The sequence below is a fragment of the Heterocephalus glaber genome, unplaced genomic scaffold (assembly GCF_053883595.1).
Source record: "Heterocephalus glaber isolate CG9 unplaced genomic scaffold, H.glaber_assembly_v1.0 deba00001504, whole genome shotgun sequence".
Classification (NCBI taxonomy): Eukaryota; Metazoa; Chordata; class Mammalia; order Rodentia; family Bathyergidae; genus Heterocephalus; species Heterocephalus glaber.
Genome location: NW_028258324.1, coordinates 27,151,629 through 27,436,216, shown reverse-complemented (window position 1 = coordinate 27,436,216; position 284,588 = coordinate 27,151,629). Strand labels below are relative to the sequence as shown.

The following is a 284,588-nucleotide window of genomic DNA, read 5'->3' as shown; positions in this document are numbered from 1 at the left end:
TAAGTACAACTGCCTCAATTAACATATGAAATACACGTTTATTCAGTGACTATTGAGTAAGGTGCTAGATGGAGATACATCTCTGAATACAGAGTCCCCACACAAGTATCTTTCAATCTGGGAGAGAAGCAACACAAAATTGAAAGCATGATAATTGTGGTATTTCAAAGAAAAAGTAAATCAGATAAATGGTATTTGCCGTCATACACTTATGGGGGAGCAGAACTAGAACTGAGGTTTCTTGATTCACTGTATAGAAGCCACAGAAATGATTGCAAAACTTTCACACAACACATTTTCATGAGCATTTTGTTTCTGCTTTTAGAAAAGATTTTAAATTTTTTTATTACTTTTTTTTTTTTGTACCGAGGATGGAACTTCGGACTTTGCACTTGTGAGGCAGGCGCCAGAACCACTGAGCTAAATCTCCAGACCCAAATTTTTTAAAATTGTCAATTTAAAGAAAAATCAATTTGTCCTTCTATGGATGCAATTATTTTTTAAAATGAATTTAACCTCATGATGTTTCTTGTGATAGAAAAATCCAAAGGTCAAATTAGTAATATTACTATTGTGACATTGAAGAGTACATTTTGCTAAAAGCTATTTTGCTACAATTGTATTTTGCTTTATAATTTTTAATCTATGATGGTGAGAAATTATTATAAAATTACTTAAATAATAGATAATCCAAGAAGCAATCATCTATTTTCCATAGATACTTTTTATAACAAAGGCTGTGAATAAACTGCATGATTTCTTTTCCCCACTGAGTAGATTTCTACTTTGGGTTGCAGATGGAACAAATCCGTAAATTTAAATAATTAAAACATTTCAATATCATTTAAGCGGGCTAGTAACAAGTTTTTCTTTTCTGCTACAGGGAAAGTCAAACAGCATGAGAATTAATTTAAAAGTGGAATAATTTATTTAAAAATTTTAGAAATTGTCTTGATTTACCCCTTTAGTTTACATTTGAGGAAATTGTGGCCTAGAGAAGTTATCTTTCTCAATACCAAGAACCAGTGGCAGAGCAAAGATTAGAAAATTGGATATGTAAGAACCAAACTAGCTCTTTAGTATGGGGACTGCCAAGGAATTATTTTTTTCAAATGTCTCTTTTTACCTTAAAAGATTATGTATTAATCTCAGAAAGCCCCAAGTGTTGCCCTTAGGATTGAAATCTGAAGATTACTAAACTTCAGTGGCTCTCCACTGACTTTAGAATGGAGTAACTCTTTTCAGCTTTGCTGTATAGAACTGTCCATTCCTACATTTTTCAGAGACCTTGTAATTTTCAAGTGTTTTTGCTTATTACCCCTACATTACAATACTGTCTTTTCAGGTAGTGCTGTAATTTCACTTCCCTTTAAATGTTTCTCTTGGGCCGGGGATTTAGCTTAGTGGTTCTACCGCCTGCATCTCAAGCTCAAGGACCTGAGTTCGATCCCTGGTACCAAAAAAAAAAAGTTTCTTTTGCCATGGGAGTCAGAAGCACTGTTTTTGAAGATTGATGACTCTGGGCCACTTAGCACTGATTGTTGCCATGCTTATTAGTTTTGTTTCTTAGATTCTCTGTTCAGGTACAGAATCCTTAAAGATCAGAGCCTTAAGCTCACTCGCTCTTTCTTTCTTTCTTTCTTCCTTCCTTTCTTTCTTTCTTTCTTTCTTTCTTTCTTTCTTTCTTTCTTTCTTTCTTTCTTTCTTTCTCTCTCTTTCCTCCCTCCCTCCCTTCTTTCTTTCTTTCTTTCTTCCTTTCTTTCTTGTTTTCTTTCTTTCTTCTTTTTTCTTTTACTCGCACTACCCCCATGGCTAGTATGAAGCTTTACACGCCTAGTAAGAACTTAACATATGAATTGAATGATACAGTGAAAAAGCAATGAGTACCTAATGGTACATAAGAAATGTATCTTCTATCCTCCAGCCCTGTTAGCACACTTGCCCCCACACTTCCAACCTAATGCTCTGATTAATATCTAAGCTCAGCACAATTCAGATTTTCTTCCCTTGAAACTAACCCAGGATGTGCTTGATAATTGGAAATACAGCAACAGTGTGATATTTGTCCTTCAGTCAGTCATATTTAGAGCCATCCTGGCGTCAAAGAGAAAGCCAAAGGTCATTTTATCGAAGAAAGCAAGTACCTCACCAAGCAGTCTGGTTATAAGAGTCAAGCGGTTATGCTTTTAAAGAAGGTGCCTGTGGGTTGTCAGTTTCTGTCTCCCTCAGCTCCATCCCAGAGTACTGGAAGGGACAAGGATGCCACATGGGTGCTCCTTCTCCATGCTAGACCTATGCAAACCCATGGATGTACCCCATATCAGATCTAGCCTCTCGGAAGAGATAGCTCTTCCTCACACAGATTTCTCACAGCAAAACCGCACTATGCTGACGAGCATTTTGGATGTGTGGTTACAAACCAGATTTCGTACATTGGGCAAAGGAGACTCCCTGGGCCTTTTTGGGGAAATGCCACCCACTGAGCCACACAGAACACGCAAAACACAGAACACTGAGCTCTTGGCACCTATGAGTGTCTCAAGACCAGAGTAAACTGCAAAGGCACTGTTTTCTGTTTGATTTGTGGACTACCAAAAGATGCACAGCTGCAAATTCACAGAGCAAATGCATCTGGGATTGAGACATTATAACTTCCAATACAGCCAAGTCATAAAGGTAAGACAGCCGGGAGTATCCAAGTATGCTTTCACCTAGCTTCGGTCCTGGTCACTGGTGCACAACCTGCTCTGCCTGCTAATTCCAGTGGATTATGTGCAGAAGGAAGGTATCACATAGACTGAAATCCATCCCCAAATCTTAAGGTCATTTGTTTTCTCTTGAGAACAGAATTAAAATATTTTTTTGAGGTGGGAAACATTTCTTTTGCTAAACATGGCATGATAATCCTTTTATGTTGCCAAGTACACACAGGGAAAGCCAACCAGTGGAATTTAATGCCCAACCTGTTAGGCTACTTGGAATATTGTCCAGGCCAGCAGTAACCTGGAACCCAGTCAGTAATGCAGCATTTCCTGCCTGAGCTAAGGCCCAGTGAATCTGAATCTGCATTTTCACAGATCTCCTAGGTGATGTGTCTGCAGATTAAACTTTGAGAAGTGTCAAAAGGCTTGAGTTCTACTTCCAGCTTTGGCACTAACCTGTATCATGACAGTAAATCCCACTACTCCTTTGGGCTTCATTTTTCCTGAAGAAAAGGAAATACTCTCTTCCCTTAAGCAGCTGTTATGAAACCTAATGACAGTAAAAGAACTTTGAATGTTAAAAATATTCTGTACAGTAAAACAACGCTGACTTTATGAACTGCAATAACAAAAAGATCTCTGATATTGTGAAGGACTTTCTTCACTGAAAACAAAAAGGAATGATAGCCTTCATATTTGACCTGTTGGGAAGTCACACATTCTCTTAGAATAACTTGCTATTTATAGATCTCAAATTATAATTTTACCATTCTACAGTCTCTCCTACTGAATGACTGCTGAAAACTTGAAAGGTTGTGAATCATTTTCAGCTATTTAGCCCCCATCCTGAAATGCTTTGCGTGTATCAGGTCCTCAATGAAGATCTGTCCTCTTTGAAAAAGGGAGGAGAAACCAAAGGGAATACTGATCTTAAAGGTTGCTTATTGGGAGCTGTTAGTCCTGCTTTGGAGGCCCTTGTGACACCCTTGCTATTACCTTAACAACAAAATCGCCACTATTGGGGAAGCACAGTGATTAATTACAGGTAAAGCCGCCATGAGAAAGGCACTCCACAGATATGTGGGCTCATAAAACCTGTCCTTGAAAATGCTTGAATTCTTGTTAAAATAGAAAAATATTTAGAGAAAATGTGTAAACTTTGACCTCAGGCAGGTGCAGGGCCACTGAGCTACATCCTCGGCCCTAAAATTTTACTTCATAGCGCTGCTCATTTAAAAAATAGATTTACAGAAAAGCTGTAGTGATAGTACAAAAAGTTCCTGTGTATCCTTTACTGAGATTCTGTTAATACTGACATCTTAAATAACCTTGGTACATTTATCAAAACCAAGAAATTAACATTGGGGAATACTTTAACTAAATTAGGACTTTTTTTTTGCATTTTACCAGTATTCCACTAATAGCCTTTTTTCTGTTTCAGGATCCAATTAGTTGCCACCATTTAGCCTTTACTCATTTTCTTGTTTTTTAATGAACAAATTGTGCCTAACATTGGATATTGTACCTTGGATATTTAAAGATTTTATGTAAAATTAAATTTTATGCATAACATAACATGAGATGACTACATGCCGTTATCAGTATGCCTGCCACAGTTGTTAAAATATTGTCATATTTGCTTCAAATATTTAAAAAAATATAAATAGGGGCTAGGGGGTGTAGTTCAGTGGTAGCATATCATTAACATGCACTAGACACTGTGTTCAATCACAGAAAGAAAGCAAGAAAGCAAGCAAGAAAGAAAGCCATTCATGTTGGCACATGCCTGTAATCCCAGCACTCTGGGAAATGAGGCAGGAGGATCACAAATTTGAGCCCAGCCTGGGCAATTTAGAGACTTAGGGAGAACCTGCCTCAATATAAAAACAAAGGAAAAAGGATGGGGATATAGCTCAGGGCAAAGGCCCTGGGTTCAATCCTCAATATTGTGAAAATAAATAAATATAGAAAATGTTACAATAGGATGAAAATACCCCTTTGTCTTCTGAAGTCAGTGTGGGCTATTCATATACATTTTTTATATTTTTACAAAATATGTATAAATTCATAAACAATACATACTCTTGTACACTTTAACGATTTGAGTAGGTGTTGGTACTATACATTTTCATATGCAACTTTGCATTCAACATTATATGTGGTGCTGGGGATCAAACCAACCAGGCTTTGTGCATGCTAAGCATGTGCTGTCCCACCGAGGTACGCATACCTCCAACCTCTCAACTGTTCATTTTAATTGCCATAAGTAAGCCACTTTATCTAGTGTCCTCTGAGTGATGCTGTGGCTGTTGCTACTTGTTGGAAACTTGTTTCCACTGTTGCCATCTGGGCTTGATGAATGTAGGCCTTAATACATTGTCTCTTGGGTCAGGGATTTAGCTCAGTGGTGCCACCACCTGCCTTGCAAGTGCAAGGTCCCGTGTTCGATCTCCGATACCTAAATAAATAAATAAGTAAATAAATAGTTTATGTAGGTATATGTAGAATTTCTCTGGTTTAGAAGTGGAATTTCTGGGAAGGGAGTATGTACATCTTTAACTATGTTAGGCATGGTGAAATTGCTATTCAAGAGAGGTCGTAGAGCTGGGCATGGCGGTGCATGGCTGTAATCCTAGCACTTGGGACTCTGAGGTAGGAAGATCCCAAGTTTGAGGCTAGCCTCGGTTACACAGTGAGTTCAAGGCCAGCTTGTACCATTTGGCAAGACCCTGTCTCAAAGATCCAAAAAGACAAAAGAAAAAGTTTATAAAAAATTAAATTTCTTCTCTTTTTTTTGGTACCAGGGATCGAACTTGGGTCCTTGCTCTTGCAAGGCAGGTGTCAGCACCACTGAGCTAAATCCCTGGCCCAAAAAATTAAATTTCTAACAGCACCATACAAGAGTTTTTATTTCCTCAAGTGCTCACTAAAACATCGTTTTATCAGATATTAACTTTTTTTTTTTTTTGGTACCAGGGATCGACCTCAGGACCTTGCGATTGCGAGGCAGGCAACAGCACCACTGAGCTAAATCCCCAGCCGTAGATATTAACTTTTGCCTATCTAATAAATTGTCTTGTAATGTCATCTCAGTATTGCTTTAATATGCAGCTCTCTGATTACTAGCCAGGTTGAGCAACTTTTCAAATATTGTTTCTAAATTCTGGATTTTTTTTGGTCATTTTGCATCTATACGACCTTAAGCAATCTAAGTCTCAAGTTTCTTTAAATATAAAATAAAGATTAAATGGACTGATTCATGTAAAGGATATAGAAATGAGATTAGCATAGTAAGGTGTTCCAGATCAAGTCATATGAGCTATGTGGCCATCCTTCTGCCTCAGCCTCCTGAGTGCTGGGTTTGCAGGCATATGAACCATGCCTGGCTGAGGTATAAGTTTTCATACCAAGATAATATTAGCCTCTTAGAATTTACCAGGAATTATTTCCTCCTCTTCTATTAGCTGGAAGAGTTTGTGAAGAATTGACATTAATTCTTGAAATGTTTGGCAGAATTCATCAGTGAAACTATCTAGGTTGAGGTTTTTCTTTATGGATTGTTTTTTTCTTTTTTTGTAAGAATTCAATCTCTACTTGTTATAGTTCTATACATATTTTCTATTTCTTGACTCAGTTTAGCAGTTTTCATCTTTTTAGGTATTTGCTCATTTTCTTCTCAGTCATCTAATTCATTGGACTTTAAAATATTCCTTTACAATCCTTTGTATTTCTATAGGATTGGTAGTAATGTTACCTCTTTCATTTGCGCCTTCTCTCTTTTTTTTCTTGGTTAGTCTAGCTCTACCTTTGAGCTCACACTGTTCTTTCCAAAGAACTGAATTTTCATTTCATTATTTTCTCCATTATTTTTCTTCTCAAAATGTCTTTGCTTTTTGCTCTATAGCTGCTGGTATTCTTAACTTGCCTGTCCTGGGCACAGAACCTTTGCTTTATGGAGGAAATGGGGGTGAGGGGAACTGGATTCACTCTTCTCAGTGCACCAGACTCGAGGTAAAGCCTCTATCCCATGTGGGGCTGGAAGAAGAGAGCTACCTCTGGCCACACTCCCCTGACTTTAAGCATCTACAGCAGGTAGCAGAGGGGCAGGATGAAAAATACAGGGTCTTTAATTGAGAGCTATGGGCAGAGGGAGACCCATGTTCCTGGCTATATTCATCTAGAGGAGTTTCCTGTGCTCTGAGTAGGGATGGGAAAGGAAATGTGTCACAGTTCAAATGCTACAGCCTCATGCTTCCTAAGTAGTTTTAGTAGCTTTTCTTGAATAAATGGTTCTTCATTCATTGTATAACCTTATGACAATTTAAACATTTTTTAAAATGCTTCTCACCATATTTCACTGTGGAGTAGGTCCACTGAGGTCCTCACATTGCTGTGTCAGAAGTAGAATCTTAAGGGTTACTTTTTAACTTTTGCTTCAACTTAATTTCATAACTATGTGTTCAATTTACATGATTCTAATAACAAATCTATTAAACAAGGCATATTCAGAGAAATTCAGTTCCTATTCCTGTCCTTTCTACTTTGTTGCTTGTTCCTATTAATAAGATATTTTTAAAAATTTCTTTTGACAACTGGGTACGGGTATGCACATGCTTGTAATCCCAGCACTTGGAAGGCCGAGGCAGGAGAATCAGGGGTTTGAGGCCTTCCTGGGCTACATAGCCAATGTGAACCTAATGTGGACTACACAGTGAGACCCTCACAAAAACAAAATTGAACTATAATTTGTATACTCACTCTTTTCAACTTCATAGTTCAGATTTTAGTATATTTATAAAGCCATGCAGCTCTTATTATTCTTTTTGTTCAGAATGTTTCATCTTGCCCCAAAGAAACTCCTTATCTACAGGGAAGTCACTCCTCTACCCATACTAGAAGCATTTATTTTCTCCTTCCCAGACCTTGGCAATTGCTAATGGATATTTTTCTCCCTGGATTTGCCTATTTGGTGTTTCATACAAACGGAATATGATATGTGGCCTTTTCTGACTGATTTCTTTGGCTTAGCATAATGTTTCCAAGGTTCTTTTATTTTATGGGATAAATCAATATTTCATTTCTTTTTACTTGTTTACCCACTCATTAATGGATAGATTTTTGAATTGTTTCCATTTTTGCCTACTATGAATAATGTTGCTATGAACATTCAAGTTCAAGTTTTTGTGTTGAACATGTATGTATCTGTAACTTAGGAATAATTTAAGACAGACTAATTTATACAATTTAATATGAAATTTTTTCATTTATAAATAAGAATTTATTTTTACCTAAAGCACACAGAACTGAAGCTTACAATGTTAGTTATTTTGAAAAAGGTGATATTTTTATTATAATCTTCTGCAGTGTAAAAATATTTTCTATAATACTTACCATTGAAAGACTTAAAAAAAATAAAACCAAGCCAGGCATGGTGGCATACATCTGTAATCCCAGCACTCAGGAGGCTGAGGCAGGAGGATCTCTGTAAGGTTGAGGCTAGCCTGGGTTACATAGTGAGTTCAAGCTCAGCCTGAACTATGTAGCAAGACTCTGTCTCAAACAAACAAACAAAAAATAAATGAAAGAAAGAAATAAGAAGACTTGAAACTTGTGAATATCTGTTATTAGGAAATACACTATAAAATATTTATGGTAAAGATTCATGATACATGTGATTTATCTTCACATAGTTCAGGAAAAGAATGCATTGAAAAAGACCAAAAGGGAGAAAAGGGGAAAGGACAGGCGAGGAAGGGGACAGAGAGGGAAAGTGAATGGTATAAAATAGTTAAATTTGGAAAAAGCATATGGCTGTTTTGGGTACCATTTTTATTTTTGTAACATTTTATAACTGAAATTATTTCCAAATAAAAAGTTTTGGACTGTGAGTTCACCTCAGTGATCGAACATCGGCCTGGCAAGCTTGACAAGGCCCTGAGTTTGATTTCTAGCACTGCAAAAAAATTTTTTTTAAATAAAAATTTACTATTTCAACAAAACAGCAACTAATTTTGTGTTAATAAATGAGTTCTGGACTGATTTCTAACCAATGTACTTATGTTTTGTGCCTTAGGAGTCATTGAAAGAGAACATGCAGAACAAACAACTAGTTTTATCAGTGTTGTTAAAATCCCTGAGAAAATCTTGCTGGAGTGAAGATTCTCAGTTTCTATGAGAAATTTGTTCAGTATTCGAATACACGGAAGCTGAATTCAAATCCTGTACTGATTAGTCACTGGCTATGTTTAAATTTCATGTCCAGTGGTCAAATATAAGAAAAAAAATCTGTTGACTTTAATATAGCTGTAAAAAAGTAGGGAGATTAAAAAAGATTGTACAATTAAAATTTGTAAAAAAAATTCTTTAAGCTTCATATATAGCAAAGGATTAAAAAAGACAATCTCTTGTTTGTGAATTTCCCATTCACCTTAAGTAAAAGTAAAAATTGTGAATTAATATTAATATTTTTGATGATTGGGTGCCACCCAGTGTTCAATTTCTGCAACTGCTAGTCTTACCCAATCAAACTCAAATCTTTTTTAAAACTTTATGTGGAAATGCCTTTTGGTTGATTTTTTTTGTTTGTTTGTAACATAAATGAAATGAGGGCCGGGGATTTAGCTCAGTGGTGCCACCGCCTGCCGCACAAGAGCAAGGTCCTGAGTTCGATCCCCAGTACCAAAAATAAAAAGATTATGAAATGAATGTGTGTGACATAAAAATTTATTCTAAAACAGCCATGCTGGGTGTGGTGGCGCACCTGTAATCCCAAGACTCAGGAGGCCAGGGCAGAAGTATCCCTTTTAATTCAAGGCCAAAGTGGGCTACATAGTGAATTCAAGGTCAGCCTGAACTGCATAGTGAGACCCTATCTCAAAAAAAAAAAAAAAAAAAAAAAGAAAAAGAATCAATCAATCAATCAGCCATAAGCCACCCAAATATGAAAACAGAGACATGCATTGTAATATCAAGTGCATTTTGGCCATCCTTAAGTTTTATTAAAATCTCAAGTAGACATCTAAAAAGTGGAAGCATGGAGAAACAATATGTTCCGTGTCCAGACTACTGAGAACTCAGGATTTATACACAATCCATGATCATTTTAGGGCATAAGCTTATTCAAAACATCCAGTCACTGGAGGTAAAGTGGTCAGAGCAGAAAAACTAACAACACATTGTTTCTCTCTCACACTAAAAGCAGCTGTGATGGGTGTTTTTGGTTTTTTTTGTGTGGGTTTTTTTGGGTTCTGTTTCAGTACTGGGGATTGAACCCAAGCTCCAGGCATGCTAGGCAAGCACTCTACCACTAAGCCTCATCTGTGTTGTGGTTTGTTTTTTTTCAATTCCAAGTAAATTCCATAGCAACAAAAGAGCAAAGTAGGCTTAATATTTGTCTTAAGATAATTCAATATCATAAGTTTTAAAGAAACATAATAAATAAAGAGCTTGAAAATCAAACTCTTTATGGGCTGGAGATTTAGCTCAGTGGTGCCGTCACTTGCCTTGCAAGCACAAGGTCCTGAGTTCGATCCCTGGTACCAAAAAAACAAACAAAAAAACCATCTCTTTAACAAATTTCACTCATTCTGATGGTCTTTTAGTCTTCCTTGTGGATTATAGCTATGATCCAAATTGTGTGACAATTGTCACAAAAATCAGAATGTAAAATTCTAAGTTCAACTTAGATGTTCTCAGTGTCTTCACCGTCATCTACTATGTTATCAGAGGGATTTTGGCATCATCTCCAGGAACAAATGTGACCTGTCTTTGATGACAGCCTGTCCTGAAAGCTCACTATCAACCTTTAGAGGTCAGTTTTATTAGCAATGAAATACTATGTAAGATTACATAACTTTGTTGTCTAGTAGTCTCACAAACCCTCCATATGTCTGAAGTCTTTATCCAAACTTTTTCTTTTTTTCAATTTCTTTTGCCCATCAAAACATGTTGTTTCTACTTTTCTATTTATCCAACATTTAAATTGTCTGGGCCTGTTAGTCCATGCTCCTTGAACACCAGCCTCATAGTTCAGGTTCATTCTTATCTTCTTCTCTGCATCTATTTTCCCCTTTTTTCTTGGGTGGGTCTTCAGTAGAGGTCTCAGTTTCCAGCCCCAGCCCCAGCGTGTGGGGCACAGCACTCACAGGAGCCCTGGTGCTTCATGGCACAGAACACTGGCTGACATAGGAGATCATCCGATTGAGGTCATAGTTGCATTTTCTCCATGTTTTCCATGGTTATACATAGATTCTATTTTCTAAATGAACACATGTTCAGTTTAATCAGGTATATTTGGTAAAGTCTAAAGTTAATTATTAACTCTATGTTCTTCTTGAACAACAACCTCTTAGTATGCTTAATTTCAATAATCTCTCCCCCAGATTTTATGGTAATGTTGTCTAATATTTTTTGGCCCAAAGTTGTTATTAATATTATTATTTTTTTTCCGGAACACCATAAATTGCCTTTATTTTGGTAGACATCCACATTTCAGCATTTCATGGTCCTGAACAGAAAGCGGGAAGCCCAGCAGGTGCCAGAGGCCAGGCCCGCCAGTTCCGGGTCCGCTGCACACCAAGCCGCTCCTTAGTCCCTGCTGAGCATCCGAGAAGCAGCAGCACTGAAGCCAAAGTCTGAGCTGGGCCAGGTTCCTAGTTCCAGATGTCACATTCCAAACTAGACCCAAATGGAGGCAAGGGTGACTGCAGGACAGCCTGTGTAGACCTTCTTCAGCGTCTCGAAGCCAAGTGGGTACGAGGAAAGGGAACCATCCAGAGGGACTGCGTGTGCTCACAGTGTCCTCATGTGGCCTTGCTCCGGGCCTGCCCAGCAAGGACAGGGATGCCGGCAGGTCTCTGCTCATCAGTGCTGATGGTGACAGCAGGTGGCAGAGCCCAGGACTCATTTCCCAGCTGGTGAAGAACAAATAAATGTGGTTCCAAAACTACATGAGGGCGGTCAGACTCTTTCCAACCTTACCTGATGGCTTCTGGCCAAAGGAAGGAAGGGTTGTGGACAGGTGGAAGGAAGGGTGGTGACAGTGACAAGGGAGAGGAGGACGGGGGAAAAGCAGCACACCTCGATCAAGGTGGGGAGAGATGGAGGAAAGCCCTGAGTTCCTCACCAAAGGCCAGTTTCAGAGGGGGACGGAGGGTTACAATCTATGGTTTGGCCAAGGGTGGGAGTGGAGGAGAGGGGGACAGGTTGATGGCTTGGAAGGGGGCGTCATTTAAGACTTAAGAAAGAAACCAGGGTGCATTATTTAGTATCACACTTTTCTTATTTCTGAGCTTTTTGTTAATGATTTTTGTGCTTAAAATGGCCCCCAAATATAGTGCTGAAGTGTTGAATGGTGTTCTTTAGTGCAAGAAGGTTGAGATGTGCTTTATGGAGAAAATATATGTGTTAAATAAGCTTTTTCAGGCATGAGCTGGCTGGTCAATTCAATGTTAAATGAATCACTAATGTAAATATTTAATGAATATTAAATAAGGTATATTTAAAGGAAGCACACATAAAACAAGGTTATGTGTTAAGCAAATGATGAAAACGTGAGTGAAGGCTAACACGACCCTATCCCTGCATTTCCCCTAGGAGCAGTGGTTTAGTATTTGCTAATTCACTATTCATGGCAACTTCATAGAATGTAACTACCAAGACTAACAAGAAATGACTGCAATTATGTTACTAATTCAATGTAATTGTGATATGAACAAGGATCATAAGCACCTATGACAAGGTTCTACAAAAGCATCATAAGGTTCTATATTTAAGATAGTGTTTAACACATTAGTAGAAAAATACTGTTTATGAAAAAACAAAAGAGGAATAAAGCAATGAGGAAAGAAAATAGCACTGGATTCTCATTATGCAGTATATAGCTTATTGCATTTAAAATGTATTGACCTTCCATGGCCCCAAAGAATGTTACTTCTTTTTTCTTTTTTTTTCAATCTTAGCTCTTCTATTTATTTTTTTTCATTAATTTTATTGGCACATTTTAGGTATACGATATGCTGACATTCATTATTGAGAATTATTTGCAGATGACATGATACTCTATATAGAAGGCTCCAAGAACTCCACCAAAAGTCTTCTAGACTTAATAACCAAATTCCGTAGAGTAGCTGGATACAAGGTCAACACACAAAAATCAATAGCTTTCCTCTACACGAACAACAGACTCACTGAGAGAGGAACTGGAGAAACAACTCCAGTTGAGAAACAATAGCATCGAAAAACTGAAATACCTAGGAACCAACCTAACAAAAGAAACCAAAGACCTCTACTCTGAAAACTATAGCACTCTGAAAAAAAGAGATAGAAGAGGATATCAGAAAATGGAAAGACACTCTTGCTTCTGGGTAGGAAGAGCCAACATAGTGAAAATGGCCATACTTCCAAAACTGCTATATAGATTCAATACAATTTCTATTGAAATTTCAACAGCATATTTCACTGAACTAGAGAAAACAAGCCAAAAATTCATTTGGAACCAGAAGCGACCTAGAATAGCAAAAGCAATTCTAGGCAACAAAGATATGACAGGGGATATCACAACCTCTAACTTGAAACTATACTACAAAACTACTGTAATAAAAATGACATGGCACTGGCAAAGAAATAGACACAAGGATCAGTGGAACTGATTAGAAGATGCAGAAACAATTCCAGACACACTCAGCCATCTCATTTTTGACAAAAAAGCCAAACATCCTCACTGAGAAAAGAGCCTCTTTAATAAATGGTGCTGGAAAAATTTGGTTTCAACTTGGCAAAGATTAATACTAGACCTATATCTCTCATCATGCACTAAACTAAAATTGAAGTGGATTAAAGATATAAATATTAAAACAGAAATACTAAACCGGCTGGAGGAGAGCTTAGGTAGAACTCTTGAAGACATTGGCATAGGAAAAGATTTCATGAACAGAACCTCAGTCATACATGAACTAGCCCAAAGAATCAACAAGTGGGATCTCTTCTCTTTAAAAAGCTTCTCGGGAAAAAATTTTATGAGCTGTTCCTCAGACAAACATCTACTAACTAGAATATATAAAGAACTTTAAAAAATCAGACCTCCCAAATTTAAAGACCCAATCCAAAACTGGCCATCTGAAATGAACAGACATTTCTCAGACAAAGAAGTAGGAAAAGCAAATAAACATATGAAAAAATGCTCAACATCACTGGTCATTCAAGAGATGCAAATGAAAACAACACTGAGATTCCACCTCACCCCAGAAAGAATGGCTGCTATCATGAAATCAACCAATAAGAAATCCTGGTGGCGCTGTGGGAAAGAGGAACCTTTCTCCACTGGTACAACCACTGTGGAAATCAGTATGGAGATACCTCAAAAAACTAGGATTAGAGTTCCCATTTGACCCAGCTATTCCCCTGCTGGCTATCTTCCCAAAAGAATTAAAAGAATCATACCACAGTGATATATGTGCACCCATGTTCATACCGGCACAGTTTGTAATAGCTAAAACTTGGAAACAGTCCAATTGCCCAGCAACTGGAGACTGGATAGAGAAAATTTGTTTTTTTTTTAAAAAATAAAATGTAGTACTACTCAGCGATAAAAAATGAGTAACTAGAGATATTTATAGCTAAATGGATGCATATTGAAGCCATACTTTTAAGTGGAATAAATAGGACACATGTGTAAATACCAAATAGTTTCTCTGGTGCAAGAAACTGAAAATGTAAATAAAGATCAAAATGTATAATAGATAATGTGAAATAGGAAGAAAAGGGGCAAAGGGGAAGGGGAAGCCAGAGGGGTAGAGGAAGGAAAGAAGGGAGAGGAATAATTATGAAAAAATGAAAAAATGGAAACAAAGTCTTTGTAAATAGGGAGGGGTGGAGGGGTTGAATGGAGGGCAGGGGAATGAAGAAAAAAATAAGAACAAGAAATTCTAAATGACCCAATATCATTCAATGAAATTGAAGAAGTAATTAAAAACTTACCAACCAAGAAAAGCCCAGGTCCTGATGGCTTCACTGTTGAATTCTACAAGACATTTAGAGAGGAACTACTGCCACTACTGTTTAAATTCTTCAATGAAATTGAAAGGGAAGCAATACTCCTGAATTCATTCCTGGAAGCAAGCATCACCTTGATCCCCAAAGCAGAAAAAGACCCAACCCAAAAAGAGAACTATAGGTCAAGCTCACTAATGAACATAGGTGCAAAAATCCTTAATAAGATACCGGCAAATAGAATGCAGAAGATCATCAAGAAGATCATAACCCTGACTAAGTGGGATTCATCCCAAGGATGCAGGGATGGTTCAACATATGCAAATTAATAAATGGAATACACTACATCAATAGAGCCAAGGACAAAACTATATGATCATCTCAATAGATGCAAAAGTGTTCGACAAAATCCAATACACATTCATGATAAAAACCCTACAGAAAAATGGAATAGATGATCTCTGTCTCAACCCAATAAAAGCCATCTATGAAAAACCAACAGCCAGTATCATACTATATGGTCAAAAACTGAAATCCTTCACACTAAAATCAGGAACAAGACAAGGATGTCCACTATCACCACTTATTCTGCTCAGTATAGTTTGGAAACATTAGCCATAGCAATTAGACAAGAGAAAGAAATAAAAGGAGTAAAGACAGGAAATGAAGAAGTTAAATTGTAATTAGTTATTTTTTCATTGTGTGTTTTTAACAAAATAAAAGTCATAATAGTAGAGCTTTCTTTCAGTTTCAAAGTTTAGATCTACATTAAAAACCATAAATGTTTCTGGAGAATTTTTCTGTGGCAGATGAAGATAAGAGGTTTGAGAGAATATCAGACCCTGACAGAAGGTAACCCTGAAATTAAATGTCAAAATTAAGAAGGCCTCTCCTTTCTTCTTGGTTGCTGTAAAGAAACAAAATAAAAAAAGAAAGGAATAACTACTCTTTTAGAGTATAAGAAAATTACATTTTCCCAGTTTGAAGACATTTTCTAATTTAAGAAGTTGACCTCAAAAACAGAAAACTGAATTGAGTTTTTTTGTTGTTTTTTTTCCCCTCGAGTTCCATTAAGGGCTGTGTTCTGATTTCCAACCACCAGGTGGAGATCAAACTAAAGGATTTCCCATATTTTGTGCTTTATGCTGAATTTGAGTGGTTCCTTAATCTGCATCAGAAGTAGGTAGATCCTTACTCTGCACCCTTGTGTGTCACTCACCTCATAGGGCAAAAAACCTTGTAGATCAAAGACCACCTGAAAATTCAAAACAAATACCTTTTTGAAAAAGAAAATCATAATATGTTCAAATCAATGACCTATAAAAATTAAAATTGGGAAGGATATATACTTTAAATCTAACATGTTACATTATGGTTGGTTGAGGATACATACAATGAAGTAGAGAGAATGGCAATGGAGTGGAGGGGGGAAGCAGAGAAGGGAGAGGAAGAGTAGAAGAAGAGGAGAAGAGGAGGAGAGGGAGAAAAGCATACACAGAGTGAGATACTGAGTAGTGAAGGCTGAGCTACGGTATAAGAAGCACAGACAGAAAGCCATGTCAGCTTGTCTGATTTTGGGTCAGCATGGTTCTGATCCTTCTTCTTAGCCTTGCTCACTTGAGGGTATCTGGGTCAGCAACCTACAGAGGGCTTTCAAAAACTGCTTACCCTCCAAGTATCTCTTTACTGAAGATTTCTCTTTCTATCAAAATTGAAAGATTTTCTTTTTTTTTTTCTCCCCTTAACTTTATTGGTACATTTTAGGTATACAATACAGTTACATTCATCATTGGGATCTTGTACCATTACATGAGTATCTTGGTTCTTATTTTATTTCCCCTTCCCTTGCCCTCCCTTCACCCCCTCCACCCTTCCCTATTTGAAAAGACCTTGTTTCCATTATTTTCCTCTTCTCATATTTTTTCCTTTCCCTTTTTTCCCTTCCCCTACCCCTCCCAATTCCCCTGCTCTTTTAGACCTTTTCTTCCTGTTGCACAATATCACTTATACATTTTTAAAATTACAATATTAAGATCTAGGAGACATTACCACAGATTTTACAGAATTTAAAAGGATATAGAAAGCATATTACAAAAATCTGTTTTTAAATAAATTTGACAACTTCTAAGAAGTACCTTGGAAGACAAATTAATGAAACTAACTCTGGAGGAAATACAAAATTTGAATAGCACCTATTAAAGAAAGTATATTCCTAGCTTGAAAGACTACCTATATGACAAAAGCAGGCTCATAACCATTTTAACTGATAAATTATATCAAACAATTAAAGCAGAAAAAAGAAGGAACACTTCTTCCCTCATTTTAGGAACTCAACATTGTGCTAATCCTTAAACTGGATAAAGATAATAGAAGACAAAAGTATGAACATAGATAGAAATTTGTTTAACAAAACAAACTCTTAGAAATCAGATCTGGCAGGATGTAGAAAGTGGTTTTGTTATAGGGATGGCAGTGTTGGTTCAGCATTGGAAGATCCACCCCCAAAAGTCATCATTTTAACAGAGGAAAGGAGAAAGCCATATGATCCTGTCGCTAGTAGGAGAAAGAGTATTGGACTAAATTCTACAGCTGTTCATGGTAAAAGCCACCAGGAGACTAGAAGTAGAACAGAACCTTCTCAACAGATCAAAGACATGTACTCCATACTTCCAACAAAAACTCCTTCTATGAATAGAGACGATACAATGCTTTCTCCCTAAAGTGGGGAACAAGGGCATATATGCCTACTCTTCATCTGTCCATTAGACTTTGAAACATAGGTCTAAACCAAAATAGTCTGACAATAAAATGACACAACTAGGATAGGATTGGCATGGCAGAAGCAAAATCTTTATATGTAGATGAAATGATCATCTACAGAGAAAATACTAAGAAATCTCTAGGAGCCCCTAGAACTTGTACTTGAATTTAGCAGGATTAGAAAACACAAGGTATATATAAAAATTCAGGTCTGTGTATACTTGCTATAAATGAAGAACTGGATATTGACATTTTAATGTTATGTAGGAGTACAAAGGACGCAGAAAAGCCAAAAACAGAAACAAAAACAGTGTTGGAAGACATTTAGCACCCAATTTTAAGACTTCTTCTAAAGCTATAGTAATCAAGGCAGTGTTGGTGTAAGGAAAGACATAGAGATCATTGGAATAAAACAGAGAATCTAGAAATAGAACCACACATATATGGTCCACTGAGTTTTGAAAGGTTATTTAACATTAGCATTTTATAGAATATAAACTTGATTCAAGAGCCAAGGAAGAGATAGTGTCTTCAGCAAATGGCACTAGAACACCTGGTATCCGTATATAAAAAATTAACCTCAACCCTTTTTTTCCATACATGAAAATAACTTGAAGGGATCTATGAACCTAAATATGAAAGCCTAAAAGTACAAAACTTCAAGAAGAAATTATAAGGGAAAATATTTATTAATTCAGGGTAGGCAAGAACTACCTAGGATACAAAAACCATGATGCATAAAAGAAAAAAAATTGATGAGATTCCATCAAAATTTAGAACTTTAAATGACATCATTAAAATGAAAAGTAGTCCTTAAACAGACCATATTTACAATGCATATAACCTATGAGCAGAATATATAAAGAATTCTTAGAGCTCATTAATAGGTAACCCAATTAAAATGTAGACATAAGAAGATGATAAATAGCCAGTATAGCACAAGGAAAGGTGTGCAATTCTAGAATCAGAAAAATACTAATCAGTTCAATAATAAGATTGAATTATACACTCATTAGGGAGATGAAGTCAAAAGTTTTAAAAGCCTTGTCATGACTTTTGCTTTTTGTTGGATTCTCCCCTTTTGCATTTAATGTGTCACACCCAATGGATTCATTCTGCTGGGTTTCCTGGGGTTGTGATCCTCATTGTCTTTTCCTAGGGTATTGTCTAAAATTTTTGGAGCGCCAATTTGGTATTCATGAAGTTCCTGAGGTGCTCTTTGTCATGAAAGTATCTTATTTCTCCATCAATTTTGAAAGATAGTTTTGCAGGGTACATCAATCTGGGTTGGAGGCTGTTTTCCTTTAGGGCTTGAAATACATCAGTCCAAGGTCTGCTTGCCTTGAGGGTTTGCATTGAGAAGTCTGCTGTGATTCTGATGGGCCTTCCTTTGTATGTGATTTGTTTCTTTTCTCTCACTGCTTGTAGAATTTTATTCTTCTGTTGGATTTCTGGAATCCTAACTATTATGCTTTTGTGTAGATTTTTTTTGATTAAGGCTAGCTGGAGTCCTATATGCCTCACTTATCTGTATGTCAAGTTTTTTTCCCCTCCTTGGGAAGTTTTCTGCCATTACTTCTGTGAACAGTTTTTTTATGTCATCTGCACTCTCTCCTCTTTCTTCATTGACTCCAATCAGTCTTATGTTATTCTTCTTTGCATCATCTAGCAGTTGCTGGATTGCTTTCTCATGTTCCCTTACAATTTTAAAGCAATTTTTCTTTTCCTCCTCACTAATTGCAATCTTATCTTCTATATGTGAAATTCTACTCTCACATTGGTTCATTCTGCTGTGCAGACTTTCAATGGAGTTTTTAATCTCTTGGAAATCTGTTTGTATCTGTTTTACAGATTCCATTTGTTTCCTATGTTGGGATTCCATCATGTTCCTCAGATCCTCTATTTTTTTATCTGTGTCCTCTCTAGATTTATTAATCATGTCTTGCACCATGAGCAAAATCTTTGCTGTTATCTGAGTAATTATTTCTGATTTCATTTTTCCTATATCCTCTTTTGTTGCCAGTTCAGAGAGTCCAGGCGGTTGAGTATCAGAGTGTTCCATCTTGTTTTCCTTTGGGGTTGCTGTAGGTGATCTGGAAATCTGTTTTTGAGGCTTGTTTATGTGTCTTCTCATTTCCATGGGGTGGAGGGGTGCTTCTGGTGCCCATGTTGCTCACCTTCTGTGCCCTAGGAGCCTGGGATGGCAGCAGGGGAGCTTCCTTCTGGGTGCTGGGACTAGCTGAGCTTCACTGCCCTGGGAGCCTGGGATGGAGGCGGGGAGCTTCCTTCTGGGGGCTGGGACCGGCTGAGCTTCTCTGCCCTAGGAGCCTGGGATGGGGGTGGGGAGCTTCTGGGTGCTGGGACTGGCTGAGATTCACTGCCCTCTCAAAATTGAAAGATTTTCTTATCCCATATAAAAGGGTCTCTTGATTTCTTTTCTTTTTTTAAAGTTCCCTCTTTGTAACTTTAGAAGTGCTATTTTGGGGGCAAGATATTTAATATTGACAAGCAGCCAGGTATCCTTATTTCTTTTTCTTTTTTAAGACAGGATTTTCCAATTCCATAATATTTGGAAGTTATAATAATTCTAGTGGGCATATAATTGTGAACATTATTGCCTGTGAAACTTATTGGGGGAGAGAGAGGGAGTGAGAGAGAGAGAGAGGTGAGACTATGCTAGGAGTCTCCTGCTTGTGCACCTAATTAGAACCTTGTAATGGTCTATGATAGGAACAAAGAATTTCCCCTGTATAACAGCAGACCCTGCTTTCTGCCTTTTGAAGGATCCAAAGGTTTCAGTCACTAGAGCTCACCACAAATTGGGGAGAAATGGCCCTGTGTCTGAACCTCATTTCTCTATTTATCAGGAACTGGACACAATAAAAATAGGGGCCAAATATCAGTAATGAGATGAATTTTTCTATGAAGCTCATTGTTCAGATGTAATGTCTGGCTCAGTTGTCACAGTAACTAGGAGGAAACAGGGCTATTGGAACCAGTCTGTTTTATAAGAGCTCATCTCACAGAAATGTACTGTGATTTGCTGCCATTACCATATTTGAGACTCCTGTGAAATTATAGCATTTGAAAGTTTGTAGCCTTTTGACAAAAATAAGATGGTATTCCTATTTCTTCCCTTTACGTTTGGGAATGTTTTTTAAAAATATGGAGCCACCCCTCCCCAAAGCTAGACCTACTTACTTTTTAAGAGCTTTAAAATAAAGCAAAATTGTATCTCTGGAAGACAGGTGTGTGACCTTAGGCTACTTATTCAACCTCGATATGTGTCTAAATCTCATAGGTAGGGCATAAATCCCTGGGGTATCTGCAAGACGATCCACTGGGGAGCTGGAAGAAATATGGTAGATCTTTATTTACATTTTTTGATCTAAACTTTAAGAAAAAAATTAACCTTTATCAGTGTTTGACACATATGGATTGATAGAATACAAATATATATAAATGTACTAATTTTGAGGATGCATGCTCAGAATTGCTATTATTGGCATATGACAAAAATGTGTAGATTATTGATACATCATGCACAGGTTAGTCTATATTAAGTGTTTTTTTCAAATTGCTACTGGCTACCTGCTGTTGGGACTTATAACTGTTGTTGGGTATTTCCTTTAGAAATGACTCACCAATTAAAATGTTCCAGGTCCTTCTTTTTTTTTTTTTCTCTGGTACCAGGGATCAAACTCAGGACCTTGAGCTTGCCAGGCAGGCGTGGCACCACTGAGCCACATCCCTAGCCCTCTGGGTCCTTCTTGCCTTCCACAAAGAATTGGGTGAGACAAGCCAAAAACTCTAGGAGACGCAGAGTGGGCTACTGTGAGGATTCAGGATAGCGGCCTCCTATTGATCTCTCTCTCTCTCTCTTTTTTTGGTATCGAGGTTCAAACTCAGAACCTAGCGCTTGCGAGGCAGGCAGCGGCACCACTGAGCTAAATTCCTGGCCCATCTTCTCTCTTTTATACTGTCCACATCTTGTAGGAGCCTCAAAGAAGTTTCACATACATGATCATCGGAATCATTTGACACATGTCCTGGGATCTTGTAATGGAAAGGTCTTGCTTATTTTTGCAGCCAGCTTTGCCACTCCCTACCTACTATATCACAACCAATTTAGTGGATTTTTAAGAGTAAAATGAAATAAAATATAAAATAACACTATGGGCTGGGGATTTAGCTCAGTGGTTCTGCCGCCTGCCTCACAAGCACAAGGTCCCGAGTTCAGGCCGGTACCAAACAAACAAACAAAATAACACTATGTATTTCTCCTAGTAAGAATTGAGAATTAGCCAGGTGTGTGGCACATCCCTGTAATCCAAGCACTTAGGAGGGTGAGGCAGGAGGATTGCCACAAGTTTGAGGCCAGCCTGGGCTCATAGTGAGTTCAAGGCCTGCCTGAACTCCACAGTGAGTCCTTGTCTCAAAAAACAAAAACTAAACAAACAAACAAAAAAGAATTAAGAATTAATTACATGATATTTACAGATGTATATATGTATGCCTACTAGGTTCTGGTGTAAACTGTATTTCCTATTATGGGTTATGGTTAAAAGATAAATTAAAAGCAGATGGTTTAGAGTTGTGGCTCTCAAATTGAGGACTGTCAGTAATGTCACTTGAGAATGAATTAGAAATGCAAATTCTCTGGGATCTTCTGAAAAATACAGAATTAGAAACTAGGGATGGATCCCTAGAGATGTTTAATGAATGCTGCAGTGACTTTTACTTTAAATGTAGTTTTCCCCCCATTTTAATCAATTACTTCATAGCTGTAAAATTAAAGTTTAAAAAAATTGTACTACTCTCATCGCGTATTATCATGTGTCTTTATGTCTTTTATTTTTCTTTGGCTTTTTTTTGCTTTACTTTTTTTGTTTTATATTTTAATAAGAACACTTACTATGAGGTCTACCCTCACCAGTAATAGATTTTTAAGTGTGCAATACAGTATTGTCAGGTATAGGCACAATGTTGTACAGCAGATCTCTAGAACTTACTCATCTTGCATGACTGATTGTGTGTGTGTGTGTGTGTGTGTGTGTGTTGGGGATCAAACCCAGGGTCTCAGACATGCTAGGCAAGTACTCCACCACTGAGCTATAACCCCAGCCCACATAATTGAAAAATTTTGAACAACAACTCATCATTTCCTTGTCGTCCCTGCTTCTGGCAACTTCCATTCTACTCTGTGTCTGTGAGTTTGATTATTTTATATCCTTTCTTTTTTTTTGGTACTGGAGATCGAACTCAGGACCTTGTGCTTGCAGGGCAGGTGGTGGCACCACTGAGCTAAATCCCTGGTGAGTTTGATGGAATTTTAAATGGAATCATGCAGTGTATTTTCTTCTATGACTGGCTTTTTACACTCAGCATCAGGTGTTCCAGTTTCATCTGTCTCGTGTCATATGGCAGAATTTACTTCTTTTTTAAAGGTGAGTAATATTACACTGGATTTATAGCATGTTTTCTTCATTTGCTCATTTGTTGCCAGACGTTTTGGGTATCTTTGTATCTTAGCTACGGTAAACAATGTTGTAATAAAGAATAAAGATAGGAGTGAAGAAACCTGTTCAAGATTTTGATTTCAACTCTTTTGTAGAGTTGAAATTCCCAAAGGCAGGACTGCTGGGTCATATGGAAATCCCATTTTTAACTATTTGAGGAACTGCTGTACTGTTTATCATATTGGCTACACCATTTTACAATTCCATCAATAAGGTATGAGGGTTCCAATTTTCACATTCTTGCCAACATTTATTATCTGCTAAAAAAATATAGTCATCTTAACAGACATAAAATGATTTCTCATTTTGGTTTTGATTTACATTTCCCCAGTGATTACTGAAGTTGAACATCTTATCTAATACCTGTTGTCTATTTGTATGTCTTCTTTGGGGAAATATCTTTTCAAGTCTTTTGACCTTTGTTTTGTTTTTGTTTTTATTTTGGTACTGGGGACTGAATCCAGGGCCTTTGGGATGAGTTACATTCCCAGCCCTGCCTCTCTTTTTTTAGTATTTCAGTTTTGAGACAGGGTCATACTAGTGATCAAATTGCCAAGGCTGGGTCAAATTTTCTCAAATCCTTTTGCCTCAGACTCCTAGAAAGCTGGGATTACAGGCATGGGCTGTCCCCATACCTGGTTCATTTACCCATTTAAAAAACAATTATTTTCTATTGAGTTGTAGGAGTTCCTTTTACTGCATATTTTGGATATTAATCTCTTATTAGAATATGATTTGCAAATATTTTTCAATTTTTTCCTTTGCCTTTTCACTTTTTTTGCTTGGGAAAAGCTTTTTTTCTTTGCTGTGGAAAAGCTCTTTAGCTTGATGTAGTCTTACTTGCCTAATTTTACTTTTGTTCCTTATATTTGGTGTCAGGTACAATAAACATTGCCAAGATCAATGTCAATAAAAATTTCTCCTTATTTTATTCTAGGAGCTTGATAACTTCAGTTCTTCTATTTAAGTATCTAATAACATTTTGAGTTCATTTTTGTATAAGATATAAATAAAGGTTCATTTTCATTCTTTTGCATCTAGATATCCAATTTTCTCAGCACAATTTGTTGAAGAGAATGTCTTTTCTTGATTGTGTGTTTTTGGTACTCTTGTTGAAGATCATTTGACTGTATAGATATGGGTTTCTGTGCTCTTGATTCTGTTTTGTTAGTCCATAAGGCTATTTTTATATGAGTACAGTACAATTTAATTACTCTAGCTTTATAGTATATTTTAAAATCAGAAAATGTGATGTCTCCATATTGTTCTTCTTTTTCAATATTGTTTTAATTAGAGCTTTTTGTACTTCCATATAAATTTGGCCATTTCTCCTCTCCATCCTTCCCTCCCTTCATTTATTTTTTCCACTTTTATCTCCATTTTTTTTCATACTTTTCACTCTTCTCACTGGTTTATTATAAATAAACTCTTTTTGGGTTTGCGGATTCTTTCTTCTACTTGATCAAGTTGGCTCTTGAACTTCCCCTGTGAATTTATAATTCAGGTATAAATTCTTCAGCTTCAGAATTTGTTTGGTTCTTTATCATTTTATTTTTTCAATATTCTTGTTTTATACATGTATTGTTTTCATGTTTATTTTTGTCTTTTATTTTTGGTTATCTAGTTCTTTTGGGATTCACTGAGCTTCTTTAAGATGATTGTTTTGAATTCTTCATAAGATAATTCATAGATTTTCATTCCTAGGATTAGTTACTGGAGATTTCTTTTGTTCACTGTATTGTGTCAACTTTTCCTGATTCTTCATGTTCCTTGTAGTTTTGCATTAGTCTCTGCACATTTGAAAACACAGCCTCAACTCCCAGTATTTTTGGACTGGATTTAACTGGGAAAGACCTTCACTTGTTCCTAGCCGCCCCAGACATCTGGTATTTTTTTCTTCTGGGAGCCAAAATCTCTTGCTTCCCTTGATGTTTGATCATGTCAGTTCTGTCAGTACTCTGTGTGTGTGAGATGAGATAGAACCTGACCTTTTTTGAAGTGCACTGAAAGATCAAGGACATTGATCTCTGTTTCACTTCTCCTTCCCTCAGAAGGAAAAGCCTGAGTTCTGTACTTTCTCTAAGACCCTTAGAGCTATACTGGCCTCAGCAAGGTGCCTGCCCTCCTAGACAAACCAGACATTTGGATTGTGTCAGTTCTTTTAGCACTTTGTGTAAGGCAAGACTGAAGCCAATTGCTTGGGGGAGTGTACTAAAAGGTCAGAGACATTGGCTGTTCAGCCCACTCTCTCCTCAGTAAGGAACAGTTATGATCAAACCAGGGACTCATGCATGATAGGCAAGCACTTAACCACTGAATTTTATCCCTGCCCCAATAATAAATCAACATCTCCAAGATTCAGAATCCAGACACTGGAAAATAACAATTTGGGGAAGAAAAGAAGGAGGGAGGTGGATCCCTGGGACCCAGGAAGGATCTGAAGGGAAAATTGGAGCCCACAGAGAAAGTGAAGAGACAGATTTCAACACAAAGAAAGGAAGGGCCAATCTTCACTTTCTCTCTGGCTCCTGACTTATGGTGTGACAAAGGAAGAACGAATCAAGAAACACAGTGAAAGTGGGTAACTTCAGAGGCCTTGAGGGAGAAATGCACCAGTGGAAAGGAGCAGTGGATGTTGGGTATTACAACAGCTGGTGAGTGACTCTAGTACAAGCAACTGCAGTGTCCCCTGGAGATAGTGCTTGGTTAGATGCCAATTTAGGGAGGGGCCAACTGAGCCTGGGATTCAGAGCATCCATGGGTTGGCTTCATTTTAGGGCTCCCAGTGTTGAAAACCACAGTGTCTGCATGAAGGACAACCATGGCAGATATCCAGGGTTAGGGAGCCATTGTCAGGCCAGCAAGAAACACCTACAGTGTTATAAGCTAAATGACTTAGGCCTCAACCCTACCAGAGGCCAGGATCAGCCTGAACTGTGGATTACAAAGTATCAGAACAAACACTCAGCCCTAATCCTACTGCAGGCTTGCTGGGATTATCCAGCACAGATCTGGGCTCCAACTGCCTCTTATGTCATCCACTGAGAGCAGTCATGCCCTGAATTGGACACAACCACAAAACTGTAGAGCCCAGAAAATAACCACAGGTTTGAAATCACAGAGGAACATTTTTTTCTTCTCTTCTTTCATCACTTTTGAGTTTTTTGTTGTTGTTTATTTGGTTTATTCTTTTTGATTGCTTTTTTTGGTTTTGTGTGAGTGTGAATATTGTTTTAGTTTTAGTTTTGTTCTTGTTTTTGTTTTTTCCTTCTTTCTTTTCCTTCTGTCTTCTTCACCAGTTTCCTGAGGCTTGGGTCATCTTCCTTTGTCCCTCAGCCTTGCTTCTAATCAATTTCTCTATTTTTTCCTTTTATCCCTTTTTAATTTTCTCCTTAGGGTAAAATTGCTCTATTGAGTAGATATTTATTATATATACTTTTCTGATACGTTTTAAATTTTATTATATAACTATAAATCTTGTCGCTATAGTTAAAGGTGGCAAATTAATAGTTATCACTGTTTGTCATTTTCCAGTCTGTGTTGATTCTATTGTTATTACTGGACTTTAGCCAAGGTGTCATAATTGTTGTGATCAATTGATCTTTCTTGTATGCCAATACCTAGATTGTCTGGAGGTCATAAACAATACTATAGTCCAGTATATGAAAAAAACTGGGAGCTAAGACAAATAGGCAGCAACCTTTCATACCTAATAAATTGAAGAGATAGGATCCTAGGACACTCAAAAGCCAAAAGCAAGCTATGCCTAGAAGACACTTCTGAAAAGTATTCATTTCCTAAAGAGTTCTCAATACTATTAATGAAGCTACTTACCATAAGCAATTTACAAGCCTCAATGCAGAAAGGAAATAAACAACAACAAAAATTTAAAAATGAGAAAACACAGATGCAAGATTCAATCCATAATCACCAATTCAACCAAGGCAAATCAAGAAGCCATTGGGGTGGAAGAAATCAAAACCACTCAGCTGAATTTTAATGAAATGGTAGCAGTGAAAGTTACAAAACCAATGAATAAGTCTCTTTTGTTTTTGGTACCGGGGATCAAACTCTGGACCTTGCACTTGCGAGGTAGGAGGCGGCACCACTGAGCTAAATCCCTGGCCCAGAAGTCTCTTAACAAAGCCAAAACAGAGGTAATTAAAGAGATTACCATAATGAAGGAAATGGTTAGTGAATCTAGAGTAGATACTGATAAAAAAATAGAAAAGCTTAGGAAAGATATGGAAATGATAAATGCCCAATATAAGAAATAACCGGATGCTATAAAACAGACTCAAATAGAAAGCCAGGAGATTAAAAATTCTATAGAAAGTATATGCAGCCAAGTCAACCAATGTGAAGATAGAATATCAGATCTAGAAGACAAGGCTAAGGTTGGTGATCATCAAATGAAAGACCTCTAAAAAATAGCAAGAGACCATGAAAAATAAATACAACGGCTGCTAGATGATGCAAAGAAAAATAACATAAGATTGATTGGATTCAATGAAAAAGCAAGAGATAGTGCAAATGACATAAAAAAAACCCCTGTTCACAGAAGTGATGGAAGAATACTTTCCAAGTATGGACAAAGAATTTGACACACAGATATGTGAGGCATATAGAACTCCAAATAGTCATTTTCAGTTAAAATTACACTAAAGCATATACTAGTCAAGATTTCTGAAATTCAACAAAAGAACAGAATATTAAAAGCTGTTAGAAAAAGAAATGATTCATCTACAAAGGAAAGCCCATCAGAATCACAGCAGACTTCTCAACACAAACCCTTAAGTCAAGGAGAGCTTGGACTGAAGTATTTCCAACTCTAAAAGAAAACAATCTCCAAACAGGATTAATATAACCCATGAAATTATATTTCAAAATTGATGGTGGAATAAAATACTTCCATGACAAAGAACATCTGAAGAAATTCAAGATCACCAAACCAGTACTCCAAAAGGTTCAGAAGGATATTCTAGAAAAAGACAACAAAGGCAACAATTCCAAGAATCCTAATACAATGAATCCACCAGACAAGGCAAGCAATTAAACAGAAGAGAAAGAAAAGGAATCAATAACTGGAAAATGATATGACAAGGATAAGTCAATACATATCAGTTATATCCATTAATGTGAATGGTTTCAATTCACCAATCAAAAGAAACACATTGGCAGAATCAATTAAGAAACAAGATTCAATAATATGCTGAATACAAGAAATTCAGACTGAAAGTCAAAGGCTGGAACACAATACTTCATGTAACAGGAACCTGGAAAAAAGTAGGGGTAGCTATTCTCTTTACAGACAAGGTGGATTTCAAGCCAAGATGGATAAAGATAGACAAAGAAGGTCACTACATCCTTGTTAAAGGAAAAATTCAGGAGGAAAAGATAACAATCATAATTATATATGCACCAAATACTGGCTTACCCAACTACATAAAACAAACACTAATGGATATGAAAAATCATATAAACAGTAATACAATTGTAATGAGGAACTTCAATACCTCACTGTCACAAACAGACAGATAAACTAGTTGACAAAAATTCAACAAAGAAATATCAGAGCTAAACTAAACCTTTGAACAAATAGACTTAGTACATATCTAGAGTATTCCACCCAACAACAACAGAATATACATTCTTCTCAGCAACATACAAGACTTTCTCTAAAATAGGCCACATATTAGCTCACAGAACATAAGCAAATGCAAAGAAATTGAAATTATTTCATGCATATTATCAGATCATAGTCCAGTGAAGTTGGAAATCAATGGCAAAAGAAACCACAAAAACTACATAAACACCCTCCTAAATAACTAATGGGTCAAAGATGAAATTAAAGAAGAAATTAGACAGCTTTTACAATTTAACAATAACACCAATATGGCATATTGGAACTTATGGGATGCAATGAAAGTAGTCCTATGAGTGAAATTTATAGCAGTGAATTCCCACATCAGAAAAACAGAGCAAACTCAAATAAATACCTAATGTTGAACCTCAAGTTTCTAGAAAAAAAGAGCAAGTTAAACCCAAAGCTTGTAAAGGGAGGAAATTATAAAGATCAGAGCAGAAATTAATGCAGTAGAGACTAAGAAAGCAATACAAAGAATCAATGAATCGAAGAGTTGGTTCTTTGAAAGATTAAGTAAAATAGACAAACTCTTGGCCAACCTTAACAAAACAAGGAATGAAAAGACCCAAATTCATGCAATTAGAAGTGAAAAAGGTGAAATCACAATGGACCCTGCAGAAATCTAGAAGATGATCAACACCTACTTTGAGAACCTGTACTCTAACAAGATGGAAAACTCGGAAGAAATGGACAGATTCTAGATAGAAATGAATTACCAAAGCTGAATCAAGAAGATATAAAAATCCTAAATAATCTAATATCAGTCAACAAACAAAATTGAAGTAAAAAAAAAAAGCCAAAAAACCAAAAAACAAACCACCAACAAAGAAAAGCCCAGGTCAAGAAGTTTAAAAAAAATGATGTTGGTGCACTTAAGTACTGTGAGTTCCATTCCCAAATGACATTTCTCCAGACAGAAACAATCATATTTTTGAGCCCCTTTTCATAGGCCATGTTTGCACCATCATGGAGGATACTCAGAGTCAGGATGGATCACACAGTTTCCTGATCTTGTTTTATAATATGTGCTTTGTTATATTTTATCTATGAGTTTCTACTCCTTATTATTACTAGAAATAAATGTTTCCTTGTTTTTGCAATGCTAAGAATTGAATCCATGTGCTTGCTAGGCAAGCACTGTAACACAGAACTACGTCTTCAGCCCCTGTTCCTTTTGTTTCACAGACAAATTCTGAAGTCCTTGTTTTGTTATTGGAAATTCCTATTGCATGCTATACAGAAGTTTGATGTTCCTCTTAGAATGGTTCATAATTTTGACATATATTTTATATCTTCAAAGAGATCAACCCTGAGAAAGATAAATATTTTTTTCACTGAGGTGATCAATAATAAATGTTATTTCCCACAAAATAATTTTGAACAGAAAATCTCAGGTCTTGATGAATTCACTGCGGAATTGTATAAGAACATGAAAAAAAATCTAATGCCACTACCCCTCAAATTCTTAAAGAAATTGAAAGGGAAGTAGTACTCTCAAATTCATTCCTGGAATCAAGCATTACCCTGATACCAAAACCGGAAAGGGATCAAACCAAAAAAGAGAACTACATGTCAATCTCCTTAACGAACATAGATGCAAAAATGCTCAATAAGATACTGGCAAACAGAATGCATTAAATCATCAATAAGATTATGCACCACTGTGCATAATCTACATAATTTGGGGGAAAGTCATTTCACAATTAAATTGTGATTAGGGCTGTCTGAGGCCTCAATGGTCCCATGATACTGTGATGCTCAAGGGCAAGATTACATCAACATAAGATCTTCATGAACTCAGTGTTATTGCCACCCTCTGAGACATCTGATACTTCCTCTGATTATAAAATCCTCAGAATTTGGGATTATCACCACCTTATGAATCATCTGATACTCCCTATGAACCAACCCAAAAAATAATGGCAAAGTCAGAGGTGTCTCGGTCTTTGCCCGCTCTGAGGCACTGACCTCCCAGTCCCCCATATACTTGAAATTACACAAGGTCTCTATTGTTTTTTTTTTCTTCATCTCTCACTGTCCCCCTTTCTAGGCAGTTGGAGGACTGATCCACCTCTGATATTTGGCACCCAACGTGGAAGCAAGTAGGCCTGAGTAGGAAGTTCCACTTAGGTGGAGGAAAGGATGCATGGTGTGTTAGGCAGCGAGAGGACTCCGAGGGTGAATTTGGAAGGCACCCAGAATGAAAGTGAAAGGTAAAGCTCCATGGAAAGTTTCTGTAGGTGGAATAATGAGGAAGAATCAATCTAGAGAGCAGCAAGATTATATCCAACTCTTGCAAAAGCTGCTTAAACAGGCCAGAGCTCGAGTTGGTACTCGCATCTTAACTAAAATGGGGTGTGAAATTGTCAGGATCAATCCATGGTTTCCACAGGCTGGAACCTTAAATTTAGCAGATTGGGATAGGATTGGTGAAAATTTAGAAAGAGCTCATGGCAGGGATGAAACAATATCACCAGAAATGTTCTTCTGTTGGGGACTAGTAAGATCTATTTTAAGACCCTTAAACTTTGTGTCATGTAGAGTGCCAACGTTAGAGCAAATAGGGGAGGATAATAATAGAGAAGACGAAAAATATGATGGAAAACAGAGCAAAAAATTACGACATGAAGGATCCATACATGAAAAGATAAAAACTCAAAGTGCTTCCCCTATAATCAGGGAAGAACTAATGTCAGATACGGCTGATGGAGAAATTCCAAGGCTGGTGCCTTCAGGCCACATAGGTCAGAAAAGCTCCATGCTTTGCATGTCTAGCTATCAGGTAGCAGTTGAAGAAGTGGCCAGACAGGGAGAAATTCTTGACCTTACTGTTTGGCTGTAATCTATAGCCTGACCCAGCTAGTCAAAGTCAGCTAATAGCAGAACATCAAGCTTTTGACTTTAAATTGTTAAAGGAATTAAAATGGAGTGTAATGAATAATGGAGTCTAAGAACCATTTTCTTTAGGAATCTTAGATTCTATTGTGGAGAATTATTGCTTAACACCTAAGGATGTGAGACATCTTACCCGCTTCTATCTGTCTCCTAGTCAATCCTTACATTTTAATGTTCAATCACAAGAACAAGCTATGGATCAGGCTGACAGAAACAGACAAGGTGATAGGGCTAATATAACTGGGGGAATGTTACTGAGAATGGGACAGTTTGCAGATGTAGCCCAACAATTGCAGTATACTGTTGAGGGTTTTGAACAAATAGGACATACAATGAAAAGAGCTTGGCTTACTGTGCCTGAGATTGGGGCTCTTGTCCAATCTTTTCTTGATATCTTAACAAGGGCCAAGAGAACCCTCTACACAGTTCATGGCCCAGCTTCAGGAAGCTGTGCACAGACAAATTCCTCATGCTCAAGCAGCTGACATACTTATTCTCCAGCTCACTTATGACAGTGCTAACCATGACTGAAAACAGGCTCTGGCCACCCTGAGAGCCTCTAAAGATTTAAACAGTTACATAAAGGCTTGTCAGGATATCAGTTCAGAAAGTCATAGGGAGTCTGTGCTAGCTCAAGCTATGCTGGCTCTTACAAAACAAGGTAATAATAATAATAATGCTAAAAATGTTAAATGTTTTAATTGTGGTAAAATGGGACATCTTTGCTGACAATGTATGTCTGCAAGCCAAGGTAATAACTAACATCTTTGGAACTTCCTCTAATCTTAATTGTGGAAATAATGGGGCCGAACTGGGTTCTTGTCTAAGATGTGAAAGGGGTAATCATTTCAATAAACGTTGTCAGTCTAAATATCACACAGATGGAACTCCCCTGTTGGGAAATGGGAAGGGTGGCTCAACCCTGGGCCCCTCAAATACTAGGGGTCATCCCAGAGAGGAATCAGACCTTCACTCAGACTTCCAGTCAAAATCTTAGTCAGACTTATCCAGTCCAGACCTGACAACAGGCTTGGATTCCTGGAGGAACATTGCCTCCCTCACTTGAGGAACTTCAGGCACTGTAGTACTAGATCTACCAGCCACTCAAAAGGTGAATCTCATTGAGACCAACAAGCCAGTTGCTGTAACCACTGTGATGTGGGGACCTCCTCCTAAAAATACTATTGGACTAATTATGGGAAAAGCCTCTTTGAATTTAAAAGGTCATACTGTTATATCCAGTATTATTTTTGTTTCCTTTTTTGGTACTGGGAATGGAACTCAGGGCCTTGTGCTTGCGAGGCAGGTGCAGTGCCACTGAGCTAAATCCCCAGCCCTTTTATCCAGTATTATTGATAGAGATTATATTGTGAATGAGATTCAGGTCTTTATACAAATGATGGATATTTGGATAATTTAGCCTGGAGAATATATTGCTCAATTGACATTATTACTAGTACCCCCATCTGGTGACACTAATTTTAGACACAGCTCTCAAGTAGGATAAAAAATTTGGAGAAATTTCAAAATGAGAAATTTATTTTACACAAGAGCTGAGAGGGGGGTGACCCATGTGTTCCATTAAGATCAATGGAAAAACCTTTCAAGGCCTATTAGATACAGGCACTGATGTTTCAGTAATCTCGGCTAGTCAGTGGCCTGCCCACTAGGCCACTAAGCCAGCTTCAGCACCATTGGTGGGACCCAGGTCACCCCAACAAGTTTTACAAAGCAAGTCTCCTTTCCCATATTATGGGCCTGAGGGTTAGACTGGTTTGTTGCTTCCCTAAGTAGCCTCTATTCTGGTAAACTTGTGGGGAAGAAATTTATTAAAAGAATGGAAAATAAAATTAACTACTGAATCCCCCTCAGTCAGCCAAGAAAATATGAGTAAGATGGGATATATACCAGGTACAGGACTGGGAAAAAGTGCTTAAGGAAACTCCCAGACCTTAGATGTTAAAATTAAGTTAGACCGTGCTAGAATAGGGTATCAAATTTAAGACATAAGAGCAAGCAATGTAAATTTACAACCAGTGGGTGCCCTCCAGCTGGGGCTACCATTCCCTGTTGCTGTCCCTCTGAACTGGCACTTAATTGTGATTGAACTTAAAGATTGTGTTTTTTTTGGTACCGGGGATTGAACTCTGTTTCTTGCGCTTGCACAGCAGGCGGCGAAACCACTGAGCTAAATCCCCAGACCTAAAAGATTGTTTTTTTACAATCCCACTATACCCATCAGAGACACAAAAATTTGCTTTTTCAGTGCTTAGTATTAATTTCAAAGAACCTATGTGGTGATATCAATAGAGTCCAAATTTGTGTCAGTATTTTGTAGGACAGGCATTACACAATGCCAGAGGGATACAAACCCAATGTCTTATGTAGTCCATTACAAGGATGACATACTTTTTTTGGCTGACAGCTCTGAATCTTGTTTATATGACTTGTTTGCTCTAACAAAAAGGGATCTTAAATGCTATAGCTTGTGTATAGCTTCAGACAACGTTCAGCTTTCTAGCTCTTATTATTATTTAGAAAACATTGGTACATTTTAGGTATACAATATGATGACATTCATCATTGGGAATTTGTACCTTTACATGATATATCTTGGTTCTTATTTTTTTCCCCATTCCCTTGCCTTCCCTTCAAACCCCTCCACCCCTTCCTATTCACAAAGACTTTGTTTCTATTCTTTTTCCTTTTCTTTTATTTTTTCCTTTCCTTCTTTCCTTTCCTCTCCCCCTCCCCTTTCCCCTTTGGACCTTTTCTTCCTATTTTATGTGATCCATCATACATTTTGATCCTCATTTACACTTTCAGTTTCTCACCCTAGAGAAACTATTCGGTATTTACACGTGTGTCCTATTTATTTCATTTAAGAGTATGGCCTCAATGTGCATCCATTTAGCTGTAAATGTCTCTAGTTTCTCATTCTTCATGGCTGAGTAGTACTCCATTTTATTTTTAAAAAACACATTTTCTTTATCCAGCCTCCAGTTGATGGGCAATTTGGCTGTTTCCAAGTTTTAGCTATTACAAACTGTGCCATTCTGAACATGGGTGTACATGTACCACTGTGGTATGATTCTTTTAATTCTTTGGGGAAGATAGCCAGCAGGGGAATAGCTGGGTCAAATGGGACCTCTAATCCTAGTTTTTTGAGGTATCTCCATACTGATTTCCACAGTGGTTGCACTAGTCTTCATTCCTACCAACAATGGAGAAGGGTTCCTTTCTCCCTACAATCCCGCCAGCATTTATTATTGGTTGATTTCTTGATAGCAGCCGTTCTTTCTGGAGTGAGGCAGAATCTGCATTGTTTTCATTTGCATCTCTCAAATGACCAGTGATGTCGAATATTTTTTCATATGTTTATTTGCTGCTTTTACTTCTTTGAGAAATGTCTGTTCATTTCAGATGCTCATTTTTGAACTGGGTCTTTAAATTGGGGGGGTCTGATTTTTTAAAGTTCTTTGTATATTCTAGATAGTAGTCCTTTGTCTGAGGAGCAGCTGGTAAAATTTTTTCCCTACATTGCAGTTTATCTCTTAGCTCTGTTGGTGGTTTCTCTTGAAGTGCAGAAACTTTTGAATAAGATGAGATCCCAGTTGTTGATTCTCTGTGCTAGTTCCCATGCTACTGAGGTTTTGTTCATAAAGTCTTTTCCTATTCCAATGTCTTCAAGAGTTCTACTGAACTTATCTTCCAGGAAGTTTAGTGTTTCTGTTTTAAGATTTAGATCTTTGATCCACTTCTATTTTAGTTTAGTGCCTGGTGAAAGATATGGGTCTAGTTTTAATATTTGGCAGGTTGAAATCCAGTTTTTCCAGCACCATTTATTGAAGAGGCTGTCTTTCCTACAGTGAAGATGTTTGGCTCATTTGTCAAAGATGAGGTGGCTGAGTATGTCTGGAGTTCTGTCTGCATCTTCTAATCTATTCCATTGATCCTTGGGTCTGTTTCTTTGCCAGTACTATGCAGTTTTTATCACAGTAGCTTTGTAGTATAGTTTAATGTCAGGGATTGTGATACCCCCTTTCATGACTTTGTTGCCCAGAGTTGCTTTTGCTATTCTGGGTCTCTTCTGATTCCCAATGAATTTTTGGATTGTTTTCTCTAGTTCTGTGAAATATACTGTTGGGATTTCAATTGGGATTGCATTGAATCTATATAGCAGTTTTGGGAGTATGGCCAATTTTACTATATTGGTTCTTCCTGCTCAGGAACAAGGGATTTCTTTCCATATTCTTATATAGGAAAATTTTAAACTGAAAGAACCATTAAGCATCAAAAAATCAAGATCAGAGCTCACTTTAAATGATTTCCAGAAGCTGTTAAGTAATATCAACTGGATTTGCCCTAAACTAGGGATAGCTACTTATCAATTAAAACATCTTTATGAAATCCTACAAGGTGACCCCCAGATTAATTCTCCATGCACCTTGAGGGCGAAACCGTCTCAGGAGTTACAGCTAGTGGAATCAATGCTGCACCAATGCCAGGTGTCTCGTGTTAACCTTGAGTATCCTTTTATCCTGTATGTACTCAACACTCCACATTCTCCTACAGGATTGTTGGGTCAATCCTATGATAATCAATTGGACTTTATTGTCCTAATTGACTGGTGAAAACTTTATAACAGTATACAGAACAAATGACTAAAATTATAATAAATGAAAGAATCTGCTCTACTCAACTTTTCACCACCAAACCTTCTATAATAGTTCTACCCATAGACTTGACTCAAAATGCTATATTACTACAACAAGCTATATATTGGCAAGTGGCTTTTGCAGACTTCATTGGACAGATTGATAATCACTTTCCTAATGATTCCCTTCTTCAATTCTTTCTTAAACACCTGTATATTCTGCCCAGAATAACCAAGTTAAAGAGCATTTCTAATGCACCTACTTTTTTCACAGATAGCTCCTCTAAGGGAAAAGTGGCCATATACAGTCCAGACTTTCAGCATGTCATTCTAACCTCTAACCTTTCAGCACAGTGACTAGAAATAACTGCCATTTTGTTTGTTTTAGAGATGACACAACAAACTCCTATAAATATTATCAGTGATTCAGGTTATGCAGTATTTTTCACTCAAAGGCTTGGGAGTGCCACTTTGCGGGCACTTTAGATCCACCTTTGCTTAACCTATTTTTAAAATTATAGCATATCATTCACAGCCATACTGCTCCCTTCTTCATTGGACATATCAGGTCTCATTCCAATTTACCTGGACCTTCAGCTTATAGGATTCAACAGGCTGATTCACTAATTGCCTTTATTTCCTCCTTTGACCTGGCTAGACAATCACGTGGGTATCACCATTGAAATAGTAGAGCTTTAATGTAAGAATTTCAATTGTCACATTCACAGGCTGTTTTATCTTGTCCTATCTGTCAAAAATCCCTCACCCAGTACCCGCTGAAGGCAGCAATCCCAGGGGGCTCAAACAAAGTGAAATTTGGCAAATGGATGTTACTCATATTCCCTCTTTTGGGGACTTATGATATGTTCATGTTTTTATTGATACCCACTCCCATTTAATGCATGCTACTTGTCACTTTGTAGGAAAAATAGGACATGTTCAACAACACTGTTTGTCTGCTTTTGCAGCTATGGGAGTGTCAAAAACATAAAAACAGATAATGACCTTTTTTATACTAGCAAAGCATTGCCCTCATTTTTTTCAGCTCTGGCACATTAAGCATCTTACAGGCATTCCATATAACCCATAAGGCCAAGCTATAGTGGAAAGGGCACATCTAACACTCCAAAATCAACTAAATAAACTAAATAAACAAAAAGGGAGAATATAGCTTCCTCCACAGGCTCAACTGGACTTTGCTATCCTCACTTTAAATATTTCAAATCCATGGACAGAAAACAACTTCTCTGTGGCTGAATTGCACTGGCAGTCTGAGTTTGACTCTAAATTGCCACATGCTCAGGTCTTGTGGAAAGATACACAGACAGGTAAATGAGAAGGCCCCTCACCATTAATAACCTGAGGGTGAGAGTATCCTTGCATATTAACAAGGGATGGATTGCCAGCATGGCTGCCATCCAGAAATGTGCAACCTTGGAAAACAGAAATCCCCATGGTGGCACTGGCCGACTGCCCTACCAGTCAGACTGCCAGCAAAGACTTTTGCACAGATGAGTCTCAACAATTAACCAGTGACAGCTCCATCCCTGCCAATTATGGAGGCCAAACCAACTACAAACAAGAGCCTGGAGAGAACAATGCATAAGGCTAAAGCACTGGTAGAATGTCAGGGTCTGGCAGGCTCCTGACATTATGTTTGTTTCTATGATGGCTAGCATAGCATGCACAGTACGTATACCCCCAGTGTCAGGGATAGAATATTGGGCTTACATCCCCAATCCTCCCTTGCTTAGACCAGTTAGTTGGATGTATCTCCCATCTTAAAAATTGTTTTTGTATTTGCAGATATAAAGTGCTTTTGTTCCTTCTGATTTTAATTACAAGAGATCTCTGTTAATTGACCTACAAAAATTTTTTAACTAATTTAAAATTATAACTAATTTATAATTTTAAACCTAAAAAATTATAAAGGGTTATTATGATTTTATTTGGCCAAATCTATTTGAGTATACTCTAGTTATATAAATTAATTGTCCTACATGTTTGTTTCCCTGTTTGTCCAATTGTGCATCTATTCTGTTTGAGCTCAACAATTATTATCCTTTTGAAATTTTTTTCTTAAAAGATATTCACCTATAATTAAATTGGCTTACAGATAAATGTTATTAAGTTAAAGGCATGCCCTTCTTCCCCCAGGTTTCTAGCTGATCAAAATGACATCAAGATTTATGTTACAAAAGTAATGTGCATTGTTGCTTACTTGCAATAAGTCAAAGAATTTTATTGGTTACAAATAATATATTAATTGTTATAATCCGATTTTTCGAAGTCATAAAAATGAAAATTTGTTTTTGTTTGTCAAAGTAAGTAAATAGAGAGCCTTAGGTTTGGGGAGACTGCTAAATGGGACTTCCTTTGGTGAATAAAGGAGCAGCTTCCCAGAAAATAATTATTCTGGTTTTGTTCACTAATAGGATGCCCAATAATTTTCATAACCTTATGGGAGACATGGCCCAACAAACATTGTCTCAATATGTTATTATAAAATGTTTACATTGGTTATCATCAAAGTTCTAAATATGTCATTGTGATTTGTTTACATTAGTCATCTTCAAAAGATTAAATTTTCTGTGGAAAAAACAAGGTTTTATTAAAAAGATGCTTTTGGGACCAAACTACATTAAGGGGCATTAGGTTTCATATAAGTTTGATACTTACTATTACAACTTTTCTGGTGCACAAAATGTATTCATTCCCTCTAGTTGCATGGGTCTTCCAACATATTGTTTATGGTAATAACTCCCTTTTGATTCAGATATTTGCCCTTCTTTTATGCTCCAGCTACTTATGATAACAGGTATATTTATGGGCCAATTTATTTTCCTGAGATGGCATTCTATCAAAAGATAACAACTTAGTGCTCACTTAGGCAGCACATATACTAAAAGATAACAACTTAGGTAAGAGGTGTGTGTGTGTGTGTGTGTATGTGTTTGGAGGACAGTGCGTTTAACAATGGCTATTTTATACTAAGATACACATTTTAAGTGTATTAAAAAGATAATATCACCATGATTGTAATGCTGAAATATTATATGTAGTCCTTGATTTAAAGCTTTTTTCTGTTAACATTCTACAGGGACTCAACTATTAGAACAAATGTGATTGATAAAAATAACATTCTTCTAATGATATTTTATTCCAAAATGCTTAATATCTAGGTAAAATTATAATAGTTAAGTTCACTACTCCAGGGCTAATGTTATTGATTTTCTCTTCTGGGTGTTCAACAACTAAAGTTTAGACACCAGAGCTAGAAAGGTAACTGGGCTAAGAAGACAGCCAATATTTTGGCCCTGGACCTCCAAGATCAACAAAAAGATCCAGGACATGAGGGAACCTTTTCCACAAGATCCTACATCTTTGGTAAGTCACCCAACCTCTTGAGCAAGGATTGTTGGACACCAAAACAGTAAGATTCCACAATACAGTGCACCAAAGGAATGTCACCTGGAGGAAGAAATATCCCATGCTAATGCAGAAAGCAACATGGTCAAGCAAGGCTATGATATATCCTGATGACTGACACTAACAGAGGAGCTAAGAGGCTCTATGCATGGTTCCAAGATAATGCCCAAGGAGACTTAATTGACCTTGATAGATAGCAAGAGGCTAATTTTATTTAAAATAGGTCTCACCATAACTTGGCTTTGAACACTCAGTAGAAAAGTATAATTAAAAACATGTAAAGGCAAGATCATAGCAATAAGACGGATTTAAAAAAGGACAGGCTCCAATTGCTGACCCCTTCTGGCAGTTTCCAGGTACACTGGTAACTAACCACTGTTATGGGTCATTAGTTAAAACCATGATAAAATTTATATGAGCTCAACAAGAGTTTTTAAATTTTTTAGCTAAAATTGTTTTTTAAAATTATTAAATTTTTAATCCTTTTACAGCTAAAATTAAAAGAAATTATGAAAAAAATATCTAGCTTATAGATAATCTTCATTAGTGGAGGGTCTCCAAGTCAACAAGTTACATTTACTATTTTAGTCCCTTAAAAACAGTTTCTAAATGCGCCTCTTTCCCCAAACTGCCCTTTTTATTTTAGTGGTTATACCTGGACTATACATGCTGTAATTTCTTTTAAAATTTTGCTTATTCCTTCCTATAGGGTGTCACACTCCAAGTGATCATACAGATAATATCAACATCAAATGTGCTAGACATTTTTTACCAAAATTTACCAGGATGACTATATGAGAGTCTATAATTGCTAAGTTACAACATGATCTTTATTTAAGGCCTGTTAAATTAGCTCCCTACAAGGGCCCCCTAACTGCAGTCTTCCCTACATGGACCGTTTTCATCTTGAAGCAGTCAGGTGAAGCCTGTGCTCTTTCTCCTGTAACTGCAGTTAGGTATAACCCTTTAAAAAGGAACTTATTATAGACAGCTAAGCCAGTTAAACACATTATAGGTCCTTATAACCCTATAGGGACAAGACATTTTTGGAATACTCACTTTTCCCTAAGGATACACTTACATAAATAAAAACAAAGGGGGATCTGTCAGGAGCCATTCTACATAATTTTGGGGAAAAATAATTTCACAGTTAAATTATGATTAGGGCTGTCTGATGCCTCAGTGGTCCCATGATGCTGTGATGCTCAAGGGCAAGATTACATTAGCATAAGATCCTTGTGAACTCAGGATCATCACCACCCTATGAGTCACCTGATACTCCCTATGAACCAACATAGTAAATAGTGGCAAGGTTGGAGTGTCTTGGTCTTTGCTTGCTCTGAGACACTGACCTCCCTCCCAGCCCCCCCCCCGACCCCCATATACTTGAAATTACATAAGTCTCTATTGTCTTTTTTTCTTTAGTCCTCACTGTTCCCCTTTCCCCTATCCCCCTTTCTAGGCAGTCAGAGGACTGATAGACCTCTGATACACCATGACCAAGTGGGATTTATCCACCCCAGGATTCAGGAATGGTTCCGCATACACAAAAAAAAGAATAAAAGGGAAAAAAATGGAAACAAAGCTTTTGTAAATGGGGAGGGGAAAAGGGTTGAAATGAAAGGAAGGGAATGAGGGGGGAGAAGAATCAAGACCTATTATGTGCAGTTATAAATTCCCAATGATGAATGTGATCAATATGTATGACAAATATGTACAAAAAAAGTTAAAAAAGAAAAAAATCCCAGCCCATTTTCTGACTTTTAAACATACGCATCTATGTATAGTCTTTAAAAAATAAAATTGTTATTGGTGTTATTCTGTAGTTCTTCAGTAAACAACAAAGCATGAATATTTTTGTTATTACATATCTGGCCAGTTCTTTTGAACACCATCAGCAAATCTACTGTTTGCCAAACTTACTTGAATATTTTGGAAATTAGAGTATTTTTATTGATCATCCATCCACAAGGCATGAAACATGTTTGGATTAAAGGAGACAACTAACTTCCTGGAAGATGGCAGAGTGGTGAGCAGCAGCAAATCAGCCTCTCCATGATTCAGGGTCCAGATGCTGGAATATAGCTATGTGGGGAAAAGAAGAAGGAAGGAAGTGGGTCCCTGGGACCCAGCAAGAATCTGAAGTGAGAATTAGAGCCCAAGGGGAGAGTGAAGAGAGGGACTTCATTGAAGAAGAGGGAGGTGCCAAATTGTGCATTCTTCCTGAATCCAAGCTCATTGCATGAGAGAGGCGGCTTGAACCTACAGAGGCACAGTAACTAATGGTGACTCCAGAGGCTTCCTCAGAGAAACAAACTAGAGGAATGGAGCAGTGGACACTGCAGACTGCAGAGGCTGATGAATGATTCCAATTCATCAAACATTCCCAGGAGAGGGTGATTGACCAGTTGACATTTTGGAAAGGAGTCAACTGAACTTGGGACTCAGAGCAGCACTGAGTTGGCTCCATCTTGGGGCTCCCAGTGTCAGGGTGAGGCACAGCCATGGGAAACATCCAGGGTCAGGGAGCAGAGTTCAAGTTGGCAAGAGGCACCCAGAGTTTTGTGGGCTGAACAACTTTGGTTCCAGCCTCTAAGGAAAAAACCAGGAGCAGCCCGAACTTCAGTAGACCTGAAAGCATAAACATGCTGGGAGTATCCATTACCCTGCTGTAATTCTACTGCAGATTGCTGGAATTAATCAACACAGATCTGGGCTCTGTCTCACCCTCAGTCTACCAGTGACACCAGAGACACACCTGGAAGTAGACATTTGTTCTTCCTTTCTTTTACTTGATTGTTTGTTCTTGTTTTCACATGGTTGTGAACATTGTTTCTAGTTTTGTTGTTATTGGTTGTGTTTTGTTCTGTTCTTGTTTCTATTTGTTCCTTCTTTCTCCTGTTTTCACCAATTTCTTAAAGCTTGCATAATCTTCCTCTGTCTCTCTACTTTGCTTCTAATCTCTTTCTCTTCTTCTATTTCTCTATTTTTTTCTCTTATCCTTTTTGAATTTTCTCCCCTGAGGGTAAAGTCACCATATTGAGGCATATTTCCTGTATACAATTTTCTCGTTTGTTTTAGACATTATATAACTACAAATCTTGTTCATATGGTTAAAGGTGGCAAATTAATAGTTACCACAGTTTGTCATTTTCTAGGCCATGCTTGATGCTATTGTTATTACTGATTGTACTATTTTAGCCAAGGTGACACAGTTGTTCTAATCAGTTCTTCCTCCTTGTATGCCAACACTGAGATTGCCTGAGGTTCATAAACAATACTACAAGACAGTGACAAAGAATCAAGGGCTAGGCCAAATAGGCAGCCGCTTCTCATCTGCAAAAATTGAAGAGGTCAAATATTGCAACAGACTCAAATGCCAAAAGCCAGCTGCACCTAGACTAGAAAGTGAAAAAGCACAGAATCAAGATGCAACCCCAGACTTCTAGCTCACCCAAGGCAAACCTAGGGGAGTAGTGAGGTGGAATAGTTCCAAAGCCACCTCCCCAAACTCTCTGAAATGGTAACAGCAGAAGTAACAAAGCAGATGAATGAGGCTCTAGAAAAAAATCAAATTAGAAATAATTTCTCAGATAATAAAGTGATGATAACCACAATGAAGGACATAGTTAGTGAATGTAGAGTAGAAACATAAAAAAAATAGAATAACTTATGAAAATGATGGATTCCATGAACACCCAATATAGGAAAGAAATGGAATCCATGAAATGTATTCAAACAGATATCCAGGTGATTAAAGATTTTATGGAATGTATGGGCAGGATAATCAACTAATGTGAGGACAGACTATCAGATGTAGAAGAAAGGTTTGTGGTTAGCAATCACATAAAGAAAGATTTCTTAAGAATAGCAAGGGACCATGAAAAATAAATGCAACAGCTGCTAGATGATGCAAAGAAGAATAACATAAAATTAATCAGATTCAATGAAAAAGCAGGAGATAGTGCAAATGAAATTTAAAAAACCTGTTCACAGAAGTAACTGAAGAAAACTTTCCAAGCATGGAAAAAGAATGACATACAGATAAGTGAGGCATATAGAACTTCAATTAGCCATAATAAAAAAAATCTACACCAAGGGGTATAATAGTCAAGATTCCAGAAATTCAACAAAAGAACAGAATATTAAAAGCTGTTAGAGAAAAGAAAGAAATCATCTTCAAAGGAAAGCCCATCAGAATCACAGCAGACTTCTCAACACAAACCTTTAAGTCAAGGAGAGTTTGGAGTGAAATATTTCAAGCTTTAAAAGAAAACAGACTCCAACTCAGGTCGATGTACTCCGCAAAATTATCCTTCAGAACTGATGGCAAAATAAAATACTTCCATGACAAAGAACATCTGAAGAAATTCACGATCACCAAACCAGTACTCCAAAAAGTTCAGAAGGATATTCTAGGAAGAGATAACAAAGACAAGAACTCCATGAACCCCAGTATAATGAATCCACCAGACAAGGAAAACAATTAAACAGAGGGGAAAGAAAGGGAACCAGCAACAGGAAAATAACATGACAAGAACAAATCAATATACATCAGTTATATCCATCAGTGTAAATGGTCTCAAATCAACAATCAAAAGAAACACACTGGCAGAATGGATCAAGAAACAAGATCCAACAGTATGCTGCATCCAAGAAATATATTTAACTCAGAAAGAAATTCATAGATTGAAAGTCAAAGGATGGAAAATAATACTTCATGCAACCGGAACCTAGAAAAAAGCAGGGGGTAGCTACTCTCTTTGTAGACAAAGTGGATTTCAAGCCAAGACTGATCAAGAAAGACAAAGGTCATTACATCCTTGTTAAAGGAAAAATCCAAGAGGAAAAGATAACAATTATAAATACATATGCACCAAATACCAGCACACTCAACTGTATCAAACAAATATTAATAGATATGAAAATTAAACACTAATACAATTGTGTTGTGTAGGGGACCTCACTACTCCACTGTCACAAATAGATCAACCAAACAAAAAAATCAAGAAAGAAACATTAGAACTGAACCAAACTTTTGGACAAGTGGATTTTGTAGATGTCTACAGAGTGTTCCTCCCTACAAACATCAGAATATAGAAAAGAGAAAAGAAAAAGAGAATAAAAGGAAAGAACAGAAACAAAGCTTTTGTAAATAAAGAGAGGAAGAGGGGTTACAGGGAAGGGAAGAATTGGGGAAAAAAGAGGAATCAGGATATATTATGTACAGGTACAAATTCCCTACAATGAATGTGATCATTGTGTATATCTAAAATGTACCAATAACATTAATTTAAAAAAATAAATGAGACAACTAAGAAATGTCTCTTGAACTGGTTATTGGTGCAAGTATTAGTGAACGTTTAATTTATTACATTTTAAAATCTTTATAACAGGATGACTAAGTACAAATTATATTAAGTAAAATATTTCCATGTTGTGTTTTATTATGTAATGTGACATAAAAACAAACTGAAAAATAGTGTTTTGAAGGTCAAGTTATCACCTCAATTGTTAGCTGTAATGTTGTTTTTGGGTAAAAATATTATGTTAAAACATCAGATTTGTTGTTATATATCTTTTCACATAAATAAAAATTTCCTACTTTAAATATAGGAACATTGTAAAAAAAAGTAGTATGAATATAAAGTACAAACATTTTATAGCCTCCATGTATCTTAGTTATTTTCTTGTTCCTGGGACATAATTTGTGATACACACAAGTTAGAGAAGAAAAGGTTTATTTTAGCTCACAGTTTGTAGAGGTTTCAGTCCATAGTTGGCTAGCTCCAAGGCAGGGCAGCATGGTAGAGGGGCACAACAGAGGAGAAACAGCCCATGTTTGGCAGGCAGGAAGCAGCAAACCACAGGCCTCCCTTTCCTTTTTTATTCCATTCAGGCTACAGGCCTATTGGTCGGTTGCTACCCACATCCAGGGTGAACCTTTCCTTTACCCAAACCCAGAACAATGGTAATTCATTCAATCAGTAGACTAATCCAGTATCACACATCCATGATGCAGCCACCTTCTCACATTCACCTATGAGAATATAAGGCTTTGGGGAAACATCTAGATATATGCCATAACACCATATATTGTGTCTTTCATTTTTGTTTTCATTATTTTGAGACAGCACCTTGCTATGTAGTTCAGACTGGCCTTGACCTTATGTAGCTCAGGCTGGCCTAGACCTTGTTGTGAATTATCCTACCTCAGCTCTTGAGTACTGGGATTATAGGAATGGGCCACCACATCAGGCTAGTCTCCATGTATTGTTAATTTACAAGCTTAAAAATTCTTAATTGTATCCTTTTTCATAGCTCTCCTCTAACTTTTCTAGAAACTCAGTGGCAAAATTGTTCATTTTTAAGTAGAGGTGTCCAATAATTTTGCTTTTTAAATTCAGACATAGCTTTGAACTACAGGATTGTTTTTCATTTAAGACTTTCTTTCAGTTTAGCTGCACAAGGAACAAGTTGTACTGTATATTATAATTGTTTAGTAATATTTTTAGATAGTTAATTTAAGTAGAAACATTATAGGTAGTCAGACAGGGCTAGGCCCTGGAGAGAGTCATTGCAGAAGTTGAGAACACATGAAAACTGTGGCTGGAGTCACATCTGAAAATTAAAGTCACAATGGTCAGATTTACATACTTCCCTAAGGGTTAAATAGAAGTTTGAGATTATTAGTACCACCCTTTTGAGATTCCCATATAAATAAACCATTATCTCATCAGGGGTAGGCCATCCTGTTCCATACACTAAGACTAAGGCTACTAAGACTAAAGACCAGATTAAGACTATAGATTATCGATCAAGGTTAATGATGTCATTCATATGCTCTTCCTACTATTGGACCAAGTGGATATACTTGTAATCTTTTTTTTTTGGAGGCAGGTTTTCCCTGTGTAGTTCAGGCTGGTCTTGAACTCACTATGGAGCTCAGGTTGGCCTTGAATGCACAGTGAATCAGCCTCCTGGGTGCTAGGATTACAGGTGAGTGCCACCATGCCTAGCAATACTTGTAATCTTATTGGTTGATTATAGTTTTGACCCTGTTGTACTCACCTCATGATTTTTATCTATAAAACTTTCTCAGAGAAGTGGGGTCATTGGCAACCCATTCAGAATCCCTCATGTCTCTCAAGAGCTATTCCTATTCCCCATTCCTATTCCTAATTCCAATTCCCCAATAATGTTTCCTACTCTTAACCTTTGTTGTTCCTAAGAATTCATTTTTTGTCTGCAGGGAACACGAATTCAGCGTATCTGACATCTAGCAGGCTTTCCCCCTATAACAATACCATAAACATCAAATGATCACCTCAAGTGTATGTGGCAATTATGAGACAAGACACGTGGCTATGGAGCTCTCATCCTTGAGAGGATGTACAGAGAGATGGAGTTTTGTGTTTCCTAGCCTGGGTGCCCTTGGGACACATTCATACACTTTCCTAGGAGGTCTGTTTCTCCTTCATTCTGGGGTAGGAGGGAATCAGTACTCTCTAAAGCTGTATAGCTTAACAAGCAAATAAATAAGTACTAATAAAATGCTATATATTTAAGTTGTGGGTCAGATCTTTTCTGATATCAGAAAAAAATTCTTGAATCTAGGTTATTCTGTCCAGGTCTCAGGTCCAAGGAAGTTACTCCTTTACTGAAATGTTTGTTACTATTTCACATTAACACTGGGGAAGGGGGAGAGAGGCAAAACCCTCTCATTATTTTCAACAAGGCTTTGTAAGCATGTTTTATAATTTTTAAAATGTCCTCTTCGATTTCTTTCTTCAGAGTTCTATAATTTTCATTATAAAGATCTTTAACTTTCTTGGTTAGGTTGATTCCTAGGTATTTAATTTTTTGAAACTATTATGAATGGAATTTAAAAAATCTTTTGGTGGTTTCATTATTAGTGTACAGGAACTCTTGGGTTTTTTGTGTTGATTTTTATTCTCACATGTTGCTGAATTTGTCAGATCTAAAAGTCTTTTGGTAGAATTTTCTAGCTCTTCTATGTAAAAAATCAAATAGGGATACTTTGATATTTTCCTTTCCTATTTGTATCCCTTTTAGTTCTTTGTCCTGTCTGATTGCTCTGGCTAATTTTTTTATTTGTTTGGGTTTTTTTTTTGTTTTTTGAGACAGGGTCTCACTTTGTAGTGTAGGCTGGCCTTGAAATTACTATGTAGCTCAGGCCAGCCACAAACTAATACCAATCCTCATGCCTCAGCCTTCCAAGTTCTGGAATTATAGGTACCACCACACCCAGCTATCTTGCTAAAATTTTTAGTACTATACTGAACAGGAGTGGGAAGAATGGACACCTTTATCTCATTCTTGATTGTCAAGGAAATGACTTTAGTTTTTCCCCATTTAGTATGATGTTCCCTGGGGGTTTATCATTTAGAGATAAGATCCTTCTATATCTATTTTCATCGGGATTTTATTATGAAAGGATGTTGGATTTTGTTGAAGGCTTTTTCTAGATCTGTTCAGATGATCATGTATTGTTATCTTTGATTCTATGTAAGTATATATTATATTTATGGACTTATTTAGGTTGAACCATCCTTGCATCCCTGGGATGAAACCACCTTGGTCATAGTGTATGATCTTTTCATGAGTTGTTGAATTCTGTTTGCAAGAGTCTTATTGAGGATTTTTTTGTATCTATGTTCATCAAGGATATTGGCCTGTAGTTTTCTTTCTTCATTGAGTCTTTATCTTGTTTTGCTATCTGGGTAATGCTGGCTTCTTAGAATGAGAATGGAAGCATTCCTTCTCTTTCTGTTATATGGCAAAATTTGAGAATCATTGGTGCTATTTCTTATCTAAAAGTCTGGTAAAATTCAGTAGTAAGTCCATCAGGTCCTGGACTTATCTTAGTTTGTAAAGTTTTTATTTATTTACTGATTTGTTTTTTTTTAGTGACAAGTTCTTGCTATGCATTTCAGTCTGACCTTGAACTCCTGGCAATCCTCCTTCCTCAGCCTCCCAAGTTCTGAGATTATAAGCATGTGCCAAAACATCTGGAAGTTTGTAGGTTCTTTATTATTGCATCAATCTCATTACTTGTTATTTCATTAGGATTTTTAAATATTACCTTATTTTAATTTTGGTAGGTTATATGTGTCTAGGAATTTGTTCCTTTTTTCAAGATTCTCCAATTTATTTTCAAAATTTCTGACAGTCATCTGGATTTCAATGGCATTTATTGTGATTTCACCATTTTCATCTATAATTGCATTAATTTGGGACTTCTGTCTTGTTTTCTTTAAGGGTTTGTCAATCTTGTTTATCTTTTTAGAGAATCAACTCTTTGATTTATTGATTTCTGTATTTTTTTTAGTTTCTATTTCATTAGTTTCAACTCTGATCTTTATTATTTCTTTTCTTCTAGTGATTTTTGGGTTGGTTTGCTGTAGTTTTTCTAGGACCTTGAGATACATCATTAGATTATTCATTTGGAATCACTCTTTTTCTGGTATAGGCACTCATAGCTATAAACTTCCTTCTTATAATTGTTTTAATTGTGTCCTAGAGATTCTGATATGGTATATTTCCATTGTCACTTGATTCTAGGAATTTTTAAGTTTCTATGATTTCTCTAGTGACTCATTGATTGTTCAATAGTGAATTAGTCAATCTCCATGTATTTGTATAATTTCTATGCTTTTTTCTTTTTGCTGCTGATTTCTTTGTGTGGGGGGTACTGGGGATTGAACTCAGGACGTTGCTCTTGCAAGGCAGGTGATGGCACCACTGAGCTAAAGCCCTGGCCCTTTTTGCAGTTGATTTCTAATTTTCATTCTGTTAGGATGCATGAGATTATTTCAATTATTCTATATTTATTGAAACTTGGTTAATGACCTATTTTGGGCAATGTTCCATGGGCTGTATATTCTGCTGTTGTTGGATGAAACACTCTGTAGATAACTGTTAAATCCATTTGATATACAGTGTAATTTAATCCTGATACGTTTTTGCTGATTAAAAAAATATTTTAATGATATTATTATTTTTTATTAATTTTATGGGTACAGGCTCCCAGCACAGAGGAAACCTCCAGATCAGTGTGCCATGGCTCCCAGGCAGGAGGAGGCTTCCGGGTAGCTATGCCATGGCTCCCAGCACAGAGGAGACCTCCAGATTGGCACACCATGGCTCCCAGGCAGGCGTGTTGCAGCTCCCAGCACAGAGGAGGTGAGCCACATGGGTGCCAGGAACCCCCCTACACATGTCAAAATGAGAAGACAGGTAAAAAAGCCACAGAACCAGACTTCCAGATCACCTACAGCAACCTCAAAGGGAAATGAGATGGAACACTCTGATACTCAACCACCTGGACTCCCTGAACTGGCAACAAAAGAGGATCTGGAAAAAATGAAATCAGAAATAATTTCTCACATAACAGCAAAGATCGTGCGCATAGTGCAAGACATGATTAATAAATCTAGAGAGGACACAGATAAAAAAAAATAGAGGAGCTGAGGAACATAATGGAATGCCAACATAGGAAACAAATGGAATCCATAAAACAGATACGAACAGATTTCCAGGAGATTAAAAACTCCATTGAAAGTTTATGCAGCAGAATGAGCCAATGTGAGGATAGAATTTCATATATAGAAGGTAAGATTGCAATTAGTGACCAGGAAAAGAAAAAATTCTTTAAAATCTTAAGGGACCACAAGAAATCAATCCAGCAGCTGGTAGATGATGCAAAGAAGAATAACATAAGACTGATTGGAGTCAATGAAGAAACAGGAAAGAGTACAGATGATATAAAAAAACTGTTTACAGAAGTGATGGCAGAAAACTTCCCAAGGAGGGGAAAAGAATTTGACATACAGATAAGCGAGGCATATAGGACTCAAACTAGCCTTGATAAAAAAAAATCTACACATAGGCATATAATTGTTAAGATTCTAGAAACCCAACAGAAGAACAAAATTCTACAAGCAGTTAGAGAATAGAAACAAATCATATACAAAGGAAAGCCCATCAGAATCACAGCAGACTTCTCAGTGCAAAACCTCAAGGCAGGAAGAGCTTGGGAGCAATGTGTTTCAAGCCCTAAAGGAAAAGAGCCTGCAACCCAGATTGATGGACCCTGCAAAAATATCTTTCAAAATTCATGGTGAAATAAGATACTTTCTTTTTTTCCCCCCCATTAAGTTTATTGGTACATTTTCAGTATAAAATACAGTTACATTCATCATTGGGACCTTGTACCTTTACATGAGTCTCTTGGTTCTTATTTTTTCCCCCTTCCCTTGCCCTCCCTTCACCCCCTCCACCCTTCCCTATTTGCAAAGACTTTGTTTCCATTTTTTTTTCCTCTTTTCATATTTTTTCCTTTCCCTTTTTTCCCTTCCCCTACTCCTCCCAATTCCCCTGCTCTTTTAGACCTTTTCTTCCTGTTACACAATATCAGTTATACATTTTTAAAATTATAATATTAAGATCTAGGAGACATTACCACAGATTTTACAGAATTTAAAAGGATATAGAAAGCATATTAGAAAAATCTGTTTTGAAATAAATTTGACAACTTCTAAGAAGTACCTTGGAAGACAAATTAATGAAACCAACTCTGGAGGAAATATAAAACTAGAATAGCACCTATTAAAGAAAGTATATTCCTAGCTTGAAAACCTACCTACATGACAACAGCAGGCTCATATACATTTTAACTGATATTTTATATCAAACAATTAAAGCAGAAAAAAGAAGGAACTCTTCTCCCCTCATTTTAGGAACTCAACATTGTGCTAATCCTAAAACTGGATAAAGATAATAGAAGACAAAAGTATGAACATAGATAGAAATTTGTTTAACAAAACAAACTATTGGAAGTCAGATCTGGCAGTATGTAGAAAGTGATTTTGTTATAGGGATGGCAGTGTTGGTTCAGCATTGGAAGATCCACCCCCAAAAGTAATCATTTTAACAGAGGAAAGGAGAAAGCCATATGATCCTGTCACTAGTTGGAGAAAAAGTATTGGACTAAATTCTACAGCTGTTCATGGTAAAAGCTATCAGGAGACCAGAAGTAGAACAGAACCTTCTCAACAGATTAAAGACATGTACTCCATACTTCCAACAAAAACTCCTTCTATGAATAGAGATGATACAAGGCTTTCTCCTTAAGGTGGGGAACAAAGGCAGATATGCTTACACTTTATCTGTCCATTAAACTTTGAAACCTAGTCTCCACCAAAATAATCTGTCAATAAAATGACACAACTAGGATAGGATTGGCATGGCAGAAGCAAAATCTTTATATGTAGGTGAAATGATCATCAACAGAGAAAATACTAAGAAATCTCTAGGAACCCCTAGAACTTGTACTTGAATTTAGCAGGATTAGAAAACACAAGGTATATATAAAAATTCAGGTCTGTGTATACATGCTATAAATGAAGATTTCGATATTGAAATTTAAAAGTTATGTAGGATTACAAAAGACCTAGAAAAGTTAAAAACAAAAACAGTATTGTAAGATGTTTAGTACCTAATTTTCAGACTTCTTCTAAAGCTACAGTAATCAAGGCAGTGTTGGTGTAAGGAAAGACATATAGATCATTGGAATAAAACAGAGAATCTAGAAATAGAACCACACATATATGGTCCACGGAGTTTTGAAAGATTATTTAACATTAGCATTTTATAGAATATAAACTCAATTCAAGCACCGAGGAAGAGACAGTGTCTTCAGCAAATGGCACTAGAACACCTGGTATCCATATATAAAAAATTAACCTCAACCCTTTATTTCCATACATAAAAATAACTTGAAAGGATCTATGAACCTAAATATGAAAGCCTAAAAGTATAAAACTTTAAGAAGAAATTATGAGGGAAAATATTTATGAATTCAGGGTAGGCAAGAACTACCTAGGATACAAAAAAACATGATGTATAAAAGAAAAAAAATGATAAATGGGATTCCATCAAAATTTAGAGCTTTAAATGTCATCATTAAAATGAAAAGTAGTCCTTAAACAGACCATAATTACAATACATATAACCTATGACCAGAATATATAAAGAATTCTTAGAGCTCATTAATAGACAACCCAATTAAAATGTAGATGTAAGAAGGTGATAAATAGCCAGTATAGCACAAGGAATGGTGTGCAACTCCAGAATCAGAAAAATACTAATCAGTACAATAATAAGATTGAATTATACACTCATTAGGGAGATGAAGTTAAAAGTTTTAAAAGCCTTGTCATGACTTTTGCTTTTTGTTGGATTCTCCCCTTTTGCATTTAATTTGTCACACCCAATGGATTCATTCTGCTGGGTTTCCTGGGGTTGTGATCCTCATTGTCTTTTCCTAGGGTATTGTCTAAAACTATTTGGAGTGCCGGTTTGGTATTCATGAAGTTCCTGAGGTGTTCTTTGTCATGAAAGTATCTTATTTCTCCATCAATTTTGAAAGATAGTTTTGCAGGGTACATCAATCTGGGTTGGAGGCTGTTTTCCTTTAGGGCTTGAAATACATCACTCCAAGGTCTTCTTGCCTTGAGGGTTTGCATTGAGAAGTCTGCTGTGATTCTGATGGGCCTTCCTTTGTATGTGATTTGTTTCTTTTCTCTCACTGCTTGTAGAATTTTGTTCTTCTGTTGAATTTCTGGAATCCTAACTATTATATGCCTATGTATAGATTTTTTTTTGATTAAGGCTAGCTGGAGTCCTATATGCCTCACTTATCTGTATGTCAAGTTCTTTTCCCCTCCTTGGGAAGTTTTCTGCCATCACTTCTGTGAAGAGGTTTTTTATGTCATCTGTACTCTCTCCTGTTTCTTCACTGACTCCAATCAGTCTTATGTTATTCTTCTTTGCATCGTCTAGCAGTTGCTGGATTGATTTCTCATGTTCCCTTACAATTTTAAAGCAATTTTTCTTTTCCTGTCACTAATTGCAATCTTTTCTTCTGTATCTGAAATTCTACTCTCACATTGGTTCATTCTGCTGCACAGACTTTCGATGGAGTTTTTAATCTCCTGGAAATCTGTTTGCATCTGTTTTATGGATTCCATTTGTTTCCTATGTTGGGATTCCATCATGTTAATCAGATCCTCTATTTTTTTAATCTGTGTCCACTCTAGATTTATTAATCATGTCTTGCACCATGAGCAAAATCTTTGCTGTTATCTGAGTAATTATTTCTGATTTCCTTTTTCCCAGATCCTCTTTTGTTGCCAGTTCAGGGAGTCCAGGTGGTTAAGTAACAGAGTGTTCCATCTCTTTTCCCTTTGGGGTTGCTGTAGGAGATCCAGAAGTCTGTTTTTGAGACTTGTTTATGTGTCTTCTAGTTTCCATGGGGGGGGTGTGTGATTCTGGCACCCACATGGCTCACCTTCTCTGCCCTAGGAGCCTGGGATGGCAGTGGGGGAGCTTCCTTCTAGGGGCTGGGACCAGCTGAGCTTCTGTGCCCTAGTAGCCTGGGATGGAGATGGGGAGCTTCCTTCTGGGTGCTGGGACCAGCTGAGGTTCTCTGCCCTAGTAGCCTGGGATGGAGATGGGGAGCTTCCTTCTGGGGGCTGGGACCAGCTGAGCTTCTCTGCCCCTGAAATAAGATGCTTTCATGACAAAGAGCATCTTAGGAACTTCATGAATACCAAACCAGCACTCCAAAAAATTTTAGACAAAATCTTAGGAAAAGAGCAGGAGGATCACAACCCCAGGAAGCCAAACATAATTAATCCATTGGGCAAAACAAGAAATTAAAAGCAAAGGGGGAGGATCAAACAAAAAGAAAAAGTCATGACAATGATAACTCAATACGTATCAGTTATAACCATCAATGTTAATGGTCTCAACTCACCAATCAAAAGAAATAGGCTGGCCTCAACTCACCAATCAAAAGAAATAGACTGGCAGAATGGGTCAAGAAGCAAGATCCAACAATATGTTGAATAGAAGAAACACACTTAATTCAAAAAGAAACTCATAGACTGAAAGTTGAAGGGTAGAAAACAATACTCCATGTGATGGGAACCCCCACAAAAGCAGGAGTAACTATCCTCTTTGCAGATGAAGTGGATTTCAAACCCACACTGGTTAAGAGAGACAAAGAAGGGTACTATATCCGTGTAAAGGGAACAATCCAAGAGGAAGAGATGACAATCATAAATATCTATGCACCAAACACTAGTGCACCCAACTATATAAAACAAATATTAATGGACATGAAAAATCAAAAAAGCACTAATACAATAGTAGTGGGGGACCTCAATACCCCATTGTCACAAATAGATAGATCAACTAGACAAAAAACAAGCAATGAAATACTAGAACTCAATCAAATTCTTGAACAAATGAACTTAACAGATGTTTACAGAGTGTTCCACCCCACAAAATCAGAATACACATTCTTTTCAGCTACACACAGGTCATTCTCCAAAATAGACCACATACTCGCTCATAGAACATATTTAGATAAATGCAAAGGAACTGAAGTTATCCCCTGTATATTATCAGACCATAGTGTAATGAAATTGGAGATCAACAGCAAAAGAAACTGCAAGAAATTCATAAACACATGGAAATTGAACAACACACTTCTGAATAACCAATGGGTCACCAAGAAAATTAAAGAAGAAATCAGACAGTTCCTTCAAATTAATGACAATGACTATACAAAATATTGGAATCTGTGGGACACAATGAAAGCAGTCTTATGAGGGAAATTCATAGCACTGAGTAATCATATTACGAAAACAGAGTGAGCCCATTTAAACAACCTGATGCTGAAACTTAAGCTTCTAGCAAGAGAAGAGCAGGTCAAATCAAAGCTCATACAAGGGAGGAAATTATAAAGACCAGAGCAGAAATCAATGCAATGGAGACTAAGAGAACAATACAAAAAATCATTGAAGCCAAGAGTTTGTACTTTGAAAGAATAAACCAATTTGACAAACCCTTAGCCAACCTTATCAAAAAAAGGAAAAAAAGGCCCAAATCCATGCAATTAGGAATGAAAAGGGTGAAATTACAATAGACTCAGCAGAAATCCAGAGGATCATCAATACCTACTTTGAGAACCTATATGCCAATAAGATGGAAAACACAGAAGAAATGGACAGATTCCTAGACACGTATGAATTACCAAAGTTGAATGAAGAAGACCTAAAAATTCTAAACAACCAATCAATGAAATTGAAAATGTAATTAAAAACTTACCAGCAAAGAAAAGCCTGGGTCCTGATGGCTTCACTGCTGAATTCTATAAGACATTTAGAGAGGAACTGCTGCCACTACTGTTTAAACTCTTCAGTGAAATTGAAAGGGAAGCAATACTTCTGAATTCATTCCTGGAAGCAAACATCACCTTGATCCCCAAAGCAGAGAAAGACTGAACAGAAAAAGAGAACTATAGGCCAATCTCACTAAGGAACATAGATGCAAAAATCCTTCATAAGATACTGGCAAACAGAATGCAGAATCTCATCAAGAAGATCACACACCCTGACCAAGTGGGATTCATCCCAGAGATACAGGCATGGTTCAACATATGCAAATCAATCAATGTAATACACTATATCAATAGAGCCAGGGACAAAAAACATATGATCATCTCAATAGATGCAGAAAAAGCATTTGACAAAATCCAACATGCATTTATGATAAAAACCCTACAAAAAATTGGAATAGATGATCTCTACCTCAACCTGATAAAAGCCATCTATGAAAAACCACCACCCAATACCATACTAAATGGTCAAAAACTGAAATCCTTCACACTAAAATCAGGAACAAGACAAGGATGTCCACTATCACCACTCTTGTTCAATATAGTTCTGGAAATATTAGCCACAGCAATTAAAGAAGGGAAAGAACTTAAGGGAACAAAGATAGGAAATGAAGAAGTCAAATTGTCATTAGTTGCAGATGACATGATACTCTATATAGAAGACCCCAAGAATTCCACCAAAAATCTTCTAGACTTAATAACCAAATTCAGTAGAGTAGCTGGTTACAAGGTCAACACACAAAAATCAATAGCTTTCCTCTACACGAACAACAGACTCACTGAGACAGAAATAGGGCAAACAATTCCTTTCACAATAGCATCCAAAAAACTGAAATACCTAGGAATCAACCTAACAAAAGAAATCAAAGACCTCTTCTCCGAAAACTATAGCACTTTGAAAAAGATATTGAAGGGGATATCAGAAAATGGAAAGACATCCCTTGGGTAGGAAGACATCCTCCTGGGTAGGAAGGATCAACATAGTGAAAATGGCTATACTTCCAAAATTGCTATATAGATTCAATGCAATCTCAATTGACATGCCAGCAGCATACTGCACAGACCTTGAGAAAACAATCCAAAAATTGAATTCATTTGGAACAAGAAGAGACCCAGAATAGCAAAAGCAATTCTAGGTAACAGAGACATGGCAGGGGGTATTACAACCCCCAGCTTGAAACTATACTACAAAGCTACTGTGATAAAAACAGCAAGGTTCTGGCAAAGAAACAGACCAGTGGAATAGATTAGAAGATGCAGAAACAACTCCAGAGATACTCAGCCACCTCATCTTTGACAAAGGAGCCAAACACCCTTGCTGGAGGAAAGATATTCTCTTTAATAAATGGTGCTGGAGAAATTGGGTTTAAACTTGCCAAAGACTAAAACTAGACCTATATCTCGCACCATGCACTAAACTAAAGTTAAAATGGTTTAAAAATCTAAATATAAAAACAGAAATGCTGAACCAGCTGGAACAGAGGTTAGGTAGAACTCTTGAAGACACTGGTGTAGGAAAAGACTTTATGAACAAAATCTCAGTTGCCTGTGACTAGCACAAACAATCAACAAGTGGGATCTCTTTTTACTAAAAAGCTTCTGCACAGCAAGAGAAACCACCAGCAGTGTGAAGAGACAACCCATAATGTGGGAAAAAAATTTTCACTAGTGGTCCCTCAGACAAAGGTCTACTATCTCAAATCTATAAAGAACTTAAAAAAATTAGACCTCCCAAATTTAAATACCCAGTCCAAAAATGGGCATCTGAAATCAACAGACATTTCTCACACAAAGAAGTAGACATGGCAAATAAACGTATGAAAAAATGTTCAACATCACTGGTCATTCAGGAGATGCAAAAAAAAAAAAAAAAAAAAAAAAAAAGAGATGCAAGTGAAAACAATGCTGAGATTCCACCTCACTCCAGAAAGAATGGCTGCTATCATGAAATCAACTCACAACAATTGCTGGTGGGGCTATGGGGAAAGAGGAACCCTGCTCCACTGCTGGTGGGAGTGTAGACTGGTGCAACCACTGTGGAAATCAGTATGGAGAACTAGGAATGGAAGTCCCATTTGACCCAACTATTCCCCTCCTGGGGATCTTCCTCAAAGAATTAAAAGAATCATACCACAGTGATATATGTGTACTCATGTTCATAGCAGCACAGTCTGTAATAGCTAAAACTTGGAAACAGCCCAAATGCCCATCAACTGGAGACTGGATCAAGAAAATGTGGTTTTTTAATAAAATGGAGTACTACTTAACCATCAAAAATGAGAAATTAGAGACATTTATTGCTAAATGAATGCACATGGAGTCCATACTCTTAAGTGAAATAATCAGGGCACACATGTGTAAATGCAGTATTATTTCTCTGGTGTGAGAAACTGAAAGTGTAAGTAAGGACTAAAAGGTATAATAGGTAATGTGAAATAGGAGGAAAAGGGGCAAAGGGGAGGGGGAAGTGGGAGGGGTAGGGGAAAGGAAAGAAGGGAATGGAATTACTATGTGAAAATGAAAAAATGGAAACAAAGTCTTTGTAAATGGCGAGGGATGGAGGTGTTAAAGGGAGGGCAGGGGAAGGGGGAATAAATAAGAATCAAGAGAATATGTAAGGGTGCAAATTTCCAATGATGGAATATCATTATAGTGTACACCTAAAATGTACCAATAAAAAGATATAGAAAAAAATTTTTTATTGGTACATTTTAGGTATAATGACTTCCATCATTGGAAATTTGCACCTTTACATAATCACTCTTGGATCTTATTTTTTCCCCTTCCCCCGTCCTCCCTTTAACCCCTCCATCCCTCTCTATTTACAAAGACTTTGTTTCCATTTTTCCATTTTCTCACATTAATTCCATTTCCTTCTTTCCTCTCCCCTACTGCTGCCACTTCCCCCTCCCCTTTGCTCTTTTTCCTCCTATTTCACATTATCTATTATACCTTTTAGTCCTTATTTACACTTTCAGTTTCTCACACTAGAGAAATTATTCATTATTTGCACATGTGCTCCTATTTATTTCACTTAAGAGTATGGCCTCAATGTGCATTCATTTAGCTATAAATGTCTCTAATTTCTCATTATTCATGGCTGAGTAGTACTCCATTTTATTAAAAAACCACATTTTCTTTTTCCAGTCTCCAGTTGATGGGCAATTGGGCTGCTTCCAAGTTTTAGCTATTACAAATTGTGCTGCTATAAACATGGGTGCATATATATCTCTGTGGTATGATTCTTTTAATTCTTTGGGGAAGATACCCAGCAGGGGAATAGCTGGGTCAAATGGTACTTCCAGTCCTAGTTCTTTGCGGTATCTCCATACTGATTTCCACAGTGGTTGTACCAGTTGACATTCCCACCAACAGAGAAGAACCTTTCCTTTCTCCCTACAGCCCCACCAGCATTTGTTATTGGTTGATTTCATGATAGCAGCCTTTTTTTCTGGCCTGAGGTGGAACCTCACTGTTGTTTTCATTTGCATCTCTCAAATGACCAGTGATAGTCAGCATTTTTTCATATGTTTATTTGCTATTTCTGCTTCTTTGTCTGAGAAATGTCTGTTCATGTTTTCCTATTTTTACAAGTCTAGTTGAGCTTGGCATGGTGGCACATGTCTATAACCTCAGCATTTGAGAGGCTGAAGCAGGAGGATTGTCATAAGTTCAAACCCAGCCTGGAATATATATAAAGACCCTGTCTCAAAAAACAAAACAAAACTGGGCCGGGGATTTAGCTCAGTGGTTCCCCTGTCTGCCTCACAAGAGAAAGGACCCAAGTTCGATCCCCAGTACCAAAAATAAATAAATAAAAACCAAAACAAAACAAAAAAGAAAAAATGGTTGGTCTGTATATTTGTGAATGACTTATTAAAGTCCCCCACTATGACTGTACAGTAAATCCTGCACTTACAAACATTCAAGTGGCAAACTTTCACAGATATTAATGGACGTTGCATTTGGAACATTTGTACATGTGAACAAATCATGGAAGTAGCTCACATGTATGGCAGACATTTTCGCAGTTGTATTGCTCTGTGCTTACTGCACAGTTATAGTGTACAGTAGTACAGTGCTCAGTCAGAGCCCAGAACGTCCAGAAGCAAGAGGAAAAGCAGTGGTGATGCGAAGAGGACTGCTAGGAAGTGCAAAACAATACAAATTGTCAACAGTCTTTGTGTCACAGGTGTATAAGACTCATTGTGTTGGGCATATGAACAGATCCAACTTACAAATGTTTTCCCTGAACAGAACTCATTTGTGAGTCAGGAATTTACTGTATGGTGTCTATCTGTTCTTTTATGTCAAGTAGTGTTGTTTTATGTAATTAGGTATGCCAAAGTTTGACATATATATAATTTTTTTTTTGTACCGGGGATCAAACTCAGGACCTTGCACTTGCAAGGCAGGCGCAGTGGCACTAAGCTAAATCCCCAGCCCTGATGCATATATATTAACAATTGTTATGTCTTGTGGTGAATTGTCCTCTTTAGCAATTTATAGTGGCCTTTATCTCTTCTGACCAGCTCTGGTGTGAAGTCAAGTTTGTCAGATATATGTACAGCTGATCCTTCTTGCTTTCAGGCCCTGGCTGCTTGGAGTATTGGTTTGCATCCTTTCACTTTGAGTCTATGTATGTCTTTGCAGATGAGGCACGTCTTTTGTAGGTAACATATAGATGGGTTTTATTTTTGATTCAATCTGCTATTCTGTGTCTTTTTTTCTTTGCGGTACCAAGGATGGAACTCAGGACCTTGAGCTTATGAGGTAGGCGCAGTGCCACTGAGCTAAATCCCCAGCTCTATTCTGTCTTTTAATTGGAGGGTTAAGATGCATTAAGTGTTATTATTGAAAAGTATGTACTAATTCTCATCAGTATTTGGTTAATTTTTGTTTCTCAGTCATTTAACTACTTTCCCAGGGATTGTTTTTTCCCTTGGGTTCCTAGTTGTTGTTTTCCTCCTTGTCTCTATTTAGGACTTCCTCAAGAATATTCTGTAATGCTGGCTTGTTGGTCATGAATTTCTTTAGCTTATCCTTTTTATGAAAGATCTTTACTTCTCCTTTGATTTTTAAGGATAGCTTTAACAAGATATAGTAATCTAGGTTGGCTACTATTTTCTTTCGGGACTTGCAAATACTTCATTTTGAGCTCTCTTGGTCTTTAAGGTTTCTATTGTGAAGTCTGCCATTCTGATGAGTTATCCTTATAAGTAATTTGGCACTTCTCTCTAAAATCTTTTAATATTCTTCTTTTGTTCTCAGTGTCTGGCATTTTGACTATGATGTGTCTTGGGGAAATTCTTTTCTGGTCATGTGTGTTTGGAATTCTAAATGCTTCCTTTATTTGAGTATCTAATTATCAGATTTAGGAAAATTTTTATAATAGTTTCAGTGAACAGATTTTTCATGCCATTAGCTTGTACTTCAGCACCCTCTTTGAAACTGATGATTCTCAAGTTCCTTTAGAATTATATAGGACCTCTTTGATAATCTTTACCTCATTTCTTGTTATTATTTCATTGTCACTGACTGAATGTTTTACTGTATCTATTTTATTTTTTTGACTTTTATTATTACGTTTGCAGTACATAATGATTACACGTATATAATACATTTCAATTCTTTTTCGCCTTTCCTTCATCACCTTTTATTTTGCAAACATCAGATTCATTTATCTTGTAAGAACTTATAAAGGCAATAATAATACAGATGAAAAAACAGACTAAAAGACAAAAAATGTAAAATTTGTAAGACAATTGTACTAAGTCAAGGTACACTTTTAGATACATTGTCCATGCTGGATTACAATAACTCTTTTTCCTCTCTTTTCCCTATTCTCTCCCTCTCTCTCTCTCTCTCTCTCTCTGTTTTTCATATCAGAGAAACCATGTGATATTTAAGTCTGTGTGCCTGAGTTACTTCACTTAACATTATGCTCTCAAGGTTTATCCATTTTCCTACAAAGGACACAAATTTATCCTTCTTTATGGCACAATAGTACCCCTTTGTGTATAAACACCACATTTTCTTTATCTATTCTTCTGTTGATGGACATACAAGCTGTTTCCAAGATTTAGCTATTATCAATTGTGCTGCTATAAATATGGGTATGCATGTATCACTGTGGTATGCTGTCTTTAACTCTTTTGGGAAGACACCTAGAAGGTGAATGGCTGGGTCAAGTGGAATTTCTAGTTTTAGTTTTTTGAGGAATCTTCGTACTGTATTTCCAGAGTGGTTATATCAATTGACCCTTCCACCAACAATGAAGCCTTGGCAGTATTTGTTATTGGTTGATTTCTTGATGATAGCAATTCTTTCTGGAGTGAGATGGAATCTCAGTATTATTTTAATTTGCATTTCTCAAATGGCCAGCCATGTTGAACATTTTTTCATGTATTTATTGGCTGTTTGTATTTGTTCATTGGAGAAATGTCTATTCATTTCAGATGCCCAACTTTTGATTGCATCTTTAAATTTGGGGTGGTTTATGTTTTGAGTTCTTTATATATCTTACATGTTAGTCCTTTGTCTGAGGAACAGCTGACAAAAGTTTTTTCCCACACTGTGGGTTGTCTCTTCACTCTGTTGTGGTGGTTTCCTTTGTTGTGCAGAAGCTTCTTAACTTGATGGGATCCCATTTGTTGATTCTTGGTATTATTTCTTATGCAACCTGGGTTTTGTTCAGAAAGCTCACCTACACTTATGTCTTCAAGAATTTTACCTATTATATCTTCCAGCAGATTAAGTCATTCACCTTATCTTTAAGTTCTTATATTCTTCTGATTCATCTTGCCTACAGCCAAGATTTTCAATTGAGTTTTTTATTTGACTGAGGTTTTCATTTTCAGGATTTCAACTTGGTTCTTATTCAGAATCTCCATCTCTTTACTGGGATGGTCCTTCATATCTTACATTGCCTTTCTTAATTCTTCAGCTTCTTATTTGCTTTTTTGACCTCATTAATCATTTTAACTATCAGTTTTTAAAATTCTTTTTCTATGATCTTATCCACTTCAGTATCTGTGGGATCAGTTTTTGAGAAGTTATGGATTTTTTGAGGCACCTTGTTGCCTTGTTTTCTCATGATTCGTGTGTTTTTGTGTTGAAGTTTGTAGATTAGTTGGGATAGAAAGTTCTACCACTACTGTGGAAATCTCTTTACTAAATGGCTTTCTCCCTCTCATGTGCCCTTGGCTTTGGGTGTGACTCAGGAGGAAAGCACTCAGTCAACCTATTCAAAATACTAGGTTTAATCCCTAGCTGCACTGCATTACAAAGAGGAACTATCAGTAATAACAATATCCAAAGAACCAACTGCATATTAACATGCAATTTAAAATGTGTTTTTAAAAGTCTTCTACTCTTCTACTAACATAGGAAGATAAAGAAACGGTAATAATATATGATAGAGTAGGAAAAAAAGAGAAAGAAGAAAAAAAAATTTTTTGGTTTTTGGTTACTGGGATCAAACTTGGGACCTTGTGCTTGCAAGGCAGGTGGCAGAATCACTGAGCTAAATCCCCAGCCCTAAAAAAATTTTTAAAAAAGGAAAGAAGAAAGAAAAGAGACTAAGTTTTAATGATAATATTTACATACCAGGAAAGAAGAAGGGAGGGAGAAGAGTTTTGAGAGTTTATATGAAGGAAAGGAAAGAAAGAAGAGTAGAGAAGGGAATATAAATGAAAAGTTAGAGAAGATATGGGGAGATTGAATCCAAATAATAAAGTAGCAGAAACACAAAGTTAGAAGACCCAAGAAACAACCCTTGGTGAAGAGAACCTAACAAAACTAAGTTAGATAATATAGAAACAAAGGGAATAATTAACACTCATACATGACTACATATACACACATGCCTCCCTCTCTGTATTAATAGAAAAAGAAGGAAAAAATAGGTTTTAATGGTAATATTTATATACAAAACAAGAAAGGTGAGGGAGGTGAGATTTGAGAAGATGTGAAGGGGGAAGGGAAGACAGAAGAGATTGGAGGGAATATAAATGGAAAGTGAGGGGCCAGGGATTTAGCTCAGTGTTCCACCACCTGCCTCTCAAGCACAAGGTCCCGAGTTCGATCCCTGGTACCAAATAAATAAATAAATAAATAAATAAATAAATAAATAAATGGAAAGTGAGAATACAGAGAAATTGATTCCAATTAATGAACTGACAGAAAAATATTTAACAAACCCTATGGTTTGGTGTGGGAGAATATAACATGATGTGGCTGGACACTATAGAAACAAAAGCAGTAACAAACATTTGTAAGCACTTATAAAACACATATCCTCAGGGCCAGGGATTTAGCTCCGTGGTTTTGCTGCCTGCTGCGCAAGCGCAAGGACCCGAGTTTGATCCCCAGTACCCCCCCCCCCCAAAAAAAAACAAAAAATGAAAAAACAAAACAAAACACATATTCCCCTTCTGGTACATATAAGAAGCAGCACCAAAAACAAAAACAGAATGCAGGTCCTATATTCTTCATTGTGGTAATATTTATACTGTAGCCAATTCTTGTATTCTGCTTGATGAAAAGGGAGAGGGTGAAAATCTTTTCATATTTCAGACCAGGGCTCTTCTCTGCTTTTATCCACAAAGGTCATTTATAGCAGGGAGGAGGCTGAACTCTGGCCCTGTAGGATTGTGCGTGAATACCGGTATAGGTCTGCTAGTGGCTGGTCTGGTTTCTACCTCCCACAAAACCCGGAGGGAGGGCATGGAAATCTGGGCTGTCTACTAAATCTGATACTCATGTAGTTAGTGGGCAGGTTCAGAGTGTGGACTAAAGCACCATATATTTATATATATACCATGCTTTTGGAGATTCTTTTAACCCAGAATTAGTCTCCTGCCAGCCAGGTCTAGGGGTCTTTCTCTTGAGCTCATGATTTTAGTTTTATCATGTCACAGTCACCTTTTACCTGGGCCCATGCTTTTATGATGAGCATCCATTTCCTCTACTAGTGTAGAGGCAGTTATGTCTTGGAGTTATAGAAAGTATGAGGATTTCCTTTTTTGGTTTAACACATAAGCATATTTTTAAAGTTACTTTCTTTTCCTTCTCTTCCTTCCTCAAGTGCTAGGGATCAAACACCTTCAACTTTATGGTCTTGAGCAATAAAACTATATTTTGATTTATAAATATATTTTATTATAGTGGATGGAATATGATTATCAATAAAAGTCTTTCAGGCTTAAGAATAAAATACATAACATGATGTTCAGTTTCTTACCCTCAACATGTGGCGATCATTTTCTGTTGTTGTTGGGTGGGGAGGGGGTAGTCTCTCTTGTGTACTTGACGATAATCATCAGTATTCCTGGTCTCTATCAATTGGATACTAGTAGTATCCTCCTCCAAGTTATGACAACTAAAAATGTGCCCAGATATTGCTGAAAGACGTCTGTGGAGGAATGGTTGAGAACTCCTGCAATAGGTCAAAATTTTGTTGTGTGTGTGTGGTGGAATCAAAAATGGGCATTCAAATAGAAAAAGAATCTCAGGCCATTACTGCCTGTCAAAGAAGAGTTTGTTTATTTTTGGATGATAATTAGTATCTATCTAGTCATCATGGAATTTAGATTCCATTTGATAAGCTTAAAAGCAAAATATAGCATGTCTTTTCTTCTTTTTAAAATTGAGGCATGTGATATATATTGTGACGTGCAATACAGTGGACTCTTGAGTTATGACTGGCCTGACATACGAACAACTTGGTTACAAATGGAATTTTAGTTTTAACTTACAAACAAATTCTTAAGTTACCACCCAAATGCCAGCTGCTTGTGGTTCCAGTTGGCCTCAGATACAGAGGTATCTCTTAAGGAGTTCTGGAAGGAATATTACAACATCTTTTTTCTTATATGGGGTTAATTGAGAAATCCTGGTCCAATGTCTCTCTAAGGTCACTGAGCTCTTCCTGGATACAGGAGAGAGACTTTGAAGGCTGTGTAGAGGAGCCTGAGCTTTCAAGACCAACTTGAGTTACAACCAGCCCTTAGTAATGAATTGAGTTTGTAAGTCAAAGGTCCAGTGTATAACATTGTTCTATATAAAGATACCATTTTTTTTAGATTGACAGTTTCATTATAGAAACAAATAATTGTCACAGTAAGATCTATACAGATACACAGAATTGTATTTACATTTATATAGGACAATATTTACATTTTAAGTTATATTCTTGAAATTAGAAAGTGAAGTACAGTTTGTTTTACAATAAAGGATAAAAATACAGAAGACAAAAATAGAATCAACAGTAAAAATACAACTATTCATCCTGGATTATAATATGTGAAAACTTTTTGTTAGAAAGCTACATCTTCTTAATCTGATTGTGCAAATCATCAAAATATGGATAATTCAGTGCCATTTTGTCAGAAATTCATTTAGCAGGATCATAGACTAACATTTTAGAGAGCAATTCCAAGCCATTTTCATCCAAATTTTTGGCATGGGATGCTAGGCTTCCTAGTTGCCACTTGGAAAATGTATTCTTATAGTCTTTTAAAGATTCTACTTCTGACCATACTTCATTATTGGGAGTGCCTAAAGCTCTGAAAATCCTGAAGAGTTGATCAATTTCTGAATCCTCATGGAAAAGTGGTTTTTTAGTTGCCAATTCTGCAAAAATGGTGCCCATACTCCAAATGTCAACTGGAGTAAAGAGTCAACCCCAGAAATACCTCTAGAGATCTATACCAGAGTGCTACTACCTCATGTGTATAAAATCTGATAGCTATCCCAAAAGCTCTAGCAAGGCCAAAGTCAGCCAGTTTAATTGTTCCTTTGTCGTCAATCAATAGATTTTGAGATTTTAAATCTCAGTGAAGAACACTTCTAGAGTGACAAAAGACAATACCCTGCAGGATCTGGTACAAATAACTCTTTACAAGTGATGAATCCATGAACTGCCCAGGAAGGATAGAATCCAAGTATTTCTTTTTTAAAAAAATTTTATTTTATTGGTACATTTTAGGTATACAATATAATGACATTCATCATTGGAAATTTACACCTTTACATAATCTCTCTTGGATCTTATTTTTTCCCCCTTCCCCTGCCCTCCCTTCAACCCCTCCATCCCTCCCTATTTACAAAGACTTTATTTCCATTTTCTCATATTAATTCTGTTCCCTTCCTTCCTTTCCCCTATCCCTCCCACTTCCCCTTCCACTTTGCCCCATTTTCTTCCTATTTCACATTATCTGTTATACCTTTTAGTCCTTATTTACACTTTCAGTTTCTCACACTAGAGAAACTATTTGGTATTTACACATATGTGTCCTGTTTATTTCACTGATGAGCATCACCTCAATTTCATCCATTTAGCTATAAATATCTCTAATTTTTCATTTTTTATGGCTGAGTAGTACTCCATTTTATAAACAAACCCCACATTTTCTTTTTCCAGTCTCCAGTTGATGGACAATTGGACTGCTTCCAAATTTCAGCTATTACAAATTGTGCTGCTATGAACATGGGTGCACATATATCACTGTGGTATGATTCTTTTAATTCTTTTGGAAAGATACACAGCAGGTGAATAGCTGGGTCAAATGAGACTTCCAGTCCTAGTTCTCTGAGGTATCTCCATACTGATTTCTACGAATTCAAGTATTTCTTGAGATTCATGGAAAGGAAATCGAAAATGAGAAATAACCTGGAATTTTGCATAAGCATATCTTGAAGACTAACTATATTTGGATGACAAAGTCCTTTTAATAGAGAAATTTCCCAAATTGCAGTACTAGGAACCCCTTCCTCTTCACTTTCCAGTCTGATTTTCTTCGTGGCTATCACTTGACCTGTACTTTTGTGTCTACCCTTATATATAACTCCATAAGTACCTTCTCCAATTTTCCCTTCTTTTGGTATAGTCTTCCATAGTTATTCAACAGGTATGATAGATCCCGGCATATCATCCCATGGCCACATCTCTCCTCACAGGACCTCCCAGTGCCAGCTTCTGAAGTCAAGTGCCACCAATTTTTAATATAGCCTAAATATTAAATTCTTTGCTCCTGTTAATTTTTATATTAATTTTTTGTCAACCTAAAATACGCAAAAGGGTAAATGATTATTCAAAATTCTTTCATTTATCTTTTTTTTCCCATAAAGTTTTTTGGTACATTTTAGGTATAAAATACAGTTACATTCATCATTGGGATCTTGTAACTTTACATGAGTATCTTGGTTCTTATTTTTTTCCCCTTCTCCTGCCCTCCCTTCACCCCCTCCACCTTTCCCTATTTGCAAAGACTTTGTTTCCATTTTTTTCCTTTTCTCATATTTCTTCTTTTCCCTTCTTTCCTTCCCCCTACCCCTCCTGCTTCCCCTGCTCCTTTAGACCTTTTCTTCCTATTACACAATATCAATTACACATTTTTAAAATTGCAATATCAAGATCTAGGAGACATTACTACAGATTTTACAGAATTTAAAAGGATACGAAAGCATAATAAAAATCTTTTTAAAAACAAATTTGACAACTTCTAAGAAGTACCTTGGAAGACAAATTAATGAAACTAACTCTGGAAGAAATATAAAATTTGAATAGCACCTATTAAAGAAAGCATATTCCTAGCTTGAAAACCTACCTATATGACAACAACTGGCTCATATACATTTTAACTGATAAATTATATCAAACATTTAAAGCAGAAAAAAGAAGGAACACTTCTCCCCTCATTTTAGGAACTCAACAGTGTGCTAATCCTAAAACTGGATAAAGATAATAGAAGACAAAAGTATGAACATAGATAGATATTTGTTTAACTAAATAAACTATTAAAAGTCAGATCTGGCAGGATGTAGAAAGAGGTTTTATTATGGGGATAGCAGTGTTGGTTCAGCATTGGAAGATCCACCTCCAAAAGTCATCATTTTAACAGAGGAAAGGAAAAAGCCATATGGTCCTGTTAGTAGTTGGAGAAAAAGTATTGGACTAAATTCTACAGCTGTTCATGGTAAAAGCTATCAGGAGACTAGAAGTAGAACAGAACCTTCTCAACAGATCAAAGACATGTACTCCATACTTCCAGTGAAAATGCCTTATATGAATGGAGAAGATACAATGCTTTCTTCTAAAGTGGGGAACAAGGGCAGATATGCTTACTCTTCATCTGTCCATTAAACTTTGAAACCTAGGTCTAAACCAAAATAGTCTGGCAATAAAATGACACAATTAGGATAGAATTGGCAAGGTAGAAGCAAAATCTTTATATGTAGATGAAATGATCATCTACAGAGAAAATACTAAGAAATCTCTAGGAGCCCCTAGAACTTGTATTTGAATTTAACATGATTAGAAAATACAAGGTATATATAAAAATTCGGGTCTATGTGTACTTTCTATAAATGAAGAATTGGATATTGAAATTTAAGTTATGTAGGAGTACAAAGGACCTAGAAAAGTAAAAAGAAAAAGAAAAAAATAACAGTGTTGGAAGACATTTATTACCTAATTTTAAGACTTCCTCTAAAGCTACAGTAATCAAGGCAGTGTTGGTGTAAGGAAAGACATATAGTTCACTTGAATAAAACAGAGAATCTAGAAATAGAACCACACATATATAGTCCACTGAGTTTTGAAAGATTATTTAACATTAGCATTTTATAAAATATAAACTCAATACAAGAGCAGAGGAAAAGATAGTGTTTTTAGCAAATGGCACTAGAACACCCGGTAACTGTATATAAAAAATTAACCTCAATCCATTATTTCCATACATAAAAATAACTTGAAAGGATCTATGAACTTAAATATGAAAGCCTAAAAGTATAAAACTTTAAGAAGAAATTATAAGGGAAAATGTTTATGAATTATGGTAGGCAAGAACTTCCTAGGATACAAAAACATGATGTATAAAAGAAAAAAATTGATAAATGAGATTCCATAAAAATTTAGAACTTTAAATGACATTGTTAAAATGAAAAGCAGTCCTTTTTTTTTAGTTCTTTTATTGGTACATTTTAGGTATACAATTTGTTTACATTTATCATTGGGTGTTTATACCTCTACATAATATATCTTGGTTCTTATGTTTTTACCCCATTACCTGTGCACCCTTCACCCCCTACACCCTTCCTTATTTACATAGATTTCATTTCCATTTTTTTTTCTTTTCTCATAGTTTTTCCTTTCCCTCTTTTCCTTTCCCCTTCCCCTCCCTTCACTCCTTTATCTTTGGACCTTTTTTCCTATTTCAAATTATCAATTATTCATTTTAATCATTTTAACCTTTGTTTACACTATCAGTTTCTCACACTAGCGAAACTATTTGATAACAGGTGTGTGTCCTATTTATTTCACTTATGGCCTCGATATGCATCCATTTAGCTATAAATGATTCTAGTTTTTCATTCTTTAAGGCTGAGTAGTACTCCATTTTATTAAAAAACCCCACATTTTCTTTATCCAGTTTCCAGTGGATGGGCACTTGGGCTGCTTCCAAGCTTTAGCTATTACAAACTGTGCCACTATGAACATGAGTACACATATATCACTGTGGTATGATTCTTTTAATTCTTTTGGCAAGATATTCAGCAGGGGAATAGCTGGGTCATGGTGTTGGAAAAACTGGGTTTCAACCTGCCAAATATTGAAACTAGACCCATACCTATCACCATGCACTAAACTAAGATTGAAGTGGATTAAAGATATAAATATTAAGACAGAAACACTAAACTTGCTGGAAGATAAGTTGGGTAGAACTCTTGAAGACATTGGCATAGGAAAAGACTTCATGAACAAAACCTCAGCAGCACGAGAACTAGCACAAAGAATCAACAACTGGGATCTCATCTTATTAAAAAGCTTCTGCATGGCAAAAGAAACCACCAACAGAGCTAACAGACAACCTATAATATAGGAAAAAAAATTTAGCAGCTGTACCTCAGACAAAGGACTACTATCTAAAATATATGAAGAATTGAAAAAAATCAGACCCCCCAAATTCAAAGACCCAATTCAAAAATGGGCATCTGAAATGAACAGATATTTCTCATACAAGGAAGTAAAAGCAGCAAACAAATACATGAAAAAATGTTCAACATCACTCATCATTTGAGAGATGCAGATGAAAACAACACTAAGATTCCACCTCACCCCAGAAAGAATGACTGCTATGAAGAAATCAACAAAGAACAAATGCTGGTGGGGTTGTGGGGAGAAAGGAACCCTCTTCCATTGCTGTTGGGAGTGCAGACTGGTGCAACCACTGTGGAAGTCAGTATGGAGATACCTCAAAGAACTAGGACTAGAAAAGTAGTCCTTAAACAGACCATATTTACAATGCATATAACCTATGACCAGAATATATAAAGAACTCTTACAGCTCATTAATAGACAACCCAATTAAAAAGTAGATACAAGATGATAAATAGCCAGTATAGCACAAGGAAAGGTGTGCAACACTAGAATCAGAAAAATGCTAATCAGTACAATAATAAGATTGAGTTAAACACTCATTAGGGAGATGAAGTTAAAAGTTTTAAAAGCCTTGTCATGACTTTTTCTTTTTGTTGGATTCTCCCCCTTTACATTTAATTAGTCACGCCCCATGGATTCATTCTCCTGGGCTTCCTAGGGTTGTGATCCTCATTGTCTTTTCCTAGGGTATTGTCTAAAAGCTTTTGGAGTGCTAGTTTGGTATTCACGAAGTTCCTAAGGTGCTCTTTGTCATGAAAGTATCTTATTTCTCCATTAATTTTGAAAGATAGTTTTGCAGGGTACATCAATCTGGGTTGGAGGTTGTTTTCTTTTAGGGCTTAGAATATGTCACGCCAAGCTCTTCTTGCCTTGATGGTTTGCATTGAGAAGTCTGCTGTGATTCTGATGGGCTTTCCTTTGTATGTGATTTGTTTCTTTTCTCTGACTGCTTGGAGAACTTTGTTCTTCTGTTGAGTTTCTGGAATCTTAATAATTATATGCCTATGTGTAGATTTTTTTTGATCAAGGCTATTTGCAGTCCTATATGCCTCACTTATCTGTATGTCAAGCTCTTTTCCCCTGCTTGGGAAGTTTTCTGCCATTATTTCTGTGAAGAGATTTTTTATGTCATCTGCACTGTCTCCTGTTTCTTCATTGAGCCCAATCAGTGTTATGCTATTTTTTTTTTTTGCATCATCTAGCAGCTGCTGGATTGATTTCTCTTGTTTCCTTATAATTTTGAAGCAATTTTTCTTTTCCTGGTCACTAATTGCAATCTTATCTTCTATATCTCAAATTCTGTCCTCACACTGGCTCATTCTGCTGTGTAGACTTTCAATGGAGTTTTTCATTTCCTGGATATCTATTTGCATCTGTTTTATGGATTCCATTTGTTTCTTATGTTGGGATTCCATCATGTTCCTTATATTGGGATTCCATCATGTTCCTCAGCTCCTCTCTAGATTTATTAATCATGTCTTGGACTAAGGGCACAATTTCTCCTGTTATCTGAGAAATTATTTCTGATTTCATTTTTTCCAGATCCTCTTTTGTTGCCAGTTCAGTGGGTCCAGGTGGTTGAGTAACAGAGGGTTCCATCTCATTTCCCTTTGGGGTTGCTGTAGGTGATCTGGAAGTCTGGTTTTGAGACTTATTTGCATGTTTTCTCATTTTGACTGGGTTGGGGGGCTGTTAGGGCCTGCACGGATTACCTCCTCTGAGCTGGGTGAGGTGGGACAGGGGCCGGGAGCAGCGGTAGGGATGGTGACCCAAAAGCCCTTTCCTGTGGGCTGGGATCAGCCAGAGGGATGGTGGCCTGGAAGCCTCTTCCTCTGGACCAGGAGCAGTGGGATGGTGGCTCAGAAGTCCCTCCCTCTGGGCCGGGAGCGGTGGGAGGGATGGTGGCCTAAAAGCCCTTTCCTCTGGGCTGGGAGCAGCAGGAGGGATGGTGACCGGGAAGCCCCTTCCTCTGGTCCAGGAGCAGTGGGACGATGGTTCAGAAGCCCCTACCTCTGGGCTGGGAACAGTGGGACTCAGTACCTTGGTCTGGTGGTCTTGTGTCCTCTGTTCCTTTGTAATGTGGAATCAGGTGGCTGCCTGTCTGCAGTGGGGTGATTCGGTGTCTTCCACGTGACTCAGGACCTCGGTAGGGCGTGCACAGACCTGCCTGTCTGCAGCGGGCTGATTCGGAGTGTGTTCCGTGCAACTGGGGACCTCGGTAGGGTGTGGGCAGACCTGCCTGTCTGCAGCGGGGTGATTCGGTGTCTTCCGTGTGACTCATGTTATTCTTCTTTGCATAGTCTAGCAGCTGCTGGATTGATTTCTCGTGGTCCCTTACTATTTTAAAGCAATTTTTCTTTTCTTGGTCACTAATTGCAATCTTATCTTCTATATCTGAATTTCTGTCCTCATATTGGTTCTTTCTGCTGTGTAGACTTTTGATGGAGTTTTTAATCTCCTGGAAATCTGTTTGTATCTGTTTTATGGATTCCATTTGTTTCCTATGTTGGGATTCCATCATGTTCCTTAGCTCCTCTATTTTTTTTATCTGTGTCCTCTGTAGATTTATTAATCATGTCTTGCACTATTGGTACAATCTTTGCTGTTAAGTGAGAAATTATTTCTGATTTCATTTTTTCCAGATCCTCTTTCGTTGCTAGTTCAGGGCATCCAGTTGGTTGAGTATCAGATTGTTCTGTCTTATTTCCCTTTGGCGTTGTTTTAGGTGATCTGGAAGTCTGTTTTTGAGGCTTGTTTACATGTCTTCTCATTTCCATTGGGGGGGGCAGGTGCTGCTGGCACCCACACAGCTTACCTCCTCTGCCCTGGGAGCGGTGGAATGGTATCCTATTCAAAATTCTTTTACAAGTATATAAGCAAAAAAAAAAAAATCCTTGAAAATCACTGCTTTATATTACTATATCAATTAAAAATTCTCTATCCTTGTTATAGTGATTTGCATATGTCTCACCCAAAAAGATATATTGAAGTTCTAACTCCCATCCTTGAAATGTAACCCTATTTGGAATTAGGGTTACAAAAAGAAATAATTATTTAAAAAAAATAATTACAGTTAAAGAAAGGTCATTAGGTTAAGACCTCATGGAGTATGGCATGTCTTGAAAAGGGGAGATTTAGATGTAGAAATGCACAGAAGGGGAACAATATGAAGATAGACATGTGATGACAGAAAAAGAGACTGGACTAACTCCTGTGGGCCAAGGAACATCAAAAATTGCTGGTCATCATGAAAAAACAAAATCAGAAAGAAACCAAGAAGGATCCTACCCATAATTTGAAAGCAAACCATAGCCTTGCCAATGCCTTAAATTTGGAGTCTGGCCTCTACAACTGCGAAGCAGTAAGTTTCTACTTTTTTCACACAGGTTGTGGTTCTTGGTTATAGCAAAGTTTGTAAACTAATACACTTACTATAAAAGTAAAACTATAAAAACAAATACAATAAAAATAAAATAATTCCTGTAAAATTTAGCAAACAGATTCTTAACTTAAGATTCTTAAGATTTTGCTGAAAATAGGCCTGTGCCTCATTCTCTCTTTATTAAAGGAAGACCAGTGTTACACACACGTTGATAGCAACATTATTTGCAATAGCTGACCGATGGGAGCAACCCAAATGCCCATCAGTGGATTCATGGAAAACAAAATATGGTATATACACATATTTTTAAGCCTTAAACAGGAAGCTCTGATACATATTACAATGTATAGTGAAATTTCAGGAAATTGCACTAAAACAAATCAGTCACAAAAAGACAACTACTCTATTACCTTAGTTTTATCAAGTATTAGACTAGTCAAATTCATAGAGACATAATATGGTGGTTGCCAGAGACTAAGAGAAAAGAAGAATGAGAAGTTATTGTTTAATGAGTGTTGGAGTTTCAGCATTACATGAAGAATTCTGTGGATAGATGCTGGTGATAACACAACAATGTAAATGTACTTAATGGTACTGAACTATAAAGTTAAAAATGGTTAACATTTATGTTGTGTATTTCACTACAATAAAAGAGAAAAGAATAGCCAATGATATGAGAGCTGTTAAAAGCATAATAACAGAAAACTGAAGTGGTCACCTTGACCTAATCAGACAAGAAGGGCTCAAGAAGGGCCACCTATGGAAATAGTGTCCTGAGATTTATTTCACTGTTGTCAGCCATCCAGACACTCAGAAGGTACTGCTGCCATAGTCCAAGGGGGCTTAGTTACTGCACATGCTGGAAATAGAACTTGGTGTCATCCACATGTTGCTGGCTATTTACACACGTAAAATGCAAGAGTTGTGCAATCAAGGAGGCTTCCAACCAGAATTCAAAGGAAGGCCTGTGTGGCCAGGCAATATGACCCTGATAGGAGTGCATGTGAAATGGAGCCAAAGGTGCAGTGGAGATCCCAGGAAATTGAAGATTTTAGGACCATGGACTATGTGCCAAGGAAAGCTGGGTCAAGGAGTGTAGCCACCTCAATTGGGAGGCCATGTGAGTTGCAACCAGCAAAGTTGTAGGGGGGTGGGTTGGAACTCACATCTCATTACCATGTATCCTGGGTGCTGAGCATGGAACTACAGGACTTGATGTTTGCCCCGCTGTGTTTTAGTCTTGCTTTGGTTCTAGTTTTTTATATCTTCCTACACCTTCCTCCCCCTTTTTTTTGGTACCAAGGATCAAACTCAGAACCTTGCACTTGCAAGGCAGGAGCGGTGCCACTGAGCTAAATCCTCAGACCTCCACTCCTCCCTTTTAAAATGGGAATGTTTACCTTGTATCATTGCATATTAGAAATATATAATTTGCCTTTTGAATTTTCAGAAGTTCAAAAAGAAGAGTTTGCTTTGAATCTCAGAGGAAATTTTAGACTTGGGCTTCTGTGAGCAATGCTGAAACTATTGAGACTTTGGATACAGCATTAGTGCATTTTTGGTTGGATGCAGGACAGTTATATGATATTAGATAAAATTATGATCTTGTATTCATTTGGAGTCAAGGGTGGAATGTGACAGTTAAATTGGATTGTCAGCTTGATTGATTTGACAACCACCTAGGAGATTAGTAAAGTACACTTTTGTGTCTGTCTGGGTGGGTCATGGAGGTATGACACTGGGTTCTTATCTAGAGGATCTGGGGAAAAATTACTCTCAATTTCATTCAGGTTGTTGGCATAATTCATTTCCTTGAGCATGTGGTCTAAAATACTGATTTCCTTGCTGGCTGTCACTCAGGGGCTGCTCTCAGCTCATAGAGGCTGCCTGCATTCTTTGCCATGTAGTCTGCTCCATTTTCTAACCAGCAACAGATTCTGGAATATTTCTAGTGCTTGGGATTTCTAACTTCTTCTACCACCAACTAGAAAAAAACAAAACAAAACAAAACAACTTTCTGGGGCCGGGGATTTAGCTCAGTGGCGCCACTACCTGCCTCAAAAGGACAAAGTCCTGAGTTTGATCCCTGGTACCAAGCAAACAAACAACTTCCTGATTTTAAACAGCTTATGTGGATAGTTTTCCTTTCTTATAGTCAACTATGCCATAAAATATAATCTAGTCACAGGAGCAAGACCATATTCAAAGTCCAACTCAGCTTAGAATTCTGGCTACTATAACTTCAGTGGTGAATTCTAGCAACCATTTTCTAAACAAATACTAATTTTTCACATATTCTTTTACAAAGTAGAGGAGATAAGAAACTTCTCAACTCATTCTCTGAAGGAATATTGCCTTGATACCAAAGCCAGACAAAGACATTACAGAAAAAGAAAACTTCTTCTGGTCAATATTCCTTATGAACACAGGCAGAAAAATTCACAACAAATATTAATGAATGGAATTCATCAACAAATAAAAATGGTTATACACCGTGACTGGGTGAAATTATACTCATGCACAATCAACAAGTGGGATCTCTTCTTATTAAAAAGCTTCTGCACAGCAAGAGAAACCACCAGCAGTGTGAAGAGACAACCCACAATGTGGGAAAAAATCTTCACCTGCTCTTCCTCAGACAAAGGTCTACTATCTCAAATCTATAAAGAACTTAAAAAGATCAGACCTCCCAAATTTAAAGACCCAATTCAAAAATGGGCATCTGAAATGAGCAGACATTTCTCACACAAAGAAGTAGAAACAGAAAATAAATACATGAGAAAATGTTCAACATCACTGGTCATTCAAGAGATGCAAATGAAAACAATGCTGAGATTCGACTTCACTCCAGAAAGAATGGCTGCTATCATGAAATCAACCAATAACAAATGCTGGCAGGGCTGTGGGGAAAGAGGAACCCTGCTCCACTGCTGGTGGGAGTGTAGACTGGTGCAAGCACTGTGGAAATCAGTATGGAGGTACCTCAAAGAACTAGGACTGGAAGTCCCATTTGACCCCGCTATTCCACTGCTGGGGATCTCCCCCAAAGAATTAAAAGAATCATACCACAGTGATATATGTGCGCCCATGTTCATAGCAGTGCAGTTTGTGATAGCTAAAACTTGGAAACAGCCCAAATGTCCATCAACTGGAGACTGGATCAAGAAAATGTGGGGTTTTTTTTTTTATAAAATGGAGTACTACTCAGCCATAAAAAATGAGAAATTAGAGACATTTATAGCTAAGTGGGTGCACACTGAGTGGATGCACTCTTAAGTGAAATAAATAGGACACACATGTATAAATACCAAATAGTTTCTCTGGTGTGAGAAACTGAAAGTTTAAATAAGGACTAAAATGTATAATAGGTCATGTGAAATAGGAAGAAAAGGGGTAAAGGGGAAGGAAGTGGGAGGGCTAGGGTAAAGGATAGAAGGGAATGGGATTAATATGAGAAAATGGAAAAATAGGAACAAAATCTTTGTAAATAGGGAGGACTGGAGGGGTTGAAGGGAGGGCTGGGCAAGGGTGAAAAATAAGAACCAAGAGAGACTGTAAAGGTGCAAATTTCCAATGATGAATGTCATTATATTGTATACCGAAAATGTACCAATGATTAGAATGAATAATCGATAATGCAAAATAGGAAGAAAAGGTCCAAATAGGTAGGGGTAGTGGGAGGGGCAGGGGAAAGGAAAGAAGGGAAAGGAAAAATGCTGAGAAATGGAAAAAATGGAAATAAAGTCTTTGTAAATAGGGAAGGGTGGAGGGGGTGAAGGTAGGGCTAGGCATGGGGAAAAAATAAGGACCAAGATGCATTATGTAAAGGTACAATTCCCAATGAGAAATGTAATTGTGTTGTATGCCTAAAATGTACCAATAAAAGAATTTAACCAAAAAAAGAGCAATTATACTCATGCAATAAAAGACAAAAACCATATAATAATCTCAGTGGATACAGAAAAAGCATTTGACTCACTTCAGTACCCATTCCTGATAACAACTTTCAACAAAGGAGGAATAGAAGACAAAGGTTAGCTATGAGAAACCCATCATTAACAACATACTTCATGGCGAAAGATTCTTTCCCTCTTCAGAAAAAAGACAAGAATCTTCATTTTCTTTCTTCCTTTCTCTCTGTTTCTTTCTTTTCTCTCTCTCTCTTTCTTTTTTTTTTATTTTTTGGTTTTGGAGACAAGGTCTTGCTGTGCAGTTCTGCCTGGCCTTGAACTCACTCTGTAGCCCAAGCTGGCATTGAAATCCCAGCAATCATCCTGCCTCAGCCTGCCAAGTGCTGGGATTACAGGCATGTGCCACCATGCCTGGCAGAATGGTCATTCTTGCTGTTTTATTCAATGTTATACTAGAGGTTCTGGTCAGTGATATAAAGAAAATAACATTAATTAACTAACTAATTAATTAAATTCATCTAGATCAGAAAAGGAGTAAAACTATAATCACAAGTGGAATGATCTGCATACACTGAATGAAGAAAATCCTGAAGAACATTCCTCCCACCATAATGCACACATACACACACAATGCTACAGCTAACAAGTGAGTACAGGAAGGTTGCCAGGTTTAAAACTTAGTCATATATATATATTTTTTTTTAGTCATATTTTTGTTTATTGCTAATAAGCACCCCAAAATAAATTTTAAAATTTCCATTCACAAAAGACTCATGAAGAATAAAATAATTAGGAATATATTTCAGACAAATGCAAAGATAGAACATCAAAAATTATATAATATTGATGAGAGAAATTAAAGATCTAAATAAATGGAGAGGGATTCCATGTTCATGAATAGAAGATTCAGAATTATTAAGTGGCAGTTCTTCCCCAAATTGAGCAATTGATTCAACACATGACATAAACAAATCAAAATCCCATCAAACTTTCTTTTGTAGAAATAAGCTAAATTTTAAATGGAAATTTAAATTACTCAGAATAGCAAAAACGATTTTCAAAAAGAACAAATTTGAGGAATTGTATTATCTAATTTCAAAACTTGCTCTAAAGCTATAGAAATGAAGACACTGTTGTATTGACATAAAGCAAGCATATGGATTAATGGAGCAGATTTGACAGAAATACATCATAAGGGTCTTACATTGATTGTCAATCAAGTTTTGATAAAGGTGTCAAAATAGTTGAATAAGGAAAAGATAATATTTTGAACAAATAGTTCTGGGTCAAATTGAATAACCATATGCAAAAGAATCAATGCATGCTATCACTACATACTGAGTACAAAAAGTAACTGAAAAGGATCATAGACTTAAATGTAAAAGCTAAATATATAACATTGTAGAAGAGAACATAGGAGAAATCTTCATGACCTTGGTGTGGGAAAAGATTTATTCTTCAGATCAGGGTCAAAGAACATGAACATAAAAGAAAAATTTGCTAAGTTGGACTACATCACATGCAAACTTTCTGCTTAGAAGGACAAGTTCCAGATTATGAGAAAATATTTGCAATACCTATATCTAACAACTGTATGCAGCACATATAAAGACATCTTATAATTTATTAATTAGAAATAAAACAATCTAATAAAAAATGAGCCAAAGATTCAACAGATACTTCATAAAAAGAGAAATGTTGATGGCTAATAGCAAATGAAAAGATGCTCAATATCTTTATTTATAAGGGAAATGCAAATGAAAATCACAAGAAAATACTGTGTACATCTTTGATATCTGAAGCTAAAGGATGATTATGGCTAAGTTCCAGCAAGGATATGGAATAACTGGAACTCTCAGTGAGAATGTAAAATATTAAAGACTTTGGTAATAATTTTTTTAACTATACATTTATCTATGAACTAGTAATAGATATTTATGCAAGAGAAATGAAGATACTATCTCCACACAAAGAGTTGTGCACAAATTTCCATGTGATTTCATTTTATAGTAACCCCAAACTGGAAAAAATTCAAATACTAAACATTAATGCGTAAACTGTTGAACATCTACACAATGAAATACCACTCTACAATACAAAGAAATGAATTACTGATACCTACAACATGTATGAATATCCAAAAACATTGCACTGAGCCAAGGAAGCCAGGCCCAAAAGATTAATTTTGCATGGGTCCATTTATATGAAATTTGAGAATAGGGTATAAAACAAAAGTGTTAAGTATAAAACAAATAAAACAGCCTGGGGCCAAGAGAGCTATTTTTTTTAGCAAAATATTTATTTCTACATTTTAGATGTACATAATGAGAATATTCATCATAGAGAATTTATACCAGTATATGCTGTATCTTGCTTCTTTTTTCCCCATCCCCCTTATGTACAAAAGCTTTGTTTTCACTTTTTCCTTCAGTTTTCTTTTTTCTTGTTCCTTCTTTCCTTTCCCTTTCCCCCATCCCTTGTTCACCTTCTCATTTGAACATTTTCTTCCCATTTCCCAATGTTTATTGTTCATTTTAGCCCTCACTTCCACTTTCAGTTTCTCACACCGGAGAAACAATGCGGTATTTAAACATGTGTGTTTGATTTATTTCATTTAAGAGTACTGTCCCAAGGTTCATCCATTTATCTATAAATGTCTCAAGCTGGCAGAGTAGTACTCCATTGTATAAAAATACCCACATCTTCTTATCCATTCATCGGGTGATGGGCATCTAGGCTGTTCCCATGATTTAGCTATTATAAATTGTGCCAATATAAACATGGGTGTACCTGATATAAAACGGGTGTGCATATATCGCTGTGTTATGATGCTCTTAATTGCTTTAGGAAGATACCAAGAAGGGGAGTAGCTGGGTCAAATGGAACCTTCAGTTTTAATTCTTTGAGGAATCTCCACACTGATTTCCACAGCAGTCACACCAGTCTACACTCCCACCAGCAGTGGAGCAGGTTTCCTCTTTCCCCACAGCCCCTCCAGCATTTGTTATTGGTTGATTTCTTGATGACAGCCATTCTTTCTGGGGTGAGGTGGAATCTCAGCATTATTTTAATTTGCATCTCTCAAATGACCAGTGATATTGAACATTTTTTCATATATTTATTTGCTGTTTCTACTTCTTCATCTGAGAAGTGTCTATTCATTTCAGATGCCCATTTTTGGATTGGGTCTTTAAATTTGGGGTGTGTGTGATTTTTTTAGTTTTTTATGTATTCTAGATATTAGCCCTTTGAAGAACAGCTGGCAAAAAATTTTTTACCACACTGTGGGTTGTCTTTTCACTCTGTTTATGGTATCTCTTGTTGTGCAAAAGCTTTTTAATAAGATGTTCTTTTTAATAGCTCCTGTGTGATTGGAGTTTTGTTCATAAAATCTTTGCTTACACCAATGTCTTTGAGAGTTCTACCTAACCTCTCTTGCAGCAGATTTAGTGTTTTAATATTTATTTTATTTTAATAGTCATTTTGAATTTAGTTTAGTGCATGGTGAAAGATATGGGTCTAGTTTCAATCTTCAGCATGTGGAAAGCCAGTTTTTCCGGCCTTTATTAAAGAGGCTATCTTTTTGTCCAGTAAAGGTGTTTGGCTCCTTTGTCAAAGATAAGGTGGCTGAATATGTCTGGAGTTATTTCTATATTTTCCAATCTGTTCCACTGATACTCAGGTCTGTTTTTTTGCCAGTACCATGCTGTTTTTATCACAGTAGCTTTGTAGCATAATTTCAAATCAGGAATTGTGATGCCTCTGGCCTTGCCTTTGTTGCCCAGAATTGCCTTTGGCATTCTAAGTCTCTTATAGATCCAAGTGAATTTTAAGATTGTTTTTCTAATTTTGTGAGATATGCTATTGGAATTTTGATTGGGATTGCATTAAATTGGTATAACAATTTTGGAAGTATGGCCATTTTCATTATATTAGTTCTTCCTACCCAAGAACAAGGGATATCTTTCCATTTTCTGATATCTTTTTCAATCTCCTTTTTCACAGTACTGTAATTTTATTTTCTTCTTCCTTTCTTTCCAGGCATGGTGCTACTGAGCTAAATCCCTGGCCCATGAGTACTGTAATTTTCAATGTAGAGGTCTTTTACTCCCTTCCTTAGATTGTTTCCTCAGTATTTCATTTTTTTGGATGCTATTTTGAAAGGTGTTATTTCTCTAATTTTTCACTCAGTGAGTTTGTTATTCATGTATAGGAATGGTATTCATTTTTGAATGTTGACTTTATATTCAGCTACACTAGTGAATTTGATTATTAAATCTAGAAGTCTTTTGGTAGAGCTTTCGGGGTCTTCTATATAGAGTATCATGTCACCTGCAAATAATAATAATTTAACTTATTTTTTATACAGAAATCCTTTGATTTTCTTTATTTGCACACATTAAAAAAATAAAACACACTATACAAATGGTTTCTATATCAGATTACACGTGGGTCCATTCAGACTTCCTCTCAAAGTGCTGTCTACATTGTAGGTGCTGCCCGATGACAGCTTCGAATAGGTGGCCAATGTATTGACTTAGATGTAGTAGCGTGCAGCCCTCACGCGAAGGGTCAGCCCCTCTGTTCTTAAATTAGGTTAAATGGCAATGGTGTCCGTATGTACAGACTTGAAATGTGCCAGTCCTGAGCAGTTCTGCTGGGAGGCCAAGGCCAGGGGTGGGCTCCTGGCCTCAGAGTTAAAAAGGGAGCTCTGCGTGGTGGCAGGTGGCTGTATCACAAGCTGTTCTGCTCTCCCACCAGCCGACCTGCCGGGTCATGCTCAGCCCCTCCACAGGGGTTAGGCCAAGTAGCTGTAGGTATCCTTCTCTCCATCCACTTGCTTGAAATACTCCTTCTTGATCAGAGTGTTGATGCATTTCTTGACCACCAGAACCTGTGGCTTAAACCTGGAGGACAGCTGCGTGAGGACCTCACCGAGGAGCTGCTGGTGCTTCAAGACCTTGTACATCTTCATGATGCGCAAAATGGCTTCCTGGATTAGGAGTCTGCAGTCCTCCTCAATATTTTTGTGCATGGTTTCCTCCTCCTGCTTCTGCTCACTTTTCATTGGCATGTTGATATTAACTTTTAACTTCTTATTTTTATAACAGAGATATAATTTTATTAAAGTGTCTGGCTTCAATTCCACCTCATCAACATTTGCATTTTCATCTTCCAAGACCAATAATTTCAACTTCAATAAAATCTGTAGGACTTGGGCCAAAATGTCCATTTTGATCTGAGTGCTGTCCATTAGCTGCTGCACGATGTAGGCATCCTCTGAGTTGTACTGCAGCAGGATTGCCATCTGGAACATGGATGCCTGAAAGGTGTATCTGTTTTCGAAGCAGTTAGTTACCAGTTCTCTCTTGGACAGCTGATATAACCAGGTCGATTTCCTGCCACTGTGACGACTGGCTTAGAAAGCTGTGAATCGCTGATAACTACGTTCCAACTCAGATGGCAAGGCAAGCATGCATGATTACTGGAAGGACCATGACCTGGAGCTCAGGACCTGGATACTAAAATCCAGGTCCAGGGGTTCCGAATTCATCAGGTGCTTCTTGAACTGCTCATTCAAGTCTTTGCTTACGCCGATGTTTTGAAACATCCGCTGAAGTTTGGAAGTATATTCAAAACCACAAGCTTGCTTCAGCTTGGAGATCATGCTGGCCTCAGCATCGTCACTGGCGCTGTTCTGAGGCACCAGCCTCTTGGCTAGCATCTTTGCATAGAACTTCTGGAACACATCTTTGTCCTCAATGTACTTGAAAACAACCATCACTTGATTGAGTGTGTCTTCCAGCTCTGCATCTTCTGGGTTCTTGGAACTTTTCTTCAAAAAAGAATCACAGTACTGAGCCAGCAACTCAAGAGATTTACTGGATGACTGAGCCATTTTGGTAACTGCATTGTTGTTGATGAAGGGAGCACAAACTTTATCCAGTGCAGCCACGAAGTTGGCCTTGTTGTTGAAGGCTGACATCACCAGAGCGTTGTATTTTTTATGAACATCCAGCACTGTCTGTACATACATTTTGGGGTTGCTCAGAGCAGCTTCTCCACACTTTTCAATTGCTGCAAGACCCTGATTATGAATGTGCATCTCCAGCAGCTTTTTCAATTCTCCCGGGCCATCCTGGATTCGAGATATAAGATTATACATGTGCCCCAAATCTTCGTTTTTGTCGGCATCCAGTAAGTTCTGGAATTCTGTGTGGAAGATTTCCAGGTGCTTCTTGATGAGGACCTGCTCACACTTCCAGGCCAGTTCATCCTGTGTGCTCTCATGCAGATAGGCCTGGACTCTCCTCTGCTCCTCCAGCAGATGAGCCTCTGCCTTTTTCATATATTCAGTAAATGGGTTCTGCTGCAAGAATTCAGTACTCTCTCTGGTATAAAATTTCTCTGTGTCAGCCAAAAATTGAGATTCAAAGGATTCTTTATACACTGTTAATGTAGGGCCCTTTGCAAATGCATCATCTTCATTCAGCCCCAATTCCACATAAGACTGTACAATTCCACTAATCAGTCTTGTATTGATGGTCTCACCATTTCTTTCTTTTTCAGTTTTGAAACAGCATTTGTTACCTGTTTATTCAGTGGCCTGAACAGACAATCTCTCCAAGTTACCAATGCAAGTGAATAGATTTCATATATTCCTTTTCATCCTTCATCACATTCATGGCAAACCCAATGTCTATTGAGGTAGGCACAAATCCTATTAAGCACTTTGCTTGAAAATCAGTAATCTTCCCATTGCTGAGTGTAGAACTTCAGTACACTCTCATCCATCAAATCTTCTCCATGGTTAAGATTTGTCAAGTAATTCTTCAAAAATTCCTTAAGTCGTTTGTACAATTCCAAGCCAATAAACTGGGTTCCTCCAGGCATCTGTCCTTTTTTTGACTTAGAAGGAGGAACTCCAGCTCCTTGGGCTTGGTTTGACTAGTATATGTTGCATGTCCCGGGTGCCCGGTAGGCTTGGCCAATGCATCTGCTGCTTGCTGGGCCCAGGCCCCACCAAGCCCCCTCCCACCGAGGTCTGGCCCTGTCCCTGCACCACCTGGGCAGCCCCCAACTTATTTCTTTCCTATCCTTATTCCTTTCCTTTCTTTCTCTTGTCTAATTGCTCTGGCTAATGTTTATAGAACTATATTGAATAAGAGTGGTGACAGTAAATATTCTTGTTCTTCATTTTAGAGTAAAAGCTGTCAGTTTTTGTCTGTTTAGTATGATGTTGGCTGTTGGTTTGTCAAAGATGGCTTTTATCAGATTGACATAAAGACCATTTTTCCAATTTTCTGTAGGGTTTTTATCATGAATGGATGTTGGACCTTGTCAAATGCTTTTTCTAGATCTATTGAGAGGATCATATGGCTTTTGTCCTTGGCTCTATTGATATAATGTATTACATTTATTGATTTGTGTAAGTTGAACTATCCCTGCATCCCTGGGATGAATCCTGCTTTGGTCATTGTGTATTACTTTCTTTCTTTCTTTTTTTTTTTTTTCTTAAATTCTTTTATTGGTACATTTTAGGTATACAATGCATTTACACGTATCTTTGGGTGCTTGTACCTGTACATGATGTATCTTGGTTCTCATTTTTTACCCATTACCTGTGCACCCTTCAGCCCTAAACCCTTCCCTATTTACATACTTCATTTCCATTTTTTTTTCTTTTCTAATAATTTTTCCTTTCCATTCTTTCCTTTCCCCTTCCCCTCCCACCACCCTACCCCTTTGGACCTTTTCCTATTTCAAAGTATCAATTATTAGTTATTAATCCTTTTAGTCCTTATTTACACTCTCAGTTTCTCACACTAGAGAAACTATTCAGTATTTACACATGTGTGTCTTATTTATTTCACTTAAGAGTATGGCCTCAATATGCATACATTTAGCTATAAATGACTCTAGTTTCTCATTCCTTATGGCTGAGTAGTACTCCATTTTATTAAAAAAACCACATCTTCTTTATCCAGTTTCCAGTTGATAGGCACTTGGGCTGTTTCCAAGCTTTACCTATTACAAACTGTGCTGCAATAAACATGGGTACACATATATCTCTGTGGTATGATTCTTTTAATTCTTTTGGGAAAATACCCAGCAGGGAAATAGCTGGGTCAAATGGGACCTCCAGCTCTAGTTCTTTGAGGTATCTCCACACTGATTTCCACAGTGGTTGCACCAGTCTACACTCCCACCAACAATGGAGAAGGGTTACTTTCTCTCCACACCCCCGCCAGCATTTGTTATTGGTTGATTTCTTGATAGCAGCCATTCTTTCTGGGGTGAGGTGGAATCTCAGTGTTGTTTTCATTTGCATCTCTCGAATGACCAGTGATGCTGAACATTTTTTCATGTGTTTATTTGCTGCTTTTACTTCTTTGTCTGAGAAATGTCTGTTCATTTCAGATGCCCATTTTTGAATTGGGTCTTTAAATTTGGGGGGGGGGTCTGATTTTTTCAGTTCTTTATATATTCTAGATAGTAGCCCTTTGTCTGAGTTACAGCTGTTCAAAATTTTTTTCCCCACATTGTAGGTTGTCTCTTAGCTCTGTTGGTGGTTTCTCTTGCAGTGCAAAAGCTTTTCAATAAGATGATCCCAGTTGTTGATTCTTTCTGCTAGTTTCCATGCTACTGAGGTTTTGTTCATAAAGTCTTTTCCTATGCCAATATCTTCAAGAGTTCTACCTAACTTATCTTCCAGCAAGTTTAGTATTTCTGTCTTAACATTTCGATCTTTAATCCACTTAGATCTCAGTTTAGTGCATGGTGATAGATATGGGTCTAGTTTTAATCTCTGACAGGTTGAAATCCAGTTTTTCCAACACCATTTATTAAATAGGCTATCTTTCCTTCATTGAGGGTGGTTGGCTCCTTTGTCAAAGATGAGGTGGCTGAGTAGGTCTGAAGTTGTTTTTGCATCTTCTAGTCTATTCCACTGATCCTCAAGTCTGTTTCTTTGCCAGTACCATGCTGTTTTTGTCACAGTAGCTTTGTAGTATAGCTTCAAATTGGGTATTGTGATACCCCCAGCCATGTCTCTGTGGCCCAGAATTGTTTTGCAATTCTAGGTCTCTTCTGGTTCCAAATGAATTTTTGGATTGTTTTCTCTAGCTCTGTGAAGTATATTGTTGGAATTTCAATAGGCATTGTATTAAATCTATGTAGCAGTTTTGGAAGTATGGCCATTTTCACTATATTGATTCTTCCTACTCAGGAACAAGGGATGTCTTTCCATTTTCTTATATCTTCCTCGATCTCCTTTTTCAGGGTGCTGTAGTTTTCAGTGTAGAGGTCTTTTGCTTCCTTTGTTAGATTGATTCCTAGATACTTCATTTTTTGGATGCTATTATAAAAGGAATTGTTTCCCTAATTTCTCTCTCAATGAGTCTGCTATTTGTGTATGAGAAGGCTACTGGTTTTTGAGTGTTGATCTTATATTCAGATACTCTACAGAATCTGTCAATTAAGTCCAGAAGTCTTTTGGTAGAGTTTTTTGGGTCTTCTATGTAAAGTATCATATCATCAGCAAATAATGAGAGTTTAACTTCTTCCTTTCCTATCTTTATTCCTTTTATTTCTTTCTCTTTCCTAATTGCTGTGGCTAATGTTTCCAGAACTATGTTGAACAGGAGTGGTGATAGTGGGCATCCTTGTCTTGTTCCTGATATTAGCGCAAAAGTTTTCAGTTTTTGACCATTTAGTATGATGTTGGCTATTGGTTTTTCATGGATAGTCTTAATCAGGTTGAGATACAGACCTACTATTCCAATTTTCTGTAGGGTTTTTATCATGAATGGGTGTTGGATATTGTCAAATGCCTTTTCTGCATCTATTGAGATGATCATATGGTTTTTGTCCTTGACTCTGTTAATATAGTGTATTACATTTGTTAATTTTTGAATGTTAAACCCTCCTTGCATCCCTGGGATAAATCTGACTTGGTCAGGGTGTATGATCTTCTTGATGACCCTCTGTATTCTGTTTGCCAGTATCTTGTTGAGGATTTTTGCATCTATGTTCATTAGGGAGTTTGGCCTGTAGTTCTCGTTTTGGGTTGGGTCTTTCCCTGGTTTTGGAATCAAAGTAACACTTGCTTCCAGGAATGAATTTGGAAGCCTTGCTTCCCTTTCAATTTCCTTGATGAGTTTAAAGAGTAATGGCATTAGTTCTTTTTTAAATGTCTTGTAGAATTCAGCAGTGAAGCCATCAGGACCTGGGCTTTTTTTTCTTGGTAAATTTTTTATTACATTTTCAATTTCACTCATTGTAATTGGAGTGTTTAGAATTTCTATATCTTCTTCATTTAACTTTGGCCATTCATATATATCTAGGAATCTGTCCATTTCTTCTGTGTTTTCCATTTTATTAGAGTACAGGTTCTTGAAGTAGGTATTGATGATCCTCTGGATTTGTGCTGGTTCTGTTGTGACTTCCCCTCTTTCATTCTTAATTGCATGGATTTGAGTCTTTTCTTTCTTTTTTTTGATAAGGCTGGCTAAAGGTTTATCAATTTTATTTATTCTTTCAAAAAACCAACTCTTTGATTCATTAATTTTTTGTAACATTCTCTTAGTTTCCATTGCATTGATTTCTGCTCTGATCTTTATAATTTCCTCTCTTGTGTGGGCTTTGGGTTTGTTATTCTCTTCTTTTTCTAGGAGTTTGAGGTTCTGCATTAGGTTATTTATCTGAGTTCTCTCTGTTTTCCTAATATGGGCATTCACTGCTATGAATTTCCTGCGTAGAACTGCTTTCATTGTGTCCCATAGATTCCTGTATGTTGTACTGGCATTATCATTAACTTGTAGAAACTGTATAATTTCTTCTTTAATTTCCTATGTGACCCATTGGTTGCTCAGGAAGGTGTTAGTCAATTTCCCGGTGTTTGTGGGAGTTTTGCAGTTTCTCATGTTATTGATCTCCAATTTTATTGCACTATGGTCTGATAATATACAGGGGGTAATTTCAATTCTTTTACATTGACTTAGACATGTTCTGTGAACTACCATGTGGTCTATTTTGGAGAATGACCCCTGTGCAGCTGAAAAGAATGTGTATTCTGATTTTGTGGGGTGGAACACTCTGTAAATATCTATTATGTCCATTTGTTCAATAGCTTGGTTCAGTTCTTGAATTTTATTGACAATTTTTTGTCTAGATGACCTATCTATTTGTGATAGTGGGGTATTGAGGTCCCCCACTACAATTGTATTAGTGCTTATTTGGTTTTTCATGCCCATTAATATTTGTTTTGTATAGTTGCGGGCATTCGTACTTGGTACATATATATTTAGGATTGTCATCTCTTCCTCTTGGATTCTCCCCTTCACAAGGATGTAATGACCATCTTTGTCTCTCTTACTTAGTTTTTGTTTGAAATCTACTTTGTCTTCAAATAAGATTGCTATCTCTCGTTTTTTCTGGGTTCCTGTCACGTGGAGAGCCATTTTCCATCCTTTTACTTTCAGTCTATGAATTTCTTTTTGAGTTAGGTGTGTTTCTTGTATACAGCATATTGCTGGATTTTGCTTCTTAATCCATTCTGTCAGTCTATTTCTTTTGATTGGTAAATTGAGGCCATTAACATTGATAGTTATAATTGATAGATATTGACTCATCCTTGTTATGATGTTTTACTGTTGTTGGCCCTTATTTCTTTTCCCCACTTTCCCTTTAGTTTCTTATCTTGTCTGGTGGCTTCCCTCTGTTGAGCCTCATGGAGTTGTGACCTTTGTTGCCTTTTCCTAGGATATTGCTTAGAATTGTTTGGAGTGTTGGTTTGGTGTTCATGAAATTTCTCAAGTGTTCTTTGTCATGGAGGTATATAATTTTCCCATCAATTTTGAAAGATAATTTTGCAGGATACAACAGTCTAGGTTTGAAGTTATTTTCTTTTAGGGCTTGAAATACTTCACTCCAGGCTCTCCTTGATTTGAGGGTTTGTGTTGAGAAGTCTGCTGTGATTCTGATGGGCTTTCCTTTATAGGTGATTTGTTTCTTTTCTCTAACTGCCTGTAGGATTTTGTTCTTCTGTTGGGTTTCTGGGATCTTGACTATTATATGTCTAGGTGTAGATTTTTTTTTTTTTTTGATCATGGCTGTGTGAAGTTCTATGTGCTTCGCTTATCTGTATGTCCAATTCTCCTCCTCTGTCTGGGAAGTTTTCTAGTATTACTTCTGTGAACAGTTATTTTTATGTCAATGGTACTTTCTCCTGTTTTTTTCATGGACTCCTATGAGTCTTATGTTATTCTGCTTTGCATCATCTACCAGCTGTTGAATTGATTTCTCATGGTCCCTTACTATTTTTAAGAAATCTCTGTTTTCATGGTCCTTCACTGCAATCCTGTCTTCTATATCTGATATTCTAGCTTCAGATTCTCTTAATCTGCTCTGCATGCTTTCAGTGGAGTTTTTAATCTCCTGAATATCTGTTTGAATCTGTTTCATGGATTCCATTTCTTTCTTATGTTGGGCGATCATGGTTTCCATTTCTTTCTTATGCTGGGCATTCATGGCTCCCAACATGTTTCTGATCTCATCTATTTTTTTTTTTTATCAGTTTCTGTTCTAGAGTCTCTAATCATGTCTTTCACTCTGCTCACCATGTCTGTAGTTATCTGGGAGATTATTTCTGTTTTGAATTTTTCTAGAGCCTCATTCATCTGTTTTGTTACTTCCTGTGCTATCAATTCAGGGTGTCCAGGTGGTTGATTATAAGAATTTTGCACCTCATTTCCCCCAGAAATTGCCTTTTGTGGGGTGGAAGTCTGGGTTTGAGACTTGCTTAAATGCCTTCTCATTTTTGTTTTTGGTACTGTCTCTGGTTTAGTTCCAGGGTTGATATTATGAAGTTGTTTATTATAAGTATCTTTGTTGATGTATTTAAAACCCTTATGGAATGATTGCTTCTCAGACGTGTCTACCAGATATAGCTGGTCTTTAGGTTTTGAGTCTCTAATGACTCTGAGTCTATCTCATTTTCATTATACCAGGAAGGAAAACTGTTTAGATCAATCACAACACCTTACCCCAAGTCATACAATCAGCAATACCATAGCATCAAATACCTCTTAAAGAATGACAATTTGTGGCAATTATTAATCTATCAACTTTAAAAAATAAAGGGCCTCCTTCAGGGTGTGTCTCTGCTCTCACAATAGACAACGTGAGCAGCAGTGTGCAGTTATAAGTCAATGAGTCTCAGTAAGCTAGTCCCAGACCTGTGAGATTCAGGCAGATTTCTGGTTGCAAGTCCCAAGTTGAGCTCCCTGTCCTCCTGCAGGGTTGCACTCTGCAAGTTTCTACTGCAGGTTTCAGCTGCTTTTCCGCTGAAGAAAGTCCAGTTTCCCATGGGAGCTGATAATCCATCCAATTTACCAATCACGGTGGTCTGGTGTGCCTTTATTGCAGAGATTCCCTTCACTTTTTCAGTGGGCTTGTTTTCATCAGGGAGCCTGAGACAGGCACTCTCTCTGTTGTTCTCTTCTGGAGCTCAGGATCAATGGTTTTTGTCGCCCTGTGCCTCGGCAGTGTGTAACCAAGTAGCTGCACAGCCAAGAGGCCAGAGGGCGGGGGGTGTGGGGGGGTGTTATTGTTGGAGGCGCCCTTGGCCCAGCTGTCAGCTGGTGGGCCTGCCTGTGTGTGTGTGTGTGTGTGTGTGTGTGTGTGTGTGTGATGATTTTCTGCATTCTGTTTGTGAGTAACTCACTGAAAATTTTTGCATCTATGTTCATTAGGGAGATTGGCCTGCAGTTCTCTTTTTAAATTCTATTTCATTAACTGATATTGGGTTTTTCAGAATTTTTATATCTTCCTGATTCAGTTTTGGTAATTTATATGTATCTATGAATCTGTCCATTTCTTCTGTGTTTTCTCTCTTATTAGACTGTTGGTTCTCAAAGTAGTAATCAATGATGTTCTGGATTTCTGCAGGATCTGTTGTGATTTCACTATTTTCATTGCTGATTGCATGGATTTGAGTCTTTTCTTTTTTTGATAAGGTTGACTAAAGGTTTGTCAATTTTATTTAATCTTTCAAAGAACCAACTCTTTCATTCATTGATTCTTTGTATTGTTTTCTTAGTTTCTACTGCATTAATTTCTGCTGTGATTTTTATAATCTCCTCCCACATATGAGCTTTGGGCTTAATTTATTTTTCTTTTTCTAGAAGCTTGAGGTTAAACATTAGGTTTTTTATTTGAGCCCACTGTCTTCTCCTGATATGGGTATTCACTGCTACAAATTTCTCTCATAGGACTGCTTTCATCATGTCCCATAAATTCTGGTATATTGTATTGGCATTATTGTTTAATTGTAGAAACTAACTTCTTTAATTTCATTTGTGACCCATTGGTTGTTAAGGAGGGTATTGTTTAATTTCCTTTTTTTTTTTTTTTTTTTGGTACCAGGGATTGAACTCAGGACCATGGGCTTGTGAAGCAGGTCTGGTGCCACTGAGCTAAATCCCCAGCCCTACTTTCCATGTTTTTATGAAGTTATTGTGGTTTCTTTTGCCACTGATTACCAATTTCATTCCACTATGGTCTGATAATATCCATGGTCACTTCTTTTGCATTTACTTAAGCATATTCTATGAGCTAGTATGTGGTCTATTTTGGAGAATGTCTCATGTACAGCTGAGAAGAATGTGTATTCTAATGTTGTGAGGTGGAACACACTGTAGACATCTACTAAGGCCATTTGTTCAAAAGTTTGGTTCAATTCTGATATTTCACTGTTGATTTTTTTGTCTAGTTGATCTATTTGTGACAGTGGGGTATTGAAGTCCCCCATTGCAATTGTATTAGTGCTTATGTGATTTTTCATGTCTGTTAATATGTGCTTTATATAGTTGTATGAGCCAGTATTTGATGCATATATATTTATGATTGTTATCTCTTCCTCTTAGACTGTTCTCTTTATAAGGATGTAGTGACCTTTTTTGTCTCTCTTACTCAGTCTTGGCTTGAAATCCACGTTGTCTGCAAACAGAATAGTTACCCCTGTTTTTTTCCATGTTCCTGCCACATGAAATATTTTTTATCCTTTGAATTTCAGTCTATGAATTTCTTTTTGAATTAAATGTGTTTCTTGCATGCAGCATATTGTTGGATCTTGCTTCTTCTTCTTTATTTTTCTTTATTTATCTTTTGAGACAGGGTCTTACTTTGTAGTTCAGGCTGGCCCTGAACTCACTATGTGTCTCTAACTCATGGCAATCCTCCTGCTTCAGCCTCCTAAGTGCTGGGATTACAGGTGTGCACCACCATCCCCGGCTTGGATCTTGGTTCTTTATTGACTCTGCCAGTCTATTTCTTTTGATTGGCAAACTGAGACCATTAGCAATGATGGTTATAACTGATATGTATTGACTTATCCCTGTCATGCTTTTTCCCATTTCTGACTCCCTTCTTTCCTCCTCTGTTTAATTTCTTGCCTTGCCTAGTGGAGTCATTCTGTTGTGGTTCATGCAGTTGTAATCCTTGTTATCTCTTTCTAGAATATCCTTCAGAGCACTTTGGAGTGTGGGTTTGGTGTTCATGAATTTCCTCAGGTGTTTTTTGTCATGGAAGTGTCTTATTTCTCCATCAATTCTGAAAGATAGTTTTGCAGGGTACATCGATCTGGATTGGAGGTTGTTATCCTTTAGGAATTGAAATACTTCACTCAAAGCTCTCCTAGATTTGAGGGTTTGTGTTGAGAAGTCTGCTGTGATTCTGATGGGCTTTCCTTTATAGGTGATTTGTTTCTTTTCTCTAACAGCTTTAAATATTCTGGAATTTGAGTTTTTTAGTTTGCTAGAATTACAATTTCTCCTCTAATTATATATTTAAAAAAAAGAAACACTTGCTTGACTCTGTGAGCCTCAATTTCTTTTTTCTTATCCTCATGATGTGAAGGAAAAGATTCAAGAAATGTTGGCCATTCTTTCTTGCTCCTTCCCCTCCTCCTCCTCCTTCCCCTCCTCCTCCTTCCCCTCCTCCTCCTTCCCCTCCTCCTCTTCCTCCTCTTCCTCCTCCTCCTCCTCTTCCTCCTCCTCCTCCTCCTCCTCCTCCTCCTCCTCCTCCTCCTCCTCTTCTTCTTCTTCTTCTTCTTCTTCTTCTTCTTCTTCTTCTTCTTCTTCTTCTTCTTCTTCTTCTTCTTCTGATAGGGTTTCACTGTGCAGTTCAGGCTTGCCTTGAACTCACTATGTAGACCAAAAATCCCCTTTGTCAGCCTCCCAAGTGCTGGGATTACAGGTGTGGGCCACCATGCCTGGCTGGACATTTTTATTCTATAGAAATTTGGGGGCAACTACACAAAGATGTACAGAGAAATGAAAAATAGAGTGTCAATTAAGTGTCCATTATTAGAAGAATATCATGATACAGCACTTTATATATCATGCAACCATTTGAAAGAATAAAGCCAAGCTCTATGTTCTGTCATGAATGAATGCTCGTGATTACTATGGACTTATTGAATGTGAGTTGGAGAAGAATATTGTCTTATTTACTTTTCGCATTGTTGAGACAAAATACCCGACACCTCAGATTAAAGAAAGGTTTATTTTTGGCTCATAATTTGTAGAGGTTTCAGTTCTCAATTGGCTGGCTCCAAGATAGGGTGGCATGACAGAGGTACATGGCAGAGGAGATACAGTCCAGGCAAGGTAGACAGAAGGTAGCAGTAGCAGCAGCAGCAGCAGCAGCGGCAAGTCTTCTTTCTGTCCCTTATATTTCATCCATGCCACTGGCCCTTTGGGCAGGTAGCACTCACACCCAGAATGGGGTATCCTTAATCCTAGCATCACATACCCTAAATACAACCACTTCTGAAAAGCCCCACCTATGCATGCATGAAGCTTTGGGGAGACATCTAGATACAAGCCATAACAAATACGTTTAGTATGTTCCATTTATGTTTAGTAAAAACACAAAATGTATGCATTTCAATTGTAATACAGAGAAACTGTCCATTAGAAGAGATTAGCTACAGAATGGGCTTGAACATGAGTGGGGAGGGGTGACACTGCTTTAAATTTTTTTCTTTGATGTGCTGACAAACCTGCCTCACATATGATACTCTACAACTGAGGTATACCTCCAGGACAAGATTTTGCTTTTTAAAAACTTTTAAAATAATTTTTTCTATTAACATGTGCTATTTGTTAAGAAAATACACATTTCTAACAACAATCAGCACTTGTACCCTGCACTGATTTCAGTTAACTGAATCAAGTCTGTTTGGATGAAGACTTACCTTTCTTCTTTTCAAGGATCATGTATTGTTCTGTGTTGTTCTCATTTTACCCATCCCATACACCCATCTCTTATCTAGGCACCTCAATGAAATTAAATAGAAGAAGCAATGAATAGGAATAAACCACGTAGTTTCAACATAATTTGTTCCAAAAAAGTTATTTCTTTCTGTGACCTCTGACTAAATGATCTCATTTAAACATAATGGGAGGCCAGGGATTTAGCTCACTGGTGCTGTGCTGCGCCTGCCTGTTAAGCACAAGGTAACGGTGTGTGTGTGTGTGTGTGTGTGTGTGTGTGTGTGTTTGTGTGTGAACATAATGAGGACAGAAACATGACATATGGAGTCTCTTGGTCTGGAATTTAGTTCTAACCCTAACCAGACCTGAGATCTTGGCAGATCATAAACTCTCTGGATTCTCTGAACCTGTTTCCATACCCATCAAATGAACAAACATTTGCTTTCCTGAGCCTTACTAGGGTAGTTGTGAGGGTCTAAAGAGACTGGGGAGGAGGGCAATAGATTTTTGTCAGAAGTGTTGAAAATTTGAGTGTGCTATCATTTGGAGAAGGTGGTTGAACTTATCAATCTGACCTGAATTATCAGTTGCTATTTCCAGGGCCTAAGATTTGCCCAGTTTTTCCCCAGATCCTCTGGTCAAACCACAATAAGGGTAAAGAGCCTGGCTCTAACCAGAAGCCCAGAAAGAGATAAAATGGGAAGCAAGAGCAGGTGTTGTGTGCTTACTATAGGCTAGGTAGTGATTTATATATGTTACCTTATTTAATCCTCACAAGTCTGTAATTTGGCTATCTCAGGTTAGAATTACTGATCAGAAAACTCAAGAATAAAAAATGTATAAGATAGATGTGAAACTTCACTCATTGACTCATGTGATAAGAGTACTAAGTACCAGACAATACAGTTATGAACATAAAGTAGACATCCCTGCTCTCCTGGGATGCACCTCCAACAAGGATTGGAATTGAATTCTCCCCTCATTCCCTTTTACAGCACTCAGCTCTGCCTCTAAGTTTTGGCACCTTCCTGCCCCAATTTTCCCAGGCTGTTCACTTTAAATCCCTATGAAGGTCCCAGAGCACTGACACCCTTTCTTTTCTTCCCCTGGGCCTGACATTCTAGAGTATCCAAGAGTAGTTTATTTAAACCATTTTTTCCCTTCCCAGTGTGTGATTATTTGAATAGAGAAAGCCTCCAGGAACTTTCATTCCCAGATGAGTCAGCTGTCATCACATTACCTAATGCTCAACTAGGGCAGGTTCAGAAGGTGTAGTCAGTGAAAATGCCTAGACTCACAGCTTTGGAACTCGAGGTCGCTGGGAGCCAGGGGCTGCCCAAGTTTCCACAACCATTGCCAAGTCTCCACTTGCTCACAACCACTAGAGAACAGGACAGGGCAGTCTTTAACAGTACCATTTTAGAAGAGGCCGAAATTTCTGGGAAAGGACTCCTTTTCAATTTTTCTCAATGAGCGCTTTCCCTATGTGTGGCGTGAATAGGCCACTAGGGGCAGAATAGTACGGGGAGAGAGGAGAAGAAATGGAGACAACACAGTACTGGCTGGAGAAAGGTGGATGAGAAAAATGTTTAATAGAAGGGGCCGCACAGACATGGGTTCTTGCCAACCACCTAGGTTCTCAAGTAACGTCCCAACACTGAAACCTTTCCTTGTGCCCAGGTAAAGATCAAAAGGATGATAAACTGGCCTTACCAAGAATCAAGACATGGTTAATAAAGTAAATAGAATATGTGGTACAAGTGCTGCCAAGCAAGTGTTGCTTTGCTTAGAAGCAATGCTGTATATGCTAAAGGTTACTCACCCTACGCTGCCTTTTTCAGTAAACTTTCTTGTTTGTAAACTTGTAAGGAAGTATATCCAATCACCATATGGCAGAAAATGAGTACACAAAAGTTTACTGCCCCTTTGTGTTGCTCTTCAATCCCTGAATCCTCAAGACAATTTGTTGTGTTTTTTTTTTTCTAGCTGCAGCTGCTTCTTTTGAACCAGTCCCAACTCTGCCCGGATATGTTCCCTATACCCATTCCCTCAAGGTATTCTTGACTCAGAAGTTACTCCTAGACTCAGCAGTACACAGACAAGTCTTCAGATCATTTCCTGTCACCAAGGCACTTTTTTTCTTTTAAAGTTATTTCCTGGTGTCTCCCTACAAACATCTAAAGTTTAATATCTTAAATCAACTCACCACATTTTTCTTTCCTTCTTCCCAAAGTAAAATATCCTGCAACCACTCCATATTTATATTTATTTCTTTGTAGGTACTCAATTTATTATTTTGAAAACTGGAAATTAAGAATTAGGTTTCTGCCTCTCTTATGTGAACTATACAACAAGGTAACTGAACAGTAGATAAGGGTGGGGTTCTTTTAGAGAAGTGTTTCACTAATGAGTAAGAAGGAATAATAAAGTAGGCTAGTGGGTGTAGATAATGATTATCAATGCTGCCAACATGACAAAATAGAAGCAACCTAATGTTACATGACCAAATATATAGTACCACTTATGAATTAATCTTGATAAAATATGAACCTGAATCTGATTAAACTTCTAGATCTAAATTATAGGAAATACAGGGGACATAGTATGCTATAGGAATGCAATCAGAAAAACAGATGTGGAAAATCTACAGGACAAAGAAGATTCATGAAAGAATTTCAAGGAAACATACAGAGAGGTATGGGGAAGCTACAGGCTAGAAGAGATCTAGAGGCATGCCAACCTAACACCTGACCCTTATTTTCATCAGATACAAACAAATATGCTATAAAAAATTTATGAACAACAGGAAAATGTGGACGTTGACTAGATCTTTTATGGTACTAAGGAATTATTTTTGAAGTAGGTATTATGATTATTTATTTTTTTAAAAGAATCTTTAGCATTTGAGATACATATGGATTTCCTTCAAAATAATCCATTGGATCATGGTTGAGAGAACAAATAATGCACAATTGGCCATGAGTAGATAATTGTTTAAACTGGGTGATAGGTTGATGAGAGTTCATTAGACTGTTTACTTTTACAAATAATTAAAATTTCCACAAGTAAATGACAAAAGAATTGTAAGGTAGCAACTGGATGAATGGACATGGAATGTAAACTTTTCAATCCTAAGAGGGTAAAAAATGAGTAAAACAATCCATTGAATAAGGCTGGAGAAGGGAAGGGTCACTTAAAGGAGAAAACACAAAATTATATGGCATAAATACATTCAAATATGCCAATAATAGATGAAAATGGGCTAAATTCATTAAAAGATGGGCTAGATTATAAAGAAAAAATCTAGCTATACACTTTTTACAAGAGAAACTCCTAAAAAATTAAAAAGAGCAAAATGAGCTACAATTTCCTACAATAATTACAGTAACATAAATTATGTTCAACAGTTCAGTATGATAAGAACTGAAATGTATGGGATAGAATTAGCAGCAAAGTGATCCCTGGTGACCTTGACAAGAATATTTTCAGTAGTGCAGTGACAGCCAAAGTCAGTCTGCACTGAGATGAACAGTGAGTGAAAGGGGGAAAAGTGGCAAAGAAGAGGAGGTAGCTGAAGAAGCAAGTGGAGAGAACACATTTTCAGTAAGGGGGAAAGGTTACTTATCATTGAGTGAGGCTGAAGAAGTCAGAAGAAATGGTGAAGTAGAAGAAATGGGGGAGACAGGAAAAAATATTCCTGGGGAAGGGAGAAGACCTAAGATGGTGATACCCAGAGCACCATGGGAATATTAGCAGCAAACAAGAAGAAAACACTATTTTCTTTTATTTCTAATTTATTAATTTGGCATTACACAAACAATACATGAATGCATATTCCAAAACATCAAACATTACATTTAAAGCTAATGCATACCACCAAACTACTGTTAACAGTTTGGTTAGTATCTTCCAGACCTTCTTTCTATATTTATGTGGTACATGAATATGTACTTGTAGAAGTATACTATACAGTATTTGTGTGTGCATGTGTGTGGCACATATTTTAACATCAATGGTATCATATGTATTACAGGTATTGCCCTTCAATCCCCCCAACCTTTTACAAACATTGTATCCTAGACATCGTTCCATTTCTGCACATGTAGGACTCATGGGTTTTCATTGATACTTAATATTTTATAATGTATATCACATCTTTTTGATGAGTATTTTGTTTTTCCAATTTTATACTATAACAAGCAAAGGTACAAATGACATTATTGTACAAGCTACCTTGTGAATTCACATGTGTTTCCTTAGGGTATATATTAAAAATTGGAATTGTTGGGTCACAGGTGTATGAATTTTAAATTTTAATGGATATTACCCAGTTGCTTTTAAAAGCGGTGGTGCCTACTTGTGCACTCACCAACAATGTATATATATGCCAATTGGATCTGCTGGTTTCTTGGGTTTTCATGTTTTCCTTATTTTGCTAAGGTTCAGCATCTCTTCATAACCTATTGTAAAACTTTTGTTTATGAAAGCATTTTCATAGCTTTCAATTTCTAAGAGTATGTGATCCAAAAGTAGATGATTCACTGGTAATTTAGCTGGAATTAATTTTTGTAAGAGATCTAAATTTATTTTTTCCTAAATGTTATGCTCTCAATACTATTTGTTGACTAATTCTTTCCCTATTGAAGTGTCATGTTTATCATCACTCAATATTTATTTCTCAGTTCTATCAGAGACTTATTTTTGGCATTAGGCACCGGAGTGACTCTTAACTTGGTTCACTGAATGGTAGCTGATTTTATCAGTCAAGATGAATGTGTTGCTTATGATACAATAGATAATTTATAACACACAAATTCTAGTCTAGATTCAAATCAGTTCCATTATCTATAAACTTAAGAGTATGAAAAAATGTGTAAACTTCTCTCAGATTGGTTTCTTTTTTACGGGACACCTTACAGGCTCAAGGTAGAGAACATTTTTGGCAGTTCCCGTTTCTACAAATGTTATTTGATGCTAAAGCTTTTTGGTGATTTAAAGTTGTCTCTGGGCAACTGCAAAAAGTTTCACATGACATGGCAATATCACTGTTGATTTACATGAACCTCTAATTTAACAAATGATATGAGGTCCACAAACTATGACATTTACTCTGAATAAATAATACGGCACTTCAGTTTTTACTTTGACACTGAACTATGAACTCCTGGAGGGCACAAATCATACCCCAGTCAACTTTCTGTCCCCTAACAGACATAGTACAGGGTGCAGCACCTAGACTGAAATAGAATTGAATTGTATTTCAACATTTCCATAAAATAAAAAAATAAACCCAAATTTCTCCAAAACTTCATTTGCCACTTTGTAGAATTTTATTTTTCTGTGTAATCTGCTATTTGATCAAGTGATAGATATTTGTATATTTTAAAGTAGGAAAACTGGAACTAGACACTGACCTGATATTACGTAGTGCTGTAGAGTGGGAAAGGACTTCCTCAGGTTTGATCTATCTATAGATGAGTTGCTTGCCTGTGCAATGATAGCAAGAAGTATGATACGGAAAACACTTTTGTACTGGGCAAGAGTATTTTACAGTTGTTACACGAAAATACTGCAGGTATGCAAAAGATTGAAATGAAAAGACATCAACTTTGTGCATGGGAAAGCTGAAGAATGGCATTTTCCTTGCTTTAAAATTGTTATTTTTCTAAGTCAGCACACCTTTTCCATTCCCTCTTTCAAAGGGGGTAACTATGGCTTAGTCTGTAAACTTAATCTGGTTCTGCGACATTAGGTTATGGGAAAATTCCTCAAACTGGCTAATTTCTTGTATAGTGCTTCCCTTTAGCATTTTAATCTCTGAAAATAGCATGTCATACCTATTTTACCCCACTAGGGAAACGGTGACATAGCACTTAATCCTACCACGTACAAAGGGAATGCATGTATACAGATCTTGGTATAGACATTCTGTGCCTTATTATAGAAATATGAGAGACAGGGATGTATTAAGGAATTTCAAAACAGGGTAAATAGATACAAACATAAGCCACAAAATAATGAACAATTACTATTGCTAGAAAACGGAGATTATTATGAAGCTTGAGGTATGAAGTGGGAGAAAAGGTCCAGTTTTGCATAAGCAAATTTTATTCTGAAGAAAGAAGTTGCTGGATTGACCTATGTCAAAGAATGAAAAGCTGAAGCTGAGAACAAACTATTCTGACGGGAACTTGCAGTGGGGCCAGTATTGTATTACCCTTTGCAGGATGCAAGGTACAGCTTTTAAGGAAAACTTTTGAAATCATGGTAATTGTTGTTACTATAAAAGGATTAAAGTTTACTTTTAGGGCTGAATTTACAAAGGCATAAAGTGACCAAGGCTTCTTGATTTCCTCCATCCTTTAGTTAAATTCTTGTAATTCCTTTAACAGGAAAAAAGACTTTTCAGTTTCAGATACATGACTTTTAGACATAAAAGGCAACTCAAGCTTTCATGTACAAGAGTTGAGGTTTCTTAATTTTTTTTGACAGGTCAAGAAAACAGGGCATCTGATATTGGGAATGGAACATTTATTGAAAAATGGTACAGATAGACCCAAGACAAACTTCACGTGCTTCACAAAATTGACTAACTTTGCCTTTTCTGGATTACTGTCATCTAGTCTAAATTACTTCTGATTCGTTTCAGCCCTTCAATCTACTTCCCATCTGCCACTACAATTGAGCACAATATCCCATTACTTAAGATCATAAATCATTCTTGCTGAGGTGAGGCATTGTCTGTGTCCTGTGCAATTGTGGCTGTTTTAATGAGCCTTGTTTATGCCCTCCTTCGAGTTTTCCAGTGCTGTTTTCTTTGTACTTGGAATGCTCTTCCCATTGGCTTGTTATAACCTTCAAGACACAGATGTCACCTTTTCAGATAGCTGCCCCACAAAGCTCTCCTGGACTGTATTTCCTGCTGCATTATATTAGTTGGCTTTTGTATATCCTTAAACTGCATCCTTAGATTGGACTTTGTCACTTTAACAGGATTTCTGAAGAGAACTGAGTCATGCCACAAAGAACCTGCTAGATAGCTTCATTTAAATTTAAAGTGACTTTAATTCTTAATTCTTCCAACTCCTTACATTTTTGTTTTTTGGGGTATGGCAAGCTGAAAAGATTACATATACTGGAACTACCTAAAATGAATTTTCTTAAAACCTAGGTTTAAAAATTGTACACATATTACAGTATCAGAAAACTGTACCTATGTCTACCTGTGATTTTCTGGTTAGCTAAAATAAACCAACAGCAACCTTATGTAGCACCTTGGACTACAGGAATTGCACTGAGAAAATTAGATAACATTCAAGACTGCCCCCACATTGGGATTTCAGTTAATATTCTATTTGAAGCAACAGACTCTAAAACTCCAAGATATAATGGAAATTAAGACCTTGAAAGGACTAATCCATTGGGGGAATGTTTAACATTTCCAAATACAAACATAACAGCTTTTCCACCTTTGTTCCTGACTTTGGAGTGCTGGGTGTGCCTCATGAGTCTAGGCTTGGATGTAACTACTTCTTTCCAAAGCTTTTCGGGGTGGGGGGTGGGGGATGGCAGATAAGGGGTATCTGAATTCTAGGGTAAGGAGAGGTTAAGCAGAGGACAAGCACAATTAACTCCGCATTTTTGGAACACGACACCATGAGCATAGTGTCATTAAACTGAAGTTTATTAGTAGTTAAGGCTTTAATATATATTGCCAAATTATTTTCTGGAGAACACAGGAAAACCTGCCTTACAACATTAAGCCCTCTATTTCAAAGACATAACAATTTGTTAAAAATATTAATTTGGATTTAAGTTACTAGAGATTAAACCCTTAGAAAGCACATTCAACTATTTTCTCTCCTTTTCTATTTTTAAAATATATAAGTAAAAGTAATTACAATTAGTTTAATCCTTGACAAATATTAATCTCTTCCTTGGTAACTATGTTTATGAAATGTTTTTCTAACCCCAGAATCAAATCTTATTTTCACAGAAATTATATCCCCTTTTTTTTGCTCTGCTGAGAATTAAATACAGGGTGGTCTTGTGCATGACAGGGAATATTCTACCATTGAGTCCTGCGACCCTTTTCTAATATTAGTTGTTGGGTTTTTTTTTGCATCAAGTATCACATTGGTAGGACTGGAAGGGTATACCTAGGAATCTGATATTACATCATTCCATCACAAAGTTTTGCATTGTTTCACCTATGGTGGCTCTAGAATCTCAACCCACATCCTAAGAGTTATTTAAGCCTATACTGTATATTTAGGTCTTTTAAATGTTTCTAATGTTATTAGAATTTTGTTCACTGGACAGTATATCCTGCAGCATAACTAGCATATAAAATATTTGGTAATCCAATGTACAACTCAATTTTATGACTTTTGTTTGTGGTTAACCTGATTAAGTTTTTACTTCAAATAGATAAAGAACACTTACCCTCTTTTACTCGGAGAGATAACTACTGTTTCTCATTAGCTCCTGATTAGCTAGCTGGCTAGATATAGCACATGTTAATTCTACAGGCACCTTTCTGAATTCAAGTAAAAGTTTTGGTAGACAAGGATTTCCTACTTATATCATTAACATAATATGAATATTGAGTATAAATATTGCTCACTATTCTTGCATTCTTTAAGTTATTTCACTTTAAAAATTTAAGGACTATCACTGTCATTAATAACATAGGTTTTCATTTAAGGAATATTTTGAACTGTGAAAATACAAATCTAGTCAGATTTTGAACACATATAGAGCCAAATATTTCAACAAAACTGCAGTTTAATTTCAGAAAATGTGTTAAAATATATTTATACATCAATTTCTGACATACACTTAATGTGTTAGTATACACAAAATGATGCTTTCTCTTGAAACTGTATTTATGAAATGTACATTTTAATTTAAATACTCAGTATACACTGCACTTAATCTGCATGTTGCATTTATTAAATACATTAAAATCTGCAATGTAACAAAACGTTTTCTGCATATGAAATTCAAAACACCATTTTAAATGAACAAAAGATGGCTCACTTCATTTTTGTTTTTATACAACTAGTGTATTGTACACTAGCTCAGCTCCACCATACTACCTGTTCGTTCTTTTTTATTTGACATTGTTCACAGACTAGTACATATTACAATAAGAGTGCTGGATAAAAACATGAGGTACGAAAGTGGTTCAAAGATTATAGGTCATGCAGATCATGCTAGACAGCAAAGAAAATTGTGACCAAGAAAAACACTAAATAAAAATACATAAAGAATGTGCATTATAAAAAAAAAAAAACAAAAAACCAAAACTCCATTACACAGCTTTGCTTCTTTGGTTACAAAGTAGGTTGAACAATTTCACAGCTTTTTATTCCCACTTGGAAAAAAAAAAGTCATACGAAATGTTGAAAAGCAGAGGAATCGTGGCAATTTCTCTATTAGAAAGTAGAAACAAATGAACAAGGTTTTCTTCATCAAAATAGCCCAATTATTTATTATATCACAATAACTGGTGACTACCTGTACAGCTGCACTACGTTATTCATACTTACACTATACAAAATTTACATTCAAGCTGGGTCTTTACTACTGAAAATAAATACCAAAGGTAAATTGCCATTAGTGTTAGAAATATGCCAGGATTCTTTTGTTCAATTATTGCCTAAACGTTTTATCAATTAAACACAATCCTGTCTTTTAATTCCTTTACTGATACTTATAATTATTCAAAAAATTAAAAGTTCTGTGACATTGTTCATGTACATTATGAAAATAGCAGCCCTGTAATAAATAAAACACAAATAAATGAAAACTTATGTAGGCAAATGTTACTGATATTGAAAGAAAAGTGGCTCTTTAGATGAACTGTTATTTATAATATGATGGGAAGAAGGCTCAAGGTAAATCCATGGGTAATAGGAAACATGGGAGAGCCACCAAAATGCTTAGAGACCCCACTCATGCGCATCAGGTAAAATGCAGACTTTGCTTGCTTTAATAAACCCCATCTATTATTCTCCTTGTGTACTGCTGACATAGAACTGGATGTCAACAGTGCTGCATGACATCTTGGAGGAAAAGCTCTTGTAGAATGATTGTCTAATACTGAAAAGGCCAAACACACAACCAAAGCATGGCTAACTTGCTTTCGTATAAAGTGGAGGAAAAGAACACCAGTGGCACACAAGGATAGATTGCTTTCTGTTTTTTTCCCTTAATGAGGCTTAAGAAAGCTTTATGCAGAGGAGACATTCGGCTGCTGTGGAGGTTGCGTTGGCTGTGGAGGCTGTGCTATCACTGCTTGCTGTTGAGAAGTGCTACCAGGATTGGCCTGTTGGGCTGGGAGTTGGGATAACTGATCATTGTTTGAAAGAGATTTTAACAGTGCATTTTCTCGTTCAAGTAAAGAGTTTCTTTCAACTAATTCTTTTATTTGTTCCTTTAGAACTTCCACTTCTTCTCTTACTGCATACATCAAATGGCTTTTCACCAGATCCTGTGAAAAAGAAAATTAGGAATGTCAAGAAGAATGAAAGGGAAAGGTGGAGCTACTTGATTCTAGTCTACTCTGTGCCTTATAAGCACAAGGTGTTTTATATTAGATTTCTGCTCTTGCTTTTAATGTTTCTGCTATATTCTGACTTATGGGAGATGGGTGGGAAAAATCTAGTTTCCACCTATAGCAGCAAGTCCAGAATTTTCAAAGTTTAAAATGATTTCCCCCAAAATATTTCCTCCCTAAATGGTCAATTATAAACCTAGAAGCTCCTAACATAGTGGTTGATGCCTGTAATCCTTGCTGCCAGTGGGGTGGGGGTTGGAGGAATCCAGAGTTCAAGACCAGCCTGGGCAATATAGCAAGATCCCAGTCTAAAAAGGTTAAACTTAGAATTAAAAATAATAAAAGCTTAAAAGGACATTTTTAGATTTTTACAGCTAGAGAACATAGCAGTGATACTCTAATATTCCAATGGAAAGGTCTCTGGTAATGAAATTAGTCATGGCTCGATTTTAGAGATAAAATGACCTGTAACTTCAACTTGAAAGTCTGATTTACTTTTTTCTCATAGTTTGAGAATGAAAGTCCTTATAGCTTATTTATACTTTAAATAACCTTAAGTCAGTATTTTATGTAATATGAACAAAATATTTTTAAGGGAACAAAAAAATTGACAGCAACAGGGAAACAAGAACTAGAAACAAGCCTAATGATTGGAGCTCAATGAGGCAACACTTGCAATGACCAGAGGATAGAGGATGTTGATGCTCCACTGAGAACATACTGCTTTAATCACATATGGCTACTCCAACAGGCCTGTATCAATGGCAATGCATAAAATGTGAGATATTCAAATGGGAAAAACACTCAAATGACACTTCCAGACTAAAAATTCTCAATGTTCTAGGAATCTCCGACTAAATCTCATCATCAAAAAATATAATCTGGTCAACTTTGTTTAAAGGAATTAGGCACTTGGTATTCAGAATTGATAAAAACAAAGTGCTTGGGCCAAGGATGTAGCTCAGTGGCGCCAGCACCTGCCTTGCAAACACAAGGTCCTGAGTTTGATACCAGGTACCAGAAAAAAAAAAAAGAAAAGTGCTTCATACCACCAACAATCTATGAAATGAGAGGACTATAAGCTTTTACTTACCATTGCTTGTTCTATTTTGTTGTCAATGGCTACACCACCTCCCCCAGATGCACTGGAAAAAATTAGAATATTTCATTAAGTTATTCTAAAAAACATTGAATCTGCCTTTCAACTCTTAAAAATATTGTAGAAAACATCTGTTTTACTTAAAAACAAATATGATAATTTAAAACAGCTTATTAAGTTATTCTCACAATTTCAGTATTCCGACCTCTAACTTTTAAAATGCAGGTTTTAGTAAATGGATGACTTCTAAAAATGTTTGTAGGTCTAACATTTATAATTTGCATAAAATGGACATATGTATGCTACTTTAAAAGTAAATCCCAATTTTACTCCGGTGTTCCTCCCTTAGTATTCTGAAAGGGATACATTTTGAATGACCAGCACTTTCTCATTTCTTTTTTTTTTTTGGTACCGGGGATTGAACTCGGGACCTTGCGCTTGTGAGGCAGGTGGTGGAACCACTGAGCTAATAAATACCCGGCCCCAACCCTCTCATTTCTTAAGCTTCATTAACCAACTATATATTTGATTTGCCTTTCATGTAGAAATCCTAGTGGTTATTTCATTAAAACTCAGATGATGACTTTCCTTTTACACATTTCATATTTTAACATCTTATAGAAATGGCTTCTAAAACTTTTGGCAGGGCTTATTAAGGGATTCAATATTTTGGGAGACGGACATACTTTAATTGTAGATTACTTGATGACAAAAATCATGTAATAAAGCTTTTGGCTTAGTTTTTCCTGAAAATAACTGAAAGTAGTCAATTCACTAAGTACATCCTAGATTTAAGTATCACCTTAGCATTTGTATATTATCAGAAAGTTTAATATATAATTGGTGGTTCATGTTTTCTCCCATGCACTGAGTAGTAAGAGTAAGTAAGCAAGAGTCTATATCCTCTTGTTGGTGCTTTTATAAATTCTGAAAAACAGAACTAGGTTTTTTAAAAAATTATTTTTGCAAAGGAAAACCTGATACCTTACTGTTTTAACAGAAGAAGACACTCAATGTTATATAAGAAATAGAAATATCCTGGTCAATGCAGTAGTGCCTTTTAGATTGTAACTAAATTTAAATAATTTCCTCCAAAAAAACCAAATAAGCTTGAATTTAGCATTTAAAATAAATCCAATTACAATCATATTATAGGAAAAAGCAAAACTCACAATATCAATGCAGCAGTGAGACAGGTTGTCTTTTCATGCTGTTCTTTTTAAATTTATCCCAGATGGCTCCCTCCCACACCTTTTCCTCCCAGATCTTACTATTATCACAAAAGATCACTTGAAACCTCAATGAGAAGACACAAGGCCAGATAAGAACATCCACTTCACAAGTTTAAATCAGTGAAGGGTAATGTAACTTGATTTCACATTTTAAGAAATCTCTTTTCATGAAAACTTATTTGTTTTTTTGTAGCAACTTCATAGCTACTTGTCTAAATTAAGAACAGTCCAAATGTCTTTTCCTTTTCCCAGTGGACATATTTTGACTACTTTGTCTTCTGTCCTCCCCCCTATAAAAATGCCAATTAACAAAGCAACAAAGTTGAGGAAAATATAAATGAATGTCCACTTTATGGCAGACACACACTATGCTCCTGAGAACACAGGCCTGAAGAACATTCTCATTTTACAAATGAACAAACTGAGGCCAATACCAAGAACAAGATTCTTACCCAGACCTAACATGAAAACACACACCTTTTCTTCCGTAACAGTAAGAATGTGGAAAAAAATCAACTACAGTATGTATTATGACCTAAAATAAATACTGAGTTGTACAAATGATGAAGAGTGCTTTAAGCATTAAATGTCAGTTGTGAAACCATAAATACGGATCCAAAGATTAAAACCATGTTCATAACATGCCATTTATCTTATCTAGCACATTCCCAAAAGAAGTTCAGCTCTGAGAATATGGGAGTCAACTTCTTAGAAAAAGCACTTGTTCAGTGATCTTTGAACAGTATACAGTCAGTATAATCTGCCTATTTGGCAAGAACTAGTTTGTTAGAAAGCTAAAGATATCTTAAAATTGTATGTATCTCTAAGTAGAAAACTAAAAAAAAAATTACATTGTTTTACTCAAAGACCCTTCTAATGTTTCCAGTTAATCATCTACAATCTTCATTCCCTAATTCCCCAAATAAGAGATAATATTTTGCCTATTCTCTAGGAAATACATTTTTTTTTTTTAGGAACAAAGTCTCACTGTAGTTCAGGCTAGCCTTAAATTCATGGTGATACTCCTGCTTCAGCCTTCTAAGTGCCTGGACCACCAGTGTGCACCACCATACCTAGGCTTGTTTGACTTTTAGAGCATAAATTAAGACACTAAGTTGCTGATTACAAGTAAATCCAATAAATCTACAGTTTAGCAAGCCTATAAAGGTTAAATACAGTAAGTCCCCAATTTACAAACAAGTTTCGTTAAGTCAGATTCATTTGTAATCCGATAAAGTGAGTTGTATCTTATACAGTACACCTGTGAAAGCTCGTGACTTGAATATTTTTAAGTTGGGGACTTACTGTGTAATTTTTAAAAAATTCACCACTCTTATGTAAGAGGGAACTAAAAAAATACAACTTAATACTACATTTAAGTGCAAATAACAATTCTCCTTTCAAAAGAGTCTAAAATCAATATAGAATTATCTTTGGCCAAATGCAAACCTCTATAGTTAATAAAATATTAGATGAAGTTAACAGTAAATTAGGCTAAGAACTAAAAATTTTATGTATTCTGATTACTGACCATAAACTCTACTAATGTACAACAAATAACCTTCTAAATTTCATAACCAAAGAACCCCACAAAAATGCCCCATGAAGATTAGTAGTAACATAAGTGATTTAAAAGCTGTCACTCAAACCAAGCAGGTTTAAAGAAACCAGTCTTACAAGGGTGTGACTAAAGCTTTAAGAAAATATTAAAAGCTAAACTAAATTATGTAATGTTTGGTATTTGCATCTTTCACAAAAACTTTGTTCACCAATACCCTTATATATTTTATATTCATATTATTAATTTAAGTCAAATTCCTGGCCAGAAAAAATAAAAGTTTAGAAAGGAAAAAGGGTACATGTGGACTGTACTATAATGTCAACTTCCTGGTTAACAGTGTATGCATCATGTAATTATGTTTTCTTGTTGGGGAAATTAGATGAAGAGTGCACAGGCTGTTTCTTGTGAACCTACAATTATTTCAAAATAGAATGCTTATTAAAAAGATTGATATGGTAAAAAATTCAGAGTATTTGTAGAAATGTATGCAATCGGTGCAAAGTTCCTTTCCTACCTCAGACTTACCCTTTTGTCCAAAGTTGACTATACTGTTTTGTATGAAAGGAATTTTTAAAAACCCCATAAGAATAATAATTTCATTATTAAAGTGGGAAAGGCTTATCTGTTAACTATACTCCTGAAAATTTAGAAAAATCAAAAACTTCTTGAATAATCCCCTAAAATATAAAGTATTTCTGGAAGTTGGTAAGGCCAGAAGCCCAAAAGAAAAATGAGAATTCACACTGATGGTTCATAAGGCATAAATAAAATATTTTAATCATAATAAAAATACAGATTAAATCTATATATAATACCATTTTCCAACACAGATGCCTTTCCCTCCCTTTCTATATCTATTTATCTATACTGGTGTTTTTTTTTTTTTTTGGAAACAGCATCTCCCTAAGTGCCAAACTGCCTAGGCTGGGTTCAAATTTGTGATCCCCCTGCTTCAATCTCCTAGAGTGCTGGGATTACAGGTATACACCACTGCACCTGTCTTTATTTACTCTTTGAACCATCAATCCTATACCTGAATTTATTCTATAGATATGTATATATGTGGGAAAGTTATTACTCATTACAGCACTGTTTTTAACACCAAGGCTTCTATCAACAGGGAACTGGTTAAATGAATGGTGGTATAGCTGTCCATTCAATTGAAATATATATCTATAAAAAACTATGAAGATCCTTTTTTATGTATTGAGATAGGAACAGTGTATAAAAAATAATGTATATCGTATTTGCTTGTGTATGTACATAACTAAACTGTGAAAGAATACACACACAAACTAAGAATGTGGTTATATGGGAAGATAGGCAAATGCAGGACAGAAATGGAAGCAAGATTTCATGGTACAACTGAAAAATACTATGGTGAATGTTAATTTTCTTAAAAAAACTGTATTATAATAAAAGACACATTGCCATTAATCCTCTTCAAAATACTTGCCCTTGCTTTAAACTTATCCCATTGTTCTTTCCACTTTCTGAAGCAGTTCTAAGTTCTCTTTTGTGTCTTTAGGTGAGTTGTTGTGGCTGCCTCAATATTCTGAACCGATTAAAAACATTTACCTTTCACAGTCATTTTGGCTTTAGGAAAGAGCTAGAAATCACATGGTGTCAGATCTGATGAATAAGGTGGATGAGGGCACATAGAAATGTGTTTACGGCCCTGACTTCCATGCTTTTTTTTTTGAAGCAAAACATTTATTGGTACATTTTAGATATACATAATAATAACATTCATCATAGGGAATTTGGACCTGTACATGATACACTTTGCTTCTTTTTTTCCCATTTTCTCCCTCCCTTCAACCCCTCTTCCCCTCATTTACAAAAATTGTTTCCATGTTTTTCTTCTATTCTCTTTTTTTCTTGTCTTGTCTTTTCTTCCCTCCTCCCCCCTCCTTTGTCCTCCTCATTTGAACATTTCTTCCATTTTCCCAATATCAATTACACATTTTGGTCCTTACTTCCACTTTTGGTTTCTCACATCCGAGAAACAACGTGGTATTTAAACATTTGTGTCCCGTTTATCTCACTTAAAGAGTATGGTCTCTGTTGGTTGGCACTTGGTAGCAGCATTAACTGTGTTTATAACAACATGTAAACAGGCACTCATTAAAGAGGATTTTCAGAACTGTTTCAGAGAGTAACAAGAATGAGAGTATGTGTATTAAAAGTGACGGAGAGTATTCTGAAGGGGATTAATGACAAAGTGTCTTAATGTAATAATTAAAACATTTTTAAACATTCACCATATACTTTCATCACTCCATGTTGGAGAATACTGAAAAACACATTACAAAATGAAAATGACCCATGAAGGAGTCATTATGTACTTATACAATGTAAACACAAGACATGAAAAAATGGCAGGCAGGAAAAGTAACAAGAAGAAACAAAAGGGAGAAGGGAGGAAAGACGTGCCAAGTCTACTTTCTCTAGGAATTATTTTAAAATTCTACAATCAACATAAGTGATATTTGTGATTAATAAAACTCATATCCTTGATTTACAGCCAATTATAACCACCCAAGAATAAGGTACCAATGTTTACATCTCCTAGTACAGTTATTTCTATTTATTCAAAGTTAATCTATTAAGTAGTAAAAATCTGTGGTATCTGACAATAGGCTACATAAATGTACACAATAAAAACATTACATTAAAAATGCATTCCAAAGAAGGTGCAGATAAAAATTGAGATTACTTTTTGTATATTTCTAAGTTAAACTATTTTGAGGGAATCATCCCGAGACTGTCAGTAAAATTCTGATATACAGTAATTACTTTTTTCTTACAGATTTTTCTACAAGAAACTTAATGTGAAAGATGGCTGAACTAAAATTCCTTCTATTTAAAACATCAAAGTTAAAGATACAAGAATTCAGTTTGGAAAAATTGAAGACTGACAAGTAAAATCTGCACAGCAGTATCACTATTACAATCAAAACATTCCAAATAACCTGAAAAGGTTAATTAATAGCCTGTTATTTCAAATTAAACACTTAAATGTTACTAGACCATGGAATCCTATCTACTCAGGATAAATTGGCAGGATGAAAAGATTATTTTCTTCCTCTGAGTCATACTGAAATAAGAGTGTGAGAAAGGGGTAGAGTACTTACAATTAGAATAGGCTTTCTTGAAAGAGATTTCACTGTACTGTTTACATAGCAGCAACTGGGTAATCTGATGACAGCATATTAATGGGAAGTGAAGGATACATACCAAGGGGTCTAAACCCAAATTTAAAATATGACACTACAATGCTGAAGTACTTATTTCTTGAAGACCAGGAAAATAGTATACTATTGACAATTACCTATACTTAGACTGGTACTGAGACATACACTGGTACCTCAAAGAAAAAAAAAGGGAAGAGGCATTAGAAAGGAGTTCAAATTTTTCCAACTGATTTCTAGTACATAACACCCAACAAAAAATAAATAATATAATTACACTAGAAAGGAATAAAGTGGAATGTATATTCTAAAACCATTCCTTTCATCTGCTAGAAACTGATGGTTAACCAGCTTCAAAAAACATCAGAATTTAGTGATTGAAGTAAATCTTACTCTAGTAAAAAAAAAAAAAAAATCTGTATTTTCAATACTGACTTTTAAAGGGTCCTCTTCTTTCCCTGAAGAGGAATTAAGGAGAGATAAATCCAACAACAAAAATTTTTTTTTCTGGTACTCGTGATCAAACTCAGGACCTCGCGCTTGCGAGGCAGGTGTGGCACCACTGGGCTAAATCCCCAACCCCCCAAATTCTTAATATATTAAAAATACATTAGAGTTTAAATAACTTCAGCTGGGTTAAGAAAAAGATAGCAAATGAAGAAAAAGCCTTTTAGGGAAAGAACTATGATTAATAGCTACTTTACAGAAGAAATCAAGTCTCCTTTAAAAGGTTAGTAATAGCATTCCTTTCCTTGATTAAGAGGAAATATTATTTTCATCCACGTTATATGAGAAATTTTCATGGTTTATGAAAAATTAACTGTATGAGAAACTTAAGTTTTGTTTGAAATGTGGATCCCAGTGAGAAATACAGAAATATTGCAGAAAATAGGTCTGTAGAACTCCAGAACAGTCTCTGGCATAAAAGTCTAGATTTAAGAGTTGGTCAGGAGATGGCAGATGGCTCAAATTATTGGAGAAGACAAAGTTATTTAAACAGTGAGAAGATGGCAGGCATGATGGTATACCCCTGTAATCCCAGCTACTTGGGAACCTGAGAGAGGAAGATTACGCCAAGTGTTAGGCTACCACAGGCAACTTAGTAAGACCCTCTGACCCTCTCTCAAAAATAAAAAAAATACAAAGAGCTGGAGCTTAGTAGTAAAGCATTTGCCTAGGATGTATGAGATCCTGGATTTAACGCCTAGCATGGAGGTGAGAGAATGCAGAGTAAAGCAATAAGTGGGGCCAAAATACTGGAAAAAACCAATCTGTCAAGAGTTATGGAATAAGATGAGCTTGGGAAAAAACTCTTTAGGAATACTATTTATTCCTTTTATCTAATGGCCTCACATTTGCTTCCTCTTTCTCAAACATTCTAAATATTATTTCTTTCAACTAAACGGTTTGTTTTGTTTCGTTTTCTTTTTTCTTCCATTACTGGGGATTATAGCACTGGACTACATGTCCAGCTCTTTGAAAAAAATTTTTTTTTAAAATTTTGAGACAGATCTTGTTACATCACTAAGTTGCCCTCACTGGGCTTAAACTCGTGATCCCCTTGTCTCAGGCTCCCAGAATTCTGGGATAACAAATGTGTGCCACCATTCCTGGTTTAAACAGCCATTCTTGAACAAATTCTCTCAAATCTCATTTCTACAATGAAGATTGACTAAAGGAAAAACAAGACTGTCTCTTTGTATACCAACAGCCAAATACCAGTAAAGAGCACATCAATAATTTCATCATTTTACAGCTAATATTTTCATTTATATCTATTTCTTGAAGGTATAGAGAAAGTCTAATTCTTTTTTTTTTGGTACCGGGGACTGATTTCCGGACCTTGCAGTTGTAATGCAGGCAGCGGAACCATTGAGCTAAATCCCCAGCCCTAGAAAGTCTAATTCTTGATAAAGTAAAATTTATCAGGGTTACATAACAGAAAATCAATTTTGTTTCTAGGTTATTAAATAATTCTGCTTTGCTACTTTACATCTCTTCCTAATCTGTTCTCAAAGTTTAGGGATAGTAACAAAATGAAAGTTTTCAAGGGACTATTTCAATGTAGGGTTAAACCCAGAAGAATACGAGTATGATGAGGGTTTTTTGGGTTTTTTTGGTACTGGGGATTGAACTCAGGACCTTGCACTTGCCAGGCGGGCATGGCATCACTTAGCTACATCCCAGGCCCTATCATGAGATTTTTAAATTGACAATTGCTTCTCATTTAGACTGAAGATCATCACTCCTTAAAGAAATGAACACAATATTGGGAAAAATTTTATCTTTATTTTACTTTTAATAGATCAATGTTTTACAGTTGAGACAGTTAAAAAGTTTATATTGACTTAGTTCTGAACAATTATCTTCAACAAATATAAAGACAGCATTGTGAATATATGCCCTGAAGAGTAAAGGTGTCTGGTCAGTTTACTACCACTTGGTTTACATCCCTTTTGGGTTCTACTTCACACTGCTGTCAGACATTCTGGGACATAAAGAGCTTGCCTCTCAGCAGTAGTCTGTTTTTAAATCTGAACTCTACCCATTTACTAGTGGGGTAACTCTCATAAGTAGTGGGGTGACTCTCACAAGTTAATATATATTGAAACCAGTCTCAGCCTCATTTGTAAAATGAGGTTGCAGTTGTATCTAACTTAAAGGACTATTGTCAGGATTATGGGAGGCTCTTTATAATAGTAAACTTATACCTCAATTAGTTCTATTATTTGGATCAATTTGGACTTTGACACTTTATAAGATCTACTTTTCCAGTGTAATGTAAGTTACAAATGAAAAGAGTTGAGCTCCTGAGGCAGTGAGGTATAAATAAAAACCAATTATGTATTATAAAACACATTTTGTAGTTATATCTCACCCAAAAGAATTAATCCTGTTATAATAAATATATATGGTTTTTGGTACTTAGTCTAATGTTAAAGACTAATTTTTGACTTGAGATTTAAATTTTCAATAAGGTCATTAAACATGGCATTCCTGTTTATTGAACATTAATATAATTTACTGATCCTCTTTAGGCTCTCAAAGTTTCATTGCTTAGAATAAAATTCTTAACTTACTGTGGGAATTTTTTCCAAAGCCCACGTAATTAATTTAATTCAACACAGAAATTTCCAAAAAAAGTATTTAATTGAAAGTGTCTCAGGCTTCCTTTAAGTTACATGAAATTTCAACAATCAATATTATTAGAAGCAAACAAAAACACTGGGATGAAGTGTTGCTTTGCTTTTAAAGCACTTACTATCTTAGTGAGTCACTGCTTTAGAATTGGCTAATTAAAAAAAGAGATTCTGGTGTCAAATAAAGAAAAATATAAAACAGCACCAAGATAAAGATCTGAAGAGTTATAAGAACTTTTTCACTCTAGCAGATTGTATTCAATAGACACAGTGTCAGTAGCAAAAAGTTTTTAACAACTTTTTCTCATTTCAATCTAGATCCAAGTCTTTGAATTCTAGGTAATAATTATCTATCTAACAGTAAATAAGAATTTTACAAGTTTGTACACATCAGTTTGTGTAAAATCTTTTATGATGAATTCTTCACTTACATCATGACCTGAAATTTATTAAATTTATTTATAGTCCAGAGATAACACTGTGATCTGATGTGGTATGTCTCACCTACATTCTCTTCAGTCCTCTTTTTTTCTTTGTCAACTTTTAAAAATAGATGAAATGCAAAAGAATATTTTTAATCCCATAAGGACATAAGTTTTCTACCTTTTTGTTTTTTTTGGAAACACACAGCCTCTTTGGTGTTACTGAAGGCATGGGTATAAAAAGATACTGCTCTATCATAATGAAAATATACCGCAAGGGTGATGCAAAAGATAAGGGGCTCACAGTTGAAAGGTGAGAAGAGGAGGATGATGGGGACTGCGCTTATCAATAGTATTCAGCCCTCTGATTCTTCCATAATTTTTATGTTGTCTTCATCAACTTATTTTTTTTTTTTTGGTACTTGGGATCGAACTTGGGACCTTGCGCGGCAGGCGCCAGAACCACTGAGCTAAATCCCCAGCCCTCATCAACTCTTACCTCTTGAATTAAATCTTTAAAATAGAAGTATTCATCAGGGTCTACTTATTATAAAACTTCATCTATAATATTGAACATATTATTCAAAGAAAAACAGTATAACTTACAATATTTAATATATTATCTAATTAGTTTTAAATTTTTAAATTATTTATTTATTTATATGGTCCTAGGGATTGAATTCAGGGCCTTATGCATGCTACGCAAGTGATCTCCCACTGAGTTACATGCTCAGCCCATAAGTTACATTTTATAACCTGTGCATAAGCTGATGTTATTAGTTCTTAGTATGCTAGGACAGTGATATGAGAAGTTAACTAGCTATTTAAATTTTAGAAACTAATAGAATGCTGTCATTGGCATATAGTAAAAATGGGCTGATGTCAAGAAACTTTTTTCTTCTTGGTAAAGGCAGCTTAAACAAAAAGCCAAAAGGCATTTTTGTTGTTGTTGTGGTTTTATTAAACAAGAAGAAAGTACAGTGGTTTCTCTATGACACAGGTAATTCAAGTAAATAAAAAATTATACCAGTGAAACCTGGCAGTTCCATATACTGATCCTCTTGATGACAGAAGACTTCAATGGGAAATAAAACTAACTTTTAAAAACTAAATGATCTTTTGGATAAAAATCTTGATAAAGATAAAACTTAGAAATCATTTATAAATCTAGTGAAAGTCTTAATTATAAAATCATATTTTATAAATACCTATCTATAAGTCCTCTTAACTGCTCAATCTTACTTGCCATTCAATCAGAACTGAATCTAAAGGGAAGTGAAAGAAACAAAAGACCTAAAGCTTGCAGGTTTGGTCAGGTCAGATGAAGACAGGCCAAACTGCCATACCTTTAAGCTTGAGCTATGTGTACTGCATTTTTTATAATGGTGGATCAGAGCAAGCATAAATAAAAGTATCCCCTGAAGTCCTCGGATCATCACTACAATCAATAAAAATTAAGAAATGGGGAAGATATCTTCAAAATCTGTACGTTACTAAGTAATGTCTCCTTATCTGTTTTTGGAAAAAACCTTTAGAACACATTTGTATTACCTCAGATGGCTTATATGACCATTAACAGATAGCAAGAGAATGTATCTAGTTCTGTATTTCCACAGAATTTGTAGTATAACAAATATCCTTTCATTTGCTTCAAGTGGTGTTAAGTATCTAATTTTCCTGCTTCAAATTTTAAGATTCTCTGTTGTACAGAAAGGATATGAAGTAAAAAAAGAAAAAAAACCCCCAGGACTCCAAGGTAAACATCACTGGTGGTGTCAAATGGTACATCACAACTTGGAAGGTCCACTGTAGACATGATTCGAGTGGGGTACAAGTGGTTTTTAATAAATGACCACTAAAGTCACTTCCAACTCAAAGTTATAACTCTAGGATCAAAGGATAAGCTGAGAGGTGGTAATGAATAAAAGGGCTTTAGATCTAAAGTCATACCAAGGTTTGAATTACAACTCCATCACGTTTAAGATAGGACTTAGGCAGCCTCTTTATTCAGCCTCTCTAAAGAATAACAGGACCAGTATTAGGATTCAGTGAAATAAAGCATGAGTGTCTAGCAGATGGTAAGCAAGTAATATGTTACCTATATACTTTGTACTACTAAGGTATGGTGGCTAAACCCTAAATATCATGAAACACTGACTTAGGAAGTAGGTGATCTGGTTTCTACATAAGACTCTTGTCTGTAATTGTCTGACACTCTTTGCAGATACCAAATTTTGTGATGCTACATCCTAGAGAGATTTTAATGTATTTAAAATATATCCCGAGTTTATTAGCTTACAGTTTAAAGCAGAAGGTATACAATTTATGGGTATGGCAACTGCCAAGCTACAGCAAGAGTGTTTCAGGAGCAAATAATCAGTATCTAGGGTCAGGAAAATAAAGTGTATTAGAGAAAATGCAACAGCTTGGTAGAGAAGAAAAAAACCAAAAATAAAAAGTGAAAAGTGAAAAGAACAGTAGATATAGTTAATTACATTAGAAAAATTCAAATAATAGAAGGTCATTGCACTTCTATACAAAAAAGGATAGTAGCCTGTATCGGGGTGAGAGAGATGAACAAGCTGAAGAAATACTCAGTAGGTACACCAGCAATATACTGGACCCCTGAAATTTTCAGGGGTTATGTTCTTAGAACAGCTACAAATTGTGAAAAACTGAATTTCAGATATGGTCAGAAAAATGCCTATTTTTATATTTAAACCCTAAATATGCTATGTCTCCCACAGTTACATAATTTAATTTAATAAAATATCGTATTAAGCCTTAGAAGGTGCAGGGCATTTTTTTTTTTTTTTTGGTACCAAGGATTGAACTCGGTTCCTTGTGCTTGTGAGGCAAGCGGCAGAACCACTGAGCTAAATCCCTGGCCCTGGTGCAGGGCATTTTGATGGCATCACATGGATTTTAGGGCTTTAAGAAGAAGAAAGAGAACACTACAGATAGGTACACACTATACAGTGACCCATTACAATGCAGGAATGCTGATGCAACAGCCTGAGATGGTTACAGGGCACCAGCCAATCAGCAGTAAGGAGAACTGAATAACGCTACTTGCAAACCTCCTGACCAAAACAAAAACAAAAACAAAAACAAAAACTGTGGAGGTTATCTGCGGTTTTTGAGAAACTGCGGGAGTTTCCAAACAATCATTAATTAGGTTCTAAGGAAAAATCCACCAACCAAGGCTGAGAACTCTGAACCCCTTTGTGATGAGAAATGAAAGGAATTTGAATGCAAGAAGAAATGTCACAGGGTGGAGGCACCAGTCCACATCATCTTAATAGAATCAAGAAAATAGGAGAGTCCAGACAGCATCCTGAGGATTCCAATATTTAGGATGACAGAAAGAAGGAAATGCTTGAGGGTCTGAGAAGAAACTATCTGTGAGGCAGGAAGAAAAACGGAAAAGGATAGTATCAGATGTCAATCAAATATCAGTCCAAAATTCAAAATTTATTAATGTCAGTATTAGCTTTAGTTTTTAATTGCATAGTTTAAAAACTATTGAAAAGCTACTTATCAACTACAATTTCATATTAACATATATATCTTTATACACTCAAAATCTGGAAGGGAATATGTAAGCACTAAAATAATAACTGTGTTAAAAACTTGGATTAGGTGTGATTGTTCTTATTCTACTGTCCAAACTTAATTTTGAGAGAGCACATATATTGCTACTAAAGAAGTTGGAGGTATAAATGTATTATCAAAAATAAAACTCTTAGAATTTCCATATTCTGATGACCTATGAAGTTGTATATACATTTCTAACCATGCCAATAAAGAACTAGTTTATAATTGATATGATCTGCAGTGTCAATTCAACAAATTCTTAAGGTTTTTTAACTTGTTCTTGTTTTAAAGCAGTATGTGGATTTAACGTCAAGCAATATTTAAACACAGAGGAATTTTCTTGTAAACACTTAAAAACAGGGAAAAGACTAAGGTCTGAAGCTCATCTGAAAGTAAAATTAAACAACCAAAAGTATATGAATAAAAAATTCATGTACCAATAAAATTTGCCTAATACTTTAAAAGTAGGCGTAAAAGTTTCTCAATAGAATTATTCACTACTAAGGGCAAGTGAGAAATTCTCACGAAGCACTGAGTAGGGTAGAGAGTTTTACATATGATAGTTCCCCCTTATCCCAAGAATCATTTGTAGTTAGAGAATCTTTTTAAAATATCTCTTAGTGTTTGCTATTTATAAATCTTAAGTATTACAGGGCAAGCTCTTTAATGGTTACACTTAATACAATATTATTCTAATGAGCACCAAGACTTTTCTTTTAAAAAAATATATGTATATAGACTACAAATGCATTTGCTTATAATCATAAGCATTAAATTTGAACAGAATTTACTTGCTAATATAAGAAATAATTTAGGACAATAACTTAAAACTTTTGTTAAATGCTTCAAAAGATGATTTTTGTAAGAGAAGATGATCCATTGCTACTTATTTTCAAAGCAAATCAAATTTATGTAACCACAGATTCAAACAATCTAAGAGTGTCCTTTAACTTATCCTTAAAGTTTTCTTGGGTTACTCTGTAACCAGCACACTGATTGAGAGCTCATATGCCAGTTAGAAAGCCAGACTTCAATTCTAACTCTATCATCATTCAATGGCTATATGACTTCATCAAGTTACTTAACTTCTCTAAGTTTTTTATTTCCTTCTCTGTAAACTAAGGATATTGATAGCACCTATATAATCATGACTTCTGAATATTAAATAAGATGATGTGCCAAAAATAGTACAGTGCCCAATAATGTGTAATTATTCTGTAGCAAAAAACACAACTATTTCGTGGAGAAATCCAACCAACACTTAAATACAGCCAATGACAGTATCAAATTCCTAAACTAAAAGCAGGCAGGTTCTGATTTGTCCCATCCCATCATTCTAATGGTAACTTATAATAAGGGAGTCTTGAGTAAGTATTTGTAAAGATCAATAGGATCAATGTACTTGATAAAAGATTCTTATAAGCCACTTAAGTGCTTAACAAGGCTTGTCATTTTATAAACAAAACATTTACTAGCTAATAGTAACTTTTGAAAAATCTGACAAATGCTTTGGACCTTTCACAGAAATGAAAGTACAAAAATATTCTACTTCAAATTCCACAAAGTTCATAGTCCTCTGAAGCCCTTACTATTAAATATGAATATTCTACACCATAGAAATTAAAAATTATTTTCCTGATTATCAGTGTTACGTAGATTACAGAAAATGAAAACAGAAAAGTATATAAAACAAGAAACAATTATTAATAGTTTATTTCCTTCCAGGCTACCAATGATAGCAATTACTAGTTTTAAGAAACTTAAGTTTATAGAATATGATGAACATGAAGTTACAGAACACCATATCACAAACAATTTAGAATATTATTCAAAAGACAGAATGGGTATGAATTTGTACAAGGGAGAGAATAGTACATCTCTGCTTAAAGGTAAAGTTGGAAATAGATAAGAGTGGCCTGTTTAGTTGCTACCAACTCATACCTTTTGGAAAATATGTAACCTCAAATAATTTTTGATAAGGCTTGCAGGGCATGTGTGCTATATTTTAATAAGAATATTCATTCTACAACTGTATGTGTTGGACATAAAACAACCCAGACTCTTTTTCTTACTGTATTATATGATCTTCAGATTAAAGATTTTAAGATCTTATTATGAGCTAAATTCTACAAGTCTAAGAGCCTGCTCCCTCACCAAAAAATACAATTGTATAAAACAAAGAAAAATAAGAAAGTACACAAAATGAATTAAATTTTTTTCTAAGCTGAATATAATTACAAATGGAATTAATTTTCAGGGCATACAAAAATGTATATTAATTTCTAAAATACTTTCATGTGATACTGCATTTTATTAGTTCTCAATGAAAAAACTGAGAAAAAAATTTTGGTTTTATTTTAGAAATATTAAGAAGAAAAATATCTAGTATCAAGAAAGTAAAATCCCCAAAGCAATACAATTAAACTATATTTTATAAAGAAAATGGTTATTTTTTAAGAAGATATATTATTTCTGAAATATCTCCTGGAACAGTAATTAGAAAATATCTGAGACTCTTCACTATGCTGTAAGCATCTATAGCAGACGCGATAGCAATATTTGTAACATAGGATTTCACTTTCTTTTAAAATGGATGTATTTATTAAACACCGCAGCAAAGATATGGCCTTGAGCCTCATGAGACTGAAAAGATTACATACTCCAAGTATTTAAAATTCCAAGTTTAACTTATATTTAATACTATACTCTTAGTTATACAATGTGCTCATTTTGTTCATAAATAGTCATCTCAATACAATAACATCAGGTATAATACATAAAATCTAATCCATTAAGTCTTACCAATTTATGACCTGATGAGACACTCTTGTGGACAACATTCAGTCCTTAGAAGCTAGAATAACCCTCCAACCATGTGAGGGCACCACAACTTTTAAACTTTCGGCTTTCGATCATTATTATGTCACATTCCTCCTCCGATGCTGAATTCTAAAAAAAATTCTAGCAAAGAGTTTAAGTAAATAAGTGTTTTAATCAAATAGCCTTTAAAAATCTTTTATAGCAAAATTTTTGTTTTACCATGATCACACAACTGATATTTTGTACTTTATCTGTTAAATGTAAAATAATTCCGTATTTGATTTGGATACTTCAAACTTTAAATTTCAACATGGATTTTTAGGCCATCAGGAATACTTTTAATGAAGAGTCAAGTAGAAATGGAACCAACTGAAGGTTTAAGATCATGATCCAGAAATTATGATTTAACACCATATAACCTGTATAGACAGTTTTGTAGCCCTACAGAATAGCAGTTGAGTTCTACTATTTGGTCTACATTCATTTATGAATTTTTAGACTTATAGCACGGGTGGCTAGATAAGTAATAATCCATATGAATCACTGAAATGCTTAAGACAGCATTCAATTTTTAAATCTCTGTCTGTCTCCACAATGCCCAATTATGCTGGTAAGAATAAATTTGTCATGTGTTGTCCATAATTGACATAATAATATATCCTACTCAGCAGCGGTCCTACTGCTCATCTGAGTATGGGCATGGAAGAAAATGGGGGATAGGGAGGGCTAATAATGGCAAAAATTACTTAAGAATATCATCTACCATTTATTAAAATTTTTACCAGAAAACTTCAGTATCTATTTTAATCCCTGAGTAGTATCATTAATAACATTTTGTCTGATAAGAATGCCCACATATACACTTTTAGTCGCCAGTAATCCACAGAAAAGGCAACCTATATTTATAGGCATAGTTTTGCCTAAATTTACTCCTAAATAAAATGATGTAATGGAGTAGGGATGGGAGAGAGAAAGAGGCCATTATAGAGGAAAATCAATTTGTGCAAGGCCTAGAAAATCAAAGCCAGCATTGTAAAGGAAACTCTGCAGCTATCTTAAAAAGATATTTGATCCAAATATGCTGTTATAGGTTTTAACTTTCAATTAAACTTTTCTATTTATACATGGTCTTTTCCAAATGTAATTTCACAACACATTTGACTTCAATAAACTCATACAAATTTATTTTGTCTTTTTAAAAAATACAGCCTTATAATAAAATCACCTGGTGAAGGCAAAAATCCATATCTATCAGGTAAGTAACAGTTTAAAGTTGTAGTCATTTCATTAATATACTACCAAATGTCTACAGGAAGTTTTCATGTAATTCTTATCTCCTATCAACCAAAATACTAACACAATTCTTAAAAATATTTATTTTTAATGATTTACTTTTTTGTGGGATAGCTCCCATGAGAAGATACAACATGCAGTCATTTAGTAAAGCAGATGCTTCCTGAAATATGCATCAATAATGCTGGTAATTTGCTTGTTTGCAAAGGCTTTTATGAACTGGTCATTTAAAGGTCAGACTGCTGGACCCTTTGTTAAAGGGCCTGCCCGCAAACAGCATTGTTGTTATAAATGCCTGAAAGTCTTTGTAACACAAAATTAAGCCAGCCATATAAAGCAAAATCAGTGTTTTATTATGGAGCATTTTAAAAAAAATTAAAGGTATATGCATTATACCACTGTATGTTAAGTCTAGGGCTAAGAGCTGTGTATATTTTAAATTATGAAACTTCTATTTCTAATTTTTTCTGAGCATGCACTTTAAAATTAGATGTAACCAAGTACAAGGGTCATATCTGAAGGGTTTCAATCATTAAATTTCAAAAGGCAAAATTCCAAAAATCTGAAATGAAACTGGGTAAAGTACTTAGAGATGAATGAAGATTAATTAGATATCCTTTAACATTTAAAATTGGAAATTTTACTAAAATCAGTATTTACTTACAAAGTGATACTAATGTATCAATCTTGAAAAACTGACAATATTGCTATCACAACTTTGGAACATTTCCAGTGCTCGCTTTGGCAACGCATATAAAACTTTGGAACATTTCCTATGTTTTTTTAATCATTTTAATCTTTTTCAATTTGTGAAATGGAAAAATCCCATTTAATAGAGAATGTGATATTCAGAAGTTCTTACAGTTCAGCAAGAACTAGGCTTATGTTTATCATTTAGCTCACTTTCTTTTATGAGAAATTTATATTCACAGTAAAACAAAATACTGAGTGGTGGGCACAATTTCACCCTGCTGTTCAAAAAAGCTCACTATACTGTTCTGAGAAATTGTTAACCACGATAAATGCTTGCTTGCTTCTGGAATGGTCAGAAATTATTTTTTAACAGAGAAAAGGGGGACACTGGGGGCAACCAACTGTATCCTAAATATTTTCCCTTTCATTTTTTCTACTAGCCTCTCAAATTATCTATCAAATAGCCAAAAACAACAAAATACTACTTTCCAAAATAATTCTTTCACTAATGTTTCCTAACAGTACCAGTATTCCCTCAACTAGGTTTCTGACACTTAGAAGGCAAATTTGAGTGTGTCCCTATTATACCCAATGAGTTATAAAATCTTGTAATTCCTACCTTCTCATCATCATTCTTTCCTCATCACCACTGACTAATTTAGGTCTTCAGTGGCTCTCTAGTATTTTTTTGATCCCTATCCAATCCAGCTTCTCTTCTCTATTGTCTTCAGTCCAGTATATGAAGCACCAACAAAACTTAACTATCCTCATAGCAATTACTATGTGTTTTCAGAATGGTTAACAGAATTTCCTCTACCTGGACTACCCTCTTTGCCTCAATTCTTTAGCTCTGCAAGACCAAATTTAACCCACCTTTCTGTTTCCAACTCAAAAAGCCACTTCCTGAAGAAATTTTGACCAATCCCCCTAGCTACCCTTGAGAGGCATAAAGTGCTTGAATTTTATATGGTAGTTATTACTTTCAATCACATGATGTATTTATCTGTCTTTTCCCATATTAAGACCACGTTCCTTCAAAATAGGTACTGAGTTTTATTAATCTTATTCCTTCCAATGTTGACTTATAGGAGTCAATGAACTTACTGAGTCAAATAATAGCAAATTTCTTAGTTTTTTTCCCCTTAGCTTCATTCTGAACTGTAATACAGAAGTGAAATGCTAAGGCATTAGTTCTTTGAGTTAGAAAAAGTGATCTCAAAAGAAGCACTTAAAATGCAACTCCCTTTAATGTCAAATGTCTATAATCTGGGACAATAATGTCCCAAAGACTAGAGTCCTCCCTTGGGTGTCTCAGGGTACTGGTTCCAGGACATTCTGTGAATGCCAAAATCCATAGTCAAATTCTTATGCAAAATGGCACTGTATTTGCGTATAGGCTATGCCCACTGTCTTGTATTCTTTAAATCATCCCCAGGTTATTGTAATACCTAACACAGTATTAGTGGTATGTGAATACTTATCATACTATATTGTTTAGGGAAAGATGGCAGAAAAAAAAAATCTATAATGCAGTTAAAAAAAAATACTCTATCTGAGGTTGGCTGAATCCTAGGATGCAGAGCCTGTCTGTGAATACAGAGGGCTGACTACACTTCATAATAGGACCAATTCTCTAATACTTTACTGAAATTCCCAAGTAGCTTTTCTGAACACTGCAGGCATGGTTTTTGAAGTTTCATGTGGCCTTCTTTCAACTTTCACTAGCACCCCAATAATCTACATTCACTACACTCTACATACGAGGGTATTTCCTTTCTACATAATGCTCTTACTTCTACATACACAAGTATTTAATTTATACTCCAAGAGCATCAATTTCATAACCATGTGGTTTTAAAATTTTCAAGGTATTATTTTCCTATCATTATGATCTAGACTGATGGCCAGGTATGCACAGTCCGATTTTTGAATGAAATTATTAATTTTCTTAAATTCTGAAGTCAGTTGGTAACATATGAGCTACTCTTTTCTCAACAAGTTATTTTACTTGTCTGGCAAAACAGAATGATTTGACTAGTTTTTTTGTTTTTGTTTCTTTTGGTACCAGGGATTGAACTCCGGTCCTTAAGGTTGTGAGGCAAGTGGCCGAACCACTGATCTAAATCCCTGGCCCCTAGATTTGACTAGTTTTTTTTTTTTTTTTTTTGGTACCTGGGATCGGACTCAGGACCTTGTGCTTGCTAGGCAGGCGGTGGAACCACTGAGCTAAATCCCCAGCCCAGATTTGACTAGTTTTTAAGATGCTGCTGCTGCTGCCTACATTATTTATGCTGGCTTCATTTACCACCATCACCTATGGGAATTCTCACTCCCAAAGAAGCTTGCTGTCACTCCCTGACCCGCTCCATCCCTCAAGTTCCACTGGTTTTCTCATTTAGGACAACTTACAGCTGAATAGTTGGCTAGCCTGCCATTTTTTAAGCAAATACACAGCTCTTTAAGGTTTGCTGATAAACAAGGCCAACAATGAAGTAAAGGAGCTTAATCTAAACCTCACTCAGAGTCAACATCCTCAATTAATAGACATGAAGACAATTTTATTACTGTTTGTGAAGACAAGACTAATTTCCTAGGAGGCTCATTTACTTTCAGTAAGTTCAATCCTGCCTGTTAACAACCCCTACCTGGCTGTGCGGTAGAATTTAAAGAACATAGGTTCTCTTGTTAGTTTTGTATTTGGAACTATCCCACAGTAATATGATATCAGAGGTCTGTCATTATCTTGTCTTGTTTAGTTTTACCAACAGTGCCTAAAATTATATTAGTTTTTTGTTTCTTTTGAAGGCCTGTCACTTGCTTGTAAGTACTATAAAATGTAATCAACTAACACATTTGGGTATATTTTTACTATACCTACTCAATATAGGTTTTTACTTCCCTCGATTTCCATTCAAGTTCTTTTAATTTCTCTATTTCTGTATATGCATCAGTCCATAAATTTGTTAAGTGCTGTCAACCTGTAATAACTATCACTTGCCTAGTTTAATGTAATCTGAACATTTTATAAGCAGGTCCTTAGATCTTCATTTAACTCTGGGTTCCAAGAATAAGCTTTATATATGTAACATGTGCCTGATCCTCAAAGTAGCATTATTTGTCCATCCTACCTTGGCCCACTCTCAACATATAAACCACAGATTAAACTACTGACAAAAATAGTCATAAATTGTGATACAAAAGAGTCCTGTGAGTGTACCAACCATCAGTATTGCAAAAAAAGCTGGAAATCTGAAAGCATCCTTAGTTAACTGCATCTCCACATCTATTAATACCAGACTTGGTATCTTAGATATTTGTTCATTAGAAAAAGCTAAGTGGAGAGTATACAGGAAACTTCAGCCCTGTTTTTTCAATTTTTAATTCTAAAATTATTTAAAGTAATACGGAGAAGTAAAGAGGGAGGGAGCAAGAGAGGAAATAGTCTAAAAAAGTCATTAACAATCCTGTTCCCTAATTTTTGTCTTTTGGTATTATTCTCTACTAGATGTCCTTAAGTAGAATAGGCTAGAATGTAATCAGAAAAATACTTAAGTACTAGATATAAATTATTAAGGACTACATTTGGGTTGGCTACAAAATAGTTTGGATGTATACTCTCAAGGTACTTAATAAGAGAACATTTATCAGCAACAATCTCAAACAAGTACCCCTGCACAGTGATTCCTTAAAATTATCTAGTTCAGATCAACACAGGGATGAATCTGAAACATAATACTGTATAAAAGAAGCCAGACACACAATAGATAGTGCAAGACTCTACTTACATAACATAGAACTTAGGACAGGCAGAGAATTGACTAAAAGGGAGCATGAGAGGCCATGAAGGTGTCATGATTTTGGTGCTGGTTGCCCAGATGTTTTCAGTTTGTACACTAATAAATGGTATATACTCTTCTGGTACAAGTTATATTTAAATATTCAGCATTCAAAAATTAGATTTGCCAAGTTGTGAAATATGTCACTATTTGCATTATCATTTGGTTAATGATGAACTCAAGCTTCTTAAAGGATGAACAAAACAAATTATCTGATACAATACCCATGGCACTGACAAAAGCAGCTTAGTTCTAATTTATTTCTGGTTTCAAAAAAAAAATCTCATAGGATAAATGATAGAAAGTAAGTTTTTTTCACACTAAATATTTGAGGTTATTTAAGAACACATTTTATCCAATAATTTCTAAAGTGAGTAATCACTGTGAAAATTTTAAGAGAAATCATCAAATAATTAGTAAAAGATTTACCATAAACTTAAGACATTCATTTTAATAATCCATGTCTACTATTTCCTAATTAATTATTCTATAAGTACTGCTGCTACCATAAGGAAGGACAAGTACACTCAAGGGGATAGTGCACCTTGCAACTATTGTTCTCACAACTACATTTATGCAATTCTTCATGAAGAAAAAACATACTGCAAGTGTTTATCAACAAGGTTAAACTATTACAAGCTACCTGATTGCTTCCATTAAAGTTTTTCTCTCTAGTCTCCTTATCTAAGAGAGAGCAAAACTGTTTTCTACAGATTCTTATTCATAGCCTTTACAAACAAGCTCCGAAGGAAGCCTCTGATTCCCAGTGACTTACGAGGGTAATCACCATAGATTTAACAAAGCCAAAAACATTTTGAAGTTAAATTTTTTAAAATGGTCAAATTTTAAAGTAACTACTCTGAAATGTAAATATGCTAGGATATCACTAAAAATCATATTAAGATAATCCCTTAGAAAGCTAACTTTAATAAACAGGGTTTCCCAAGAAAGGGCTGGATTATTTCTGAGCTATCAGTTTTACTGTCCTTATATTTTAAGATGGTTTCACTGATTGATTCCTTGAGGGTTTTGCAGTCAACAAATAGGGAAGGCAAACTATGACAGCACCTACATAAAGATGGAAAGGGAGGCTTGAGTAGCTTCAATTTTAGTGCAATAAATGAGGAAAGCACTGGATAGATCCAGAAGAGAATATCTAAATATAGGCAGAAACAGTCTCTATTTGTTAATTCTAATTTAAATAGTGAAGGAAACAAAGGGGCTACTAGAGAACTGTAAGTCAATGTGGGAAACGTATATGAGTCACTCATTTTGATCTGCTAAACTGAAAGAATCCTGGGGAGGGGAGTTCTAAACAAAGAAAAACCAAGGATCTTTACTCAGTCTAGGGCATGTGTAATGAAAACTGGCATGAGGCTTAAAAGCTGCCCCAAGTGAATTTTAAGATTTCATAAATAGGAACCTTTACATACGGTATCCGACGTGCAAATTTATGCCTCAAAATAAATAATGTAAGGAACTTATGGCCCACTCAACTCCTGAATGGTTCCAGATCACCCCTGTAAAGTACTTATTTAGTACAATTAAAAAATCTAAATTTATAGGAAGATAATTTGATAAGATCCAAAACAAACAAGGTCAGAAATTACAGCTAGTACTTCTTTAAGGCTTAACATATACAAATGTTCAACCTGTCTGCAATGAATAAACAGTACCACAATACTTTCGTATCCAATAACATCTGTCAACAAGTCTAGGTATTTGGCAACTGACATGGTAGATTGTTAGAACTAATAAAGGTAGCCACTTGCTTCTTTCAATTAAAAATTTAACAGGTTACTTGAAAATTTATAAGGAAGCCATTAGTCAGTTTCACTGGGTTGGCCCTGTCACCCTGATACCAACAGGACAACTTCCAGCAAAGAATGGCTGATCAACAATGTAAATTATGACTGTTTTGGTATTAACACACTATAGAAAATCGTCTGTTAACTTTTTTGGCTCTGGACAACAGGCTCCAAGAAGAGAATATGTTTTAACCCATCAGAAACTACAGATAAAGCAACCTGCCTCATTTCTGACACCTTAAAAGTTTGTGGTATCTATGAAAGAAAACAGGTAAGGAGTATTTAGCTGTAAAATCAAATAATCAGTCAACTTTCATGGTTGTTTTATAAAATGAAACAAAGAACTGTCTTAATATGAGATACAAATAATGAAAAGTAAAACTCAAGCCTTCTTATACTGTTTTGACAAAGATAATATATTTATATAGTAGCCAAAGAAAGTTAGTTGAAATATTAAAAGTTTTCAAATTAAAATTCATTTGAAAACTACTCTGACATTTCTTTTTTTTTTTTTTTTTTTTGGTTTTTTGAGACAGTCTCGCTTTGTAGCCCCGGCTGGCCTTGAACTCATGGCGATCCTTCTGCCTTAGCCTCTCCAGTGCTGGGATCACAGGCGTGCACCACCACGCCCAGCTCTACTCTGACTACATTTCTAAACAGACTGCTTTTTTTCCTTTTTCTTCAGGAAAAATACAAAGAACATACTCCAAAATACTCATATTCTATCCTCATGCTTGTTTCATGGCATAATTTATATCCTATATAGTATTAACTTATACTGCTATAGGAGAACTCTTTAAAAATTGATTTTATAAACCTATTACTATAAATTTTAAACTTTCTGTTCCAAAAGTGACCATTCAAACATATTTTTGGTAAGGAATATACATTCTAAGAGATACTTTGGTAGAAAGTATCTTTAGTGACACACACAAGCAAATCAAGCCTAAGAAAGTATTATCATTTCTAGGCAATAAAGACCACGTCTTAGTATGACATGTACATGCAATACTCTTTTCTAATGAAAGAGATGAAGTTGAGCCCATGAGTGTTATCCAAAACTACGCCAGAAGACACAAATGCATTGCCAGGCAAGGTTAAAAGAATCTAACAAGCTTTGTGTAAATTTTGAAAAGTTTGCGCTCCTTCTATTACAGAATGATAATAGTACTAATAAATAATCAGCAAAATAACCGAACAGAACATATACTACTTAAAATGTGTGTTAAGCAGAAAGATAAACCAAAGTATGTTTTTTTTTGCCCAAAATGATCTCCAATACTTTATGTTTTTAAAAGTTAACAGAATCTATGCAGCAGTTGTGAGAAAGCAACTGTTTTAAGGGCTTACAAGTCAGTAATGGAGATCTACCAAATACTACTAAACAAATTCAGTGTTCAAAATTTCTAGTCAGAAGCTATGACTGTCAAGGGCCAGGGATGTAGCTCAGTAGCGCTGTGCCTGCCTGCTAAGCACAAGGTCCTGAGTTCGATCCCTGGTTCTGCAAAAAAAAAAGAAAAGAAACTATGACTGCTTTGATATCTCGGTCTTGTCCCTCTTCCAATGTTTTAAAAAATTAATTTCCTCCTCCAATTTTTCAATGTGAAATATTTTGTTTTATGTTTTTTGGGGGTTTTTTAGTACCAGGGATCGAACTCAGGACGTTGCACTTGCGAGGCAGGTGGCGGAACCACTGAGCTAAATCCCCGGCCCTGTTATTGTAGTTTTTACAGAGAAATCATGTAAAATAGCACAAAATTAAAATAACTGCAGTTTATTTTACATAATAATTTTTGTATTAAAATAAAAGTAGTTAATTCATATCATAAAATTCAATAGACTAGGCAAATCTTTTAAAAAATTAATAATGTACATAAAATGCAGTGAACAGAAAAACATGTTTATAGTTTATATAAAATACAAACTGTCCTTTTGGTTTATTTTGCTGCTCTGTCCCATGCTAGTACCACATGATTTTTTCCCTTATAACAAAGGTCAGTTTTATGCAAAGCAATTCATGCATACACTTTGCATGTATGCATTACATGTAAGTATTCATACCTATCCCAGAGGCTCTTTGATTCCTGAAACATGTTCAAATGGAACGCTTGGTAGAAAGCAGTTGAAGGATTCCTGTGAGACCCAAGAATCAAATGGAAATGAGGTTGAGAATGTACAGTAAAATCATTACTTTTCCAAAAAAGAGGAAGAATTTTTAACACAGTGCAACTGCTTTAATTTAAAACAAAAACAAAAAAGAAAAAAGAGGAAAAACCATGTAAGCTTCTTTAAAACAACACTTTGAAAGAACTGGAAACTAGATGAAAATCTAGTAGACCCCCAAAATAATTCAGGACCAAAGGGATAAAATTAAAAGCTAGCATCCAATTGTGTGTCATGTAATATATACATCTGAATGTGACTAGTTCATAGACCTATCAACACTACTCTGTAGCAGATGCCTTTATAAATTTTATTTTCTTGGTAACAGGGATCGAACTCGGGACCTTGTGCTTGTGAGGCAGGCGCTGGAACCACTGAGCTAAATCCCTGGCCCTATAAATATTTTTTGGTTTAGCAGCTTAATAAAGCTGTTCCCAGGTAGAGTACTCATATAAAATGATTTGCAAAGTGGGAAGGCTTTGATAACGAACAATGAAGATTTCTTTTCTGGCTGGAATTGACATGTTTCCACTTTCAGGATTTGTTTATTTAGGTATGGTTTCTCTGGACTAGTACAGCTTTGTATGGAAGCTTTCTAACTTCCTGCATTGGTATACCCCTTAAAAGGGTAAAAGTCTATTCACCATAATTATCATTCATTTCTACCATTTCCTAGGGACACATTTCCTAGGGCTAACACCACAGAATCTTTTTTTTTTTTTTTTTTTTTTGGTACCAGGGATCAAACTTGGGTCCTTCTGCTTGTGAGGCAGGTGGCGGAACCACTGAGCTAAATCCCCAGCCCCTAACAGAATCTTAACTGATCGGCTCATCTTGGCAATCTCCTACTATGTATGATTCACATCTAATATCTCAGGAATAGTTTTTCAGGGAATAAACGTTTAATAATTCTCTCTCCTCTTCAGCATAGTTCTACAGTCTCCCTCACCATCTACCTGTAATCTTGGGGGAAAAAATATTTGTCACATGACTTAGAATTCTTGACCAATACTACAGCAGAATAGCAGCAGCAGCTAAAAATGTTAAGTGCTAAGTATTATATACCAGATACTATTCTAAGTGCTTTGCACTTATGAACTAAATTTTCATGATAGCCCTAACAAAGATGGGCTTTTACTAGTCCCATCTTATAGATTAGAAAAGTAGATCAGACAGGAGTAAATTGCCTGATATCACAAAGCTACTAGGTAGCAATCTGGTCCCAGGTTTTATGATCTTAAATCACTATGTTAAACATATGGAGTTAAATTGTGGCTTCTCCAGATCTGTGTTTCTATTATAGAGTGATAGTACTATTTAGCTTTGAAGGATGGTTGAAAAATTAAGACTGTACGTGATGGGCCAAGGATATAGCTCAGAAGTACAGTGCCTACCTGTCAAGTATGGGGCCCCGAGTTCAATTCTCAATACCAAAAAAAAAAAGACTATCTAAAGCAGTGGTAGTGAATCTATGGCATGTGTGACACAGTGGGCACTTGAGCCAAGTGTTTGAGCTGTATTCAGGTTTTAGGTTTAATTGGAGTATTCAGGTTTAACTGCAATGTTAGCACTTTACAATAAATAAGTGGGTTTTGGGTTGCAGTCTGGGCACTCGGTCTATAAAAGGTTTGCCATCATTGATGTAAAGCTTCCTGGGATACATTCAATGCTCAATAGCTATTATTCTATATACAAATGAATTTCAATCAACTGCAAGTATGATGCCCCAATAAGTGCAAGGCAAAGTAAGAAAACCATTTCCAAGGTCTACTAGAGCAGCAGTCAAATCTTGATGATCATCAAACAAGACAAATAATAGAATTCTGTGATTTAAAAACTCCGGTTAAGACTCTTGGAACTGTTACACTGAATTTTAAAGTTTAACCATGTGTACCTCTTTTTAGATAAATCAGAAAAGCCAGATAGACACTAGCTGTCAGAGGATCACCAAAGCAGCTGTTTGACTAATTAGAATTCTTTAATATATACTTTTTGTTTGCCCTACTCCAAAGGCTTTCCAATCTTTTGACCCTCTCTCTGCTTTTTAACTAGGTCTCTAACATCAAATGCACTAATTAGACCTGCCAATAACAAGGTTTAAGAGGCTTCTAAGTTCTGTTTATCATCTTACATCCTCTCAAAATATATGTCAGATGACTTTTTTTACTATACTCATAAATCAATGTGTCAAATCAAATGAAAACCAACTGAAACTCAATTTAGCTTTAAAAAAAGAAACAGGCCTGTCCAGGACCATATAGTAAATTTGTTATCATTACAGAGACAAGTTTAAATGGAATGAATGACTGAGAGAGGAAGGTAGCAAATATAGGAGGAAAACAAAGAGTAGGCTTGGAAGTTATTTTCCAAGTTTAGAAATAAAAGTTCATCAAAGGATATTCACTTTAAATATATTTAAAGATAAATATGGGCCAGGGATTTAGCTCAGTGGTTCTGCCACCTGCCTCACAAGAACAAGGTCCTGAGTTCGATCCCTGGTACCAACCAAAAAAAAAAAAAAAACAGAATAAAGATAAATTTTTGTTTTTTGGCACTAGGGATTGAACTCGGGTCCTTGAGCTTGCGCAACAGGCAGCGAAACCACTGAGCTAAATCCCCGGCCCAAGACAAATATATTTATAAGGATAATGTTTAGCAGAAGAACTTCAGATCCTCTAACTTGGATATAAATATTTAACGTGCCAAATAAATTGGTCTCGAAGACATAAGAGTTGAGTAATGAAATCTCAGCATTTTTTTTCAGCATAACAGTAAAATGTTTCTTGTAAGTTAAATGTAAAGTGAAAACAGAACATATCTAGAATTAATGTTAACTCTTGGGGTGTGAAGAGCACTTGTGAAATATAATAAATGGATCCAAAAATCTTTAAAAACACACCAGAATATCCTTACATGTCAAGAGATGACAATTAACAATCACTTTTTCTACATATAAAGAAAATGAGCCAATTTATCTATGCCCAATAGAAAAATTTACATAATCTAGATTCTAGTGACTAAGTCTTATTATGAGAAATGAAATTTTGGGCTGGGGATATACTCAGTGATAGAGTACTTGCCTAGGCACAAGGCAAAGGTGTGATCACCAGTGTGGTCACAAAAAAAAAGTGTTTTTTGTTTTGGTTGTTGTTTCTGGACTACTTCAACAGGGATGTTATCTATGAAGTAAAGGATTTTTAAAGCAAATAGCAAGAAGTTAGTCTGAAAATACTGATGATCAGGCATTGTTAAAAGGAGTCAAGTCTATGAAACATAGCTAATCAAGAACTTCAGAGTTGGGCAGGGGAGGAAAAGACATTTATAAATACTAACACTGCTCCTCAAAGAAAACTATTTTGGAATAGTATAAAAACTGAGGGGATTAAGGGCCCAAGGAAAACTCTGTTAACAGGATCATTTCAAGGTGACAGTCTATGAAACCTAAAAGCATCAAGAGGTAACTAAAATGTAAAAAAAAAATGAGAGAATTTTACAGTTTTGGTCACAAATCCTCTTCTGTCCAAGAAAAAAAAAATGTGAAACCAGTTTTCTAACAACTTATTTGATGTCAATATAAACTACCGTTCTAAATACAGAGCCAAGCAGCTCGAGGGCCTTTGGGCCTTTGTTCACAGCTTTTCTGTCCCTTCTAGTTAGTACCTGTCTCCTGTCCCACTCACCTACCCACCCACCTGCTTGCCCTTACTATGGCACTGGGCTTCTACATCTGAATCATTTGCTTGTTAAAGATGCATCTTGGGCCGGGGATTTAGCTCAGTGGTTCTGCTGCCTCCTTCGAAAGCGCAAGGTCCCGAGTTCGATCTCCAGTGCCAAAAACAAAATTGTTAAAGATGCATCTCAGCACTGCTGGGGGCCAAGCTGGGAGGCAGTGATGCCACTCTTCTCTTTCCCTGTTGGGATGTTTCTCTTGGTTTCGGTCCCAGGGTGCCACCTCCCTCTGCAGGTGTGTTAAAGCTTGCGCATAAAGCCCCTTGAGGCTGGTGAGAACATGTAGGATGGGTGGGACCATGTACTCAATGCAGCCTAAGGGCCAGACAGACAGCACAAGCTCTGCCCCAGGAGTTGGGATTTAGGCTGCTCCAAGGCAAACAGGGTTGACGCCAGCCTTCTCTTCCTTCCTCGTACCAGGATCTCCTGGGGCAGCAAGGGCTAATAAGCACCATGTAACCAGCTCCATATGCCAAACTATTCATTCTCATGGTTCAGCCAGAGACTAGCTGTATCCAGCTCATCTAAGCCAGACTCAGAAAACTGGGGCAGAGAAGAGTGGATGCTTGTCTATCACAAGATTCAGCACAGGGTCAGCACAGTGGTGTCAGTGCTAGGCCCATAAAGGAGGGGGCACTGTGGCCACTCCTGGTAGGCATGAGCCAGGAGGCCATGCTGACTTTGGACTTCCCATGGAACCACACTGTGCCTCAACTTGAACATTCATCTAACTATGAAGGAGCAAAGAACCATATTCCTTACTTTGTCTAAAAGCTACCATCTGTCCTGAGGAGACCTAGATGTGCTGCTATGACCATCACAGCTCTAACTTCCTTGCGTACTGTTTTCTAATAAGGCAGTCTCCATTTTTATTCTCTTTTCCTAAAGGAGGAGAGGATAGTATTCTCCATTCCATCTTCAAACGCCCATCCCCCAATTTAAACACTGGACTGGGGACAGAAGAGAGAGAGAGAGAGAGAGGGAGAGAAAATGAATGAGAATGAAGGGTTTTTTTGGAAAGACTAAGGTATGGCTTATACTGAGTTTATTTCAGGCACCTACATGAAAATGCTGCTTTTCTAATAGCAGATCTTTTTGAAAACCACTGAACAAAAGGTATTCTTTCCTCCCTGAGTTTATATCCTAAAGAGTCTGTTAATTTCCAAGTATATAAAACTAGTACATGAGAAAAGAATATAATGCATCTAATGTATGGCTACTTGCTTTATTTAGCAAGATACTATCTTTGCAGGGTAAATCTAACAAGGAGGAAAAACACTTAAATACCAAAATTAAGTTATAAAAGCTGAAAGGGTTAGGTACTTGGGCCTTTAACTCAGAGAATACCTTGATTTTGTTTTATATATGTCAAAAGTCAACTTCGGAGATCTCTAGGTAGAATCCAGGGAAATATAACAAGATTAACAAGTGTCACCTCTAATATTAATACCCAGAGATTATAAAGAATTAAAATACCAGGAGAGGGATTTAGCTCAGTGGTTTCGCCACTTGCTGTGCAAGTGCAAGGACCCAAGTTTGATCCCCGGTACCAAAAAAACAAAGAATTAAAATATCATTTAAGGGGTTATGATACAACACATCAACGGATACAGTCCTTTTCCTTTATTCCAAAAAACTTGGAAAATACAAGAGCACTGGCTTGAAGATCTGAGTATGAGTCTAATTATTTGTCAATTAATAGCTATCTATTCTTCATATGAGGAACCCAAAGAATAAATTAAGGATAGAAGACAGGAAACGGGGAGATAGATCTTTTTTGAGTGGGAAAGGGACCAAAAGATAGGGGGAGAGAAAAGTGAGAGGAAGGGGACAAGAGGAAGGACACTTAGAATTAAGATGTGTTATGCATATGTACCAATTCTTCACCATGGATGTAACCATTATGCACTTTAAAGATGTACTAATAAAAATAAAAATTAATACAAAAATAGCTATGGAATCCTCACAGCCTTTAATCCATAAAAGGCTGATGGGAATACTTCCTTACAAGTTGACGAAAAGATCAAATGAGATTATATATATACAGGGTGTGACAATTAAGGCGGATTTGTATTTAACATAGGATTACAGTAAATCTTATGGTAGAATGTGTTTCATCACCACTGAGGTATTATTACTAAGGCAAACAATACTTAAATTTAGAACTAAGTGTAACAAACTAGTATATTCTACTGAATGAGAATTCTGATTTCTGGGATTCAAGGCTTCATGTACTCATGAACCAAAACTTTTTTCATAAGATTTTACTTTAAAATATAATAATCACTGAAGGGGGTACCGAATGGTTACAAATATTACTTTTAACAATAAGAACTTCAAGAAATGTCTTTAATAACAACCATAAACTTATTATAGAAACCTAAATTTACCATATTTAATTAAGCCCTTCATTCTGGTTCCTGTTAATTGTATCATTTTCCAAATATGACAGATACTCACTCTTCTATGTCATTACACATACTGTCTTCTCTCTAAGCTTGGAAAGTCATCCCTTCCTCTTTATCAAGTGATCTAATATGAATGAACCTTTTAAGATTCAGTTCAAAGTTAGTCTCAGAAGAACGCACAAATAATGCATTGATTCTGAGGAGAAACTGGGTAGCTGGAGAAGAGATGTAGAAGAGCCTTTCAATTTATCCTATTTTGAATTTTGAACTATACAAATACATGTGCTGAAAATGACTTTCAAAGAGAAGTCAGTCTATTACCTTCCAACACCAAATTGCTGCCAGTAGCATTTATATTTAGTTCACCACATGTGAAAATAATTTTCATATAGCCTGAGATCTTACAGGACAGGATAGTTTTATTTCTGTGTCCCAGTACTTACTACTCAGAGAGCACAAGAAGTTTAATCATTGACATATTATTGGTTTAAATGTTTTCTTGGGCGTTGAATATACTTAATCAGCATTTGCAAACTTAATTTATCACAAAATGGCCTACTGGAAAAAGGGGTTTGATAAGAGAAAGGTTTAAACTGGCAGCTCTCTTATGAAACTCATCTAAATGTGTGAACTAAACAGGGTTAGAAGGAATCTTGAAATCTGACCAAGTCTCAAATTCTACCTTCACCAATGAGAAAAACTGAGAGAAGGTAATGACTTGACAAAAGACTACAGCAAAGTGGTGAAAATGCTAAGATCAGAAAAATTTGCTCTAATCCTTACACCATCACGCCCAACCTAAAACAGTGTTGCAGATCAAAACTGAAAACTTTTAGAATAATTTGTAGTATGACAAGGGACTATACGAGAAAGTAGTTTGGAAATACTATATTCACATTTCTATGATGTATGCCTACCATGCATACATCACAGTCATCATATGTCACTGATTATTCACATATTACTTGCAAACCTAACTCAGTATTTCCAAACTCTCCAAACTAGGTATTATTCTGTTTCACATGAGGAAACAAGATTTACAGGACTAAGCAACTAGCTTACATTAATTGCTTCAAATGCATAGCATAGTGAATTTTAGTTTAGCTCTTAATGCCACTGTCTGAAATGATCACTCATAAGATACATTAACACATAATTAAACACACTACTGATTTTACTGGATCAAAAGAGCATTCCCTCTCATTTTTTATATTTGTTTTGTTTTCAAAGGCTAAACTACATAAAGGATTTGTTTTGGATTAACACGTAAATCTAGTTGGTAATACTGTACTTAATTCTAGTTCTATTTTAAACACTGATGGGCTTTAAGTTTTACTTTGGAAATCTTTTATTCACAGATTAATTTACTTGTGCAATAGAAATAGCCTAAAATATTATGCCAGCATTATTTATAAAATAATCACAGAGTTTATCTTTATACAATACTCTTTAGCCAAATTGTAGTGAAAACTTATAGAAAAGATTTTAAGTAACTTAACATTCAGATTTCACTTACTTATCTAGTCTACTCTAATATGTGAACACTAACAAAATTACTAAACTCAGTTATCTGCACAATTTTCACTTAACCACGACATAAAGGGTACAACTTAAAGGGTAAGAACTCATTCTCTCTTTTAAAAACAATTATTGATATGAGTTCAAAAAAATATAAGACCATATAATTAAGTCTGATTTGGGGTTTTAAATCTGAGAGATCCAGAGTAGCACATATGCAAGTTAATTCACCTGATTTAAAAGTAGAAATTATGCAAATATTTTAAATATAAAGCTGTCAAATAATATATCTTAAATATAAATACTCAAGTATAAACAATATATTTATTACTGTCATGGAATGATGCATAGTAATGATATAAAATGGCTATTCTCCCCTAAATCTTAATGGGAGATATCCTATTTTTGCCCTAAATAATGTCAGATTAAGAACATAATAAATATTGAGTAATTTAGTATGTCAAAGATTTGCTGTGGGAAAGACATTAAGTCAGTGTTTCAGTTATGTATATTCTTTGTGAATGCAGTGATTAGTTTTATAAACTCTAAAATGATAGTCTCAAGTCACAAGCCCACTGGTTGAGTTTAAAGAAAAACTATAAGCTTAAAAAGATTTTTTTCAATTCAATTGTTTTGCAGCAACGTGTCCTATAAATAATGTCAACTATTAAAATTTCTAATTTTAAAAAATCTGCTTTTCTCATTTATAAGGAATATACTTAGAGAATATCATTTAGGCTAGACTTCAACCAGAAAGATCTGCTTTTGTAAAGCTTCTTCTTCCTCAGTTAGAGTAATACAACTAAGAAATAAATAGTGTATCTTCAGAAAACAAAATAGATACTGATCTAAAACAATTTATTCAAGGAAAAAATTAGACCACTATTCCTCATCATTTACAAGTTTTCCCATTCCTTAAGACCATATTTCAGGTAATTCTTACTAATTTTCTTCCATCTTATTTGCTAACACTTTGTATTTCCCCATCTCCAACTCTTGTCATTTTAAGAAAAAAAAAAAAAAAAAAAAGTCAAAATCCTTTTATACTCTCCCAACCTATTCCTTTATGAGGAAAGAGATTTATTTTTTACCATTACCTTGGTGGGAATACTTCTCCTTAATGGAAGTGACTAGAGAACATGACTGCTTTCAATCTCTCTGGTGCAGAGAATAGATAAACTCCACTCCAAATAGGCAAGTAATAGGTCTATAAATCCAGTACCACACCATTTCCAAACTAGTGTCTTTTTCTTTTCTTGTAGTGCTGAGGATTGAATCCAAGGAGTCATCATGTTAGCCAAGCACACTATCTTTACCTATATCTGTAGCCCCAGGACCTGAATAATACACCTCTTGTGTGATTTACACATCAACTGTAAAGACAGAGGAGCAAAATTACTCCACAATTTTAGACTTAAATGTAGTAAGGCTTTCAAGTAATATAGCTCTAAGAAGTGCCTATAGATTTTACAGCAAAAGGTTGACAATTCTGCCTATCAACAGACACAAGGCCCTCAAATTTCAATGGAAAAAAAACGGACTCCATTAAAATATGTATATGTATAAAAGTTATATTTCTAGCATATGCTAGAGCACATCACTTAGCATTCACAATTTATAGTATTTTATCAGTAGTCATTAACAAACTACATAAATAAAACCATTAATAAGATAAAGAGATATCTGCCACTAAGGGATCTTTACAACAGGTTTTCAACAGTCTTGGGCAGCAGTTGACAGTTCACAATTGCAGTCATTCATAAGAGTTCCTGGAATGCAGCTTACTTAGTTCACATTGGCTGGTTATCTATGGAAAGCAACCTGCACTGTGCTCCTTTTAGGGCCAATAATATTTTATACCTCTCCTCATTTACAGTAAAAGAGTGTTAAATGTGTACACAGTCAAAACAAAATTTTAAAGGATCACTGTAGAAGTGGCCACACAACATAAACTGCATTTTCAATCATCATTACATTCACTAGTTTACACAAAAGTAATCTGAAAAAGTCTCAACAACTAACTATGTGCTTTTCTAATGAGAATGGCTACAAAGATAACATGGTCAGGCAATGATAACTGAAAACTTTTTGCATATACAACCATTAGGCCTTTTAAAGATGTGACAATATTAGGATGCATTAACAAAGGCCAGACTCAATATAAATGACTGTAATTTGTACTGGGTAATGGAACCAAAATCATGAGATATTTTCCATGTATAAATCTAAAATCTACTTAAGAGTTTATTAATCTCCCATTTTCCTTCCATTTCTCAAAATACTGTCTAATGCAATCCTAAATTATTTTTTGTAAAAAAAGAAAACATGCTATTTATAATATTTTCTAAGGATATGAATTTGTCAACCTATTCACAAAGTTTAATTACTCTTGACCTCACATTCCCATTTTCTTTATTTTACATGTGAATGACTGCAAATAAAATGGTAGCAAATTTAAGGAGACTCAAAATCATGATATTAAAATTTTTAGTACTGTTCCCTCAAAGTATTCATCTCGGTAATTTAAAAATATGTCTGGAAAACTGTATTACTTAATTTCAAGCATCAAACTTTAAAACGTCCTCTCTTTTACAAAAGTTTTTCATTTAAAAAAATACTGTTTCTACTTAATGGATTCATTCCTTCACCAGGTGTGTTGTTCCAGTGACAAAAATATCAAATGTGTAAGATTACATTTTGGAAACTAACATGTTAAATTAATAACCAATGAAAGACTATAACAAACACTGCAGATACACATCTGAATAGCAATGCAGATTTTAAGAGATTGGGGTGAGGGAGAGAAATGCCACGTTTAAAATGGGACTGCGCACTTGCACCATAGCTTAACTGCTGAAAGGATAAAAATGATACAGAATTGGTAGTTCAAACATTCACGTTTGGTAAAGAGATTCCTTTTAATACAACAAAAGGAAAATAAATGCATCCCTGCTTCATGCCATATCATCCTATTAAGGTTCTGAGGCGTATAACTACATACTCTATAAACTGAGAGGTGTGGAGAGGAGGGAAAATGTATTCTTCATCCATAGACATATATGTTTAAGGAAAGGAAAGGAGGTTGGGAAAGCAGTCATTTCTTTAAGAGATATGGGGCAATGTACAGGAACACAAAGGTAAGCAAAAGGTTATTTACAAACTTATCAGGTAAAACTGGCTTCTGGCGGCTAGAAAAAGGAAGATTCCTGTTGACTATTCCTGTTGACTATTAGCAAAGGTAAAAAAATAAACAAGTTTATTTCAAGTTATTCAAGTGTGTCCCTATGTGTGAAAATGGGAGCAACCAGAAAAATAGAAGAATTTTTCTGACTGGCTTGTGGAATCAGATTCTTTACTTGGTGATCACATCCATATAAAATCTCTCAAGAACTGGCTAGCTGAGCTCATTTACAGTATTCTCTAAGAGTTCTCAAGTGGAATAAGAGTCCCACCTACAAAAAAAGATGAACTTGAATTACAAAAAGCAGAGATGAATGAATTTTGGTGAGCATTTTTCAAACCAATAGAAGCATATAACAAAAATATAAGGCTAATTAGAAATGGGAAGTTAAACTAAGAAATAGGAAGAAAAAGAATTATAACATTGTATTCTTCTACAAACCAATTACTCTAGAACCTATAAAAAGTTTTGATCTTTTAACATATCTAAAACTAACCCCTCAAAAATCCCAATAAGTTAATGTGGAACTGTAAAATATGAGATATTCTCTGTAATTTTTAAATGTAGTTTGCAAACAATGTAACAAGTCAGTTTTAAGAAATTTGCAATATATGTCAAACTTCCATGTAGTATTTCCTCAAAATCACAAAAATTCTCCTTAAGCCAAGTCAAACATCAACTGTTATAGCAAATGGTGTAACAAAACACCAGTTTTTACTTGAACCATTAATAAAGCATCCCTTACGTAGAGGGAGCCAACTACTGACGTTTACACTTTTACTATAAAATTACTAATTTCAAGAGCTTAAGTTTTTACTACTATGAAAGAATCTCACACTTCCCTTTCCGATAGTAAAAAGAGTTATAGAAGGTAAAAGCATTTTTCCAATATATTTTTTTGCTTAAACAAAAAAGTTATCTTAGAGAAGTCACTGGGAAGCTTTGGGAGCACTTAGTTCATAATTAATGATCTTCAAAACCCAAATTTGACATTTCACCTTTATCTCTCCAGCCTTTCCAGATACAAAGGAGGAGATTCCTTACATGGATTCTTTCCTTTTTTTTTAATAACCAGAAAGCTTTCTGGTTTTCTGGAATTGAAAACTTATAAAAAAACAAAAACAAAAAACTTCCGTCTTAGCATCAAAACACACACTAACAAAACTACCAGAAGTGTTCAAACAAGATTGGTTATCTCTAAGAAAAGGCCTACCCTAGAGCATAGTAGCTACCACCTTCAAAATAATATTAAGCTGAAATCTGTCTTTTTGAATAAAGTGTTGCATCCCTACTCATTCTAGTGCTTTTAAAAAACTGGCAAGACCAACTCTTATTACATTTTTACTTCAGCAATTTAAATCAATTTTTACCAAACATAAACTGTTTTATATTTAAAAATAAAAGAGTTAAAAAAAAACCTCCCAAAATTGCATCTTAAATTGTCCAAGCATTTTTGTCAAATATTTAAAATAAAAGATTTCCATACCTGTCTTCATCCCCATCAACAGGAATAGCTATGCTGAACACAGAGGTGGCAAGACTGTTCATAGGTGTTAGCTGAAGAGGGTTTGCTAGAGAATCTGCAACAGGTGGCTTCACAACAGGCTTATTTTCAGCAATGAGAGAAAGTGGTGGTTGAGGTAGGGGTTCTGATTTTCTTCTAGTATCGTCAACTTGCCCGACTAAAGGCTGGGTCTGAGTCTGAAATTGACTTAGGTCAGACTGTGGTAGACTCGTTGGCGCACTGTGTGTGCCTTGAGCTAAGGGCAGCCCAACGTGCTGGATTACACTGCTGCTCCTGCTGACTGGTGTATGGCTGCTCAGCGGCTGCGACTGGGCCAGAGGCGCAGGTACATTTGGCATAGTAACAGAAGTGGTAGACACACTAGGCACGCTTGGAGCGGGTACGGCTGCAGGCACGTTTGGAACTCCGGGCACCACGGTGTGAGGGCCACCAGGCACGACTGACAGCTGACCACTGCCACCGATCTGCTGCGGAGGCAGAGACTGGGGCTGCCCGACCCCCGTAGGACCCTTGCCCGGCTGCACCATGCCTCCTACAGCAGCTGGGGACACCCCAGCCGGCTGACAAGGCGCGGCCTGCCCGCCTTGTGCTAGTCCCGGCCCCGCAGTAACAGCTTCACTGGGCTGGGAAGACGTGCCCCTTATCTGCGCGCCTACCGAAGAGGCATTCTGGCCAGAGCCCATGGGAAAGTTAGCCGCAGTAGAGGCGGTCGCTCCGGCGCTGGTGGAGGAAGGCTGCGCAGGGCTCGGCGGCTGGAGGCCGGCCACGTGGTGCTGCAAGTACTCACTCTGGCCGGAGGGCTGGCCCGGCAGCAAATGGCCAGGCTGAATCGGAGGCTGGGGATAGGCGAACTGCTGGGAATGTTGCGTCGCTGAAGCGCCGACTGCTGGGACCGGCTGCGGAGGTAGGGACGCAGCCGGCTGCGCCAGGGTTACATTCGTAGGCGGCAGACCTGGTCCACTCGGTCCTGGAGGGGAGCCGCCGGGCCCAGTTCCCTGTAGCTGGCTTGGCTGTGCGGCAGCTGCTATCATTGGCTGCTGCCCGGCAGCTGCTCCCGCAAACGGCGGCAGCAGAACCGAGCTTTGAGCCACAGCCCCACCTACGGGCGGCGGTGGCGGCTGCGACTGCCCAACGCTAAAACTCTGCGGCTGGGCCGGAGTGGGCTGGCTCATTTTCTCCGACGGGGGTAGCTGTGACACAGCAGTCAAGGAGCTGTCAGTTCCCGAGTCGGGCCCGTGCGCCCCCTGCATGGAGGCCACCACTACCACTACAGACCCTCCGGTGGCGCCCAGGCCGCTGTCCCGCTCTGCAGTCTGGTCAAAAGTATTGCTGTGTCTAATGCAATCCCCGGACCTAGTCAGGACGCTGCTGTCGGAATCCCGCTCATAGTATTCCATACACGTCCATCGGCCGCGTCGATAGGGCTCCCCGCTCCCGTGGTCCAGCTTGATCACGCGGAAACGGGAACTGCAAGTGGTGGGGGGCTGAGACGGAGCTGTAGTTCCCGGTCCGGCGGAGGACCCAGCGCTCGGGGGGCCACCCGGAGCCCCGGGGGCGGGGGCTGGAGTGGCGGCCGCCGCCACGGTACTGGCGAGCGCCCCAGCCACGCTCCGAGCCAGAATGGCTCCTCCTCCGTTGGCGGGAGCCGAGGCGATGGCCAGGTGCCCATCTAGGAGGAGGTTTGGGGAGACGGTCCCGGGAGTCTCCGCATCCCCAACATTGTTGAGTGTCTCCTCGGAGGAGCTGCGCTCGCAGACCTCCTCAGGGCCATAGTCTGTGGCTCGAGATACGTCGAATATCTCAGAGGAGACGTCCTCCGTGCGTGACTCGTCCGGGTCGTCCAGGCTTTCGGTGTCCTCGGTAATGCTAGTGGCTACCTGGGCAGTGGTGACACTGGTGATCTGGAAGCAGCTCTTCTTCTTGGCCGGCATCTTGGACATGGTGAAGAAGGCTGGAGGGCAGAGAGGCACGTTGGCTCCTCCGGATCCTAGGGGAAATCGGGAGGGGCAGAGCCAGACCCCTAAAGACAAAGTCCGAGTTGGCGCTGGGGTCTGAGGCCCGCTGGGGTAGCTACGGGCTCATCCGGGCGCCGGCCGCTCGGTGAGACATCCTCCTCGCCGTTTCCTCCGGGCGTCGTCGGGCTCTTCGGCTCTGCCCTCCCTCCCCGTCTCACTCTCGTGGCGGCTCCTCCTTCCTTTTCACCGCCCGCAGCCGCGGCGCCTCAATTCAATCCCCTCAGAGACGGAGAGCCGTGATCCCAGGGGCCGGCCGCCGCCTCCGTCCCGGCAGCCGCGGTCAGTGCGGCTCGGCGCTCGCGCGGTCAGCAGGCCCAGGCTAGGGTGGGAGTGGGAGGGCGGAGAGGAGGCGGCGGCGGCGGCGGCGGCGTGAGGGGCGGCGCTGCCCCGCTCGTGCCCCTCAGGCCGGTGCCGGCAGCGGCGCCCGGCTCTCCGACGCGTAGGGAGGGGAGGCGCGGTGGGTCTGGAGCCGCGGGTCGGGCTGGCTGGAGGTCCGCGAGCGGGCTGCGCGCGAGCGGGCGGCCCTCGCTCCCCGGCTCTAGCCAGAGCTCAGCCCCAGGGACATGCCGACCGTCTGAGGCGGAAGCCCGTTCCGGGGGAGGGGAGAGACGGCCGGCCCTCCCTCACAGAGAGCCTCCCCCGCAGGCGGGCGGCGGCTGCAGTCTTGGCCTCCCCTCACGGCTCCGCGGAGAGTGAGGGGCAGGGGCAGGGGCGGCGGCGGCGGCGGCTGACGCCTGACGCCTGGCCGGCGAGCCGAGGCGCTCCGGCTGTATGAGGTAGCGGCGGCGACTTCTTCAGTTCCTCCTCAGCGTGCCTGGTCCGTAAACCCTGGAGAAACTGAAATTCAAACTGCTGAAGAGGTGGCTGCAGCTCCCTCCCCTCGGCCAAGATGGGGCTGAAATGGCCGCGCCAGGGATGCTGGGAAGAGCAGCAGCACGCCCGCTGCCGCCGCCGCCGCTGCTGACTAAAATGCCGCCGCTGCCGCAGCCGCCGCAGCCGCCGCCGTTCGGTGACGCACTGGCGTCGTGACGTCAGTGCTCCGCCCCCTCCGGTTTCCTGCGGAGTTTCGCCTGGAGGCCTGGGGGGAGGTGATGGGCGGGACTAAAGGTTAAAGGGGTTGGTTTCTTTATTTAAAATATTTTTAAATTTAAGTTTTGTGGTGAAAGTTCACTAAGATTTGAAAAACTGAAAGCAAGTTTAAATTCCAAACTAAGGAAGCTTACAACCGCGCCAATCAACTGTTTTTATATTGGTTCGAGAAACTGGAAGACTGGAGGTCATGTGCTGTGACTAATGTTTAGCAAGATCTTAGTGAAAGAAAGGCGATAGGAAAGGAGATGGGGGGATCTTAAATGGGATGAGGAGAGGTACGGTTGGGGAAATAGAATCACTTAAGAACTCTTGAAAATAAACGGTGACCACCATAGTTATTAGGGAAGTGAAATGTTGCGAGAAACAGGATGATTAACCAAGAACAGCCAGCCAGATTGAATCATAAAAATGATCTTTCAGCCAGAAATTCTGTCTCCAACAAAGGCATCAGGGGATGGTTACTTGCCCAGGGTGAAGTCAGTTTATAAAAAGATCGGAATTACTAACATATTCCCAGTTCTGAATTTGCTGTGATTCTAGGATGAAAGAGTTCATTTAAACTCGTGGGACTGTTTTTACTTTCAACACAAAATCAGTTTATAGGCTCCGTAAATGTAGACCCCACTGTGCTAAATAGTTATAGTTCTTCCTTTTGTTTATTCTAAAACTTTTTGTAGGAGCCAGGGTGTTACATGGCTTGGATTGGGCCATGAACAACAGTAAGAGTCAGAAATCACCCTTTCCTGTCCTACTTCCGAGAGCAGCTATGAAAGTACTGGTGAATTTATCATCAGGTAGCTACTTTCCAGCAAAAGAAAACGCTAAAGCCATTCTTCTAAACAGTGGAGGCTAGACATACTAGTCTTCATTTAGGTAAAATCTAAGTCTTGATGGAAATAAATTTCGTATCTATTGCAGCTTTAGAAGTCGCATCAAAACTTACATAGCATATAAATTGTTCTCAGGTCTCTGATCTTTGAGCAATAGAAAAAAAAATTTTATCCTAAAAGACGTTTTGAGATTTTGCACCGGAATTTTAGGTCCTTAGTTGTATTTTATATAGGTGGATATTTTAAACTCAGTAGAAACCATGTCCTTTTTAAACCCAAGTAACAGAGGTCAGGATGTGAAATAAGACCACGTAACATCCCTGTTTCTTAAGGAGGTGAAAGAGAAAAGAAACAAAGTGTAACATTATGCTGCTATAGTGGCAGAGATTGCTGGCTGATGGAATGTTTCATTTCTAAATCTGTAATTTCAGTAATTGTTAGAGAAAGTTTTCCATCAATAAGTTAAATCAACTGGTTAAATCCAATATGAACTTAGAAAGTTTGATTTAATTTTGAGTTGATTTACCAGATTACTAAAAGTGATTATCCATGTTGACCATGAGCCTTTTGGAAAAATAAGTATCCTATTGCTTGTTGTCTCATTATATTACCTTATTATATAGACTTCTTGATTACTTGTCATGAAACTCTTAAACCACCTATTCAGTGGGGAAAAGAAGTAATCTGTAAGGCCATTTCTCCTTAAAGAATTTGTAAAGGATTTATTATGAAATGAAAATAAAAATAAAACTACTTTAAAAGAGATCAGGAAATGAGCTAACTTTCTGGTACAGAGGGAATGAAAGATACTTAAAAAACAGTTTAGGATTATAAAATTAAAATGTTTCATTAAGATGTTTCAAGATTTCTGTGTTTCAACTGATAAAATAGTCCTCTTAAAAATAATGTTTTGCAAAGTTAAGGACCTTAGCTTCTTTTGTACATTTGCCCTTCAAAAATGTAGAACTCAGAAGGACTGAGACAGAGAGATCATTTGAGACCAGGAGCTCTGGCCAGTCTGGGCAATATAGTGAGACCCTGTGTCTTAACAAACAAACAAAACACCCTATGTTAAAAAAAAAAAAAAGTAAAGAATTTTATAAACTTTATAAACTGTTACAAAGAAATGATAAGAATTCTGGTTATTGTCATGAATGAAGTCATTGCACAGAGGTCAAAAAAATAAATTATATAACTGTCTCTAATCAACAAAAAAAGATATATAATTCATAGTGGACCCATAAAGAATTAAAAATCTTTAAGTAACTAATCAAAATGATAATACCTTTCTTTGAGCTAGAAATTGTGTCTCTGGTAACGTATTGGGATGCTTACTTGCTTAAATGAAGTCTGTTTAAAAAAAGATTCAGAGTTACTAACATATTCCCAATTTTGAATTTGCTGTGATTCCAGGAGAAGAGTTTATTTAACTCTTACATGTAAGTACCTTTACTGGGTATGGGTAAGCTTGTTAATAAGTAACATGGTAACCTAACTCTTTGGAACTGGAAAGGTCCCTGGAGACCCAAACCTTAGGGCTAAGGCCCTTCATGCAGTTATCCTGGCTTCATGCATGGACCCACAAACCTTACATGGAGGGTATGGGAATCGTTGATTACTATTCCCAGAGCCCCCAAATTGACCATTTCTCCTACATCTGGTACTTCCCTCAGAGACATCAAATTGCAGCAGTGTATGGAGTGTACATTTAGAAAGAACAGCGTAGGGAGGGAAGACACTTAAAAACTAAGGACTGTTTTTCACTGAAGAGAAAACACTGCTGTAGAAAAATCTTTTGACCATTTGTAAACATCATGCCCCTAAATTCTACTAGGTTATTATCTAACCATATCAGTATCAGTGAATTATTTCATAGTCACCAGATCCTGAAATGTGAGCTGCAGATAAGAAAGAAGACCTGACCCCCCACTCCCATGATTTATATTATATTTAAAATAACAATGATACATTAATCTAAACACCTTGAGTTAGAGAAAAGAAAAAGATAATTGCAGTAGAAATTAACTACTAGGTTGAGAGAAGTAACCCTTTAGCCTTTGCTATCAAACGCTGACATCTGTTGTACATTGTTTGGGTATATTAGCAGTTGGACAGCCTGTATCTCAGTTATTAGGGTTTCCTAGCATTTGGAAATAGTTTATTTTTTAGCCAGGCATGGTGATATAGGCCTGCAATCCCAGTTTTCTGAGAGTCTAGGGTGTGTGTGGGGGTTCAAGTTTAATCTCAGCCTGGGCAGTTTTGTGACTTAGCCAGACCCTATGTCAAATAAAATTTAAAAAGGGCTGGGGATGTTACTCAGTGCGAAGGCCCTAGGCTAAACCCATTACTTTTACCCCTTCAAGAGAGCTTATTTTTTATTTCTATGTTTTCATCACTAAATTGTTAGAAAAATGCCAAATGGAGTTGTTTTCAGTTTCTGAAACACATTTGTTAGAAATAAATATCAGTTGTCTAAACAAATAGTCTGATTTCTTACTATGATTTTTCTAGTGTTCCATTTCTGGACCAATATCATATTAATAAACCCTTGAAGCGAGATCATTGTATGATATTATTCCAAAAGGGAAAATAATCCGATGAAAAAGGACTAAGGCTAATGAAATTCCATAAATATTTTTATAAAGGAAAACATAATCTGATTGAGATATACAAATTCTTACTTGAGAATGAGTTATCTAAGATTTTCACATTTAATTAAACTTGTACTAAGGACTGGGGATTTAGCTCAGTGGTGCTACCGCCTACCTTGCAAGCACAAAGTCTCAAGTTCGATCCCTGGTATCAAAAAAAAAAAAAAGATTCCACTAATTAAACTTCTACTAGACACACTTAGGATTTGACATTCTCTGAAATAATGATGTCTTTTTTTTTTTTTTTTTAAAGAATGACAATTTCCTTGGCCAAGGATTTAGCTCAGTGGTTCCACCACCTGCCTCAAAAGCGCAAGGTCCTGAGTTCAATCCCTGGTACCGCAAGAATGACAATTTCCTTCATTCCCTAAAACATTTGAAGCACAGGCACTTTGGTGAACAAAAAGGTATATTTTGAAATAATAATAAATAAAATATCCTATTTTAGCCTGTTATTTCATTATGAAATTTAATTTACAATCTTAGGAAACTAAAATACTAGTTCTGTGGCTTTACCATCTAGCTTTAATGCTTCACTTGATGTTGGATAACATGAGTTGAAAATCTATTTATGATTATATGCCTTCTCATTTTTTTTAATGTTATATGTGGCCACTGGTAACAAAGAAATTGGAGGGATCAGGAGTAAGCATTCATTTTGCTATAAGCCTGTTTTGTGATTGAAAAGCAAATCTACTAATTCTTCAGTTTCCCTATTCCTAAAGAAACATGGTAGGAATGTAAACTAGTATAACCACTATGGAAATCAATGTGGAGATTCCTCAAAAAACTAAAAATAGAAATTCCACTTGACCCAGGTATTCCCTTTCTAGGTACCTTCAGAAGAGTTAAAATCTTCATATTGCAGGGACATATGCATACCCATGTTTATAGCAGCACAATTTATAATAGCTAGATCTTGGAAACAGCAGATATGACCATCAACAGATCAATGGATAAGGAAAATGTGGTATTTGTGCACAACGGAAATCTATGTTGCCACAAAGAGATAAATTTGAGGCATTTGTAGGAAAAATGGATGCAACTTGAGAACGTAATGTTAAGTGAAATAAGTCAGACACACAAGCTCAAATATTGCATGGTTTTTCTTATTTGAGAAACACAAATAAATAAAATAGAAAAGAGATAAATAGGAAATAGGGAGAAGTTCAAATACTTCCCCATACTACAAATTCCATGGCTTTAAAAATATTTCAATATGTATGGTAATTGGTTACACTTATACTACTAGTTCATCTTAGTTCATTGAAAAGAAAGATTTATGTTATTATCTGTTCCTTTTTTTGTAAGAATTTTTTTGTATTCTGAGTACTTTGAAGATAGTGATACACAGTGTAATTACTATCATTTTCTTATTTAATTATAAAAATTTGTTTTACTTTTTGATAAAATAAAAATTTTAAAAAGAAAAAGGAAAAGATAATATATTACCTGCAAACTATAAAAAAAAGAAAGAAAAGAAATAGCATTGTAGTGTAGAGCTGTTATACTACCTAAACCACTGAGTGTGTATAGAAAAAGATAACAGATGTGGCATTGCTTTGACATTTTGAGAAGACAAGATAGCAACTCAGTATGAAACTGTTGACAATACCATTTCAATACAATTTGTTAACTTAAAAAAATAGTAAATAGACATACATGACTTTATGAAGTCATATTCTGTCATGGATAAGCTAGTGATTTACATTCAATGTCATAGCCTTTGATAAAGTGAAGCATCACCACCTGTTCCGATGTGTCCATATGATTTGGTATATAAATAGGTGTGGTTGTATATTGCTTCAAGTGATAATATACCTCTAATTTTAATTTGTAACTTTCTTACAAAAGAACATTGAAAAATATTTCTAATTTCTAGACTCCTGGGTTATAGTTCCTTCTGTAAACATTACTAGTGCACAGAGTTTTTTAAAAAAAAATGTGAGTGCAGAAGCTTGCATAAGTTGGATGTAGACATGAGGGATCATCTAAACATTGACTGATAATCTGAAGATCATTCTAATCAGCTGATTGGACTACTTTAACCTGGTAGGAGCCAAGGGTTGAAAGGCACAGATAGAAATTATATCTTAATTCCAAAATAATTAGTCTTTAGTCCATAGAAATAAAACCATTTAACCATTGAACTTTAAAATACTTGAAATTCTAATTTGAAAACATTCATGCTCATTAAAAACTCAACCCATAGTCCATATTTGCAGAAGGATTTTAATATTACTTAAAATGGCCATATAATGAGCTACATCTTGGCAAATTAATAATCCCCTCCCCCATCCTTAACCTGGGATCTTTAGAAGAGAACGAAGCCACTAAGCTGAAGACATAGATGAAAAAATAACCTTAGTGGCTTTTCACTTTTGACTATCAAATCCCTACTAAGTAATAGTGACAGTATTATTTTGACATGCATTTTGTGACATTTACCTATTTTTAAGAAAAATTGATTAGCTATAAATATATTTCCATTTTCAGATGTTTAGAATTTTAATCTACTTATTTTTTTCTGGATTTTGATAATAATTTTTCTTCTATGCATATTGCATGTTTACTTGACAACTGATGTAATTCTAGATTTTTAACTTTTACACATTTCTTTTTGTTTGTTTTATGAGTACTCCATCAATTCAATGGTTCTACATTCTAAGGGGAAAAAAATCCTCCCCCTAAAATGCATGTTTTAAAGAAAGATAAATTATGTGGGTATAATTCATTCATATTATTCAAATATTTACCACTGAATTTTCTAAGCTTCACTACTGAGTTCAAAATAACTTACTTATTATTTCATTAGAAATGTGTTATTTTGCTGTTAAAATTCCCAAATAGCATCATACTTATGTCTTGAACACCCAGCTGCAAATATAATAGAAAATATCAACTCTGCTTGTTTATTCATTCAATGCATATTAGAGGCCTCATACCTGCTGGGCTCTTTGTTGGGCTCTTGACTAATTGTGAACTAGTTGTGAACTACTCAACAAAAGGAAAGTCCTTGTTCTAATAGGTCTTATATTTTAACAGGGGAAACAGACACCAAAGACAGAGAAATGTAGTAATTTCAAGTATTTATAAGTATTAAGAAAAAAAATGCAGGGGAGAGGGCTGTGCCTTTTAGGTGGATGCCCTGCAGGTGACATGAGGAAGGGCTCTTTGAACCAAGGACAGGCTTGTCAATTGTGAAGGAGGAGCATTTTAGATAGAGAGATGGGCAAGTACTGTACATTGGCTTTGTGGTGGAAGCCATTGTGTGGCAGGAAGTGAGCTGGTGCATCTGATAATGAGGAATTTTGTTGGCCAAGTGAAGGAACATCTTATTTTATTTTAAGTGTAGCAGGAAACCATAGGAGGATTGTTTGTAGAAAACAACTAATTTAGTACCTGTAAGAGAAACTATTTTTTCTCAATGAAAACCATAACTGTAACCTAAAGGCATCAATTTTGATTAGATAAAACTAAAATACCACATTTAAAAAGTGAAAAAAGTCATTTTGCTAAAATGTAATTATTAGATAAGTGTGATAAAGCCACCTGACAAAGAACTTGCAACAAGCAGAATTTTAGAGAGGCTGAGGACTGAGCCTTATTTTCTCAGTGAGATAAAAAAGCACATAGGAAAAAAAGCACATAGATAAATCTTTGTAGCATTCAAATGCACACATTGTGTATTGGAAGATTTCTTTTAGAAACTACTTTTCCCTCCTTCTATTGAACAGTTGAACAGTATCTTGGATTATTTAACTTTATAGAGTTAACTTATTAAATAGAGGAATTTAGAAAGGAATTAGAAGGACATAAAAGACAGAAAAACAATTAAAATAGGAAAAGTACAGTTGAAAGAAAATGAGATGTTAGGGAACTTTGGTACCATGGGAGGCTCTGCAGCATTCTCTCTAGCTGTGTGTCCTTGAGCAGGTCGTCATCTCTGTGATATCACTTTCTTTAGCTATAAAATAAGGTTGATTAAGAGAGTGACCATTTTTAGTGATAAGGTTTTATAAATCTATATTCTCAAAGGACAAGTTTGGATTCTTGGTTTTATATGCAACAGTCAATATATAAGTGGGTCCACAAAATGTCTCTTCTTCAGCTCTTTTTACACTTAAGTATACTGGTCATTGCCTGATGCCACTGCCTTCTCCCTTCCATGCTCTTCTATCCTTTTATGCATTCTAGGAATGAGGTATTATGGCCTTCATTACTAAAGATCCTTTGTTCTCTAGCTTCTGGTTGGATTTAGCCACTGAGAGCTACTGGCACAAGATCAGAGGGCAGTACAAGAAGAGTTTGGGTTGTTTCTTCTCCTCTTCCTTCCAGCTAGACTGAGATTCTGACATACCTCTATAACTATACTTCCGATCAGACCCCCTTCTATAGCTCCAACTGTCACTGGTCTCCTTTAGATCCAAGTGTGGTAACGGCATTCCAATGTACTGGCCATTGAATGCCTTAGTATTCCTTGTTGAGTCCCTTAACTAACCACATTTCTGTAATGATTTTTCATTACTTTGTCCTCAAAATTCCCTTGGAACTGTGCCTTCAATATCCTGCCAGGACTGACTGAGTGAATAATATGCTGAATTATTTAAAATTTCCTGATTCCCACAACTTTGTTCAAACCCAGTGTGTCCCATCTCGGAATAACAGCCAAACTCCTGACAATATCCTATATGACTTGTTCTGTGTTTACTCTGCTTCACCCACATTGGTCTCCTTGCTAGTCTGCTACCTTACCAAGTTACTTGCCTGCTTCAAGATTTTTGTACTTTCTGTACCTGCTGCTTATTTCCTGAGATATTTGCATGGCTACTTCCTTCAACTCCTTCAAGTCTGCTTAATGTCACCTTTTCCGTGAGGTTTGCCCTGACTATGTACTTAAAACTTCAAGCTTCTCCACCTCCCATCTCTGGTTCCTGCCTTTTTTCCCTTTCTCTATAGCATTTATCATCTTCTAATATGCTATATTATTTACCTATTTTGTTTGTTGTCTATCTTCTTATAATAAAATGAATTATTTGAGGAGGTGGAAAGGTTAGCATTTGTTTTGTTCACTCTTGTATTTCTAGAGCCTTATAATAGAGCCTGGCACATATTAGAATCTCAATATTGTAAAATACATGAACTTGTCATTTAAAAAATATTCTCTACTGTGAAACATTTGTACACTGGAAAATTCTCTGCAAAGATAAGGGCTTGTTTAAATATGTATCTTGAAGAGGAAAGAAGAGGTCATTTTAATTAAACAAAGGTGATTTCTTTCATTTTAATCAAAACAGTTCGTTCATTTTTTTTTTTTTTTTTTTTTTTGGTACCGGGGATCGAACTTGGGTCCTTGCTCTTGGGCAGCAGGCGGTGAAACCACTGAGCTAAATCCCCAGCTAAAACAGTTCATTCTTTAGAAAATTTCAGAAAATATGCAAGCTATATGTGTTGGATCATATACGGAAGTTTTTGGGAATGCAACATCTTTAATATTCTGTAAAAAGATTGAAATTTTGATGAAGAATACACATAGAGATGATTAATCATATTTAATTCAAGGAAAATTGAACTCCTTTTTTAATATTTGGTATAGTAGCTAGTTTAAGTAATATTTCCTTTGCATAAAAAAATCCAACAAATAGGGAAAAAAGGGTAAGAAGATCTTATTATTTATTTATTTATTTATTTATTTATTTATTTATTTATTTTAGCACAGGGGGGATCCAGTACTTTACTGGGGGGATCTAGGACCTTGCGCTTGCAAGGCTGGCGCAGCAACACTGAACTAAATCCTTGGCCCCTTACCATTTATTTTTAAAATAGAGGTCTATAGAGATATCACTATAATAACAAACTATTGGGGAAAAGTTCTATTTGAATTCACAGAGACTAAATGCTACAGATTAATAAATATCTAGGTTTTTAAAAGAGTGTCTGTTGTAGACTCCTTGGGGTTTGTTTTCTTTATGTGTTCATTTTGGCTGCTCTCATTTACATACTTGTTCTTATTAGGGTTTGAATTTCAGTGCTGGCCTTACTCTGCAATGGGGACAAATGTCTTGCCATGTGATACTAACTTTCCATTACATCCTGAAGCATTTGTAGTCCCAGAGGCAAAGAATTTATGGTTGGTGCATGGGAGATGGAACCACTACATAAAATAAGCCAAATTTGAAAACATGTTTTTCCTTGGTGCTGATATAGTTTCAGCATAATGAGAACTCAAAATAAGCAACTAATGACCAAAAATGAATCATTGTTAAAATAATGTTTTTGGCATGAAATTCCTAAAGTTTCTAGTTAGTTGATAATTTTCATAGCAACCATGGTATTTGTCATGTCCTAAACACCTTTCATTAGAAGACTTCAGACCCCTTTGAAGCAGCTCATTATACTCTGAAACAGTTCTGAGAATCAAAGAAAATAATACACAAGTTTTGTTGAAATTCTGTAACCATATAGAGAGTATGCTGTAGCAAGTATTTAAAATGAAGTACAAGACTTCGTGGCCGGGGACTTAGTTCAGTGGCACCATGCCTGGCTTGTAAGCACAAGGTCCTGAGTTTGATGCCCAGTACTGCAAAAACAAACAAACAAACAAATAAAACAAACCTAAACAACAAAAACAAATTTTAAAAAATTAAAGAAATTAAAAAAAAAAGATTTCTCATAATTCTCCAGCCAACTAGAAAATTGCAGCTGTAGAGATTCCAATCCCCAAGTTAAGAGTTTGATCAAAATTCCAAACTTAATTGTTTTTTCCTTTAAAAAGTAAATAAATGAGTTGTGGAAGGCACTTCAATAGTAGGGTCACCATATATCCTTTACTATTTTAAAGCAATTTTTCTTTTCCTGGTCATTGCAGTCTTGTCTTCTATATCTGAAATTCTGTCCTCACATTGGCTCATTCTGCTGCGTAAACTTTCAATGGAGTTTTTAATCTCCTGGAAATTTGCATCTATTTTATAGATTCCATTAGTTTCCTATGCTGGGATTCCATCATGTTCCTCAGCTCCTCTATTTTTTTATCTGTGTTCTCTGTAGATTTATTAATCATGTCTTGCACTATGGGCACAATCTTTGCTGATATCTGAGAAATTATTTCTGATTTCATTTTTTCCAGATCCTCTTTTGTTGCCAGTTCAGGGAGTCCAGGTGGTTGAGTTCTTTTGGGGTTGATTTAGGTGTTCTGGAAGTCTGGTTTTGAGACTTGTTTACCTGTCTTCTCATTTCAACTGGGGCGGGGAGCAGGGGGGAGGATGTGTGCTGCTGGGGCCTGTGTGGCTCATCTCCTGCGCTGGGGGTGGTGGTACGAGAGCCCGGAAGATTCACCTCCTCTGCGCTGGGGAAGCTGTGCTCCTCTGCGCTGTACCCAAGTAGTTTTGTATACTTGCCCGCTTCCCACATTCTACATTGTATGTTATGAGATTTTTGAGGGGCATATATTTTTTGACCAGAAAATCATGGCAAAACAGTATTAAAAATAGTAGTCAATAACTGTAAAAACTCATTCCAGGTCTGTTCTTATCTGTGGTCATACCTAACATACGTGTAATGCTTTGTGGTTGTCAAACCTTGCCATGCATATCACTTGATCCTTATAGCTATTTGTGTGACCTTTGACAAGTCACTCAGCCCCAAAGCTTTGGCTCCTGTTTAGTAAACTGGATTTCATAGATGCCATCTACTAAGAATGCTTTAGAATTGATAATAGAGTAGTTCAATACATTATGAACTCCTTAAAAGAAAGGTATTATTACAATTGTAAAGTTCTCTTATTTATCTAGCTTGGTAAACTAAAATTTACAGAGACCAAGTAAGTTGGCTGTAAGTATTTAACCACATTGATCTCAAGAAATACACAGAATAATGGATTAAAAGGTTGATATTTATAGTTTAAATAAAAACCCATGAAATTTTATCACAAAAGGCAAAATGTCACCTCATATGTAGAAGATAGTACTTTTTAAATGGTATAGCCAAATAGTTATTCTGAACCGTGAACCCATTAATTTTACCTAAATGTATTAAATTGAATATGATTTCATAAGTTATTGATCAATGTTCAAGCTACATATGACAACAATTTGAAAAGATATCCAATTTGGAGGTGATTAATCCCAGAATTATTATGAATTATATAAACTGAAAAGAGAAATAGGTGATATTTTAATAAAAACAATAATTTTAAAATATATATTCAAAATAATATTGTATCAACAATAGGGAAGCTGATTAGTCTCCTTACTAATATTATTTCATAAGCTTACACATTAGAATAAAATGTCCTTAAGTACATTAAATATTTTGTAAAACATTTCAATTTCAATGAAGTAATATTTGCTAGCTTCTGAATTGTTCAATTACTCTAAATATTATTTAAATCTTTATAATTGAAAGATTATTTGTATTTATCAAACATTTCTAACATCAGAAAGTCATTCTTTTATTTATTACTTTCTTCCTTTCTCCTTTTATTTTTTTGTTTTTTTAAAGACAAGATTTTGCTGTGTATTCCAGGCTGGCCTTGAACCTCTGTGTAGCCTAGGCTGGCTTTGAACTTGCTATCCTTCGGCCTCAGCCTCCCGAGTGCTGAGATTACAAGCATGTGCCACTATATTTTTAATATTTTTAAATAGAAAATTTCAAATATATATATGTTATATAAAATTAGAGAGAATTGCATAGTAAATGACAATATTAGCACGTTTAGCTGGGCCCTTAGAAAAGGGAGAAAAGTGAGCAGCAGAGATAGATTGGAAGGAAGGAGTACCAGGGATGAGCCAGGGAGTGTCATAGATATGTTATAAATGTATCTTCATTTGATCTTTACCACAACTGTATGAGATAAACATTATAACCTGCAATTTAGAGATAAAGAAAGTGAACTTCAGAGAGATGGAGGATTTCCTCAGGAGTTTAGAATTGGAGCCATATTTGAGTGCATCTGAATGATACCCAGGTCCACATTTTCTCCATTACCCCATTTCATAATTTATGGACCATCAGAGCAGATGTTCCCAAACAAGTAAAGAGGAAGAACTTGTAGGGTTTTTGTTTTTCTTTGAGACCTCATGTTGGTGGAAGCAGGGTGAGGAGATGGGGTTAAGCAAAATATAGATGAATGTGAGAAGAAAGGGAGCTGGCAGTGAGGTTTTTGACTAGGAAGTGAAGTGGGCAGGAGACGGTTGCTTGCCATGGGAATGATGCCATGGACCAGTGTGGGCTTTGGGGCATGCCAGTGAATTAGGCAAGTGTGGTGGGAACTGTTGCCTTGGTTGGATAAGGTTGATTGGAGGGCATTCTCTTCCTTTATATTGAGGAATAAGAATTTTATAGTATTAGGTGAAGAAATTTTACTTTTCTCTTCTTAAAAAAAATGGGAGTGGTGTTGGTTTTTCATTCTATTTCAATTCAAATGAAGATGCATCTTTATCTGGAATGTATGTGTAACTATCTTGGAATTAGACTCTCCAGGGTCAGACTGTCTCTATACAGCAGGCGAGCAAATTCCCGAGATACCAGGCAATATTTTATGTAGACTGCTGCTGTTTCTTGTCCCAGAGAGGAGGACACTGCTTTTGGCCTCAGTTTTTAATGGGCAGATCCCTTCACCTCTCTTGAGCCCTGAAAATAAGCAGATTGAACCATATAATCCCTAGACCCCTTTCCACCCTTCCACTCCGCAGTTCCATGAAACAGAAATCACAGTTATCCCTTAGGCCCTTTAGGAGAAAACAACAAAACCAAACAAAAAACCAAACAAACAAGCAAACAAACAAAAAACCAAATTAACTTCCAATGTAAAAATCATCTGCTATACACATTTTATGTTCCAAAGACTTAAAGTCTGTGAATTGTGTAGATTTGCCAGGAAGCAGGTCTATTGGCATTTCCATACATTTATTTATTTGACTATGTTTTAGCATTGTGAGAAAATTTTTCTGTAGGGCAAGACTTTGCTAGCATCTAGTTCATTTTTTTTAATACATCTCATTTTGAATTTAAAATAAATTACTTATTGGGAGCATCCTACTCAGGTACTTTTAAAACCACAATAATTTTGTCAACACTCCGAAAGTTACACTCTATGCTCAGAAGCTATCTTAGGAACAATTGCCTGCAATATGTAACAGGGCAAATGAAAACACTTTTTGGTTGTTTCTTTTATAGTGCTGAGGATAGAACCCAGGGCCTCATGCATACTAGGTAAGCACTATGTCATTGAGCTGCACCCTCAGCCCCAAGATGAAAATATACATAATACTTCAATTATTCAAAAATATATCCTTTAATGATGAATACCTGCTAAAAGGAAATATTTTATTGTAGTATTACCTTATTTTTTGTGGCATAAGTTTTCTAAGTTCATGAATGGGTGGATAATCTTAATAAAAAAATGAAAAGAGTTTTAGTCATGTGAAAATAAGATTTTATATTCTTTCAGAGTTGTTACCTGCTCAGTAGATACAGGTTGAGTTCCTGCAAACTTGACAAGCACTGCACTACTTGCTGAGGTTACAAAGATCAATAACATGCTCTGTGGCCCTGGAAAGTCAAAAGCTGGTCAGAGATGCTTGTAGTCAATTTGGAAAAAGAAAGCTTATAAAAAAATTTTCCCCTACTTTACAATTTCTTCTGAAGTTATGAGATACTATTATTTTGTTTGTTTTACATATGAGGAAACTTGAGTCTTGTGGTAGTTAAGTTATGGTAACTTGTTATTATTTGTTCAGTATCTGTTTTCCCATTAGACAAGTACTGGGACCAAGTCTATTTTCATAGTTGCAGGGCTCAGCATAGTACCTGGCACATAATAGGTACTCAATACATATTTGATGTGTTACTGTTGGATTATTAGTAGATACATGAAATATTGGATCACAGATAAACATTAGTTGCATTGATCTTCTTACTCTTTAAGCAAGTGCTCTTTCAATATGCTTTGCTGTCTTTTGTTATAACTATGTACGGTGGTATTAATGATAGATGCTTGAGCTCTAAAGGAAGAATTATGTATGGTCTAATTTTTAATTAGGGAAAAGATTGCCTTTGAAAAGTAGAAGCTGAACACCCTTGTAAAAATAGTAGGATGGATCTCCTAGAACTCCAGCACCTTGAAACTCAACCAAAAAACCATTTTTCCTTGTTATTTTAAAAATATTTTATTACTATATGTTTACAATATATAATATAGTCATTGTGAAGCATTGGTACATATACATGTTACATTCTGATTTTTTTTTTCTTTAAGAAGAAACAATTTTTTTTTTGGTACTGGAGATCAAACTCAGGACCTTGCATTTGCCAGGCAGGCGCAGGACCACTGAGCTAAATCCCTGGCTAACAATTATGTTATTTGTATCAACCCTTCCCCATGTCTAATGATTTGGAATAATTTTGAATTGGCCATTAGAAGTGAAGGCAGCAAGTCTGAGAGTTTTGAAGTGCAATTGTGCTTTATGAGTAATTTGGGTGGTATTTGTGATGCTCAGTATGGCTGTTAAGACAGAGTAATTAGCACTTTAGAATATAAGAATGAAATTCAAAATGACCTTGAAAAAATTGAGTCGGTAACTTTAAAGAGGAGCACATACAGGAAGCAACACAAATACATGAAGACTATAGTATGCAACTGTGGCAGGAAGGAATTTATAGTAGCAAATTACCAAATTCAGGACTGGTAAGCTGATTCTTTTATTACATTATTCAGACTATTCCTAGACTACTGATGGGTCTTGGGCCTACAGGTTTAAGAGAGTTGTAAGAAGTTGTGTGAGACTCAGATGATTTAGAGAATAATTTGGAAATAGATGATAAGTTGAATTTCAGTCATGTAAGTTCTCAAAAAGTTTTACCTTTACACATTCAGTCTTGGAAGCTACTTGAGGATGTGCCCCACCAAAATGAGAGGATGAAGTGATATAGAAGAAGACAGTGGATACAAAAGTCAGGCAAAGGGCATTTCTAGCACATAAGGAAGGAAGTGCCTGTGTGACAAGTGTGACAAGTGATGGCCTTGGTCACAGGGAAGTGACCAAGACCATCTGTCTAGTTGATGCATATTACAAAGTATAGGGAAAGATTTTTTTTCAAGAAGATGAAAATGAAAGAATTTATGATGTGTTTGAATATTTTAAGAAAAAGCTTAAACAATTGACGGAGAGTTTAGGGTTAAATTTTAGCAAAATACATAAAAACTGACTCCAGGAAAATATGTTTAAGCCAAAAGGAAAAGAATTATAGTACTCGTAAAACAAAATTTAGCTATAAGTAACATTTTCATGCTTACAATAATATAATACTAAATATTAATCTAACCAAACTTTTGATATAGTGGTATTGAGTAGATGAAGAAATGCAAAGAGTAAGTGTGCGGCATATGGGGAAGGAGAGAGTGGTAAAAGAAAGCTATGAACTTTCATTCCATAGTGAGAATTCATGGAAAATGCCTGTACTAGAAACGTCAAGTTAGCACCATAAGCAAAAATAGCATGAAAGAGTTATGGAAACAAACATCAAAAGTACCAACCATCCAACCAAACAAATGAGCAAAACAATTGCTAAAACTTGAACGTGGTTGCCTTTGGTGTGTGAAAAAATGAGGAAACTGCTATTTTTCACAAAAATTCATGTAAACTGAATTCTTTAAAGTATGTGCATGCACAGCTTTGTTTGAAATGAACAAAGAAATCAAATTATTTAGCTACATAAAAATATAGTTAAGGGGTGACCTATAATATGCAAATGTGGGGAGATCTGCTTTTTCTCATGGTGATGACAACTGCTTGCTGTATTGTGAAGTCAGAATTTTGCTTTGATACTGTATTCTAGTAAGGATTGTTCTATAGGAATTTCTAAGCAGATGAGACATTTCCTTTCTTGGAGCTGTGTGGGACTAACAATGCACACTCAGCATCCTGGCATGGCTTATGTACACTTATGGAGTGAGGCTTGTATGCATTACCCTGGCTCAGTGGAGTTCCTCATGACTCCGTGGGCCTCTGGCAGAGGTGTGGTGGGAGGGAAAGAGCACTGCATTTGTAGACTCACAGCTCAATCATTTGCTATTTATGTGACCTCAGAGAAGTTACCTAACTTCTCTGAATCTTGGCTTCCTCATGTGTAAGATGAGGCTATGTGATATCCATCTCATAGCAATGCTGAGTGATAAATTAAATTATGGTTATAAAGCACTCAGGAGATGTTCAAAATGTATCAGTTCCTGCCTATCTGAGATGGGAATGTGTTAGGTGAAAATCTCTCAGGTTCAGAGTAGGAATTGTTTGGATCATATAATGATGAGGATGTCTATTCAACTCCATTACAATCATGAAGAGAATTTAAATAATGACTTATCTTATCTTTTATATGATGCAAAACAACCAGTTCTCCTATCCAGAGATGGTTATGCTTTAAAAATAGTTGGTTTTGTCAAATTATATAGCTTTTTTGAGTCCTATAGACACAGCTTGAGCGTTTATATGTTACACTTGGCCTAGTACTATGAGAAGACTTCAGAAATGCTCAAATGCTGTAGATAATGGAATAGTCAAAACATACCCCATTCAACCTGACACCCAAATTACTACATAACCCCTCAAGACCCGTGATTCATAGTTTGTAAACAACTGTTCATACATACAGGCATTTCGCTTAGAGTGGTATTTGCATGGCGCTGCTCAAGAGAAACTTTTATTTTTTTCTTTTTCCTTCCTTTTATTTTTTGCTTTGCCAAGTATTAACTCTTGCATGTGACTCACAAGGATGAAGAAAGAGGAGGAAAGAAGTTACTTAGGTAAAAGCTGATGAGATCCTTGCAGAGAGTGGACAGTCAAGCCAGCTGTTGCAGAAAGACCATGTGGTCCTGTGGTCCTCCATAATTCATGTTCTAAGAACCAATTGTCCACTTCCCAGCTTTTGTGATATTGCCTGAAATGAATTTCAGGATAAAAAAATCAGAAAACCATCTCTATGTTGCTACTTTTCAAATCTGCTTCAGCGTTAACAGTTTAGTGCCTACAAGAGAAAGTACCTATTGTCACATTAAAATTCTTTCATCTCATAAAGAAATTTTCACTTTATTTTATTTATTTATTTATTTTTGGTTTTTTTGAGACAGGGTCTCACTATGTAGTTCAGACTGGCCTTGAACTCACTATGTAGCCCAGGGTGGTCTCAAACTCACAGAGATCCTCGTGCCTCAGCCTCCCAAGTTCTGGGATTATAGGCAGGCACCACTACGTCCAACAAAATTTTCACTTTATGTGTTTTAAAAAATATAGTAAGTGAATATTTTTAATTTTCCATAATTGATTCACAGTAAAAATAGATTACTTATCTTTGATCTACATGAAAGAGCATTAAATTCCTGTTTAGTAGTGTTTCATTTTCTCTTCTTTTTTTTTGATATTAGAGATTGAACTCAGGACCTTGTGCTTTTGAGGCAGGTGCAGTGCCACTGAGCTGCTTCCCGGGGCCATCATTTTCTCTTCTTCAAACAGGAACAAAACTCCTTTTACTAATTCATCAACTGAATGTATCAGTTCCTTCATTAGCATATGATGGACTCAAGAGAAACCAAGATGACTGACATAGAGCAGCTACCCGGAAGGGCTCATTTTCTATTTAGGAGTGGTAGTGGAGGGATAGAACCCAGATTTGGGCAGAGACAATGGTGATAAGAATAACAATAAAAGTACAAAAGAAGGTAAAGTAATACAAAAGCTAGAGAGGCCAAGTCTGGGACTTTCCAAAGGGCTTCCACAGAAGAGGCGAAGTTTTGTCTTGATCTCAAAATTCTTGTGAGAATTTGCCTGGCAGGCAAAGATATATTAAAAGTATTCATGAAGGATAACACAAGAACAGAGATTAGAACAACCAGTATGTTAGGGGCATGGCATGAAGCTGCATTTGGTTAGGGGTAAGGAGTGACTGTGAGAAGGTAGGCAGAGGTGAGAAACAAGAAACAAGAGATAGAGCGTTCCATAGGTAAGTAACAGGTTGATGACTTCCAAGATGCATTGTTGAAAGAACACTGCTATTGATGCAGAAGGGCTGAAGTGAGGGGAGAGACTAAGGAGTCATCCAGGTAAGAGATTAAAAATCTCGAATTACAGAATTAAATATATCAAGGAGGGATGCTAGGTAATAATAAATCACTAAAAATGTAAAATACTATGCAAAACCATAGAAATATACTAAGTATCCATCCTAACCATGAGTCTATTGTGACAACCTATCCCCAGTTTAATAGATACGTCCTGTGGCCAAGCTAAGGCACAGTGCCATCTGCAGTAGGTATGTGCTACCACCATGCAGGCCTCGTGACTTCTCAGGATTTATTATAAAGGCTATTTATGGAACAAGTTTGTTTCACCCTCTTTAAATGTCATAAAATAAAGATAGATTGCCCATTGTATCTTAAGTATCCTCTAGAAGATAACTGCCTTTTGTTCTACTACAAAAGATAGTGCCAATATAACTTTTGTGGAATTGGCAAAATGGTGAAATTTAAAGATATGGCTGAAGATGGCTGTGATTTTATAGGCTTTTCACTTAGATGAATGAATTGATGACTTTGCCACAGCATTTTCAGCATTCCAGGCTTGTGATAAAATGGAATCTAGTTCAAATTTCTTTTAATTTTTATTTTTAGGAACTTGTGATTAGATATGTAAACATTTATAAATATGCATATTTGGATTTGACAGTGATTCCACTGTCAAATACCTATGCTAAATCCATCAATGAGACAGCTAAGGAAATCATTTCTGGAAAAATTTTTACTGTTCTTCAGTGTTCCTTCCACAGACAGGAAGCCACAGGAAATTATGTATTGTGGTGCATATTTCCCTGCAGGATTTGGTGTGTCATTCATTGTGTAAAATTTTGCTTTACAGCTGCCTTTTTGTACTTACTTTTCCCTCCAGGATAATTTGATGAAGTCAGTTTCTCACAGGTAGAAAATATCTTTTTATTTTTTTAAGCCAGACCCCCCCATTGGAAGATAAACTTGATTAAAAGAAAAACCTAAAGTAGTCAGAATTATTTTGACATATGAAATAACCATGATTGCAATATGAAATAGTAATTTGATAATTTTAATAATCTTATAGGATACATGCTTTTGGTTGAATAAAAGCAAGATCGGTCAACATTTTAAATCAGTTTAAGAAGTAGTAAGAACCTGAAGTATGGAAATGAAAACCATCTTTTACTGAGAGTTCTCACTTTTATTAGGTATGATTTTACGTTAAAATTTCTCTACTTGCCTTTCAGTTCTCTGCATTTGTTATTAAACAGTGAAATATTTCCCCCCATTCTTAGTATTAGAATACTTTACTACTAATATTAGTTTAGAACTAATATTATTACATTAAGCAACTGAGTTTTTGAACACTCCTATTAGTGGTTTTTCATTCCTGCCTACATATTAGCATCACATGGGGAACTTTAACAAAATGCCAACGCACAGACCCCGAATTGCTGATTTGCTTCATTTGGGAGGGTGTGTGGATGTTCACATTTCATAAAATCTCCCAGGCTGATTCTTAATATACAGCAGAATTGAGACCACCAATCTCTAGTATCCTTTGCAAATGTATCCCAGGCTCTTTTCCAATCTGCTAAATGGGACTTTCCTGTCACCCATTTATCAGCACTGTGATCTCCAAAATAAGGGGCTCAGGATGACCTATTAGAGTGTGGGAAAAAATATGAGAACTGTTATCATTTTATATATATATTTTTGGTGGTGGTGGTGCTGGAGATTGAATCCAGAATCGGGTGTGCCCTAAACATGCATTCTACCACTGAGGAACATCTCCAGCCACTATCTCTGCTTTTAAATCTCATTCTTTCGATTTTGTGTTTTTATTTTTCCCATTCTCTTTGGCCATATTTCTCCACACTGCAAATGTCCTGATTATCACTGTAATCTCCTGATTACCTTTTCATATCCACCTACCTTCTTCTGTCCCATGAACTTAGGCCAATGTGTGTGTGCCTTGGTCATTAGACCCATTCTGCTGGATTCTGAAGCAAGCCTGGCACCTTGTTTCTGGGCTGTTTTCTGTCCTTGCAAAGAATTTGGGGCAGCCTTCATGTTGCAGTGTCACTCTGCCTACTCTGGCCAGGCTGCTTTAGGGGAGCACAGGCAATTAATGGTGTTTCAAACATTTTAGTATTTGTAAATCTCATTCTTTAATGATGTCCATTTTAAAAATATATTATGGTTCACACAAAATATTAGAACAATAGATTGGTGGAGGACACAAAACAGTCTTTTCCTCATTACTCAGGTCCCCTAATTCTCTGCTTTCAATGAGAGCAGTTCAAATATTGGCTCTTTGATGTGTGGTGATTACTGTCGGTTTATCTAGAGCTGGGTGTAAAGTCTTATAAGATGCTTGTCATCCACTATCTATCTATGGTACCACAGAATACAATCTCTCTTACTGAGTCTGTGCCATTCCCAAGGTTCCTAGTACACCCTTCTCACCTGGTCCCTTCTATTAGTAAAAATTTTCCTCATTCTTCTAAAATACATAAACACTTTTGGTTATAGTAATGGAAAAGTTTTTAATATAGAAATACCTGATGTTTGATGATAATAGAAATCATTTGTAAAGTATAATAATATTTTGGTTATTTTTTTAAATATAGAAGGAATCCTTATCTTTTAGAGTATATACTATAATATTTATGAACAGAATGATACAATATCTGAAACTGCTTTAAAGTGATATGAAAATATATTTAGCAACAACAATGAAAACAAAAAAGAACTAACATGAGAAGAGGGAAATAGGTGGAGGTTGGATGAAGTATGATTGGCCAGGATTTGACAATTGTTGGATCATAGTCCAAGATCATTATTATATCCTGTTTACCTTTTTATATGTTTAATTTTTCATACTAAACAGTTAAATCTTTTGGGTCATTTGTGGTTCAGTTATTTAAAAAGAATTCCCCCTAACAATATAATAAAGGACACCCAAACCACAACTCTTGAGCATAGACAATGTGTGAATTTATTTTAGACATAGGCCTCAGGCTGAAATGAACTTTGCTCCTCCTAAGGCTGGTTTCCTTCTTCCTCTCCATACTGCCTACTTTCTTTTCTATATTTTTTCCCCTAATGCCTATCTCTCAACTGCCAATAATCAAGTTTCTATAGTTAGCATCTCCTCTTCTCTCTTGTGTTTCATCTGCCATTCTGGTTTTCTTATCAAGTTCTTTGCCTCACCCCAAGTCCTCCTCACATAGAATAGTGAAACCTAGTTGGCACCCTCACCCCACCATTAGTTTGCAGCAGCTATCATAGGGATCCTGCTCTGCTGTTTCTGTTCTGGGGGCCTGGTGTGCCAGGAGGGCCAGGAAAGCAGCTACCCTCGTTTCTTTTGCCCACCAGTCTCCTGGCTCAGACCTGAAGCCTCATCCTGAGTGCTTGCAGTCTTCTAAATGCACATCATAATTCTTCACAAGGGAATTTCAGATATTGGAGATTGGAGGCAGGTGACCTTTCTGCTCTGCTCTGACAGGCACAGTGGAAAGCACCCCAATGCCCTTTCCTACCTTCTTTATCCTTATGAAGTGGAAAATCTAGATGCAGGTTTCAGAGTTTTTGTTGGGGAAATTTCTGGGATGTCTATTCATTTTCAAGTTTTTGTACCCCCTTTAAATGTGCAAGTTGTTCTGAAAGTCCCTAAAGCATTTATCATAATTAGTGGGTTTTCAAATGACTTAGTTAAAAAGCATCTCATTTGTACAGTGCTTTGTTATCCTTTTTTTAACAAGCACAGTACCTGGTTTGTACTTTCTGTGACTATAGTTGAGAAGAGCCACTCTCTACTTTGATGCAAATTCTATTCCACTGTCTGGATTTTTTTCCCTAACAACTTGCTAGTCCTCCATACCTATCATGACTCTTAGATATTGCATCACCACTTCCCTTTCCCCCAGTGCTCTGTGACCTACCACGTGAACATGTGAAAGGAGGTGGTCAGTGTGAACCACCTAGCATCATAATGTTGGCAGCTTCATTTGTTTTGACGTACAGTTAGGCTTGGGTTGGGGAACTGAGGGGGAGGTACTGAGGCCCAGAAGGGAAAAGAAACAGATAACTGCTCACTTTCTCTTCTCTTTTTGCATTTCCAGTTTTAGAGAGAACAAGGGCAAATCTCTCAACTGTAACAGAGGCCTCCACTTCAGCTTGAGTTTCAAGGATACCAGGAGAACTAAGTGTAATCCTTCCAGCCCCATCAGCATCCTCAGGACCAACACCAAACAGGGTAAGAGAGAAAAGAGGACCCATGAGGGCACTACAAATCAGTCCTAGGTGGAGGAAGAAGAAAGGGCCAGAGAAGTAAAATAGACAAGAAAAGAGGAGCAGAAAGGAGAAAATGAAGAAACATTTACTCTTTTGTTTATTTCTGGTATTAAAAGAAAGCTAGATTGTCCTGTGTATTTCATTAGAATGCATTTCACTGATGAAGTATTTAAAATACCCACTTAGTACATGAACTACTGATATATGAGGAGTTTATGATCTTAATTCTACACAGCATTCTTCTCCTTTAACATTGTATTACGGATACATTCCTATGTATACAACAGGGTTTTAAAGCTATGACTATTGTTTCAGTAAAACATTCAGAAAATGCACAAACTGTAAATATGCAGCTTGATGAATGGCACAAAGGGAACACACCAATATAATAGAATGTAGTAGCACCCTAGGAAAGGAATATAACAGTACCCCCAAAGCCTCCTTCATATACCCCTTGAGGCATTATGGTTCATCCAAAGTGTTATCACTATCTTGACTTCTAAAGCATAGATTCCATCCTTCCCCAAACACTGGTTTTGAACTTCTTATAAATGTGATCATACAATATTTTTTTTCTCTTTCTTTCTTTCTTTCTTTCTTTCTTTCTTTCTTTCTTTCTTTCTTTCTTTCTGTCTAGTATTCTGTCATCATGATCATGAGAGTGATTCAATTCTTGTGCATGGCTAAAGTGTCTCCTTTTCACTGTTGTATAGTATTCTGTTCTATTAATGCACCACAATGTATTTAACCATTTTATTTTTGATGGGCATTTGTATTGTTTACCCACTCTGAGTCATTACTATAAAGAATGCATCTGTGAAAATATTTTTACATGACTTCTACTAGACATACATACTTTTTTTCTGTTTTAGGAATAGGTATGCTGGGTTATATGGTAGGCATATTTACCTTTATAATAACAATTTCCTAAAATGTCTATACCATTTTTACACCCTTTCTGATAATGTATAGGAGTTTCATTTATTTCACATTCTTGGCAACGCTTGATATTTTCAGTCTAAAAAAGTATAAGTCTTTGAAGGTAATTGCTCTAAATTCTTTTGTTTAGATAGAGAAGGCACATACATTTGTTCTTTTTGTATAAATTCTGCAGGATCATATATTTATTTACTTTTATTACAATGATGATCATTTAAAGAAATCCAGGAATTTTTTGTCACTTTGACAAATGGTTAGTGATATCGCACTGTGGTTATAATTTTCATTTCATATGTTTACCAGTTATTTGGAAATCCTGTTTGGTGAACTGTCTGTTTATTCTTTGTCTATTTTTCTATTGTGCTGTCTGTTTTTCATATTGAATTAGAGGAGATTTTAAATATACTCTGGATGAAACCTTTGCCAAATACATAGCAAAAATATCCTCTTTCACTCCCTGGCTTGCCTTCTCACTGTCAGTGATGACTTCTCATGGAATAGCAGTTCTTAACTTTAATGTAGTCCAATGTATTTGAGGAATTTTTGCCTGTTTTAAGGTCATGAAGATATTCTCTTGTTTCCTGCCAAAAGTCATTTGTCTTCCCTTTTACATTTCAGCCTACCATATGTCTAAAATCATCTTTTATGTACAGATTGAAATAGACAGTCAAGGTTCTTTTTAAATTTATATATCTAAATGATCCATTATCAATTATTTAAAAGACTATTCTCTCCCCCATATAATGTGAGCTCTAGTGAGTTCATGGTATTTCATTATGTGGCTGTGACATTTAACTAATTGAGAGAACATTTTATTTTCTGCATTTTTGTATTTATTTTTGTAAAATATTTATTTTTGTAAAATTTTTGTATTTATTTTTGCTTTCAGGTGAGTCTCTGAAAAGAAGCTATTGCTGGAATGAGTGCTAAGGTAATTTATTCTATAAAGAATAAGTATCAAGATGCTGAAATGGGCTAGTATTTGTTAAATAAGATAAAATTCTTAGTTATAATTCTGAATTAACTGTTAATAAACAAAATACAAGGTAGATTTTAAAAAGTAAATTCTGACTGGAAGCTCTGCTAATTAGTATTTTTGGGTGGCTTAGGTTAAGTCCTGTTAAAAGTGGTGTTGATCTTGTTTTATTAGATGTACATGAATCAGAATAACTGAGCTATGTTTCTATATTTTGAAGATTAATCTTTATTTTTGAGAGGAAACCTGTTTTGAGGATGTTAATGCAATTAACATTTATTGTTACCACACTAATAGCATTCATTTTCTCAGTGGCTTATTTTAAGGTAACTATTTAAGATGACATAATTTTAAAGGCATTCGAAAAATGGAAACTTATGAAGATGTATCAAAGATAGCTATAATCAAAACTTTATCAGGCCGAGCATAGTGGCACATACCCGTAATCCCAGCACTAAGGAGGTTGAGGCAGGAGGATCACTGTGAGTTTGAGGCCAACCTGGACTGCATAATGAGTTCAAGGCCAGCCTGGACTGCATAGCAAGACCCTGTCTCAAAAACAAACAAGCAAAAACTTTATCTAGGAGTTGAGTTCTACATATTTTATTGATATATCTGTGAACCTTATAGTTGAAATGTAACAGTTTTGTATAGTTAGAACAGCTATTTCATATGATTAGATTTATTCTAATAAAGGGCACATAAAGTCAATTTCCAAAGTGGACTTCAAATGTATTATAATAGTAGCCTAATATTGGAAGAACTTGCTATTTGTCTTTTTTTTAGCTAGTAGGAATGTGTCAGTGGTTTTAATTAGCCTTTGGTGTGAATTTGTTCCTCTCTTAAGTTTCTATATCACAGTGGAGTCTAATGTGTTTGACTTTTAAAATTTTAGTTTAGGGCTGGGGATTTAGCTCAGTGGTTCTGCCACCTGCCTTGAAAGCTCAAGGACCCAAGTTCAATCCCTGGTACCAAATAAATACATAAATAAAATAAAATAAAATAAAATTTTAGTTTATTAGTATGTGTGTGTAGTACATGATGTTTACATTCCTTATGGAAAGTTAGTATAGGTACATAACACATCTTAATTCCTTTTCTTCATTCTCGTTCTCTTCTCTCTCTCCCCCCCTCCACCCATCTCTCGAACCTCTTCCTTTTTTTCTTTTTTGGTAGATGTTTTCAATACATAATGTTTACATTCCTTGTGTAGCATTGGTACATGTACATATTTTTTTTCACATCCTTTTTTTTTTTTTTTTGGTACCAGGGATTGAGCTGAGGACCTTGCACTTGCAAGGCAGGTGGCGGAACCACTGAGGTAAATCCCCGACCCTCACATCTTTTTTATTAGTGCATATTAGTTATATAGAATAATAGGTTTCATTTCAGCAGTTTCTTCAATAACATACTTGATCATTTTTACCTCACCCTTATCACACTCCTTTGCCCAATCCCAGTTTCACATTTTAGGGAGATCAATGTATATAATATATACAATTAATTTTAAGTCTCTAATAGTTCTGCCATTTAAAATAGTTGTAACCAAAATAACCCAGATGGGTTTATGATGAGTAAACCTTTTTTTGTGCTTTGCTAAGCAAGAATTACTAATTTTAATTTTAAAAATATGACTAATCTGCAGTGCATAAAATGCATATGGCTTGGATTTTAGTCCTTAAGAATTATATTTATTTTTTTCACAGAACTTGTATTATGAGTACGTATTTACTCATGTTTACCTTTACATATAGCAACCATTTTTAGTTCTGCAGAAATTATTTGAAGGTGAATAAGTGTTGTGAAATTCGATTTATCAAGACTCTTGTAACTTTTACATTTGCATGTGCAAACTATTATATCTTTTCAAATACCATATTACCTTATTTCTTTACTGTTTCTGCTGAACAAAATAGAAGTGAAAGTTAGAAATTATGACAGCAAGGCTAGTGAGTTGTAGAGAGTGATGTATGTCAGAACTTCCCAAAATGTATTGCATAAAATACTGATTCACAAGATTAAAGCAGTGCTGGATTCAAACAAAACAAAATGAAACAAAAAACAAAACAAAATAAAATGTACATGGGAGTCAAATTAATTTGGAAAACAAAAGTTAACCAGGTTTTCCCAATGCTAAGATATTCAGAGCCTTTACATTGTGTAAAGAGCTAATGTACATTGTGAGTGGCCAAGTGGTGGTAGGATGGGAGGTGGGAGCACAGTATAATATTTCCAGAACAGAAATTTGAGGACAACTCCAAAGTCTAATGCAGTGTTTCCAAAACAGTCCTTAAATAATGTTTGGTTTCACCCTTAAGGTCATCAGTTCATCCTAGCCTCTGACCACTCCTCCCAAGACCCCAAGTCAGAAACAGACTTGATAATTTTGGTACTTTTCTTTGTCTTAGGTTACCAGACTGAAGTTGTTGTACTCCTAGTTTCTATAAGGAAGAACTTTATGTCCTTGAACTAGATCCCAACCTGTCCCTTCCTTCTTTCAACCAATATTTATTCACTCTTCTTCTTCCCTCAGCATTCTTGCCCTGGATATTCCTAAACACAAATCACTTTATCTTATGTTGTTCTTTATCACTCTAGCATGTCACACCATTTTCTTATCTTTTCAACATTTAACATTATCTGAAATATTTATTTACCCATTTGTCAATTATTTGACTTACCCCACTGGACTGCAAGCCTGAAGACAACAAGGACTTTTGTCTTGTTCTTTGTTTCACAGGTCTTACAATAGTGCCCGGTACACAAAGTAGGCTCTTTAAAGGCCTATCTCTGGTCAGGGACACAGGGAATCCTGAGCATTACCAGTTGTGCTTGCAGCAAACATAGGACCTATGGGTCCTTCAATGAGGACCTCTGCTCTTGTCAAGGGTAAGTGGTGGGGTTGGTGAAGATGTTAATAAAGACTTCCTACAGACAACTTCTGAAGTAAATCTGGAAGGCTACATAGGTCATGTGTAGTAGTTACCTTTCCCATCACTGGGACAAATACCCAACACTTGCAACTTAAAGGAGGAAAAGTTTATATGTTTCATGGTCTCCAGTGGGTTCAGTCCAAAGCCAGCTGGAACCAAGTCAGAAATAGGATGATGGAAGGATCTTGCAGAGGAATATCTGATATTTATGGCAGCCAGGAAGCATATAGAGAAGGGAGAAGCCAGGGATAAGAATTCACCCTTCTGTGTCATACTACCAGTGACCCACCTCCAACCACACCCTACCTCCTAACAGCACATTCAGCCCCTGAACTCAGTGAATTCCCTAATGAATCTCTTTGATCCAATCATATTCCAAACAAAGGAGTCTCCTGTGGAACATTTTTGATCTAAACCATAATAATGTTTTGGCCAAAGACAAAGCCCATGCAAAGGGCTGAAAGAAAGTCAGATGATTCAGGCAAGTGCAAGTGTTTCAGGGGAGGCTGACAGCACAGTAGAGGAAATGAGTTTGACCAGGCAGGAAGAGATGGTGACAGGCCTGGAAGATTATGCTAAGGATTTGGAACTTTATTCTGAATTCAGTGGGGGCAGTAAAATTGGAAGGAATGTAACATGTTCAAATTAATATTTTATTTCTGGCAGCAACAAAGAGCGAATGAGACTACAGTTAGAGAGGCCAATTCCAAGCTTTTGAAGCCAACCAGAATTAATTATTTAGTCTTAAGGACCCCCACCCTATACACTTTCCCCCTTTTTCTCCTTTGCTAATAATATTTGCATTGGTTGAAAACATCTTTTCTTCCATATCTATGTGCTCTAGTGCTACCTATTGTTTAAGGCCCAGCTTGAATGAATGAATACAGGAGCTGTGGGCGGAACAGAAGCAACTGTATAACCCTGGGTCTGTTTCTGAGAGTAACTGGAAGAAGAGTATCTTGATCATTAGTGCAGCGCTCTAGGCATCTGTTTAATATAAAATTACTCAGTGATTAACTGATTTCTACATGCTTGACACTGTGAAATACTATATTAATAGGGATTATCTATTTAACTTGTACAACTACAGTCATACATGGTGGTGGGAAACGTGTTGTTAGGCAATTCCTTTGTTGTATGAACATCATAGAGTGGTCTCGCACAATCCTGGATCTAGTCTTTTGAGATAATCTAGCAACACAGTAAATGAGATGTATGAGGATGTTGCTTTCCTGACATGGCATATTGTTTTGTTTTGTAACAAACTTAAAAAAAATAATGTAAGTAGGAAGAGTAAACTCTAAAACAATGATAAAGGTATATAGTAAATACATAAGCTAGTAACATAGTTATATATTGTCAAGTTATTATATACCATACATAATTGTATGTGCTATACTTGTATGTGCTATATTTGTATGTACTTCCAGTGACTGGGAGTCACTAGATTTGTTTTTACCAGCATTGTCACAAAAACACGAGTAGTATGTTGTGGTTCAACATCATGATGGCTATGACACCAATGGGTGATAGAAGATTTTCAGCTCCATTATAATTTTATGGGACCACCTCATATATGTGGTCCATTTGTGATGATTAGGTGACAGATGATTGTACCTACGTAATAAGTATTATTATTAATTTTACATTACAGGTTAGTCAAACAAAACGCATCAAGCATAAATAAGTTGTCCAAAGTCACATCCTGTTAGTAAGGATTAAATATGGAATCTTAGAAGGTCAGAACTTGGAAGATTAGAACCATAATAGCATTATCTTACAAATAGCATTTGAATAAAAGTTAATAGAGCTGGATTCCAGTTAAAAACTAACAACATTATATCCAGCTTAATAATATAGGTATTATCATCCTCATTTTAATATATAAGGATACTATGGATTAGACAGTTTACATTTTGAGATTTGAACCCAGACCTATCTGATTCCAAGATTAAAGATTTTAGCCACTTGGATATGCTCCTTCTGGTAGCTCTGGTACTAAATTATTTGAATGAGCTGTGATTTAAGACTGTGTTATGGTTTATATCTGGATGTCCCTCCGAACTCTCAGAGGTGGGGCTTTTGGAAAATGACTTGATAATGGAGGCTTAGATCTGACTTGCTGTTAGGAGGTGGGCTTCTGTCAGAAGAAGCAGGTCACTGAGACAGTAGCCTGGAAGTTTATCTCCCACCCTGCCTCCTTCCCTCACTCTTTGTTTCCTGTTCACCATGCCCTGAGCAGGTTTCCTCCCCACGCCCCTCTGCCATGCCTTCCTGCTTTGGAGCCAGCCCTAACATGAGCCATCTTATCTTTAAAGTTGTGGATGTCAGGTATTTTGTCCCAGAGACTAGGGAAGTAAATAAGACAGTCTCTTAGGTCCAGCTTTGTCATCTGTAAAATGATAGAATTGGGCTAGAGGGTGTCTAGGTTCCTTTTTGCTCTATAGCATCCCAGAACCCTTGTTAATTTTTTCGTCATGTCAATCATCCATGTTATTGGAGTTACTCCCTCAAGTGGTGAGAGACATATGAATAAAAATTATGACCTAGATTGGTAGCTTGCAAGGTGAACATGGGGCAGAGGGCAGAGCACTGGTTCCCAGCTGGCTAAAAGCTGAAAAAATAAATGCAGTGATGAAAACCCAAAACCACACTCTGTAGAACAAAAAGATTGGAGAACATTGAAGAAATGACCGTGGAGTTTCAAGGTCACTCAGAGACCTAGTGAGAATCATAAGGCAACACTAAAAGGTATGTTAGCAACTAATACATGTGAAAGTGTGGTCTAGGTATAGGGCCAAGAATGGAATTCAGTGAAGAAAAACCAGGACTTGGTGGATTGATCATAGAGACAACATTATATTGAGAATAAAGGGAGAAAAAAGCAGTTCAGTTGGGTGATACCTGATCAATGCAGCTTGTCTAAAATGGAAAGATCGCATGACATCTGGGAACATTTCCTGGGAAATGTGTTTGTAGGGTGCCTGGTGATAAGATAGTCCTTAAGAAACAAATGTATTAATAACAAAGTAGAAACTTGAAACATTTCCTAGGTGTTTGGAGTGTTTGGGAAGATCTGGAACTTTCCTGAAGCAAAGTGATACAAGTGAAACATGTTACATAGTGCCTGATATTCACTAGATCCATGGTAAGTGTTCTTTTTTGTCCCTTTCCCTGCTCCTAAGTAGTAATGTGGGAAAGAGAGACTGAGCCTTCTTATATTTCTAACACTTTGATCCACACTGAGACTAGGTTTGCAAGAAGCTACTGTAAGAAATAGAACAAACACTTATGGAACCAGGACAAACTCTTAGGTATGGAGCAAGCATATTATTTTTAAATACCTATTTTATTTCAGTCACTTTACTTTGTAACAGGATTGCATTTTACATTGACGGCAATCCACCCTCTATTTTGAAAATGGGAACCAGAAAGTCAGAAGTTTAAAAATTGGCCCAAAGTCACATGGCTGCTAATATAGCACAGTTGGAATTTGTCCAACCTATATTGTGCTTTCTTAAACTATCCTATCCTGAAAATTATCATGGAAGTTGGTAAAGGTTAACTATGTGGGGAGAAGTAGGTAGTAGTGCAGGATGACCACCCAGCTCATTTGCTTCGGGGATGATGCAGAGACATTATTCATTCCCATTCCTCCATACCTATGTGTAAAGTAGTAATATTATTTTCCTTCTTACAAAGATAATACAAGTTTAATTACAGAACATTCAAATTTATAGACAAACAAAAAGAAGAAAATAAGTCACCCAAATCCTGCCACCCAGAGATATCCAGGGTTAACATTTTTATTATGTTTTTGTAATGCTTTGTCTGTCCTTATGTATTAATAAACATTATATTATTTATGTATATAACTATATTTTTATAGAAAGTTATAATGTTCATACCTGATTTGGAAAATAATGCTTGTTTATTTAAGATTACATATGAAATACATTTTTCTACCTCAAAATTATTAGGATTGGGGATTATAACAATATTTTGATAAACAATCCAGTCTCATTAATGAAAGGATTACAATATTTATTAAATTTATTGAGATGTTAGAAGAGAAGTAAAACTAATAAGAATGTTAAATACTACTTATAACTACTAAAATAATATTCACTATGTGAAGCAATAGTAACCTAATATTGTACAAATTATTTGATGCCCAGCACTATTATCAGTACTGAAAGGGCTGGGTACATAAAGTCTGGAAGTTTTATATACTTTGAGTTAGCAATAAAGAACACAGAATAACTTCTTTTCAGACCTCATATTACCTGTTATTACACAAACCTACTGAGAGGAATACTCAGAGGATGTTAAGTGATATACTGTTTATCTGCTTTTCTAGGGTATTCTTGAATCAAATAAGATCTTCAGGTTATATTTGTAGATCTTGAAATTTTCACTGAGTTGAGGCTTCCTCTAAGAAGCAGGTATGAGGAATTTATTTCTACATTAACTGTATGAATGCTAAGGAGGGCAGTGTCTGCCACACCATTCGACATCTATGATATTAAACTCTTTGAGAGAAGTTGTTACAGATTTCATGTAGGAAAAAATGTATTACTGAGGAACTTAAATACTTCTTCCTTCATCATAATAACAGAGAATTTATTGATTGTGATTCCTAACATTCTTATCCCCAGTCAGGAAGCTTAGTGCCAAATTTGACAGGAAATCAAAGAAATTAAGTTAATTCTTAAAATTAGAATGTTTGCATATTCTACTTCTCTGATATTGTTTTCTATTTCCATTACCCCCATTGTTATATTTGCATATAAGGGACAATTTTTCCTTATTTCTTTTACCTTAGAAAATAAAAGCAAACATTTTTTGTTGAAGGAATATAATATGAAATATTGTGCTTTACCACCTTAATATATTTTTTCAATTTGCTGTGTGTATAATCTTATAGGATTTTTCTCTTGATTCTCAGAATTTAGAAAGTATATTAGCGTGTAGCTAGTTGTAGCTCTCTTTTGCATCATCTTACTTTGTTATCTGAAGACTAACATCTCTCTTCAGAAAAACTTTCTTCTATTATTTCTTTGATGATTGCTTCCCCTTTACCTAATCTATTCTTTCAAGAGGCTAACTTTTTCTAGGAATTAAGTACTTGTAAGGGGACCAATTCATTTAATTTGCCTGGAACTTTGTTAATTTTAGCACAAACAGCAATAGTTGATCAGCCTACACTTAAGTAAGTCACTGAGCCTCTAAGTGGTTTTCAAACTGTATTAATGGAGATACTTTTTAATCCATTGTGGACTGATACTTTTGGAAATGCAATAAAAATATATTAAAAATAAAATATAAGAAGACATACAAGATACAAACCTGATTTTAAAAATTGTTAGATTCAGGGCTGGGGACACAGCTCAGTGGTGCCACACCTACCCGGCAAGTACAAGATCCTGAGTTCAATTCCTGGTACAAAAAAAAAAAAGTTAGATTCAACAGAAAAACATTTACTTTGTCAAATTGCTCTGGAAGTTTTAAATACTCACTTTCTATTTCTGTTGGTTATTTGTAAAATCTGCTGTCACCTAGTGGACCACACTTTGAAGAGCCCTGCTCTAGGATTTCTCTAATCTTCCCTGGTAATCCCTTCCACCTTCTCTAACCCACATTCCATTCTCCTCAGCCTCTGCTAAATACCTCTTTTGTGTTCAGATACCCCATTACATTAAGCTATGCCTTCCTTCAGAGGTAGCGATGGAGTCTTATTTTTATCTTTCAATGCCTAGCACCCAACACCCAGCCAGGCAAAGAGTTTTTGTTGTATTCATGAGTATTCAGACTAGAATAAATTACAACAAAGTTTTAGTTATGGTTGTTTTGGGGAGAGTGGAATTGTGGAGCTCTCTTTTTCGCACTTTTCAGTGTTAGTTTTTTCTAACATATGTATTATTTTTCCTACTTTTTTTTTTTTTTGGTACTGGGGATTGAACTCGGGTCCTTGCGCTTGTGCAGCAGGTGGTGAAACCACTGAGATAAATCCCTGGCCCTTCATATGTATTATTATTATTTTTTTTTTGATACCGGAGATCGAACTCAGGTCCTTGAGCTTGCAAGGCAGGCGGCGGAAATATGTATTATTTTTAACAACTGTTATTGTTGAATAAATGACATCTAACTCACCATGACCTATGGTCTGTAAAAAGTCCCCTTTCACAGTATTATGTAAAAAAATCCTGAAAAATCCCTATTGTCATTGAGAAACAGGATTTTACTCTCATCTTACTTGGATTGGGAAAATCATCCAGAGACTAAAATGACTAATTTTAGGGGCATTCAAGGAAATTTTGTACAAATTTTGTATGAATTTCCTCTTGAATAGAGGATAGAAAATGTTTCCTTTTACATTGTGTCCTTTTGTAAGTGGCCTGTGATTCTGTGAAGTTCGATAACCACTTGTTTGTATTATTTAGATGCTAGAATAACTGGATGTGACCATTTAAACTGAGTGATGGGTCCTGACTTCCTGCCCAGACAATAGTACTATTTGAACTGGCAGTTAATCACAGTTTAATATGTCTTATCTGAAATGTACAATATGACTAATTCAGCAGCTAAACAGTTTCATTGGGATCTTGGTGTCAGTGGAATTCCTGTCACCTTTCCAACAGTTAAGTCATATTGCATAACTGTGGGGTGACATCACTGTACTACAAGATTATTGGCTGAAGACAAGGCAAAAAAAATTTCCTGGACTGCAAACCTTTCTGATATCTGAACGAATGTGCTGTTGCAATATAGTCAGAAAGAAGAGTAAAATCGCTATTGAAAGTGGCTGGCTTTTGGTGTGGCAGTGAAACCTGCAATGCCTGTAGCACACAGGGATATTCTCCAATGTGCTTGAGTATGAAGTCTCTTTCCTAGAGGTGTGGAGTGACAGAACTGAGTTAGCGGCATCCTCTTGTACTGAGGCATTTAATTCCGATGTGAACTTTACAGTGTTCTCTGTGGAGGGAGTAACTTAAAAAATACAGTTCACCATCTGCTATACACATCAACACTGAAGTTATGGTCATCTGGGACTCAGTTGAAAACCTTTTATGGTTGAAAGCTTGGCTTATTTTCAAGGGAACTGGTAGTCCAGATTAATCACCACAGAACACTTAAAGTTTATTTAACTTTATAAAACATCATGCTTTAAAATAACCCACAGAAATGCCTAGCAACTAGTGCTACGGCTGGCTGGAATTTATATAATGACTACATGTATGATTTACTATGTACCAGCATTTGTCTAAGTAATTTGCGTATATTAGTTCATTTAATCATAGAAAGTAGATACCATTATTATTTCCAAGTTACAGAGGAGAAAATGGAGACTCTGGGATTACACACTTGGTAAAGAGTGAATCCAGGATCTGAACCCAGGTAGTTCAGCACCAGAGCACTAATCTTAACTAATGCCTCTCATGGCAACTTTCATGATGATAATAATAACCACAACAATAATTACTACCTTTGCTGCTGCTATTTTCATCTACTGAGTGCTTTTTATGCTCTGAATTACAGCCATCACATCACTTCAGCAACTTTGTGAGATAGAAACTGTACTATTACTGTATTAAACCTATTTGATAGGTTAGAAAAGTGAGACAGAGAAAATCAGTCATCCAGAAAGTAGGTAATGGAGCATATTGGAAGCTCTGTCTAGACCTAGACTCCATGCTTTTAGCCATCATGCTACACTGTTTTGCAATAGCTGCTACTTAGTGAGTACCAACTAATGTACATTCCTCATAACAGTCCTAATTATGGGTATTATTTGCTCCAGATCATGCCAAAGGAGTAGGTAATTTGATAACTCCTAAGTGGCAGAGTCAAATTTCTGCCATGTCTGTTGGACTCCCCCATGCCACACTACTTCCCCCACAACCCAAGCTATAGCTCCCATGCAGGTGAGAGAGGTAAGTTAGGTGAGAAGCTGCCTTCTTGGGAGTCCAGAGTGCAAATGATACTTGATCTGAGCATGGCTCAAGGGTGGAGCTGGGTAGAGAGGCCAAAGAGTCCTGGAAGTCAGCAATCATCTAGGGAAATGTGCATCCTTTCCATCTGTTAGTTCTGGTTAATGTCGTGTGGTCAGCCCCACCCCTCTCCCTTTCATTCCCTTTCTCTTTGCTTAGTATTTCCAAAGCAGTGCTCCCCTTCTCTCCTTCCTCTAGTACAGGGCATGGGAACGCTCAGCTCTCTTGCCTTGCACGGGTTTTCTCCCCACCCCCAGTTCTCCTCTCCTTCTGTAGCACATATTCAGTTCTCTGGAGTGTGGCCACCCATAAGCATGACACACATTCAGTGAGCTTTAGAAATGCATGTGCTTAGTGCATTTAACTTTATTAAAGGGGACACATACCCATAGTGCACCTGTATAAAACCTATTAATGTCACATTATGGGTATGTCACCCTCAAATATATAATAATTTAAACTCTGAAATCACAATAAAAAGCCAAAAACAAGCAAGCTAAAAACGATTGAGAAATAATTTGAATATTGCAATAAGTATTTACCCCAGAGTTTTCAAGAACAAAGAGCCCCTGTGGTGAAATTAAACTCTTATTCCATTAAAGAAATATTTGTCTGGGAGATGTAAACAATAAAAAAATATGTGTTACATGTCTTACATATATCTAAATACTTTTTAAAATGTAAATTCCCTAAAAATGAAAAAAATATGAGACAGGTTTGTTCCAATAAAGAAGAAAGTACCTTGGAAATGATCAGGGAATCTTCTCGAAGGAGGAGAGACATTGCCAGAACAAGACAAATTGGTAGAATTACAATGGTTGACATTAGAATTTAGGGAAAGAATACTCCACATTGAGAAGTAGCATTAGAAAAAGAGACAAGACCAAAAGATGTGGCCATGGATCCTCTGCTGGGGTACACAGCTATTAAGTAATATGAGAATCTTCTATAAAAATCTGAACATTTGATCAGTGATTTGTTTTGCTTTTACACCAGAGAATAGGAGGTGGTGAGAAAGTGTGATTCATTCCAAAGTTAGAAAATGGAAAATCTTAACATATTGATACAGAGCTGCCATCTCCTAGACCCATGAATCTTCTTTTAATAAAGGTAGAAGAAGACTTAGAATTGTAAACAATTCAAGGCCACCCAGAAGATGGTAGCTCAAGGAATCTACTCCTGCGTCTTCTGACTTTCCCAGTGATCTCAAGTCAGCCTCGCCATCTTCACTATTCAGAGTTTATATTCCTGGAAAATGACAAGTTTCTTCTATTCAGAATGTGAGTGAATAATGCATGAGAATCTCTCTTAAGGGTTGTATGTGACCCTAACCCATGTCTGGGAATGGCATTTTTATAGCCAAGACTGCTTTGAGATAATTGAGATCATTTTGGTTCTTTGATCAACAAGTGTTTTAAGATGTGGTCAGGAGATCACTTCATTTTTTCAGACGTTGGAGGAGTCTAATTATGGTAGTCCAGTTCAAGGATGGGCCCAGTGATTCTTGCCTTCTGGTATGCATATACTGTATAGTGTGATAGCAGTAGAATATGGTAAAAGCAATGGTATGTCACTTCAGAGATAGATTATAAAGGAAATTGTGGCTTGTGATCTCAGAACACAGCTACCATGTCTCTATAGAGAGGCTCATGTGGTGAAGAACTGAGCCTTCTTGTGAGCAGCTCAGGAGGAACTGAGATTTTGGATTAAAGGTTAAGTGAATAAGCCATCTTAGAAGCAGATTCAACAGACAAAGTCAAGTCTTTGAATGACTGCATTCCTGGCCAAGACTTCCTCTTGATCCCTGTGAAGGACTCCAAGCTAGAACCCACCAATCTAAGCTGCTATTAGATTTTGGATGGACAAAAACAGTATGACATAATAAAAGTTGGTTTAAGCTGCTAATACTTGGGAATGTTTTCTTATAGAGAAATAAATAACTATAGACCTATCATTCTTAGACTTTGTCCTCTAGAAGCTAACACTACTCAGGAGAAAAAAATAAATAAACTGCAACAATAACAAGAATGCTCCAAACCTAGGTATATAAGCATCTACTTACAATATAGTACAAGTGCTATGTAGGAAATAACTACCAAGCACTACAGGTGGCAGGAGATATAACAATTAACTGTATTTGGAGAGAAAAGGGGTCTAAAAAACCCCAAAACTTCACAAACAGATGTTTAGAGATCAGTCTCTAAGAAAAATCAGTTATTTTCCTAGCAAAAAAAAGAAAGAAGAGCATATATGGAGACCAATGTCTGTCTCAGGGAATGTGTTCAGTTCTATATATCTTTGACCAATTTGTGTGAGGATTCCCTGCTAGGGAAAATAGGTTTATCCTAAGACATAAGAAGTCACTGACAGATTTTAAGAAGGAGATTGGAAACATCACTTATACATTATAGGTAGATAGCTGTTGTAGGTTTACTAGAAAGGTCTGAAGGGACTAGAAACAGGGAAGGATGAAGTCCATATAGAAAATGATTATAGTTCATCCCAATAGCTTCTCAAATTAAAGACTAGTGAATTTTTGATGTAATCATATCACTCATCTAGTAGTTTTTAAGTTTAATAGTTTTAAATTTGAAATAATTTTAGGTGTATCAAAAAGTTACAAAAACAGGATAAAGAATTTCTATATAATCCTCACCCAGCTTCCTCACACACTAATACTTCATATAACCATAGTAAAATTTTTATTTAAAAATTTTTTTTCACAGTATAATTTTTAAAATCAGAACATTAACATTTATACGTTTGTAATTCATTCACTGACTTTATTCAAATTTCATCACCATTCATTTGATTGGTGTAATTTTTCTGGTCCAGGGTCACCTTTTACCTTTAGTTGTAATGTCTCCTTGTCTCCTTTAATTTGGGACAACTCTTCTTTGTTTTCCATGAGCGTGATGTTATTAAAGTGTCCTATTCAGTCACTTTATATAATGTTCATTAACTTAGGTTTAGCTTATCTGATGTTTCCTCATGGTTAAGTTTCAGTTATGTACTTTTGGCAAGAATACCATAGAAATAATGTTTTGTGTTCTCAGTGTATTATATTGGAAGTCATGTGGTACTGACCTGTCTCATTATTGGTGATGTTAATTTTGATAACTTGGTCACAGTTATTTTTTCCAACTGTTTCCACCTAAATGAGAATCTCCTGAGAAGATACTTTCAGGATATTCATGTTTTTTGTGTCATATCAACTGTTCTCCCAGTAATTTTTAAATTATTGAATTGAAATTCTTAATTTAATGCCTAAAATAATGATTACGTTGGTACTTTCCAAATGGTAGAAATCAGAAGATTTTGTATTATAATTTCCAGTAGATTTAAAACATATTCCCCAACTTTTTGATACTCCACCCTTCAAAATATGGAGTCTAATTCTGTTCTCTGTACTTGGTGCCTTGTTAGTAATGAATACAATATGGCAGAAGTGATTTCCAGACTAGATCATGAGAGGTATTGTCATTTACTACTTGCCTTCTATCTCGGGTGGCTCACTTTAGGGGAGGTCAGCTACCATGTCATGAAAATATTTAGGGCAGCTCACTGGCAATGTCCATGTGGACAGGAATGGAAGCATTCTGCCAACATCAGCATTAACTTGTAGGCATGTTAACTTGTAGCATGAGCTGCCTTAAAACTGAATCTTCTGGTCCCAGGTAAGCCTTCAGCTGACTACAGACATATTGACTCAACCTCATGAGAGACTATGAGCCAGAACCACTCAGCTAAGGCACTCCCAGATTCCTGACCTACACAAAATGGGTGTGTGAGATAATAAATGTTTATTGTTTTAAACCAATAAGTTTTGGTATGACTTGTGGTGCAGAAATAGATAACACACACATGCTGATAGGTAGGAAAATAATCAGAAAAAAAGTTAAAGAGGGAGGATAATCCTAGAAGGGCACTAAAATCCCCCCCAAAACATGGCAAAACCAGAAATACGTGTCCAGGTAAATCTGAACACATGTACATGAATGTTCATAGCAGTATTACGGGGTGTATACTATAATCCTAGTACCCACCTACAGTAAAATGTATAAATATATTGCAGAATGTCCATCTGATAGAGAATATATAAAAAAGAAGATCTGTAAATTATAGCTATAAGCAGTAATGTGGGTGAATCTGAAAAACAATATTGGATGGAAGAAGTCTAGCACAAAGGAATATATATTACACAAATATATTTCTGTAAAGTTTGAAAGAGGGCAAAATTAAATTATTGTTTTTAGGGAAGATTACTTGGGTGATAAATCTGTAAAGAAAAGCAAGAAAAGTGAATACTATAAAAGGCAAGATGATGATTTTTTTTTTGAGGGAGGAATGCAGAGGTTGGGATTGAAGAGGGGCCAGGGCTGGGGATTTAGCTCAGTAGTTCTGCTGCCTGGCTCACAAACGCAAGGACCTAAGTTCAATTCCTGGTACCCCCCCCCCCCCAAAAAAAGAAAGAAAAGAAAAGGGGCTATAGGTGGGGCTTTCTGAAGTTTTAAAAATATATCATTTCTTTCCTTTTAAAAAATAATTTCTGTTGAGGTTTACTTTACATACAAAAAATGTAACTTTTTTTGTGTATATGATGTATATATATATGTAAAATGTAATGTAACTTATATATCTGTGTGATCTTTAAATAAGTTACCCAGATATTGACTTGATCACAGTTCATTAAACAGCATATTTATATTTTATGTGCTATGTGTGTTATATTTTACGGTTTAAATGGTTAAAAACAGAATATAAATACAGCATAGGATTTTGAGAATCAGACTAGATCAAAAGGTGAACACCAGCTAGCAATTAGCACTCTGTTGAAAAACAACTAACACATACTGAATAATAAGAATGAAGGTAGAACCCAGGGGACAATAAACTCTTCCAGCTTATGTATGGAAATGTCACTTGGTGGGCCAGTGATCAGATACCCTGATTGCCAAGGAAGACCCTAGCCTGGGCAGTGTGATTTTCAAGGTTTTCACATTGAGAGTAGAAAGCAGATGGGTTTAAGAGAGGGTAGGGTTAGGCACAATTACAAAGAAGGTACCGCTTCTAAACACCTTGTCGTCTCTGTGCCTGCCCCTACTCTGTTTCTCTACACCTCTGGACACTCAGCAGCTTGTGTACTTACCCCACTTCCCTTCCTGTCATATACTTATGTCCAAAGTCAAGGCAAGTCTAAAGTCCAGCTTTGTTGATTCCTGGTCGAATCAGTAGTGTTTCTATCATATCACACTAGCTGAAGAAATGCATTTGTACCTTCACTTTGATCTCTGACTATGAATGACAGGTTCTGTGTCCTAAAGAAACTTCTGTCATCAGTGACTAGTTGTTTGAAATATATTTTAGGTGAAGTGAGCCTTCATGTCCCCAAAATAGCACCCTGTAAATTCTGGTATGGTATGCCCTGGGGAGAAGGTGTCAGGGAACCTTATAGAGTCACCCAGGTGATTCATAGATGACAGCCTGTATCCTGTATGACAACCTGCCTCTCTCCACACCCCCTCCCTCACTGAGAATCACCTTTTACAGGAAGGCCACTCACTGACCAGATATAATACATAGCCATTCCTTCCTTCATTCATCAACAATTTATTGAGCTCTAATTGTGTGTCTTGCCCTGGACTAGCACTGGTAATTCAGGGTTGAACAGAAAGAGGCATAATAAGCCCTGCATTCTTGGAATGGTTCAATACAAGATGTGTCTAATCAGGTCAAGCAGATAAATGTAAAATTACCACTCAGGTAAGTACTTTAAATCTGATTTTATTTGTTATGAAGAGAGGTGAACTGAGAGAGGGCTAAATAATTATGATTTTCAAATATAAGATCAATAAATTATATGGAAAAGACTGTCTAGTACACTGAAAGAAGACAGAAAAAAGACACTAAAAAAGAGGTTTGCTATAACATACAGCCTTTAAGGTAAAGGCTATTATAATCAGGGTTATGCTCTATGCTAGGCATCGTGTTAAGTGATTTATATATCACCTGAAGTAGTGATCATATATCAATATTTACTAAACCTAATTATGTAGATAAATCATCACAAGGCCCTATAGATGTATGAAGTTGAGACTCAGAGAGAATAAATAACCTATCTAAGCCCACACAGCACATATATATGTGTATTTTATATTGTTCTTGTCACTTTCTGATGCAGTTCTGGAAGTCCTCTTTTGCAAATGTCTTAATTGCATTGTTATGGGTGCCTTGACATCCTGCAAAAAAAAAAAAAAACCATGGTGATAAAAATATACAGTAAATATATAGTGAATGAAAAAATTTTTGATTTATTACAATAAAAGACATATTACCATTAATCTCTCTCAAAATACTCCCCCATGATTCAAACACACTTAGTTCAGGAAATCCTCTCTCATGAGTGTCTTTATGAGGTGTGATTAAAAAAATACAGTGAATGCTGCCGCCAAGTACCATCCAACAGAGAGCAGGCTTGTTAAAAACATCATAATGTGGGCCGTGGATTTAGCTCAATGGTTCCACTGCCTGGCCCGCAAATGCAAGGTCCCAAGTTCAATCTCTTGTATCAAAAAAATAAAAACAAAAAACCAAACAAAAAAAAAACCTTTGAGGTTCTGCATTATAGTTGTTAAAAAAAAAGTCATGATGTGTCTTTATCCTCCTTATTCATCCAATCTGTCACTCTGCAACTTCTGACTCTTCCCCAAAGTCAAAATGATCATGAAAGGGAAATGTTTTGAATCAACTCAGAATATTGAGGCAGCAATGACAGGGCAACTAAAGACACTCATGAAAGAGGACTTTTAGAACTGCTTCAGAAAGTGGCAAGAGTGATTGGATAAGTGTATTCAAAGACGTGGGGTATGTTTTGAGGGGAATTAATGGCCATGTATCTTTTACTGTACTAAGTTTTTATTTATACGTTAACCATTTTTTTTGCAATCACAGCTCATATATAAAACACTTTTATCAGTATATAATTCACATACCATAAAATTCGCCTTTTATTTATTTGTTTTGTTTGAGACAGAGTCTCCCTTTGTAGTTCAGGCTAGTCTTGAACTCATTATATGGCCCAGACTGGCTTTGAACTCAAAGTGATCAAAGTGATCCTCCTGCCTCAGCTTTCCAAGTGTTGGGATAATAGGTGTGTGGCACCAGCCCTAGCAAAATCCACCCTTTTCAAGTATAAAATGCAGTGGGTTTTAGTATATTCAGAGTTGTGAATTATCATAATGTAATTTTAGAATATTTTGACCCCCCCCCGCCAAGAAACCCTGCACATGTTAGCTCTTATTCTTCCTTCCCCTGGCCCTAGTAATCACTAAGATTTTTTTTTTTTTTTTTGGTACTGGGGATTGAACTTGGGTCCTTCTGCTTGCGAGGCCCGCGGTGGAACTACTGAGCTAAATCCCTGGCCCTTCACCAAGATATTTTCTGATAGGATTTAAGTATTCTAGACATTTCATATAAATTAAATTATATAATATGTGACCTTTTGGTCTGGATTGTCAGTGTAATGTTTTTAGAATTCATTCATGTTGCATCATACATCAGCATTTCATTTCTTTTGATCTTTTTGCCAAATAATATTCAACTGTATAGATAAACCACAGTTTATCCATTTTCATTATGGCCATCCCAGTGGATGAGAAGCATTACCTCATTGTGATTTTGACTGGTGTTTTTCTAATAGCTAATGATATTAAACGTTTTCATGGGCTGGGGATTTAGCTCAGTGGCACTGCACCTGTCTCGCAAGCAGGAGGTCCTGAGTTTGATCCCTGGTACTGAAAAGAAAAATGTTTTCATATGCTTACTGGCCATTCATATATCTGCTTGGCTGGATTTTTTGTTTGTTTGTTTGGTACCGGGATTCGAACTTGGGTCCTTGAGCTTGTGAGTCAGTCAGCAGAATCATTGAGCTAAATCCCTAGCCCCCATATATCTTCTTGGAAGAACTGCCTACTTATATATCCTTTGTCTGTGTTTTAATTGGATTATTATCTTTGAGTTTTAGGAGTGTTTATGTATTCTAGATACAAGTCCTTTATCAGATATACAGAATATCTCTATTATTTTATTCACTGATATTTTTCAGCATCCATATTTTTATGAACAAATAATATTTCATTGAATTGATATACCACTTTATCAACTGATGGACATTAGGGTTATTTCTACTTTTTTGGTTATTGTAAATAATGCTAAGAACATTTATTTTTTGTGTAGACACATATTTTCAAAATTCTTGGGTATTTCTAGAGGAAAAATTGCTAGATCATCTGTTTACTCCATGTTTAACATTTTGAGGAACAGCTGAACTATTTTCCAATGTGGTAGTATTATGTTATAACCTATCAGTAGTATATGAGGGCTTCCATTTCTATGTTAGCCTTCTTAATGAGTATAACATGGTATCTCAGTGTGGTATGTTTTTATTTGTTAGTTTTTTGTTTTCCATGGAACTAGGGATTGATTTAGCTTAAGGTAAATCTCCACCCATTTAGGAAGAAAAATTTTTTTGAGACAGGGTCTCATTAAGTTGCTAAGTTGCCTTCGTTGGAATTGAATTCGTGATCTTTCTGCCTCAGACTCCAGAGTGCTGGAATTACAGGCATATGCTATGACCCTAACTCTCAGTGTGGTTTTGGTTTGCATTTCCACATAGTTACAATTTATTAAATTTAAATACAAATTCAGGTCTTAAGCCAGAATTTTTAACTATTGGACAATAACATCTCTCTCAGGCTCCTAGAAGTAGGGAAGAATTTTTAATAAGATTGTTAGTTACTGGTTTGAGTTCTAATTGTAATCTGTATTTACCTCTGGAAGCTTTTAAAAATCAAGGTTCTATTTGTTTTTATCTAGGATGTAGTAAATCCTGTGATGTCCTGGTAAATAGTTAACAAGAAGTTAAGGCTGTTGGGTTAGGGTGGGGGTACCAATAGGAGCATTGATTTGTGGTCTTTGAAGATTTCCATAGTGTGAATGGTTCCAGTTTTTATCAATTTCAGGCCAACTTAAAGGTCTGTCAGCCAGATTGCAAAATTTCTGAAGACGTAACAATCAGCTCTTGTATGCAATATGAGCCAGAGCCAGCTCCAGCAAATCAATTGCATAAATTCAATAAGATACTCTGAACTGCAAGTGCTTTTTCACATAAAAGAAGACAAAATGATAGTTATGCAAGATATAATTATATATGTTGAAAAACCTAAGGGAATTAATGTAAAATTATTATAAACAATGAGCAATTTCAGCAATGTGACTACACACAAAAAATTATACAAAAATCAGCTTTTCTGATAAAAAATAGGTAGTTAGAAAATATGATAGTGAAGATTTCTCAATCACAGTAACAATTAAACAGCAACAGTAACAAAACCACAAGCTACCAGTAAATAAATTTAATAAGGAATATAGGGTTTCTGTAGCAAGAAAAGTCTAAAATTCTTCTGAGAGGCATGAAAAAATTGAATGAGATGGTAAAATGTATGCTGAAACCTTACACGGATCTTAATATTATATAATTGTCATTTCTCACTGGATTATTTTATAAATCAAATGCAATCTCAATTAAAATAATAAAAAGATATTTTTAGAACTTTTTGGAAATGGATAGAAAAGCAAAACAACAACAACAAAGAGAGTATTCAGGAAAGTTTTGAAAAAAGACAAAGGAGAAGAGGAGGCCTATATTAGCACATACTAAACTACATCACAAAAATATAGCAGTGAAAATAAGGTGATACTGTAGAAGGATTTATTATAGATTGATAGAAAAAAAAGTAGTCTAGGAAATACTGCATTTCAAATTAGAAGGGAAAATTTCACAAATGGTATTGAAATAATTAGGTGGCCATTTGAGAGGGGAGTCTATGTGGACCAGAGTTTTAAGTGCTAGAAGAAAACACAGCAGTAATTACTTTTTCAATTTTTTATTGGAGAAATTTTCTAAAATAACATGAAACTCAGATGCCAGGAATAGCACTACATAAAAACTCAAAATTCTGTATAATGTATGAATGACAAATGAAAAGACAGCAAAAATCTAGAAAAAGTATTTTTAGTAGAAGCACTAAAGACATAACAAATGAACAAAATTATTATAAAATAAAGAAGAAAAAAAATCAATAGCTTAGATGAAAACAAAGAACATTTAAATACATATATTTAGTAATACATATAATTAGTAAAAGTAACTAAATATTAAAAACATTCATTCTCACTAATAATTAAAATACATTTGTAAACTAATAATTTGTGAATTGAAATAATAATGTTAAAATCATTTTCTCCAAATTTGTGAAGAGATCTATATTATCCGTTATTGGTGAGGTTGTGAATGACTGGGCACTTATTTCAAATTGATGAATAGGTAAATTAGTAAAGGCTTTTAGGGTGCAAGTTGTCTGCATACTGGTAAAATTCTAATAATGTGTACATTTCAATCCAAAAATGCTACTTCTAGGGGCCAGGGATTTGGCTCAGTGGCATCTGTGTCTGCCTCACAAGCTCAAGGTCCTGAGTTTCATCCCCAGTAACCCCTTCCCCCAAATTCTACCTCTAGGGTATATGTACACAGGAAAAAAATATCCAAGATCACTTTTTATGTCAAGAAAAGGAAATTGCATACTAAGGTATATGATATAATTAATTTTTTAAAATAGTAGAGACACAATGTTAAAACACCAAAAGCACATAATGATTATTCACCAAACTGTTGGTAGTGGGTATAGCTGAAGAATAGGATCATGGGAGGTGGCTATTTCTTTTTCTTTTTTTTTTTTTTTTGTATTAAATTCTTTTATTGGTACATTGTAGGTATACACCACAATTACATTTCTCACTGGGAATTGTACCTTTATATAATGCATCTTGGTTCTTATTTTTTCCCCATTCCTAGCCCTCCCTTCATGCCCTCCACCCTTCCCTATTTACAAAGACTTTATTTCCATTTTTTTCCACTTCTCATCATGTTTCCCTTTCCCTTCTTTCCTTTCCCCTGTGCCTCCCACTACCCCTACCCCTTTGGACCTTTTCTTCCTATTTTACATTATCAATTATTCATTCTAACAATTGGTACATTTTAGGTATACAATATAATGACATTCATCATTGGAAATTTGCACCTTTACATAGTCTCTCTTGGTTCTTGTTTTTCACCTTTGCCCAGCCCTCCCTTCAACCCCTCCAGCCCTCCCTATTTACAAAGATTTTGTTCCTATTTTTCCATTTTCTCATATTAATCCCATTCCCTTCTATCCTTTCCCTTAGCCCTCCCACTTCCTTCCCCTTTTCCCCTTTTCTTCCTATTTCACATGACCTATTATACATTTAGTCCTTATTTACACTTTCAGTTTCTCACACCAGAGAAACTATTCGGTATTTACACATCTGTGTCCTATTTATTTCACTTAAGAGTATTGCCTCAATGTGCATCCACTTAGCTATAAATGTCTCTAATTTCTCATTTTTTATGGCTGAGTAGCACTCCATTTTATAAAAAATCCACAGTTTCTTTATCCAGTCTCCAGTTGATGGGCATTTGGGCTGTTTCCAAGTTTTAGCTATTACAAACTGCACTGCTATGAACATGGGTGCACATATATCACTGTGGTATGATTCTTTTAATTCTTTGGGGAAGATCCCCAGCAATGGAATAGCAGAGTCAAATGGGATTTCCAGTCCTAGTTGTTTGAGGTATCTCCATACTGATTTCCACAATGCTTGCACCAGTCTACACTCCCACCAGCAGTGGAGCAGGGTTCCTCTTTCCCCGGCTATTTCTTAAATTCTATGTTCTGCACTGATGATTTTTATAACAACTGCATACATTTCTTTTATAGTTAGAAGAAAACAATTAATTTTTTTAAAAAAGGAAAAGGAGGTAAAGAACAAGAAAAAAGAAGGGGAAACTGGCCATCTCAGAATTCTGGAGCATCAGAGAATTTCCCAGCCAATGTGTTTCTTCTTGGGTCCAAAGAAAGATAGAAGAAGGGTGGGTACATTATTCCCTAAACCAGTGGTGGTCAACCTATGGCATGCATACCTCAGTGAAAGTGCTGTTGTGTTTTTCTTTTAATGTATGAGTTGTTTTTCTAAACTAAAACCTCAGTATTAAGATTTAATTGTGGTGGGCTGGGGATTTAGCTCAGTGGTTCTGCCACCTCCCTCACAAGCCTAAGGTCCCAAGTTTGGTCCCCGGTACCAAAAAAAAAAAAAAAAGATTTAATTGTAGTGTTGGCACTTTGCAATAAATAAGTGGGTTTTGGGTTGCCGTTTGGACACTTGTCTCTAAAAGGTTTGCCATCACTGCCCTAAAATATGGAAGAAAGTATAGAGGGAGGTTAATTATATGACTCCCTAATTTATATTCTGAAATGTCCTCTTGGAAATAATGTTATAAATAGTGCTGAGGTATGTAGGCTCGTATAACCTATCTTATAAATTTAATTATCAGATTCAATATTAACCACAAGGATATATGTGTTCTAATGTCCAGATGCCCCAGCTTTTAGAGTGCATCATTACTATCAGTAGGGAACTGGCTAACCAAGTAAATATAATGAATAAACGCAGGATTTTGAGTGTGAATATGACATGTTATTGTGTTCAATGTTTTAAATTCTCTTTCACTATATAATATTTTTATGATTTCTATTTGTGTAGTTCATGGAGCCAATTATATGTCTATTTTAGTAATGTGAGAAACCAAAACTGATAACAGAATGTTGAAACCCTTCAAGTGCATAACACTTTCTTGTTTTTAAATAGATTGATTTTTCAGATTTTGGAGGAAATGAGCAGTTCACTTGGGATTGGAGGGTTTTTTTCTTCAGATATTTATCCTGGAGTAAATATTTATGGACTAGATAGAATCTTCTTAAAAATAGAAATGTCACATTTTTGTTTGTATGTAACACTAAAAAATGGCAGGAAATACTAATTGAAAACTAACTTTAAAAAATACACTCAGAGAAGCTTAGTTTAGAACTAATTTATAGCTTAAACACTTTGAGGAAATATTTGAATCAATTGTTATTCACTCAGATTGTTAAGAATTTATATGATGATTATTTTTATTCTACCTCTGGGCACAAAGTTATTTTCAGTGGATAAGAACTACATCTAAAGTTATTGGAATGCTATCCATAGAAGCACACAGCCTGCAGTCTCAATTTGCGTATTATGTGGGGATGGTGGTTGTGCCTGCACACACAGGAACAATCTTTAAAATTATCTGGAATATTAACAAATAATAATCTTCACATTCCATGTTACTGTAGTAATGTTAGACAGATAGATGGCTGCTCTGTGAAACCCTGCACACATCTTGCTGATGACTAGTTTTATCCTCTGATGCTAGTGTTTGAGGCCCACATCAGCATTCCCACATTCAGACAGTGAGTTAGTGACAGTCCCTGTGGAGAACAGAGCACTTCTGTGTCCATAGAATTTTGAGCACCAGGATGAACACATATGCTCTGTATACTTAGTATTTTATATGACTCAGTATAAATGTATACATTCATAGCCTCATGAATGCATGTCTGAGATATAGGATTTCAATAGCTACACGCATTTTCCTCACTAGCCAGTGAGTTCTCTGGCATATTTAATAAATTCTCAACCATTCCTGGATAGGAAGCACTAAATTTCTGAGGTTTTAACAAATATCATGTTTCTCCTAAACAGTGTAGAAATTATCTTACTGTAAGTACCATAATATTTTTATGTTTTGATTTCCACTTTCATTTTTAAATAACATGCATAATGTATAATCATAATGGAAACATATAAAATACAAGTAACTAAAAACAAAACATGATGTATGATCTCACCACGTTGAGGTGATAATAATAAATAAATTTGACCATAATAAATTTAATGTATTCTGGTCTAGATTTTTTTCTATGCACATGTATATATCCATGTAATTTTTCACAAAATAGATTATCATTTAGATTTCTTAAAACTTCAAAATTCTGCTTTTGGAAGTTAATATACCATGCATATACTTCTATTTCCTGCATACTATTTAGTAGCTGCAAGCCAAGGGAACCTAATTATAGGGACCAGAAATTCCATGCCCCAGTGACCTCATATTAAGATGAATCTTAATCAGTCCACCTGGCCTGCTGAGGGTGAACTGCACCACTATGGCATCAAAAAGTCACCAAGGGGCAGCTATTTAAGGTGGCTAGGTATCCATTTGGGTGTGTAAATATGTACATGTGTACATATGTGTGTGTGGGTACTTCATAGTGCACAACTGAGCTGAGAGTAGAAAGGATTTTGGGATTCAGGACCCAAGGGTCAGGGTTGGAGGTCAAATATTTCCATACTAACATTGAGAATTCTAAATTCAATCTAGTTGTTCAGATCATTTTTCAAGGTGAAAAGATAGAATGTATTTTATTTAATAGGTTGTTTACTTTTATGATTTTAAAATATTTTAACATATAGTGGATCTATGGTTCTCCATTTATACTCTAGGGTTTTCAAAAATGTTAGTAGTCAGCATGAGTATATATACCTTATATGGCTTCTATGTTTCTAGAATGTATATTTTGTTTAGTATAACAATTTTTTAAAACTTTTTATTTTATTTATTTATTTTTTGGTACTGGGGATTGAACTCAGGACCTTGCGCTTGCAAGGCAGGTGGTGGAACCACTGAGCTAAATCCCTGGCTATAACAATTTATCATTCTGTATGAAGAAGGAGTAATATATAACAGTGCTCATTTTTTGAGTGGTTAAGATTCATGTTATATTTATTGAAACTTTACACATATCACATTCCACTAGATACAGGATGAGAGAGAAAACTACATAGGCCAGACCTGTATGGAACTCACAATCTGGGGATGCCAGACATGTGAAAATAATTAACCCACAGTAATGAGTACCTCAGACAAGTAGGAATATGGCACAGAGGCCGCAAAGAGCAAAGAGTGAAAAATCCATGGGCCAGGATTCCAGGATCAATTAATTTTCCTGGTCAGCCATAACTTCACAGAACTCTTCAAAAAACTCTATGAATCATCCCATTGAAGATGAATTGTTATAAACTTTCTCTAAATAGTTTAACATTTGGAAGTTAAAAAAAATTTAACAAGTTGGTCATTTGACAAATCGATTATTCAGGAATTCACTTTTAGCAATGATTTTTTTTTTTCCTAACTGGCCTGTATCTTGAGGGGCTGATCTCAGAGAAAAGAGTCACAGAAACTGTCTAAAGTGAGATTTACAAATGTATAGAAGCCTGAATGGGGAAGAATGTGGTAAAATGAAGAAGGAGATATCAGTTTGGAGGCCAGCAATGGAATGTTCTGAGAATAGTAAGTCGCTAAGAGAATTGGAGTAAAAAAGGTGTGAGATGAGGAAGCAAAAGGAGATAAAGCTGCAGAGAAAGCCAGGGCCATAATCCAGAAGGTTTTGTTGTCCTGGGTCCAATGGAGTTTTATTATATAGGAAGTAGAATTTGTTGAAATTTGAGAACTTCAGATTTGCAATTAGACAGATCATTATGACAAAGGTACAGAGAATGAATGACAGGGGAGTAGTGTGAAGGGAGGGAGCCCACTCCTGAGAAGGCAGAATACACTGGGGTCAGGATGAAAGGAAAGTTCTGGATGCAGAGTGCTGGGCTTTAAAATAGCTCCTGACAATGAGCAACTGTGTATGCATGGGCACATTCCTTAGCCTCTCTGCTGACCTGGTTTTCTCATCTGTAAAATGCAAATAATGATAGCTGCAAAGATGGAAAACAAAGAATACATATAAAGTGTTCAGGGAAGAGCCATATAGAAAGCTTTCAATACATGCTAGCTATTATTATTAAAATATAATAATTAGTATATTTCAGAAGCTCAAAAGAAAAACAATGATGGTCCTAACTAAAACATATTTGGGGGAAACTGTGAGGAAGGCATACAAATGAGAAAGACAAAAGGTAAATTTGACAGCATTTTAGGTAATTAGCTTCAGGAGCAAAAGGAGATTTCTAGTTTGAATGATTGGGTTGATGATGTTGGTTCCAAAATGTTTCAACTACAGGAGCAAGAACAGTCTAATTTGTGAAAGATAATGGATTCTGTTTTGGACATAATGAGTTTTAGATACTTGTAAGTCATAAAGTTGGAGATACTCAGCAGAGTGGTCGATTTGCTAAGCTGAAGCTCAGGAAAGAGGGGTGAAGGCCACATGAGCCAAATGCCAGGGTTAAGAGACCAACCAGAAATAGCTCCACTGATGTACAAAACTTGGCTCATCTATTTGGCCTTTGATGAGTGACTTCATTTGGTACCCAGAGAGAAAGACACCTTCACGGTTATATCAGGTGCAATCTCCACCATAAATGCTTTGCTGATCGACTCAACTGAGTAGGGTCTCTTTACTCCCAGATCCTTTGTTATGGACTCACTATGTATGTCTCTCCACCATTCACATGTTGAAGGCCTAACCTCAGATGGGGACTTAGAGTTAGATGAGGTCTGGTGGGATTAATGTCCTTATAAGAAGTGACACTATTCTCTTTCTAAGTATATACACTAAGGAAAGACCATGTGAGCACACAAAAAGAAGTGTCCATTGACAAGACAGGAAGAGATTCTTTACTAGAAACTAACTTCGTGGGATCTTGATCTAGCACTTGTAGCTTTCAGAATTATGAGAAAATAAATTGGTATTTTTCAAACGACCTGGTCTATGCTATTTTATTATGGCAATCGGAATTGACTAATACACAAATGTACAAAGAATTCTTTGTATTTCTTCTATAGGTTGGTCCTTCTTTTACTTTCTTTATTAGTATATGTTTGTTACTTCTCCCAGATATAGACTTCTTATGGGCAGATCCTTTGTCATACTTATGTTAGCATTTTCTATGGTGCCCTGCATAAGGTTTTACCCATGTAGGTGCTTAATAAATATCTGATCCCCTGAGGCCAGGTAGGAAAGACTCAAGATCCTACAGGAATTAGTGTGAAGGTCACAGATAATGAGTTTAGAGCAGGAGAATGGAAAGAATCCTGAGGCAAATTTGTGGCTGGGGTTCAGGTAAAACAAATGGAATGGTTTCAATATGGAATTGAGATTAACAAAGAGGACAGAGATAATCAAAGATCAGTGGGAAGATGAAATGATAAGCATGTCTCCATGAAAATCATATTTTTTGAGCATTTTGCTCTGTGCAAGCCATTATATGTAATTATATTTTGGCTTGGCTGTTTCAAATTGACTTTTTTTTTTCAGTTAGGATTTGTCTAGGAATGAGTCTGAAGGTCAAAATTCAACAATAGTTCCTTTCCCTAATAATCTGAGGGAATTCTAGTGAAAAATCCACACAAACACAAATATAACCAACACTAACTAATAAATATAAAAGCTGAGTCAAACACAACCAATCAACAATAACAGCAGCAACAGAACGCACACCCAATCAACAACAAAAAACCATACACAAACACAACCAATCAACAAAACAACCACAAGAAAAATCCATAAAAAATTTAGCAATGGCAGTTACCTCACAAAGAAATGAAATGAAACAAAACAAAAAGAATTTTGTTTATTGCACCTCAAATATTCATGAACTTCATTGGAATAAAAGCTGACTGAATAGTCATAAGTGGGGACTCAGACATGAGCTGTGATTGTGTGTATTTTCTTTTTTTTTCATTAAGTTTATTGGTACATTTTAGGTATAAAATATAGTTACATTCATCATTGCGATCTTGTACTTTTACATGATGTATCTTGGTTCTTATTTTTTCCTCATTCCCCTGCCCTCCTTTCCCTACTTACAGACTTTGTTTCCATTTTTTTCCTTTTCTCGTATTTTTTCCTTTCCCTTCTTTCCTTCCCCCTACCCCTCGCACTTCCCCTACTCCTTTAGACCTTTTCTTCCTATTACACAATATCAATTATACATTTTTAAAAAATTTCAATATCAACATTTAGAGGACATTACCACAGATTTTACAGAATTTAAAAGGATATAGAAAGCATATTACAAAAATCTGTTTTGAAATAAATTTGACAACTTCTAAGAAGTACCTTGGAAGACAAATTAGTGAAACTGACTCTGGAGGAAATATAAAATTTGAATAGCACCTCTTAAAGAAAGTATATTCCTAGCTTGAAAACCTACCTATATGACAACAACAGGCTCATATACATTTTACCTGATAAATTATATCAAACATTTAAAGCAGAAAAAAGAAGAAACATTTCTCCCCTCATCTTAGGAAATCAACACTGTGCTAATACTAAAACTGGATAAAGATAATAGAAGAGAAAAGTATGAACATAAATAAAAATTTGTTTAACAAAACAAACTATTAGAAGTCAGATCTGGCAGTATGTAGTAAGTGGTTTTGTTATAGGGATCCAGTGTTGGTTCAGCATTGGAAGATCCACCCCCATAAGTCATCATTTTAACAAAGGAAAGGAAAAAGCCATATGGTCCTGTCAGTAGTTGGAGAAAAAGTATTGGACTACATTCTACAGCCATTCATGGTAAAAGCTACCAGGAGACTAGAAGTAGAACAGAACTTTCTCAACAGATAAAAGACATGTACTCCATACTTCCAGCAAAAACACCTTATATGAATGGAAAAGATACAATGGTTTCTCTCTAAGGTGGGGAACAAAGGCAGATATGCCTACTCTTTATCTGTCCATTAAACTTTGAAACATCAGCCCAAAACAAAATAGTCTGGCAATAAAAATAAACAAATAGCATAGGATTGGCAAGGTAGAAGCAAAATCTTTATATGTAGATGAAATGATCATCTACAGAGAAAATACTCTAGGAGCCCCTAGAACTTGTATTTGAATTTAGCAGGATTAGAAAACATGAGGTATACATAAAAATTCAGGTCTATGTATACTTTCTATAAATAAAGAATTGGATATTGAAATTTAAAAGTTATGTAGGAGTACGAAGGACCTGGAAAAGTGAAAAGAAAAACAGTAACAGTGTTGGAAGACATTTATTACCTAATTTTAAGACTTCTAAAGCTACAGTAATCAAGGCAATGTAGGTGTAAGGAAAGACATATAGATCAATGAAATAAAACAGAGAATCTAGAAATAGAACCACACATATATGGTCCACTCATTTTTGAAAGATTATCTAACATTAACATTTTATAGGACATAAACTCAACTCAAGAGCAGAGGAAAAGATAATGTTTTCAACAAATGGTACTAGAACACCTGGTATCCACATGTAAAAAATTATTCTCAACCCTTCATTTCCATACATAAAAATAACTTGAAAGGATCCATGAACCTAAATATGAAAGACTAAAACTATAAAACTTTAAGAAGAAATTATAAGGGAAAATGTTCATGAATTTAGGGTAGGCAAGAACTACCTAGGATACAAAAAACATGATATATAAAAGAAAAAAATTGATAAATGAGATTTCATCAAAATTTAGACCTTTAAAAGACATCATTAAGAAAATAAAAAGTAGTCCCTAACCAGAACATATTTATAATACATATAACCTAGGAACAGAATATATAAAGAACTCTTACAGCTCATTAATAGACAACTCAATTAAAAAGTAGAAACAAGAAGATGATAAATAGCCAGTACAGCACAAGGAAAAGTTTGCAACACTGGAATCAGAAAAATACTAATCAGTACAATAACAAGATTGTATTATACACTCATTGAGGAGATTAAGTTAAAAGTTTTAAAAGAACAAATGTCAGCTTAGGTGTGAACCAGTTAGAACTTTCTAATCCTGCTTATGTGAATGTAAAATGATAAAACCATTTTGGAAAACAATATAGAAATTTCTTGTATTACTGTTAAGAACCAACAGTTCTGTTCTTAAGTTTTTACTTAAGAGAAATGAAAATACCTGTTCACAATAGATTTGTACATGCAGGTTGACTGTCCCTTATCTAAAATTCATGGAACCAGAAGTGTTTCAGATTTTGGTTTGAAGTCCACTTGATCTGGAAAGAGGATAGCTACTTTTGTTTTTTTCAGGTTCCTGTCATGTGGAGTATTGTTTTCCACCCTTTAACTTTCAGTATATGAGTTTCTTTTTGAATTAAGTGTGTTTCTTATATGGAGCATATTGTTAGATCTTGCTTCATGACCCATTCTGCCGGTCTATTTCTTTTGATGGTGAGTTGAGACTATTAACATTGATGGTTATAACTGATACGTATTGACTTATCATTGTCATGACTTTTTCTTCTTGTTGGACTCTCCACCTTTGCATTTAATTTCTTGTCATTCCTAATGGATTCATTCTTCTGGGCTTCCTGGGGTTATGATACTCATTGTCTTTTCCTAGGATATTGTCTAAAATTTTTTGGAGTACTGGTTTGGTATTCGTGAAGTTCCTAAGGTGCTCTTTGTCATGAAAATATCTTATTTCTCCATCAATTTTGAAAGATAGTTTGCAGGGTACATCGATCTGGGTTGGAGGCTCTTTTCCTTTAGGGCTTGGAATACATCACTCCAAGCTCTCCTTGCCTTGAGGGTTTGCGTTGAGAAGTCTGCTGTGATTCTGATGGGCCTTCCTTTGTATGTGATTTGTTTCTTTTCTCTCACTGCTTGTAGAATTTTGTTCTTCTGTTGGGTTTCTGGAATCTTAACAATTATATGCCTATGTGTAGATTTTTTTTTTGAACAAGGCTATTTGGAGTCCTATATGCCTCACTTATCTGTATGTCAAGTTCTTTTCCCCTCTTGGGAAGTTTTCTGCCATCACTTCTGTGAACAGATTTTTTATGTCATCTGCACTCTCTCCTGTTTCTTCATTGACTCCAATCAGTTTTATGTTATTCTTCTTTGCATCATCTAACAGCTGTTGGATTGATTTCTCATGGTCCCTTACAATTTTAAAGCAATTTTTCTTTTCCTGGTCACTAATTGCAGTCTTATCTTCTGTATCTGAAATTCTGTCCTCACATTGGCTCATTCTGCTGCATAAACTTTCATTGAAGTTTTTAATCTCCTGGAAATCTGTTTGCATGTGTTTTATGGATTCCATTTGTTTCCAATGTTGGGATTCCATCATGTTCCTCAGCTCCTCTATTTTTTTTTTTAATCTTTGTCTGCTCTAGCTTTATTAATCATGTCTTGTACTATGGACACAATCTCTGCTGTTATCTGAGAAATTATTTCTGATTTCACTTTTTCCAAATCCTCTTTTGTTGCCAGTTCAGGGAGTCCAGGTGGTTGAGTATCAGATTGTTCCATCTCATTTCCCTTTGGGGTTACCTTAAGTGATCTGGAAGTCTGGTTTTGAGATTTGTTTATGTGTCTTCTCATTTCAACAGATGCAGCCTGCTGTGCCTTTGTTAAGGCAACTTTTTGCTCACCCAATGGTCTTCAATTCTCAGCAAGCCACAGAGCTGTCTTGTCTTTGCTGCTCACCAGTACACTAATTCCTGGGTTCAGAAAGTTGGCCTTCTGGATCCCTGAGTTGACCTGTTGTTTGTGTGGGCTTCTGGCTGGGGCCTGTGCACACTTGGGATGGTATCTAGATGTGCCACTGGCTAGAGCCCCTAATTAGATGTTGTCTGGGAGGGCCTTTGGCTGGGGGCTGTGCATCCCAGTTCCTGTTGTTTGAGCAAGCTTCTGGCTAGGGTCTCACACACTTACTGATGGTATTGGGGTGAACCTCTGGCTGTTGCTTGTGTGATTGTGCAGTTCTTTTCCAGGCAGGCCCTTGGCTCTGACCAGTGTGCCCCAGCCTCTAGGGATCTGCTTGCAACCACTCTGCTCTGGTCCACACCACTGCTCCCCCAACTAAGGTGGTCTGGGGTGGCTTTATTGCAGAGATTTTCTTCAATTTTCCAGTGGGCTTCAATTTTATCTTCTCAAGCTTAGAACAATGTCCTTATGACTCCTACAACTCTGTGGTGTGGATCCAGGTGCCTGCTTGGTTCACCTCCTCGGCACTCTGGGGTGGTGGTATGGTGGCTAGAGAGGCTCACCTCCTTGGTGCTCTGGGGCAGTCTTGTGTGTATTTTCTTGGGATGACAAGGATATTCTGGGAGTTGTGGTTGGAAACAAAGAGGATGCTTGCCACAAACATCTCAAGAGATCTCTTTGTGAGGATGGGACAAATGGTGAAGACTTATTTCCTTTTTAGTCTGGAGCAGTGATGGTGAACCTTTCAGATCTTTCAGAGATGCAAATAGCCCACTGTGGCACCCATGCTACAGGTACACCACCACTGTTCTAGAGCATCTTCCATTATGGTCTTGCTGGTCTTCTGAGTGCTAATAGAAGCAAGGATTTTCATCTCGGAAGCCCAACAGAACAGAGGATGAAAGTGAAATAAATTAGACTCTACCAATTTATCCACATAAGAGCAAGCAGAGGTACCAATGGATAACACTGGTAGCCCTTAGATTTCTGCTCTCCAATATGGGAGTTGCTGGCCATAAGTGCCTGATGAGCACTTGAAACTTGCCTAATTTTGTCATTTACTCTGTGAGTGTAAAATATTTACTAGGTTTCAAAGAGAATTTAATAATATAAAATTACAGCCAGACATGGTAGCACATTCCTGTAATCCCACCACTTGAGAGGCTGAGGCAGGAGGATCTCTGTGAGTTCAAGTCTAGCCTGGGCTACATGGTGAGTTCAAGGCCAGCCTGGAATACATAGTGAGATCCTGTCTCAAAAAACCAAAAAACAAAACACTGTAAAATAACCCACTAATATTGCTTAATTATATGTTGAAATAATATTTTGAATATATTCAGCAAAATCAATCTTATTAAGATAAATGTACCTGTTCCTTTTTACTTTTAAAATTTAGCAACTTGAAACTTTCAAAATGACATATGTGGGTTATATTTCTGTTCAACATAGTCTAAGTCTACCTTCAAAGGGCAGATACATCCTGGTCTTGGCAGGATATAGAGTTTACAGGAATTTTTCTCTGCTGTTGTGAATCATGCCCAGCTGTGTACAAATGCAGCTTTATTGTTTGTGTAATAGTTCTCTGCATATTCAGAGAGTCTTTCATTAGAAAACTTCAAACATTAATTCTCACTGAATAGCTAAGGAAGACTGGTATTCTTAGTTCTATTTTATAGATGAGAAAGTCTAGGCATATGGAGATTTAAACTATTTGCCTAGGGGTATCCAGGATAAGATGGCAATACTCAAAATAGAAATTGTGAATCACTAATTAATCACACATCTAGCCAGCAAACTATGTATTTTTTCTTTCTTTCTTTCTTTTTTCAGATCAAGTGAACACCTTCAAGGTAGGGACCATCCTATTTCCAACTAACAAAATATTGACTGTGCAGAAAATATTACAAAATAGTAATTGTTATTGCTATCAGATCTAACACCTTTGGCATTAACTCTTAAGTAAAGTAAAAAAAATGATAAAGAGGTGGCCTTTTAAATTGTACAGAATATTTTTCAAATGCCCTCTGGGAAAGGAATCATTCATTACTTCTCAGTTTGAAAGCAGATAAACAAATCTCATTCTACTTCCCCACACCCCCCACCTACTGCCTCAGTCTTGGTATGATTTTTTCTTGCAAGGAGTAAGAAAAAAAGGAGAGAATAAAATCTTATATGATAGAAATGGATTGTCAATGGTACTCTGAACTATTGAGCCACTTCCGTGCATGAGTTTAAGAATAGAAGTAAGGAGTTACAGAAACCATTCATTCATTTAACAACATGTGTGTGTTGTAGTATGTATTTTAAATGTTTTTTTGTGTGTGACTCCATGAGTGAAAAGTTTCTATATTCCCCTAATTCTGTTTCTTTTAAAAACAATTTGAATAAAGTATAATATTTTTCATGTTTATTTTTGCCAGTGTATACTTCTACGTAAGGGGTGTTCAAATGCTGCCTTCTTGACTTTCATGACCAGTACAGAGAAGCCTGATGAGCTCTCAATGTGTCATCTTGTCCTTGTGACAGGAAATATGTCTAGAGGGCTGAAAGGTTCTTAATTATACTCAAATAATCATAGCCTACTTGTGGGCGCATGTCTTAGCGAAGCATCGTAGTCTGTGCTTTGCACATCAGATGAATTTCTCCATTTCCTTTACCTTTTGCTGGAACCAGAAAAATGGTTAGAGAATTTCTTGCATACTTCCTGCCATCCCCACCCAGCAGTGTGAGGTGGAAGCATAATACAAAAGTCAGCATGAGGACAGCTTGGGTATCTTTGATACTCCAGGCTCAGAGTGGAAAAGGAATGGGTGAGGACCAGCAGGAATGAATAAATGACCCTGTTAAGAAAATGCTGTAGATTACAGCTTAGAAATTCCCCTGGACTTGGTGTTTCTTATTCCTTCAAAGCTGATAAATTCCACTTTTGGGGGGTAACTGGGGGAAGAGGAAGAGTGAGGTAGGGGAGAGGATTTGCGCATGTTGAGTCCTTTTAAAACTTTCTCCAAAATGGTCTCTGTAGATCTTATTGGTTGCTACTTCCTGCCACTCAGTTTGTCTGATATATTCATTTTCTGACTGTTGCAAAGCCATTTTGATATCCCAGTCCTGGAGCTGTGTGCTATTGATTCCAGCACATCTCTGTTGGCAGGAAATCAGAATCACTTTTAAAAAACAGTGATCATTCAACTTTGAAGTATAGTAGATGGTTGTGTAGGCCTTTATAGTTGTCTTGGACGTTAAGGACTTTTACACAATTAAATCTAGTTTTGAATTCATACCAACGAGAAAGCATAGAGAATTGAATTTTCAATACTTGAAGGAAAGAGGCAGTCATCTCATAGATTGATGCCTCAGAGCCCTCTAGGTCTAGAAAACAGTCTATAAAAACAGACCATCTTCATTGTTTCAGAAACTCTGCTAAATGTATAGCAGCTAAACCTCCAGGGAGTATTGCCAGAATGACAACTAAACAGTGAGGATAATCATTTCTAATTTTTAAAATCATTTCTAATTTAGACCTTTATTTAATAATTTATGTGAAGTAGAAATTTTTAAGTGATGATAAATTGAAGAATGAGAATATAATTAAACTTGAGCAAAATTAACGAAATGATGTCATTACACAGCAAGGGAGGTGGAGAAAATGGAGAGGGGAAAATACACTAATGGAATTTGGGGGCATTATGAACTTAGAAAACAAATATTTCCTCCCTCTTACAGGCCCTCTAGGGACAATTCTTGGAATGTGGTCCACAGTTCTGCACAACTGCAGACCTCTCCCCTCCTTAGCAGCAGCAAGACATAGCTGGGGCAAGAGCACGACGCCTTCTGCCCAGGCTCTAATTCATGCCTGCAGAATAGCAATCTGCTCTCAGTGCACCAAGCACAATGCAGGCCCTCTAAGCTGCCACTCATTTGGGGCCTGCTAACACTCCCGGCCCTTGTTTCTGATTCTTGGCATTGTTGGGGCAGGGAATGTGGAAAGAATCACACACTTCCATGCTGGGAAAGGCAGGGCCCCTTGAGGCCCGGCAAGTCATCAGATGGCTTGGGCAATAGCAGCAGACAGACAAGCTATCAGGCAGCTCATACCTCTTGGCAAACTTGCCAAACATTCTGGAATTTGGGAACTGTGGTCCTAAAAAAATTCTACCTCCATCCCCACTCAAAAGAACAGAAACAAAAAACTCACCTCCTTTTGGCATAGTAGATTGCTATGAAGTCTGTATTGCTTGTGTCTTTCTAACAGCCTTCAAAAGATAGGGCTAACAAATTCCCAATCATCACTAGGCAGCATTAAACTTGACCTATTTGAATAAAGAATGATGCTAGCAAGGGTGATTGACTGAGAATTATATGAGGCAGACATGACATGCTGAATATTGGAAATTGCAAGCTTACTGCTAATCTTTACACTGTAGGAAAAAGAAGTAACATGTCAAAAACGTCATTCTCAGAATATATTCATTACAGGAGGGAGCAAAGCTTTGTTAAGCTCGCAGTGTAGTTGCACATTATAAGTAAGCTGCAGAGCTTGTTTTACAAAAATACCAGTATTGACTCTTGGTCAATTTAAAGGGTGAAAGGAGCCATGATACTAAAGTAAATGATAATAAAAATAATAGTGACTATTTTTTGAGTGATATATTCTAGGAATTTAAAAAAAATTTCTTGTAACCCCCTCTTTTAAAAATTAAAAAATATAATTATTGAAGTAAATGAATAATTTAAACATTTTAACTGATACATAAGAACATAAAAATCACATATAGGGTACCATACCATATATACATATATATATATTATATATATATATGTATATATGTAGTAAAACCTTGGTTTGCAAGCATAATTTGTTCCAGAATTTGTTCCAGAAACATGCTTGTAATACAAAACATTTGTATATCCAAGTGAATTTCCCCATAACAAATAATGGAAACTCAGATGATTTGTTCGATAACCCCAAAATATTCACATAATTACAATACTGTAATATAATACCAAATAATAAAGAAAATACAAAATATAAAGAAAAACAAACAAATTAAACTGTTCTTACCTTTGAAAACATTTGTGACTGGTGTGAGGGAGAAAGAAGAGAGGAAATTTATGTAGAATGACTTCCAGAATCACTGCCAGCTATTAGCTCTATGGAATCTTCAGTTTTGCCTAACTTTACCAAGGAACCTATCCAGTGACACTTGCTTTTGCCTCCTTTTGAGGATTTTGAAGAATGTGACATTGCATTGTTGTTAAACAGATTCATTGTTTGTATGGTTATAGCCTTATTTAGGTGGTCCTTTTCTACAAAATTTTGCACTCTTTCTCATATTTTACACACTTTATACATCTTCCTAATCTCATTTGAAGTGTGGGATTCCTCTGCCTTTTTCTCCTCCTCCTCTGCAGGTGACATCTCCATAACCTCTTTCTGTTGGAACATGATCAAGCACAATCCTACAGAGAGAGAGATGGAGAGGGAGGGCTGAAGGGAGAGGGAGAGGGAAAGGGGGAGAGAGAACCACTGGCTCAGTTGTGATCACGTGACATTTGGCATCACATATTACTTGTATTGCAAGACATTCCTCCTTTATCAAGTTACAATTTATTAGAAATATTTGCTCATCTTGCAGAACACTCACAGAACAAGTTGCTTACAATCCAAGGTTTTACTAAATATATATATATATAAATATATATTATATATGTATTTAAATCAAGTTAGATATATCTACTTAAATGGTTATCATTTCTTTATGGTGCGAATATTTGGAATTCTTTCTTTTAGCTTTTTTTTTTGGCTTAAATTCTTTTATTGGTGCATTTTAGGTATACAATGCATTTGCATTTATCATTGGGTGCTTGTACCTGTACATGTTGTATCTTGGTTCTTATTTTTTCCACATTACCTGTGCACCCTTCACCCCCTCCACTCTTCCCTATTTACATAGACTTTGTTTCCATGCCTTTCTTTTCTTTTCTTTTCTTTATTGGTACCAAGGGATCGAACTCGGGTCCTTGCACTTGCACAGCAGGCAGTGAAGTCACTGAGCTAAATCCCTAGCCCCCCATTTTTTTTCTTTTCTCGTAATTTTCCCTTTCCCTTCTTTCCTTTCCCCTTCCCCTCCCACTTCCCCTACTCCTTTGGACCTTTTCTTCTTATTTCAAATTATCAATTATTCATTTTAATCATTTTAATCCTTATTTACACTTTCAGTTTCTCACACCAGAGAAACTATTTGGTATTTACACATGTGTGTCCTATTTATTTGATTTAGGAGTATGGCCTCAATATGCATCCATTTAGCTATAACTGTCTCTAGTTTCTCATTCTTTGTGGCTGAGTAGTACTCCATTTTATAAAAAAACCCACATTTTCTTTATCCAGTTTCCAGTTGATGGGCACTTCTTTTAGCTTTTTGAAATGTATTGTACATTATTTTTATCTATAGTCACCCTACTGTGCCATGGGACAGCAGAACTTCTTACTTTTGTAACTTAGTTGTTCGACCTCTTCATTATTCAACCTCTTTTCACTTCCTCCCCCCAGATTTTATGTACATGTATTAATTTCAGCCTAATGGCAGCCTTATCAGGTAGGTTCCACTGTAGCCAGTTTATATGAAATTGTTGACTTTGAGGCTCAGGGCAGTTAGAAAGTTCTGTCGAACTCCCAACCTAGTGCTCTTAGATTCACTTCATTAAACTGCCTCTCTGGAAATAAATAGATTTTTTTTCCTAAACAGTAACTACTTTTCTTGATCTTGGATTGAGTTTTATCTTTAAAAAGTAACTATAGCTGTTCTTTACAGACAAGCTTCAACATCTAATATTGAGAAAAAGTTTTTTCATGTCTGCTGAATGAATCAAAACTGGACCAATAAAATCTTCCCACTGTGACAGCTCTTTATCTTTTTCTCAGCCAAAAATGCCTGGACACAGAGTTGGTCTGAGTGTCAGTGCTCTCTTGCCCTGACACACAACTTGACATGAGTCATGAGGAGGATTCGAAACTTAGGGCCCAGGAACTTCCATTACTCTTAAATTCATACAGCTAAAAATATTTGGGTGTTGACTCTTATACTCCTTTATTTACCTATTTATTTGTTCACCTATTACCTATTTTAATGTTCTCCTTTAAATACAAAATATTAGGTAGAAAGTTCAATCAATTAAAAAATGAACAGTGAAGAGCAAGTTTCTCACTTCAGTCCCCCAGTTTCTCTGCTTAGGAACGACGAGTCTTAGCAGTTTCTTTGGGATTGTTCTAGATATTCTAGGTATGAATGTGCCTTTTCCTTGATTTTTATAACTGCTTTTTGTATTGCTGAAGTGGCTTTGGCACTGATTTGTATAAAGTGATGACCAAGAGTTGGGTATTATTCCTGAGGAGGCAATAGATGTGGAAACCATTTTCCACAATATAATTGATAACCACCCTCATGGAGTTACTTACAGGAGTGGTGGTGTTTGAATGGATCAGAGTTGAAATATCAATGTGTCTGATTAACTATCAAAAGTAAATTGTTGTTATAATAGTGAAGTGCCACTGTTTGCAAATTATTTGTAAAAATATATAAAGCTTATTCCTGTAACAATCACTGTCACTTGCATCCTAATTTGCTTTTGTGAGAGAGGAAGGTATGGAGATCAAGCCGGTCCACTGAGAACTGTGTGTCACCCCAGCCATGCCCGAGGTGGGTTTTCTTGTAATCACGATACAGTGCACATCATGGGGTGTTGAAAATTTCAGATAGCCAAGCATGGTGGTACATGCTTCTTACGGTTTGGGTCTAGATGCCCTCTGGTCCTCCCAAAGCCATATGTAGTCATAAGTGGCTTTTTCAGAGGTGGCTGAATCTAGAGTGTGTGGTGCTGGGATTAAGGATGTGTGATTACTAAACCAGTACACTGATTGGTTTGACGCTGCCCTAATCCCTGGTAGTCTGGATAAGAAAAAAGGGGCAGAAAGACACTTGTTAAGAGTCTCTTGTTGCTTTGCAACCTTCAGTCCACCATGAATTGTTCCAGCCTATTATGCACTGAAACCTCTACAAACTGGGAGCTAAATAAACCTTTCCTCTTTTATCTTTGGGTGTCAGGTATTTTGTCTCAGCAATGAGAAAAGTAACTAAGACAATGCCTATAATGCCAGCTACTGAAGAGGCTGAGGCAGGAGGATCACAAGTTCAAGGCCAGCTTTGACAACTTAGCAAGACTCCATCTCAAAGTAAAAAGGGCTGAGCCTGTAGCTCAATGGCAGAGCACTTACCTAGCATGTATGAGACCCTGGGTTCAATCCCAGAGGAGGAGGGCAAAAACAGTAGATGCTTGGGATATTGGTCTTTTATTTGCCTGGTTGCAAAATATCCATACTTATTATAGAAAGGAAACCAGGAAATGACAAAGTGGCACCTGGATTGAATATGGTCTGGACAATAGTTAGTGTGTGCATAGTCAGGTAGATAACACTTCACAGACTTAAGAGACAGCTGAATCTGATGCATGTAGACACAAGCTACTGGTAGAAGGCTTGGAGCAAATCCTTTCAAAGCAGCTGGGATTTATGGGAGCTTCTTAGCAGCCTGCAAGCTTTGAAAAGGGGTATTCTGCAGTGCTTTGGTTCATAAAGAGTTCATGTTTACTTCGGTTCACCTGGATTCTCACCCTATATTGAGTTCTAGTTCCAGTATGCTTGTAAACCAACTCCTGACTTGGATGTAATCTCTATTCTATATCTGACTAGGAGTTAAAGAGAAAAAATTAAAAAATGGCACAAATAAGTTGCATATGATTTTCAATCCAAGCTGTGAGCTGGCTCTAGATCCTTCAATCAGCCAGGGACAAAGAAAGTTTTGCAAACTTCAGTGACCCTTGCAGAAAGCTTGATCTGCATCCTGCCTTCAGGAGAAAACCTAGAATGGTTTAGATGTGCCCTGATTCCATTTCTATAACAGCTTGCCTTACAGCCTTCCTGGAAGGGGATGTGGTTCAAATACGTTCTCTGACTGATCTTCCACATGTGCCTCTCCAGGGGGCAAAGTTTGCTGGTTATTATGACACATGAGGCAAAAATGCATATTGGAATGAAGCACAGCTGAATTGCTGAGGGCAGGAGTGTAAAACATACTCTTTCCCAAGGAAGCTCCTCCAAGGGAGCTCAAATGACAGCCCAGCTTGACAGCAGGCGCTCTACGCTGACTTGTTTCCCTATTATGTCAAAAAAGTATAGATATAATTCTTCTCTCCCATTAAAGAAACTTGCAACCAACATGTGTACAGTTAATCAAATTATAATTGAAAAAATACTGAAATATGTTAGTACCTTTGGAAAAATCAACTGTACATGCTGATACAAGGTATAAGATTTGAGTTCCTCCCTCCCTCTTTCCTTCCTTCCTTTCTTCTCTCCTTCCTTTCTGCTTTCTTTCTGTATTCTTAAAAATAACATGAAGCAGAATTAGATCTGACTGGAATCTTGCTTTTTCACCCAATTTTTTTCCTCAGCTAAGTTAAACCATATAAAATGTGCATTTTCTAAATACCTTATGGGATCCTGTTGATTTGTTTCTTCCTCTTGCTTTGAAAATGACCCCTAAAGAGATAAAATTATTCGCATCAATTTCTACAGAAAAGCAGCCAAAGTTTTATTAAAAACACTGTCTTCATACTCTTGCATATTTTCTCCCTTTCCCTAATATGGGACTATATCAAATGTAAAATAAATATGAACATACAACACTGCTGCTTTCATCTTTGCTTGATTTCCAAACCTTCCAACCCACCATCTTATTTTTCCTTATTATACTTTAAAGCCGAGCAGATGGGAGGTGCATTTGGGTTTTGAGTGCAATGAGGACTGCAGTCAGGGGTTATCTGCATTGTGTCACTCATTAGATTCTTATAAGGTCCTTCTCACCTTGTACTGGTACTGGAAACACATTTTTATACCTGGTGAACAGATTCAAATTACTTGGCTTCCTATAAAACTCAGAATTCTGGAAGTTCTTTATGTGACTAGATTCTTTAATATTTGAGGAAAAAGATGAAAAACTGTCATTGATGGCTGGTTGAAAAAAATAAACTTTTAAGTCCAGAATTTTCTCTCAAATACATTTAATATATTATAGAGTATTGCTTAGAAGAAGGATACTCAGAAATACTTATGAAAAATATTTGGTGATGAAAAAGAATTTAATGAAAAATGTATGATTACCTAGATTTCATTCTTTTCTTTTTAAAATTCCCAGCCTAATTTTGTCCACTAAAACCTGTCCCTGTTAAAATCATCTCTAAAAGCCATAGTTACAAAGTAGACTTAGTTTGTAGTGGACAAGGGGCAAATTGTGATAGTAGGTTAAGTGAAAAAAAAAAAAGAGAGAGAGAATTCAAAATTTTATGTTAAAAAGAGGTCAAAGGGGCCAGGGATTTAGCTCAGTGGTGCCGCCTGCCTCACAACTGCAAGGTCTTGAGTTCAATCCCCCATACCAAAACAAAAAAACAAAAAACAAAACAAAACAAAAAAACAGTAACTCTTTGAAAATGAAAAAAATGGAAACAAAGTCTTTGTGAATAGGGAGGGGTGGAGGGGTTAAAGGGAGGGCAGGGAAATGGGGAAAAAATAAGAACCAAGACAGATTATGTAAAGGTGCAAATTCCCAATGATGAATGTCATTATATTGTATACCTAAAATGTACCAATAAAATTAATTTTAAAAAAAGGCCACAGGAAGCATGCCAAAAAATAGCCTAAAATTATCTGTAATATTTTTCTTTTTTGTTGTTTTCATTCTTTCTGTAATTGGGGAGCATTACTTTTCTAACAACAATAACAAAAAGACAAACCACAGTCCTTATATTTTTAGTGGGTTTGATTTATCCTGGGCCACTCTATGCTTGGAGATGCAGATCTCAGACTTTTAAAAACACACGTGGTTCAAACTTGAATAGCTTATCAGAAACTGTAATTGTGGCTAATAAAATCTCTTCCCAGAAAGAAAAATATTGGAGCCCTATAGTGCATGCTGGAATAAACATTCTGAAACCCAGTGAATAATGAGGTTATTAATTCAATGATGAACACACCTGAGTTTTAGTCAGTATGACCCAATAGCATATGGTGAAATCCTGGATCTACAGAGAGTGTCTCATCTTTACTTAACTCACTGGAATGAATATTTAGTCCATATAAAGCAAGGTGCAATAAATCAGAGGAAGGCTGTGGATCCTGTCAGACCTGCTTGCATTCCTTTCTCCTCAGTGATCCCTTAGTTCAAGAGGGTTCCTCCTTTGGGAATGTTTCAACACCCTTTGGAAACAGTGCCAAGTCCAGGGCTTTGACAAGTTGATAAAACCTTATTTTATTCCTAGATGGAGAAAAATCTTCTTCTGAGAGAAGCTAAATTATCAAAGGCAATAACATGTAGCAGAGTTAAGTTAACTGGCAGATCTCAGGGAGATGAGAACTCCTTTGAACTTGTGGGGAAGTTTAACGGCAAGAGTGCAGATTCCTGGGAGAAGATCCATTACTAAAAGAAGATAAAGAACTTGTAAGTAGCTTTCCAGCTGTACAAAAGGGCAGGATACAGAATCCATCCGACTGCAGAATCCATGCTTAATTCTTGCACTGAGGGAGGGAGGACTGTGGAGAAATTTTATGGGATGGTGTTGAATTAAATATCTAAAACCAAAAGTTGGGCAAATTGTTTTTCCTTCAGTATTATAGGTCAGAATTTATAATATCAATTTGAACAGGGAATTAATTGCGATTGGGTGACAAGTCACAAGCTGTTAGAGAATGTAGTGATTTGCCGATGCCAAGGCCAATTCTCTTACTGAGACTCTTTGAAGTCAGGGGACGTTGGGAACATGTGTGTGTGGGGAGGTTGGGTGAAGGATAGAATGAGAATTATGGTGAGAACTGGCTTTGTGGTCCTATCATTTCCCCAAAACATCTATTGCTTTCCCCCTCCTCATTCATTGAACAAATGTTTTATAACCTTTTTTCTGGGCCTGGCACTCTGCTTGGGCATAGGCATTTAAAGATGAATACAGAACAATACCTACTCTTGAGGAGTTTGGAAGTAATTTGATCAGCCTCCTCTTCCTATTATTAATAGGAGGAGCACCTTCAAAGAAGTGACAAGCTGTCCCATATTTCTAAAATCTTACGTCTCTATTTTCAAGACATTTCTAATTTCACATAATTTTAGTTTTTGTATAAAATGCATTTAATTTTAATGCTATTTTTAAAGTTTTTTAAAAACCTAAATAAATTCATTCAGAAAAGAAAATCGCAAGTGGACACACCATGCATCCTCATTGCTGTTTTCTGACAATACAGTTTCTATATTGATTTCATGAGCCTCCTTTTCCAAGTGTTAGAATCCATGCATAGCATTAGAAAGATATTTGACCTGCTGGGGGAGATGGATGATTTTTTTTTATCAATTAGATATCCAACTACTATGAATACAACCACAAGAAGGTTTTGTCCATTTGTTTTTGCCTATAAAAACATCAACTGGCAGCCATACAACCAAAGTATAAAGATTCATTTTTTTTTTTAAAAAAAATCTTTACCCAATCTTCCCTAAAGGGAGAGGAGAAAAACTGTAAGTTTCCAAGAAGTGAAAAACAATTAACATTGTCAAAAGTCACATTACAGTCATAACATGTAATATATTAATAAAATAGATTAAATTTTCAGAAGAGTCATTTCTAATTACTCAGAATATAAAATACGATTAAAATACTTGTTTTTTGAAGAGGCTTAAACTACTCTGAGTAACAATTGCGTATTTCTTGCTTCACAGAAAATGCTTGGTTTCTAAGGATCTCATGGGAATTGAATATGATTTTGAAGGGTCGTTACTGATCCCTGCCTCTGAATATTTATCTCCTCCCATGCTGTATCAGGACTGGTTTGAGTGACAAAAGAGTAGGGCAAAAGTGATCCTATGTCTTTTCTTAGACTAGATCATAACACATTGTGGCTCTCTCTCGATTTCTCTCTCTCTCACACACATACACACACACACACACACACACACACCCTCATTCTTTCTGAAGGAAGCCAGCTGCTGTGTGGGGAGGACACTTAGGCAGCCACATGGAGAGGCCCATGTGACAAGGGACTGAGGCCTCCTGCCAACAGCAGTCTGAGTGAGCCATCTTGGAAGCAGATCCTCCAGTGTAAGCCTTCAGATGACTGCAGCCCTGCCAACAACTTGACAGCTGCCTCATTTCACGAGAGACCCTGAATCTGAACCACTCTGCTAAAGCACACCAGATACCTAACCTGCAGAAACTATGTAATAGTAAATGTTTACTGTGTTAAGCTGCTCATTTTTGGAGTAATTTGTGATGCAACAATAGATAAGTAATATAAGGGCCCATTCAAGACTGGTATTCATTGATTCTGATTCTTACATCACACTCATAATGCCTGCCATGTGCCAAATCCATTTTCTTTAATAACAAAGCCCAGAAATGTGTCTTGCTCACCCTGGCCATTCAGCTCTGCTCAGAGTGACAGGTTTTCAGGGAAATCAGATACAATTGTGCCCTGATTGTGCTGAAGGACTGCAAGAGTGTCTGGTTAGAGCCAGGTGCTGGCAAGGCATGACCATTGCTTCGGGGTTCCAGACATGTGGATGATGATCTGTCCCAACTAGCAACTGCTCTCTGTGAATATTCTGTTTATTTTTCAGTGCTAACATGTATGTGAATGGCCACCCTTGGCCCCAACAACTCATTTATTATCCACAAATTTCTCAAGGGAATCTACATTCCCTTATCTGCTGCTCCCCTTCAAATAGGGAAGAAATGTGGATTTACTGAGCCATAGATGAAGTGTAAGTGTCAGGGCCCTTTCCAAAGCCATGAACAGGTTCTAGCACTGTTTTCACATATTTACACTATTTACAAATTTTATAGAAAAAAAGTTTAATCACTGGTTAAGACTGGTTCTCTTTTTACTCTGCCCCACCCCCTCAATTCATGCTTTCCTTTTTTATACAGGGTATCCTTGTAGGGGCTGGATAAGGGCATTTTGTTTTCATAATTCTGTATTCTTTTTTTGTTTGATTGGTTTGGGGGCCAGGAATTGAACCTAGAGCCTTGCACATGCTGAGCACACTCTATTACTGACTACACCCCAATCTCTGTATCCTTTTTCTTTAACAGAGCCTTAAACATAGAATACATTTCAGGACCTAATAACCTAATGATAACTATTGGTCTCCAAATTGTGAAAAAAATGTTTAAACAGTGATTTCAATTGCTTCGTATGGTGAACATTATTTATTATTTGCTGCTCTTGTGACTTACAGAATTAGAGGATTTCTGATGAGCTCAATATGTCCCAGTGTTGCATGTAATTCCCAGGGTTGTTTCATCAGAATCCACAGGTTCTCAGGAGGCCTTTTATGCTCCCAGAAGCACATTCACTGACTCCATGGACACTTTCTAAATTAAACCGCTGCTTCTCCACTTGTGCACTGTGAATCCTCAAATATGAATGAACCAAATAAATTTGACCTACTGAACTCAACTCCTTTGTGCAAAAAAGCATTGCAAAATATATAGTATCAAGGTGAGTGATTGGCTTCATAAAAGACTGCTACTCTCTTAATGGTTATCTATCACACTGGACAATCAGAAGAATCTATTCTTTCTAAAAAATTCTGAAAGTTTGGAATCAAATCAATGCCTATGGTGGCAGTCATGGACATGTGCTCTTTAGTTGTCCATTTAAGAGCTCCTGCTGTGAGGGGCACAGTGGATGACAACCCCATCTGCTGTATCTTTGGATCCTCCTGGCAGGTGTTTATACTGAACCACATCTGTCTGAGCTGCTCTCAGCCAGTGACTGAATGCTGCCAAGATACTCCAGTGCCTGACAAGATGCCCTGGTAGGTAACTTTTGTTCAGACACTCCCTATCAGCTTGGTAAGTCTGTTTCAGCCGCTCTGGGTTTGCGGGTTTCTATCTACACTTTCTTTCCCGCTCTTCACAGCTGGCAGACTTCATCAGCCTGGCCTCTCTCCCTATCTTATCTTGCTACTGCTTCCTTTATCCTTCCCTGGCTTCTCCCAAGAATGTCACTTGCCTATTAACTCCCATCTTAGCACTCTGAGCATCTAAATTCACACACATGCACACTGTTAAAAATGAACCTATCCAGAAAGGTTTATATTAAAAAGCCATAGTTCCCTGGATTAGCCCCTCCCGACCATTGTGTCACATGTGGAACCATTTTTAGCATCTACCTTTCTCCACATAGACCAGCTATGTGGTCCAACTAGTTGTTGGAAGTTTTAAAATGTATGCAAATTGAGAAACTATTCACAAAAAGTGATAGCTGTGTTTATTTCAGTGTTTTTGGATATGAAGTATTATCTTTCTTTTTAAAAAAATGTATTGAGGAAAAAAAGGCAAAAAAATGTATTGAGTCAGACAATGATCAATTGGCCTCAGAGACTTATTTTAAATTTCTAAGTCTGGGGCTAAGGATGTAGCTCAGTGGAACAGCACCTGCTGGCAAACACAAGGTCCTAAGTTCGATCCCCAGTACCAAAAACAAAACAAAACAAAACAAAAAAACCCCTCCTAAGTCTGTAGTATTCAAGAAGACTTTACAACCACCCCCTAACTTTAAGAGAGATCAAATTTCAGAATTGCAAAATTCAACTACAAATTTTTATTGTAGCAATTTTTGCTAAAAATGAATTAACAGTATCTAATCTTAAATCAAAGGAAAAAGTTCAACTATGATGTGTCTTGCAATAATATGCCCTTCATATTGAATTATTTTCAAGCTTATGATGAATACAGTGATTGCTGTTACTTCTTATACCTTTTATATTATTGGTGTTGAAATCTTCCCTCTCTTTCGTTTTGCTGTATTCTGTGAGCAAAGACTACAATCTTCCATTCACTTCAACTGTTCGCCTTAAACAAACATATCCCCAAACTGGATAAGTTTTACTGACTTATTTTTTAAGGATGGTATCTTAACATCCTGGCATAACAGGATTTTACAAAGCATAATAATGCCACATGTTTTTGAGTGCTTTAAAGGTACCACTGTTCAAATACTTCACATATGTTAACTCAATTCTCACAGTAACTTGTGATGTATTATGCGTTGAATTAATATATAATTGTTATGGGTGGAATTGGAATTATGAGGGGCTAACTGTGACCAAATATTCTAGACCTCCAATATCTCAGGATGTGACCTTATTTGGGGTAGAGTCTTTATAGCAGGAACCAAGTTAAAATAAGGTCATTGGATAATCCTATTTATATAAAAACAAGAAAAGTATAAAAAGAAAACAATTGAACATACAGACAGACACAGGTTGAGGGAAATTACATAAAGAGACACTGGAAAAGAAACCTTCTAAAAATCATGGAGAGAGACCTGGAATAAATCTTTCCCTCATAGCCCTTAGAAAGAACTAATGCTGCCTATACCTTGATTCAGATTTCTGGTCTCCAGAACTATGGGACAATGTATTGCTTAAGTGAACCAGTTTGTGTAGTTTGTTACAACATTTAAAAATCAGTATAATAGTACTATTATTACCTCCTGCATGTAACGGTTGAGGAAAATGAGGAAAGAGAGGTTAAGTAACTTGTCCAAAGTTGTATGGTTAGTAAATGGGATAGGAACCTAGAAAGTCTGGCTGCAGAGTTGGGTCCCCTAAATGGCTAGAATATCTGACTTCTCTGAAATCAATTATTGCAGCAATGTATTTGACTACAACTCTCCCTGACAACATCTTTTTGCCCAGTGCAGTACACAACTATGATGAACCACTGATTAAGGTGCACACAAAAGTGAAACAAAACAAAACAACAAAGTAACATAACAAAACATCTAATACATGTGTTGAACCCTTGTATGGAGCACTTACTATGACAGGCATCATACCAGGAGTCAATACTATAAGGATAAAAGTATTCTGGTCTCTGTCTGAGAATTCACATCTTAGGGAACACACAGGTGTTATGGCTTAGATCTAAAATATTCCCTAAAGCCTTAGGGAGTCATAGGTGGGGTGTTTGGAAGGAGATTAGATAATGGGGGCTTATGGGTGACTTGCTGTTAGGAAGTGGGATCTGTTTGGAAAAGGTGGGTCACTAGGGGCAGGGCCTGGAGGGTTTATCTCTTCCCTGCCTCTCCCTTCACTCTCTCTCTACTTCCTGACTGCCATGACATGAGGAGCGCTCTTCCACAGTGCCCATCTGTCATGCCGTCCTGTCTTGAGGCCAGTCAACTGTGGACTGAAACCTCTACAAATTGTGAGTCAAAATAAACTCTGCCTTCTTTAAATTGCAGGTGTTCAGTATTCTGTCCCAGCAATAAGGAAAATAATTAAGACCTTGGGGCACCATGGGGAGAGAGAGCCTCATGGGGTACATAAAGGAAAAATGAGCCAGTTTTGCCTGGAAGAGGCAAAGGCCTGTTTGGAAAAGACCCTATAGAAAAGGTCATCTTTGAGTTGGGAGTATTTGGTAGATGACTAAATAGAAAAAATTTTAGTAGTTGTTGGTAGTGTAGTTTGCATTATAGACATTAGCAGCTTTTATATTAAGAATATATGGATGAATAAGAAACACAAAAACTCCAGGCAAATGCTTTGCAAGATTGCTATCAAATGAGAAGAAAGCTGTAGATAATAGGTCTGTCTTGCTTTTCATTTATACTCCTAAGACCAGTGGCTTAGTTTAATAAGCCTACTTGATCTACTGGGGAAGAGTTTTGAGAACCTTAATTGGATTCAAGAGCAACTGAATCTGTATCAATTGAATCTGGAACCAATGAAAGATTTGGGTAATATTGAGGCACAGGTAGTAAACTTATTCTTCGTATAGGTCTGGATCATAGTCATTCTTTGCTGGACTTTAAGTCTTAGCTAATGCTGAAAACCAGTAGCTTTCTTAGAATATTCAGAATTTTTGCCTTCTCTTCAAAAAAAAAAAAGATACAAAAGATCTGGTAATATTGGGGCCACATTCCTACAGGACTTTCTTTGCTAGTGTGACAAAAGACACAAGAAAATTTTGTTTCTTACTCATGTTAAATCCACATGTCCATGTAATTTAGGTGTCTCTTTTTCAAGTGGTGACCCAGACCTCTATTCTGTACTCTATTCGTTTAATGGCTCCCAAGATCTTCCTGGGTATCTTTTCTATTTCAGTTGAGGGGAAAAGAGTGAATGATTGAGTGGGAAATTTTTCATGAACGAGGTCTAGATGCAGCACGTATTCCTATTATACACATTCTATAAGTGAGAAATCAGGCACATAGCCCTAACTAGTTATAAGGAAAGCAGGAAAATATAGATTAGATTAGTAGAATGGAGAGGAAAGAGTTTGGTAAGCATATAATAACCATGAATGTGTTCTTCAGTTCACCATGGTTCTTACCTAGACTTCACTAATTCAATCTATTTAGCTTCTAGAATTTGTAATCTCGAATCTTTAGTATTGGGAGTAGCAGTGAAAATTACTCAAATTTGGAGTTTGGTAGTCCTGTTTAAAAATGGGCTGGCGATGAGTGGATAAAGAAGATGTATTTTTTTTTATACAATGGAGTACTACTCTGCCATAAAGAAGGATGAGCTTTAGAAATTTATGGCTAAATGGATGGACCATGAGACCATACTCTTAAGTGAAATAAATTGGACACACGTGTAAATACTGCATTGTTTCTGATATGAGAAACTGAAAGTGGAAATAAGGACTAAAATGTATAACAGATGGGAAATGGGGAGAAAATGTTCAAAGGGGAAGGAGAATAAGGGAGGAGAGGGGAGAAATGAAGGAAGGGACAAAAAAAGTGAAAATAGAAGGAAAAAGTAGAAACAAAGCTTTTATACATAGGGCAAGGAGGGGGCTTAAGGAGGGATGGGATAAATTGAATTTATTACTAAAAAAAAATTGATTAGCCACAGTATGGCTTAAGATAATAGAACTTTAAGAGATACTAAAACACAGCAGTTTAAGTGAAATAAAAGTTTGTTTCTTCCACCCATAAAAGTTGGTAGGGAATCCTAAAGGTAGGACAGGAACTACCTTGGAACTACTCAGGAACCTAGGTTCCTTCTGTCCTACTGGTCTGCTATCCCCTGAGGTGCTATCTTGATCCACATCATTGAATGTGGCTTACCATCATCACAAGTTGGAAGAAGGAAAGAGGGACTGGGGAGGATGACCTGGAAGTTAATCACATCCCTACCTTCTCACATATCATGAACAGAAATACAGTCATATGGCCCAACAAACTCCAAGGAAGCCTGCAAAGTGTGACCTTTTGATGGATAGCCATGCTCCCATCTGTAACTTGGAAAGGCCAATTATTAAGAACTGAATAGAAAGGAGGGACAGTTATCAGTAGGTCACAGCCATAAATGTTTGTGTGGCTTTGGATAAAACAATTTCTCTGCCCCCTTTCTTTATTTATAAACAGGTAGTAATACCTTCTATCTGTGTTAGGAATGTATTCAACTATAAGTAACATAAAACCTATCTACAAAGGATTAAATAAATAGTAGCTCAGTTTTCTTATAAAACAAAATATCTGAAGGTAGTTTTTCTTTAAAGCAGGTTGATGTGTTAGGGAGAAATACTTCTGTGAATATTTTTCCTTTTCTCCCATAGTCATAAGACAGTTGTTTTAACTTCAATCATTATATCCAAATTCAGAAAAAGATGTACCATTTGTAATTTTTACCTTTATTAGGAAAAGCAAATATCTTTCCAAGATCCCTGGATTTCAGTAGCTATGTAATCATTCTGAATTTCAGTTTCCCCATCCATTATATGGAGGATGAAAATATGGGATGCAAACATTTATTTTATGGGGTGTCGTGAGAATCAACAAACTACTATTGTTAAGATGTCTAAAACACCACTTGACATGATAGTTGCTCAATATGGGAAGGAATTATTATTTAAGGAAGCAGAACTTGGTCAGCTCTGTGTTTGAATCCTGGTTTCAGATCCACATGACTTTAAATTGCTTATCCTCTTTGAATTTGTTTCCTCATCTTGAAAGATGAGGATAATAGCACATTCTTTACAGGGCTATTGTGAAGATTAAGTGGAGTTACATGCATTAAACACTTGGCTTAGGAAGCAATTCTTTCAAGGTATAAGCAGGAGCCACCCTGAAAATACTTGGAGTGAGAAGTGGGGATGTGGGGTGCGTATTGTTCAGCTAGCACAGTTGCAGAGGAATGTGTTGTGTAACCATGATGAGTAAAGCAAAAACACTAGTATGAAGGTACAGTAGGAAAGCCAAACACAGATCATGTCAGGAAAGAAAGCAGTGAACCCTTCTGCTTTGCTCTAGACAGAGACAGCTCATCAGAGTTTGAACAGGGCTGGGGGAAGGCCAGACTTTCCTGAACTGTACAGCAGTGGTGAGTGCTGATGACCTGGAGAAGGTCAGCAAACTCTGGTGGGGCCCTGCATTGCTGCCCAATAAGCAGTTCTTATGGCAACAGAAGACTCAGGCCAGGACTCTGAAGAACATGTTCTTCACAGGTGGCCCTGTAGCCCTGATGGGTTAGGAGAACATGTCAAGCTGATGTGGATGGGGCTGGCCTCATGAATTACAAAGAGGCTGGAGGCCATGACTGGCAGTAAAGTTTTTCTGTCCTGGGAGCAAATAAAACCAACCAGAAGAAGAGGGCCTCCCCTTGCCATAACTCCTGGGAGGTGTTTGTTGGGGAAAGACATTTTGAAGCGGTATAAGATTTAATAGTTCAAAGTTTTCTCCAACCAGTCTTCTCCCTACTTCGTCTCTTTCCCTCCCTCCCTTCCTTTCTTTCTTTCTTTTTTTTCCCCTGCATTAAGTTTATTGGTACATTTTAGGTATACAATACAGTTACATTCATCATTGGGATCTTGTACCTTTACATGAGTATCTTGGTTCTTATTTTTTTCCCCTTCCCTTGCCCTCCCTTCACCCCCTCCACCCTTCCCTATTTGCAAAGACTTTGTTTCCATTTTTTTCCTTTTCTCATATTTTTTCTTTTCCCTTCTTTCCTTTCCCCTACCCCTCCCACTTCCCCTGATCCTTTAGACCTTTTCTTCCTATTACACAATATCAATTATACATTTTTTAAATTACAATATCAAGATCTAGGAGACATTATCACAGATTTTACAGAATTTAAAAGGATATAGAAAGCATATTTCAAAAATCTGTTTTGAAATAAATTTGACAACTTCTAAGAAGTACCATGGAAGACAAATTAATGAAACTAACTCTGGAGGAAATGTAAAATTTGAATAGCACCTATTAAAGAAAGTATATTCCTAGCTTGAAAACCTACCTATATGACAACAACAGGCTCATAACCATTTTAACTGATAAATTATATCAAATGGTTAAAGCAGAAAAAAACCATAAATGAACACTTCTCCCCTCATTTTAAGAACTCAACATTGTGCTAATCCTAAAACTGGATAAAGATCATAGAAGAAAAAAGTATGAACATAGATAGAAATTTGTTTAACAAAACAAACTATTAGAAGTCAGATCTGGCAGTATGTAGAAAGTGGTTTTGTTATAGGGATGGCAGTGTTGGTTCAGCATTGGAAGATCCACCCCCAAAAGTCATCATTTTAACAGAGGAAAGGAAAAAGCCATATGATCCTGTCACTAGTTGGAGAAAAAGCTGTACAGCTGTTCATGGTAAAAGCTATCAGGAGACTAGAAGTAGAATAGAACCTTCTCAAAAGATTAAAGATATGTACTCCATACTTCCAGTGAGAACGCCTTATATGAATAGAGAAGATACAATGCTTTCTCCTTAAGGTGGGGAATAAGGGCAGATATGCTTACTCTTTATCTGTCCATTAAACTTTGAAACCTAGGCCCAACCAAAATAGTCTGGCAATAAAATAACACAATTAGGATAGGATTGGCAAGGTAGAAGCAAAATCTTTATATGTAGATGAAATGATCATCTGCAGGGAAAATACTAAGAAATCTCTAGGAGCCCCTAGAACTTGTATTTGAATTTAGCAGGATTAGAAAACACAAGGTATATATAAAAATTCAGGTCTGTGTATACTTGCTATAAATAAAGAATTGGATATTGAAATTTAAAAGTTATGTAGGAATTCAAAGGACCTAGAAAAGTTAAAAAAAAAGTGTTGGAAGACATTTAATGCCTAATTTTAAGACTTCTTCTAAAGCTACAGTAATCAAGGCAGTGTTGGTGTAAGGAAAGACATATAGATCATTGGAATAAAACAGAGAATCTAGAAATAGAACCGCACATATAAGGTCCACTGAGTTTTGAAAGATTATTTAACATTAGCATTTTATAGAATATAAACTCAATTCAAGAGCTGAGGAAGAGTTAGTGTTTTCAGCAAACAGCACTAGAACACCTGGTATCTGTATATAAAAAATTAACCTCAACCCTTTATTTCCATACATGAAAATAACTTGAAGGGATCTATGAACCTAAATATGAAAGCCTAAAAGTATAAAACTTTAAGAAGAAATTATAAGGGAAAATGTTTATGAATTCAGGGTAGGCAAGAACTACCTAGGATATAAAAAACACGATGTATAAAAAAAATTGATAAATGAGATTCCATCAAAATTTAGAACTTTAAATGACATCATTAAAATGAAAAGTAGTCCTTCAACAGACCATATTTACAATGCATATAACCTATGAGCAGAATATATAAAGAACTCTTACAGCTCATTAATAGACAACCCAATTAAAAAGTGGACATAAGAAGATGATAAATAGCCAGTATAGCACAAGGTGTGCAAATCTAGAATCAGAAAAATACTAATCAGTACAATAACAAGATTGAATTATACACTCATTAGGGAGATGAAGTTAAAAGTTTTAAAAGTCTTATCATGACTTTTTCTTTTTGTTGGATTCTCCCCCTTTGTGTTTAATTTGTCACGTCCAGTGGATTCATTCTGCTGCGTTTCCTGGGGTTGTGATCCTCATTGTCTTTTCCTAGGGTATTGTCTAAAAATTTTTGGAGTGCTGGTTTGGTATTCATGAAGTTCCTGAGGTGCTTTTTATCATGAAAGCATCTTATTTCTCCATCAATTTTGAAAGACAGTTTTGCAGGGTCCATCAATCTGGGTTGGAGGCTGTTTTCCTTTAGGGCTTGAAATACATCACTCCAAGATCTTCTTGCCTTGAGGGTTTGCACTGAGAAGTCTGCTGTGATTCTGGTGGGCTTTCCTTTGATTGTGATTTGTTTCTTTTCTCTCACTGCTTGTAGAATTTTATTCTTCTGTTGGATTTCTGGAATCCTAACTATTATGCTTTTGTGTAGATTTTTTTTGATCAAGGCTAGCTGGAGTCCTATATGCCTCACTTATCTGTATGTCAAGTTCTTTTCCCCTGTTTGGGAAGTTTTCTGCCATCACTTCTGTGAACAGTTTTTTATGTCATCTGCACTCTCTCCTGTTTCTTCATTGACTCCAATCAGTCTTATGTTATTCTTCTTTGCATCATCTAGCAGCTGCTGGATTGATTTCCCGTGTTCCCTTACAATTTTAAAGCAATTTTTCTTTTTCCTCCTCACTAATTGCAATCTTATCTTCTATATCTGAAATTCTATCCTCATATTGGTTCACTCTGCTATGCAGACTTTTGATAGAGTTTTTAGTCTCCTGGAAATCTGTTTGCATGTGTTTTATGGATTCCATTTGTTTCCTATGTTGGGATTCCATCATGTTCCTCAGATCCTCTATTTTTTTATTTGTGTCCTCTCTAGATTTATTAATCATGTCATGCACTATGAGCACAATCTTTGCTGTTATCTGAGAAATTATTTCTGATTTCATTTTCCCCCCTCTTTTGTTGCCAGTTCAGAGAGTCCAGGCGGTTGAGTATCAGATTGTTCCATCTTGTTTCCCTTTGGGGTTGCTGTAGGTGATCTGGAAGTCTGCTTTTGAGGCTTGTTTATGTGTCTTCTCATTTCCATGGTGGGGGGGTGCTTCTGGTAGCTGCACAGCTCAGCTTCTCTGCCCTAGGAGCTTGGGATGACAGCGGAGGAGCTTTCTTCTGAGTGCTGGGACTGGCTCAGCTTCTCTGCCCTACGAGCATGGGATTGTGGCATGGGAGCTTCCTTCTGGGTCTTCCTCCCTTCCTTTCTTTTCTTCCTTTTTCTCTTTCATTCTTTATTTGGAAACAGTTTTATTGAAAGATGACTTACATATTATAAAATATGCACACTGAAGTATGTGATTCAATGAGTTTTAGAATACTCACAGAGATGTGCAACCATCACCACTAACTTCAGAACATTTTCATCATCCCCCAAATAAAACCAGTACCTATTATCAGTTATTCCCCATTCCTCCATCCCCAGGCCCTGGCAACCACTAACCTATCTTCTGTCTCTATGGCTTTGCCTATTCTGGACATTTCATATAAATGGAGTCATGCAGTATGTGGTCATTAATGATTGGCTTCTTTCACTTAGCATGCTTTCAAGGTTCATCTATGTTGTAACATATATCAGTACTTCATTGTTTTTTATGGTGGAATAATTTTCCCTTGTATGGATATACCATGTTGTATTTATCAGTTTGTTTGTGAATGTCCAGTTGGGCTGTTTTCATCTTTTGGCTAGTATCAATAACACAGCCATGAATATTTGTGTATAAGCTTTTAAATGGATGTGTTTTCCTTCTCTTATGTACCTACTAGGTTATATAGTAACTGTATGTTCAGCCATTTACAAACTGGCAGTTTGTTTTCTACAGTAACCACACCATTTTACCTTCCCACCACTACCTATAAAAATTTCAATTTCTCCACAGCTCCATCAACACTTCTGTCTTCTTTATTATTGTCATCCTTGTCAGTGTGCAGTGGACCTCACTGTGGTTTTGATATGCATTTCCCTAATGACTAATGTTTTTAAGCATCCTCACCTTAAGATCAAGCTGAGTGCCTCCTTCTGTAGGAAACATAGTGAAAATCATGAGCTCTGAGGGAAAGAGATGAGGGAAATGTCCTTATCATATTCTAGAATGGATTTGGAGAAGACACAGACTTGTGATCAGTTATTTGAGGAAAGACTAAGAAGAATTAATAAGGGGCATTCTGAGGCCACTGACAATTCTGGTCTTCCACTTTGACTTACAGAGAGTTTTGCCATCTGTCTTGGTTACTTTTCTCATTGCTGAGACAAAATACCCAACACCCAAAGTTAAAGGAGGAAAGATTTATTTAGCTTCCAGTTTGTAGAAGTTTCAGTTCATAGTTGACTGGCTCCAAAGCAGGGTTGCATGGCAGAGGAGCATGGCAGAGGAGAAAAAAAATTCACAATGGGCAGAAAAAGCAGCAAGTGACCACAGCAGCCTTCCTTCTATTCCTTATATTCTATCCAGGCTACAAGTCCTTAGGGCAGTTAGCATTCATACCCAGGGTGGGTCTTCCCACCATGCACACTCAGAACTGTGCCAAACCAATCAGTAGACTGATTTAGTAACCACACACACTTGATCCCATTGTCACACACTCTAGATTCAGCCACCTCTGAAAAGGCCTCCCTTATGACTGCATGAAGCTTTGAGGGACATGTGGACACAGTTGTCACATCATCTTTCCCAGGACTGAAAAATGGAGGTTCCAGTTCTAAGTGGATGTTTGATTAAAAAGTCATTTTGGGAGGAAAAAAGGCATTTTGTTAGCATCGTAAAACTTTCAGTAGTGTTAAGCTGCTTCATTTGAGTGCTGAAAACAAAGTTTATGAACAAGGTCAAAAATTCATCAAGTACCTTCACATGCCTGAGGCAGAAAGGGAGTTAGCATTTAGAGCTGTGGTTCCCAGCCACTTTTTGAGGTCTCTTTTCTTTGAGCAGAGGCTGGTAATTAAAAGCCCCAAATTGCTGAAAGTAAGTGAGCAGAGTTTCTTAGCCATCTCAATGAAACCAGATGGAACTGCTCCCTCCTCTAATTGCACCTGGACAACAAGGTCATAAAGAGGCTGCCCCCAGCTCCAGGGAGAGAAAGGAAATGAATTGTTTCACCTTGTATGTTCTAATTTTTTTAAAGCACGAAATTCACCTCTGTTGCCTCCCTAATAGTTCCCACTTGTTCTCCTCTACAACCATAAAACAAAGTGGTAGATCTGGGATCTTGTGTAATCTTGCCTCAAGTGTTTTAGATAAGGAATCTTCTTTGAATTAGTTTAGGGGACTGGGAAATAAAAATTCTTTCCTCTTTGCTTGGGCAGCAAAGATGGAAATGCCTCCTTAGATTTGTTAAGGAAAAATTTCCTTAGAAGTAATAACCTACCACTCTGCAGGTTGTTCTTTGAAGTGGGAGAACCTGGTGTTCTCTGAAAGGTTACCATTCCAAACAGCCTTCTTATGACCCTCTAATGGTGATTAGAAAGAGTGGGTGGAGAGGAGGGAAGGTGGTTTGCAAAAGAAATGCCAATTGGTAAGATCTGCTCCTTTGAAATTCCTGGAATTTTCTTCTTCAGAGAACTAAGTGAAATCCGGCTTTCAGATATTCTTAAAACTAGATTTCAGAAACTTTTCTGGGTTGTGTGGAAGTCAGTTAATGATCTGTAACATCTATGGCACACTGTGTCTGTTCTGGGTAGATCCCCGGCCAGGAAAGGCGTAAGTCATGCTCTGTGGAGAGAGGAACTCACTGTGTCATCCTTCTTGGTCAAGAAAGAGGAGTACGGGGCCTGGGATTTAGCTTAGTGGTTCTGCCACCTGCCTCGGAAGTGCAAGGTCCCAAATTTGATCCCCAGTACCAAAAAAAAAGAGGAGTACAGGTGCAAAGGGTTTTCTTAAAAGTCAGAAATGGAAGTGACACAGGCATGTGCCACAGTTCAGAATCAAAGAGGTCTCCTGATGTGCTCTTATATGACTTGAAATGAAGCATGCTTGTGGTAAAGGAGGACAAGAAAAATATTTCTTCTGGAGCATTCTTAGGTGGGTGGGAGGTGAGGCAGGAAAAAAAAGAACAAGTGGTATCATGAGAACACCATATATTTGTTCTAATGACTGGTTCTGATGGAGAAAAGGGATCCCAAAACTAAGACCAATTCCATAAATTTTCCCAGAATCAAGAATTCTTATTCAACCTAAAAAAAGTCATATAGCTTTTTCCAAATATGTTTTCCAAACACCCTCAGTTGACTGTTAACTTCTGTCCTAGGGAATGAAGGGATGGAGTAGGTGGGGAAAGAGGCCATTGAAGAGGCTGTAACTAGTTGAGAATACTTTTGAGTCCAGGAATCCAGAAATCAGACTTTCTTTGTTATCACTCTATTATTATAATTAATCCTTTTGCATTTTCAGAAGGATCAAGATAATTTGCATGAAAGGCTTTTCTTCATCAAACTCACCTTGTTAATCTACTTGCTGGAGGGAGTCCATGGTCCATGATTCCATTAAAAGTTAATGAGTTCTTAGAATGAAAATTCAAGTGTGTGTAACATATTTGCAGAATTTAGCAGAACTATGTGGGAGATTAGAATGCAATAACTAAACTGTTAATTTAAAAACAAAAATTTACATGCCAAAATCTATATAAAAGCATGCCTCTGCACAAATAAGAAAATAAACATATAATATTCTGGCAGAGCTTGTACAATCATTTGGTAAAGAATTGTTTCATTGAGGATAGAGACATTCATGGTCACATTATGTCTTTCATTGAATCCCAAGCCATTTTATTTTGCAAGTGATATTTGGAAAATTATATAAATTTACACAATTGCCAATATATACCTAAAAATAATAACAAATTTGTTTAATTGCTTGCATATGACCATCATAAATATAGTCTATGACCATAGCTTTAAAACCAAAAAAGGGATACATAGTCTACCAATCTTCCATTCACTGTGCATGCATTGCTTGAGTGGCTACTGTATACTACATACTGTGCTAGTCTTTGGATATATGATAACGAGCTCCAGAATTACAAATGGAGATAATAGAGCAGAATATTTAAAATTAAAACTGTCTCATTGAAAATCATGACCAGTTAGATATTTACTATTTTCTTTGATTGAATTTAACTGGGAATCTTTTTCATGTGACAAAATGTCACTATTTTTACATAGGTTTCCTAGTGTATAAAACAGTATGCATACATTGTGGTTTATGGGCTTTCATTAATGTCCCTGAAGCCTACAATTTAGAAATGGCTTACATTCCAGAAGTTTGTTTACAAGTTACTTGTTAAGTGGTTGGTTTCCAAAGCCAATCAGCAAAAAATCTATTTAACCTATAAAGTAGCTGAAACAAAGCACTGGTCTTATAATTAAAGCTAAACACTAGGTTAAACAATGTTGGCAAGGTTGAGGGCATTCAAAGTTCAATTTGAGATTCCAAGAACACATTTTTCCTAGAAACAGATTGGAAATGGGAAGACGAACATTTCCCTAATTCCAAGACTATCAAGGAGCTAGCACCTAAGCCAGAGCAGGTCTTGGTTTTGTGGTGTCTGAAGTCTGTATCACTTGTGGAGTCCTCTTTACAAAAAACACACTTACAAATACAAAATTAAATAAGGGATCTTGGAAGGAAACTGTATAAGCTAGGACATCTGAAATTTGTTATTAACCCAGTAAATCTGCCTCTACAACTGTGACAGGCCAGAGTTAACAAATGATGGATGGGAGATTTGACAGAGGAAATAAACAATAGTGGGGAGCAATTAAAGGACTATAAGAGATAAACACTAGGGCCCTAAGATAGCCAATGTAGGAAGATGTGGGATGTTTAACAGCTGGGCTGTTTGTTCTGGTGCCAGCCATGGTGTCATAAGACCCTTAACAATCAGAGTTAAGAGCATGTTTTCGAGGGACAGAGCATTGGGAGTAGCAGGTGGGGTTATATGGGGGATATTACTAGGGTTAGTGAAAGGATGGGTGAGATTGGTCCAAAGGCCAAAAGCAGAGGAATACACATAGAGACAGACTCTATAGCTAAAGTAGGATGGGGTATGGGGTTCGGGTTAGTTCCATATTACTGTGATGAGGAGTTAAAAAGATTAAGTCAACACCAGGCAAGGGATTTAGTCTTACCTACAGCAGAGAGAGGAAACAAGTCCCAGGTACCAGAATGGTTAGAAGGGTTGGGGTCCCATGGAGTACCAAAGGGCAGTGAAGTAAGGGCCATGCATAACTCAGAAGCTGTGAGTAAGACAGCCTGAAATTATGAGGAATGATAACACTCAAACCAGGCCAGAGCATGATTTGGGTACATCTGAACTGAGAAAACCCAATAATTTCAGATGAACAAAACAATCTGTTAGCAAACCCACATGACCTATAATCTGCAGTGGTTAGGCTTAGGATAAACTTTAGTGAGCACCCTGTGGTGGCAAGAGGTAGGCCCATGATCCTTAAATATAGGTCACTAGCTTGGTTGAGAATAATCGTCTTTCTTGAGGAACAAGTGAAAATGGAATTTTGGTTTCTCACACTAGAACAGCTCTAAACAATGCCGGTGGAGTCTGTACTTGAACACCACACAACTGCCCCCTAAGTTGTGGACATTTCCACATATAGCTTCCGTCAGGGAGGATTCTGAACATGTGCCTTCTCCAGTAGTTCACCTGTGTGTAGCTCTAGGCCAGTAACCTGCAGAGTCTGACCAGCAGGACTTTCATACTTAATGCTCTAAGTGTTCTGGTTCTGAAAAGCTCCAAAACTGACATACTGAAATTCTTTTAAAATAATTTTAAAATTAATTTTAAAATCCATATATAGCATTGGGCAATGATTAAAAAATAGCAGTTATGAAATATAGGGGTGAAGTCCAAGAAACTAACTAAAAGCGAGTGTGTTAGGAGTACTGCGATCTGAATCTAAGTTTGTATATTATATGAAAGAGTCCAGAGGGGTTTTGTTGGGAGGGAGGGTGCACAGTCAAGGGTATTCAAATCAAGAAACAGCAAATGTGAAGTAGTATATCAGTTGGGCTCTCAGGCCAGAAAAACAGAAGCCATTCAGGGTTTTTCTGGCAGAGGAAATCTGATACAGAGATTCATTACCTATGAAATGGAAGAGGGGAGAAGCCAAACATGGAATCCAGGGAGGAATTCAGAGATTGGCAACAATGAGAAACTGTTCCCTACTTAGATTGGAAGGACAGTAAAAGGAAGTGGCATTATTAGAAGTCAGAAACAGGGTCTTGCAGAGAGAGCTAGAACCATAATGAAGACTTCCCAGTGTTGGAGCTGAGACCACAGTGGGCACACATCTGGTGCTAGCAATCACTCAGGGAACAGAGAGAAAGCCCCATGCCTTCATTGACTCCACTTAGCTGGGAACTAGAGGTCAGATCAACGAAGCAAATGTAGTTCTCTGGAACTAAGCATAGTACTGAATTCTTATGGGAGAAGTGGATTGCACATGACAAAAATTTAAATTTTCTATAAAGCAAATGTCACCAAAACATCATAGAATTGGTAGCTCCTTGTATGATCAACCCTATATAATTTTTATAAAATAGCACCACTGAAATTCCTGGTTTAATTTTTTAATAAAAATAATACGAAATTCCATAACAAAATAATAAGAATAACAATAGTTAATATACTGTGTATCATAGTCTTAAGATAAGTTACTCAGAGTGCAAGATGTAGACAAAAAAGTCTGTCTTACAAAGAAGAAACACATAATAGCACAAAACTTTCTTTTCAGTGGAGTAGGTAATTTGGGGATTTGAACTTCTCCCTACTTTCTATTTACCTATCTTCTATTATGCTCTTTGTTTGTATATTTTGAGTTTCTCATATAAGATAAACCATGCATTATTTAAGCTCATGTGTCAACTTTAATTTTTAATATAAAAATTATTTGCAAATAGTTAATAGAGACATATGGAACAAAATTTAAGCATTTAAGAATTATAAAAAGATATATAGTAAAAAGTCTCAGCTACCCTGCCCCTCCTCACTTAAATATCTCATATCATATTTATACCCATACATATATTTCTATATTTTAATCACTATCTATCCCTCTTTTCTCTATAGGGAAGGTATGTTTTTCCCCACAACAAATGGGAGTATACTATACATTCTCCTTTACTAACCTAAAGTTTAGAACCAATAGGGCCTACCAATTTAATACCAAAAATATTTCTCCTCTGTGGAAACAAAATGGGTGTGTCCATTGGGTCAGACATAGGCCTGGATGTTGAAGGGCTATAAATCATAAGGCTTGCAGACATCCAGTGTTCAACCAGTCATGCAAAGAATTCTCCAAGGCAATAATTCAGCAGAAACTTTGTCAGGTTCATCAGAATGATTCAAGGGTTTGGAATGACTCATTGGGGCTTGGGTTAAATAATCTCGGCTTAATCATGTAACTTGGAGCAAAGGTAAGTTGAAGATTTAAATTCGGGGGCTTGGTATTTCATCTGGACACTGACAGTAATTCTCACCCCAGCCACATTGCCTAGGTCAGGAAAGTTGCCCCAGATGCACTATCTTGTATGCTAAGATAATGTCCACATGGGTTACAGAGGAGCTATATATGTGTGCGCTTATGTATATAAGCACACATGTGCAAATACATGCATATATTCACACACTTATTCATACAAACACACAGAGAAGAAATAGATTTGAAAATTTCTCAAATCTTTGGAGCAGACATCTTTATAAGCTTAGAAAGTGAAGAAATCACAGATGTAAAAACAAACTGATTGTAAAAACATGAGTATGTTCTGCATACAAAAATACAACATACTGAAAGAGTACTTTTAACAAGAACAGATGAACTTTTAACAAATACTTTTAACATATGTTCTGTACACTAAAACAGAAAAATACAACACATTGGAAGAATACTTTTAACAAGAACACACAAATACTTTTAACAAGTATGACAGATAAAGAGATGGCATCATAATCACTGAGCACATTCACAGAAGGCTACATAGTTGGGAGAGAGTAAGAGCCGCAGCTGTGACATTAGACTTCTGGTGGGATGAGCATCACTGGGCCTTAGTTTCTTTATTTGTAAAGCAGTGACAATAGCAATACTCACTGGAATTTTGTGAGGCTTAAAGAGATATGAATGTAAAGTACTTAGTACAATGTCTGGTACCTGATAAACAGTAGGAGTTACATATTAATGTTATTATTTTTAAAAGTTACTGAGATCAAATAAATTTAATGAGATTAAAGTGAGATTCAGTAAGATTAAAGGACCGAATAGTCAATTGTAATTAATAAATTAGCATGAGGAACATGTCCACACTTATAATTTACACAAGAAATATATTGTTCGACTTTTGCCAAAATAGTCAAAAAAATTAAAGAAGGTGAAGTAAAACCCATACACCTTTTGTGACAATAAGATCAGAATTATCTTTCTAAAAACTGGCAGTGTGTATCAAGAGCCATAAAATGTTTAAATCCTTGTTTAATTTGATAATTTTTATTTAAAAATTTTCTTAAAGATATAAGATATAAATCTAACTTTTCGGCATTATTTATTGAGAACTGTCAAAAGTTCAAAACAGACAATATATTTATATTTACAGTTCCTATAAAATAGTTGATTATATTCTGGTATAGTAATCAACATGAATATCAAATCATGCTTATTTGCAACATGATGGTAATTCATATACTTATGAGTATGTAGTTTACATTAACTCATAAACCATGCAGTGACAGTCTTATTATAAAATTTTAGAATTTTGTATGTTTTTCTTATATATAGAGTGATATTAAGAGGCTAGAAGACATACACAAAAATGAATATTTTGGGGGGAAGTGAATCAATTATGAATTATTATTTTAAAATATTTTGTCCTTTAAAATTACTTTTAACTTAAAAAAAGTAATGCATGCTTATTGTATTTTTTTCCCCCAGTACCGGGTATCAAACTCAGGACCTTGTATGTGCCAGGCAATTACAGCAGCACTGAGGTACATCCCAGGCCCTTGTATTTTTATAAAATATCATTTTAATTCTTGTCCTTAAAACTATAAAGACTATACATGATTTGAAAATGAGACTGTTCCAAATAATGGCAAAAGAATCATCCGTTCGTTCTTTTCCTTTTGTCTGGTCACTCAAAAAGATAATGTTATCGCTATGATTGTTGTTGCTTGTCGCCTCACATTATTCTTATCCATGTATTCACCGTAGTCTATTTTCCCTTCCACGAAAACTCGACACCCCTTTTTCACATATTGATACACTACATCTCTAAGGCCTGGCTGAAACACTGATATTCGGTGCCATGTCGTCTTTTGACTGACATCGCCTATTTGGTATGCTTCACTGTCCCCTGATCGCCACATCTCATTTGTTGCTAGAGAAAATATGGTGACTGGATTTTTTTCCTTCCACCTGTCTCATGACAGGGTCCTGACCCACTCGCCAAGCAACTGTACCTGATTTAGAGATCTTTCAAGAACAAAACTGCTGGCTACTTCAGACTCATGTCTTACAAACTGACGAATCACCTGTAATAAAGGTCTTCGAAAAAACATGGCTCCTATCTTCTTTTTTTACAGTCTAATCTTTTGGGCTCTTCCTGACGCGCTAGCCAGCACTGGTTGTATTTTTAAAAAGTAAAATACTGCACAACCATATAGAACAGAAAGCAAAAGTCTTTCACTAGTCCCCTCCCTCAATTTTCCACCCTTTCATCTTTCCACCTTTCAGATCTATTCTCTTCCTCACAAATGGCTTCCAGATATGTCTTCCTAGATAGCATTCTGTGGATTTGCGCTCGCGCGTGCGCGCGAGCGCGCGCACACACACACACACACACACACACACACACACGAACCACATGCATTTTCTTCTTATATTAATGGGATTTCTACTTTTCTGAAATTTGGTGTTTGGGTTTTTCTTGCCAGTTCAAATAGAATTTTCTCACATTTTTAATGAATAGCTACATTGTATTCCACAATGTGGCAGAACAGTATTTTTACCAAGCCACTATTAGTAATGTTTTGTGTAGTTTCCAATTTTTCTGCTATTTGAGACATTATTTCAGTTCTTGTATTTTTCAAGAGTATTATTATGTGACTATTTCTTTAGAATAGATTTCTAGAATGAAATTTCTAGGCCAAACATTTGCAAATTCAAATTTATGATAGTTACCTCCAAACCATACTGTTAATAGACTTTATCAATTTGTATCTCCATGAAAGTTCTCTTACAGAAAGCAGTCAAAAACAGAAATCTCAGCCAAGTGTGGTGGTGTATACCTGTGATTAGGAGCTGAAGCAGTAGGATGGCAAGTTCAAGAACACATGGGTAACTTAGAGAGACCCTGTCACAAAACAAAAAACAAAACAAAATATAAACAAATACAAAAAAGTTAGAAGTCTCATGAAGCTAACAGAATCTGTAAGAAAATGTGTCTACACTCAATTTTCAGCACAAGGATAGGTCATTTAATTCAGTTTTACCCTTTTAGTAACCCCAAACTTATTCTACTGTCTCCTTCTCCTTTTTAATGTTGAGAATATTTTTGATTATGATCCAGCCAGATTACCCATTTCTGGATGTAGTACCACTATGTGGCACAATAAGTATCAGTAACTTTGTAAATTAAGTTACATTTTACATCCTGTTTCTAGGGATACCAGGCATGGTTGCTCAGTTTATGTCTACTAAGGTGCTACTGGGCACCCACATTATGATTCATTCACCAAGCCCAGTGTCCTAAATGTAGGCAGAAGGCAGGGTGTGCTTGTGGAAAATAGTTCCTTTTCAAATTCATACAAACTCAAATTTATGCATGCCTTATGGGTTCTCAGCTGGTCATTCATAATTAAAAATTATGATCATTCATAATTAAAAATTCCTTAACTGATTCTGCAGCCTTCAGTAGGGCTTGTCATATTAAAATAATGATAACATTTTTATATTCACAATTAGTCCTAGGATTTAAAGTACAAGTATAGTTCAAGCGTAGTTGGACATTTGGCTTAATGAAAAAAGTTTTAGTGAATCAAAGAGCCCAGTGAGAATATAAGCCATTAGCTAAGGACAAAAAGACAGACATTCTAATAATTTGCTTATCTTTTATAAAATTTGGAAAAATCATAAAAATTAACTCATGTATATTCTGCAAAATATGGAAATGAAGCAGACATAAGATATGTCTAGATATAATTATATAACTATTGAATATGGTTTCACTATTAATATTTTTTGTCAGGTCCTAATTGAGATATTTTCAAGCAGATAATATTATCACTGCACAATAGATGTTAAATAAGATATCTCATCTCATTGGTAATGAGGCACAAGTAATAACAGTTTCAATGGTGAGTCATCTAAGTTACTGATCATCTTCTAATTTAAGAAGATAGCTCCAGCACTCTTCATATTGTTTAAGCAGGAATACACATAGTGTCTTTAAGGGCAGTTAGTAATGAAGAATTACTATAAGAAATATTGAGCATAGAGTTGAGGGACTGATGTACAAAGAGTGGATCTGACAAAACTCTTGGCAAGACTTAATTTCACAAATTCAAATGACATCAAGACAGGTTTAGGTTAGATGTGAAGGAGAGAAAGAAGGAAAAAAATTTGATTCATGAGACAAAAGTGTTGTTACCTGGAGTTTCCAGTGTAATGAAATCATCATTTTGGGGATATCTTTATGAATAAGACACATGAATTATGAAAACAGGCATTTTTGTCTGCGTGATGGCAAGGAAGTAAGCTTTGCAAGAGAATGATAAACTAGCTTTGTATTAGGGATTCTAAAATCCCACTAAATAATTCCTGACCCTGAGAGTTGGCAAGTATATTTTCATGGGCTCTAATAAAGGTAGTGATCAGTATTTGGTGAGGGGATGCTGGGGATCAAACTCAAGGCCTCATGGATACTACGTCCATGCGCTATTGATATAGAAGATGGGTATGGCAAAGCTGGCTGGGGAAATGGGCGGGATCTGTCAATTACAAGATCTCAGGGCAATGCCAAGAGCCTGCATGTAGAACTTCTTGAGCTCCAAGGAGATATGGACGGCATAAGAGAAGACTGGACACCATGGAAATCTTACTATCATGAATTCCCACGGCAGCCCATGTGTGTTTCTCAAACACAGGGTGTACTTTTATTTTTGCTTTTACTTTCTTTTTTGCTTGTTCTGTCTCAGTTCTTCAGAGCTGGTTTCTCTCATACCCATTCACACCTCATTTTTCAAATAAACTTTTTGGCACCATTTTTGTCTTGTCTCATCCAGTTCTTTGTTGGAGGCAAGAAGGACCTAGAATACTTTTGATCGGTGAGCCATTTCTAAAGGAACTACTACTTGATAACTCTACCACTGAATTACACCCACAGCCCCAAGGTAGCGATCAGTTTGGGTTTTCTTTTTGGTACCGGGGATTGAACTTGGATCCTTGCGCTTGTGAGGCAGGTGGTAGAACCACTGAGCTAAATCCCTGGCCCAGTTATCAGTTTTTAACAAAGAGAATTATTTTTTCTTTGCTCTCTATGTCTTTGGATCTGCTAAGAGGGAAAATGAGGAGGCTGAGAATAGGTCATAGAGCTCAGGCTCCTATGGTAGCTTTACTCCAGAATCTGTAAGGATTCCTGTCTCTGCTCACAAGGAGTTTGGTTATTTGGTTCTACTATTATGAAGACATGAAGTTAAAGTAACATTGAATCCAGTCTGTGCCCAGCCATTAAATCCATGAAGGACTCACAATAACAGAAACATGTGCCTAAAGGGGAGGAGGAGATACCAGTTAGCAAGGACTACTTACCAAAGACTATTTCCCTAAACTGGCATGGCTTTGGGTCAAGCCATTCTGAGTTACTGTGTAACAGGGACAGGGCTGTTAAAGTAGTGCCACAAGGTAGCTCTTAAGATTTAAGCTTCAGAATCACATGTTTTTATTTTCAAACTACAAACTGGGTCAGTTTACAAACAACATTTGACTGAACTCAATTATCTCTTCAATTCTTTTATTTTTTTTAAGCAAGAAGACTGTGATAGAAAGAAGTCTCTCCCCTTTTCACCTCGTCTTCTAAAAAATGGAGGGATAATAACAGCAACATGTGCATGAGATGATTCCCTGGTTAACTGAATATAGTTTTTATCTATGAGATACAGACTCTTGGGTCAAATACCAGATTGCAATAAGACACCCATAATTTACCATTATACAAGACAAGGACCTTAGTCTTAATACAAATAGTTAACATTCATGGAGTACTTATGGTGAACCCTGCACTGGCCTAAATCCTCCCACACATTGCATGATGTAATCTGGACAACATCTCTTTTGAAACTGATAAAGACTCATATTTATTACTCTATCTTTGTTATATAGTTGAGGAACTTGAGTAATAAAGATGTTAAGAAACTTGCCCATAGTAAGCAGTATCTTTTGACTACTATAAATAATTACTATACCACGTTACCAAATCTAAGGAAATATACTCAAGAGCAGGCTGAGTCTATTTTCTTAGTGTAGCTTCCTTTGGGTATTTTTATCTATGAACATAAGCAATTTGAATTATATGCCTCCTGTACATATGGTATATATATTAAACTGTATAGTTAATAACATCATAACATAAACAATTGAACTCAGCAGCCCGCTTAGCATGCTGCAGTTTCTGAATCTCTGGGCAGGACTCCCAAAGCAGAACTCATGCTCCTGGGGAAGAACTCTTCTCCTTCAATCTCAGAGTTTAGTGGAAACTCTGTTGAGTATGTAATCCATGACACATAATGAGGAAGGAAGCCAGTACTGTGTTTATCTATGGGGCTCAGCCCCCAGAGATAAGAGACAGTATGAGTAGAGTTTTTTTTTTTTCTTTCCTTAGGGTTGGCAGAGGTTCAATCGATCTGCCATCAGCTCCTCCCATAGCCCAAGGCTTAAAGGAACTCCTGAGGCTTAAAAAAAAGCTAGGTCACCCAACAGGTAAAGCATGACAGGTGAGAGACTACACACTGCTGCTATGTCCTGTGTACACAGCCTGATTCCAGCAGTCCCTTGTGCTGGGAATGTGAATTTTCCTCTCTCAGCTTAATATTTCTGGATGGGACACAAAAGTGTTAATGTAGTATAATGCCAGCTCCATGTGGAGAAGCCTAATTCAGAATGGTCCTTCTCCCTCCTCTAGGCTAGGATGCCTGTAGGTCAGCATTTAGACCTGACAGCTAGATCTCACCCAGCTGAGCAAGGGAGTACCTTGCAACTAGCTAGTGATCTGGAAAATGTTCATGAAACCTTGTTAAGTGAAAACAGCAGCTTATAAAACAGTAATACACTTGAAATATGCAAAGAAAAAGACTAAAGGATAAAGACCACAGAATTAACATTGGTTACCTCTAGATGGTAGAAATATAGGGGATTTCTCTTTCATTTTATGTTTCTTTTAAACTTAGTAAGTGGTTACTATGATCGAGGCATAAATTCTCAATAAGTATGTTTTAATACTTTAAAACACTTGATATATGAACATCTGTTTCTTTGTAATGAGAAGTAAGCTATTTTTCAGACTACTTCATAACTTTTAAGAAAAAAATTTTACCTCTTTGGAAGAAGATTCAATGCACAAGATCTTAAGCTTAAATACAAATCAACTATGACATGATCAAATGATTTTGCCACATGGTTCTTTTAGCACTCCATATCTGATTCAGTTTTCAATAAATTGCCTTGATGATGAGAGAAATGCAAATTCAGACTTTCTCAGTTGGGATAAAATTATTTACATACTTTTTGGTTTAGCTTTATAGTTCAAGTTGGAACTGATAAATCAGAATGGTAAACAATGTTGATGAAATGTTCTTGTCCACAGAAATCAGATTTTTCTTTCAGCAGATGTCCCTACAGCCGCCAGCATCTCCGACAGGTTTGGAAAGCTCCCCTCACCTCAACATCACCTCCTAGCCTACTTCCATATGCCCTGCGGCCTCCTCTCATTTGTCAGTGTATTGGCTGCAGTAGAGTCGACTATGAGCTGTGTAAGGAAAGGGAATGAAACCATGTAGCCTGGTGCCATGCTTAATGCTCAAAGAACAGAATAAAACAGACCTCACCATTTCCAGAGTTAACTAGAATTTGAGCATCTATCAGAGAGGGCTTTATATAATCCATGAGGCAGAGGAGAGCCTCGCTAGAGCAGGGGTGTGATCTGCTCTATGCTGAGATCCCTTACTCCGCTCCTGTGGCGATAGAAACAAGGATTCCCCCACATCCCAGACAGTACAAAGGATGAGTTAGGCCAGGGCTGGTGTGTCCAGAGAGTGGCTTGTACACCTATTGAATCCATTCAATTCAGTCTCTATTATGTGCCAGGCTCTGAGTCAGCATGGGAAGTACAAGTGGCTCCCAAATACTTAAGGGGCAAGGTAGCCCTAGGCTTTCGTAAGGGTAGACAGGCATCACTTGATGATAGGAATACATTCTGGGAACTGTATCATTAGACAGTTGCATCATTCTGTGAACATCATAGAGTGTCCTACATAAACCTGCATGGCATAGGTCAATGAACAGGATGTGGCCTTTTGATGTAATCAAGAGATATGTGTGGTGCACACAAAATGTATGAAGCTGCTGCTGATGTCATGTGGTATACTGTTCTATAGTAAACTTTTTTTAATAAATTGAAGGAGTATACTCTAAAAAACAAAAACTGTAGTAAATAAACTAGTGATATAGTCATTTATTATTATAATCAAATATTATATGCTATATATAATTATATGTGCTATAATTTTATGTGGCTGACACTGCAGTAGGTTTATTTACACCAGCGATACTACAAACACATGAGAAATGCATTCTACTCTGACTTCATGAGGTCGCAGGGTCATAGGGGTTTTTGAACTCCATTATAACCTTGTAACTCCACCACTGTATATGGAGTTTTCTACGACAGAAATGTCATTATGCAATGCATGCCTGTACACAAGTTGCATAATGTTGGAGGGAATAAGCTTCCTATAGCTTTTCTTTGACTCAGTCCTCAAGAACCTATAGAAACTCTTTGAAGATCAATTTGTTCTTTCTGCAGGCTCTGGAGTAGATCCATTTCTGAGTTCCCTTTGGGGAGTTTTTTAACCTAGGAACAGGCATTTCCTCCATTCCATGTAAAAACAATAATGGAGCTGACCCTGTGACAAGCTAGGTTATTTCACAGGAAGATCCCAGTTCTTACAGATGTAGGGCTCTGCTTTTCTGGGCTGTCTTGATAGAGGCAAACTTTCCACCCTGCCATAATCAGAAGAGAAAAAAAAAACTCTCAAAACTCTGAGTATTCTTAAACCATCATCAGAAAGTTACCCAAACACTTATTTTAAAGAAGGAAATTGTTATTTTAAAGCACTGGCTACATAATATTCAAAAGTAATCTCTGAACTGGAGTCTAGGGTAAGTAAATTTTGCCCCAAATCCACAGATCACTTCTTAGAACTACTCTTCTTTTCTTTTAATTCCCATATCCCAAACTATTCCCCTCTTACTCTCCTCTTGATAACTATAGACCCTCCTTTCAAAAATCCCTAAATCACATCTCTTCTTAAAACTTTCTCTCCAAACCATTACCCATGAGCTTTTCTTTGTAGTGACCTCATTCTCTAAACCTCCTTTTCAAAACTTCTCTTTAAACAGGTCTCTTTCCTCAAATCCACTTCCCTGAGGTAAGGTCTACTTCTTCAAACCAAATGACAAACGTGTCCTATCATTCCCTAATGGGGAAAGAATGGCTTCATGTAGAGAGAGGAGGGTTCTGTGATCTGTAGAGGGTGTGGACAAACTTGGGGAGAATAGAAATCTGAGAACTATGATTTCAGTGCCCCCTGGATAAGCTTTCCTGGCTATGCGCAGCTGCCTTCACTTGGCTGAATGCTGATTTTCTCATCTGGCATACACTAACCCTCTGGTTCATAGGAGGTACTCAGTAATAAGACTTGTTGACTTGATTAAGTGGTCAGATGAAGGACTGATGCAAGGTGACCTCTAAGCTCTTTTTAGCTTTGTGTAAAACTTTTAACATTTATGAAGTCAAGATGAAGAGGATTGGTAGAATTTTGCACATTTAAAATATCTGAGAAGTTACTTCCATTTTGCTCCTCACTTTCCTTATGCAGACAAAATTTTTTTTCTTATAAAGGAGGGAAAAAATGGAAGTTTACTTGTAAGAGATACAAGCAGTTATTCCTTGCTTTAGACTCCAGACTCTTTGATTGTATATCTGTCAGTTGGCTGCAAATGGAAACAATTTTTGTTTCACTGGAATAACAGTGAAGTCAATGAAATCCAGGGATGTGAACTGGGAGTACATGGTATCCAACTGGGAATGTTCTAAAGTGCTCAGAAGGCAGTAATAAAAGTAAAATGCCATGTTAATAAATATTTGTTGATTGATTAAAGAATATGAACTACTGAATATACTTCTGACAAAAATACTTCCAATCTTATATAACAGGAACTAAATGTAAACATGCATACTGGTTTCAATTAACAAGTAACCCCTTGGACAGGGGATTTAGCTCAGTGGTTCTGCTGTCTGCCTCGCAAGCACAAGGTCCCGAGTTTGATCCCCAGTACCAAAAAACAAAAAATAAGTAATCCCTTTCAAAAAGTTCTCAAAAAAGTTTTAACACAAAATGGGTCACAGACCAATACATAAAAAAACAGAAACAAAAAACAACTGTACAACTTTTAGAAGAAAACATAAGAGAAAATCTTCATGACCTTGGTCTAGGCAACAAGTTTTTAGATAAAAACATCAAAAACATGATCACAAAAATATGATATATTGGTCTCTAAGAACATTTAAAACTTTGTTAAAGACACTTTAAAGAGAATGAAAAGATCAGTTATACCCTTGGACAATTTTTCAGAAATCACATATCCATGAAGAATTTGCACTCAGAATATATAAATTACTTCCTAAATATAATGAAAAGAAAACAACCAATCAAGTAAAGTGGAGCAAACGTTTTGAACCAAAAAAATACATGTAGGGAGGAGGGAAAGGGGATGAAAATAGGAATTAAGATGTGTTATGTACATATACCAACTTCCCACAAAGAATGTAAACATTATATACTATACACATACTAATAAACAAAAAAAAAATGAATGCAACCCCTCCAAAAGATACATGGATAACAAAATAGTACATGAAAAAATGTTCATGACCACATCAGTCACTAGGGAATGCAAAGTCAAGCCACAATGAAATATTACTATACACTTATTAGATAGCTTCAAATAAAATGATATTTCCAAGTGCTGGCAAGGATACAGAGCAACTGGACTTTCATACATTGCTGGTAAGAATGCAAATGGTATAGGCAATCTGGAAAATAGTTTAACAATATCTTGAGAAACTAAAAAAGCACAAACCATATGATTTAGCCTTTTCACTTCTAGGTATTACCCTAGATAAATGAAAATTCAAGTTCACAAAAAAACCTGTATCCAAATGTATCTAAATATTGATAGTAGTATTACTGGTAATTGCCAACAATCAATCTACCAAAATGTCCTTCAGTGGATGGATAAGTAAACAAATGATGGTCCATCCATACAACAGAATACTATTCATCAACAAAAAGGAAAGACTATCAATACAACAATGTTAATGATCAAATGCATATTAATGATTCTTGATCAAATGTTTTGTGTTAAGTGAATAAAAGCCATAAAAGGTTACACATTATGGAATTTAATTTAAATGCCATTCAGAAAAGACAAAACTATAGGATGGAATTGTGACAATTTGGGCAAGAATGAAGGGTTTGACTTACAATGAGAAAGCATCAGTGAAATGGAATGAGGGAATCATCTTGTATTCTCATTGTGGCTTTGGTTATATGGCTTTATATGTCTGTTAAAACTTACAGAGTTGTACACACACACACATACATGAGTTAATTTATCATATGCAAACTGAAACTGGAAAAAGAAGTTCTGCAAATAATGGAAGTGAAAAATATTAAGTCATCAGAGAACTACCCCAGGTTAATCATGAAGCCTTACTTTTTTCCAAGAATAATTCTGCTTTTCATGTTTAATTAAAAGGAAAATGGGAACAAATGAACATTTTCCTGATACTATATCTACATAGCAGGTAGGGTGACCCTTAAAGACATTCCCAAACACAACTGCTCTACTCCCTTGCCTTTCTCAGCCAAACTACCTGACACTCAAGCTCCTGTGACTTTGAGAGAATTCTGGCTGCCCAGACAAACAAAGCACTGATAACAGCACACCCTGCAACTTTTCCCCTGAGCAAATGTCACCAAGACTTCAGGCACGTCATCTGCTTTGGTAAACATGTGGCCTGTGTACAAAGTCTGGAGGAAATTTGTGTGACCTCCTCACCAAATCCTCCCTGGCTTTGCCCCACTGATTAGGGCCTCCTTCGAGGATAGATGAGATGAGACCCAAAGTAGGTGTCCTCTCCAGGCTGGATTCACGTTTGACAAGAGGAGTTTAGCACTCCACTTCTTTCCTATACAAATAGTGTCTTTAGCCTTGTGACCATTCATTGTTTAGAAATCACAGGTCTTCTTGAGAGGCTTTTGTGTACTTGCCAACCCTTTGCCAGGCTTTTGCCCCTGCTGTTCCTCTGCAGGCCTGAGGCCTCCTTCTAAGGCTCTAGGGAACTGAGAGAGAAGTCAAAGCTCACATTCCACATTTCACCTCTTTATGTGCTTAAATGGCCACCCTCTTGAAGCTCCTCAAAGTCCCAGGGAACGTCCTGGAGCTCTTCCTGCCTGGGAGATGTTTTTGTGTTTTAGTAGTCTAAGGTGATTGTATGGAGTACCTATCAGTGCTGCATTGGAGTTTGTGATAGGTCTGGATAATGAATAAGTTTCAAAAATACAACTAACAGAAATTCCAGCTGAATTTCTAAGGCTAGTAGAATTGTATCCTTTTTCCTCTCTCTCCCTCTCCCTAACTCCCTCCCCACCTCCGCCAACCACCACAGCATATTTTAAAGGAGAACTTGCCAAACTTGCTTTCCTGAAGAAGTTACCTCAGAAATGGAATTGAGATTCCAGGGCTCCTGGCCCTGAAGAGGATCTAATCCAAGAAGACAAGCAGAACCAAGAGGCCTAAGAATACTTCAAGTTGGAAGGAAAAAAATTCACAGCTAATTAGGAGGACAAACAGAAAGGTAATTCGGCAAAATGTGAACACTTTTTTCCAAATGCTCCAGCACAGGAAGAGGATTGGGGATATTTAAGGAGAAAATTGTCTTTTCTATCTTAGCCTTCTTCTCTCAGGCTTAGCCTTCAACCCAAACAGCCACACATGGCTGTTCCCACCCCTGGATTTACATAGCTTTATTCCTTTCATACCAGGGGTCCAACAGTATCATGGCTTCCCACTAAATTTTTGCAATTTTATTTTGATTGCTTATTATTCGCTTTTTCTGCTTTTATCAGACTTGGGTCCTGAAATTTCACTTAATTAGAAGGTTCTCCCTCTGCTACAGATAAAAGAGAACTACAATGAACTTAGTCTCAGGAATGAGTCAGACTTAGCCAACTAGAGTAGTATGTATTCCTTCCTGAGCTAATCATTTTACTAATTTTCAAACCCTTGCTTTTCAATGGAAATGTGATCCTTATGATTCCCATTTACACCCTCTTTTTTTAAGAGCCGAATGATGTGCAAACAACCTCTTGATACATGCATGCCTTTTCATAAGCCTCTATAATTCTTCTGCTTCCAAAGTTGGAAGCAATGTTTTCTAATTGTACACCGAGAATCTGATTAAATATGCAATTTAAGTGAATGCCAGAGTTTAGCCCTGAGAATCTACAAAAAATTCTGTGGTAACAATTTATGTTTTAGTATCAATAAGCTCTGACCCTGTAGCAAGTCTCTATCACCAAGAAGCCACACATTTGAATTCTGAATTCTGTGCCTTGTAGTAATGCCAAAAACTTGTGCTCTGGACTCAGATGCTGTGTGTTTGAATTTTATCTTTATCTCCTAAGTTTAGTTTTAAATATTAAATGAGTTTAAAGAGTCAAAGCACTTAGCACAGCACCTGACACAGTCACTGCTCGGTCCCATTAACTGTGACCACTAGGCTTTTGCACACTGCTCTTGGCAATTATTAGGAAGAATAGAAGACTTAAATTACAGGAAGTTATTTTTGCAGTTATTGTGAAACAACTTTTAAAAATACTGCTCATTTTATCTTTCAGTATCCCTTATGGAAATATACATTTGTTAAGTTTGAGTTTGATAGTTTAAGCTAACAAAATGCAATCATGTCTCTCCTGATTGACTATGATAAGCTTCCTGAAATATGGTAAAGGCAGTGAATGACTGAACCATGGATGATAGAAAAATTCTTATTTTATTCTTTGTTTTATTGCCAGGAAGTTAGGGTTTACATTTAGTTGTGGTAGCAATCCTGAGTTTAATAGAAATACCTAGATAATAACTCTCTCCTATGAAAAAAAGGCTGATATATAAGAGCATTTTTAAGTGTTTTTATCTAACGTTTGTACTACCTCCAAAACAAAAACTAAAAGAGGGCTATTACTGCTAGTAAATATACCTGAAATTAATAAAGTGTTTTTGAGTCACTTACCCTAATCCTGAACTCCATTATATCCTTCTGATATCAACTGGATGAAAGTATAGTCTAATGCTACAGATTTCAGCAGCTGTTAAAATTGTACAGCAATGGCCCATTCACACTATATAGATTTACATCATGGTGAATTTGTTGCTAGTGTACAACGAAGAAAATTACCATCTAGACACTGATGAGTACTCATTAAGTTGAACACAAGTATACACAGAATACTTTGTCCTGCCCTCCACTTTGGGTCTTATATTCCAGTGTATAAAATATATAGCTGATGCCTGGAAAGGTTTCTGATTCTATACTTCCTCCTGAGCATGCACATGGATATAAAACATACAAATGGCCAGGTCTACGAGTATACCCCAGCAATTATTTTCCTAGGCATCTCAGGCCAGAGGGCAACCAAAGAGAACACAGAGCCAGATGATAAGTCAAAGATTCGGGATGGACTTTATCATTATTCATCTGAACTGGGATATGTTTGAGAATGAAAGAGGGGACAGTTTATGATTTTGCTAGAACTATAGGTGTAAGCATATCCTAGACAAATTAGGATGCATCACCACCATACCTAACAGAACCAAATCAATCTGAATCTACTATTATGGCTTCCGGAGTCCTGAGAAGGACTTTGAAACAATATTTTTCTACCTTTTATTTCCCACTGATGACTTAAATGTCACCTTTCCTAATTCATTCCTTTGGGTTAGAGATTCTCAATTAGGGATAATTTTGATGCCAGGGGATATTTGTCAATGTCTGACGATGTTTTTCATTGTCAAAAATGCACTGCAACTGGCATCTAAAGGGTTGAGAACAGGGATTCTGCTAAACATCCTATAGTGCACAGGTCTGTCCCCTACAACAAAGAAATTATCTAGCCCAAACAGTCAATTGTGCTAAAATTTAGAAACCCTCTTTCCTATTTGCATGAACTACTATCTCTCCTCTTGCTCCCATTTGTTGATTTATGAGGGTCAAGAGAATGAGAAGACAAGCCACAGATCAGGAGGAAATATTTGAAGAAAATACCTTATAAGGACTAGAGCTACTATCCAAAATTTATTAAAAACTCTTAAAACTCAGCATAAAAAACCAAACAAGTAACTTGATTTAAAAATGGTCAAAAGGGCTGGGGATTTAGCTCAGTGGTGCCTTGTTTGCCTCGCAAGTACAAGGTCCTGAGTTCACTCCCCAGTACCACCCCTCCATGGTCAAAAGTCACAAATCAGCAAAGATCTGTGGATAGCAAATAAGCATGTGAAAAAATGTTCAACATCATATATCATTAGAGAACTGCAATTTAAAAACAATAATGATACTGTTACACATCTATTAGGTTGGCTAGTAAATATCCTGAACCCTGGCTAGCAACACCAAGGGATGGCAAGAACATGGAGCAACAAGAACTCTCTTTGCTTTTTGGTAATGCAAAATGGTATGACTGCTTTGGAAGACAATTTGGCTCTTCCTTTCTTTCTTCCTTCTCCACCCCTCCTCCACCGAACTGAAAATTGAGCACAGCATTTTTTTTTAGCAAATTTTTGCACTGAGATGCATCCCTATTCCGCTACTCCCACCCTTTTTAAATTTTGTGACAGGGTCTCACTAAGTCACGAAGTTACCCAAGTTGGGCTCTTGATCCTCTTGCTCAGCCTCCCAGAGTGCTAGGATTACAGGAATGAGCCTGGCTACATTTGGCACTTTATTACAAAACCAAACACACTCTTAACTGTATGCTCCAGCAACTGTGTTCCTTATTTACACAGAGAAATTGAAAGTAGTTTATGTCCACACAAAAATATGAATATCTACAGCAGTTTTATTCATAATTGCCCAAACTTGGAAACAACCCAGGTGTCCTTCTGCAGTTGAATTGATAAATACATTGTGATAACTCCAGTGGACTATTAGTACTAAAAAGAAATTAAGTATCAAGTCATAAAAGAGATATGGAAGAAACTTAAATGCATACTAGTTCAAAGAAGCCAAGTTGAAAGTCTACATACTATATAATTCCAACTGTATGACATTCTGAAAAAGGCAAAACTATGCAGACAGTAAAATGATCGGTGGTTGCCAGGGATAAGGAGCAAGTAAGGATGAATGAGTGCAGCATAGAGGATTTTTAGGCCATGAAATTCTGTACAGTACTGTACTGGCAGATATATGCTATTAGGGATTGCCAAAATCCCTAGGATATGCAACACTGGGTGAAGCCCGATGGAAGGGATGGACTTTGGGTGATAATGACGTGTCAGTGTATGTTCATCCACTGTTAACATACCCACCACTCTGGTGCAGGACTTTGACATTTGAGGAAGCTGTGCTTTATGGATATATGGGCATATAGGAATGCTATAACTTCTGCACATTATTTCTGTGAACTTAAAACTTCTCTAAAAATAGTTTATTAAAAATGTATACATGATAGGAAACATATAAGTACTTAGACTTCTATTGCGTGATTTTCTCAAATGGTTAGAGCAAATGATAGATAAAAGGGATCAAAGGTCCATGTATTATTATCTTTAGAATATGGCCCACCCTGACTCTACTATGGTGGACTAGGAGATAAATGGTCAGGATATGCTGGAGACGATGCAACTCCCTGATGTTTTGAGAGACATCAGAACAATCTTCGATCAATGATTCATTTATTTCCCCAACAAAATTTTATTATGTTCTTCCTGCTGGCAGCAATGGGCTTCCCATGCATACATGCCTAGTGGAAAACAGCCCTAGAGCTTGAAACACTGAAGCCTACTTTCTGGTCATTTCCCTATCTTCAGAGGCCACCATTTATCATGAAGTCACTAGATCTTTGCCAGCATCATTAAAACTGGGTAGAACCTTACACTCAAGCCATTGTTTCCTTATATATTATATGCTTGGTTTTATTCAATGGTTAAACACTCACTTATCTATGTTGAGGGTAAATGCAACATTGCAGCACTGCCCTGAGTCTCTGAGGGTGTGTGGATGGGCCAGGTCAGAGATGCCCTACATGCTAGATCTTTCAATAAATGAGAGATGAGGAAAGCATTTTTCTAGAGAAACATGTCCCTCAGTGTCCCATGTGTGCCAATCACTGGCTTCTGCACTCCACTAATGTCCTAACATAAGCTACATAGAGTCCCAGTTTTCTTCCAGAATTTGTCCTGCTGTCCCACTTACTTCAGGCTTTAAAGGCTACACCTGTTATCCAAGCAACACCTAGTAATCCCAACCTTATTACATCAATGACACCAAGTCCCTCAGATTGGCTGTTATCACAAAAAGAACTAACTAAATCAATGGTGAGGTTAACATGTGCTGAGCCTCCATGAATGGCTTTTATTTGTCTCATTCTGGGCAGCTGTGATGAGCTTGGTTCCTCCTCACATAAAGCAGAGAATCCTTGGTTTTTCCAAAAGTAGGACAATTTGCCTGATTTAAACAGCAGACACAACCAAAATCTCTTCTCAAGGATTGGTTTAAAAGGAATATTTTTGCTGTGGAGTTTCAAGTAAGGGAAGAAGTAGGTTACTGAGTATTCTGACATTGAGATGTTATAACTCTGAAGGTTTCTATGTAATTATTATTCTATATAAAATGTTATTTTTCTATTTATGATTTTTGAAGGAATTATTTTAGATACCAGTTAATCTGTCCCCATTTCCTCTAGTTATCCTCTCATTTTCTAAGTTCCCATATCAAGAAGTTGTAGATTCTCTTTTAGTTTAGACTTCTTTTCTGGTTTTTTTGTAATCCTTTCACTGCTTTTCTTTTAGTTCTGATGCCTTTTGTATTTTATTCTTTTTTTAAACTATATTTTTATGTGCACTTTGCTACTTATTTTCATGGCCTTTTTACTCCCAGTTTTAGTGACTAACTCTCCTTTTTCCATTGTGTGTGGTTTTGTTTTTGCCACTAGTATTTATTCTTACCTCTGAGGGTTGTTTCATTTAAGATAATTGTTAGAATGTGACTATTTTATACACTCCCATTTGTGCTCTCTTTGTTTATTTTTTGAGTCCTCCTGTTTGGGACTTCTCTCTGATTGCCACAGATCATGTCCTTTAAGGACTCAGACAATCTGTCATGATATTGTAGCCTAACTTAATTAAGAGGATAGAAGTAAATGGAAATCAATGATAAGAAAAATGGGGCTGAGATTATTGCCACCACTATTTGTATTATTTGCTAGAAGACTCGCTCTTTCCTTTGGGACCTGGGGCTGGTAGAGCCCCTCTTCCTGGATGTCCTCTGCAAATATACTTATCTCTCCCTTGATGACATGTGCATTAGAGGAATTTCTGGAATAGACATTTAATAACTCTTATTGGTTTCTGAAGGAAATTACACTGTGTTGTCAGAGATATCAGAGAACAACTAATAATAAAGCAGTCTGAGCAGAAGAGTGGGAATATCATGAAGAGAGGATTCAGGAGTTGAGAAATAAAGAAGAAACTGGAACGTTCGACTGGTTAAGAAAAATCTCAGAGTGTGTCAGTGTCTGAGAGTTCCCTAGTGGCTGTGTTGTATTCCTTCACCTGTCACTTTGATGAATGGATATTTATATTAACCCACACTGTCCATATGGGTTAAGCTTTCTCCTTAGAAAGCCACAAGCCCACCCCTCATTTCTTAACACCTAGTGTCCTAAGGAAGAACTGCAGGAACTTGACTTTGTACAAAGGGATTAACAATTTAAATTTCCTATATAGAACTCTGTAGTTCTTTCAAAAGAAATCACGCAGAAGTTGAACCATTTCAAATATTTCTTGAAATAAGTAGGCCATTGACTTGGGTGGAATTGTTCTTTTGAAGAGAAATTGCCTATACTAACAAAACCATAAACTGACATGCAATGTAAATTTATTGAGGGTTAGAGGTGTGTCTTTTACAAGCTTATATCCACAGAGAACTTAGCACTGAGCTTTGTATATTGTCCATATTTAACAAATATTTGTTGAATTAATGGACAAGGCAATAAATACCAAATTTCAGTGAAGTTGGACAAGGCTGTGAGTGATCAGTATATATACTTCCCCATTCTGACTGAGGCAAATGGATGTGTACAAATGAAGGAGGATTCTTTCTTCCTCAATTTGTTCTTAACATGGGAACAATAGGGTCAGTTTCTGGTTCTTGAGGATCCATGGGGGTTGGCATTCACAAGCCAAGTTCCCAGTTTACAGATTGTTCAGAAACAGTTGATGTGGACAAACTGAAAGGACAAGAATGTATCACTTACCAAGCACCTTCAGCACTTAGCAAGCACCTTCATTGGTCATTCAGAATAGCCCTTGTTAAGTAATCAGAGACCTGAGGCAACACAGGAGAGCCAAGCCAAGTTCAAGACCAAGACACTACAATAATGCTTCCTGAGAATGTATATTCCCAAACTGACTTACAGGTCTGATTAAACACAAGGCTGTTCTCTTTCCTACAAAGTCAAGGAGCGTTGGTCTAAACCCAAAGATTTTCTTATTTTAGTGGTGAAACAAAGTATGGATTTCTGAAACTCCACAACACAAATATTGTTAAAGAATTCATAGTTGTGTTAGTGAAACAGGAGTTTTTTTCTTCCAATATAGCTTGTGACTGATGACTGGTTAGTGACTAATCAAGCAAAGAACAAGTGTAAGAAAATAATGGTTGCTTACTAGTAATTGATCAGTTTACTAGTAACTGATGGTTGGTGCAGTCTAAATCAAAATAGTATTTCTACAGTACAGACCTAGCGTTCCTTCTAGCACATTCACTGCCTGACTTTGGCCCTCTTCGTGGTATGAATATTTACCGGGAAATACCATGTACCATGCACTAGGTGCCAAAGATAAAGAAATCAAGGACATAGCAAATGCTTTGCCAAATTGGTGTGTCTCGATGCCAACACAACCCAAGGGAAGCTGAGAAATTTGAACTTCAATGGCTTTTCTCCCTGGAAGAATAGTGCATATCTTGGTTATTTAATTGATTTCCTGCTTCCATTCTCAGCCCATTTCACTACAGCATTTTTGTTTATTTGCTTGTTTTTGGTGACACTGGAGATTGAACCCAGGGAGCCTTCCCACTGAGGTGCATCCCCAGCCCTTTTTTATTTTTTATTTTGAGATAGGGTCCTAAGTTACTAAGTTGCCCAGGATGGGTTCAAAATTATGATCTTCCTGCTTCAGCCTCCTAGAGTGCTAGGATTACAGATGTGCACCATCATGCCTGGCCCACTACAGCCTCTTTGAATAACCTCATAATTCAGACATGATGATATGGTTTCTATCATGATAGTATTTTTTTTTAAAGACCTCTAAATGATGTAAGCTACAAGACTCAAGATTACTAAAAGTCTATATGTTGGAAACTATGATTTTCCAGGCATTTTAGGGGATAAATTTTGATTAGTTGATGATGTCTAACAATACCTAATATACAATATAATATAATATATAATAATATATAATATAATGCATAATATAACTATATAATATAATAGTTTCTAATTGAGCTTCATATAAAAATAAAATTAAAATTTTATCATACCATGTAGTGGCTGCATTGAAATATAATATAATAAGATAGAGCACTGATTTGTTTAGCAATTACTGGCAAATAAAATAAATGCTTTATTTACTCAATATTATTATTTGCTTACCTCTTTCTGTTCTAGTTATGTTTTAAAATAACTTTTCTATTTTAGAAACAACAAATACAGCAGAAAACTTGGAAAACAAAGAAAATCAAAGGAAACAGGTCAGTAAGTCATTTTAAGTTCTGCTACGCAGAGACAACTTCTATTATGCTTGGCAAGGCCTTGTGATGTTTTTCCCATGCATATTTATCTTATGATGCTAGATAAAAATCGTATAACATTATACTTACAGATTTGCCCCTGTTTTTCTCACTTAAAAATACGGTATGTTGAGATTCTTAATAAGAGTCTGCTTAATGGCTGAATTACATCGAACTGCTTCATGCTGACTTACTGCGGCCCAGTGGAAGCCCTCAAGCAGTGGTTCTATTCACACCAAGAAGCCATTCTTTGCATTCTCAGGACAGTCCTCCCCCTAGGAATGTGAGGCTGATGATGCCAAGAGTGGCCTTGACTTTCTGGGCAGGATGGAGAGCTCTTTTATTTTCTCAGGCTTCTGCCTGATAAGGGTGATCAAACAGCAAGATTCAAGATTTATTGCTAGGGAATCTAGTTTATTTGCATTTGTTTGGAGCTTTTATTCATGTCTTGATCCTTTTATCTGTTTGCTGCCTTATTTTAGAAACTTACCAGTTGAAGCCAGTATGCATCAACACACTCCAAAGGCTGCAGGTTGCACCCTATTACAATTCTGAATCAGTTTCTTTTCTGTTATGCAATTACTGCTGTGGTGATCAATATCAGCACTTTACATTTACTATCACTTTATTTCTGCAAAATATACCTAAAATCCATTTATTAGGGTTTTTTCGGGGGGTTTTTTGTTTTTTTTTTTGAGACAGGGTCTGGCTTTGTAATTCAGGCTGGCCTTGAACTCATAGCGATCCTCCTGCCTCAGCCTCTTAAGAGTGCTCAGATTATAAGCCTGCCCACCACGCCCAACTCATTTATTAGTTTTTTAAACATGCAAATCAATTGGAAAATTTATATCATAGTTTGATTACCTTGTGAACATGATATACATATGTTTTTATTTATTTATATTTATCATTTTTTATTACACACATACCTCAGTTTTAAAAAATATTTTTCTCTCAAATGTATCAGTTCTATATTGCTAAAGCTATTAGGCCCTGTAATTTGGCATCTTGATAGATTTTAGAGTCCAAGTTTAGGAGTCCTAGAGATGTCTGCAATAACTAAAACAATAAATTATTTCCAAACCATAATAACAATCATCATCACAATAACAATGAACAGTTACTGCATTCATAGCATGGTTTTTCTGAGTATTTATATTTTTATATTATTTTATTTAACTTCTCAAAACAATGCTGGAAGATAGGTACTATTATGAGACCATTACTCCAGATGAGGAAAATACAAGTTAGAATTTCTTAAAAGCCTATTTTTTCATAATTTCACTACTTATCCCCTCTAAGAAGCTCAGTATAAATTTCTGTGCTGTTTGCTCCCCTCTTACAGTTAGTAATGGTGCTACTCATAGCAGTGTGAGTCATCATTCATTGAGCTCATACCTTGGGGCAGATACTTTATAAACATTGTTCTTGATCCTGGCATAGTCAATTGTATGTATTACCTCAAGACTATCTTCAGTCCACATGATGGTCTGCAGTGTGACCTAGTCATTCTCCTATTAAGAAATCTATTTCTCAACCTCCTCCAATCTAGGGGACTCTGTGACTATTTTGACCAAGAAAATACGGCAAAAATTCTGCTGTGCCGGTTTCAGGACCAGGCCTTAAGATCCTAGCTGCTTCTACCTCCTGCCTCTGAGAATACTTGCTGTTGGAAACCAGTTATTGTATAAGAAGTGTTACCACTCTGGGGCCACCAGGCTGAGAGAAGCCCGAGATAGATGGAAATGTCCTAAAGTAGGGTCAGTAAACAATAGCCTGAAAGTCAAATCTGGTTTACCCACCTGTTTTGTATGCTCTATGAGCTAAAAATGGTTTTTAAAATTTACAGTGGTTGGGGGGGGGTTAAAAGACTAAAATTTTGTGATATGTGAAAAGTACATGAAATTTAAATTTCAATGTCATAAATAAAATTTTAAAGAAACACAGTCATACTCATTTGTTCATATATTGTCTGTGGTTGCTTTCATGCTATAATAACAAATCGAATAGTTATGACAAAGATCACATGGCTTTCACTCTGTGGCCCTTTACAGGATATTTGTCAGCTTCGGCCCTTAGAGTAAAAGGGACAGCAAGAAGAGAGATTAAGAAGGAGACTAGGAAGTACCAAGGGCCTCATACATATAAATGTATACATTGGCCGTATACCTTGGACCCTCCAGCACCAGTCAGATGATACTGCGTGAACAGAAACAAATTGCCCAGCTGAGCTCTTCTCAAGTTCTTGACCTACAATAATGAAAGCAAACTGAATATCTGTATTAGGGCATTAAGTTTTGTTTTGGGTAGTATGTTATGTAGTAGGAGAAAAATGCAATTATCTCACAACTATCCTACAAAAGAAAGTATTGGTAGGGCCCGGGATTTAGCTCAGTGATTCCACTGCCTGCCTTGCAAGTACAAGGACCAGAGTTCGATCCCTGGTACCAAAAAAAAGAAAGAAAGAAAGTAAGTATTAGTGTTTTGTTTTTTTGCAGTACTGGGGATCGAACTCAGGACCTTGTGCTTGCCAAGCAGGCATGGCGCCACTGAGCTACACCCCTGGCCCTAAGAAAGTATTGTTATCTACATATTCAAATGAGGAAAGAGAGGCTCAAAAGATTAAATAATTCAAGTTTACACAACTAATAAGAAGGGACCTGTGATTTCAATCTAGGACCTTTGGATTCTTCAGCTTTTTTTATGCAATAACTAACCCTCAAATAGCCTTTTCTCTACTGCTGTGCACTGTGTACTCCTATCAGTCTTCATTAAGACAACAAATGCTTGTTAAGAAGTCTCATCACATGTAAATGCTGCCTTAAGTTTTATAGGAAAGCAAGATGAATTCAGATGAAATCTGAAATTTTAACTTTCTATTTAGTTAAGAAGATCAAGGATTATAATAATGTGCTAATGTAGGGAACGTAGCAAATTCAAATTAAAAATATCTTGAAGAGTCAGCTGTGGTGACACACACCAGTAACCCCAGTACTTGGGAGGCTGAGGCAGGAGGATTGCTGCAAGTTTGAGGCCAGTCTGGGCTACATAATGAGTTCAGGGCCACCCTGAACTACAAAGGAAGACCCTGCCTCAAAATCCTGACCCCCCCCAATTTTTTGAAGCTGGTGCCCTTTTGAATCCCATTGTAGATGATCAAACTTTCAAAAGAGCTCTGCATTTAAATTTAATGTCATAGTTTTTAGACCTTTTTTTTGGAGTAAGTTAGCAGTCAGTGAACAGAAAACTTTAGAGCTCTTCCCACCTTCCCATGAAGTTCCACATTAGTTTTGTTTTGTTTTAGAGTTTTCAGATTAACTGTTCTCTTCCACGTTCAAACATATGTAACCACACCTGAATGGAAGTTACACAGCTGGAAACCATTAGGATTGAACGGCAATGACAAGCAGGAAGTGAAAGCCTAGGGAAAGTAATTTTGAAAGACCAGGGTAAGCGATGTGAGGAAAAGTATTGGAGGATATTTCAAGTGGTTTCCAGTCTTTTTCTGAGGTCATTACTATAGACAGGTCAGTCAATGAAGTAAATATGATCACCTTGGAGCACAGGTAGATGAAATATACAGGAATAAAACAGAAGTAACCGTGTGTTTAAAGTGCATTTCTTTGTTTATCACGAGCCCTTGCTACCTTAGTTGGCTTCTTGAGGGAAGAAACATGATATTTTTATAATATTTAACATATATGCTGTGTGATCAGAAAATATAGTGAATGTTAAAAACTTAAAAAAAAATTATTATAGTAAAAGATACATTGCCACTAATCCCCTCAAAATACTCTCCCTCACTTCAAACCCACCTTATCATTCTTGCCACTTTCTGAAGCAGTGCTGGAAGTCCTCTTTGATGTCTTTAGTCATACTGTTGTGGTTGCCTCCATGCCCTGTATTGATTTAAAACATTTACCTTTCATAGTTATTTTCACTTTGGGGAAGAGCCAGAAGTTGCAGGCTTTCTGTTCTGGTGAATAAGGTGGATGAGGACACTGTAATGATTTTATAAGCCTGCCTTTCCCTTGGATGGCGCTTGGCAGCAGCATTTACTGTAGTTTTTATCACTATGTAAAAACACGAAAGAGAACTTACTGAACCGCTTCAGAAAGTGGCAAAAGTGATGGGATAAGTGTGTGTGTGTGTGTGTGTGTGTGCGTGCGTGTGAGGGGGAATATTGAGGGGGATTAATGGCAATGTGTCTTTTACTTAATAAATTAAAAAAGTTTAAACATTCATCATATATTTCAATTACTCTTTGAAGTTAGTAGTTTGTTGGAACTGGCCCATACCAGTTGTTGAGAGATGTTTGTTACATTTTTAGGAATTTTTGTGAGGTAACTGTTTAAATCAGCCACAGTAGGAATATTTACACTACGGAAATTGGCAAATATTACAAATCAGGCCTCCACCTACTAACCCAGATAGCAGTTTACTAGCACACCATCAAGACAGTGTCAACTAAAAATTACTAGCTAGTACATGTAGTTTGAAATCTTTTCCATATGTAGTATATGGCAAAACAGAAGGCAATTATTACATTTGCACTTTTAAATAATTTTAGGAATGTGAGAAAAAACTGAGAGCAAAATTATGTCCCTATTATAGTCTCAAGAATATTAAAACATACAGACATGAATTGAAAAAATGATAAGCAAGAAAACAGGGCTGGAATTCTAGGTAACAGAGACATGGCAGGGGGTATCACAATCCTCAACCTGCAACTCTACTACAAAGCTACTGTGATAAAAACAGCATGGTACTGGCAAGGAAACAGACCTGAGGACCAGTGGAACAGATTAGAAGATGCAGAAACAACGCCAGACACACTCAGCCATCTCATCTTCGATAAAGGAGCCAAACACCCTCACTGGAAGAAAGATAGCCTCTTTAACAAACAGTGCTGGAAAAATTGGGCTTCAACTTGCCAAAGATTAAAACTAGACCTATATCTCTCACCATGCACTAAACTAAAATCAAAATGGATTAAAGATCTAAATATTAAAATAGAAACTCTGAACCAGTTGGAACAGAGGTTAGGTAGAACCCTTGAAGACATCGGTGTAGGAAAAGATTTCATGAACAAAACCTCAGTTGCCCGTGAACTAGCACAAACCATCAACAAGTGGGATCTCTTCTTATTAAAAGGCTTCTGCACAGCAAGAGAAACCACCAGCAGTGTGAAGAGACAACCCACAATGTGGGAAAAAATCTTCACCTGCTCTTCCTCAGACAAAGGTCTACTATCTCAAATCTATAAAGAACTTAAAAAGATCAGACCTCCCAAATTTAAAGACCCAATCCAAAAATGGGCATCTGAAATGAACAGACATTTCTCAGACAAAGAAGTAGAAATAGCAAATAAATACATGAAAAAATGTTCAACATCACTGGTCATTCGAGAGATGCAAATGAAAACATTGCTGAGATTCCACTTCACTCCAGAAAGAATGGCTGCTATCATGAAATCAACCAATAACAAATGCTGGCAGGGCTGTGGGGAAAGAGGAACCCTGGTCCACTGCTGGTGGGAGTGTAGACTGGTGCAAGCACTGTGGAAATCAGTATGGAGATACCTCAAAGAACTAAGACTGGAAGTCCCATTTGACCCCGCTATTCCACTGCTGGGGATCTTCCCCAAAGAATTAAAAGAATCATACCACAGTGATATATGTGTGCCCATGTTCATAGCAGCACAGTTTGTGATAGCTAAAACTTGGAAACAGCCCAAATGCCCATCAACTGGAGACTGGATAAAGAAAATGTGGGTTTTTTATAAAATGGAGTACTACTCAGCCATAAAAAATGAGAAATTAGAGACATTTATAGCTAAGTGGATACACAGTGAAGTGATACTCTTAAGTGAAATAAATAGGACACACATGAATAAATACCAAATAGTTTCTCTGGTGTGAGAAACTGAAAGTGTAAATAAGGACTAAATGTATAATAGGTCATGTGAAATAGGAAGAAAAGGGGCAAAGGGGAAGGAAGTGGGAGGGTTAGGGGAAAGGATAGAAGGGAATGGGATTAATATGAGAAAATGGAAAACTAGGAACAAAATCTTTGTAAATAGGGAGGAATGGAGGGGTTGAAGGGAGGGCTGGGCAAGGGTGAAAAATAAGAACCAAGAGAGATTATGTAAAGGTGCAAATTTCCAATGATGAATGTCATTATATTGTATACCTAAAATGTACCAATGATTAGAATGAATAATCAAAAATGTAAAATAGGAAGAAAAGGTCCAAAGGGGTAGGGGTAGTGGGAGGGGCAGGGGAAAGGAAAGAAGGGAAAGGAAAAATGATGAGAAATGGAAAAAATGGAAATAAAGTCTTTGTAAATAGGGAAGGGTGGAGGGTGTGAAGGGAGGGCTAGGAATGGGGAAAAAATAAGAACCAAGATGCATTATGTAAAGGTACAATTCCCAATGAGAAATGTAATTGTGTTGTATACCTACAATGTACCAATAAAAGAATTTAATTAAAAAAAAAAAGAAAATAAGGCTGGGGATTTAGCTCGGTGGTGCCTCCGCCTGCCTATCAAGTGCAAGGACCTGAGTTCAATCCTCAGTACCAAAAAAAAAGATGATAAGATAGAAAATAGATCAGTGTCTTCATAGCCATTATCTTTGGGTTGATTTTTTTAAAAATTCCATTCATTAAAATTATGTCTTTCAAGTATTCTACAAGAAGTAGGCGTTACTTTTCTTAAGTTAAGAATCCATTTTTTAAAAAATGATGTACCTAGGCATTAACAGTTTTTATTTTCTGCACAGAGGTGACAGAGGAACAGGATAGAGGAAGAGGCAGATGGAAGAGAAGGGCTTTCCATTGTTCCTCTTTCAGTACTGTGAGAAAGGAGGTGAGGAAAACCACCACGATTTGATGGAGACCAAGAATTCTGGTAGGATGGGGAAAGGAATGAGGAGGGAGGCAGAAAGATGAACAGGAAAAGGCAGTAAAGGTGGTAAAAGGAATACTGGTTCTGTTCCTAGCAGCCATACTAAGAAGCCATTTCATGGTCTTTCACTTTTGGAGCATCAATTTCTTCATTTCCATGCATAGATTGCACAAATTTTATTCTAATAAAGATGGTGAAAGTGACCTGCCCCTTGTGGGCAGCCAGATTTCAGGGGGAATGTGGAAGAGGTTTCAGCTCCTCTGGCAAAGAAAAACAGTGCCCGTAGATTTGGGCAGAGAAAAGTTTGCTGGAGGAGCAGGAAGTGAATTTTGGCAAGGTGAGCCCAGAAGGTGTCATGGGATGGTGGTACCAGAAAAAAACTGTCCTGATTTAAACTCAAAGGTAATATCAAAGAGATGCTTGGAAACAAAAACAAGGTTCCAACTGTTTTATTTTACACAGAGATGTGTAAAATGCATCTTGCAGGCACATTTCTAACTTCTACTGAGGAATTTCTGAATGCCTGCATGACATGATCCCCTATCGTTATAATGAAAAAATCAGGAATCTTTATTATACAATGTCACTTTCCTGGAACTCAATAAATTTCATCTTATAGTGCTGTAGACACAACTCTCTAAAGGTCCTCATTTATTTTCCAGGACCATATTATAAAGTAAACACACCTTAAATTTATAGTGATATTTTCATTAGCTTATGACTCAGATAGGAGTGGAACTCTGGTTCTGTGTATTGTTTTATGTTTGGCTTCTAGTGATCTATACAAAGTTGTTGCTTATTTTTACAATAAATTCATGTCTATTATAGTTATTCTCAATCTTTTGGAAAGGAAAAAAATCTCCTGATTTGATGAAGTGCTATGGTTCCTACACGTACATTTAAGTTTTAATCAAAATTAAAACTTACACATGTGTGTCCTATTTATTTCACTTAAGAGTATGGCCTCAATGGGCATCCATTTAGCTATAAATGTACCAATAAACTTATTGAATAAAAAAATACATTTTTAAAAAATTAAGTTAAAATTTGATTTGAGACATGCCTTGTGTGCACCTTTCTCTAGGAGCTTGGTAATTTTTAAGTTGGCTTTGTCAGTAAGTTAGTCTTACATACACATATAAATCAGAAGCTAGTTGTTTTTCTGCCTCTGTTTTAATTCTAGAGATTTGTAAGAAAAACAGTGTTCCTCTGCACTGTGTCCATCTTCTCCAATAGACGGGTAAGTCTAGCTTCTCCCAAGGTCATGGCCTTCAGTGCTATGCAGGGCTGGGTGCTGAGGAGACTGACACATCTGTAACCAAACCAGGGAGCTGCAGTGTGAGCTGAGAGACATTTCTCTGGAATGAGGGCCTTTCATTCCTTTGTTCTCAATATTTCCTGGCAATGTGTCCACAAGCACATGTTATTAACAGATGGTGGAAGGCATAATTGAGATTTTTATCATAACATATCCCCCATGCTTCCATTATATACCAAAGACACAGAGATGTATGAGCTAGCTGACTTTATCACAAGATTAAAAACATTTACTTCAAACCTCCAAAGGGTTGAGTGCCTCTACTACCAACTCAGCCATCCAGTTAGATGTGGTTTTTGGTCAGAAGTACAGAGGCCATTTGGATAGACATGTTCATATCAGATTCTTTTTCAGATCATTTGTTAATATGAGAAAGATTGGTGTCGCAGAGCCGAGTTTACTGGGTAAGTTGAGGGAGGGATACATCTGTGCCGCAGAGCGAAAGCCTATGGGATTGGCAGAGAGCCCTGAACTTTGTACAGACAACTGTGCCTCAAAACCCACAGAGATGAAAAGGTATCCTTTGCTTAACCTCATAGCTATGTGCTGAGCAAATAAAAAAGAAAGCAGGAGAAGTATGGAAAAGAACTTACCCCAAGAAACTAAGAGGTTTTATTTCGATTTTTTGTTATTTGTGTTCAAATCTAGAGCATGTTATTTGAGTTCAAAATCAAGATTGCCCATGTCTCTCTCTCTCTCATATATAATATATATATATATATGTTTTTGTGAGAAAATTAATTCCTTCATGATTTACAGGTCTCTAAAGAAGTACTGTCCACAATATTCATAAAACGCTTGTACATTAATACAGCTGGCATCATCCAGAGAATTTGAGGGCTTTTTGTTAAAAGTACTGTATCTGCTGGTTGAGAATACCCCACATTACATGCAAGAAGATTAAAATCCCAGGACTATCCATTTAGCGAATGCCTGAGCACGGCAGTCAGTGAGATTTATGGTTGGCCACCAATAACATAGCTAAAGAAGTGCATCAGAAAGCTTGAAATCTAAGATGGCAGTGTTTATAGGTGGTGGTTATAGCCAGTGGGTAGTTATAAGAGAATCAATTGGCTTGATTTTAATCTGTCTCTTCAAAGTCAGTGACTTTGGCCAAGACACTCAGCTTCTTTAAACCTTGCAATCCTTATTTATAAATGGATATGAAAATATTACCTATGTAAGGATAGTTGTGAATTTGAAAAGAAATAATGTATGAGCAGTACTTAACATAATGCCCAATACACACAGAATGAGCTTGATAAACATTAGATATTTTTATTTGCACAATTAGAAATGGGGCTAGCTGCATACTTTGCAGGCCTCATAGAAAAATGAAAATGTGGGATTTTTTTTCTTCAAGGTCTGGAGAAATGCTGTTAAAGATACTAAAATAAAAAACTTTTCCTTCCACACTTCTTCTCAGCTTGTTTTGGTGTTGTTGTTTTTAATTAATAGACTATTTTTAAAGCAGTTTTAGATTTGTAGAAAAATCAATCAGAAAGCACAGAGAGTTCCCATGTAACTCCCTCCCCTAGTTTCCTTTATTATGATATTTTTGGGGGGTTGAGTACCAGGGATCGAACTTGGGACCTTGCACTTGCGAGGCAGGCAGCAGAACCACTGAGCTAAATCCCTGGCCCCCAGTTTCCTTTATTATTAACATCTTGCATTAGTGCAGTACATTTCTTATCTGTGACAGACAAATACTGATATATACTAAAGTCCATGGTTTACATTAGGTTCACTCTTAGTGTTGTATAGCTCTATGGGTTTTGATGAGTGCGTAATGTCATGTATATATCATAATAGTATACAGAACAGTCTCACTGCTCAAAGGACTCCTGTGTTCCACCTAGTCATCCCTTTCCCACTCTTCCTCCAATCCCTGGGAGCCACTGATCTTTTCACTATCTCTACGCTTTTGCCTTTTCTCAAATGTTGAATAATACAGTATGTAGTTTTCCTCAGATTGGTTTCTTTTAATTAGCAGTATTACATTTAAGAATTCTCCTCCATGATTTTTATGCCTTGATAGATAGCTCATTTTTTTTTATTGCTGAATTCTTTTTCTTTTTTTTTCCCATTAAGATTATTGGTACGTTTTCAGTATAAAATACAGTTACATTCATCATTGGGATCTTGTACCATTACATGAGTCTCTTGGTTCTTATTTTTTTTCCCCTTCCCTTGCCCTCCCTTCACCCTCTCCACCCTTCCCTATTTGCAAAGACCTTGTTTCCATTTTTTTTCCTCTTCTCATATTTTTTCCTTTCCCTTTTTTCCCTTCCCCTACCCCTCCCAATTCCCCTGCTCTTTTAGACTTTTTCTTCCTGTTACACAATATCAGTTATACATTTTTAAAATTACATTTATTGCTGAATTCTATTGAATAGATGGAATAAACAGTTTGTTTATTCACTTATTTAATGAAGATCTTGGTTGCTTCCAATTTTTGGTAAATATGAATAAAATTGTTATAAACATTCATGTGCTGTGTGTGTGTGTGTGTGTGTGTGTAAGTTTTCAACCCATTTGAATTAATACTTAGGTGTGTAATTGCTGGATCATATGGTAAACCATATTTAACTTTGTAAGAAACTGCCAAATTGTCCCCCAAAGTGACTGAAGCATTTTGTATACCCATTGGCAATTAATGAGAGTTTCTGTTGCTCCACATACTTTCCAGAAGTTGATGTTGTTAATATTTTGGACTTTAGCCATTCTATTTGCAATTCTCTAATGCCATATGATGTTGAGTATCTTTCTTTTCATATATTTATTTGCATCTGGATATCTTCTTTGATGAGATGTCTCTTCAGATCTTTTGCCCACTTTTTAATTGGATTGTTTTCTTTCTTCTTGTTGGGTTTTAAGAAGTTCTCATATATTTTGGATGAACAATCCTTCCTAAGATATTTCTTTTTTTTTTTTTTTTTTGGTACCGGGCATGGAACTCGGGTCCTTGTACTTGTGAGGCAGGTGGGAGAACCACTGAGCTAAATCCCTGGCCCTAAGATATTTCTTTTACAAATACTTTCCCTCAGTCTGTGGCTTGTCTTTGTTCTCTTAATGGTGTCTTTCACAAAGCAGATATTTTAAATTTTAATGAAATACAAATTAATTTTATCTTTCAGCAATTGTACTTTTGCTGTTGTATCTAATAAGTCATTATCTAACTAAAGTCACCTGCATTTCTATGTCATCTTCCAGAAGTTTTATAGTTTCATTTTTTAAATTAGTTTGCATTTTACATTTAGTTATAAGATTTCTTTAGAGATACTTTTTTGTTAAGTAGAAGATCAGATTCTAGGTTTTTGTTTTGGGGGTGTTCTTGTATTTTGGGGTTTTTGCATGTGGATATCTAATTGTTTCAGTACCAATTGTGGAAAAGACTATCCTTTCCCCAATATTAACTTTGATTTTCAAAGACGAGCTGACTCTATTTGTGTGCTGTTTTTCTAGGTTCTCTATTCTGTTCCATTGTCATATTTGTCTGTTCTTTCACCAATACCACATTGTCTTGAATCCAAAAGTTTTATGCAATTCTTGTTATAGAATGCCTGTCTTTGTTCTTCAATACTTTGTTTACTGTTGTGGGACTTTTACATCTTCATATAAATATCAAAAAACCAAAAAGTAACTTGCTTCGATTTTGATTTGAGAACACAGACTCTACAGATCAATTTGGGAAGAACTGAAATCTTGACATCATTGAGTCTTCTTATCTATCAATATGGAATATCTCTCCATTTGTTTAGATCTACTTTAGTTTCTTTCATTAGAGTTTGTAGGTTTCCTTAAATGCGTATGATATACATAGCTTTAGATTTATTCATAAATATTTCATCTCATGTTGCTTGTTATTTAATGTTGCTCTGAATAAAAAATTATTATAAGTTTTACTATTTACTTGATATATGATTATGGTTTAATTATAATATAAGAACATTTATTTCATATGTAGAATAACTAAAATTACACAATTTATATTTTGTGGCTTATGCATGCATATGTATTTTTTTTCTTGCCAGAACAATGGAAAAGTTGTACAAAAAATTAGTTTAACCGTTAGTTTATGTTACTTCTTGATATCTACAGATTCTATTACTCTCTACCCTTAGCCTCTCGATATAAGGAAGGATTGAAAAAAAGACCCACAAGTTGCCCTATCTTTTCCTTTCTCACTGTATCTTCATTTTTATTTTTATTTTTTAACAGACATTACTTCTATTTTCTCTTTTCTTTCTTTCTTTCTTTCTTTCTTTCTTTCTTTCTTTCTTTCTTTCTTTCTTTCTGTACCAGGGATTCAACTTGGGACCTTGTGCTTGCGAGGCCGGCACCGGAACCACTGAGGTAAATCCCCAGCCCCTATATCTTCATTTTTAGCATAAGTAGTTGACTTATAAAGAGAAAGAACATGGTGGCTTTCACAAAGCATAATGTTAGCATTCCTTGGTCATTTATGTCTCTTAGAATGCCATTTCCTTCTTTCTCTGTGTGAAGCAAGTTCTGGTTTGAATAGAGAACTTGGCCTTTCAGTGCTATCTGCACCACTGCTTCCTCAGTCACGGATATAAGACCCTTACTTTATACTTACTTGGGGTCTTGCTGAACTCCTTTGCATTATGGTTCCTCTGAGATTCTGGCCCCACAAATATTCTGCATGCTATGCCTATTGGGCTGGCAAGAAACAGTGGTAGACATATATATTGTACATCTCTCCTCTCCTGTATGCTGCTTTGGCCCCTTGAATTTCACTTATAAACTCAAGTTCAAAGTAAAATTACTTAAGAATTTCAAGATGATAGCAATGTAGTAGTAGATCAAGCACAGGACCCCCTGAATATGCAGCTTTGTGCAGTTGCACAGGATGTACACTAGTGAAGACAGTCCTGCTGGTAAATGAGAAGTTGTGAAGACACAAGGGTGTTAGCTAACTAGGCAATAAAGATGTCAGCTGCAAAGGAAGTAGAATTTATCTCTGGTTCAAGGAATGGGACTCAACATGTGAAGTGGCCCAGTCTACAAGAGTAAGGAACAGGATAAGAACTCCTCTTATCCAAGCAGAAGTGCTGAAATACACAATGTGACATTCTTTCAGATTTCCCCATTCACTGGATTTCAGATCTGCTGACATCCAAAAGTTATTGAGCTGATACTTCTGGAAATATCCAGATTTATATCCTGGGAGGCCAAGCTGAAACCCAAAGCAGTTATGACTGCTGCAGATGTCACAATGACTTTGACCACAAAAACTTGTTGAAAGAGAGACCTAATTAGGATTCATCAATAGGTACTGGTCTTGCTGGGAAATAGAAATGGAGCCAGTTTTCTTCACGAGGAGAAAAGTGGTTGGGCTATGTGTGTTCTTGGCTGCAATTTTTGCCATCTGAGCCAGGCTCAAATGTAGAGAATCATCATATACTTCAACTTATAAAATAGTTGTGCTGTTCTGTGCTGTGTATTGGGGAGCTACATGAGATTTCATTTTAGAGAGGTCTCTTACATGGAAGTAAAGCTAAAAACCACTGGTCTATTCATCTCCTTCTATGTAATCCTCTAAGAACAGTCACTGGATTCATAAAAGATGCTCAAAAAATAATTAGCTATTATTATTTTCTGTAGATAGAGAATTTAAGGCCTGGGCTAAGGATGCTGTCAAATATATCCAGATGTTTAGTAGCAAAGTAAAAATTCCAGTGTGTGTCCTGACTCTTAGATCACTGCTCTTCCAGTCTACGGCAGTTGCCTCCCGATCCCATGGGAACCACCCTCCAACTCGAGACTGTGGCACTATGTACACATTTAAAATATCCAGAAATCCTGCTTTTGAAAACTTTGTAGCCATTTATGCAGCCCTTTCTAAAGATGTTCTCTGATTACTCTTCTTCCATCCTTTCATCAGAAACCTAGTTTGGTCTGCTTCAGTCAGCTGGGCTCATAACTCTCTTTCTAGATTTTGAATGCCTCCACGTTACGGATAGCATAAAAGACAGAATAAATGAAAAAATTAAAAAAACCCTAAAGACCAAAACCCCTTAAAAATAACTAAAAATATGATTAAACTATCATTTTAAAATATACATGGCAAATAATAGGACCTCAATAAATGCTCAAATTAATGAATTGGTGTTTTACATATTCTTTTTTTTCTTTCCTGAATATTTCGTAATGGTCCACGTGTTAAAATGGTCACTGAAAAGAACATAGATTGAGAACATGAACAACTCAGAAACAGCACTGTCTTTACAGAGAGATTCTGCCCGGACCCCGCAATATTAGGCTGCTTGTTGCTGCTTTAGAGTGATGAGTGATTGCCTGAATTCAGCCGTCTCTAACCTACTCCCCCTTGTGGTCAGTGTAAAAGTTTTAAAGGTTTTGGATTTACCTCCCTTTTTCTCCTTTCTCTCCTTTCAGCTCCATGTTCTGACCTAGAGATACAGACAAAACACAACCATTCAAAAACAAACAAAAAAACAAAAACAGATCTCAGAACCAAAATATTTTGATAATAGATTAATGTGAAGGCAAGGAAGCCCTAGGGAACCAGTCTTTTTCCTCCCCATTCCTTGCTTTCCTAAGCAGCTCCTTCACCTTCACGACTCATCTCTGGGACCCTTACCCTTTTACCTCCAGAAAGTCTTCTTGCTCTCTGGGTTTTGAGGCTCACTTTGTGACTTTATCAAAGTGCCAATCACTCTCTGTGTGTCAGCGTATTGTGCAGTCATCCCTACTGAATTGTGAACAACTTGGGTTGAGGGTAGGAACTGTTGCCTGCTATAGGCAGGCAAGGTTTGTTGCAGTAAATGGTTCTACACACACACACACACACACACACACACACACACACCCCCTAGGCAATTGGCATAATAGGTGGCAATTTTCTCATTTATAAACTTGGGCATTTTGGATTTAAAGTTCCTAAGAGTCTGTGAATCTGATGTTTTTTTATCAGAATATTCTGTAAAGATTGCTCTGTTTTTGATTTTCAGGATTTTCTATTTGAGAGCCTTTGCATTACTTTTTATTTCTGTAGGACTGAATGTCATAGTATGCTAATATTGAAGTTGAGAATGGAAAAAAGCCCTGTAATTACTAGCAAAGATGACTTCGAAGAGAGTGCTTATGGTAAAAGTGATCTTATGAATAGTTCTTTTTACAAGAAAAACATCTATTCCACAAAGAAGTCAATGAAGGCTTCATTTATAAATTTTTAAGTTTGAAGAATACCAGTGTAGGGAAAGTTCTAGAAGTGTTTCCTCCCCATTGCTTAGAGTTCTCCTTAGTCAACTTGGTCATGATAGTTAGTTTTACAATATTTAACTCAGGACCACAAAGTACTATTTAGCAAATAATCAGTTTGTGTTCAAGACATTTAGGGATAATGAAAATGTGAAAAGTTTACTAAGCTTTCCCAACAGGTTTTATATTTCTATATTGCTTCAGTAAATGAACATCAAAAAATGTTTGTAAATGTGAATTGTAGAACATTAAGAAGTAATTAATAAAGTTAATAAATTCTGTCATAAGTAAAACTGTGGCCAGGCTTTTATAAAAAAAGATAAGAGATAACAATTGTTGGCAAGGATGTTGAGAAAGGGGAACCTTGTACACTGTTGATGATTATATCACTGTGGAAAATAGTATAAAGGTTCCTAAAGAAATTAAAAATAGAACTACCATATGATCCAGCAATCCCTCTTCTGGGCATATTCCCAAAGGAAATGAACTCATCACCTCGTAGAGATATCTGTACTCTCATATTCATTGAAACATTGTTCACAATATTCAAAATATGGAAATGATCTAAATGTCCATCAACAGATGAATAGATAAAGAAAATGTGGTTTATAGACACAATGAAATATTGTTCGGCCTTGCAAAAGATGGAGATTGTTCCATTTATGACAATATGGATGAACCTAGAAGAAACTATGCTAAGGCAGATACAGAAAGAAAATATCAAATGATCTCACTTGTATGTGGAATCTAAGAAAAAAGAAAAAAGAAAAAAGATCCCAAATACTTGGAAAGTAGAATGAGTATTTGGGGCAGAAGGATGGGGAAAATAAGATGTGGATCAATGGGAACAAAGTTGTAGTTATATAGACTAAATATAGAGAACTAACGTACATGAGGACTATAGGTAATATTATATGTATTATATACTAGAAATCTACTAAAAGAGTAGATTTTAGATACTTTTGCCACACACAAAAAAGTAACTGTGTGGTTAATGGATATATATATTTTTATTATAGTAATCATTATGAGTATGAAAACATCATGTTGTACACCTTCATACATACAATTTTTTAAAAAATGTTGGGGCCGGGGATTTAGCTCAGTGGTTCCAGCGCAAGGTGGTTGCCTCGCAAGAGCAAGGTCCTGAGTTCGATCCCCAGTGCCCCCCCCCCAAAGTAACACTGTCCCAAATCTAGGAAATATCAGAATGGATTTAATACAAATCTGAAAGTGAGGGCAAATGAGAGTGTATTGTATCATCCTGTCTCTGGGATTCATTGCTATAAGGATCCAGGTCTATCAGACTCAGAGAGAGTGAATATGCCCTAAGGGTGCTGAAAGCTGGAAATTTGTTCTCCTTAGAGAAGAAATTACTCAGAACAGTGGTACTATCAGGAGGAGACAGTCTTTTCAGAACTCTGGTAAAATGTTTTTCAAGTTAAATTTGGGGGCCTATGTATAGAAATGAATTTTTTTTTTTTTTTTAGAAATGAATATTTTTGATAATTAAGTTAGGACCAGAGAAATCTTTAACTAGTTGGAAAACACAGTTATGAGTTAAAAGGAGGAAAAGTACATTTTTTTTTTTTTTTTTTTTTTTTAGATAAGAGAATCTTTGTTAGGGGTTTTTTGTTTGTTTGGATAGTTTTTTTGTTTTGCTTTTTGAGCCTCACTGATAGTTTGTAAATATGGGCTGTTAGATAATTTTTTAAAATGGCTGTTTGAAATAGAAAATGACCCTATAATAAGGCCTGTACTTAACTTTATAGCCATCTTGCCAGAAATGTACTCACATGTAAATCTGTCCTTCTGGCAGTCTAGCTGGGAAAGGGTTGCTATGTTAAAATTGCAAGGGCCCCTCTTTTCTTCTGAGGGCATTTTATTTTGATAAGATTAAAAAAATCTGCCCAAAAAAATCCATATCAAATATTGAAGAATTATGGAAAGTGTGATCTCAGATTTTAAAGTTCAGTTTGTATGTTCTTTGTGACAGCGAAAATTTGTTTCTTTAATAATGTGTATTATTTACACTGTGATGACCATTCTTAGGAAAATAACTGTGTGTTTGTGTATCAGGGGCATTGGCCTTTTTAAAGGCCTTATGGCTTGATGGAGCCTGACATCTAAGGAACACCTAGTAAATATTTGTTGATTATTAACAGATATAAATTTTTAGGATACAAAGAAAATTCCTCTTATGTTAGAAGTTTGTATGATTTATCTTAACCACAGTAATGATTTTACCTAAAGTTCTTTTTTGTTTGTTTTTTTGGTTTTTTCTGGTACCTGGTATCGAACTCAGGACTTTGCGCTTGCAAGGCAGGCGGCAGAACCACTAAGCTAAATCCCTGGCCCTAAAGTTCTCATTTTTCTTTTAACATTTGGATTTCCTGACTTCAAAAGAGTAGAAAATAATTTTAGGCTATAAAAAAATTTCTCTAAAACCATTGAAATAACATTATATCTGGGTTTTACTTCAAAACAATAAACCAGATTGACTATGCATTGCTCATTGTTGAAGTTGAATGATTGACACATGAGGCCACCAATATGTTATTCTCTCTTTCTCTACATACACACACACACACACACACACATACACTCCTTTAAATGCTGTAAGGTTAATTTTTAAAAGATTAGTAAAATTGAAATGAAAACTTGGCAAAATACAGTTCTTGCATCTTTCCCAAATACTTCTTTTTCCTTCTGCGTCTCTTACTTCAAAGACAAAGGGGGTGGTGGAAGTGTCTCCAGGCTCCAAAATTTGATAGCGTTATTTACCTTCCATCCCTGGGCCTCTTCTAGTGCAGTTTCTGAGCAGGAATGAAGTCTTGTGAAATCTTCCCAAGACTTTTGCTTGAGCAGCCTACTTTAGTTCCCATTATCTTTTCAGGATTGGAGGGAAGTGACCTTTAGGTTAAACAGCCCACAGGAATGTGGCAGGTAAGGTGGCTCTCCATTGAGAGAAAGATAATGGCAGGATTCCTCCCTTGGAGAAGGGGCTGTGAAGATGTTTTCCTGTTGCCTCACGGTACTCTGAACAACTCAAATCAACTGTTGCTAGGGGGAGGAACTGTCATTAATTATTTTGCAACTGTATGGGCAACTTTCCCTTTTCTCTAGCCTTTGGAAAAGCAAACTCATGTCACTGTTTATATAACTGCTAGAAGAAACAAAATTTGTAGCTGAACTAGTGTACCCTGACAAAACTCTATTGTGTCATGTTGGCATGAACTGCTGCCATAATGGCCATCTAAGTTGTGAATCCTTTTTGATCACTTGTGATTTGCAGGTAGTATTTCAACAAAGGAGAGAAGAAATTCAAAGACTGTCTTCAGTTTTGCTTTGTGAGATTTTTTAATACCTACTCCAGTGTCTTAACATTGTTTATATTATAATTGAGCCAGTGTTAGCTTTAGTGTTTTTCTCTCATTAACAAATGCTCAGAATTTTATATAATACAATGAAATCCTATATATATATATATATGACATCTTCCCCAGGCAGTGCAAAAGAAAGCTAATGCATTTGTAACACTACAATGATGTAAAGGTTGGTCTTGTTTGACTTAAAATGATTAAATATTGACTAACAGAATCAAAGAATTTACATTGCTGGAAAGCTTTTAAGAAACAAAGTCCAGAGATCTTACTTCATACTGTAGAAGTTACTGAGTCTCAGAAAAGCAAAGTGTCTTATTCATCCTCACAGGTCCTTTGGAGAAAATTCAACTTGCTTTTTCTTCTCTCTGAAGAGTGGTTTCACAGGGCTTACAAGAAGATAAACTTAGCATACCCATAGTACAATGTTAGTGACATCTCAGAGATACAGCAGAGTAGAAAAATGAGGTTACCATCTTTGGTTTTATCTTATGCAAGACACATACCATGGAGCCTCAAGCTTTAGAGTTCTCTGGGGAGGGAGGACAATGCAATGTTTCTGTCAAGAAAAAAGAAAAATTTAGCCATGAAAGGATTCAGTTCATAAATTCAGTTAATGCACATTTGGGAAAGCAAAATATCCTTCTCATATTTAAAGAAAATAATTACTGTTAAAGTCTATTTTGTAGAGGTATGCTTTTAATAATACTTTCTTTAGAGAATAGTCACACAAAAAGTTGAGAAAATAGATTCAGCCTCAAGTCAAATGTTCTCTAGGCACCATACTGATAAGAGAGAAATGAAAAGGGGAAAAAGATTATTTTTGGAAAAGAACCAGTAAATGGAAAGTATATTACCAAGTGAAATTCATTTAGGATTTTATTTCTATTGAATAAAATATTTGTAAGAATCAACTTTTTTCTGCTTATGAACTGTATATTATTAGTACTCATAGCTATTTAGAGCTACTGAAAGAAAATAAAGGCAATTTAAAGCTGTTTACATTTGCTTATCCTCTTTTATGTTGACTTGTTCTGACCACTGCCACCACACATAGAATCTTTCCCATTCTAAAGGAGACAGAAACCACTTTGTCTAATGAAAGTGGCTTTAAAGACTTATCCTGTGGCCTTTTGAGAGTGGGTAAAAGGGAGGCAAAAGAGTAAGGGAGGTAGAAGAGAAAGCTCCTTTCTAACAACCTCTTAGAACCAAGACTCTTAGAAATATTTAACTCCTGTAAAGTTTGCCTTACATGTTTGCCAAGTGCTAAGCAAAAGACTGACAGTCTGTAATGGCTGGCTATAAAGATGGAAAGAAGACAAAGATAAAGCCAGAAAAGAACCAATGCCTGCACAGAGACACTAGAGAAGGAAGCAGGACCCTCAGAGTCAGGACCCTTGGAGCAGTGAAGCACTCAGCTGTCAGTGCATCTGTGGTCCTGTAAAATAAAGAACATCTTACATTTCTTTAGTTCCAGTTGGGCTAAGTGCATGAAATTTGGCAACTAGGTCACCAATTCTCCTTACTTACCAATGAGAAATTGTGAATTTAGTAATTTCAGTTTGTCATGTGTGAGCCTGATTTTCTATCGAAATGATTTTTAAGCTGCTGCTGGTAGGACTATGGAGAAAGTACACCTAGTGGAGAGTGAGTGGTGGACTTTTATACTAGTAACATATTGTAGGCATTATAAAGGTTTTCAAAACTATTGTGTACACATGAGCCACTGGAATACATTTTGTATCATGACATCCATATGCATACATATAAATCTAAATTACTGAAACCAAAATTTTATGAAAAATACTTTTAAAATTAGATATATTTGGATATTTTTTCACCCCATTTTTTTCCCAAAAAATTCTGTTTTATAGCCTATTAAAATGATCTTACCACCCTATGAAGAGTTAAGATTCAGAGTGCAAAACATAGACATAAGCCAATCAGGGTGCTGGTTGGACCCAAGAATAATATAAAATTCCAGTATGTTTTATCTGAAGCAAATACATTTTGTAGAAGTCAGAGATTACCACATTTGTGGTTTATTTGCCATAATGTAAAACTTCAATTGTTTTGAAATTAGCCATTTTTATAAGCAGTATGTGGCTTATGCTGATAAAAGATGATTTGGTAGTATATCTCTTTCAAATTAGACATTTTGCAATGAAAAGAAACATTTCTCAACTCAGGAGTTCTAAATAAGAAGTTGAGACCTAAGATAAAAAAGAAAATCTTCTAAACAGAGAAGAAAATCTTCTAAACAGAAACTAACAACCATCTAGAGCTAGAAAAAGGTTCTGAAATATTATAGAACACTCACTAAGACATTGTATCTTTACCACTGAAATCTGCTTTCCACAGAAAAATGAGCCTTTCCAAGAATTTCACAGTTAAGGGACCTTAAAGTTCTTCTATCCAATGTTCCATTTAAGAAATGCAGGACATTCCTCTATGTTATTCCTTCAACTATTAAAAATATATTTATTTTATTTTATTTTTTGATACCAAGGATCAAGCTCAGGACCTTGCACTTGTGAGGCAGGCGGCAGCACCACTGAGCTAAATCCCCAGCACCAAAAATATATTTACTGAACATCTACAATATATTATAGAAACAACCCAAATTTTAAAAGCTACCCCCAGGATCCCCATAATTCATTAAAGGAAATAAAAGATGAGCAAAATACTCTAACAAAAAGTGGACAGTCATTCCCAACAATCATCTCTTTATTATTTCTTCTTACAGAAACTCAGGTTCCTATGGCTGCTGATTTCTTTATTAGACAGCTCTGGATTTTAGGACACTCTTTATATTGAATGGTTTTCTAGGTGACATCATTGATCCTATTTCTGTCCCTGCTAGCCATATAGTTAATAGTAGGAAACAAGTTTAGAGAAAACTCAACTTTACCAGACTGACATCAAGAAAAATACACAACCAAAACACCATGAAAATCTGACACATCCTCTAGCACTCCTACTTTTAAGAAGGCTAAATCCTGGGCTGAACCCTGAAACAGAACCAGAACCATAGACTATTTCAGTTGACAGAGACCCTGCAAAGACTGTTCAACCAATTTCTATAATTCTTCAAATAAGAAAATGAGTTTGCAACTTAATCCACTGAATATTTTTTAGGAAATGTGATTCTGATTTCATTAAGGATCAGTGGGAAAATAGGATTCACTTTTCAGAAGTTTAATTAACTCAGCTTTGCTGCAACAGATATTTCTACCTGAGGCTGATATTTGATATGTTTTAGCTCTAAAGTAAACTTCAACATTAAACTCTATGTTTTATGATGAAGAGTTTGTGTAGGTAATATCCCCAAGTGAGCTAAAACTAGGAAGAGCTAGTGAACAATTAATATATTATAGCATGGGCTTTTTCAAGCTATGAATAATTACTGTTATTATACTATATTCAAAATTTACAAAGTGTGTTCACAAACCTGCTTCTCTAAAGCCTCATAAGAATCTTCAAGGTAGGTATTTTTAATCCCTTACCTCACAAAAGAAAATTAAGGAAGAATCCTCCTATACTCTTATTGAATGAGTGTGATAGTACAATGACTTTCTAGTCAAATTTCTTAATTTTATGGAATTTAAAGAATGAAAGGGTTAAGCAGAGCAGCAGATGAGAACTAGAACTCAGGAATAAGACTCTCAGGAGAGCTCTTTGCTAAGGTTCTGCACATACGTGCCGGAATTCTACAGGAGCTTTTTATAAATCACATTAATTTCCTCTAAACATTTATAAATGGAATCATGGTATACCTACTGTTATGAAAATTTTACCCTCACTTGGTAATAGCTGAAACATCGATCCGCATTGATACCAGTGTTGCAATCTTGATGTTATTTTTGAAGGGTGAAATAATTGGTTTTCAATAAGTATGGAATTATAGGTATTTAATATGTTATAGTCAATATCTAAAATGTCCCCACATTTAGAGCCAGCCATCATGGACTGAAACCTCTGAAATCATGAGCCAAAATAAATGTTTTTTCCTTTAAGTTCTAGATGTCAGGCATTTTGTCCCAGCAACAAAAGGCTCACCAACAGAGTTTGCTCCAATGCTGTCATATCTATTATCTCTGGCCAGTTATCAGTCCTGACTTCTTTGTTCACACAGCATACTGGCCATTTTTAGATTTTTTAAAGACTTATTCCTGGACCTGACTCAATATTCCAAAAACATGGCAAATAAATCTTTCAGTGCTTGAATATAGCTAGCTATATTTCTCAAGACACCTAGAACTGAACAAAGATTAGAGCACTATGATAAGTAAGATTCTCTTCACAAAGTTGATAATATGGTGCTTTGAGAGCAAGAATGAGGTCTTCCTGTAGCTGCCTGGGTCAAATTTGGAAGCTGATACTAATATCGACTGGTGTCTTTCATTCTTTGATTTTTTTGTTGTTGCTGTTTTGGTACCAGAGATCAAACTCAGGACCTTGCACTTGTGAGGCAGGCAGTGGAACAACTAAGCTAAATCCCTGGCCCCGTTCTTTGATTTTTAATAAGAATTCTGACTGTTGGAGCAACTTCTATAGATTTCCTAACTATTTTCAGTCTTGTGAACTAATTTAAAGACACTGTTAAGTTTAATGATAGTCTTTGAGAATTAAGAAAGTAGGATTTCTTCCTTCACACCATCTTGAGTCACAATTGTACACAAGCAAGCAGTTTTACAGAATACCCTTTGATGGAGTTATCAGTATGGCTGAAAATGGCAACAATTTGATTGATAGTAAAACCTAGTGTGTTTGGCATTTGATGGTAGAATTGGATAAGGAATTTGATTTTCTTAATTTTTCCTGAAATATATAGTTTTGGCAGAATGTAAAGTGGGATTTTTTTCACTCCTAACATAAAAATAGAAGACATTCACCACCATTGTGAATTCCTGGTGATGTTCTGGTATTACTGAGCTTGATGTGCTGCCAGTATTGATGTCTTATAGAAAAGTAAACAACTCTGTAGCATTTTAAATTAGATTTTAGTGATTTTTGTCTCATATGTCTATAAAGATGATAGTTACACAAGCCATTGTTGACTGCTGTGGGATTTGCAACACACTGGGAAATCCAATCTCTTCCTTTGCAATAAATGCAAAACCTTCATTAAACCAACATTGACATGAGTATCCCCGCCCCCCATTATTATCAGCTAACCTCAAAATAATAATGATGATGATGATGATGATGATGATGATGATGATGTAAAAATGAGAAGAACTGAAAGAAAAATTTCTGATTAGGCTTGTCAAGCAATGAATGAGGCTGATAGGATAGGTGGTATTTTAGTTACTTTTCTTGGTGCTGAGACAAAACACCCGACACCCAAAGTTAAAGGAGCAAAGGTTTATTTCAGCTTACAGTTTATAGAGGTTTCAGTCCGGAGTTGGCTGGCTCCAAGGCAGAGTGGAGTGACAGAAGGGCATTGCAGAGGAGAAACAGTCCACGGCAAAACAGGGCATGGAAGAAGGCAGCCAGTAGCAAAGCAGCAGCAGCAGCAGCAACCAAGCCTGCCTTTATATTTCATCCAAGCTTTCCACCCTTTGGGCAGTGCCACCCCGACCTAGGAAGGGCACCTTTAGTCCTAGCATCACATATTTAATCCCATCACCACACACTCTAGATCCAGCCACCTCTGAAAAACTCCATCTATGACCACATGAGGCTTTGTGGGGACATCTAGATACAAGGCATGACAGGTGATATATTTGGGGTTTTTTTCTCTGGAAACTCAGTTTTTTAGAACAGTGACAAAGGGAAATTTTCTTTATTTTCCATGATATATGTTCACGATACCTTACACTATTTAATATGCCTATTATCAGATCTGAACACACTTACTTTAATAATTTGCTTATTTCTTGGAGTCATGATATACTAGCTTATGAGTTGGAAAAAATAGAAGAACAAACCATATTTTTGAGGTTCTAAATGCTTTATTTTTTTTTTACTATGAAGACAAACTTTAAGTTAAAATATAACTTAACTCACCTTAAAACAGAGAACATTCTGCTCATGGGATGACATAGAACAATGTAAACTGTACTATAGGTATAATGACATCATAAATTGCTAATAAACATGTCCTAACCTGATTTCATCACAGGAGCAATAATGAATGCCTTCTCATTTTAACTTTAGATTACCAGACTAAGTAATATAATGTAGCTTAGGTTTTCTTATTTTATGTACCTCTGTGAAAATAACAGATACTGCTTTGAACCTCTTCTTCTCCTGTCCCCTGACCAACACATAATTAGATTATAAAATCGTATATGATTTTTGAATGACAGAACAGCTGTCTCTGGAGGGTCTGTTGTTTTGACTTGTAGCAACAGGCCTCTAGATAACATCTGTATCAGAGGACGATCAATCCTCCAACTGCCTCGAAAGGGGAATGATGGCAAGGGCTGCAGAAAGAAAGACAGTAGAGACTTGCATAATTTCACAGTACATGGCAGGCTGGGAGGTCAGTGCCAAAGACAAAGACAGACCGAGCTAGCCATTATTTATTGGGTACACACAATAATCGGAGGGAGTATCAGGTTAGAGGGTGATGATAATCCTATGTTGGTGAGGATCTTATGTTGATGAGGATCTTAGATCCTGAGGATCTTATGTTGATGAGGGCCGTAAGGAGAGCATTCTTACAATAGTAGGTGGGACAAGACAGCAGGCTAATAAAGAAGTTATCTTTCCCCCACCTGAAAACTTTCTCTTTTTTTCTTACTACTCAGTTCTCCGAGAACCAGAATGGCTTCAGCTGGTGTACTCTTGCCCTTGAGCATCACAGTATCATGGGACCATTGAGACCTCATCTTGTGACTGGAGGCAAAATGGAATTATGTTTCTACGTGCCATAGCCTGCTCATAGGGAAGGTGACATTGGGCCTTAGACAGGTATGGTCATATTTTAATTATAAAATGATTTTTCCCAAAAATTATGTAGAATGGCTCCTGACAATCTGTATATTTGTTCTTCGATATTCTTTTCTTTGATCTAAGGAAACAAATCCTGTTTAAATGAATGTAAGCACACCTAAGAGTAGTAATGTGTAAAAATGGTAGCAGTCATTAACATCATAGCATAAATTGTGTTCAGGTATTAACATTTGTTATAGGACTTCTGAGGGCCTGTGTCAGACCAAGTGACAGTAAAGACATGCCTGTGAGGAGCACTAGACCTCTGTCGTCTTTTCACTGGACAGTGCTGGACAAGTTTTGGGCTCGAGATTTTCACGTATGAATTGAAGGAATTGGATTAGAATGATGATTTTTTAAAAATCTCTGAGGACATTCAGGTTGTCCCTCTGGAAAGGGAAAGGGCTACAAGCACAGCAGCTCTTTTTCTTTCTTTCCTGGTACCGGGGATCGAACTCTGGACCTCGCCCTTGCGAGGCAGGAGGCAGCACCACTGAGCTAAATCCCCAGCCCAACAGTAGCTCTTGATTGACTTCTATATTTGGACTTTTTGCAGTGTTTCTTTTGAAAAATATTTTACAACTGGAATACAGTGGACCCTTGAGTTATGACCAAAATTTTAGTTTTAACTTACAACCAAAGTCTTGAGTTGTTTTTTTTTTTGTCTTAAATTCTTTTATTGGTACATTTTAGGTATACAATATGTTTACATTAATTATTGAGTGCTTGTACTTGTACATGATGTATCTTAATTTTTATATTTCCATTACCTGTGCACCCTTCACCCCTCCACCCTTCTCATTTACATAGACTTCTTTTCCATTTTTTTTCCCTTTTCTCATAATGTTTCCTTTCCATTCTTTCCTTTCCGCATCTCCTCCCACCACCCCTACCCCTTTGGACCTTTTCCTATATCAAAGTATCAATTATTAGTTATTAAACCTTTTCATCCTTATTTACACTCTCAGTTTCTCACACTAGAGAAACTATTGATATTTACACATGTGTGTCCTATTTATTTCCCTTAAGAGTATGGCCTCAATATGCATCCATTTAGCTATAAATGGCTCTAG

At 36.5% G+C, this 284,588-nt stretch overlaps 2 protein-coding genes, 1 long non-coding RNA gene and 4 pseudogenes across 28 annotated transcripts; 1 reads left to right on the top strand and 6 right to left on the bottom strand.

Moving 5' to 3' along the window:
- Positions 1–66,194: 66,194 nt before the first annotated feature.
- Positions 66,195–67,842, bottom strand: LOC101698511 (cyclin-dependent kinase 1-like; annotated as a pseudogene).
- Positions 67,843–81,644: 13,802 nt separating this feature from the next.
- LOC101706399 (cullin-1 pseudogene) lies at positions 81,645–85,785 on the bottom strand (annotated as a pseudogene).
- A 13,365-nt stretch (positions 85,786–99,150) lies between these two features.
- Positions 99,151–148,132, bottom strand: Tsc22d2 (TSC22 domain family member 2). 3 transcript variants are annotated; one of them, XM_021253032.2, is made up of 4 exons: positions 145,128–148,129; positions 132,704–132,775; positions 107,041–107,092; positions 99,151–105,881 (listed from the first exon to the last, which is right to left on the bottom strand). In XM_021253032.2, exons 1-4 carry the CDS (start codon positions 147,104–147,106, stop codon positions 105,621–105,623), a joined length of 2,364 nt encoding a protein of 787 aa, XP_021108691.1. In that variant the 5' UTR covers positions 147,107–148,129; the 3' UTR covers positions 99,151–105,620. The 3 variants fall into 3 exon arrangements, 2 of the variants coding, with proteins under 2 accessions (XP_021108691.1, XP_004834505.1); XR_002392562.2 differs by lacking the exon at positions 132,704–132,775 and adding an exon at positions 122,995–123,153 and having other exon boundaries at positions 105,744–105,881; positions 145,128–148,132; XM_004834448.4 differs by lacking the exon at positions 132,704–132,775 and having other exon boundaries at positions 145,128–148,126.
- LOC101706052 (uncharacterized) lies at positions 147,365–171,075 on the bottom strand (annotated as a pseudogene).
- Positions 171,076–180,075: 9,000 nt separating this feature from the next.
- On the bottom strand, positions 180,076–276,262 carry LOC147825285 (uncharacterized). Of its 23 annotated transcripts, none has more exons than XM_087186335.1 (8): positions 275,975–276,260; positions 272,337–272,379; positions 261,537–261,620; positions 239,606–239,670; positions 214,904–214,953; positions 210,700–210,843; positions 210,418–210,435; positions 180,076–190,168 (listed from the first exon to the last, which is right to left on the bottom strand). In XM_087186335.1, the coding sequence occupies exons 3-8, from the start codon at positions 261,542–261,544 to the stop codon at positions 190,049–190,051; spliced, it is 405 nt and encodes a 134-aa protein (XP_087042461.1). In that variant the 5' UTR covers positions 261,545–261,620; positions 272,337–272,379; positions 275,975–276,260; the 3' UTR covers positions 180,076–190,048. The 23 variants fall into 23 exon arrangements, 6 of the variants coding, with proteins under 6 accessions (XP_087042461.1, XP_087042462.1, XP_087042460.1 ...); XR_015440869.1 differs by lacking the exon at positions 261,537–261,620 and adding an exon at positions 209,551–209,665 and having other exon boundaries at positions 180,078–190,168; positions 239,499–239,670; positions 275,975–276,262; XR_015440862.1 differs by lacking the exon at positions 261,537–261,620 and adding an exon at positions 209,551–209,665 and having other exon boundaries at positions 180,078–190,168; positions 275,975–276,258.
- Positions 237,438–239,492, bottom strand: LOC101696765 (single-stranded DNA-binding protein, mitochondrial pseudogene; annotated as a pseudogene).
- On the top strand, positions 248,946–264,675 carry LOC147825286 (uncharacterized). 2 transcript variants are annotated; one of them, XR_015440879.1, is made up of 3 exons: positions 248,946–249,513; positions 257,630–257,682; positions 264,503–264,675. It is a non-coding gene; the product is annotated as an uncharacterized LOC147825286 (long non-coding RNA). The 2 variants fall into 2 exon arrangements; XR_015440880.1 differs by lacking the exon at positions 264,503–264,675 and adding an exon at positions 259,274–259,648.
- Positions 276,263–284,588: the final 8,326 nt, after the last annotated feature.

Bases quoted from the DNA above. Each gene is read 5' to 3' on its own strand.
- LOC147825285 (XM_087186334.1), bottom strand. The intron at 239,671-272,336 runs GTAAATCCAAAA...GTTTTGTGACAG, and splicing joins GAGAAAGGAGAAAAAGGGAG to GGTCTCTCTAAGTTACCCAT. The intron at 214,954-239,605 runs GTATACACCACC...TTATCTCTTTAG, and splicing joins GCTTCAGCTCCTAATCACAG to GGGTCATTTTCAAAGCAAGA.
- Tsc22d2 (XM_021253032.2), bottom strand. From the start codon at position 147,106: ATGTCCAAGATGCCGGCCAAGAAGAAGAGCTGCTTCCAGATCACCAGT. The intron at 107,093-132,703 runs GTATGAATACTT...AATTTTTTCCAG, and splicing joins TCAAAGAGCCTCTGGGATAG to TGCATCTGGGGGAGGTGGTG. The intron at 105,882-107,040 runs GTAAGTAAAAGC...TCTTTTTCACAG, and splicing joins ACAAAATAGAACAAGCAATG to GATCTGGTGAAAAGCCATTT.